The 288358-nt window shown below is 40.1% G+C and overlaps 9 protein-coding genes across 25 annotated transcripts in view; 7 read left to right on the top strand and 2 right to left on the bottom strand.

The window, feature by feature from the left end:
- LOC141790205 (transducin-like enhancer protein 1) overlaps positions 1-5334 on the bottom strand; it is a 21171-nt gene extending 15837 nt beyond the window's left edge. For all 4 annotated transcript variants that reach the window (XM_074669904.1, XM_074669905.1, XM_074669907.1 and 1 more), the window contains exons 1-4: positions 4585-5334; positions 4145-4245; positions 3138-3201; positions 2537-2581 (exon numbers count right to left, since the gene is read on the bottom strand). In XM_074669904.1, coding sequence (XP_074526005.1) covers positions 2537-2581; positions 3138-3201; positions 4145-4245; positions 4585-4608 — 234 coding nt within the window. In that variant the 5' untranslated portion in view covers positions 4609-5334. The remainder of the gene's footprint in view (positions 1-2536; positions 2582-3137; positions 3202-4144; positions 4246-4584) is intronic.
- A 33112-nt stretch (positions 5335-38446) lies between these two features.
- On the top strand, positions 38447-46968 carry LOC141790237 (mothers against decapentaplegic homolog 4-like). 3 transcript variants are annotated; one of them, XM_074669964.1, is made up of 10 exons: positions 38447-38682; positions 40085-40438; positions 40618-40792; positions 40976-41230; positions 41472-41579; positions 41675-41725; positions 42054-42237; positions 42743-42911; positions 43288-43426; positions 43596-46968. In XM_074669964.1, exons 2-10 carry the CDS (start codon positions 40199-40201, stop codon positions 43805-43807), a joined length of 1533 nt encoding a protein of 510 aa, XP_074526065.1. In that variant the 5' UTR covers positions 38447-38682; positions 40085-40198; the 3' UTR covers positions 43808-46968. The 3 variants fall into 3 exon arrangements, with proteins under 3 accessions (XP_074526065.1, XP_074526066.1, XP_074526068.1); XM_074669965.1 differs by having other exon boundaries at positions 38447-38738; XM_074669967.1 differs by lacking the exon at positions 38447-38682 and adding an exon at positions 39142-39343.
- A 2071-nt stretch (positions 46969-49039) lies between these two features.
- LOC141790551 (RNA-binding protein MEX3B-like) lies at positions 49040-57245 on the bottom strand. The gene is made up of 5 exons (XM_074670509.1): positions 56444-57245; positions 55043-55281; positions 54796-54841; positions 53013-53758; positions 49040-52714 (listed from the first exon to the last, which is right to left on the bottom strand). Exons 1-5 carry the CDS (start codon positions 57072-57074, stop codon positions 52304-52306), a joined length of 2073 nt encoding a protein of 690 aa, XP_074526610.1. The 5' UTR covers positions 57075-57245; the 3' UTR covers positions 49040-52303.
- Positions 57246-58202: 957 nt separating this feature from the next.
- Positions 58203-62336, top strand: tmed7 (transmembrane p24 trafficking protein 7). Of its 2 annotated transcripts, none has more exons than XM_074671350.1 (4): positions 58203-58345; positions 58659-58864; positions 59733-59978; positions 60445-62336. In XM_074671350.1, exons 2-4 carry the CDS (start codon positions 58706-58708, stop codon positions 60679-60681), a joined length of 642 nt encoding a protein of 213 aa, XP_074527451.1. In that variant the 5' UTR covers positions 58203-58345; positions 58659-58705; the 3' UTR covers positions 60682-62336. The 2 variants fall into 2 exon arrangements, with proteins under 2 accessions (XP_074527451.1, XP_074527452.1); XM_074671351.1 differs by lacking the exon at positions 58203-58345 and adding an exon at positions 58359-58570.
- A 388-nt stretch (positions 62337-62724) lies between these two features.
- Positions 62725-71430, top strand: fem1c (fem-1 homolog c). The gene is made up of 6 exons (XM_074670669.1): positions 62725-64071; positions 66967-67136; positions 67247-67435; positions 68814-69325; positions 69707-69883; positions 69975-71430. The coding sequence occupies exons 1-6, from the start codon at positions 63528-63530 to the stop codon at positions 70237-70239; spliced, it is 1857 nt and encodes a 618-aa protein (XP_074526770.1). The 5' UTR covers positions 62725-63527; the 3' UTR covers positions 70240-71430.
- A 14978-nt stretch (positions 71431-86408) lies between these two features.
- Positions 86409-91529, top strand: ccdc112 (coiled-coil domain containing 112). 2 transcript variants are annotated; one of them, XM_074670208.1, is made up of 14 exons: positions 86409-86508; positions 87392-87516; positions 87819-87940; positions 88130-88219; positions 88503-88578; positions 88902-89025; positions 89213-89329; positions 89512-89649; positions 89960-90081; positions 90308-90434; positions 90522-90689; positions 90918-91016; positions 91096-91214; positions 91312-91529. In XM_074670208.1, exons 1-14 carry the CDS (start codon positions 86464-86466, stop codon positions 91340-91342), a joined length of 1503 nt encoding a protein of 500 aa, XP_074526309.1. In that variant the 5' UTR covers positions 86409-86463; the 3' UTR covers positions 91343-91529. The 2 variants fall into 2 exon arrangements, with proteins under 2 accessions (XP_074526309.1, XP_074526308.1); XM_074670207.1 differs by having other exon boundaries at positions 88902-89031; positions 91312-91528.
- A 225-nt stretch (positions 91530-91754) lies between these two features.
- pggt1b (protein geranylgeranyltransferase type I, beta subunit) lies at positions 91755-105033 on the top strand. The gene is made up of 9 exons (XM_074670209.1): positions 91755-92014; positions 92539-92657; positions 94010-94074; positions 94266-94417; positions 94752-94884; positions 97335-97380; positions 99118-99302; positions 99887-99995; positions 101713-105033. Exons 1-9 carry the CDS (start codon positions 91887-91889, stop codon positions 101877-101879), a joined length of 1104 nt encoding a protein of 367 aa, XP_074526310.1. The 5' UTR covers positions 91755-91886; the 3' UTR covers positions 101880-105033.
- A 4035-nt stretch (positions 105034-109068) lies between these two features.
- Positions 109069-139245, top strand: trim36 (tripartite motif containing 36). 5 transcript variants are annotated; one of them, XM_074669565.1, is made up of 14 exons: positions 109069-109420; positions 115098-115332; positions 121068-121148; positions 122157-122503; positions 122894-123040; positions 124702-124797; positions 125635-125772; positions 125994-126109; positions 127436-127557; positions 132578-132695; positions 132791-132996; positions 135130-135313; positions 135647-135760; positions 136596-139245. In XM_074669565.1, exons 1-14 carry the CDS (start codon positions 109358-109360, stop codon positions 136963-136965), a joined length of 2337 nt encoding a protein of 778 aa, XP_074525666.1. In that variant the 5' UTR covers positions 109069-109357; the 3' UTR covers positions 136966-139245. The 5 variants fall into 5 exon arrangements, with proteins under 5 accessions (XP_074525666.1, XP_074525662.1, XP_074525663.1 ...); XM_074669561.1 differs by lacking the exon at positions 121068-121148 and having other exon boundaries at positions 109071-109420; positions 115098-115344; XM_074669562.1 differs by lacking the exon at positions 121068-121148 and having other exon boundaries at positions 109078-109420.
- Positions 139246-141608: 2363 nt separating this feature from the next.
- On the top strand, positions 141609-265317 carry ccser1 (coiled-coil serine-rich protein 1). Of its 6 annotated transcripts, none has more exons than XM_074670301.1 (12): positions 141615-141834; positions 148678-149693; positions 150446-150863; positions 152572-152756; positions 160494-160584; positions 163716-163818; positions 183289-183463; positions 189248-189325; positions 200117-200194; positions 204783-204863; positions 215933-215981; positions 260511-260753. In XM_074670301.1, the coding sequence occupies exons 2-12, from the start codon at positions 148701-148703 to the stop codon at positions 260618-260620; spliced, it is 2361 nt and encodes a 786-aa protein (XP_074526402.1). In that variant the 5' UTR covers positions 141615-141834; positions 148678-148700; the 3' UTR covers positions 260621-260753. The 6 variants fall into 6 exon arrangements, with proteins under 6 accessions (XP_074526400.1, XP_074526402.1, XP_074526403.1 ...); XM_074670302.1 differs by lacking the exon at positions 215933-215981 and adding an exon at positions 224707-224739 and having other exon boundaries at positions 260511-260607; XM_074670299.1 differs by lacking the exon at positions 215933-215981 and having other exon boundaries at positions 141609-141685; positions 260511-265317.
- Positions 265318-288358: the final 23041 nt, after the last annotated feature.

Below are 288358 nucleotides of genomic sequence, written 5' to 3'. Positions count from 1 at the left end.
AACTGTTATTCCTGAAAAGCCGACAAGGTGGAGATGCCCTCTTATGCTGTAGCATTAATACCTTCATTGGATCAGCCAGCCACACACACCTATCAGCACCGACTGACCCTGCCACGGTTTAGCCAATTATATACTTGGATGAGCTAAATAGAGTAGTTGCCCTTTCAGAATGAGTCTTAAACTAATTAAAAAAGTAGCTGCTTTGCCCATAATACAATTTAGGAGTATATCTGTTACTAAAAGGAGAACATTCCGGGCGCGACCCAAGTTTCAAATGACACTACCCAGAAGAATGTAAATAAGGTTGTTAAGTATGGCCAGAGGAGGTAAGTAACCAAATTGGAGCTAAATTAAGAAGGAACAGCTTTAGCAAACACCAGAAACTATAAATAAGTGATGCATTCAATAATATAACCTCTATCAGGATTTAAAGAGTAAAGAACACAGGAGCCTTTGGTCCCTGGCATATGCATGTTGGAGTGGACTTGACATCGAAATAAAACATCCCGTATGTAATGCTTACGACTTATTTACCTATGTAGATTCTCATTTGCATAAAAAAACCCATGATTTCAATATTCATATTTCTTTGAGTAAATCTCAGATGTATGTTCTCTAGTTTGAATGTTAGGCCTTTGGTTTAGCAGCCTGAGAAGCACTGTAAATAAATCTGGTATGTACGTCCACCTTCAGTACATGGTGTAACAGCATCCAGATGAAGGATTTCTCCTGCAGTCCGCTGATGATTTAATGACTTTAGCATACTTCATCAATACTTTATCTTGAATGTCCAAATTATCCAAAGCTTTAAAAGCAGAGCTATGTCAGGCTATCTATATGTGTATTCTCAGAAATTTGAACTGTAAGTCCATAATTACCTTTGCATCAAGGCTGACTGATCTGACAATCTATGAATACCAACTGCTATCATGTCAGCTCAGCTAATCTTACTAAGCTAACTGACAAAACTAACAAGGATCAGATGGATGAGGCTACAAACACCTGACAGTGCAATCCCCATGTGAAACATTATAACAAAGCGTGACTCGGGACGATTGGGAGGGAATAAAGTACTGAAAACTCTCAACTGTCATCTTCTGAATAACTTGAGAAGAGAAGTGCCACAGTGCACCTCCCACATAATGATATTCAAATTATAGAAAGAGTGAGTAAACAAAAGTTGGGGATACAGAGAGAAGAGCACACACACAATGTGCTAACAGAGAACAGGCTTCCCATTACACATATAATTGGAGCATTACTGACACACCACATACACACACATACTCGTACCTCCCCAGCAGGAGGTTGGCTGCTCTGAATCCCCCATAATCCCCCTCCCAACAGAAGCTTGTTGCTCTGACAACTGCAGCCCAAAGCTAATGACCTCCCCTGGAGCTTTAGTGTGTGTGTGTGTGTGTGTGTGTGTGTGTGTGTGTGTGTGTGTGTGTGTGTGTGTGTGTACAATGTGAAGAGATGCATCTCCCACATAATGAAAGAACAGTAGCTTCACAAAGGACATAAAACAAACTATAAACCAAGAAAAAAAAAGGCAGTGGTGTGGGGGTGAAACAAACGGAAAAGAAATTCCAAAGAAAGGAAAAGTATCTGGGTGTAAAAAGAGCACAGAATAACACAGGACCAGGAGCTACTGGAAAAAAAAACTAAAGAAGGGGGGTGGGGAGGAATCAGTGAAGTAGCATCTCCACTCCTCAGTGAAGCAGCCAAGCCAATCCACCTCCAATTTCCTCTGGTCTGACTGGTCGATAGCTGTGGTAATTACTGGTAAACGCTCTGAGCCATGCACCACTCCTGTGGGGAAATGTGTGTTTGTGTGCATGAGAAGGAAAGGCAGAGTTTTCCCTCTTCATCTGTGTGTCTACACAATGTGTTTGCCTTTTTATGTGTCTGTGTATGTGTACTCATGCATAAAGATGTTTGGCTTTCTGTGTTTGTGTGTGCATTACTGTGCATGTGTTTAATTGTCCCTGTCCTCATGTGTTTGCTTATACTATTCATGTATGGACATAAATGCCCTTGCCTTACATCACAGCAGGTGAGTGTCCTTCTTGTATTTGCATGCTTTCACACTTGTGCATCTGCCCTACTAACGTGTGGGTCGGTTTGCCCCTGAAATGAGGAGCTCTACTGTCTCTTCTCTGCCGGCTTCGACGTGATCGATTCCTCCGCCCTCCCCAGCCCTGCCCCTCTAATGTAATAAAGCAGGCCGCTCCCCTAGACAGCACCAATCAATCTACAGAGCCATTCATCCTGCCTCTGGGCTCAGGCGGCTGGCCCTAACTGGGGAAATGGAGACAGAGCCCCATCGATCACAAATAAACGCACATCCACACACACGGTAAAATATCCACATGCACACACACACCCATATGACTGAATACACAAATGGATGTGCACACACAAGGACATGTCAACAGACACACATGGACATTAAAAATATCAAATACTGCTATGTGAGTGGAAGGAATGAGCAGGACAGATAACACACTGAACACACAAACACAAGCTTCCGTACCTGTTTGTGCATTTCGATGTTAAGGCCATAAGACATCTCATAGTACTGAGGAGGACACAGAGTCACATGGTTAGAATATTGTAACACCAGGTAATCCACTGAGAGCCACTTTGATATCCCCATCAAAAACCTTTTTTTGTCCAAGATTGTTTACTATATGAGTAAAAAATGTAGAACTGCATTCCATGTTTGTGTGTATGACAGACAAATGGTGTCAGTCACACCCAATCTTCCTTTGACCTGACTTGTTTCAGGTTAAGTGGCTATTAAAGAAAGAAGAGATGAAGACAGAACCATGCATCCAGTGAAACTTATATTTTCTGCAAAGTCTGAGCAGTTTTTCAACAATATGATTAACATGCATTAGCACCAAACTTCTATAAGCATGGGAAAGAAAAATATGATTTGATGCTTTACAGGATTTTGAAAGTGTCTGGTTTGTTGGATAAAGTATATGAAGTTGATTATAGATCTGCTGCAAAAATGATTTATCAGCAACTGCAGACATGGAACAGAGAGAAATGGGGCCTTTTCTCCTTAGACTGTTTTGTGTGATGTGTGGTGTTGCACGACAAATACACTGATGTCACACTAATCTTACCATGACATAGTGTCTCTGCATCTCAGTCTTTTCACTGGCCAGCTTCTCACACTCCAGCTTCAGGCTGTAAAGACAATAAAAGAACATTCATTTACTTAGTATGGCACATCTTTTAAGAAAATTAGGCCCCTTCCACCCACAAACTACAGCATCTTGGTTTTCTTTAACCTCAGTTGACTGTAAATATTGATTGCTGATGAAAATCAGTAAGTGCTCTGGACATACAGGCTTGTGACTTGTTCTATTTACTCAAACTTAGCATAAACAATGAGCATGCTAAACAAGCATTTTTTTGATCCTCCAGCTGTTTCCCACAAGAGCTACAAACTAACAAAACACACACACACCGCTTTGCAGTGTTAAGGTCTTCTGTGAGCTCTCTGCTTGAGCACCAGCAGATGCAAAGGCAAACTGAAGCTGTTCGGAACACAATGCCTGAAATGAAGAAGATGATTCCTTCTGACAAATTACAGCAGCACACAACTGTTGGCTGTAAGATGTTGGCTTAACCCTGCCCTTTGTTTGCACGAATCAGGATGTGAATTAGAAACAGATAAGCTTTATAGGACAGCAGCTTTCACCTGTTGTGGCCGACCCTCCCAGACAAAACAAATACGTTAAAGTACATACACACCAAGCACAGAAACACACAACCACACAGGCGGCTATGCCCGACACACGAATACACACACACAGGAGAAAATAAGGAGTGATTTATGAAACCCTGAACCCACACAGCATCCTCTGGCTCTCACCCATCACTAAGACTTAGACCTACCACAGTGTGAGCACTGGGTCTGCTGCATATGTGTGTGTATGTGAACCTAATCCAGGTTTACAGGTTAGTATGAGGCAACAGCTGGGGTTTTGTTCATTATGGTAAGAGGGATGGCTGCGGTTACAGTGAGGTTTAGTGTTAGACGGCTGATGACAATGAGAAAACTGGCAAATTGTGCTGCCAATACATACACAAACAAGACATGTGAATGTGTGTTTGTATTATCCACCTGTGGTACTGTGCCTGAAGAAACTGGAACTCCTCCTTGATGCGGTCCAATGACTCTGGGATGGTGAACTTGAAGGGCTGGCCTGGAGCCTGGTGGGGCGTCTGAGGCGCGCGCGCACATACACAAACACACACACGTGCACGGATTATTAAAATCATAGTGGCTCATTATTTGGTCTGCAATTTGCATGTGATCCATTTCAGGCTCGGGTTTTCAGGTTAGTGTGAGGCTCACGTGTAATGTCAACAACTTTTAATTATGAGCCTTTCTCAAACAATGTCAATGCCACTCTGTCACAGACATGAAGGACTTCTTTTTACAATGTGTTCAAGCATAAAATCTCTCAAACCAACATAACAAAAGACCACGTTTTAACACTTTCTGTGGACACTAAGATGGTCAGGTGTACAAGTGCGAGAACACGAAAAGCGAAATCTTACCGGATGTCGCCCCTGGGGAAACATGGTTTTCTCCGTGAGGATGTGACCGTTTCCTTCCTAAACCCCGTTAGTAGGGGATCAAAATGAGGGTACAGTGAAGACGTGAGCTGCTCCGTATCACGGACACGAATCCATCGGACGTTGTTAATCGGACCAACCACCGTTCATTTTTAACAAAAACCGACCGTTCAAAGTGAATCCCTGCTCATATCCGGGGCTCTTCTCCGCTCCGCCAGCAGGTCGACCGTTAATCAACCGGAAAAACACGGGAAACGGCTCATTAGCTGGAGGCTACTAGCAGGAGGGGGTGAAGGGTAAGAACCAGGTGAGAAACGAAAAGGTTGCAGACACTTCTTTCACTCCGCTCGTAGTTCTTGTGTAGAATCCGGTGTACTCTGAGTAGGTCGAAGAAGACAAACAAGGGAAAACTGAAGCCGTTTAACCGTCCACACAGCCGCAAACTGTGGGCTCTCTGTCAGAGCATCAGAAACACATCCAGCAGAAGTTAATTGCAGTGAAGAGTTCCCACTTGATTCGCCGCGGTCGCTTGGTGGCGGTTGAACAGTCAACAAAAACAAAATTTACTTCCCTGCTGTTGGAAAAGCAAACCTGCACTCAAAAAGATTTCGCGAAAAAAACACCAACAAAAAAAACAGGGAATATGTTGTTAGTTTTGATAGCAACAACTCCCACAGCGGCGGCGACAGTCGACCGTCCAGCTCTGCTTTACCTCAATGGCAACTTTCTCACGCGGTTTCACGCTTCCAGCTAACCGAAACTGGAGGCCGGCCCACAAAGTGGAAGTGAACCAATCAGAGCCGCTGTTCCACGTGGGGCTAGTAGTGTTGATTATATTGCTGACCAATAGCCACTCTGCAAACTGCCCCGAGTCGGTTGACCTGGTTGAGCTACGCAGTATCTGGCCAATCAAAGCACAACAGGGAGCTGCTATTCCGGAGGCGCGCTGGGCGGGCAGTGCGGTGTGTGAAGGCAAGTTTCACCTGTCAATCAAAGTAACGTGGGCTCAGCAGGAGCAGGGTTGAAGATGTGTGTATGCATACACACACCAAAATGACAATTCCTCTCTAATACACATGCACAATCACAAGCATACGTACACGTAAAGCACACAAATGTAGTTTCTTTAATACAGCTGCTTTGAACCCTCTAAAAAGTGTAAAATCATCTCAAATATACACCTTTTCTCCCGTGAATCACGATGCAATCCTACAGTCCCCACATTCACTGATTGTGATCATCTTCTTTTGCTTTACATGTTCATGTTGTTTGCTGTTGTTAATCTGCATTCAGTCTACAAAGCGAGCCATAGAGTCACCTTGTGGGAAAAGATGTCTTGCAGTGACAGGCACTCGTAATTCTTTACTTATTCACTCAAGAGGGAAGTTAAAGCACACAAAAAATCCATAGATAGACATACATTTTTATATCAATATTGAAACTGTACTGGCAGAAAGCTTATTCAACACACAAACAATCAAATGCATTATTTTATACCATCTGCATAATAATAATTTTATAATTATCAAAAAGACCAGAGGCATCACAAATGAGCAGGACCTCACCAACCAAGGCCAAGTGTATATTGTGCACATTGCATACTTTAAACTCATCCTAGCACATATGTAACATACAATAAAAAAAAAAAAAACCTTTATGTACTTGAGCATTGGTAAATCTATTATTGTGCATGCACTGTGGCTGATGCCTTTCTTTTTTGTTAATACACATTTTTAAAGAGCAAGAGCTCAAATGGGTTAACAAGAGAATTGATTAAAATCCCTTTCTATTAAAGTTTTATTGAGTTGTTTTACAAGTGTTGATAAAGATACGGTAGCATAATTTACATGAAAATGGTCAAATCTGGTGAATAATCACTCTTATTTGTTTATTTGTTTGTTTATGTGTGCAGTGATAGGCTAGGTTGGAAATTGGTTGACATACACAACATTGAGGGACCCTTTACTTTCTCTATTATCATAACCATATTTGCCTCATTTAACAATCAATATTGTGTTTTTTTAGATAGGAGGATAAACTCATTTTCAACTCAACACCATATCATTACTAGAAGCATGTGCTAGTCACAGTTATGGCTGTAGTAATGTCTTATTGTCCTGGGTATGCGGTCATGTATTTTGGGGTATTTAATGCCATTAAAAACTAACAAACTAGACCAGCTAATTAATAGATGAACCACTGAAGGTGAGTTACTAACAACAGCTGTGACAAAGTCACCATGTCATGAGAGGTGAGGTTGTTCAAACTGGGTAGTAAAGTAGGCTCAAGGTTTTCTGTTTGCTCCACTTATCCCCTTCTAAGCAGTGCTCAAAGCCCCGCAGCTCCACACTGACCAGTGATTGGCTTAGAAAGCTCAACCCCTGACCCTGTAACCTCTAACCTTTGCAGCGGCTGATCTGGTCCATATGAGAGACTCCTGACTGCGACCAGCCATGGCCTTCCCAGCTTGAGTAAACACACACACACACACACACACACACACACACACACACACACACACACACACACACACACACACACACACACACACACACACACACACAGGTGCTGTTCACTGGGTGGTACTGTTAATCAGCATGCACATGAAACCACACCCATGTGTGTGTTTGTGTGTGTATTTGATCCCATTTTGTCTCTCTGTTTGTACACTCCTGAGATGACCTTCTCCTTATGTCACCCTCACTTCTGAGATCAACCAATCAGCTTGTCCTTTAGCATAAAGCAATCACAGTGTCTGGTCTTCACTATTTGGGTTTACATAGAACATGTAATCCATGTGCACATTTCACTGAACTGTAAATATGAAGAATAACACTGTGCCGTTTTAACTTGCTTTTCAATGTATGTGAAATACTTCTTTCTATGTTTTCACAATTCAAGTGTTAACTATAAAAAATGAAATCATATACACCTTTGAGATTTTCAACATTACATCATGGAAATGTGATGTAGCTGAAGTCTGACCCCAGTTCTCATGAGAAGAAAAGAAAACAACAACTTTTTTTTCTTCTGAGGAACATCCCTAAGTCAGACTTGCTCCTAAAAACTTCTATTTAGCCATTTTTTATATATAACTATTATAACAATGTCCATACTTATTGTTAGTACAGTTGTATTGTAACAGTGACTGGGCTGAGACCTAGTACACCTGCACAAAGTGAATGAATCTGGAATTCAGAGCCTTTTTAAGTCTGTGCAAAAAGCAATCAGATAACTTCTCACCAGCATGTGGAAACACTACAAAAAGCAGAAGCTAAAACAATGGCTTCAGTATTACACAGCCCCAAGTTCCCATAAAAAGAGGTAATCTTTGAATTTTTGGTTCACTGATTCCACAGTTCTCTAAACAACACTTGATACAAAAACAATAACAAAAGACTGCCTCCTTCCACATTTACACGAGGAAGCATCTGCAGGGCCATATCACAATTCAGTTTGTACTTAGTAATGTTGCTTACATGTCCCACATTATCTATTAAATGGCTCGTGTCTTTATGCTACGTAAATGCATATTGTCAAATTTGATGACAAGCTATCACAGGAGTCTATCTCAAAGACAAATTGATGATGTCTTCTCTGGGGAGAGGAACTGATTCATTAGCACATCTTGGATAATCATAACAAAGATACAAATTTTTACCTGCTGATTTTTTTTATCCACTCACCCTGATTACCTGTCAAAATGTTAAGGTGATTGGTGAGAAAGAGTAAAAGTAAAGTCACTGTAAAAAATCTGCCATTTGTGTTCACGCACGCAGCCTACCCTGATAATTTGGGTAAATTTTCAGTTCTTTGGTGGTTCATATGTATCATGTGTATTGATGGACCATGACATCAAAAATAGAAATGACATGTTGTCATATGTCTATGCTTAAGCATGTAGGGCACATGTTCAGAAATGTGTGTCCATGATATTCCAGTCACATTGATTATTTCTGTAAAGGGTGGTTTGATTTCCCTTTACAGGAGCAAATCTTTTACAGCACTATGTGATGCAGGAAAAAAATAATACTTTGAATCTTTAGCATACTGTTACAAAACACTGATGTTATAATTCAGTGTGATGATGTAATGTGTTTAGACAAGGTATTTCTTATATCAACAGCATACTGTACAAAGCAGCTTCAATTTAATGAATAGCGATGTTACGTGGCTGAGAGTGTTGTGAAAGTCCTTTGAGGTCATGTTGGCAGCACATTTTGTTAACTCAGACTATGGCCAGGGCAGTGTGTACGATACGATTAAGATTATAGGATTAAGACTTCAAGGTAGCCATTAATGGCTTACATTGCAAGAGAATATAGGGCTACTTAAGGAAAGGGTCCCACATGGTGTCAGGATGTGAGACAGGAGTTTCCACTTTATGTGTTCCTGAACCAGTCTAAACTTTCTCACTGCTGATCAGACAGCAACAGTGGCTGGGCAAACAGATAATTGCACATGAGCTCACTGGCCTCCTGATTTCCTTAACAAATAGCCCGTCCCCTCATTCACTTCAAAACTCTCTCTCCCTCTCTCCCTTGCAGTCATTTGTTTACAGCACAGAAGCACACAATTAGCCTCTGCTTTGGATGGGGTACAAGAACCTGCCATAGAAGCCTCATTTGGTTTGCAAATGCCCCCATTTCTCCCCGATTTTAGTGCCTAAAACAAATGGTTGAGCTTTGTTTGTGAAGGGGGGAGTGAGAGAGTGGAGGGGGTGAGAGGAGTGACATGTGGGAGAAGTGGCTATTTTAGCAGTGACCCGGTCATCTCTGCTGTAGAGGAGAGAAGAGGCTCTCCCAGATAATGACTGAACAAGCAGCTTTGTGTGGGACGACAAATGGAGTGATCCCACTCTTGTTCCACTTACCACAAGGGGAGCGTTGGCGTGGTGTGTGTGTGTCTTTGTGTGTCTGGGCTTATATGCAAACGTGTGTGTTGCTTATTTTGGCTACCAGCTATTTGAATGTGTGTACATGCACCTTTGGTTAGTGTGGTGTGTGTGAGGACAGGGTGTTAAAGAGTGTATTCATGGTCATGAGGAGGTGTGTGTGTGTCAACAACAGATGATTTGCATGAGGGTTTTGGCTGAGCTGTCCCAGGGAGTTCTTTTGTTTTGTTTTGACTCTTCTGATTTTAATGGACAACCAAGGACACTATTTGAATACCGTCATCCCGCCTGCCTGATACTTTCTCTGGATTCTGGTGGAAGGAGTTTGGGGTTTGGTGGATTGCAGGGAGCTCCATGGATGGAGTCTATGTGCCGGAAGAGGAGTATATAAAAGAGCGGACCTCACCTCTCTCTGCTTGTTATGATTAGCTTTAACACAAAGAGAAGAACCACAGAAGGAACAAAAACACTAATCTGTAGTTTCAACACAAACTGTAGCAACTGAGGTGAGGTGATGCAATGAGAGCAAGTGTGTTTACTTTGCTCTCTTTACTTAGCTTTTATGGAAAGCTCATGTTGCCATGAAGCCGATGAGTTCTCTGGTCACTCATCACGTGTCAAAACTTTGTTTTTATGTTTTCATGTCTGTGCAAAGTGTGACAGAAGAAACCAATTTTTTGCTTCTCCCAAAATCTCAGCTTTGTGACATTTCAACTGGTTTGGAAGCAGTACGCAGCTCATTGTGCAATTTAGAGTACAAATTCATTCAACTACAGAAAGCTGTGAATAAAAAGTAAAATAAAAGAAACGACACTCAGCAGAACAACAACTTCTACTTGGAAAATAGCCAATAACAGAGAAAAAACTGACATGGTGAGTGGCTTAAAGCTCCTGTGTTCAACCTTCCATTTGTGTCAATCTGATACTTCCTAGGGACAAAGTGATACCTCTTCTGTCTTTGCTGGCTTTGTCCTGTACATGTTAGAAGAGATTGTAGATGAAAAGTCACATTCTTCTTTTAAAAATCAAATAGGATGTTTCTTCTGTTTGCTGTTAATCATCTTGCTGGACACCTACCCCCACATTGCATCAAGAATGACAATAACGTATGTCTTATTTGCTGTTAAAGGTCCCGGGAAGGCTCCCCTGTTAGAAACTGTTTCGAAACCAGCTAAGAGGGAGCTTTAAAGGTAGGATTTTCCTAAAACAGTAAAATGTCAACTTTACAGGTATATTCCTGCTCAATCGTCACCTCTGGGCCTCTGCCTGCCTCGAACCGTGGTTACATCAGCCAATCACAGTACGCCCAGTGCGCAAGTGATTTTGTGTGTTGATTAGTGAGTGGAAGAAGCTATCAAGAGCAGCTACGATAGTGGACATAGCAAGGGGCAAGAAAAGCACAGCCAAAGTGAAACAAAAAGCCAAACAGATAAAGTTTAACCAACCAAGGGCGAAGCTTTAACTCGCTGCATGGGACAGAAAGCGACACAAGTAGGCTTTCTACTGATCAGGAATGTGTCAAACACCCGTGATTGGCTTGTGCTTACATGCTAAGTCAGGTGCACGGCTCCCAAGTCTCTTCCAAGTAAAAACGGCAATGCTACAGGTGGTTGCTCAGCTAATGAGTGTTTTCACGGAGTCACAGTTGGAGGCTGTGGGTGTGCACTGTCGCCAAGGAGCCAGGGAGGAGGAGCCAAGGTTAAATCTGTGTTTACTAACAAGTAACGAAAATTCCTGCTGACCCTTGAAATAAGTTAAAACACATTGAAAGTTTACTTAGCTGGTCTTTATAAGAGAGCTAGTACTTTTTCCTGCACATTATAATCTGTTTGTATTGCAGTTGTTTTTCATTGTTGTTTACCGGACTGGGGTTTTCTGTTTACTTACTGACTTCCTCGAGGCTGTCACATGCAGTATGTTAGAGAGATGTATATCAGCGTTGTTTGTCCCTTGTGTATTGTGTCCCATGTAATTTTCTGCTTACAGGCATCATATGAGGGTTGTTTATAGGCTTTCTCAACCCTGATCCTAAACACTATACATTTATATGACTACATAAAAGATGTGGTAGCTTAAAACCATCCAGCCGACATACGTTGATGTCTCATTTTTAACAAAGAAGATGACAGTATGTGTTGCCAGGTTTTGAAAAAGCAATCATCTGGAAGCCATAGACTTTGGATTTCACTGAGGGAAAAGAAATGCAGTTTCAAAAACAATCAAATGATCTTTAGACTTTATGTGAATATGATCACAAAATTTGGCTTGTTTTTTGCCAGTCATGACTTATTAGTTCCTGCTTTTCCCACGCAGGTTTGGCCCTATTAGCCTAGAAGCTGATGTGCATAGACATGGTAGTAGCCATCAACCCTTGTAAAATCTTAAACAGAAAAGTGCATAAGTGCAACTTCAATGTCTGTGAACTTGCTGTAACCTTGTTGGATTTTATTACACTGCCTACAGGTATGAAACTTTTCCGCTAAACCTCCTCCCATACTTGAGTAAATCACTGCGGTCTTAGCATGTGCCCAGACTCTCCTGAGCCATGCTCTGCGTTGGTCTTCTCTTGACATCATCACCACAGTGTCTGGTTTCAGGGCCTTCAGAGAGTGGTTGCTGTTCAAACTAAAGCATCATGATGGAGATAACGCATGTGAACATGAGTTGAAGCTGGACTTACATTATCAAGATCGTCAGTACTATCAGGGCAGCAGGAAACACCTATGTAAATAAAGGATGTAAATTGTATTGAAAGCAGATAGAAACCAGTTCTGATGTCTGTGAGGGGGGTATTTCATGACTCCTTTCAGGTCCTGTTTCAATTTTACTTTTGAAAATATACAGGAATCACCTGACACTTCTTTATTGATTACTTTCATTCTTTTATTGGACTTTACCTTTTTTAAAGTCAGGGTTCTCCTGCCTTATTTGCTTGCTTTATCTCAGATCTAATCTGACCTAGGCTTGATAAGCCCCAATTTCCCTCCTTGATCCCTGAAGGGATATCTCTGCTTAAAGGTCATGATGAAGTCTGGGGGATGTGGTTGTGTTTCATGTCCATGATTCATCAATTTCCTTTTTAAAAGGACTCCAGTGCTCCAAGGGACTTGTAAGTTGCATGTGCCGGGATGATAACCCAACAGAAAATGATTCATTGATTTTCATATGATCTGCAAAGCTGATATTTTCTTTACATCAACAAGAGCTCCGCCAAGTGCACACAAACAAGGTTTTTCCAGGAAGTGAGAGACTCTGCTTTACATTTAATAAAATTATGGCTAAGGAAATCAATTTTCATGTCTTCTATGTCTAATGTGTTACTAAATCTGTACATTACATGTAGGGGATTTTCCTCTTTAAAACTGTGACCGTTCAAATGCGAGGTAAAATCCATTTTCTCTACAGTTCGAGGGTGTCCCAGATCTGAGCTATGTGAAACAGGTTTTTGGCATTTGTTAAAGCCGCAGTATGGTGTTCATTCCCAGTTTGCAGAGTTCTTGTATAATTTATGACTGTGCGTTAAACAGCCTAGCACCAGGCAGCCCATCATGTAAACAGATCAGGGCTTTTACAGGCAGCTTGCCGGCTGTTTAAACAGACGAAAGGAAAAGGGGAGAAGGAGGGAAATTAAAACCTAAATGGAAACCATGTGCAGCCCTGCGTGTGTGTGTGTGTAAGTGTGTGTGCGTGTGTGTGTGTGTGTCAGAGATGTTAGATGTGTGGTGGTGATAGAGGGGGGCAACTAGACGATGTGGAAGTGACACAGTGTGAGGCAAAAAAGCACACATAAAAACTTGAAAACACTTAGAAACCCACACACACAGACACACACAAACATAACCCCGCGCACCACAAAACCTCCACTTTTATCAAGTCCAGCTGTGAGCTGCGTTGTATCAAAGGCAGCGTGTGGAGCAGAGCCGTGGAGCTGCAGAGACGATCAGGTCCAGATGGGTTTGAGTCTGTAACACAGACCTGCTTACCTCGTCTGTTTCACTCTGCTTTGTTACTTTATATATTGCTCTTCCATCCACACCTATCCTTTCACTCCTACTCTGTGCCTTTTGATTTGTTTTATGGCTTTCCTGTTTCAGTTGAGTCAAATACAAACCACAGAGGTGACTTGCAACAAAGGAAACAAGCCAGTTGCAAATCCACAAGCCACAAGGCCGTCCCTCTGTGTTTTTGATCACAACAACCTGAACCGGAACAAAATATAAAAATGAGAGGGTAAAGCGTGTGGATGTTAGGGGGTTATTCTTTGTCTAAACATGTAGAGGCAGCTAGTCATGATCTACAGCAGATGGTTGAGCAAAAGGCCAGCTAATCAAGCCTCACACACAAGTCCAAATAGTTGAGTATGTGTGTGTGTGGGTGTGGAGAATGTGGCTTATGGTATTCATCACGGGGATAAAACACAGCGGATCACTTCAAATGCTGAGAAATGAATTCTAATGAAGACATCATGTAGCCCTGTGGCCACAATTGGACAATTAGCACAAACTGGCTACATCTGATCCCAAAGACAGGAAGTGACTGAGGTTACTGCTGGACTGAAACACTGTGAGAATGCATGTCAGTGAAATGAACAAATATGCTTTCAATTTGTAATGCTAACATAGTTATGCTGCTGCAATAAAGTAGTTAATGAGAGATTTTCTCAGACGAAAGAGCAATTGAACGGGGATGATGTTTATATTTTCCTCTTTATGGTGTTTATCCAGCGAAATAGTGGAAGCAGTTTATTATTTGGCCAACAATGGGAGCTTGCTTTGGATACTGACCATAACCAGTGTCCTCTTATTCCCTCAAATGTGGCTTGGCTAACATTCAAACCAAAATATCTCTCAAATAAAGACTCTGTGAAAGCTGGCATCACTGCTTCAAGAAGCTTTCATAATGTTGTGTCACTATTTAAATTTCTGTAACTTGTCTTGTTAGGCCAACCTGAGATTACAGATTCCTAATCTTAGTGTTTTGTTTTTTTGTGCATGTGTCTGACACTTGATAAGGGATCCACAGGTATCAGTTTATCATCTCTAACTAAAATAATTTTGCATGATTGAAAACAGTGATGCAACTGCAAGGTATCATTAAGATAAACATGTATGTCAGAGGGAGTGTTGCTTCACCTCACATGATCTCATAATGTGTGATCTCATGGAGACGAAACAGAGACTGATTTTAACCTGCTGAAGTAACGCTGTGTGGCGGGGGGAAAAAAGCAGATCACTATTGACAACTCTGGAAGAGAAACTGATTCAAGAACCAGAGAAGTTCATTACACCACAGAAAATAAACTGGCTGCCATCTTTAAGACCAGAACAGAAGGTGACATTTCAACTTCTGGTCACCATAAATGAAACTTAGGACAGGGTCCAGGCTGTTTTTAACTAAGGGGACCTAACTGGAGCTTTGACCTTTGCAGAACTGGCATGTTACATGCACATATACCCATGCATAAAAGAAAGCATAAAATTAACTTTTCTACATCTACTTAAACATGCCTAATAAATATATTTGTGTTTTATGTTTACTTTACAGCTACCCTCTGGAGTGAAAAAAATTCTACTCTGCTTAGTCTTGGGCCTATTCTTTCAAGAGCTTAGAAAAAAAAGATGTTTGTTTAAAGCAACAATTTAAAGGACTAACATGAAGACATCTGAAAATCTGAAATGCAAAGAAAGCTACTGACAGCTTTTTGAAACACTGTCCAAATAGTCAATTTTTAACACACAAGTCTCACTTCCGATGAGGCAAATGTTGAGGGTTTAAGGTCTGAGGATTCAGGGAAGGCACCTGGGCTGGCCAGTCAGATTTCAAGGGAAGAGGGCAAGTCCTCAATATGATCCTCGATGCAGAATTGTTGTTGAGGAGATCTTTTACTTTATCTGTATGACTGTACAAAAATACTGGAGTAAATTATATTGTTTTTTTGTTGCTATTGCTTCAACTTGCATTTTAACCAAAATGTAGCAAAATGAAAATAAGTACTGGTGGAATAATAAACTTAAGTGATCCGGGACAACAGGAGTTTAGAGTTCAAAGCAGATGTCAGACTTCTAACAGTTTGGAAAGACTACAATGGTCACAGAAAAACAGTAAAATATGTTCCAGTGTTGCACTAAATGCCTTGATGGATGACGCTGTGTTGTATTGCAGCCTGTTGTCGACTCTAGGACAGCATCAGAGTTATCAACCATGGTTTATCTGATCCATGTGACGACTAACCGTGTTTCACCAAACCAAAGCTGAGCTTGAAAAAATTTGTCCCAGTAACTGATTAGCAAATAGTTCTGCTTTTTACCCTTTTTACAGACCATCTTTAAAACATGTTTATAGTTTTGAATCATGAAATAAAATATATGTCTGCAGCAAGAACTGCAATAAGAACAACTGCTGCTGTATTAACTGACAAAGATCATATGTAATATTTTTTCATGTAGTATGTTGAGCGCTGAAGATAAAATGCTCCACAAAGTGCCCCTGTCGTGTTAAACAAGAGAACATCAGAGATCAAATACTGAGTTTCTCTTTCTGTCTTGAAATTTTCTCTGACTGCTTTGTAGCTCCCTGCACTTCCGTGTTCTTCCATATCAAATCTCATGGTTTTACAGCAGCGAGAAATGTTCAAAGTCCAAAGCAGAGAGTCAAACTTTATACCACTGGGGTATTTGATCCGTCTTTTTGATGCGCCTGTTTGATCCGTCTATTCTATTTGAAGCACTCTCCTCTAGTTTTCCTCCTCACTTTAACAAGGATAAAACAGAAAGCAGACCTGTAGCTGCCAGGTCGCTCAGCTGTGAAAAACATGAAGTCTTTTTATGTCAAGTGTAGAATAAAAGACAGAGCTGATCTCCTTCTGCAACTTCTGAAGCCCTGACAACACTGCTTCAAATGCATTCCCTGTGTTGTTGTTGTTGTATGTTAGCATGGACTTGCATCAACATTTCAAAACTGACTTTTTCTTCTACATTTGTTTTGACAAGGCCTGCTTGTAGGTGTGTGTCAGGAAGAAGGTGCCATCACAGGTGTATTCAAGATTATTAGGCATGTGTTTTCACACCAAGTGCTATCAGACAATTATGTATGGATGCAAGCTATTCATGGCTTGCTCTTTGTATGAAAAAAGGAAGAAAGATAGCTCTCTAGATACACCAGCAGCCAGTTTGTTTAACAGCCATGCAAACAGGCTTGGGGGAAATACCCACCACGAGTGATAATCAAAGGCTTGTTATGGTCATGGGAATGCAAATACAAGTGTGTGTATGTGTGGGTGCAGATACAAATAAAAGAGAGGTGTGTGTGTGTGTGTGTGTGTGTGTGTGTGTGTGTGTGTGTGTGTGTGTGTGTGTGTGTGTGTGTGTGTGTGTGTGTGTGTGTGTGTGTGTGTGCTCTCCTCAGCTGTCGTGCTAATCCAAGAGACAGGCTTAGACACTGAGACTCTTGCGACCCTTTAAGTAAGCACTAATACTGTTAAACCACAACTGAGCTCTTACACACATTGAGACGGGAGATAAAGATAGAAGAAGCTGCAGAGTGCACACTGTCTCACCCCCCCACACACACACACGCACATAAAAACACACATTCATAAATAGCTACGCGTGCATGAATGCTGTTTGAACAACTCATGTATTCAGCTAACCAGGCCTCTCAGTTGTGGCAGGGTTGGTTTGGCGCATGTGTGCTTTAAGGTCAGTCAGGTGGTGCAGTTAGAACAAAGAGGGTTAAACACCTCATCATGCAAGCATCCACGCTGCAGACGTGTCCTTAAGCAAGACACAGGTCTTGTTACAAGATACAGGTTGAGGTAGGCAAGTTACTGCAGCTTGGTTTGGATTTGCAGATGTCATTCAGAACAAAGTTAAGGAGGTGAGCCAATTTCATCCTGTCAAAATTACGCTAAAGATAACATAGCAAGTAACAAAGAGACAATGAAGAATAATTTTTTACCAAGTCAGGCTGAGCCACTCTCTTTTTATGCTCTTGTAAAATTTCTGCAGTGTGTTAAAGTGAGCTGATGTGGGAATCCTCATTCAACACAATGTCTCCCTTGATCCTCGTAAATGTTTGACTCATCTGTTAGTATATGTGTTTTAATGTACATTACTGAAAGATCCTTATACCTGTTGTAACGATGTACACTCACGCCACCAAGAACTTGTCCGTCTGCTTCGCCTTCACCTAAACCAAACAGAGGATAAGTTGCTGAGGCAGGTCCATTTCAGATAATCTCGTATTTGTTAGATGAAAGAGTTAATGCCAAAGTCTTGAAAAAACCAGAGTCTAGAAGTTCTGAATTTTTCAAGGGGAATTCAGGAGGTTGTAAGTAACAGGTTCTTTGGGCTGTAAAAAAAAAAAGGTGAATTTAGTCATTTTGACATCAACCCCTCCCCTATTGGTGGAGTTTGAAGTCTTAAGTTTGGCACTTTGGCAGTCAATGTATTGATTTCTGGGTCCATAAGTGGCCCTATATAGTCAACTGTGTGATGACATTTGTATCCAAATTTTAGTTTTTATACCCTATATGAGAGCACACTGACAAAACTTGTGGAGTTGCCTCCTGCTGGGTATAAGACAGATGACAGGTTTCATTTGCATTAACTTCACAGAGTCTATGTTCCTCTTGTTTCAATAATTTAAAAAATAAGAATGAGAAGGGAGGCAAGAATGATTACAAAAAAATTACCAGTAGTAGGATGAGGAAGAGGATGGTGGGAGACAAATGAAGAGAGGTGGAGGCTGTGGGTGAGAGCAGACTAAGAAGATTTACTGTAACTAAGTTATTCAACACTGATTTTAAAGAGGCTTATGATTCCAGCATCGCTCCCACCTACCCAAACACATGTGTGTGTTTGTGTGTGTGTGTTTCAGTCTGCCTTTGCATAACAGCCAACCAATAGGATCAATGTGAATCAGACCAAACTAAGCTCTAACCACTGGACTTTATTACATGAGTCTGGGAAGAAGAGATGTGTCAAAAATATCCCCAGTTAAGTGGTTAAGTTGGCTATCATCTTTCCTGAAAATTTGATCAAACAGCTGTGAACTTACGGCTTCTCTGCAGGATTATTTCCACGATAAGCAAAGAAAGAAAAAGGTCACAGACAGTTTGTGTAAATACCTCTTCCTCTTTGGTAAACAAAAAGCATTACGATAATCTGTTGGTGCGCTAAAATCTAATGTTGTTCTGCTTGTTTGAAGTTTTTCTTTTTCATCTAAGGTGGTAAACCTTGTCACAGTTTTCAGACTGGGGCTCCTTTGCTCTCTTTTTCACAGGATAGGAAACGATAGACAACCCAGTCTGTCCTTACGAAAGCACTCTATGCTGCTCCACTGAGCAAATGTTTAGGATGAGATCATGTTTGGCCTCAGCTCACCACTTAGTCATAGTAGCAGCTCTTTTCTTTGACCTTTTATGAACCTTGCTAACCGCTTTACGGCCTTACAGATCAATGCTAAATCTATTAGGACAGATTAGCATTAAGGCGGTGTGTAATGGCGAGCACAGTATCTGTTGGGATCTCAGGTGTAAATACAGACTAGTGCTAATGCCACCATTGGCATCAGACACACTATGGCTGGTGCTAAAAGCCATTATAGAACCGAGGTAGCTTTAACAAGGTCAGGACATGTGGGCCAATTATGGGGCCAGGAGAAGGTCACATGACTGAGGCACAGAGAGGAGTGAAACTGGCTGGATGATAAACATGCAGTGTAGGTCAAAGGTGACACACACAAGAACACATATACTATGAAAGCAGTCAAAAATAAGATTAGAGACATGGTGGAAAACTATTTTCAATTACTTACCAGACGCTTGAGCTGTGGTCGGTTTCAGCAGAAAGACAACATGGAGCCGCAGCTATGTAAGTGTCTACAAACTCTTACTGGGCAGGGCTGAACATCTTGACCACCTCTAAAGCATCATGTGAATAGTGTTATTCACGACTTTCACACATGAACTGATGAATTACAGACATTAAGGGACATTTAGGTCTGTATATATTTTGGGACTACCTTTACAAACATGACACACATCACAAGTTCATCATTGTCTCCTTACCTTTTACATCTCTGGATTGCTGAATGAAGGTTAGGTTGGACCATTTTCATGACACCGGTGTGTTAACATCAATCAGTGTCTAACTCATCTTAACCCACCATGAGGAGAGCACTTTACATCTGTCTGTTACGCTGGGTAGGGAAACTTCCTTTAAATAGATAGAATCCTTGAGCAGAACCAATTCATGTCGGGGTCATTTACCTCCAACCGTGTAGTCTCAGTGAAAGGCTCCCACTAGTTTATGAAAAGGCATTTTAAAGCTTGATGATGGTATCGCCATTGCTGACTCATCTCTTGATTGAGTCAACATTGTAACTGAGTATTTGTGGAGCTTGGGTGAGCCTCTTGCAGAGATGTTCAGTCTGTTTTTGCAAATCCAAGTTCAGTTCCAAGTCTTTGGTCATGTGTCCAAGTCAAGTCCCAAGTCTCTTAGGGAATAAGTCTTTTAAACTTTTGCAATCTGCTGCTATCCAGTCTATGGAGAATACTGAACAGCTTTATCTACAAAAACCATCTAAAGCATTTCCTGTGTTATTATCACGCCAATCTATTAGCATACAGTATCAGTAATGATTAGCTGTTTGTTATATGATCCTATCTGGAAGAGTTTTCAGGTGCATGATAAAATTTGATGTGGTGGATCCATCATCTTTTATTATAGATACTGCAGACTTTTCAGTCAGCACTCATTTTGTTGGTGCTGTCCTATTTGAAGTTCTTATAACCAAATGTAATGACAAATGGTACAGCAGCAGCTGCAGGTGTGCCGCCGGTCGCCATTGCCACAATCTGATGTACAAGTGATACACGATTTTTTAAGTGTTTACCATGGTTACCATGGTTACCATGAAAGGAAGGAAGGAATCACATTAAGCTTGTCAGCTTCCTCAATCTTAATACGCCAAAAAAAGGAAACATAATGATTGTTCACGAGTCCCAAAACAGGAGTCAGAGTCAAGTCCCAAGTCTTTTGAGCACGAGTCCAAGTAAAGTCTAAAGTGTCTGTGTGCGTGACTTAAGTCGCAAACTGGAGTCTCCATCTCTCGCCTCTTGGCAAACACTTGCAATGTCTATTAGTCACCTCATGTTAATTTAGCATCACTATAAGCAGTAATAGATTTAAAACAAATGTGCTCAAAAAATTAACTCCCCTTATCAAACAAGAAGCAGTGATACTAAAACTATTTTTAACCATGGTGTAAAGATGACGAAACCAAATCCAGACCAAATCTATACCTGGTGTTATAGCGCAAATATGGTGACTGAAGTATCTCCATCAAACACATAACTTGGCGCCATTTACTCAAGCTGTACACTTTCTGTGCACTTTCCTTGCTTTATTCCTGAACTATGTTAAACTGCATCTTCTCTGTATATGTAAAAAATAAACTCTTAAAATTCACTTTACGCTGAGAAAAAGATTCAAACAGAAGATGGAAAATATTTTGCAGTCAATATTTTTAAAGTAGCAGAGGCAGATTAGTTAGTGTAGTTTTGTAATCTACAATGCATCTTTCTATTTTTTTTTGTTTTTAACCCCAAATGCCTCATCAAACTCCTGGAAGCGTTAGGTCATATGGATCTTTGTTGATTGCCGACCACTCATTCACAACATAATGTCAGGCTGAACTGGTCAAATCAGACACACAATCTCTTTTATGATCATTAAGTGTGAACGAGGGACACGAACAAGAAAGTGTTGGGAAAAGTCTCTCAGAAAGAGAAGGAAGATTATTTTGAATGCCTCACAGTGATTATTCACGGTCTGTTATCAGCATGACATTAGAAGGACTCGGTCTGTGCACTGTGGCTGATCACTTACTGATGACTTGTTATTTTTTGCTCCTAGTATCCTTGTAAATACCCATTTCCAGGGTTGTGGAGGTAAAAAAGCATCAGATGCTCACAACAAACAAACACCATCATTGTTTCCAACAGCTGGAGGCAAAGTAGGGCTGTTAATTGGTGTGTCAAAGCAGTTTGACATGACTCTTGCATTCAGTACACAGAACCAAAAACAAAACAGGTCTTATTTCCAAGGATGGAGGGTGGAAAAAAGATGACTTAAGGTTTTCTTCTGTGAAAGAGCTGGAACTGAACTTTGAGGTGAATTTCACCCTATCAAGTCTTCTGCATGCCAACTGATCGAGTGGCAATGTGGTGAGGTGAGACATCCAAACTGTCCCGTGCTCATCGAACACGCCAGACTCAAACATCTTCTGGTGGAGAGGACTCTTTATTTCAGAACAGTAGCTTCATCAATGTTTAACATCTGACGGCAGAGAGGGCAAAAATGCTCGTGCAGCATGTGGGTTTGTGTGGCTATGTCAATCTGCAACAATTTTTGTATAATTCTGCTCAGAAATAAAATCCATCATCAAAACATCAAATGTGCCATGAGTTCATGTTTTCTGCACCCTTAAATACAAGTCAGACATCATATAGCTTACATTGCTTAATCAAGATAAGAAGAAGATAATGATGGTGATCATGGTGGACCCCCTTTGTCCTCTAAGCTTCCCTAACACATGGTTTATCAAGGTTTAGCAATGCATCATGGTTTGGGTTTCAGTTTCTTGTGGGATTCCTGTTTGAAACTTGTTGTTTGTTACATTCATCATCAGCCCAGGAGGGAACATCTCGCTCGTTTATAAGTCACCCATCCTTATAAGAACCAGACAGAGGGAACAGCTTGTCCTTAGTTTAAACCGTAGACAGAAAGATGAAGTCTGGACAGTTTAATGTGAACATTAAGGGGTAGCTTTAGTTTCTGTTTAAGAGACAAAAGCAGCATGACAATAAGTATTTGGAACAAGTTTGAATGAAACAGGCCAAAGACACTTTGTTTTGTCCAACTTTCACTGTTTAAAAAAAATCATTTTTGACAGAAATAGGCACTGATTTGCAGAAAAAATACCCAATGATGGAAACCTACAGTTACATGATGAAAATAGTTTAAAACTTCTGCAGAGACCTATGGAGTTATCAAATATCATAAGGCCGTTTAATAAACCACACAGCTCAGTAAAGACTTTCTTTACTTTGTCTTTATTAATAGTTCTATGATCAACATAAGACTTAAGACTGAAAATGTATTGAAGATCCAAATTAGCACACTTACTGTATCTAGCAGTTTGTTGTGTTTATGGAAAGAACCGGTTGGTTATCATCTATAACAGTTGCAGGGTATTGCATTAAAGCCTCTTGTTATTTTTTCGTCTCTTTTTCGTAATCTTTGTATTTGGAGTGGATCATTACTTTGTATGGCTCATTTGTTGGTCATGGACACCAAACTTGTTTGTTTGTTTGTCTAGAGATCCTTGTAACATGTAACCATATAAATTCAGCTGTTAGCAGCCTGTAGCATGTCAATGCTAACTGGTGTAAGGCCTGGTGTCTTCCCACAAGGTGAGGAGAAGGCGGTTTGGATGACATGCTGGTTCTCAGGTGTGAGCTAAGAAGTGACGGCATCGACCTGTCCTTCCATCCATCGTTATTGGGAACGTAAGATCTATCTCCAAGAAGATGGACGAGCTAGCTGTGCTAACCCAGCAACAGAGCGAATACCAGAGGGCAGAGTAGCATCATGCCATTTACAGACATGGCTAACAGAGCTAACATCAGACACCAACGCCATGTTGGAAGAGCTTCACCTGCTGTGAGCAGATAGGATACAGGAGACAGAGATGGAGCATGACTGAAGAAGCTCGGTCGTGGACCCTGTGGAGGTGGAGGCTGGCTGAGCTGGAGAATGATGGACAAGCTGTCATCATATATTTTATGGACCTTTTTGCACTTTTTATACACATTCTTACTTTTGTTTTCTTGATTGCTGCTGTGACTTCAATTTCGTTGTGCTTTTTACAATGACAATAAAGTTCTATTCTACTCTTTTCTATTCTATTCTTTTGATTTCCACATGTACTGTTCCCTGTATGAAACCAAAGCTTGCTAAAAAAGCATTTGATAAAACAATACTTCTCAGCCACAGCGTGCTTCTCTCATCTTTCTCCTACAAAACCTATAATTGCATGCAGAGTAATATGGAGAATCTCTCACGTTTCACACACCAATGTTCTGAGTTGTTTTTTTTCTTCTACAGGTAAACCTTCTCCCAAGTTATGCAGATTTTGTGAGGAGTTTTGAAGTTTGAAAAGCTGGTAGCACTCATAGCTGGAGATGTGGAAATGTCTTTGATGGTCAAAGTTTCTGGCTCAGTAATAAATGTTCACTCAGTGCTACAAAAAAGACTAACAAAACACTCATGTGCTGACACATATGCAGGCCGCATGTGTGTGCATAAAATATCATATTTGTGCTCTGGTGCTTCGTACGCATCCTCTGAAACCACAGATGGTGCAGTAGCAGTACAGTGGTTTTTAAGTGTGTGTGTCTGTGTGTCTGTGTATGACTGAGAGAGAGAGGGTTGCACTTGGGGTAGTTAAAAAGCAATTTTCTGTGTTAAGAACAAAGCAGCACAGTGGCAGTGTGTGTGTGTGTGTGTCGACGGGGAATTATGACTCTAATGAAAGGCAGACAGACTAAAGTCCCGGGCACACTGTGAGATAGCGTGACAATGTGCTAATGACTTTGGTTGCCCCTTAATGCTGAAAAAAAGAAGAAGAATTTTTTCCTTTAACGCCATTAAACTCACATGAACACTTTCAGTGCCAAGAAGAAAAAGAAGAAGCAACTCTTGTTTTGTAACCCACAATTCTCAGCCCACTATCTGATAGCCGAAAGCACTTTAGAGGGGTGGGATGGTCGAGTGGTTTGCAATGATGCATGTGACACCAGTGTTGCTGAGTTTAAACCCCACATCAGTGAAATTGCTTTTCCACATCCAAAAGCGCTCAAAGAAGAAAGTTGTTTGCAGACAAGTGAAGGTTCAAGCATGAAAGAAGTCACCATCCCCACACTGACAAATTGGGAGCTTCAAATTATAAGGTTTGGGATGTCGCTGAGGAGTTTTAAGGATCAACATTTTGACAGTGCAGCTGGCAAAACTTTTGAGATGTGAAGTCTGTGTAAACCAACAAGGCCTGCTACCATGACTCTTTTTCTCCCAGCAAGATGCCCTCAAAACTCAAAGGAGGAAATAGTGTGAATCAGGATTTTCTACTCTCTTATTGCCTTCTTATTGAAAACTGTAAAACTAAGTAAAGAAAGAAAGAAAAAATAAATGAACAAATATGACCAATTCTAACAAATTCTTATTCATGGACCTAAAACTCAAGTTGTAGTAAAGATTAAAGACAGGAATAAGCTTTTGGAGAAACTTAAATATGGCACCAAAGAGAGAGGTAGTGTTTGTGCCAAACTGTGTGTAAAATGAACCTTTGATCTGAAATGCCATCATCACCCTCTTTAATTTTATTCACAAATACAAAGAAAAAAAATGTCCACCGGTTTTATTTTGTGAAAATTTCTTTCATGATCTACAATATGGTAAATGATAGTTTGTCAAAATAAACAGCCCAAGAGACTATGTGTAGGCGTCAGCAGGACAAAATATACCTCTAAGGTACACTTTTTAATCCTTCAAGTATGCACAAAGCACACAAGTAAATATTTGAACAATGTAAGTCTTTTCACACTGACATGGTTATGTATATATGAGTTGAAAAAAATAAATAAATACAAAGTCTTAAAATAAACAAGGTTGGAAATGATGACATCAGTGATGTTGTAATGTTAATCTGTAAAGATTGAAAACAGCTTAATTCAAGGAAATTAAAAAAATGGATGTATATTTGGATAATCACATTTTATTTAACATCTGGAATACTAACCATTTTTTAGGGTTATTTTTGTCCACTTTTTAATGACAAATCTCATCCTTTTGTTCCCAAAATGTCACCTTTAAAGTGAAACTGATCGAGGTGAAGATTCACTGAAAATGTATCACTTGTAATAAAGTACTTTTTATGTGCAAAGAAGTTTGTCATTGAGTTAACTCGTGTGTGTGTGTGTGTGTGTGTGTGTGTGTGTGTGTGTGTGTGTGCGTGTGCGTGTGTGTTGCCTGATTGTGGGTGGGCACATTAGCCCACAACTTCTCATGGCTCATGGGTCAGTGGTTTAGGAAAAAATGTTGTGAACCACAGCCGCTCACACACATTCATGCACACACACTGACTAACCACAACACAGATAACCACACCATGATGCCAAACTACATATACAGACACACACTCACTGAAAAAACACCCTGATCGAGTGACACACATCATAACAAACACTGCTCTCATTAACCAAACACCCTGTGTGTGTATGTGTCTGTGTAAGGGTGAGTGTGGTGTGTGTGAGTGCATGGGCATGTGTGTGAGTGTGTGTTGTATGAGTCCTGGTGTATTGAAGTTTTATGATGAAACATGAAGACTGACCCTAATTCAAACCACATGACTGCAGCAGCGTTTGATCTCTGCAGGCTCTTTGAGTCACAGAGGGGCTCACGGTGTGTGTGGTCACACATTCACTTAACACATGTGATGGGTTAATGGTCACATTCAGGCGCACACACTTTTACACACAGAAGGATGGGGAACAGCAGGTTTTTTTTGAGTTAAGTAAAATAAAGCTGTTAGTCTGACACATTGTTAAATTAAATAGAATTCTTACATAAACAACTTTTTTATATCTGAAAATTTATATTTGGTATTTAATCATATTTTTTCATATTGACGAGAAGAAAGGCAATATTGTTGTAAGTTCCCAGAATTCTCAAGTCCATCAAACAGAGCCTGATAACATCAGTGCTGACAATTAACTAAAATAACAAAAAGGGTGACTTTTGATAACAGAATAACTTTTTATGCTAGATTTGGTTCCCATCCTTCTTGTAGTTATTCAATCTTTGTTCACCTATACTAATACGAGCTGCACGGTCATTTGCTGTGTGTGTTGTATCAGACACCATAAACAGCCTACAGCCTATTTGAGGATGGCTTTTTGTGTATCCAGTTCAGTCGTGGGAATGTTTGTCTTGTAAACTCTTGAACTGACTCTGCACATGTGTCAAACCTTTTCCTCCCACTGTTTGTTCTGAATTACGAAAACAAAGAAACTCATCTTTATTTCAGAGATACCTTCAAACTCAGTTCAACTTTAGAGAAATATTGATAAAGAGCTAATTTTACAGAGTGATTATAAAACTTTGATCATATCAAGTCTCAATAAAACGTAGACTGGGGTGCACCAGGAAACAGGCTGGTTATGTTATGTTACGTAGCACCTGTAAAGACAGCGATCACATTTGTTTCATTTGTCTCTGGAAAAGTGTAAAATTAAAACCTGAAATCAAAGGAAGAGTTGCAACAAACACCTTTATAGAAACATATGGGTTTAGCGGGTGAGCTGTCAAGTCTTATCTGCAGTGAGGGCATCATGCTATTGAAGCAGCTCTCAATGAACATTCAACAGACTATTAAAATGAATTTTATGTTGATTTGAACTTATTATCAGTGGTAAAATGGAGCAAAATCACTTGTTATTCACTTAAATCTCTTGACGCTTTCTTATTGTTTAGGGTGACCATACATCCTCCATAGCCAAGACAGAAGTTGCAGTTTGTCTGTCTTTCCTCTTATTCTTTGAAACTCATCAGAGATTTTTTCTTCCAGCTTATTTATAACAAACCTCAGTTGACTGACAAAAAAAAACCAGCTACATCGTGTTTGAATCTTATTTTAACTTTAAAAGTTTAAATTTCTTTCCAAAGGAACTTATCTAACTTTTTAAGGTAAAATGTTACAAAAGCTATATCTAATGAAGACAGGTTAAACTTTGATTTTACAATTTATATATATATATATATATATATATATATATATATATATATACACACACACACACACACACACACACACAATAACCAAATGAATCAGGATATTTCAGATATAGCGTATTACCTTCTCATTAAATAAAATTTGCATCAAAAAGCATCCATCTTGCTTATAGTTTGAAAAGTAAAACTTTATGATCCAAAAATTGCAGTGCTAAATGAGTTAATGTATGATTTTTGTCCTTGGGATGTCTGAATTTACACATTTTATTTTGTTTCATAATGTTAGTTGTGAGCCAAACGTGAGCATACCTAATGTTATGATAAAGAATGAGCAGAAAAACCAATGAAATTATGCTGACGAGATGACGGATTTGATAATCCCTCAGTCTTGGTTTCTTTCTTTTCGTCCAGGTCATGTCTAACGACGCTGGTGTCCTTGGCACCAAGTTGTCCCTTTCCCCCTAGAGCCAGACCTGGTCCTCATGTTCACTCCTGAGTTCAGGCTTGACTCTTTCTAGATTATTTGAGAACTGTTATAGCATTGCTGCATCTGTTTCTGCCATATCCCCAATGCTGTTGTCAGGTATCACTTGGACTGTCAGTGGGAGATCCTCCCGTTCATTCTGCTGGAAACCATTCTGTTCTCTAAGATTGTCCACTTCAAAAGTCAGTGTCCTGATCTCCTCTGCCAGGTCCACTTGCTGACAATAATCGTTCACAATCTCATCCCACTCGTTCTCTAGACACACCACCTGGTCCTCAGGAACCCTGACCTTCTCTTCAAGATGGCACTTCTCTCCTAACACCTTAGCGCACTTTTCTTCTTCTGTGCGCTTCAGCCCAGCTTTCTCCACAGGGTTTCCGGGCACAGCCTTAGTTAACAGGTGATGATGCAAACTGGAAAACCTTTGTTTATATAATCGCCCATTCACTGCACTTTATTAAATCATCCTAATCCATGTTTCCCATTGATATCAAGGCTCATACTCTCCTCAGGCTGCTCTCAGGTCTGAGCCTCAAAACTGCTCATTTCCAGCTTTCAAGACCGGTATGAGAATGAAATGTGTGTTTTGCCGTTTAATCATTATCTGCATTTTTATTTTCATTTTTATATACTCTACTTACTTAACTCTTGGAAGTGACTGTAACATGACGTCACTGTGGGGAATCAGTGGGTTTCATATCATCAAATTTTCTTCATACTATACTGTATCATACTGTTTTGTGTGTTTACTACTTGCCTCTTGATTTTATGCTAAGTATCAGCTATCCAGATCTTTACTGTGACATAAAGACAGTAAAGTGACTTCATATGTGGGATTCCACTCTCACTTGGGGTTTCTTTTTTGCCTCTAAACCTTTTCATTATTAAACTTTCTTTAGTTCTCCATTAACTTTTATCTTGTTCAGTGCTAAATACGCCCTCATTCAACCTCCCTCTTCTCCCCTGTTGCTCTCCTCCTTTTGAATCCGCCTGGCAAGCTCCTTCTAGCTTTTCTCTCCCTGTTCCTCTCCCTCCTGAGATTTCCCACTCTCAGCCTGTTTCTTTCCCTCTCTGCTCCTTCTCATGTTTTCTCCCTGCTTCTCACCACTGCTTCTCCTGTGCTGATAGCCGTTACTCTGGGGAAATCTCACAGAGGAGCAGTACAAAGCTGTAAACCCCCTGTGACTCTGTCTCTGTTTCCTATCACGTCCTTACAGGATCCACCAAACAGAGAGTGCACACACTCACACACATAGCCAGAGTCATGCAAACATCCAGTAACACAAAGACACAGACACTCATTGTATCAGTGGCTTACATCACTGCAGTGTGTGTGTGTGTGTGTGTGTGTGTGTGTGTGTGTGTGTGTGTGTGTGTGTGTGTGTGTGTGTGTGTGTGTGTGTGTGTGTGTGTGTGTGTGTGTGTGTGTGTGTAATAGAGAGAAACAGCGAGAACACATCTATCTGTTTGTATTTATTCCATGTTGACTCGGAGCAGAACTGTAATGATGCTTGTCATGTTCCAAAGGAGAAATGAGCTTACTCAGATGGGCACACACACACACACACACACACACACACACACACACACACACACACACACACACACACACACACACACACACACACACACACACACACACTACACAAGCTTACATAGAGTCAAAACCACACAGAGAGATTTTGAAACATACACCTACTGGCACTAAATAGATACAGAATATTGGAAATCCAAACCAACACAGATGTTTAAGCCAACAAACAAACAAACACACATTTAATCAGGCAGAAAGCTCTCATACACTGTTACAGTTCAAAGTTAGGTCCAGTGGGCTTGAAAACTGCCCTAAACAAGGATGCTGCAGCAAAGGTAGAAGCTGACACTAAAAATCTTAAAGATGACTTCAACAATTGGCCTTTTTGGATCACAAAATGCATCAGAGGGTATTGTTGTTTATTGATGCAAGGAAATAATTTGTTATACTTTATCGACACTAGTCAACATCTTGTCCGGGCAAAATATAATGTGATGATTTGAAAAAACACCCATGTATGGTGAGCAGGTGGTCAAGAGAGTCTTGTTTACTACACGTAAACTCACTAAGACTGAGGTCTTAAAGTTAGTGCATTAGTTTTGTAAATAGCATGCCATTTTTTCACTTCCAGCACCCACTCAAGCATCTTCCTGTGCTTGCTGCAGCCGTGATGAGAAATAACAACACTTCTGTGCTTTTAAGCTGCATAATTCTCTTTACAAACTCCCAAGTAGCTTGGTTTACAAGTCAAGAGTAACATCGACTTCTAAAAAAATTCAAATGTTATCAAAATACTCAAAGTTTGAGCTGCCACTTCAAGCTAACAGGTGCAGCTATGAGGGCAACCACATCACAAAAGCCAGCAGAGCACTATTTTTGAGTTGCAACTTGCCACAGACCTGTGACTGAAACTGAAAATGGAAGAATTTCACTACCGTGGTTATCAAATGGGTGGAAAGTGACTGCAGGCCACGTGCTAGTGCGGGCTGTGACTGGTCATACCTCATAAGCTGGGAGCCATTAAACATGCAAATGTTTACTAGGGTTTATTGGATGTAAAAGTAATCAATCTATGATGCTTGGAGAACTTTGTATCTGGTGGGTTGCCAATTCAAATACCAGCATGGACCAAGGTTGGGAATTGGGCTGGAAGCTGGAGAGGTGTTAGCATTATTTCCTGAGCACTGTGGAGGTGCCCTTGAGCAAGGAACTATACCCCTCAACTGCTCAGTGTTGTATGTCGCTTTAGATAAAAGCTAAATAAAATTGAAAAATTGTAAATGTAGGACTGAAGGTTTCCGCTTGTTTCCAACAAAGGAGTTGCATCTAGAAAGAGCATGGGCCTCAAAGCCCTGTGTTAGGAGGCTTTTCTCTCCATGTAGTGCACTACATATGTTAAGTGCAGTGGAGGGCACAATCTATTCAAGCCATTACTCCTCACTATTGCAACACTTGATAACTGTTAAAGGTACTAGAAAAGCTGGTTGGTACACACTTTGCATGGGTGTAGCAGAGGCTTATTTTCAAAGTATTTATTTTCATTTTGTTCGTAAAGATACTGTGAGGAGGATCTGCCTCGCCAACTTCTGGCCCACAGTCTCACTTACACTGTTGTAATGACTTTGAGCGAGGTGTGTGTTTGTTTTGGAAGGATATCAGATCAAAACAAATCTCCTTTGTTCAAGGCAACTTTTTTTCTGGATACAACTCGCTGGGGTACGGTATTTATCAGTACAGTTGTGTGGTGCTACAGTTTGAAACTCGTCAACAAGCGTATGTTGTAGTAGCCAGCTGTATGTAGCACTATCATCAGCCCGGTGCTCCAACTATCTATAGGCTAACATGACAACAAGCAAACACTGTCAGTTTGTAAGCAGTGGCGTTTTCTTCCGGAGGCCAAGGGAAGCCATGCTTCCTCTCTTTTTTTAGACTGTAGCTGTGATTTAATGAAAATACTCCTTTTTAACAGTTTCGATAATTCTTCTGTGTTTTGTCACTGTCATCTCTTCCTTATTCCTCTCCTCTAGTTATTGAGCATTTTACAATGTGTAAAACAGCACCCTCATAAATGTTCTGGGGCGAATCCGTGGTGAAAATACGATACTGCACGCTGTTGTCCACAAGGAAGCCAAGCTGAGTTGGCGTCCCTTGGTGAAAAAAAAAAGAATGATTAACCAATCAGATGAGGCCGTGGTCATGACACTGCTCACCTGTGATTGGCCAAGACTGTGTCAAGGGAAGCCACCCTGTCTTTGGCCTCAAACCAATCAAATCACAGTATCGTCATCATCAAGCCACTGAATGAAATCAGGGAGGTTAGCACATTAGCAGTGTGTATGAAGCAGCCGGTTGTGTTTAAGTGGGCGGTTGAATGAATTAATAAGATGTTTAAGCAAGTCACATTACATGAAATAGCGATATACAAACTGCAACATAGTCTTTTATGTACCCCACTCCCTAAAAATCATACAGATAAGAGGCTTTGTCTCACCTGGCTTCCTCAAAAAAAATCTGCACGCCACGCCACTGTTTGTAAGTAGTTTAGCTCCTGTGTTAGCCTTTAGCTTGGGCTGTATCACTCTCCCATGAAGCTTTCTCCTATTCTTTTGTCCTTTTTCTGTCTGACTATTGGGCTCCTGTGTCTACCATCACTACAAAATAAGTCTTAGAAATCATTTTCAGCAGAGAAAAACATGGATCTCTCTCTTCATTTCTGCGTCAGCTAGCATGGTGTTGTCATATCAAGCAGTTCAGTTCGGTTTGTCTCAGCATGGCACGCATTCTACGGTGTTTCCACTGACTAATCCCGGGACAGACCCCCAAATTACGGAGACGAGCCATCCCACTCTTTGGCACCCTTTTGTAGGGGTGCCAGACTAAACCGATCTGATCTGAAGGTGGAGCTACAACACTGCAGACCATTGATTGGTTGAAAGAATCGTCACTTTCCACGCAACAGTGGCTGCTTTCTTTCTGGCGGCACACAGTCTTCTCTGAAACAAAGCTTGATTGCACTTTGTTTTAAAGAGCTACATGCCAATCACAAATGCTGGATGTCTTCCATCGCTGCTCTTTGTCTACTGAGTCACGTTTTTCTTCTTCGCTGGATTTATTAGCAGGACACACTGTGTCAGGCTGCTATGGCATCACACTGAAGGTACTGATGCGGCTTTCGGCATCCAGATTACACGCCTCCTACCACAAGGGGGCACGATTGGCTGTGGAACAAAAACAGGACCAAGCTTAACCAACCCAACCCGCACCAAACCGTACTGATCTAAACCTGACTGCTTGGTAGAAATGAGGCTATAGAGACTCAGACGTGCCGTAAATCAATCGAGCCCTGCACGACCCATTGAGGAAGCTAAGAAGTAGTATTCAGGAATAACCTGTAACATGTAATAATGGCGCTGATAATCTCATTTCGAAGTATGAATTACAATAAGGCATATAGAAGGGAGACTTTTGCAAGATCCTTGCAGCCCCTTTAACCATTCAACTGGTAACTGCAAACATTCTGTAGCTCATCTTATTGACTTTTTTAATGTTTCAGACATAAAATCTTGTTCACTCAAGCCTTAGGAAACTACGGCAAGCACAGACTGGAGCATTTCCTTTTAAATGTCCCTACTGAAACTGGTTCAAGTACATTTATGTGTATGTGTGTGAGCATGTGTGTGTGTGTGTTTTATGTGTGCGTGAGTGCCTAGCCCTGGGCTGATGAGGGGAGGCATGTGGCGGCCATTTAGAAGGATTAGAACTGTCAGAGACATCAAGCACGACTAATTATTCTGTTAGCACACTACACTGCAGGGACAGAGGGATACTGTGTGTGTGTGTGTGTGTGTGTGTGTGTGTGTGTGTGTGTGTGTGTGTGTGTGTGTGTGTTAGCAGAGGGCTGCAGGCAGGGAAAAGATGGAGGGAAAGTAAAGCCAGAAAAAGATAAAGAGAGCGATGGGAAAGATGGAAGACAGATGGAAATGAATCGAACCAGATAGATACAAGAGGAGGGGTGAGAGCTCCTGTTAATGCCCGTAGAGGATACTCTCTCTGTATGAAAGATGGGTTGATAAAGACAAAGAGGAGGGCAGATTTAGGGGAGTATTAGTCAAAGGCCCTGTGGGGAAATCTGTTGACGGTAGAGGCAGGACTGAAAAGGTATGACAACAGTGATGGAATAAAAATAAGAGAAGGAAAAGATGTGTGTTTTTTTTTTTTTTTTTTTTCAAAAAAGGAGGGATGAGATAGACAGCAAGATGAGGGGTGACCTACCTCATGCCTTCATGGATGACTGCATTTGTATCCAAACATCCCAACATGCACTGCTCTGCCACTCGGGGCCAAATCAGCCTGCAGCACCCAATCAGCCGTGGCCTTTTACCACCTCGCCGTGGGGCAGAGTGTGCACAAGCTGAGTAAGTGAGTGTATTTGTGTTTGTGTGTGTTTGCATGTGTGTGAGTTCGAGTGTGAGGGCACACACACACACGCAGACACACACACACACATACATCTGTTTGCGTGTGTGTGTCTGAGTGTGTTTATGGATATAGACCTCCTCACTACACTGCCTCTCTGATTTATCTTCAAACAGACAGCCCAGCCATCTCCTCTCCCACACCTCCGTCTCTCTCCTCCTTCTTCCCTCCCTCCCTGTCTCTCTCCTGCTCACCACCCATCCATCCATCTTCCAAATACCTTCCCCTCTCTCAGTCGAACCCTCCCTTCCCCAAATCCATCTCTCCCTCCACCCATTTTACTCCCCACATCCATCTCTCCCTGTTTCCATCCATCCATCCCTCCATCTGCATCTACTTCCCGCGGGCTAGACAATTTCCTGAATCCCACTGAAGTGGAAAGATTTCAGATTTAATACATCCCCCACTCATGTGATGTGCTCCGGCTTCAGAGGAAGGGGTGAGGGGTTCAAAGAAGGAGAGGGAAGGAGAAGGAAAAGGTGTGAAGAAAGTTTCTGGAACAAATTGAAGGATGGAAAACATCATCTGAGTAGTTTTAATGTTACCTAAACATTTCAGTTAGTCTTTGCCCTTGAGGGCCTTTTTCTAGTAAGTTTACTGAGCCTTTGAAGTCTGCCGCTGTGTTATCGACTCCATGAGGCTAATACCAAAGACACAACAGTACTTTAAGCTGAGTATTTATATGTTTCAGCTGAATGAGTAAGGACTGATATTTGGTATGAGGAACTAAAGTGGATGACCAAGTTAAATCTGGGCAAGTGCTAAAGACAGACTCTATGAATGACTGAGTGAAAGAGGTGTCGTTTCTGTGGTAGCATCACTGGACCTAAGTTTTTAGCTGCACTAGCTGTCATAACAAACTCCAGCTTTCAGAAGACTAAAATCAGTAGATAGCAGAAAAGCCTTTAATTCATGAAGAAATGTCCTGTAAGAGGAAAAATGCAATGATAACCCCCCATGCTGAGGACTGTTTTATTTTTTAAAGCTAAAAACAATGTCATGATCATCTAGAAGAGGGCTGAGTTATTCAAGAATTTCTATAGACTTCTAAAAGTTGCAAAGGAAAAGGGTCCCAAAGTCTAGAAAACGACTTGATGCAAACACAGCATGTACTAAAAGATCCACCCATCTAACGTACAGAGGTTTAAAGGTAGCTGACTGTCTATTCTGGTGCAACATTTTAATGCTGTCAAGCTAATATACCACTATTTTAGAAAAGAGGTTTATTTACTGGGTAGAAGAAATCCCCTGTTGGACAAACTGATTAGACTTTACAGTAAAACGTGAAAGCTAATGTCAACAGTGTGCACTGCAAAAACTGAGATATGGGTGTTTATGTCTTATTCAAAGTAAAAGCAAAATTTAAATAGACTTAATAGGGCCACATTCAACCAACAAGTCCAAGGTAAAAGGTCACATTGTATAAAAATATGACGGGTTATCATTTGACATTTTTAAGATGGTCTCCATAAGGTATCCTATAAGACCTTTGTGTTTTTTAATGGTATTTCATTGTACACTTAAAAGGTTTATCGTGGAGGAAGAGGGATAGCGAAAAAGTAAGACTGTCAGCAGTTAGCAAGTGGGTACCCAGTTGATAAAAAATGGGTAAAGGAGAGGGAGCAGTGAGAAGGATTGACTGAGGGACTTAGTGTGTGTGTTCGGTCAGAGAGCTGCTGTCGCTCTATCCATGATTTCTTTCTCCTCACCGGAGTCTGATGGAGAGATAGTCACATTACATCATTTATGCTTCTGTCCCTGCTTGTCTGCTTGTGTATACATTTCTGACTGTTGATGGATGTATACAGCGTATGACCCACACACAAACACACACAGAACAACCATGCCTTGCCTGTCAGCGACAGTTGTCAAGGTGATGAATAACGTCTCATCAAACTCATCAACGTCGCTTCCAGAGCCCTGGAAGTATATTGGCTTCATCCAATCACAGCATGTCTTTGTGTTGTGGAAATCTTTGTCCTGTGTGGGTCTGACAATGTGCTGTCAACCAATTAGCCACCAGCTACAACACAGCTTCACTGCTTGTTTGAGCGTCACCTGCATACAGGACATTGACAAAGTAATATCTGTCAGTTATGTGAGGAAAAAGACAACTACTTTTGTGTGTGTGTGTGTGTGTGTGTGTGTGTGTGTGTGTGTGTGTGTGTGTGTGTGTGTGTGTGTGTGTGTGTGTGTGTGTGTGTGTGTGTGTGTGTGTGTGTGTGTGAGTCAATCTCAGGTTTTCAAGTGAGATTCAGATGGCTTAATACAGGCTATGATAACTGCCAGACAAATATCTGAAAAAGCAACACTCTTGATTTCATGCAGTCATGAGGACAGCAGATGCTTTTAATTTGTTATAATTTCACACTAAATATTGATGCTTCTTTGATGGTTAGATTATGTCAAAATTTACAACAGTTGCTCCTGTGACTCTCATCCTTAGATCATGCTAAGACCAAATTAATGAGTTAAATTCAATTTTCAGGGCTGTTAAAAGACAATAAAGCCATTCAGTCAATTATACACAGATTTAAAAACACCCCAAGGTTCAAACATCTAGTGAATATCATACAGAAGCATAACAGTGGAGTATTGTCTGGTAAGAAGACTACAGATATACCAGTCATCCTCCACTTTTGACTGTAAGACTGGATGGTTGTGGAACCCTCACACTGGGGAAGCTGTAACCATATGAGCTCTGATACGATCATAAGATCTTGAAACTTGAATTTAACAGAATGTATAACTTGTACATGAGCAGCATACTGCAAAGCTAACTGCTGAATTTTTAAAATGTATTTTAATTCTCTCACTAAATTATTCAGTGTTTAAGAAAGACTGACATTTGTATTCTAATTAGTAAGAGAGTAGAGAAATATTTGATGTGTTTTTTTTTTATACACATTGATCTTTATATAAGCTTTAGTTTAAAAGTATTTATCAAACATCCCAGCATTTCAGAATTAGCACATCTTTACCTAAAAGGCCTTTGACTTCTCTGTTATGCTTAAACACACAAACACACACCAAATAAATCAAGTACTGCAGTCATGACAAATACTGTTTTTGTGTTTTTGCTCCGTCATTTCTGTCCTTCCTTTACTTTAATCAGTGCATGTTACACTTGTTTAGGGTTCTTGATTCTTTGTGTGAAACATATATGAAACATAACTTTAATGAGAATATATAACACTATTTCAATTTTGCAATAAATCAAATTATTACAAACCCTGTCAGTATTAGTACAGCTAGTAATATGCACTCTTGGCTAGCTGTGCAGAAAGCACCACAGTGCAGAGCAGCATGCACATGCTGGTGTTTACTGCACTCTGCTGGCCAAATGAATCAGTACTGTTTTTTCAGTTACCTCACAATGTAATTTAGTGAAATCTTTCTACAAATAAGTGTATAACCATTTATTTTACTTCTTTTTATTCTGACTTTACTCTCATGATTAGTCAGGATTTTTATTCTCATGCTGTTTTTATCAGTTTCTTTCATTTGCTAAATGGAAATAAAAACAGAACAATATTCAGAAGAAGCAAGAGAGATGAAAATAAAAGAAAAATAACAGTTTGAAATGACTGACTACTCCACAGTTAAAGGAAGAAAAGCATAGAAAGCACAGAGAGCGCAAGAGAAGAAAGACAAAACAAAGGGGATCTGAGCTGACGGACAATTAAAGTCAAATTATGTGAGCATGCCAAGTACATTAGCTACCAGAGCTGATAATTAATCATCATTATGCTGCTTGTCAGCGGGTCACACTCACATCTGTAACTAGGACAAATTGTCAACCAGTGGAGTGTATAAACGTATGTCTGTCCATTTGTGACAGAGGTAGTGTGTGTGTGTGTTTTGTTATTACTGAGCACACATTTAACCCAATCTACTGATGACAGATTGAGTATACTGAAAAGGAAAAATCAAACATAAACATTGTCTTCCAAATATCACACAAGCCTATATAATTTAAACTCATTAGCACCTTGTTACCACAGAGGAGAAAATCTGTGCAATGAGCAGCAGTGAGCAAAACAGATGAAATTAAACTGTTGTCCTTATTTGCTCTGTTTACTCCAGCACCACTGAACACGAGGACATTTCAGTTTGTCCTTTGAAATCTGCATATTCAGTGGGGCCATGCGACTGAACTTTTTTACTGAAAAACAGAAAAGAAGCAGAAGGCCAGATTTAAAAAAAATAAATAAAAGAATAACAGGACAATTTGAGTCAGAGTTGCAGGAAAAAAACAGATGAAATCATCTGCTTTGCTCCACTGAAGAACATATGGCCAAAAATGATAAGCTGAGTTTGAGAAATTTCCTTCCTGTGTAGAAATTAGATTTTACATGTCAGTATTTGGGTGGCAATGACATCAGGTCTTACCTTAAAAAACAAGTAGGTATTTCCCCAGCAGTCCAAAGGGGATCGAGGAAGGTGTAATATCTGATGCTATTACTACAGGGCAGTAGAAGAAGTAAAAGTTTACAGTCATTGGTCAGATTAATACCTCCACGTAAAGTAAAAGTAATGCTAAAAGGCTGTGAAAGAGGTTCAAAGTGTCTATGAACCACACTTCATAAACCATTTAACGCATGCGCATCCCGCCACAGGAGGAAATAGTGTTTGGAGCGGGTAGAGCGGGTCGGGACTTGACACGAAATCTGAGATTTAATTCTGACTTCAGCCGCGCTCTGGTCCTGATGATGTAACGCCACAGTGCACGTACAACTTTTTTCAACCATGTATTTGTAAGCAGCTGTTGAAAATTTGTGCTGACAACCCGGGAGGCAAACATAATCTGCAGAGTCTAACCGCTGGCCCCGTCGGCAAGGTAACTTGGTCCAGGAGCAGAGCTGTACTGTTAGCTTCCTCATGAGCTAACATTAGGTAGCACGTTTCTCGCTTTATTTACTGTGCACTTTAAACTACACAGCAGTCACTTACTGACCAGCACTTTTCAGAATTTTTGTACGATTTTGTTGCTGACATTTCGACAAAACAGTTGGTTTATTTAACCACAGTAAACCCCAAGGATAATGCTTCGATAGTGCGTTATTTAGCGGATAGCAATAACTAGCAAAACCCATATCAAGTCGTAGCGACTAGCTACGTCTGTTTCCGGTTATTATTTTCTAAATAAAACCACTTTTCTTCGAGGGGCACATATTTGACAGTAAATATTAGTAGAAAATAGTACACCAAGCCGGAAAACATCACTCGAACTAATTTAAGATGTATATTGCTGTGAAATTGTCTCAAAACAAATCAATTGTAAATAAATTTTAAACCTACTTCCGACTCTTTCCGTCTGTCTGCAGCAACTTTATGCATTTTGGTCACCCAGTCAGAGCGGCGCCGTTAGCATGCTAGGACAAGAAAAGCGACAACAACTATTTGTAATTCAGTTTAACCAAGATAGAAACTTTGTTCCACCCTTCTTCTAGAGGACACGCGTGCACCCGCTGCCGATTCGCTGTGCTAGTGGTTGTTTGGTGAGCTTCTGTTTGAATTATACAGCCGACAATTTCTCTCACGAATGAGTTACGTTACAGTCACTCGATCATGCCATCTGCCAGAGGTAGAACAGAAACATTGTGTGTTATTCGCTTTTACCCTAGAAAACTCGGATCTGCTCAGTGTACCTGCTTAGTTGTAATATTGATAACTACTTTTAGCAGTTACTAGTGATTGTGCTTAGTGTTTTATGGTCAGTTATTTGGCTACGAGATCTGTCATGTAACACAACAACCCATGCATTAAACACCTTAATCCCTGCAGTCAGTCATGCCTTTTATAATGTTTAGTTTCGGTGCAATAAGATTAAAGGGGTGGAGACAAATCTATATTAGTTGTGTACAATGTGTGGTTTGTTTTGATGTTGGATTGTGGTGAGTTTTATCTCATTATGACACAGACAGGGGTTGATTGTGTTTCTTGATTGTATTAAGAAGTAAAACAAGACTGTTATCAAGTAGATGGACTCTCGTGGTAATTTTTAGAGAGGGAGATGAGATTTTACCACTTAATCCACATCACCACAAACCAAAATTGACTCATAGTGGCTTTAAATATGACTAATAAATGCATATTTTGTTGACTCAGAAAGCCCATTTATTATAACACTACAACAGCACTACTAATTACATACTTTACAGTGACCACAAAGTTGAATAAAAAAAAACTCCCTTATATCCATTTTATATCAAGCAAAGTATCCCATCCTCTCTTTTCAGGTCTTGTCAGCCTTACTCCTTGAAGACTGTCACCACTCCAGTTCCCTGATTATGTGAAGTTGCACAAAACAACAAACACATTCTCACAACTACCAGTCCAACACAGGAGTCAAGATGTCCATCACCAACACACCGACCAGCAATGATGCCTGCCTGAGCATTGTGCACAGCCTCATGTGCCACAGACAGGGTGGTGAAAGTGAGACTTTTGCCAAGCGGGCCATCGAGAGCCTGGTTAAGAAGTTAAAGGAGAAGAAGGACGAGCTTGACTCCCTTATTACTGCTATTACAACTAATGGAGCCCATCCAAGCAAGTGTGTGACCATCCAAAGAACACTAGATGGGCGGCTACAAGTAAGACAAAAAAATCTTTAAAAAGTTACAGGTTATTATTTCACTCACCACACTTTGACTAATCGACAAGGAGGGGACATCAACTCTAACTTTATATACTTTATTCTGTCTGAATCAGAGAACTTGAGCAATTCATCAATTTATCCTGTATTGCTTAACCTTATTTTTGTTGTCCACAGGTTGCTGGCCGTAAAGGGTTTCCTCATGTAATCTACGCTCGGTTGTGGCGGTGGCCAGACCTGCATAAAAATGAGCTAAAGCACGTCAAGTACTGCCAGTTTGCCTTTGACCTCAAGTGTGACAACGTGTGTGTCAACCCCTATCACTATGAGAGAGTGGTGTCTCCTGGAATAGGTAAGTAACAAGTAAACAGTTTTTAGTCAGCATTTGTATCTGTGAAGACCTGAGGGGAATTAGTGGAGCTCACTGTAACTAAACAGGACTAAAAGAGGTGAAATTTAAAGCCTCTGTCCTCTGAGTCAGTGTTATTGGACTTGCATCTGAAACCATCTTTTTTTCACTTGTCATGGCCCACAGACTTATCAGGACTGACACTGACCCCATCTTCAACTGGCTCATCACGGATGGTAAAGGATGAGTATGATTTTGATGGACCTCAGAGTCTACCCTCCATCGAGGGAGGACACTCCATCCAGACCATCCAGCACCCTCCATCAGGCAGCCGCCCAGCCCCCCCTGAATCATTTGCCACCCCAAACCTGCTTCCACCTGCTGAGGCCTCCACTTCTGCCTCAACGTCGACCTTTCCTGCCATTGCTGCTGGATCAGGCAGTAAGATGCATTTTCAAAATGTCTTTTTGTTTCAGCCTTGATTCGATTGTGGGTTTATTTATGCGCGTTACAACATCCACTTTAGCGAGAACTGTTGTTCTGATTGAAATTGTAAATATCTAAAGAAGTGTGTGATTCATCTTCTTTAAATTGTTTCTGGTAATACTTGTGCGGTTGCAGATCTCCTGTCTGAGTTGTTGCATTAGTAAAGGTCTAACATCTATTCTCATCCACTCACCAGGTGCCAGCTCAACCTGGTCTAGAAACAACAGCTTTACACCCAACATACCCCACCACACCAATGGCCATCTACAGCACCATCCACCTATGCCACATCCAACGCACTACTGTAAGAAGTAACCCCAGCTGAATGTCAATCCACAGACAGGACCAGACAAGACTTTTGTTTTTGTAATGAGTGATTCCCCTTTCTGTTTTTCTCAGGGCCGGTGCATAATGAGCTTGCCTTTCAGCCTCCTATATCCAATCACCCAGGTGAGAGCACACAAACTCTAGCCAGAAGTTTGTGTTTGGTGTAAGAATAAATTTGATTGATGGCATCTTCATTTTCCTTGTGTAGTGCTCTTGTTTGTTATTATTTAGTCTTGTTAAAAGTTCTGTTGCTTGTTTTTAAGCCTGTAAAAGTTGGTGTTGAGATGAGCCATTTGGTCAGGTTAAATTGTTTTACATCAGGGCACATCTACCTACAAGTAATAATTTAGTATTTTACTCATATATAACATATTTTTTAATTTTGATGATGAAAAAATGACAAATGACTTAAAAAACTCAGTTTTAAATATTTTTGTTCTCCACTTGGCAGCTCCTGACTACTGGTGCTCCATTGCTTATTTTGAGATGGATGTTCAAGTTGGGGAAACGTTCAAAGTGCCCTCCTCTTGTCCCATCGTGACAGTGGATGGCTATGTCGACCCCTCAGGAGGAGACCGGTTCTGTTTAGGCCAGCTCAGCAACGTACATCGCACAGAGGCTATCGAGAGAGCAAGGTGGATGAATAAATTACTCTCAATTCTTAGATCTGTCGCAATTTTCTGCTTCATATCATAAATGAGGATTCTGTCATGCCAACAAAGAGCACACAGCCTCTTCGCTTTTTTTTGCTGTCTTTGATAGTACTAATGCAGATATCGATCTCCTAAATTAATGATCAAGGTAGCATTATCATATTGTAATGTCATCAAACATTTGCTCAAAGTTCAGCAGTCCCAGAGTGCAGCTGAAAAGATCATACAACCACACATGAACACTTCCTTCCTTTCATTCTCTCTTGTTAAACTAAAGCCAACCTAAAGGTGGATTTAATCAAGACTGAAAACCTGTAAAGGGTAGCTGTGAAGTCAGACACTGCATTTCAGCATGTGTTACAGGAAACGGACCATATATTTAAGTGTTAATAATGAAACAGTAATAGTATTTTTGGTTCAACAATGAAAACTCTACACGCCACTACTGATTCTTTATACTCTGCTCTTCTCTCTGTCTCTCTCTTAGGCTTCACATTGGCAAAGGGGTTCAGCTGGAGTGTAAAGGCGAGGGAGATGTGTGGGTGCGATGCCTCAGTGATCACGCAGTGTTTGTTCAGAGTTACTACCTGGACAGAGAGGCGGGCCGAGCCCCTGGAGACGCTGTGCACAAAATCTACCCCAGTGCTTACATCAAGGTGAGAACAAAGCTCTGTGGACTTTAGGAAAGTGGACACTACTATGAGGTTGATATTTTCTCAAGTGTTCTTTTTCCTCTTGGGTAAACAGCTGAGTGAACATCTGTGTGATTCAATCTCTTCAGGCTGCAAGCTCTCATTGAAATTTGTGCTGCACAATTGTGCATTTTAGAGGACAGTGTCTCAGGTGGCGCAGCAGTCTCTCGATCTCTTTTCATGTCTCTCATTAGTGGAAATAAATAATCCTCACACAGCCTGACTGCTGCGGCTGCTGCGTTTGCCTCTGATTGGCAGCCTGTGGTGGTTACATTTCCTCGGTGTGGGGGGTTAATTGCGGCTGAATTTTCAGTGTTTACATTTTCTTCTCTCCCACCAGGTGTTTGACCTTCGACAGTGTCACAGGCAGATGCAACAGCAGGCTGCCACAGCTCAGGCAGCAGCTGCAGCCCAGGCAGCTGCTGTGGCTGGAAATATACCTGGACCAGGCTCAGTCGGAGGGATAGCTCCAGCAATAAGTATGATTTGGATACTGCAAACATAGACGCACACTCAGGCACAGTTGTAGTGTGGCATAAATTTTACTGCTAGTATTCACCATGCAATCTTTGTGTTAAGAAGACATCAAAATACTGAAACACATTTCTGTTGGCTGAGACTAAGACCCCTCTCTTCTCTTCCTCTCAGGTCTGTCAGCAGCAGCCGGTATTGGTGTAGACGATCTCCGTAGGCTGTGTATTCTCAGGATGAGCTTTGTTAAAGGCTGGGGGCCTGACTATCCCCGCCAGAGCATCAAGGAGACCCCATGCTGGATCGAAATCCACCTGCACAGAGCCCTACAGTTACTGGACGAGGTTCTGCACACAATGCCTATAGCAGACCCACAACCTCTGGACTGAGCTCTGTGTAACTGCAGCACCACACTGCGGCTTAAAGTGGTGACAGAAAGTCTTCCTCAGTGAACTGGTTTGCTTAGAAAATCTGATAAAACAGCTGTGACTCTGAAGCTGTCTCAGAGTGATAAAAACTTTCAGGTGTGTCTAAGGCACCTTTGTGCACTGTGGCTCCTACCTATGCTGTGCAAGCAGAGTTGATACTGAAATGACCCAAAGCCATGTTTTAAAATTATAAGTCTGTTTTAATACATGGCTTTGATTTTTGATGACTGGATTTATGAACCTCAATAAGAAACAGATATCACATTAAGTACTGTCATAAAACAGCATGACATGCATTAAGATGGCCTGCAGATCTAGGAAAGTAGAATGTACACTGATCACAGTGTCCCTGAAGTCCACAAAGACCAATTACTGTCAGCTTTAGTTTGTGACACCAGAGCTGCTTCTGGTTTTTAGCTCTTCCTTAAGCTGTAACAGCCTGGATGTTGAGCAGAATCAGTCGTCTGTGCATCACTTTCAGCCCTCTGTTTGAATATTATAGAATGAAGTGTCATACCACCAAGCCAGTAAACAATTCTCCTCTGAACTAAAACAAGCTGAAGTACATGGACTCCTCTAGGTTAGGTATTGTTCGCCTGCATGTTTTGAACTGCAAGATCTGGCCGGTCAGCAGGTGGTGTCTGTTAATGCAACATCTGCTTAAGTAAGAACTTGGAGTCCATAGTGGAGGGTTAGGTCTTCACTCACTCTCTTGATATTTGATTCGTAAATCTAAGGGGATCAGCTCACAAGTTGTCTGCCCATAATGTGAGCGTTAGCAACCTCCAGGAGGTATTCCAATCATTTTCTCACACCACTTGTCAGTGTAACGAGTTGAGCATTTGAACATGTGTCTTTGGTGGGTAATCGCGAAGGCATTTCCTTAAGGGTTATTATATTAAAAAAAGCCTCCACAAATCAACCAGTGCAGGATCCTGTGAACTGTCCTTCGCCTATTATGCAAGTCAGATAACCTTTTTCTACCAGTCACAACAGATTGGTGTCCTGCACATGAATAATAATTCTTGACACTTCTTTTGTTTGTCTTTCTAGTTGGGTGTCAAAAGCCTGGATGTTCTCTGGCTTTATACTGATATTCTAGTTTTACATGAGGCCCTTTAACTTACTGGTAGAGATAATGCATTATGATGATGTGATCTGTTGGAATGATGTGTAAACAGGGTTAAAGTGAAGACACAGATCCTCTTTTATTTCTTCATGGGTCACTTTCCAATGGTTTTCTTCAGGTGTTGTTGCGCTGTTGGGGGATGCCCTCTTTTATGCTGCCTGGAAAGATGAATATCATGAAGCCTTCTGTGAACCGCCTTTCTTTTCTTACTTTCGCTGAGAGCATAAAAGAAAACAGTTAAGATTCAGATTTGGGTAAGAAAACGAAAGAGGCAGATGGTTGATGATAGGAGTCTGAGATGAATGGGGGAACAGGTTGGATCAATGTTTTGGTAAACCAAAGTGCTCATTGCTCACAAACATGCTGTAAAGTAAGTGTATGATCATGATACTTTTTCCCCGCTGTGTTCATTTGGAGATATTTTTATTAGAAATTCTAAAGGTAATAATATTTACTATTTCTCCTTTCAGTTATAATACTTTATCTTCAAGTAGACCTTACATTGATATCATCTTTAGTTATCCTCTGGTTTGCAGCCCTCTTGTATACTACCTGATCCAGGTGTCTTGTGTATAGTTTACTGACAGAGAGAAGAGAGTTAAAGAGAGTATCCCAGCATTGATATATTTTCATGGTTTTATTTTGTTACTTTTATTAACTGAGTTGTATTATATCTGTAGCACTTTACTTTTTCTTGTTTTAAGTGAGAAAATCGTATCTTAAGGTGGTCTTCCTGCAATATGAATAAGGGATTGAAAAAGTGAGGTTATATTTAATGTAGGATTTTGAGCAGAGGACACATTGTGATGCATTTGTATTGAAACATTTGTAACACTAAAACACCTTTTGAAATCCTTTTTTTCTCCCTCTTTCACTCTAAAAACATTTAAACACATCTCTAGGGTTTCTTTAAGGTCTTTTTTCTTGATTGTTGTTTTTTTTTCCTTTTAATCCATGTAAATAACTTTGTTTGAATCGCATGTGAGTGTTTGCATGAATTTTAAAGGCAAATAGACCCCTTTGTCCCGATGCTCTTCCCCACATGGTAAAGTGCATTTACCCTGTTTTGCACAGGTAAATGAACTTATAGAAATCAGCGCCACCAGTGGTTTGATGTTGTGTTGTGTTTCTGGTATATCAAACAGAAGAAGACTGTATAGAAATTAGAGATGTAAAAGATCAAATTGAACTATATACTCAACATTTTACTATAAATTTAACATAAATTGGCTTGAGTGCGCAGCCTTAAGTGAGTTTTAGAAGCATGTTTGGCACAGATAATTGGAGCACAACCTCCCCTCTTCTCCTCTAACCCAGCTGCATGCGATACATTCTGTTTCTGTGTTTTAAAAAACCTTTTCTTTAGTTACAACATGCGTTGAATAGTATTTTAACATCTTTTTCTATCCTTTTCTTCACATCAAACTGCCACATAGCATATTCCTTCTTATTTTCATGTTTTAACATTTCAGTACAATATCAACTTCTGTCTCTGTCCCTGAAACGGTGTTGTGTTTTGAACAACCCTATCATACTGATTTGTTCAAGGTTTAGGGAAAACTTGGGGTCTTCTTGTCACACTACTGACCCATTTTGCTATCCCTCTGCTTTGTCCCTCCTGTTTTTGTTTTGCTACTTATCATTTGAGAAGCATTGTTTGAAAAAGTTTGTCTTACATCAGGGATTAAGAGAGTCCAGCTTTAGGATTTATTGACACAAATATGCATCTGGTGATCAAATAGCAGGAAACAGGATATTTTTAGGTGATATGTTACTGAAAGAACGGATGCTGAACTCTCTCTGGAGAAGTTAAATGTTATATTCTTTTGTGTTTGAAAGTGGAGAGATGTTTTTTATATTACTTGCAGTTATTGTAGGAGCCTAAAGACACAGCTCAGATGAGTTGTTGACTACTATGACAGATTGCAGATATAAATTTTACCTGTATTTCTTATGTGAGAGTCTGTTATTAAACATGGAGCTGTATTCTCTATGTGTAACCTGTTTGTTTTTTCATAAATTATAACCCATTGTTCAACCTGTAGATTATATTACAGCAGACACTTTGGTGCAGCAGGAAAGGTACAAGTGTGGTAAAACATTAATGATTATCGCATCACACTTTATGAGTAGTTTGTATCCTATGTGTAGTTTCTGGCTGTGGCTTATCTGAAAGTCAGCATTATATTTTGTGGGTTACAAGCTTTAGCTTGACAATAAAGTAAAAAATGTTACACTCTACTTAAACTATGGAAGTGACTTGTTGCCACACCAGGAGAACCAAAGAAATTGTTTTATAACAGGAAAATGCTTTTTTTAGCCATAACAGGATATTTTGACATTATTAAAACATACAAAATTCTTTTGTTATAAAGCAAAACTCTTCTAATTACAACAGTACAGCTTATCATTTATCTTTTTACTAAGCAATGTGTGATAACCTATTTAGTTTAACTCATGCTTGAATGAGAAAACTGGAAACAGATAACTAAAACAAGGACTACAGCTCACTTAAAAGGAGTTAATGAAATTCTTCATGCTTGGGTTTGGACATGCTAAGGTCAGGCTGTTTTTAACACTGTGGGTGATTTTATGATAAGAATGTGTACGCTAAGAGGGTTTTGAAATGCATTGGGTTTTTATCATTGGGAGTCCATGGCCACCCAAAACTATTCACATGACAATATAAACATAGTTTGACACTGTAACAGCATTAATACAATATACACATATAAAAGAATAGTTATCAAAAGTATTAAATATGTTGAAAAACAACATGAATATTTTATATTCTTACAGCAGGAAACATTTTACTTTACATCCTGATACGGAGCCAACTGCAGAATAAGCTGTTTGGCATTGGCAGAGAAGATTTGACAAATTTTTCACGGTGCAACCCACATACTCAGCTCTGCCGCTCAAGCCCACCAAAGCATGTTCCCAAAAACTCATAGCACTCAATGAGTTCTTCTTATTAAATCAAATTACCAAGTCAGAACTCACTGATGTGTCATCTTTCACCTCATGTTGGAATAAGTACAGGTGTAGGTGATGTTTTTGATGGGTGAAATGCATTAAGCGCCTTCACTAAGTTGCTCTTAGTACTGAGGATCTTGGCACACTGTCACAGCTTCCAGCTAATGCTGTGTCTTTCATACAGTGAAATGTCAAAATGTCTGCTGTTAAAAAGCTCTCTTACAGCATAGCTCCACCACCTACAAACTTGGTATAAATTATGTCAACCATGACATAAAAAGCAAGTTTGAGTTGACTTACCGTGACATTCACAGATGTGCAGGCTGCTTAGCTGTCCTTCATTCAGCTTCTATCCCAGGATCATTTCATTGTTTAAACCGCACATCCTACATGTTTGATGTTATAACATCAATTCAACCCACTGAGGCTTAATCAGAAGTTAAATGATTCAAATGCTACAATCAGACACTGCAAATTAACATGTGGACTACCCACATTCATAGATTTATTTTCCAAGGAGAATAGGCACAGCATTGTGTTGATGTCTTTATGCCAAAGTGGGCCTGAAGTGTGGATTTCGGCAGCGAGGTTTAGAAATAGAAACGCTGATATATGATGTAAGCACTCATCATCACAAGCTCTTCTTTGTGCCAGCCTCAGAGATGTGAAAGATTAGGAATTTTGAAAGTCAGAGGTGGAATTCAATGAGTGCAGGGCCTTATCTGACTTTACGCCAACGAAACCAAGCCTAACTGTTTAAGAGGTGTTGGCCAAAGGGGAATCATGTGGCAACAAATGCATCCAGAGAACCGCAATTAAAAGTAGAGCTCTGTCTCTACGACATACAGGATGGAGGCAGCATCAAATTCATACCACATGCATAAGAAATGCGTCTTTCATTTTGGCACATTCACAATTCGAAGACAAGTTATTTTGTTTGCAGCTTCTTTTAACTGCCCCCTGCTGCTGCTACTGTGTAGAGTACAGTGTGTAGGATTCCAAAAGACAAATGAGTAGGCACAGTTAAATGACTTGTTAGCATCAATGAATCACAGCAGTCAGAACATGGCTTTAAATGAAACCGTCTTTATTAAGTAACTTTAATATCAGAAAAATAAAACTCTTAAATTCTCTTTACAGCAAATATATATCATCAGTGCTTTGGCCGCAATAACTTAAAAGGCCGTTATAAAATATAGTCTGCTTTTAAACTCCTGACTCAATTTGAAGAATTTATATGCCATAAGACTCCCCCTACATATACATAACAAAACTGTAGTAAAATTAGCAAATACTTTTAACTGTTGGTACAGCTTAACAATATATGAATTTATATAGATAATCTAAGATACATTTTACAGTATACCGTTCTTAATTTGGTGGCGTACAGACATGACAGGCAGCTTGAATCCTTGGCCTTTGTACAGTTGCAGTGTGACATTTTACATTGGCGTTACATTATGAAGACATGCTCGTGATGCACATTCCATTTTCCACTAAGTTAAATGGCAGCTATCAATACTATTATCATCAATACTGTAAACTAATAACTAGACTACAAGCAGATAGCACTGACTTCCTCCTGCAACATTTCTGGGTGTCCAACTCTTCATTCACTCAGAGTAAAGTAAAAAAAAAAAATAGAAATCTTATTGTAAACATTTTAATATAGATATATATTTATGTATATATATGAAATGTAACAAAATAAAAATAAGTTCTGTATATTCAGTCATTAACAGTAATAATACATACACAAAAATGTCTATAGATCCATGTCGATAAAGTGAGGGCCGACAGCGTATTGCATTTCCTTAGAGAAGAGCTAAGAGATTGACCGTCTTTGAGCAGAGGAGTCAAATAAAAAGGACGGAGAGAAGACCAGAAAGGGCAAAAGCAGGTGTGTGGGTTTTTTTTGCACTTCTGAGACTTGTTTGGTTCCATTTCCTCAAGAAAACTCAAAATGTAGGAAACGGAGCGAAGCGATGGAAAACCTCCCAAATACTGTTTACAGCTGGAATGCTGGAGGGACCGGGATTCGACGTCCATGCAGTAAAGAAACAGTATGACCTTGTGTAGTGTCGGCACAATCCAAGCTGAAATCATATCAGCTGCTTTCCCCTTTGAAATGTCCTGTCAACTCATTTAATCCTGCCAAACAAAGTCCAGAGACACTGGTGTTTAAAGCTTACGTTTTGAGATGATTTCCACCAAATTGTACCCTTTTCTTACATTTCCAGGTAGAGAAACAGACAAGGGAAGAAAAATCAAATCTTTAGGTTTCGCAGTCTTGTGTAGTCGTGTATGTGATAAGATGAAGAAAGTTGAGGATGAAGCAAGTTCAGATGGTGAAAAGCAAAGTGTGTACCATGGAAACTTCTTATTAATGTATCAAGCAGGCAATAAAAATAGGGGAAAAAGCAGAAGGAATATATCTGTCACAAGTTTAAGACTGATACTGTTTGAACTCTGAAATTAATACCAGAGGAGCTTCGTCTATCTAGTGCTTCATGGAGTAGTAAACAGAGTGAGAGCATTTTTGCATAGGCCTCGTAGACAAGACATGGGATTAAATAATGGAGTTATTCTGTTCCCTGCTTCCCAACAGAGACAAAAAATGGCTTCGCTATGATGGCCACAGGGTGGAGCAGTACAAAGAACATTCAAGTGAAATGAAGGATACTGTTGAGATGTTTGTATGTCAGCAGGCCGTTTGTACAGTACGGCTTTTTGTTCCAGGTTACAGCTGTCTTTCATAGTATGGATTTCAGCTCATCTGGCTCCCAGGTTGAGGTGAAACTTTTAATTAGCCCTACCTTCTACTAAAGTGTCTGCAACACAAGGGGGGAGGAATGTTACCAAATGTAGCTGTGCATATCTCTCTATCTGGAAACCAGCAAATGGTTTCCCCAACAGTTATATATTACTAAGATATAAAATAAGTGGAAAGGCAAAAAAAAAAGAGAGCGAAAAAATTTGGAATAAACTTAGTGGAGGTGTTTGATGCTAATAAGAAAAAAGGTGGTTAATACTTGCAAAAGGCTTAAACAAAAATGGAAGCAAAAGAGGAAATCCCTGTGAAATCACCTTTGATCCACCTAGATGTATTTAAAAGATCGATCCTCAACAAATACATTAAGACGTCAGTCTGTCACTTTGTGTTCTTTAGGGCTTAATTCTGGATTTGTAGATAGAGCTGTCACTTAATTATAGGCTTTCATGAAGGCCACAAGTTTGTTTTAAGACAAAGCTAAGTCAAGCCAGCAGAACTAGTTTTTTGTTTACTCCGAACAGAATTAGGCACAAGTTTACCGTAAACACTTAATTTAAGTAGAAATGAAAAGCAACATGGCAATACTGAACTAGTGAAACATCCTGGTACTCTGCAAAAGAGCGGTTATACTATGTTATGCGGAGAAAAGACTGCAGGCAAAGAGGCACCGCCACTTGAGTGTCACAACTTAACGGTTTGGCTCTCTGAGGATTTGTTTGCAGCTGTATCAAAATGCTGCTTGTATCAGTGATACAGTTTTCTGATTTATGATCTGAGACAGGTAACCATCAGATCCTGTTGAAATTAAGCCAAAATGCACTTAACTAGCCTCTTAGTGTTTAAGCAAATTGTCTTGGATAAATCAACCAGATAATTTGTCATATTATGAAGTTTTATCCAATTTAGTGAGGGAGGCATTGAAATCCATAACACGGAGAATACTTTTCATTGAAACTGAGAAGGGGCTCACTGTCTGTAAACATGTTCTTCTCTTCTTCAAAGTTTCTGTAAGCAAGATTTCTAAAAGGCAAAGGGAGGGCCATATCTTAACATTAAAACCAAATCTAGCAGCAAAAGAAAAAAAATAAAAAATGGATAGAAACTTTGAGATGCAAACATAAAATAACTGACATAAAAGCCAACATTATGTATCCAATAAAATTCAAAGTACATCTACATTTTTCTTAAAATATAGGTAGGCAAAAACTAGATGTTTGGGGAGAAGTAAAATGTAGATCATTAATAAAGATGAGCAAAAATATATTTATATCCAACCCACCTTCCCCCTCCCCCCAAATGCTACACAGAAGGTTTCTAACCCTCGCATTGATCAACCAATCAAGGAAGAAGACTTCACAATAACAGGCACGTAAACCGGCTGGGGAACCCAACCCATGCCCTTTAACGCATATCATTCCTTATTCACTTATTCTTCCTCATCTGCTCAGACAAACCTCAGGCAAGGAAACACTGAGACAATGATATGGGTTCAGTTTTGTAAATACCCTATACAATTCATGAGTTGGAAGTGTTTGGGTGGCTGATCCCACATCAGCCGTTGAAGTTAAATGGATTAAACTCACATGTTGCGGAGCTGAATGGCCTGTGTGACTGGGGACAGACACACAGGGCAAACAGCATCTGGACCCTGGCATATGTGAGTGGCACAATCAAAACAGAAAAGGTTGTGGCCACAGGGAACCAGGGCGGCGACCACCTGGTTATCCATACAGTGGATACACACTTCCTGTGCTCGTCCTACTGATCCAAGCCCCGGTCGATAAGAGAGGGAGGATTCAGGAGGGGAGGAAGAGGAGGCGGTGCTTTCACTGGAAGAGGAGAAAGCTGAGCTGTAGGAAGGGAACCTGTGGGCGTCGAGGGTCCCTGCCAAGCCAAAAGCCCCCCGGTGAACACGCTGCGCCTGAGGGTGCTCCAAAGCTTCTGTTCCAGAAAAGGTTGGAGAGAGCCGGGGCGTCCCAGGCTGACTGGTCTAGAGACAGTGAGGAAAAGAGTCTTTAGATTTCTCTCATTATTAAACACAAAGAGGTTCTTTGTGTCCTTATAGAAGCGATGGGCTATTTATTTATGCTGAGTGATGTGTTGTGACTGTTGTCAATACAGGGGCACTTACAAGTAGACTTACATGTTTAATATGCACACACATTATACTGTAAATGATATTAATTTGTCTTCATCATTTTTTATTTTGTAGTTTCTGTGACCCAAGGCACCATCTAGATTTGAAGAGGCAAAAGTTAACACTTAGACACATTGACCATGTCTCCTACCTGTGACTGGCGTGCATCAAAGGCCTGGAGGGGCTGTTGGTCCACAAAAGGGCTCCAGATCTGTGGCTGTGTAGCTGGTTGTGACACCTGGGCAGTGGAGATGGTTAATGGGTCAAATCCTGAGGAGGAGCTTCCAGCCCCCAGGCTGATGAGCTCCTCAGACCCCACAGGAAGGAGGCTCTCGCCAAACCAGAAACTGGCACTGCCATTACTGTTGTTGTTGTTGTTGTTGTTAGCATTGGCATTAAACGGACAAGTTGGGCTAAAATCAGCCATTCGGTTAGCATTCCCACTGCCATAGAAGGAATCAGCTGAGCTGGAGCCACTGCCCAGAGAACTGGAGCTGTCGTTGCGGTAGGTGGAAGACATTCTGACACTACTGTTGATATTGCTATTGATTCGTGGAGTACCATTGATGCTCAATGATTGTGGTAGCAGACCACCACCAGCCCCACCTGGTGATGATGCACCGGCATGGAGCCATCCTGCCTCACCCAACCCAGCTAGGGTAGCAGAGGTCTCAAAGCTGACGTCAGTCCCATTGAATTGAAAGTCATTGTTGTCCACACCAGGAGCCTCGATGCCCCCACAGGTTCCTGTGCGGAGGGCGATGTGTGCCTCTATCTCATCCCTTGCTCGGTCCACATTCTCAGGCATCCCAGTGACCTCAAACACCGGCTCTTTGTCCCGACTCGGTGTCACAATGTAGGTGTGGGTCTGCTGCTGAATACGCTTGATCGTTGCACCTGAAAGACATGACCAGAGAAAGACCTCTTGTTTTAATATCTCATCTAGCTTAATAGAAAAAAATGCTCGCAAGGGGCCACACTTAACATAGCTACTAGCTTAACATTTAGAGCCACACAAGAAATGTGTGTGTTAGAAATAAGCATCTGAGTTTAATCATGAGATGAGCAAAAGAAGGAAAACAAATACTCAGTCACGATGAAATTAATGGCTACAGGGGGCGTAAATGGCACTTTATGTTACCACATTATAGAACAAAAGGGTGGAAGGACATGTAGAGAATACTGACCTCACTGTGAAAATGTGAAAAATTAGCCAAAGCAACAATCTTTGAAAAAGCTGTTCTGTCATATTAACGATGATGTTTTCAGTAATTGCACTCAGGTTTTTTCCCCCCAACATTGAAAATAGATTGAACACAGCTGTGCAGTAATTATAGAAATGATTTGCAGGTTGTCTTGGTGACTCATCTGGCTAAAGCATACACCACTCAACCAGCAGGCTGTGTGCGTTTCAGTCTAGTGTGGGAACCATTTTGAATGTCAATACCACATAAGCATTAGAAAAGTGAGATTTTGTCCACTTTTGGAATTTGGTTATCAGTTTCATTGAGAAAAAAATAAAGCATAGAAACAGATTTGCACTTTGCTTAAATTTTCCACACCCCAGTTTTCCTTCAGTTATCTGTCTTCATGAATTTTACTCTTCTTACTCGAGCCTAGTGGCACATAGCTGAGAAGCACTGCATTTCAATTTACAAATCAACCCCAGGGCTCTCTGACACTAAGGTGGTAATGTCAATAGGGCAAGGGGTTAAAGACACAGTGTGCGAAGTAAAACCTGCTGGAGTGGAGCAGAAAACATGAACACGCTTTCTCAAACCCAAAAGAAGTCTGAATTTTAAGTGCATGCAAAAACCAAAACAAAACAGATTTAAAGTAAAAACAATAACAATTATGTGGTCAAGACAAACTATCACTTTGATCAAAAGAGTAAAAAATGTCTTCATCTTTATATTGGAAAAACTTAGGCCTACCTTTGGGACCAACAACCAGCCCGACAACACGATATGGTACCCGCACCTGCAGGATTCAATGTACACATAATTAGGCAACTACATTTAAAAAGACCAACACCTATAATTTATTTATTCTACAACAGATGTCCTTGCATAGAAAACGATTACAATATTTAAAGAAAAACATTTCTGCGTGTGATTCACAGCACCAGAATGTGTGTGTTATATCTTAAACACACTGACTCATAATCACGTGCTTACTGACCTGAATGGTTGTCTGTCCAGGAAGCGCAGGGGTCCCAGGACCTGTCACAGCAGACAGAGGGCCAGTCTTGTTCCGAGAGGCTCTGATTAGGGAGAAATGCTCAGCTGCAGAGAGGATCTCCCTCTTTGCCATGGCCACATCTTCTTTTCTCCCAGTCACAACAAAGACAGGCTGCTCCCCTCTCACTGGTGTCTTGATGTAAGTATTGGTCTTGGCTCTCAGTGCCTTGATCTTACAGCCTGTCAGATGGATGAGTTAAGAGAAGCAAGACAAAGCAATTAGACATTTATTGTATCAATTGAAATAATAGAATAAAAAATCCAACTATGCATTACAAAGTCAGACACTTAAATATCCATTTTGACCTAATAAAAGATCCCGGTACATACAGCTTCAGTCTCTAGTACCTAATGTCATTTAAAGTTGCATAGCTTATAAATTAAATATTCCCTTTAGCTGTGGTTTGAGTCCAGCATCATTACCAGAGCCATTTCCTGTTGTTGTCAACACTGCAGTCTGTGCACCCTCCCCCAACTGCTCTCATATACGACATAACAACACTCCCAAAGCCAACCATTGACCTGCGTAAAGTTTGTATTAAACTACCAGATGAATGCGTTTGACAACTTAGAAAAGCCAGTCATTTTCCACGGGACCCAAATGTCTTCGTTATGTCACAGAGCTAACTATAACCCACAGCTGATGTGGCAAAGCAATGGAGACTAGCACACCGCTCTCCATGGTCTCCTCAGAGACAAAGACCAGCCAGCTTCAGCTCGACACAAGCTCACTGTCAGCAAGCTCAGACAAATTTACAGCGTTTACACGAACATGTTGCCATAACGATAATATATTGGGGATCTACTGATTGAGAAAACTGATGATATGAACTTTTTTGAGAATGTTGGGCGAGGGTGATGATGACCCACTTACAAGTGCTAAGCTAATTGGTTCAAAGCTAACATTGACGGTTGTAGCAGGAGATTCTTTAACTGGTAAGATTTAGTTCTTCGTTTTATAAGCACCTAGAGAAACACAAAAATGATTTAAATAAAAAAATGAAACAGGAGGAAGCGCTCGTGTAGAAAGCGCGTGCTTGAATCCAATGCTTTTAGTACGGTCGGGTCATTGACGTTACAACTGAGTTGAGGAAAATTTAGAAATTAATTCAATATATTCTGCTACTCTGTGTTTCTTGTGCTATTTCCTAGAATTACGAGTTTTAATGACTTTCTTGCATTCAAAACCACGACTTTCAATTCAGAATATAATGTTTTTAATAACTTAAACGCATCCTAAAATATCTTCCCACCAAGTTTCGTTACAACTCTCATTAGCAGCTTAGCATCAGCTAGCTTTATTGTTCTACCCAAAACAGCCCTCAAGACAACACCGACTCACCCTGCCTGCCCACGATCTCTGCGACATGTTCGGAGCTCGGCACCGCCACACACTCTGTCGTGTTGACACTCTTTCGCCGTGCCAACAGCGAAGGTTCGGCCTCAAAGCCCGGTTCCCCGTACACGCCAGGCGGCAGCATGCTAGCCGGTGGCAGGGCGCTGCCGCCGACTCCGGTATCATCCCGCTCGTCTCCGTTGTACAATAAGACCGTTTCAACGTGCTGTGGTTCCATCCCGTGTGTTAACATAGAGCTACCCGGCCCCGATGGTAGATGTTGGGGGCGGTGGGCCTGCGCTAGAAATGAACCAGCTTTGCAACCGGAATCGGCAGTGGCTACAGCGTCTAGCTCTCCATCCTCGGGCGCTGCCGCTATGTTCACTTCATCTCCCGAGGGCGGCCGATGCAGGGGCAGGGGCTTCAGGTCCAGGACGGTCCCCAGAAGGTTGAAATGAGAGACAATGGGGAGCTGTTGGTGGTGATGAAATGAGAGGTTTTCGTCTGGTTGTTCGGGGGTCTGGCTCTGGGTACCGTGGGGCTCCTCAAGGCCCATACCGGCGAAAGCGTGCACTAGCGGCGGTGGGACCTCGGACTCTCCCTCTTCGGCCTCCAGCAAAGACGTGCTACTGGGCATAATAAAAACTTTCAAAATATTGCTGTTGAATGGTAACAGGTACGAATTAAGAATCAAGTTGGCTTTGGTTTGTCAAAAAGTAAAAAGCGACCAGCGCCTGTTGGTTAAAATGTGTGGCTTTTGTTTTGTCTCTCCAGCTCTCCATGCAGCCCTCCCCACCCTGTAATCTCGTACAACAGACTCACGCGATAGCTTGATTTTGGGTCAGACGTGTATTCACAGCTATCAAGTGGACGCACTCAGAGCGCAGCACGTAGGAGAACTGAGTCCACCACTGCAGTAATACAATTGAAATGGCCCTGCGAGGTTTTTCTTCCTGCAAACCCTGAATCATTCGTGGTCTTATCATACATGGTCTGTCTGACTCTGTGTCCAGAAAACTTTATATGTTACATGTTGGTAATGTGTATTTTTACTTAACCTGGTTCATGGGAGCTGGCTGGCAAGGCTTAATAACAGAGCAATAAACACGAGCCCTATCTGATTCCTAGTGAGGAACAATTAGAATTTATACATTTACTTGTGTCTGGCAAGTAAATATGCACAATCCCACAAAAGTTTGTCAAACTCAAATGCTAAAAAAAAAAAGATCCCATGAAATGTCTTAAGGATGTCATGGACAAAGGACATCTGATCAGATGTCCTTTATCCCTTAGACGAATTCAACAATCCTGCACAATTATTTCTGGTCTTTTTCCTTTTTTGTGTGTGTTTGTATGCCAGTTTTCATCAACCAAAGAATACTTCACTATAAGTCAACCATAATAAAGTAGTTCAATCAATAATACACAGATAGTCGGTACTTTATGGTAAAGACACGATGAGTTTTACTTAAAATGCCTAGCATTTGAAATAAATTGAATAAAAAAGGTTTTGCAGTATTTGTGTTGAGTTTGTTTTATTTTAGAGTTTGTGTTAGAGTCTACCTAAATTACAACTGAAACCATTTACAACTTTGTATTTATGCCACCCTCATTGTATCACAAGCGTTTTAAATAAGCCTGCCTCATAAACACATCAATGGTACCATAACCACTGCTTCAAAAAATGTATTTAAGGCGCAATGTTAATTTCAACCAAGATGCGATGAACTGAAGCCACGTTGGAGAGTACTGCAGACGGAAGATGCAGTGTTCACATAACCGCGCCCATTTTTCCTTTGGACCAACTGATGAGAATTGGGGGCGGGCTTTATACAGATGACAGCCAATTCTGCGAGACGCTTGTAACAGGTTACGTAGCATAAGTTGCATCCGGGTGAGCGTATCGAGGTAAGAAATGCTAGCTAATGCTGACTGAGATAAAATAATAGTTTGCTATATATTATTGTTTGAATTCACCAAAACTCGGATAATCAAAGTTCATTAATTTTTCATGGATTTAGGGCTCAAAGACATATCTAAAATAACCCTAAGCGGTTATGTTTTTAAAATGGAAAGGCCGGCCAGCTAGAGTGTTAGCATAAGCTAATAACTGACGTTAATACTAATGTCCGGGTATGCTTTGTCCGATTTCCAGGTGTTTCTTTTTTTTGCTCACCTAAGCAGAGTACTGCGTTTGATGTTATGATGTGTGTTTCGACAGGTCCACGTACAGGTTTGTTGTTTGAAGCTTGGTCACTGGAAATCAGGATGTACGGATCTGTTCGGGTGTTGTTGAAGGTGCTGTGGGCCCAGTTGCTCTGTGGGTGGGTACTGGGCTCAGAGCTAACGTTTGAGCTGCCAGACAACGCAAAACAATGTTTCTACGAAGACATCATAATGGGCACCAAGTGTACACTTGAGTTTCAGGTAAGAGCGTCTTCGTGACACAAAGCTTCGCGGTGTGATTCTAATGGTTCAGTTCTCAGTAGATTAACAGAGCCTAGATTAGCACAACATAAACAGTCACAAGCTACAATTTAAATGAACCAAGAACAGAATGGGATTCATGTCACTTTTGTATGACTGGGAATACTGGCAAACCTTATCTAATAAAATTCTAGATTTCCCCACTGTCACCATCAGCATATCTTCAAACTATATGTTTTTTTTAAGTGATAGAGTCTGAAGTGTTGCTTGCTAGACCAAACAGATTTTGTTTGCACAAGCTAAATTCTAATGCTTGACATAAACTAAGTCCCAATGATGCTCAAGTAAATTGGATTTGTTTTTCAATATGCATAATTTTATAATTTTATAACCTTGTAAAACAATATGAGTTCAAGTTATTGGGATCCGTCATTGTTTTTAAGATATCCATTGTTCTTCAGTGATACGCCAGCACATATTAAGTGTTGTGTTTTTTCAAGAATCTATTCCATTTGTCAAACATCCCCCACAAGGCTGACAAACTCACATCTTTAAACTGACTTGTGAGCCTTGTATGTTTGCCTGTATCTGTGATTAAATCATTCTTGATTTAAGTTTGAATACAAGCATCACTATCACTTTGTTGCTGGGCTGAGCTTAAGTTCATAGTCATACTTTTCATTCCTATATAACATATTTTTATATCACAAAAGGAGAGGGGTGCTCTGTCTGCTAGTGTGTTCTAGTCAGCACTACTGGATACATCAAGTGTTATAACTGGGAATAGAAATGTTAAGTCAGAAATTCTTAGTTACACTGATACTGAATAGAAGTCGATTTTTGATTATTTATTTATTATGTTTTCCAGGTGGTGACTGGTGGCCATTATGATGTGGACTGTCGTTTGGAAGACCCTGAAGGCACCACGCTGTACAAGGAGATGAAGAAGCAATATGACAGCTTCACTTTTACAGCAGCCAAAAATGGCACATACAAGTTCTGCTTCAGCAACGAGTTCTCGACCTTCACACACAAGACCGTTTACTTTGATTTCCAGGTTGGCGATGACCCTCCACTCTTCCCCAATGAGAACAGAGTCACTGCTCTCACCCAGGTGAGCAAAAACTCCTGCTATTTAGCTCTTATACCAAGGTAGTTGTTGCACCTATAGTTTATACAAGTTATTTCATCAAAACATTCAATAAGGTTGTTGTCTGTTTTGTGTTGTTTTGGTATTTCTCCTGGAATAAGTACCAGAAAAATTTGAGTCCTCAATGCAATTTCAAGATAACCATGTTAAAAAGTTTTTTTTTGTCTTTATTTGAACTTGATCGACTTATCTTCACAAACAGCAGCATATAATGCCATACCCACTGTCTAGTTTTTGATTGGTTCAAATCTTAAAAGCTGGGAACCAAAAAGCCCAAAAGACAACGGACAATATCTTTTTTTCTTGAGTTTGGTCCATAGAGCATGACTATTTGATTTAAATTTGGCCTCTTTACGATTTCCAATCATTCACTTCTGTTCACAGTTTAATGTTTTATATTGACCCTAATAAATTATTTTACCATTTCTAGATGGAATCAGCATGTGTGTCTATCCACGAGGCCCTCAAATCTGTTATTGACTATCAGACACACTTCCGCCTTCGTGAGGCCCAGGGGCGCAGCCGTGCGGAGGACCTCAACACTCGAGTTGCTTTCTGGTCCATTGGAGAAGCGATAATCCTTCTGGTGGTCAGCATCAGTCAGGTGGTCCTGCTGAGAAGCTTCTTCTCTGACAAGAAGACCACCACAACACGTGTTGGATCGTAACAGTTTCTGAACCCTGGGATCTGATCCATCACTTCCTCCATCTGTACTAAGTATCATGTGCATAAAGGGAGTCAAAATATCAGTGCTGATCTGAAATTATCAAACTGCCAGGTCTTACAGTCCTCCTGTCACCAGAAGCACTAATATTCTTACTGACTTTATGCAAATGAGTCTGGAGAGAGATTATATGTGTTAGAACTGTATTTGAAGGTTACAGGAAACCTGAAAAAAGGTTTGCCTATGTTGCTTGTTACCATTGGAGGCACTTCAAGCAACTGGTTGTAAAGTAAAAGCCACCTGTAAACACTCAATGAAATGATTTCTAAATGTGTTCTAATTTTATTTTGAGTCCTTTTGAACCCATGATCTGTTCATTCATTGGCCTATTCTTGCTCTGGTATATCCAAGGGAGTTGAATATGAGGCACAATGTGCTCAAAATGTAGAGATAAGAGTGTATTTCTTCATCTGTACAGCACTAAGTGTTCAAAACCACTCAGGCAGGGAATGTTTGTTTTCCATTTTAGATTACATTCGGCTAGAAAAACATTTTCTTAATTTCTGTGTCATTAAAATTACTGTTATGTGAGAGACTAGATAACGTGTTTTCTTTTACCAGCTCTCTCACTTTAGATGTTATTGAAAAGTATGCTGAATAGTTTGAGCCATCTTTGATTTAAAAGTTGCAGAAAAAGTTGGTTTGAGCCGAATAATTAAAAGTTAACACGCAGATGGCCTTCCCTTGAGATGAAAAACTGATTTTAAATAGATTTTTTGAATTTGGACTCAAGTATCGCCTCAGATTTTTAGATCCAAAGTCAGTTCTTTAATTTATTATCTCTGACTCTGTGGGGTAAACTAGCAAAGTAAGGAACTGTAATGTTTTGGTATTTTAAAAGTGATACATTTTATGTGATCAGTGGCAATACCAGCAATGATTTGTGCACCAACCTGTTATGAAAGTATGTCTTTTATTGCTTCATTAGCAATATCAGACCTTGTTCTGCCTTTGCTGTTTGAAGTGTAACATTGTATTTTCTGGTGGGCTGATGTTGTCCTTTTGGTTTTAAATAACACTGTTGTAAAATTTATGTTTCGCAAAGTAATGCTTCAATATAAGATAATTCTGGAAACCTTGAGTTGTAGTCGTAATATGAAAGTTTCCTGCTCAGTCAAGCAAAGTCCAAAATAGACAGTCAAAGAATATGACAGATTTGATGATTAGTATGGTCTTATTTGATTAATTGCCATATCATCTGTTATTTAATCATAATCTTATCCAATAAGAAGTTTCAACAAAGAAACTTAATTGTGCAAGTTTCAACACGAAAGCTTTGTAAGAACAGTCAGAAACTGAAATGTAATCTTTGTCATCAGACAGGCACCTACACCTAACCACACCAACCTAGAAACAAGCAAGGTAAAACACATAATATAAAAACAAGCCTCCTGAAAACAGTTTTTGACTTAGCCTTGTGTAATTGTGCTTGACTCAATGTCTTGTTTTTTTCACTGTTTTGCTAGCTGGCAGTTTTTGTAAATAGTGCACTTACATTTAGTGCACTGATAGGTCATGTTTTGACAAAGCCGGTGCTGGGGCATTCTGGGAACATGTTAAGTTATTGGGATGGCTTAATAAACTGTCTGTTAAAATTACGCATACCTTTATTTTTTATAATTAGTAACACATTTTTTAAATAGTTCTTCGCCTTTGGAAACATCCCTGGTAATGCTGCTTTCATCCTGTGGGGAGTGATATAGTCAAGGCAACCACAGATAGCTCTGCATCCATACACACACACATACAAACACAGTCATATATATGAGTAACACTGATTTCCTGCATCATGCACATAAATATAAATTATATACAACTCATTTTACTTCCTGGGCTTCTAGTTTCTTGGCCATGCTCCTAATAGATCCGAACATCTTAAAAAGCAGCCATCTCTTTGTCGTTTATAATTGGCTACGTCACAGCTTCCCAGCTCCGTGATTGGACAATCCACACGTCAATCACTTGGTTCAGTAAAGAAAAAAGACTGCGTTGACTATGCGATTTGACAGTAACTGAGTCGTGATCATCCGGTTGAGCCGTGGGTGGATAAACGTCCCTGTTTACCTTCCCCTCTTCTGAGATTATTGTCGTGCCAGCTTGCTGAGTGGCTCTATGAACGATCACTTCTCGTTGCTTTGGATGTAACGGCAGTCGTGTGGAGGAAAAGGGACTCGGATCGTGGGGATACCCCCGTTTGTTTGGCGGAACGGAACAAACGTCGTCTACCCAGGCTAAGCTAGCAGCAGTACAACGTTACGGGTGGGGGTGGATTATTTTAACTCGGCCCCTTCGAGAGCAAATATAAAGAACTTGTCCGATGTGTGGTGTAAAACGATGACAATCACAGGAAGCAGTACTTACAAAGGAGGTTTTCGCGAGGGCGAGGAAATGTCGGTGGATGTGTATCGGTTGTTCTCTCACTAAAGAGGCGGAAAGTGTGTCAGCCACACGGAGCTAGTTGGTTAGCCAATTTATCTAGGAAGTTGATTAGCCACCTTGCTAACTCGGTCACAAATGTATTACTGGACCAAGGGTCGCCTCAAACGTCTCACTTGTTAATAGAGTTCGTGATACATATCATATGGTGGTGATTCGTTTTTTAATTAACTTACGTCTAAAGGGCGAGGAGCTGCTGGGGGTATCTGACTAAAACGTCAGCGAACGTTGGTTCACCGCTAGCTAGAAACTCGGAGCTAGTAGTAAACAAAGGGTCCCGAGTTTCACATCGAGACATCTTCAAAGGCTGTTTCACGTACATAAACGACTTTTAATCCAACCAACTCTCAACCATGGATTTAAAGACAGCTGTTTTTAACGCAGCCAGGGATGGGAAGCTCCGTCTGCTTCAAAAACTGTTGGAGAACAAAGATGGGCATGAGGTGACCAAGTTGATGGGTGAAAAGACAAACGGTGCTACCCCGCTCCTTATGGCCTCCCGGTACGGACACCTAGAGCTGGTGGAGTATCTGCTGGAATGCTGCAGTGCTCCTGTTGAGGTCGGGGGGTCGGTGAACTTTGACGGGGAGACCATCGAGGGAGCCCCCCCTCTATGGGCGGCCTCGGCTGCGGGTCACCTGAAGGTGGTCCAGTCACTGCTGGGCCACGGAGCCTCTGTCAACAGCACAACCCTGACAAACTCAACGCCTCTGAGGGCAGCCTGCTTTGACGGACACCTAGACATTGTGAAATACCTGGTGGAGCACAAAGCTGACCTGGAAGTGGCCAACAGACACGGTCACACGTGTCTCATGATCTCCTGCTACAAGGGACACAAGGACATAGCGCAGTACCTGCTGGAGAAGGGAGCAGATGTAAACAGGAAAAGTGTCAAAGGTGAGTTGGTGGCACAGTTTTAGTTCACTTACATGAATGACCTTATCATTTATGACCCTAAGATAAGACAACCCAGTAAGATTCCGTTTTACCAGTGGGTGAAAGAAACATTTTCTACTAAACCAAGTGAAGCGAATTAGGTAGAAACATATGAAATCATCATTCATCCCATTGAGATCACCATATTTGCCTGAACAGGAGTAGACACCATACAGCTTTGGCATGTATCAACCTTACATGACTCAACAGAATAACATGAACATCTGGTTCCACGGTGGAAAGCAATGATGTCTACGTCAAGCAGACTGAGCCTGTGGGTGTGTCAGATCTCGTTCTCCTTAAATGGTATTTTAAAAATACACAAAACAGTTCCCATCTGTTGATGTTTTTTTGGTTACCGTCTTATATGAAATGGCATACTACAGGACTGCTTTAAAGGAAAGATCTAGAGTAATATCCTGTATTCAGATGCTCCAAGAGGCCAAGGAATGTTTCTTTGTAGGGAGGGAAGACATTTTTATGAACACAGGTATCAATGCCTATACTGTGATGTATAGAAATGATGCTATAATCCAACTGTCATATCTTTCTCCTCATAAAACTCTGTTTTTGTTCAGAGTGTTGTGATCATTGTCCATAAACCTTAATATGGTGTCCCCGGGAATCCTCATGAATGATCACATCAGACTTGTTTGGGCCTCACTGGTCTTTTCCTTAATCAGTAAACCGTCTATATTCTTTATTAGTCTTCGACACTTTGTAGGAAAAGAAACCCCTGCTTCACAATACATACTACGGAAGTTATGACATTCAGCTCTCCTGGCAGCGAACAAGCAGAAAGCAGGTGTTCTGTTGTCCACAAAGCCTGAATGTGCCTGAAATTCAGCCCGTCCACATCAAACGTGTTGAATGAAGTGGAAAGTATTCTTGCTAGCCCATTCTTCAAAGTGACGCCTTTCCCATAACAGCTGAACCAACAGGAAGGAGTAGATGTTTAATATTAGATATGAAGCGGCAAATATCCAAAAACAATGGATGTTGTGTTGATGGAGCAGAGCAGTAAGATTTAGTGGAAAATAAAGCTTTGCTCTGCTCTTTTTTTTTTTTTAGAAACAACCACTTGTTGCTTTATTTTCTGTCTTCAGCAGAACACCTCTCAGTAAGGTGCCCTCCTGGTCTGGGTTTAAGGTAGTCTAAGCTGTGTTTTGAGGCACATAATGAGTATTAGGACTAATCCCTGGCATTTGAAACGATTCCTGAAGTTTCTAGATCAGCTTATTGTGTCTGTAGAAGCTGGTTTTTAGGTGTGATGGTGTGACTTTGAATCAGACAGAAGTTAATATTAGAACTTTGAATTAGTTGCCTTCCCTCTTTCGATGTTGACCTACCCTGCTTTACCCATCTCTCATAAAGTAGGGCAAAAGCTGCGGCACTACTGCCCTCAATTCCTCTTTTCAAAGGGTTGGAAGAAAAAGAAACCCAAAAAGAGTTTGGGCAGAAACTGTAAAATCTAATACGGGACTAGTTCTGTTTGTGTGTCTACTTGAATATGGATTTGCTTTAGCGTCCTGTCTGGAGGCTATGTGTGGAAGTTGAATTGATTTATTTGTCTGCATCTACTTGGATCTCTGTAGGCTTCTTTTTAATCTAGCAGACCAGGAAGTGCTCCCACAGGACCATGACTACAAGTTTATCCCCAGGAAGTACCAGCTTTGGCAGCTTTTTTTGTAATGTTTTTGTTCAGGATTGACCTGGATTCCCAGGTTTGAGTGACCTATTTTGGGAGACAGGGATAAGGAAGATATGCATAGACCTGTGTGGTATTTTACTTTCAAACATTTTCCTTCATTTCTTACAATGAATCTTGAAATTCTTTAGCTACTTGTCATCACACCTTGTTCTTAAAATGATTTCTGCGGCGCTCTCTCGATGCAGAAGATTTCCCAGCTCGACACGAAAAACACAAAATAATATGAGTGGGCTAAAAATGTGTCCACTACAAAAGGATCCTGCTTTAGGAACATAGCATCTGATATTCTGTATGCAGTTTGTTTAGTTTATACAGAGGAAACTGGGTACACAGTCCAGATCCTCACGACAACTTGTACAGAAGCTGAAATTTGCCATTTTTTCAGTCAGCAAAATAAGAACAAAAATCTGTTTCTGGCACATTTTCTGTCCTAATACTCTCACCTATGATCCAACACAGTCACCACGTGTGAGCAAAAGAACAAAGGACTATTACCGTACATTACATAGTGCCTAGAGATGGGATATTACTGGGCAGAGTTGTAACAACACACATGCACAGTGTGACCACAGCACATGCTTCTATTTTCTACTAAACAAGCTGCGTTTAGAATAACATACACCTACTGTTGGCATGACAAGGCCCAACCTGAAGTGGTAATCACTGCGTGGAAGGGAGAGTCGATCTCGATGACTTGATGACAGCTTCTTCTTGCAATAATCTTGGTATCAGCTGATGCGAAGCATTTTCAGGTCTTTATCTACAAAGAAAACTGAATATGTGGCCAATGTTTCTGATTAAAAGTTCACTTAGACACAGCATAAGAAGTAATTAGCAAATTTGAAGCATGAAAAGCTTTTCTGCTTTGTCAAGAATCTGTGGTTCAGCTGGGAATTCCCAGTGTGTGTGTAGCAGAGGTAAAGGCTGCAATTAGCTCTTTCTTTGGAAACACAGATGCAAGCTCTCATTTTTTAGGTGCTTCTTATCTGTAAAAGTGCACATGGATTCATTTTTTGTTTTAATCAAAGTTTTTTATTGTGTTCAATGAACACACTTGCCTCTAAATTCCATGTCAATTATTCTGTGGTGACCTGTCTTTTTCGTATTAGAAACCTTTATCAGTATCTCATCGCCTCTGTTCCCAGGAAACACAGCCCTTCATGACTGTGCAGAGTCGGGCAGCCTGGAGATCATGCGGATGTTACTACAGTTTGGAGCATCAATGGAGCAGGATGGCTACGGCATGACTCCCTTGCTTTCTGCCAGCGTCACAGGACACACTAATATTGTGGATGAACTGACATCACATCATCAGGTAATGTAGCGCGTGCCTGCAAAGACTCTTTTAAGTCAACAGCTAAAATCTTTATGAACTTGCTGAATGTTTGAGTTTAATAAATGTTAAACAATGACATTCCTCTACAGACAAGTCACACGGAACGGATTGACGCTCTGGAGCTTTTGGGAGCAACTTTTGTCGACAAGAAGAGAGATCTGCTTGGTGCTTTGAAGTACTGGAAGAGAGCCATGGACCTTAGGTACTTGGAGAGTAACAACATCGTCCACAAACCAGAACCCAAACAGCTGATCATGGCATATGACTACGCCAGAGAGGTGAGGACATGTCTTGTGTTTTTTACCTAGCATCATCAAAGTGTGCAGTATTAATTGCCCTTACAATAATGTTGCTGCAGACTTTTAATAATAAAAAAAAAGGTAGAGGGGAAACCTTTTGTGTTGTGCTGTGCAGAAAAACAATGAAAATAACCTTTCAGTCTCGAGTAAACGGAGACAAATGGGACATTTTTCTACTTGTTTTGAATAGGGATGGGCAAGTACCGATACCAGGTATAGGTATTGGGCTGATACCAGCCTTTTCTTAAGGTATCGGTATTCATGAACACTGCCGATACTAGCAGCTGATTCTCAAGGCAAGAAAACCTTACGTCGAGCAAGTCCTCCTCGTCAGTGGTTGCAGCTACTTGCTGTGCTTTAGCACCACTGTAAATGTGCGTCAGGTCCTGTTCAGACAACATGAATGAACCAGGGACAGTTAATAGTTAAACTGTTGACGTTTATTTAAAAAAAAGGTAAAACTCAGAGAAGCTGTTTGTGTTTTGTTTTGGACTTAATTTCAGAGTGACTGTGCTGTCTTTGATCAAAATGATCTGTCACTGTTGATTTAAATTTTGTGTATCAAAAGTACTAGTATTTGTACTTAGTAGGGATGTCCCGATATTACATTTTCACTTCCGATACGATACCAATACTGCAGCATAGAGTATTGGCCGATACCGATATTAATCCAATACGATATCAGCATTAAATATGCATACTTTTATTACTTATTTTGTAGTATGTCTGTCATGTTAGAAAAGGCTTGATTCAGTGATTTTATTCAAACAAAGAACAGTAGTCAGCAACAGTAGGTATGAGGAAAAACTGACCCATCTATTATTAACCAACGGGTAACAGAAATTGTAACATTAAACTAGTAATTGAATGAAATAAAGAATAAATTAGAAAACCCCCAAAATAACCTAAATAAATCAAATAAAAACAGCAGAAGCGGAGTCTGGAATGGACTGCTTATATCGGAGTGCTTATATCAGAGATTTTAGATGCATTCCGATACGATACCGATATTTGTTTTTTTGCTGATATCGGACCGATATCCGATATTAATATCGGACTGGGACACCTCTGGTACTTAGTATCTGTGAGTACTCAAGAGGGAGTACTCGTACTGGTGTCTGTCTGCAAAAAAGTGGTATTGAACATCCCTAGTTTTAAAGAAGGGGAACACAGGACAATGCGAGTAGGAAAAGGCAACAAAAATATCTTTGATACACAAGGAACAAGCAGTGCTGCAAAATAGTTTAATGCCATGATGCTGCAGCATTCAAGCGTAATACGATGAAACAAGTTGTTTCTAAAAGGCTGACCCCATGTTTCACATGGCCGTGTTTCGACCTTGTAATCCCCTCTGCAGGTAACAAACAGTGAGGAGCTGGACGGGTTGATATCTGACCCCGATGAGATGCGCATGCAGGCACTGCTCATTCGTGAGAGAATCCTCGGCCCCCAACACCCAGACACGTCTTACTACATCCGATACCGAGGTGCTGTCTACGCTGACTCTGGGAACTTTGAGCGCTGTATCAACCTGTGGAAGTATGCGTTAGACATGCAGCAGAGTAACCTGGACCCTCTCAGCCCCATGACGGCCTCCAGCCTGCTGTCATTCGCCGAGCTTTTCTCCTTCATGCTTCAGGACAGGGCCAAGGGGCTCCTTGGGACATCGGTGTCATTTGAGGACTTGATGGGAATCCTGACCAAGAGTGTTTTGGAGATTGAGCGGGCAGTCAAACAAAACGGACCCATGCCTCCTGACCCTGCCCAGCTCAGCAAGGCCCTGTCAATCATCCTGCACCTTATCTGTCTTTTAGAGAAAGTGCAGTGTACTGCAGAGCAGGACCACTTCAAGAAGGAAACCATCTATAGGTGGGTGTCTTTAAATTACGAGAATTGGCAGCAGTGTTGTCTTAATGTGAGAATGCCTCAGTCATCTAATAATGTAAAGAGGCATCTCTAATCTGGTAGTTTAAAGGGAAATGGATGTCTTTTGTGGCAGTTCTTTTCTCTGACCTCATTTCTGAAAATGTCTTTTTCACGCTCTGCCAGTCAGGTTGTAAGCAATTTTACTCCCCCTTCTTTTGGCAAAAAGCAGAGCGTCAGTCTGACTGAAAAGCATTTCATCTCTGCCACATATTTTCCATTAGACCTGAGTATCTCATGGTCAGGCTGACTTCGTCCTGTACTTGATGTATGTTGTTTGTCACCTTGTGGCTATTTCTTGACTGAAGCCTTGACGTCTCTCTTTAGATTCCTGAAGCTACAGCCATGTGGTAAAAATGGCTACAGCCCACTTCACCTGGCAGTTGACCGCAACACCACCTGTGTGGGCCGCTACCCTGTCTGCAAGTTCCCCTCCCTCACAGTGACCTCCATTCTTCTGGAGTGTGGGGCGAATGTGAACAGTCGTGATGAGGATGACAACAGGTCTGTTTGATTTCAGCTCTCATGAGATTGATATTCAACACTGTGATTACATCATTTGTAACACTTTTTTTCATCTTTTCCATCCCCTCAGTCCCCTTCATATAGCTGCGACAAACGGTCACCCTGACATCATGAACTTGCTGATTTCATGCGGGGCTCACTTTGACAGCACCAATGCCTTCCAACAAACGGCCTGCGACCTCCTGGATGAGAAGGAGCTGTCCAAGAATGTCATTCAGCCCATAAACCACACCACGCTGCAGTGCCTCGCCGCCAGGGCCATCATCAAGCACAGCCTTGACTACAGAGGGAACATCCCTGAGAAGCTGGAAGCCTTCGTTTCACTCCACAGATAATGATCGTGAAGGAGTCGAGAGAAGAGGAGGGAGGTGTGATGAAATTGAGTGGACCTGACAAACTGTGGAGTGCTGCAGTTCAACACCTGACCCACCAGGTGTTTGAGGAGCTGAAAGACAGATTTTGTGGGTTAGTTTTGCATATTCAAACTACTTGGAGATTCAGACTGGTTTGAACAAAAATGTCCTCATTCGATGAGAATAAACTGAAACATGACTGGAGTGGTGAGAGGAATGAGTTTACATGTTTTTGCCCTTTCATGGGGCCACAGCTCTGACTGGTTACAGCACAGTCTGCAGGAGATGTATTAAGAGCAAACTGCAACATGGACAAACAGTTGTATCTCTGGATAAACTAAGCGGGGGTTTACATAATTTTGCTTTATAAAAAATAGATTTTTTGCATACTCCACTATGCTATTTATTGAATGAAACTTGAGAGATTTTACTCCATGCTGGCTCCAACCTGGCCTCAGCTTTGCCTGCTTCTCTTCTCAAAGCATCATTTGAGGCGTTCCTTCATACGCTGGGACTTCAGTTTTTTGGGGTTTTTTTTTTTGGTTCGTCCCATCACTGTTGCCAATAGTCATGGACCCTCACTTATTTATCATTGGGTTACTCCATTTTTTTGTACTTAAACAATACATTCAGTTATTTTCATGCAAATCTGGATCTGCCAAGTGGAGCCAAGACTCATTTTGTCTTTCCCACTTAAAGTGTATAACAAAGCTTTACGAGAGGGGTTAAATGTCTGCGAACACCATAAGTGCTTTATTCTTCCTATGCACAGGTTAGGCTGTTGGAAAGAGAGACTGTTGTATTCTGTGCCGGCACTCGTCTGTGCAATATCTCTCATAGGTTTTTTGTGTTTACCTCATTGCTGCCGTTTCCTCAGTATCCCTGTACGCGACTCAAAGACGTGAGCAGGGATGCAGAACCATTGTACTGAAAGATGAGTGAGTGAGTGAGTGATTGTTTGTTTGTATTTGTTAAAGAGTGAGTGTTTCTTGCGGAGTGTTTTTATTTTTTAGCTTAAACAACTGAGGATCAGAGTTTGGTGACGTGGCACTCATGGAGATTCCATAACGCACATGACTGCCACACAAGAAACTACAGCAGCCAAACTAACTGTCTACCACAGCCTGGAAGTGTGCAGGCTTGTACACATAAGTGACCTCTTATTGTTCAAACATGGCCGACCCGTAACGCTCAAACAGAAAACTCTGGGTTAGTTACCAACATCGGCCCACTGTGCATGTGCAGCAGCCGCATATCAACCAACTAATCACTGCAGAAAACCTTTCATTTGATCATTTATACAGCTGTCAGCCATTTGTATGAGAGGTGAAGAGACATGAGTGGGAGGACGCCTCAACATACACAATAGTTCAGCTTTGTGAGTTACGTTGTTTGCACATTAGCTTTAGATGTGTGGGTTCAAGAAAAAAAGGGCTTTTCATAATTTGTAGGATTTCATATTGCAGTCTGTTCAACCTGACAGTTTAAAACCATCGAAAATGTATGAGGACTCCCAGGGCAACTTGATTTGAATCTGCACTTTACTACAAGCGGAGTTTAAGATTTGATATGGCATTAATCAAGTTCATGTCTTAATAACCAGTTTGACAATAAACCATGTTGCACTCGTCTTCTTGTCCAGATGTCTTCTCTTTTCAGTTTCAAACCACGGGACGCCATGTGTTGTGTGGAAAACAGGTTTTGACAGTTTGGAAATCATTTTAACCTTTATTTAACTTAAAGTAGTGCAAAGAAAATATGACATGTTGAAACTAAAAAACAACAAAAAAGGAAAAATTTACACCTGTTTTGAATTTGATTCTAGTGACGACATGTTTTAAAATTTATGTAAAGGGCTGAAAAATGTCTGTAATGTAGATAATCATCTGTGGAAACATAGCCCTGATAACAACATTTATTTGCAACACATCAGTAATGTAACTTGGTAAAAAAAAAAAAAAAAAAAAGAGTATCAGCTGAGTTGAGTCAGTCTACAGTAGGATATTATATGTTACATTAAAACGTTCAAAAAATGCAGAGAAATTTCTACAAACACTACAAGGTTGAATTCCAGAACAGACTAGCTGGGCTCTTTGAGCTCTCAGGTGGCTCAATATTAACAGACATGACTCTGTAATGGAGGTCACTGTATGAGCAAAGTCCCTGCCAAAAACTAGCTTAATGGAAATCATGGATGCTGTGTCCTCTGCTCACATTTAGTTTTATACAGCTTCTTAACAGTCTTAAAATTGGGGTTGTATTTGATTATTTTGTTGGTACACTTCTAAAAATTAAAAGTTATTTCAAGGTGATATGAAATGTCCTTAAGTCTTTTAAAGTGTTTTTAATTTTTGCTGATTTCCTTAATCATAACTCAAATGAAAAGGTTCACATTTCAGTCACAGTTGGAAATTGGTATTTTATAGGGAAACACCTGTTTTCAACCATAAATGAAATTGCAGTAAGGAATGGAAAACCTTTGTATAACTGTCCCATCAGTCTGTGAAACCATGTTATTTCTTGAGAGGAAGAGGATCTTTATTTGTGCTTTCTAAAGCCCAAGATGACTCATCCTAATGTTACGTTTTGCTCATAAATCAGATATTAATTTGACTTTATCTAAGGTCTATAGACACCTTAAAATGTCTAAATAAAACACCTCGACTATGGAGGTTTCTTTAAAACAGAACAAAATGGCTGAACGCACATGGATTCATTTTTTAATTACAATTTACCAACAAGCCACTGGATATATTGGCAGTATGTAAAATTCTTTGTATACATATTTTCCCAGTGAAATGATGTAGTCCATGCTTGTATTGCTGCTTTTACCTCAGAGTCCCTGTGTGGTGTACTCATTCCAGTTATCTGATCTGGGAGCAGGGGACTCAGAGGACCCCTCAGACTGGAATGTGTCCAGAGAAACCTTTGACACTGCAGATGAGGATGCTCATGCCGTGCATCCAGTTGCTTCCAAGAAGTGTCCCAAGTAAAAACATGTTGATATATAGCTTGTTTGTTCAGCACTCATGGCTTCCAGCAACAAAAAACAACACTGGCTAACTGGTTGCCCTTCTGAGAACTATGGCTGTTTCTCCTTATAAAGAGTTGAAGTTTTTACCCACTCGGTGATAGGAATCACCAAATATGTTTGCCTTTGGTCATAGTTCAAGGAATGAAATCTGCTGCCAGCTTTTCTGTCCAGCACAAACATTATATATAACTGTTCCAGTCTGAAGTGACTGATAAACAGACAATGTGTTTTTGGTAGATCTGACCGCAGACAGCACAAAAAGAATTATTCAACCACTTTCTCATAGAGCTCCGATTGTCCCAAAACACGTATCAGTCTGTTTCACTGAAGCACATGGTGGCCTCCTCCACTATGACATGTTTTAAACATGCTTTCTGCAGGTTTGTTGGTAAACCACTAAGATCCAGGCTGATCATAATATGTTATTTCATGTATTTAGATGCATATGCACATTGATCTTCCCCACAGCATAAACTTTATTATCTTAAGTATTACTAGGGGATTTTTTCCCAAAGGTGGGCTTTTTTTTTTTGTTCTTTTGTTCTTTTGTTCCACTGCTGCTAAATTGGGCAGACTGATGTGAACTTAGCATATGAACCTTAATCTTGTTGAAGCTAATAAAACCTCCAATTATGTCCACAGGTCGAATACATTTTTGTTGTATATTTGAGGCAACATGGGCCAACTCATAAACTATATACAGTACATACTTTAGAGACATGGGGGAAAAAATGTGAGATGAACAGTGAAGAAAGAAATTATATACCAGGTAAAAACCAACAACTTTTTTTCCTCCACCAGGGGCAACTGGAGGCCTATTGAGCAGCAAGTACACAATGTAAACACTTTAGACAAAGGAGGAGAAACAGAACAGTCAGCACAAATCTCAGTCAAAAAATTTCAGACTAATGTGTAAAATGCTGAAATACCAAATTCAGGAAAATCAACAATAAAAAAGCAAAAATATACAAAAAAATACAGTAATAATACTTATTACTGAAATACTGCAATTCTGCAATACTTAAAATCATGAGTACTTGGAACCAGCATGGCGGCTGCAAGTTGGTATGTGTATATTATATTTTAAGGCAAAATATTCTTTGTAGTATATTCATACTCATGGTTAAACAGTGAACACATTTTTTTCCTTTGCAGTGATATTAAAACAAAATGATGCTGCATTTTTTATAAATAAAAAAACATGTGTTAATACTGTTATCTGTAACCACATACCCAAAAGGAAGACCAACATTTTTATTGTCCTTTGCTATTATTCACGTGCAGTTCAAGCATGTGTATGTTAGCTTGCTAACCACGATGTGAAAATCAGTGTTAAGACTCAAACTGTCACCAGCCAGGCTGAAGACTCAAATATCCCTGATCACTGCTGTTTGAGACATTTCATTTGGTTTCTCCTTCCGTTTTTACAGTTTCTCTGTTTGATGTAACAGGCAAATAAAGCAGTAGAAATATTATCTAACAACTTCCACTTATGCAAGAAAAGGTTGATTGCAGTCTTCATTATGCATAAATTATTACATAAAACTCACAATGTGTTGTCTTGATCATCAACAAATTTCACTGCAAAGATGATTAGGTGTTTTACCCGCCCCCTCTTCTCTCACAGTGATATCCTCACCACCTGTTTCCTCCGCATGTACAGCAACAGCAAAAACTCAGTCCCAGAAAGTCACACCTCTTTTGAATCTTCTCTCATGACTCACTGCCAGGATCCCTTGCAAAGCAGAAAGTGGGAATCTCTTAATGAGTCACGATTGCTGCAGGTTAGAGTCTCTGAACTGCCTAGCTGTTGTTAGACAGATCAGGAATGAGGGGTGACTTTCTCCATCTGGGTGTCTCATCAGTGGGTTTTGAGCTTTGAGTTTGCATTTTGAGCTCACTGAGAGCTTTCGCTCAGCTGTGAAAAACAGTCTGGAAAAATAAAATGAGTTAGACAAAGATAGATGGTCAGGGGTGTGGTTTAATCGCAGGGCAACTCTAGAACAATCACTGAGCCGGCCTGCTTTGCTTTAATTTAACCACACCCAGAATTATCTGTCATAAATAGCACAGTTAAGAGGTGAGGGAGGACACAGTTATTAGTTTTTACTGGGTGTTATGAGTAGCATCTTACTGTGAGTTTTATCTATTGGAAGATCAATCAGACTTCACCTACATACATATAACTCCCCGTTCTTCCAACCTCTCAGTTAACCTAGATTTCCTCCAACAGGAATCGTATCATCACTTCATGACTGTGATTGTAAAGCACAAAGTGTAGGTGTTCCTGGATCCTAGTTCCAGGTACAAGTCGAGGCCTGTCATAAGAAAGTGTAAAACTTATGAATGTTCAAGTGGAGCAGCCCCACTTAACGCTTGAGACGGAGGTTAACAGTGCTGTCATCTCTGCGCCGAAGCACATGTTGACATAATGAGGGGGAGATTAAAAGAGGTGCTGAGAGAAAAAAAGGGAGAGATGAGAGTGCAGCTGAAATGAGCTCTGTGCCACATGAAGATGAGCACGTAGGAAGACTGTGAGCTCAGCAGCCAGATCCTCTACAAAAAGAAAGGCTCATCAGCTCTACAGGGAGGGGGTGGAGTGAGTCAAAGGGTTGCCCGTGAAGCCTCAGCTGAAAGGTGGCTTAAAAAGCTGCCTTTCAGAGCGGTCTTTGAGACAGATAAAACCTACTTACCTGCATCTGATAGTTAGTTATATCTCTTGTATCACAAGACGGGCAGGATACAGTGGATATTCTACCAAGGAGTAAAGTGAAAAAAACCTTTTTCTTCTGCATATACTCGGGGGAGGCTTTTAAAAAGCCATCAGTAGAGGTGTAACCATAGGTCTATAACAGCTGGCAGACAGTAGAAACTCTTTTTAAAAGTAAAACTAGATATTTGTAAAGAATTTGAACCCTTTATTCAACTGACAATAGAGCAGAGACAAAAATCATTCAAACATTTGTAAAACACTGAGGCTGTTCTTATCAACATTTTAAGCAACTCTCATGAAGGTGGGGTTGTTAAACTTAAGTATATTACTGGGTTTTACGTATTTCTTGAGCACAAAAAATGTTCTCTCAAAATAATAAATCAGACATCGTCTGTCTGTGATTTTGTTTGACTGCTTTAATGTCTGGTTTTAAGTTTATCACATTGACCCTGATGGTAGAGTAGCTTTCCAAACGAAATCCCCTCATGACATGATCCAGTCTTGAGGGAATTTTACAAACAAACATGAGGATTGCAACACCAATCAAATACATCTTTTTTGTTTTTTAAAACTCAAGTTGATTATTAATGTCATCTGAGCATATTTTTTTTTTAACTTCATTTCATTTGATTGCTGATTTTTTTTCTTAATTTTTCCAGTTCTTAATTTGAAATTGATCAATCATGCGTAATATCTGGATATGCACAAGAGCATGCATTTTACTTTTTCAAGTACCAAACATGTGTGCCTGATTTTAAACATCAATTCAAATTGATAACATCTTTACATTTTAACTTTTAACTTTTACAAGAACTTCTAGAAAAAAAGATAGCCCCGGTTTCTCTAAGGCTTGGCTATAACTCAAAAAATCAACAGGTTTTTAATTTAACACATCACTTTTTAGATAGCATCTAATGTAGCACACCGCATCCTGGATCCAACGTGTCTGTGATGGGTTTTACTGTGAGGCTAGTGTTTCAAAGCATGTCATGTCTTTTCACTTGATTTGACAAAAACCTGTTTCTAATACTGCCCTCAAGTTTTTTTTTTTTTTGAAGGTTTTCTTTTTATATCAGTGAGAGCACTCACTCCATATGTCTCGTGTAAAATAACATCCTCAATAACCTGACTTTTTGTTGGTCTTCTATTATCTTCATCACAATGTGAAAACTTGCTCTGTGGCAAAGGAATGAATTAAATAGTTTCATCCCTTTATTTGTTTCTTTATTTTGAGTATTTCAGGAATAAACAATGAGGGTCAAATGAAAAAAAATGCCTTAAACAAAGCTTAGAAAATACAAGCACGACTCTGTCCCACTCAATGTCCACAAAGTTTTGTATTACAGCATTTTTTCACGGCCTTTTGGCAGAGCTGTCAGCTCAACCTACTTCTGCCTTGTCTATATTTAGGGATGAATATACCCTGTTGGAAAGCTGTCCTACATTAGGCCTGCTCCTCCATGTTTGAATATCTGCAGGTGAACTCCCTCACCAGACCCCCGCTGTCCCCGTGCCTCCGTCTGTCTCCACGTGCCACTCGTTGCCTTTCGCTCTCACTGACATTGCAGCACTTCTACTAAAGCAGTAACAGAGCAGACACCTGGGAGAAGAATTGAAGCCATTTTCTCACTGTTTTGTGTCTTTGTCCATTTCTCATTTGCCAGTCACTGCCTGCTGTTAGGATTCAAACTCTGCTGTGAGGCTGTGATGCAAGCTGCTGCACTGACATGCCTTCTTAGAATTGAGTACATTATGGTTAAATGCAGATACCTTTAAGATGTTTACCTGTGGTGTTTCTTTCACCTCAGCAATGAAGGAATCAGACTGAACAACATCCGCCTGTAGGTTGTAAACCTCACTCTCCCAGATTTTGAGTTGCAGTGGATCATGTATCCCCCAAAAGAACGTTGCCAGTTGCTGTTTCTTTGAAAAGGACTGACTGTGTGTTGATATATGTTGTTCACAGTGCCAGTGCATTCCTCTTCCCACACAGTGAGCTATGTCCAAACACATTTCCACGAGTTCTCTGGTGTGACTACATGCCGATCTCGTGGCCTGTGTTGTGTTTCAGACATTGTGCGATCCCTTTTAGCCTTTGATCCCTGTGACAGTAAATCTATCAACATGAAGTTTAAAAGGAGAATGAATGATTTACTCTGCACCGATTAACTGCAACTTTGTTTTCTTGTTTACTGTTAATACTCTGATAGTGAAACACCTGCTAAATGTAAAATAAGAAGACGGTGACTGAGAAAGTGGTGGTGGGGGAACGTGACCTCTTACATAAGAGCCCCTGAGGCCAAAATAGATTGGTGGGGTATTAACATAAGGATCAGTGGGGTCTGAATTTGATACTGGTCTGGACTGTACACCACAGACTCTGCCTCCCTCTTTCTCTTTCTATCTCAGAAACACACACATACTTATCTCTGATTGGACCACAGCCTCTGCTAATTGTGTGTGTTTATGTGTGTGTGTACTTGTGAGAGAGAAAGAGTGATTGCTGCTGCCCAAGCACATTGGCGCAGAGGCTTTCCACTTCACATCAGCTGTCAAAACAGCACTCATATAAATAGAGGGAGAATTAGCTGGCATGGCATTGATTATAACAACAAATACACAAATTCAACACTCATATGCAAACAATAATCACACACAAACATAGAGAGTGGCAAATTGATTTTGCACCCTCTTGAACTGATTACAGTTCAGTTTTTAATCACAGAGAAAGAATAAGAAAACTCAACTTTTAGACATTCATGTTAAAGTCGTACTTTATTAATAGTTACCTATAGTTATTGATAGTTATTAATGTTTATAAGTAGTTATATTCCTTTATGTGAAGTTACGGGGAATGTAAGGGTCGAGCTAGCGGTACTAACCCAGGACCATAGGGAATACCGGCAGAGTAGCATCATGCTATTCACAGACATGGCTAACTGAGCTTAAATCAGATACGCATGCCACATTGAAGGACTTCACCTGCTGTGAGCAGATAGGATACAGGAGAGCTAGACTGAACAGACTGGGGAAAGAGGCCAGCTCAACCCTGGACCCTGTGGAGCTGGTGGCTGACATGAGAGTTACGGCCAGGTTGTCGTCTCTTTATTGACATTTTTGCACTAAACACTTTGTTTGCTGCTGTGACTCCTGAATTTCCCTTCAGGGATTAATAAAGCACATTCTATTCTATTCTTTTCTATTCTGTTTTATTCTATTATATTCTATTCTAAAGCCATACCTGGAGGAGGCGAGACTACCGTTCAGCTAGCAGAAATTCTGGCCTCACTTTTCTCAGAGCTGTAGTGTCATTCATCATTTTTTGAAGCCCCACCATTAGTTTTTGATGTCTTGTTCAATGATCCCCCTCATCAAGCCAGTTGATCTATTGATCTTAAATAAAATGTAGACACATGCACATTTTTCAACATAGTTCTGCTGAAATGAAATAGCTCCATAGGTTAACGTTGCAGAGACAGTAGAAAAGTTTAAAAAAGAGCAAACTTTTTATAGGGACTCTTTATAACTGCTGTAAGTGTCAGGATAAGAGGCAGGAAACATGACTCAGCTAACACAAGACGATAATTATCAAAGCCTGGCATGGTTGACTTGTCACAGTGACTTATCTGCTCCAAGCTTTGTTCAGGTGTTTAACTCTGAACAATAGAAAACATTTCTGGTTTCCCGTCATGTTCTATATTTGTACCTTTGAACAAGAACTTTTCCTCCTCTTTTTCTGTTTTGAAGAAATAATCTGGTAAGTGAAGATGAAAATCTTTTCATTTTTCTTATTCAGGATGCACCTTGTTCAACAACAATCCCTCTGATGAGTCCAAATGTTTGGCTGTGCCCACAGTTGTTGCCAATGCCAAACTACCTTCCACAAAGCAAAAACTGACTCATCGGGCCCACCTACACTCTCTCAAAACTCCACAAGGTAACTCCTTTTTCTCTCTAATTGCCGTGTACTGCTTCTGCTCCAGTACTTTACCATGGCTCTGCAGTCAAATGCAGACCAAAATAAGCATGTGGCTGCAAATAACAGAGCTGTCAAGGTCAGAACAGCAGCTTTACAACAAATGTGTCAATGCATTATACAGGCTTTGACAAGACCCGTCCAAATGTCTTTATGTATGGAAAAAAGTCAAGTTTCTATTCTTTTCTAATTCTGTTCTTGTCCTCTATCGTCTAGTTCTTCTGCTTGGTAATTATGTCATGGCCCCTCTATTCTTACATAATGTGCATGTATGAAACACACACACGCACGCACGCACGCACGCACGCACGCACGCACACACACACACACACACTTTCAGTCTCTGCCTCTCTGTCCAGCGTCTATCAGCAGTCGATAATTTACACAAAGAGTGCCGACAGTGTTTGCTGTGGTGTTGAGCTGACGGGGACGGGTGGGGACAGATCCAGTGTCCTGAGGATAGACTAGAAGCTCCAACCTGCTGGTGTCACTTACTCCTGGTCACACTGATACAGCTGATACCTAAATCCCAGCTGCAACATCTCTCTATTTCTCTCTGTGTGTCTGTTCTTCAGCTCTCTGTGATATCCCTCCTGTCCTCAAGTTCACTCAACACTAACATCGACGGACACAGCTGGCCTTAAAGCAGGAATATTTATAATTTCACACATCACAAATCTGTTCACAGGGCACAGGATGTATTCTAGGTTTAGTCTGAACTTTCTCTGGAATTAGGAAGCTGAAAATAGTGAGCTTTAAGGAAAATGGTAGCCCAAATCTTGTTAGGAGATAGGGCTGAAATTGAAGGGAAATGTAGAAACACGAGATCTTATTTTGAAAACGTCAACTAAAATGTGAGGGCACTGGGCTGTGGGAAAAGTCTTAGAAATCTGGGAACACAGGGTTGACCCCCTGTAGGCTAACAAACAGCGGCTATATTAGCTGCTACTAGCATGACACAATCAATTTTTGGACCAAGCTGTTCGCCGATGAACTAGCACTGAATTATTTTGAGAAAGAACTTTGAGTAAAATTAAAATCAATGCTTTGGCTGAATTCACTGTCAACCTTCAGTTTTTTTCTCAATCTGTGTCAAGTGCAATGCTAATAACAAAAATACTTGAAGGAGGAATGTGGGTGAGTCTCTCCTTAACCGTTCTCAATAACTTAAGAAGACCATTAATAACATTAGGCCTGGACATTATCTTGTATGTGTTTGTTAGAAAATGTGGTTAAATGTTGTTCCTGTAGAGACACAGGCTCGGCAAAGAGGGAGGTTTTAACAAACATGAACAGTAGATTTCCCAGTTTGCCCATCAGACCTCTGTGAGAGTCCTCCAGGCTTTGTTTTAAAAAACTGGAAAGGCTTCTATGAAACACTGCGGAAACATCACCAAACTTCTGGCAGAGTTCAGCACTGTATTAAGAAAATAAATCAATATATCGCCTTCTTCTCCTCTGCTGTGTAGAGCTGACTAAAAGAGGTGAACTCTCTCTCTCTGGAAGAGGCTCCTGCTCTGCCTGCAGCAGTATACCTCCAAATAAAACACCAGGGATAGAGTGACACCTGGAGCTTTGGACTTTAGAGTGGCCAGCCTTCTCATTAAACGGCCCACACATAAACACACACATAGAGAAAAGCACGCAAAGAGAACACCCTGTGACCCCTGAGTCCCTGAGTGGCATCTCAGCTCCCCTCAAAGCCCCCACAAGTCATCTGTGTAACCTTAGCACTTCCCTCTCTCTCTCTCTAGCTATGTTACATACAGACACACACACACACATGCACATGAAGTCAGCTAAGTTACAGTGCTCCACTTGAACTGTCTAGTTAAGGCTTAATCATATTGTAGAAAAGCCTCAGACAGAGTCCAGGGAACAGCTGCTCCTCATTATTCAACACAAGCCTTTATGTTGCAGTAATGCAATTGACTGTTCTAACCAGAAGTCAGTGAGGGGGGATATACAGCTGCCACGAGACATATCTTCTCAGCTAAACTTGCTCAGGTTGTTTAAGTCCAGTCACCCTCCTCTTGTGCTTCTCAGGGGTTCTTTTTTCACTCTGGACTTGTTCAGTAAGATTAGACCACTGGACTTCTTCTTGGAATAGCACCATCTCTCTTTTGAGTCTCAAAGGGTCCTAACAGACCACTTTTAGGACAATCTGATGTTTGGAAAAAGACATGACACTTTGTCATCTGCACAACTACAGCTTTTTGACATTAGCCAGCAGTGAGTTTAATAACTACTCTGAATGAAATGATAGAGTAAATGGTCAACAGTACTTGTCTTATTAACTTTATATTTCTATGTATACTTTTCAATTGAATTTTTGTGGTTATCGAGCTAGGAGGGTGGCAGGCAGATTTTGTAACCCTTAAAAAGATCAGGGCTAGCTGTTTCCCTTATCTGAAGTTTGTATGCTAAACTGAGCTTATAATCTCCTATCTTTAGCCACAAATCAGAAAACAGACATGAGTCTTGTTAATCATTTACACACTTGCAATGTGTTTTTACAGACTCCTACTTAACAGAGACAGTGCGACCTTAAATTTTTCCATGCTTCAAAGAATATCCCCGTGTCTAAATTTTGATTGTGTGTCTCCCCTGACAGAGCACAACACTCTGAGGGAAGCATCTGTTTAGTCAGCGTACACCCACATCTCTACGAGGGTGGGTGACCCACTTCCTATTACTATTCCTGTTTTTGTTTTGTTCAATTAGAATCAAACAAAGAGTAAAATCCCAGTTAAACCCAAATCATGGAAATCTTCATGTACTGGACAAATGAACATTGATTTTAACAACAATATTAAAAATAAGATAGAATCCCCCAACATTCACTATAATTTTGTGAAATATATACATCAAAATTTACAACAAATCTTTCAAAAAATTCTTCACTTCATAGACAGACCTATGCTGGAAAGTAGTGGAATTCCCCTTTAAGAGCAGCTGGTTTACATATCTTTTGGTGCATAATTTTCTTCAATGCAGAGATCTGATTTTAGCTATAAACCTAAAAATGTTCCAGTTTCACTTGTGTATATTACATAAGAGTTTGCGTTTCAGCAGCTAGTTTAAAGTGGGAACATTTAATTCTCTGCAGGTCACATGAGGACGGATCTGTACATCACCATGTGGAGTGTGTGGGTGAAGAGAGGACTTATACCACAGTGGATACATGAGAGGCACTCTGAATAAGATCACCACTTTGATTGCTCATGATATACCTGAAACAGCATTAAAAGAGAAATACTGAGACACCAAGTGGTGGAATTGTATAAGGTTTCCTCAGGTGATGATGCAGAATATTTAACCTCCCTGAGCAAATAAAAGCCAGGTGGTCCTGTCCCTTTTTATTGATCCTTAAAGCTTGTGCTTTTGTTACTTTTCTTGAAAACTACAATCATCCAAACCTCAAATGGAAATCCAGAGCTGACGTTTTTTTTTTTAACCTGCAAAGCCACATAACCAACAGATGTTGTCTGTCTGGCAAGCGTTGACCCTATATATGTATGTACATTCTATGCTGGTGTTAGTCTGTTCAAATTAGCACTCAAATAGCATCAATATATGTCTGCATTAATGCTATTTAAATCTGCTGGAGGTGTCAAATGAAAGGTCAGAGGGTCAGAGGGGTAATAGTGAGTCGAAGTCTGGGGATAATCAAGGTCTCTATGACAAAAATATTCTTGGAAATGTAATTTTTCTTGACCGATCTTTTGCCAAACGTTTTAGCCCTGCATCCCTTTACATAGCAGTAAAGTCTTGATATTCAGATGTTAGTTTTTAGCAATTTCAATGGTCTCAAGGGGTAACGCTGTCTTGTATGTCAACCAGAAGTAAATATAAACAGATGTTTCATAACATGCACTTACATAAGAACACGCATAAAAATGATAAATTAGATATTAAATGTCAGTGTGCTGATGTCAAAGAGAGAAATAGACATGGTTCAAGTATGAAGCACAGCAGGAGAAGTTATTAAAGTGATCACTTACCCCCTGACCTCCCAAGCTCCTTACCAAACACTGCTCAAATAATTTACTCATTCACACACACACACACACACACACACACACACACACACACACACACACACACACACACACACACACACACACACACACACACACACACACACACACACACACACACACACACACACACATATTCATGAGCAGTTGTCTGTCTCAGTCTAACATTCCCAACATGAGCAGGATGTAACCAGATCATGTTGCTTTTTAACACCATCTACCATTACATCACTGGTCAGGTGTTCAAACAAATTGTGCAAGTATGTGTGTGATAGGTAAATCCTTTTGTTGGAGTAGGTCTACTTTGTAACATGCATGGAGCTTAAGCATAAAGGCGCACATAGTTAGCTCTCGGAGAGCAAGTATAATGACTGAAACTGTCCTGTTTTGCACCTGACTGAAACCCAGCCGCACTGGAGGTTTACACTTTTAACTCGGACACCTGTGGTGTAAGAGTAGACTCTTCTACTCAAACCAGTCAGACCCACACACACACACACACACACACACGCACACACTCACCAACAGAGGGGCACAAGTCATAAATAAGACTGGCTAATTCAAAGAGAACTGGCAGGAGGGAAGCCCAGAGTTCCTCCGTCCATGAATGCTAAACTGACCTCTCAGTTTACAAGGATCAGGTCTCATAACATTTGCAAACAGACTGTTAGCTCCTCGGGAGAGGTCAAAGATCAAGCCTTTCATTCTTTCTCACTTTCCACCTTGCCTGTAATTCTTCATTAACTGCCTCAAGACAAGCAATATTTGTCAACTCCAGTTTTTATTAGATTGTAAAAGCAACTTTATGTCAGGTTTTAGCAAGAGGAGAACACTTGACTGTCTTGTTCTATGAGGAAATATGTTGGGAAAGAAAGTGCTGGAAGGCTAAAGCTGATAATTAGTCATACCCCCAAAGAGGGGGGGGGGGGGGGGGGGTAAAACTCAAGGTCCACTCTCCCTGCTGTTTGGGCTCTATCTTTAGATCTTCCTCTGGCGATAAAGTTTACTCAGGTGTCGCCACAAGACAAACATTTGAGTCATGTGCTGCGCTGGAAAGTGACTAATAGTAAAGTATTTAACCTCATAGACATAGTAACAAAAGCATTGCTACTCTTTACTATCGTAACTTTGTTCTCAGTATTAAACCTGCAGTATTTTAAACTTGCATCTTGAGGTGTTGGTTTGGAGTCAGCTATCAAGCAGCAAAGGCAAAAAGGTGTTTTATCATACTGATATCAAGTGATACTTGACATGTTATTTAAAATAAACCATTCTGCATAATGAAAACTCCTGGTTATGGTACTTTTATTGTTTTTTTTTTTTTTTTTTTTTTTTTTTACATGTAACTATACATGCTCTTATTTCAGTAAAATCCTGAATGAAAGATCTTTGCATCCAGCATTACACTGTGGTCTTCCTGTAGATAATGAAAAAACAGGCTGAGTCCTGCACACAACCACCTGCTAACTAAGGTCACATGATCACAACAAAGAAAACACTGTGTTATCTAAGAGATGTGAACTCTGATCTAAATTTGTCAGTTCTATGACATTTATATTTTGGGGTCTTAATATTATCTGGAAAACCCCTTCTTCGCTGTAGCTTGTTGTTTTATTTGTTATGCCAACAACCAGTACTTCATCTGATTGTCTCATTCATCAAATTAATTAAGTCCCTCGACACACTACGCAGACAGGAAATAATAACACTCTTCATTAAGCAGGGTGACTGCTATTAAAGTTGCGATGACAACTCAGCCTCTGCACTCATGGGAGAGACCATCCCCAATATCTGCACTCAATAATGGATTCAGGTTTCTATTTATATGCCCTCTCACTCTCACTATCTCTTTCGCTCTCCTCCTTTCACTCTGTCACTTGGCCAGCTCTCATAATAATTATAGCTGTTGGCTGTCACACAAAGGCTGTGACAGAAATAACCAAGGCCTGGGATGTGTACGTTACTCTCACCATCTAGTTGTAGCAGGGTAGAGTCAAATGATTCTGAACTTAAGAAACAATTTGTGTCAGAGGTAGAGTCTAAATGCTTTAAGATCAAAGACAAAGGTATGGTTTTATGAAGTTGGCAGCCAGGGGTGAAAGTGGTATCTTCAAGTTAAAGTACCATTTTCTCCACCGATCAAGCAATCTCTACTTGAGGTGAAACACAATGAAAATTGCATCACAGTCAAGGCTCAGGAGATTAGAGTGCAAACTGAGTGTTCGGTCAATTCAAAGCACCTGGGTTAAGGAAGGCCTGTCTGTTAATATAGTTTCCCACCATGCTTTAGGGCAAAAAGCTTGTACAGTGTGCAGTGAAGTCCCGTCTTTCACAATCTACACAGAATCTCTGTGATCAGCAGCGACCTCTGCTGGTTTGGACCATGAACGTCTCTGAACAGGTGTTTAAATAAAGTTTCTTTTGTTTACAGATTCACTCGAAAATGGCTACCATAGCAACCACGGAGAGCGCTGTGAAACCTCGCTCGGTAACTATCCAAAAGCTTATTTCGTGATTTCATTTCAATAACTTAAATGAGTCAACTGAGAGTTTTAAAGAAATTGAAATGCCTTGTTTTTAACTGGGAGTGTTTTTGTCAAATCAGCTAGTTCTAGCGTTCTTTATTTGTGCCAGCTAACGTTAGCTATCTTGCTCCAAGTTAAAGTAAAGCAACGCATTGCCAAAGTTTGCCAATGACTCAAAATAGCCCCTTGTTAGACCATAATTGATCGTTTCATACGACTGCAGTGTTTCCTGCATAGCTCAAGTGAACTTTCATGATATCAAGTAATTGTCCGAAAACGGATACCATGTGGCCTGATGGACAAAACTTGTTCCTGACTCAAAAGGGACTCGAGGTTCCATTATCGGACATGGAGGCATTTCAAACGTTATATATTGGATTCCCATTAACTACAATCAAAGTAACAACTACTCTTCCTGGGGTCCTCTGTAATGAAACCTCACACAGATTACACACTTTGACCATACTATGAAATATAATAAAAGTAAAAGTAACAATAAAAATAATAATAATAACTGAAAATGACTGACAATTCACGAAAATATGAAACAATCATTGACATTATTATTACTGCAATCATCACAATCACTGATTTTCACATGTATCATTGTTACAAATATATATATATATATATATATATATATATATATATATATATATATATATATATATATATATATATATATATATATAAAGGGCATCACTGTGACAGAAAATATTATATAGCTATAAAATCTTTTTGAAAGCAGTTTCACTGGTTGAAGTGGGGATAAGTTGTTACCAACTTTTGTTTTCCAATCGTCTTTGTGATGTGCTCTTTATCTGTGCTTTCCCCCTATGAATTGAGCATGAGAACGGAGGCCTCGGAGACCATCAGCCACACAATCCAGCCACAGTAAGCTGTGATGGTGACAGAGTGGCCAGCCGGGAGGCTGCAAAGTTCCTTAGGGAAGCTGAGAAGAACCAGAGACAGTATGTAAAGCAACTCAGGGTCATTTTCTTTTTTTAATTTTACACAACTCATTTTCACTATAGATATAAGGTATGCTTATCTATGATAATTGATACACATCTTAATGACAGTCGCAAAATACATTGTTTTGATCACCAAATGGAAACAGGACAAGAAAAATATCTTTAATTACTTTTTTCATTTAAGTAGAATTGAATATATTGAAGGAATACTCTGGTAAGGAATACCTGTGTTTTTGTACAGATATAACAAGTGATGAAACTGTGTCAAAATTAACCAAACTTTTCCTTGTGCTTCACAGGATAGAGAAGTTGGAGAAAGAGAGAACACTGATTTTTCAGTGCAGGAAGAATGGCTGGACTGATGTGTGTGGAGAGCTGGAGGAGTATGAGAAAGTGCTAGAGGGGAAAAGAAAAGATGATAGTCAGTCTTTCTTTACAATGCATACCCTTATTTCTTTGAATGTGTTGGTAGAGTACTCGACTTTATTGAGCTATTTTCTGATCTTCCTGCCTGCGAAGGCTTGTGAAGCCACAAGAGTAAACTTTAAAGTGCATGTACCCCCCCTCCCCATTATAATTGTCTCATTCTTATGTTCATTTTTGTCTACAGAGTCGCATCTTCAAAAGCAGCTGGTGAAAATCCACAATGGCGTGAGGAAATTTCAGAGACAGCTGATAGATGTAAAACCAACTCCTGTGTGTAAGTTGTGGATTTACAATGTTTCTTTTGTCATAACTTGAATCAAGGTGTTTACTTTTACTAAGCCAGCAGTACCTTCTTTCCTTCTTTCTTTTCTTCTCGTAATAAAGATCAATATTCATGTCTCTTTGAAACACAAACAGAAGAAATTTGTCCTGAGTTCCAGGCTTGACTGATAAAATAGCAGCAACTGTATTTTTATACACAAGATGACAATTGATTGTTATGGGGTAAACTACTAATCATCCATTTCCATTTCTTCTTTTTTCTGTTTTTGTTCCAGTGATTGAGAGACTAAAGGAAATCATGTCCGAGGTGGAAATCTGTATTAATACATTAAAAGAGGAACAGCGAGTGAGGTACCAGGATACATTCAACAACCTTGGACCACGTTAGCCTTGGGAATTACAAAAATAATAATAAAAAAACTACTTTTTCAGAGGCTTCAGCAAACTTATGGAGTCGATTTTGATGCAGACATGAGGAAAAAGTAGTATTAATAATAACAAATAACACCTACTGTAACCACATCTATTTAGAAATTCATAAAGATAAAAGCACGTGTGAGACTTGGAAAAACAGAACCACTGCCTTTTATGAGTGTTTGACTATTCAAAAAATGAAACATGTACTGTACTTTAAAATTAGTAACTGGTCTTTGTGTTCAATCCCCTTCTATCAGCTTTGAGAAACTTTTAAAGGAGGAATGGTCACACAGGCAGGAAGTCACTGCTTACGAGAAGAAGATTGAAAACTGGAGCCTTGCTGTCCCGTCAGAGAAACCCAAACAACACACAGCTACCTCTGTAAAGGTTTTTACTGTTGGATTTTCTCTGTTCTCTGTCATTTGCGCAACACTAAAGAGTATTGAGTCTTATAGATCAGTGGAAGTGGATATTTTTTGTCACCATTAAAACATCTTTTTTTGTATGCCTGACTCTTCTAAAAGTGCAGGTAGATTTTTGATCCCTATAGCATTATCTTTTTCATTAGACCAAACCTCTGCACAGAGATGTCCCCACTGAGGTCAGAGCACTGGAGGTTTTCCTACAGAAGACAGGAGGTCCCGATGGGGGCTGGGACCAGTATGACCACCAGACTTTCCTTAAAGTAAGACTTTTCTGGATAACTAGGGTTATAATTCATATTCTTACCTCCTTCTACTTGAAATCATGTAATGTCACTCAGCACCACTCTGTGATGATGATGTTTTACTTTGAGCATCGTCAGGACTTGCCAAGTCAAAAGGTGATGGCATTCTGTTTGACTTCTTCTGATCATTTCATTCACAGGTCTGGACAAAGCATGGTGGGCAGCCTGCATACAAGAAAGAGGCAAAACTGTATCTGCCCGGTAAAACAGTGGAGGAGATTGAGGAACACGATGATTGGTACCAGGAGCTGATTTACCTGCAAGACAGGAAGAGAGAGGTAGAGAGCCAGAACAGAATAAACTTCAGCTAAATGGGAAAATGAACCTAACCATTATAAAGATTGACGTCAAATGGGATATAATGTGTTTTTATTAGTCTCAAGTTGATGTTAATATTATTAACCTATTGATGTGTATGAGCACAAACTGTGAGGCTTAGAGCGCTTCTGTGCATGTATCAAGTCAATCTCTGTACTCAGATAAAACATGATGTAGCCTGGAGCTCATGAAGCACTTTTCGAAAGCAGTTGTACCGCCTCCACAATATTTGGTTTCTATTTTAACAACTCAATTTCAAACATTATCTAGGCTATTCGAAGATGGAAAGCTATCAAGCAACAGGAACGCCAAACCAGAATCCAGAGTCAGGAAGAAGCGGAGGAGGCAGAAAAGAGGGAGAAGGAGGCCAAGAGCAGGGCCCACCTACACAAGTGAGTCAGAGGAAAAACAGAATAAATTAAAGCGAGAAGAAGTGGGGCAGACATTGATTTCATGACTAAAGCAGTCAAATGCATAATATATAGGTCATAATATCCAACCAGGACTGATTATCATGCTCTGTGTTTTGTTGATCATATGAATTAAGAGAATTGAGTGACTTTATTTGCCCGTATTGTTGTTTTTGCTCTTAAAAGTTATTTTCTTTATATGTTTCAGGACTGAGGAGGAGAAGAGGGAGATAGCAAGGCAGCTAGTGGAGTGGAGGGAAGAGAGGAGAAAAAAGGAGGAGCAGGAAGAGGAGAAAAAACTGGCTGAAGAGATTCAATTCAGTCGACGAGCTAAGGTGATGCTGTCATAGAGTGTGTTTTGTTAATCAAATGAACCGATACATTTTATTACCCAGAAATATATTTCCATCTTTCCTTCTTAGGAAGAGCGCCGTCGCCAGCTAGAGGTGAAGCTGATAATTGAGGAGCAGCTACGGCTGAAGAAGGAGGAGGAGAAAGAACAGGAGAGGAGGAGGAGAGAGGAGGAACAGAGGGAGATGGATGAGAGGAGGAGGGAAGCGACAAAGTGCATCAAACACTTAAATGAAAGGGTACAAAGTCAATGTATCATTGAGAAACACATGACTAATTATTTGTCTGTTTTGGCCCAGAGTGCCCCCCTGGTGTCACTGGTTTCAAGGGCTAGATTGTAGTTGTGAGGATATTTGAAGTTTTACCACTTTTTAAATGTGGGGAAAAAACAGCATCTCAGGCTTATAATACTAATTAAAGTTTTCTATTCATAGTAGAGTATGATCTTTGTCTCTATCTTTCTGCAGGACCTTCACAAGGTGGAGGCAAAGCTTCAGGAGAAACAACAGAAAGAAAAAGAGGAGGAGGAAAGACAGAAAAGAATTGCTGCAAAGTTAAAGCAGAAGGTAAGGGAGAAGTATCATCAAAATACATCAACCTTTGTAACCTTAAATACCCAGGTTACTTTTTTTGCCTTTCATTCAGGTGGATGGCCACGTCAGCAGAGACACCTCCAGGCTCACTAGACCCACGAAAGGCTGGGAGGAGCGGATGAAACACATTGGACCTTCAGGAGGGGGGCCTGTTCTTCAAATGTCTCATAGGTTTGTATTGCCATGTACTGCTTTTTGTGATCACTGAGGTACACTGCCATAAGACAATTGTTTTCTAAATCAATGTTAACTTTTTTTCATTTCACAGGGCCATTCCTACTTGGAGACAAGGCCTATGAAGGGAACCACAGAAGGTGGTTTAAACAGTTCTAAAGAAGATTCAAGACATTTTCTGTTTTCAAAGGAATTACATGGAATTACATTACATGAAAGAAGGGCATAAGATAGGAACAGCACATTGTGCATTACACAGCATTTTGTACATTTCAGATTTCAAATTATTCATTGGGCCAAATCCATATATGTATGAAACATTTTTTTTCAATGAAACATTTTCAGTTCAATTTTTGTGCATATTTCACAACTTCTTTTTTTTTCTCTATTTTACTGCTTGACTGTCAACAGTCCTTGACTGCTTTGTGTGTGGGTTGATATAGATACACTTCCTTGAAATACAAACCAAAGCAGGCTTTTAATGTAAGAAGACATTAAAATTGTGGAAAGGGAGATATTTTTTGCTAATTATCTCCTTATGGTTCTGAGTGGTAGTGTGTAGTTGGGTCCTCAAAATATTACAACACTGCATTTTGGCCTTCTTGTACGTGCTTTTACTTTGAAAATTGAACGCACCGGAAAAGATTCCTCATAGGTGCGGATGCAAAGATGGCGGAAGAGGACAGCCAGTTTGAAGAATTTGAGCAAATAGACTTTTTAAGGGATCGACATGTACGGTTCTTCCAGAGAACACTTCAGGTGTTACCTGAGAGATACGCATCGCTTGAAACAACCAGGTGAGTTATCCAGAATGAAGAACTTTTCAGTGGTTGATGTGTTTTGTTGAAGAAGTTGACTAGCTTCCGAGCTAGCTGTGGAATATCAGCCGTTAGAATGGAGGCTCCGCGTAGCGTGCTAGCACTGACAGTACACGTCAAGTTCTGACTGTGTGGCTCTAATATAAAGAGGAAATAACGGTTCATTTCAGTTTGAATCCCTGACTAAACCAGATGACATTGGAAACGAGGCAATGCTGTAACGGTTGAAGCCGCAAGGGCTCACGTACCATTGACTATCTGATTTCCTGTCAGTTCTGTATAATTTAAAGAGTCATATTCCTGGTTGATACAGCTTGCTTTATAGATTGAAGTAAAACAGCGGTCAAGTATCAACCAGTTATGCAGTTTTTCAAGCACTGTCTATAACCCAAAGATACTGTTAACCTCCCAAGGTTTTATCCTCTGAATTTGTGCATCGCCCTAACTGAATTTCTTATGCAAATGATTACAACTGTATACCCATCTTGTGCATTTTCTTTCAGATTGACTATCCTATTCTTCGCCCTGTCTGGTCTGGATGTGCTGGACGCTTTGGATGTAATTGATAGAAATGTTATGATTGAGTGGATCTACTCCCTTCAGGTTCTGCCCACAGAAGACCGTAAGTCCCATAACTTCCTCCTTTCACTGCAAATTAAAACAAATAATATAAAGAGACACACAAAATGAGTCCAATCTCGTCTGACATGGACATATAGGTGTTTAAGTCATCAACTATGTAACAATAGAACATCATGAAATAGGATATGCTCTGGGCATGGGATGTTGATATCATACCAATCAGTTTGGTTTTTATTTTGTTGAGTAAATCCTATTACTGTTATGGCTTATCCTAAAGAACACAGAGAGAACATGTTGGAGAGAGGATGTGTGAATCTCCACCCAAAGAAACAGTACTTGAGTTCAATGTGAGAACAAAGGGAACCTACCTCTGTTTGTTGTGATGAGGGTCTGTGGTGTAGGGTGGCTGCTTTATTGGGGAGCAGAGACAGTTACTATTTTACTAACATGGTAATTTCTTTAAGCATACACAATGTAAATATTTAGTAACTGTAAAATCTGGCCTCAAGGTGTCCCCCTAACCAAACCTATTCCATCCTATTTCCATCTCTGTTTCTCTCTTCATTAAAAAAGTTTGACAGTAAATACTTAATGACTTGTTTTTTTTCTATCCTTAACAAGCCACTCTGTGCCATCTGTTTAGCTGCCCACTGAGTTAATTATTCAAAACATCAACAGAAATCAAATTGGGATAGCCGTGCTTGATTGGCCTCATTTATGCAGCTGCCATATGTTGGCTGTCTGGCTGGTTTCCTGTCATTAAATGCAAAAATACAACTTAGGAGGCACTTCTTAATGTTTCATCAGTATGGAAATACATGTGTAGAAGGGTTGTTAAGACGTTTAACGGCTGTTGATGGGTGTTGTTTCTGTCTAAGTGAGCACAGGTGGGTTGAATGTATGCACCTGTTTTTATCAAGGTAATTTATGTAGAAAGTTGTGTCGGCATCTGTGCGAATATCTGTCTCTGGTGTTGTTGTAAGTATCATTTAAAATCAAGCAGAGAGTTATGTAAACATGAGTATGTTGAAAATGTTGTCCAGTTATTCTTCCCAGAAAACTAAACTGAAGATCAAGTGAGTGCACTGCAAAACAGTTAAGATATTACAAGCCTGGTAGTCCAAAATGGTAATGGCATAAGTAGATTTTAGATTTTGTTGAAATATTGGTACCCTTTTTGTGCCACTACCCAATTTCACATGTTTCTACCAAAGCCAGTAGATGGCAGTAGCATACTTTTTTAACAAGCAAAGTATCTATGCAGCATTTTGCTGAAGGTCAGTGGAGCAAGAACCAGTTTCTAGGATAGAAGAGTGATCATTTGTCCTTTTCATGTTTCTCTTGGTGTTCACTAACATCTTACCCTTCTGTCCTCCCGTGAATCTTTTCCAGAGTCCAACCTGAGTCGTTGTGGGTTTCGAGGATCCTCACATATTGGGATTCCTTACAGCACTAAGGTACTGGGTAAAGTCATATTGTCAAAAAAGTAGATTTAAAAAGTTTAGACCCCCAAGTACTTAAGGCTTATGATGTTATTAACAAGTAAAAAACAAATTTTCCTTTAGAAATGTTTTATATAAAAAAACACATTGAGATTTTCTTTCCTTGCATTGCAGTGGTATGAATAACTCAATAACATATCCTTCAGGGTCCAGGCGTGCCCCATCCATATGACAGTGGCCATGTAGCCATGACCTACACCGGGCTGTGCTCCCTGCTAATACTGGGAGACGACCTGAGCAGAGTTAACAAACAGGCCTGTTTGGCCGGTCTAAGAGCACTGCAGCTGGAGGATGGCAGGTCAGTGAACACACACATGAGCGCACTCACACCCTGTTTCAATCTGACACATTCACCTTGACTAAGTACACCTGAGGATGTGTGTGCACTGGATGTTGTAATTCAGCATGACATCAGCTGACGTATGGTGCTACAGTTGTACACACATACACACACAAACAGTCATTCTTTAACAGAAAAACTTCTCATGTCTGACCTACAGGACAGTCTTTAGAAATAAATGTATTATGAGCTTAATCTTGTCTCTTTGTGCGTTGGACATATTGGATTGTAAATGTCAACAAATGAGGTAACATTGGGCTCCTTCTCTCTCCCTTCCTGATCCTGTTTTTAGTTTCTACGCAGTGCCAGAAGGAAGTGAGAATGATATACGGTTTATCTACTGCGCGGCCAGTATCTGTTACATGCTGGATGACTGGTCAGGCATGGACATCCAGAAAGCCATCGAGTACATCAGAGGAAGTTTGGTAAGAAGACTGAGTTTATGTGAACAGACAAGAAGGCTGCCCTCTAATGGTGCAACAGTGTCTTGTCAGTTGAATGGAACGGCTTGGCCACCCACTTTCAGTTGGTGCCACTATGCTTAGAAATCCTTCATTTATAATGAATGGAGAGTTTGAGCAGAGCATCATGGTCTTTTCCTGTCCTGGCACAGAACAGCCTGTTTGAAGTCCATGATGTGGTACATGAGGGATATTTTTGTCAGATTGTTGACTGATGTTTAGCTCAACCTGCACATTGCCTCAGTGTTTGTGTTTCCTTCAGACACGGGGCTCATCAAAGTAACTGGGTGAGGTTTTGGCTTCTGAAAGTTGTTGCCTTCATCTTGTTTATAATTAAAGTCTGTAGAGAGAGTCTCCTGTTCATCTTTGAACTTCTGTGTGTTATAAACACAATAATCTGTCTCCATGTAACTTCCTTACAAAGCACACTTATTGTGATATCCAAAAATATCTTTGGCAAGATGGGTCTAGTTGTTTGTGGATGTTTGTATAGAGAAACCACCAGATGAAAGATGGCTTAGTGTGGAAAAGGCCCAGAACTGTAGACAAGTTCAACAGCAACACTATAGTTTCACTGACAATGAATGATGCCAGTATCATTTTACCAACTTTGTTGTTATGGTCTGATCAGAATAGACAAAACAAGCAGACAGCTGTTTGTTTTTCTCAAGAGTCTTCCATCCGTTGTTGAATTTGTAGATTTATTTCTGTGAGAGCTTCTTTTCAGACATAAAATTGCTTTTATAGTTTTACACACTTCGTAATTGTATAGATTGTCCAGGGAGAAAAGGCTGTTACTTATTATAAACTGACTTCTAAGTTAGATGAAACTTTATAAAACTGTTTCAGAAAATGTCCAATTAAAGCCTCGACTGAACCATAGTCACTGTACTACGCAGGCTAAAATGTGCTTGGGTAAAAACAAGCAGCAACCTCTGATTTACAAATAAAAAACAATAATGCTGAGGTACCGAAACCTACCACTATGAAAGTGTTTCTTTTTCAGAGGCTTCTTAATTTTGGGGATCTCTGACAGGAACTTTGTTAAAATTCCCATCATGAATGAAGAAACATGTTCACAGCCTTGTACAGAAAGTATTTGGTCCCACAGTGCAATTTGCATTTGATGAATCTGTTTTGTATTATATTAAGCTTTAAGTTCTGCTTAGATTTTCAAAAACGGGAGGTGTAGCACAGGAATCGTTCACTTGATTTGATTGTAAAGTGAGTGAGCTCATCGACCACCCTGATGTCTGCCTTTATGCTCAGGGTTTTCTACAGTCTACTGAAAACATGATGTACTGTTGGGCACTTTGTGACGCATCCTTTACCATCATTTCATGTATGGATGAATGTAACTTGTACTGTTGAAGCTTATTTTTCAATCAGCAGGAGAATTTAAACTACAAATACTTCTTAGCAAAAAAAACAAAAACAATATAAGAGCAAGAAGAACAGATAAAAATAATGGTGGTTATCTTGGTAGATGATTCACACAGTTGTAGAGGTGTTAAAAAATATTGACATAGCAATTTATGGCGATACTTTGACCTGTGATAAAATATCGATATTTCAACTTTTGATATGAACATTTTTGTTTAACTAAAAATTCATGTTTTTGGTGAGTTTGAAGTACAATACGTCTCCCATACCTCCACTGTGATGGATGGCGCTGAATAGCTACTCCACTGTATGTTGCCCGTAGACTGTGTGATGAATATGATCTCAAAGTACATTCAAAACATTTTATTCCTAAACTTGATGCTGTGGGTTTTAATGCTGTAAACATCAATGTTTTCTCTGTATCCTTGGTTCAGTAAGTTTAAAATCATTTTAAATTCAATTTTCACACTGTAGTAAAATGATAAGATAATAATCATAGTCATGTTTTGTGCAATATTAGATGATTTATGAGTAACATTGGTTACACCAAGTGACATTTATCAGTCAACAACTGATCACGTCTTTCACCCAATAATTGTTTTGCAACATTAGTTTAATGTCACCGTAGTTTAAGTGACATACTTGATGCACTTTAAGTTTTCATGTTAAGTGTATGTGTGAAACACTGCATCTGACTTTCATTATTTCAAACACAATAAATAGCTAACTGTACAATATTGCAGTGTATCACAATATTGTGATACCATCGTATCATGACCCAAGTATCATAATGTGTATTGTATCATGAGGCTCTTGCCAATACTCACCCTTACACAGTTGTGTCTTGGTTAATTAGATGAAATAAAAAGTATGAAATGTTTCAGATGAATGCATCACATCTGAGCGGAGTCTTATTGAAACATCCTGGAGGACATTTTGGTTTCGTGAGGGGATGTTTCATACTTGGGTTTTATCCTGTCTTCTTATAAAAAAGGGAACTTTTAATGTTTTTTTCCTTGTCCTTTCTGCAGTCATACGACAGTGGGTTTGGCGAAGGCGCTGGGCGAGAGTCACATGGTGAGTCTAATAATGTTGTCATGCGTTACACTTTGTTCAAGATATGAAATGTGAGTTTGACTGCTCATCAGGGGAGAAACGTCTCAGTCAGAGATAACAAATAGAAATCAGCACACGAGGCAGCCCTGACCAGTTTCCTGTTTTAAAGCCCCAAAGTTCATGTTAAATCAAAGCATGTACTGGAGAGAGCAAGAGAGAGACTGATGGGACTAACTGGTTTAAAGGATTAGCCAATAAAATCCATAGCTGTACATACATAACCCAACCCCCACTCAAATTAAAACCTTATTATTGTGACACAAAAGCCTTCCTCCTACTCACAGGCACATTTCTCAGGAATGTGAGCGCAGAACATGGAGCACATCTGTAGCCACCTTTTGATAAAGCAAAGCTAGCATTTAGTGTTTACTTAGCTACGGACTGTAATTTGTTTCCATTTCCGTCATGGCGATGAATTCAGATTGATTAAAGGCTTCTTTGAGATTCTGCTCTGAGTGCAAGCCAATCATACATCAGCACAGAGATAAGCGTGTGTTTGTACAGCACCAAGACCTCCCACGCTGTGTGCTTTCCATGAGCAGTTATTTTACACCTTTTTATTTATGAATCCTGTTTATCCCACTTTGTAATTCAGCATCCAAAAAAACACTCTTTAATTTCCTGTTTGTGCGGTATGTGCTCTAGTTTCTGAAGAGGAAGAATGACTTTTTTTCTGAAAACGTTCTCAAGAAATTTCCAAGTTTCTGTGAACCCTGTATTAGATTCAAAGTGTATATACTTGTGTAATTATGACACCTGTTGTTATAGTAAGCAGTTTTTGATTCCCCACCTCTGTGTTTGAGCCACATTTATATTCATCCCTTTTGATATCATTTTGCCCCCGGCAGATCGAGCATGAATGAGCAGAGACAAGTGCAAAGTGTTGGCAGATTTACACGCCTGACCCACACACTTCCTTACACCTTGTTTTTGTGTGCCTCCCTCTCACATAAACACAGATAAGTAGCCAGAGATGGAGATAGTGTTTAAGAATGAGTTAAAGGCACAGTGACACTTAGCAGTTGACAGGTTGTAGAAAGTGATGGATGGCGGCTGGTTGTGCCTGTTGCACTGATAACAGCCTGTCATCAATCTATAAGCAGACTTGGGATTGTGTGAGTATCGCTTTGGCGATGCTCATTCAGCCCCCAAGCAGAAGGTACTGTTGGAAACACAAAGCCACTGCACTTACTTTTCATTGAAATACTTTCAGTGCTGATTTTTTCCCCCCAAGTCTTGGTGTCACTTGCAAACATTTCTCTGAGTTCAAACTCTGCTCTGTTTTTATTACTTCAGAAAAAAAGGTGGAAAGTGAGTGTGTGACATACCATCAGATACTTTGTTTAAGGGGCCACATAGACATGCTCTGTTTTTACTGCAGTGCTGCATAACCTTTAAGCTGTCTCTCATCAGTACATTACATTATTATGAATTTCCATTTTAATTATATCCACCAAGGAGGTTATGTTTTTGGGAGAGTTTGTCTAAAAAATAAAATATGTACTGGGCCATCATAATTTTCAACACTGTCAGGTAACAAATTATCGTACCAACTTGCAACTAACACCAAATTGTAGCAGACAGTCTGCTAAAAGGGAGTATAAAGGGAGCATGACAATCACAATATGCTTGGTGGAGGTCTGCACTTTCTGAGTGCTTTTCTGGTTCCTTATGTATCTCCATCTCTCTCACCTCTAGGTGGCTGGACATACTGCTCTATAGCCTCTCTGTGTCTGATGGGTCGCCTGGAGGAGGCGCTGAGTCAGCGGGAGCTGGACAGGATCCGGCGCTGGTGCATCATGAGGCAGCAGACTGGTTTCCATGGCCGCCCCAACAAACCTGTAGATACATGCTACTCCTTTTGGGTCGGGGCTACGCTGGAGGTACAGAAGACAAATTCATGCATTTACCCTCTCCTGCATGCAATAACATGTTCACCACACTGAAATATTGCATACTAGAGTAGTAGATGGAGTTTGTGATTGAGAGGATCCTAGAAGTGCAATAACATGCACAAAATATCGTGAGCATACAGACTTGCACTGTCAAATCAAATGAGTTAATCACCCACATGCAAAAAGACACGACATGAAAAAGTGTGAGCAGCATGTGGGTCATTACTCTGCCAGAGGTACGCGCATAGACACATGATCTAAAAGGCTGTGAGCTCAACTGTGAACTGCTATGAGTAAGCCAACAAGACACACATGCACGCTCCCTCACACTCATAAACAAATCGGATGCACAAAAACTGTGAATTTCTGGGTCAGAACTGTGCCACAGGGGCAAATTTTCACACTCACACAAGATATTTGTATATGGTTGAGGTGAAGCCGACACTAAGGAATGATGTTTTCTTTTCTATAAGTGGGAGAATATAAAAGGTCAGGTCTGTAATATAACTGGTTTGCTTTCATGTGTAACTTAAGACCTTTATTAACTTATTTTCTCTACTCTCTTGTCTCAGCTGTTAGACGTCTTCCAGTACACAAACTTTGACAAGAACAGGAGCTTCATCCTCTCCACTCAGGATCGATTGGTGGGGGGATTCGCCAAGTGGCCAGACAGTCATCCAGGTGAGTGACTTGACGTGAAAAGACAGTTGTGTATATTGTGTGGGTTTTGTTTCAGTGTTTCTATTTCACAGAAGGTTTCAGGATTTGGCATCCTTTGGTGGGAACAAATATACAAATTATTACTGTTCATTCTTTGGTAACTTTTAAATTACCTACCAAGTACAAAAGATGGCAGATCTAAGCAGTTTCGATGGCTTTCTCTGTGGGCTGAAGAGTTTCTACCCTGCCCTCCACAGGTGCAACCAGGTCAGGGTGGAGCTGCAGGTGGCAGTTGTACATTGAGATCAATGGAAAAGCTCTTGTAACCTTAAACCTCTGAAGTGTACTTCTTTGTGTGTGTACGTGTTCCCGCTCACCCATGTAATGTGTAATTGATAAGGCGATTGTTTGCAGGTAGCCCGAGGGCAGAGGAGATCGAGCTCCTCACATTTCAGGAGCAAGGCAGAGTCGAAACAATGAAGCAAAGAGATGCTGTTCTCACAAAGCCTCAGAGATACCACTGAACAATACAGAGTTTAAGGAAATAAAAGGGACACTGTTGCAGTATAGGTTCAGATAGAATTGGACTTGAACTGCGTGGTTGTGCACAGTTACTGATGCTCAGGAACTGGTTTGAGAAGATAGGAGGGAAAAAAAAAAGGGAGGACAAAAGAACGTGCTGCCTCTACCTGGACCAGATCTTTGAATGTTTAACAAAAACAGGTCAATGGCTTTGGTTGTCCTGGTAGAAAAAGCTTAAAACAACGTGAGATTAAATTTTAACCCAAATTAATTTTAGTCCATATAGAGTAACTGGTTGTCTTGATTCGAAGAAACAGAATGTTTCTTTTTTGTTGTTCAGTTCATTTGACTGGTTGGTTTAAAATGGCCACAAAAATCAACAGTGATACTTCACACAATGACAAAAGCTTTAAAAAAAAGGAGTTTTTACCTGGTTATTGTTTATTATTGAGGTTGTTTTTAAGCGTAGAAACCAATGGTCAGATAAGGCAGTAAACAGCTGATGCCACATACAAGTCCTGCTCCTCACTTTTACTGTTTTTTAAAGCCACATGTACCTACTGAACACCTCAGCTGAGCTCTTCTCTTGATTCAACCTGACAGAACTTGAAAAACAACTTGTCAAAAGCCTTCCTATAACCAGACATGTACTTCTCTTTTTGAAATTAGTGATCAGTGGATCTTTGTTTAAGCACGAGTTTTGGTATTTAGCTGTTTTAGCTCACTCTGTAAAATCTCATGGTGTTGTTTTGATGTGTTATGCTCCTAATGTTTATCTGTCAATTGAAAAATAACTCTATCAGATCTGGCCTTAAACCTTGGATTCATGAAGACATCATGTGTCGTCTTCTTCCAGTCTCTGGTCTGGCCTTGAGCCCTCGCTCCTGATTGATGCAGCTAATGTTGCTGGGATTGATTCTGTTCCCAATCAGCTGTCATTTCATTATAATTCAATTACTGCTCCATTTACTGGCCCGTGCAGCTTTTACCCAGGTCTCATGGGAGAGGAGGGGTCATGGGGCCATAATATGTGAATTATTTATATCTTCTCGGAGGAGGTAGATAATAAAAATAATGCCTCTGTAGAATGGTTTTCTTTGAGGGAATGGTGGCTATTGTTTTATTGATTTATTAATGGAACATGCGGTGACAAAGACATTTTCCTTTTCTCTGTGCTGAAGTCTACTGACCTGTCACATGCTCTCTAATCCACCAGACCCCCTCCACGCCTACTTAGGACTGTGCGGTCTGTCTCTGATCGGAGAGCCCAACCTAAGGAAGGTCCACCCTGCTCTTAACATCACCCAGAGAGCCTTTCAGCACCTCCAGCAGCTGCAGCAGACATGGAGGGACAGCGCGGGCAGCTGCAGCAGACAGCACTGACAGCAGGATGGTCCACAGTGTGTCTGTCTCTGAGCAGGTTCAGTAATCAGGAGCATCTAACAGTAACAGTCTTTGAAAGGCAACTGGACATGTGCTGTGTGTCCTAGAGACCGCCAGACATTGATCTGAGAAGCCTCCGCGTTTCAGGGAGCTTCAGAGACTCCTGTTTTTGACATGGAGCTGTCCATGTAAAGCAACATTTTTGTTTAGCAATATAAGCCACACTTTTTTGCTGCTTTTTTATTCGTAGATGGTAAGAAGTTATTGTATGGATTATGGATTTTTGGAGGAAAATGATGTGCCAGAAAGTCAAATTTGAGTCGCTGGAGACTTTGGGGTTGGGGGGTGTAATCCTGATGGCTCAATTTTGCAATTTTTCATTGCTTTTCTTTGGCTACACAAAAGCTACACATGAAAACACAAAATTCACTTACTGTACAACTAAATAAGAGCAGACACTTCAGGCTACAGGCTTTTTTCTCTAAATTACATTGTTATTTATCTGGAAACACAACAACTAAAAAAACATATCATCCTTTAAATAGATCTTTCTTAACCCTCACAAAGTATCTCCTCTTAGGCATTTCTCTCCCCATACAGTTCTTCTTGCCTCTCCACCCTTCTTGTACCCTCTTCCTGATGTTCCCTTCTTCAAAGCCTCAAGCTCCCCTGTCCCAAAGGTGATAGCAGGCTGGCAGTTTAGCTCCCTGCTGTTTCACTACTGCAGGCTTTGTTCATCCATTAAGAGAGATTTCAATGGTGATTCAACTGCTGGGCTGAAATTAATGAAAAAAAAAACAGCCAACAACCACCTGAAGGGCCAGGGCTTTGATTTAGGAAATAAAGCAAAAATCTTACTAGAAAGAAGATTACCCAATGAGTGTAGCTAAAGGCCTTATCATTTCAGATCCAGATTTTAGTGCTCAGTCACCCCGAGGCCTACAGAATGGAAATAGATTAGGCCTCTTAAGGGACGGAGGGGGAAAATCCCTTCTTTTCTGCAAGGTTTTGCACGTCAATTTTAGCCGCAGATCCCCTCCTGACATCCCCTGAACCTTGAACCCTGAGCTGCTTTCCTTTGCCAGCTTTCATCCTTCCTTTAAGGCACCATCCAGCCTGAAATCAATGAGACCAAAAGATAAAAGAGTGATTTTGTAACTTGAGGATATGTATTCTTTTGAGCACCACTGAGAATTGACTTGTTATTTTAAGAACACAAAGGACTCAAGGCAAAGAAACATAGAACAATACACACAAGCAAAATGTGCCACAGAAACAATCAGATGTGTTGGTCACTTCCCTTCAAGTCCTGAAATGTTGACTTCCACCAAGATGAGGGTTTGTACACCTGGATGCTCTTGTTGACTACTCATTGTCTGCACAGACGTTCAGAGCTCTCAAAACAAGACATTTAAATGTAATACTATCTTACCATGAGGATAAGATTAATTCTGTGTAAACATCATCCTACTCCACTAGCCTGAAGTGCTCCCAGCAAGCAACATTTCCAGCTTCACAGGTTCCTGTAGCTCTCGACTGAGGCCACACCCTTTGATAATAAGGCCACACTCACAACACACACCTGCTCCCTGAGTGTGGAGGAGACAATATCTCAGCAGAAATACTGCCTGTAATGCGTCACCTACGGGAGTCTACTGTGTGACTGGATACAAAAATAGTACCCACTCCTGTGTTTTTCCCTCCAACGAATGAAATGAAGCTGGCCTTGTCTGCCTTCCCGCCAAGTTGGCCTCGTTTTTCAAGCGTGAAAAACCTAGCAGGGAGACGGGGGAAAGGAGAGAAGAGAGGGGGAGAGGTGAATGAATAAATAATTTCAGCCATCTATTATTGAAGTAAACTGTCAGAGGCTTAAATCTCCTCTCTGAAGCCTGACCAAACATGCAGTGTTTTTCAGCTTTGTTTTGGTGCATACACAATAGCTGTCCATCCAACTTTTTACTCATTAGTGTTACATTTTTGTAACTTTTACTTTACCTAAAACAGTCTTGTTACAGCTACGCTTGCAGACCACTTTCCTTTCATTTCTGTTAAATACATCAGAATATTTAAGAAGTCAACCTTTTGGAAATGTCTGTTTTCCCTGCAGCTGTCAAACTTATAGTCTGGTGTCAAGTGTTTGTTTCGTAGCAACAGAATGCTCTAAATCTGAGGGGTCCTGAGTCAAACAATGCACTGTAAGGAATCGATCAAATCTCCAGTTGTTCTCTGTAAGTGACTACTTATTCTGCTGCCTTCTGCTGGGATCTGCTGTGTACATAATGAGCGAAGATAACTCCCGAAAACTTGACTCTGAAACTCTGAAATGTGCCTCATGTAACATTATTCTGTGGACGCTCTCTGTGTGCCCTCTCTGTGATCAGCATGCCTAAATTAGGCGCAGCTTGGCTGTAAAGCAAGGCACTGAAAACAAGTGACCTCGGATTCTTCAGGAAGTCAAACACCTCAGCAAACTTTTCCTCCCTTTATCTTGGTAAAGCTCACCAAACCAATCAGACAAAGGCTTCCTGATAGAGGTCGTTCCGCTGGATGTCTGATGTGTTTTCAGAAGAGAGAGAAGCATTAATTCTAACAGAACAGAAGCCATAAATGCTTGCTCCACTAAAAAAAAGGATGATATATTGGATGAATGGATTTGCCTCAAGTGGGAGTTATATTTGCATCTTTGCTTCATCATGCTGTGGTCAACGCCCACAGTCCCAGGAAGAGAAGGGACGAGGCTTTGCGCTTTCAAGCCAACTGCAGTAAAATCTGCCTGGACCCTTAAGAGAATCACAATCTACTTTTGTGATGCAGCCAAAACGCCACATAAGGATGACTTGAACCCTTGCTTTGTTATCAACTAATATACAAAATGTTATAAATAATGTAACAACAAATGCAATGGAGTTTATTTTTTCTATGCTTTGTAGAGATAATGAGTGTAGATAAATATGTAAATGTCTATAAATATGTGACAAGTGCTCAAGATGAATTGATGTTTACAGCTCCAGCTATCATCCCTGAGGTGGTTAGAGGAATTGGAGATGCATAAAGTGATACCCAATGTATTATAGCACTTCAGCTTTCAATCTGAGGACAGGGCTGTTGGTTTTAGCTTGGCAGTGCACACTGTATTTATGGTGAATAAAATGGCGTACTAACTTTTTCAACTCTGTGTGAATTGTGTCTGTTCAACCATTGTGCTTCCGAGGGTTGCTTCTGGTTCAAAACTGTGTGACTGCGTGGTTCATTGAACTCTGAGGAAATCTGTCCCATAAATGGACAGATAAACATGCTTCGAGTGGGCTCAGACAGAAAAAGATCAGTTAGTCTTGATCAGTCTTTTGAATTTTAATTGCCTACCTACAAAGAGAGGTTTGCACACTGCAAAAACTGAAATCTTATCAAGTGTTTTTGTCTTATTTCAGTAGAAAATTTCTTTATAGACTCGATATGAGTCAAATTCACATGATCAATCCAGAAAAATGTCTTGTTTTAAGTTATTTAAGGACAAAAATGAGGTCTGAATTGCTCGTAACCAGTAAAAAAGTCTGCCAATGGAACAAGAGAAAAGTTACTTGTATTAAGACGTTGTTCTAGTCTCAAGGAAATTTTCAAGCAATTTTTTCTGGTTCCATTGGCAGATTTTGTTACTGGTTACAAGTGATTCAAACCTCATTTTTGTACTCTGATAACTTGAAACAAGACATTTTAATGGATTGATAAGTTGAAAGTGGCTCATATTGAGAATAATAAGACAATTTTTACTTAAAAAAAGACAAAAACACTTGATAAGATTTCAGTTTTTTGCAGTGCAGTGGACAGTAAAATTTCACAGCAGTTAAATGAGAAAATTGATCATCCAACAGAAGCGCAGGGAGTCACAAGAACAATCTAAACTACCCCTGGAACCACAAAATACAGAAATATTCAGCAAGGTATTAGAAAATCCTTTGTGTTTGTCATTTCCTTACATTGAACAATAAGTGAGTTACCTGCATTCTTGGGGTTGAAATGCACCTGTTATATGTGCCATTAGTCCCAAATACAATGAAATAGAATAGAGTAGAATATATTCTAGTGACTGCATCATGTGCACTCTATAGGGACATGTGAGAGACAGATTTTTCTGTATGAAAACAATCATCTTAGCATTGTTGCAATGTATGTGACTTCTCTTCTCATCAGTGGCAATGCTACAGTTAGCAATCCCCATGAGTCTAGCGTGTTGTTTTTAAACATCAGGGATCTCCAACTCCTACCCTGGAGGGCTGAGAGGCTGCAGGTTTTCTTTTCAACCAAAAACTCCACCGACTGATGTCACTGATTAGTCTCTGCTCTCTGCTTGAAGGTGGGGTAATCAGTGAAATCAGCAGGTGGAGTTTTTGGTTGGAGAGAAAACCTTGCAGCCTCTCGGCCCTCCAGGGTAGGAGTTGGAGATCCCTGTTATACATCATCAAGTGTGCCCCTGTAAAGTCCCATGCTCATACATGTTTGGAAATGCTGAAGACCAGGTATTGGTTACTGATGCTGATAATTCCCGATATTATATTTTTAAACAATTGTCGGCTGACAATATTGGAGGACCGATATTATTATACTTCCCTAGTGCTGTACATCTGTTTCTGAAGGGTTGAGGTTTTTTCTTTTCATGCAACATGTCGGCAGCCTAAGGCTATTTAATGATATAGCTTTTAGCCAAGTTTCTGTTTAAAAGACCTTTATTTTCTGTCACAGTAGACTGTGAGCCTGGATGACTCAAAACCGATCCATTTTTAACTTCAAACATGACAACTGCTCAGCATTTTTCTTAATTGGCCCCAGTTGCCTTTAATTTATGTCTTCAGCACATACACATGAGTTGAGCTTCAGAATAACAGTCTGATGAGGAATTTGTTTCTGTTCATTCCTAGGTCAGTGACTAAAGCACAATAGAGAAGCATGGGGGGAAGGGAGTCAAACTGGGTACAGGGCACACATGCAAACACACATATAGAGTCCCACAGGAGAGCTGCATAGCACAGCCACAGACATCACTACTGGCACTGATGAGGTAATTTAATACAAGAAAATGTGGCCCTGTGGTGTGTAGATTCAGATCTGAGTGTAGGAGTAGAACAAGAGTTAGAAAGCTCTTGATCACTTTGCGTACAAGGAAGCATTGCTGAATTGTGTACTGACCCATTGTCATGAGGTGCTTCCTTGGCAGCCAGCTGTTCCAGCTTTGGATACAATCACCTGTTCAGCTGACAACTCACATCTGTGTGGCATAAATGAAGGACAAGGAGGAGAAACTGTGAGGTAGATAACTCTGTCTGGTTTTGTTAACTGTGATGACTTCATTTTATTCATTGAATCCAGAAAACAAGCTTATCACTGTGAAACTTTTCAAGCACATGCAACCCTGAGGAAACATGACTTGGATGTTTTGCTTCCCTTCATACAAAGCTGTGACTGCATTCATCTGTGTACGCACTGTGTTCACTGCATTGCACCATGTGCTATCAATGATCCCACTGTACATATGCTTACACAACAGCTGCCCCTCTGTAGTTATTTAAGTTGAATCAATTCTACTTTGTAAAACACACTAATCAATGCATCCTATTGATTAATCAAGAGGAGAGCACTGCGGCTCAGTTGTGTGCCATTTTATGGGTCAATCAAGTGTCATCTTCACATAATGTTACACTGGAGCTCTGGGATCTTCTTGGGTCCAAGAGTCCACTGAAAGGGTTATTCAAGGCTGGAGAAAGTCACTCTCACATGATGTACTTGACCTGTGAGGCATCAGGGCACCATTATTAACAGGTCCATATGCCATAACTGTCGCCTTTATGAATAGTTAATGGGTAGTTCACTTATGCTCCTGGCGTTGAGAAACACGTGACCTTACACCAACGATTTACTTACATTGAAAATGACAGGCTGGTAATGATTTTTTGTTATTTGTTCAAGAAGGAAATGGCTGTATCCTGAAGGTGAATCTTACACAAACAGCTCTTTAGAAACTGGAAAACATTTTTACAGCCTAGTTGAAAATTGTTGGTTCAAAGAGCTCCATGATTTGATTCAATCATCTGAGTTTCAATTATAAGACCAAAAGTGGCTGCTGTGACTGACAGTTGGTGCCTTGCTGTCTTCCAGGTGCCACCTCAGCAAATTTACAGCCCTGGACTTCAGCATCTTCTTGAACAAATATGGTCATCATGGCTCCAAACTGGCATGGTGGTGACAGACAAAATGTAGTCCCTAAACCAATGGGTGACATCATTGTGGCTTCATCCTAAATAAACTACAGTTTGCGATAGTCCTACTACCTTCTGAAACATGAAAAAAAGTTTTTCTTGTCATTCAATTTATATTTCTTTAAAAAATACATCCAACAATTTGCAAATTATGACAGGTGACTTATAAAAAAGTATGGGGATGAGGTCTTTCCAAGTTTGCATATCCCCTCTAACCATGAAGATGACTCCACTGCAGTAAACACTCATTGTTTCAGTGCTTTTGTAAACAGTGGTCATAATGAGTTATTAGTTTTATCATGCTCCGTTTGCTGGCTCTTTGAGGGCTGTCGGCCCGGTTGTCCCCCTCCACGTGCTCAATGGGGTGGAATATGTCTGCATGAAGCCATGAGGCCATCTGGTGACGCGGAACAAGTGGCATTGCCAGCAAAATTAAAAGCACGAATTTAATCCGGCCTCACGCAGTCGCCTCACAGTCCTGCTCATGCATGAAGAAACTGTTCCCTGTCTGAACCTGTGACATACATCAGAGGCAGCTCCTCCCCAGAAACACATGAACACAAACCTTTGAGATACCAGAGAGCGACGGCAGTCGCAAATTTGGGTCGCAACATAAGCAGAAATCAGCCCACGTGAAACGGCGTATGCACACATGAGCGCGCGGCCAGCCATGCGTAAATGTCTAACTTGACTGGCCGCTGCGCTTAACAGATTTACGACCCCCTCCCCAGTCCCCGTTAATCTCCAGTCGGAGATTATTATGATTATTTGTGGTGATTGATGGATGAAAACGGAAGTCATTCAGAACGGGATTGATGGATGACAAAGCAGGAGGATACAAAGAGCTCTGTGCGTAGAGACATCGCCGCCAAGGGATGATGTAGATGGAGATACTGAGGAGAGGAGAGGAGAAGAGAGGAGGGCGGGGTTTTCCCTCCAAGATGAGGCAAACTAAAAGCAAACTGGCTTCTCAGAACCGGCGCATGTACTGTAGAGACTCAAGACAAACACATACGGCAGCACACAGAGGGAGGGAGGAGAGAAGGAGGATGGTGATGTGGTCAGAGGAGCAGCTCTTCATCTTATCTCACCTCACCTCTCATGTAAAGCTGTGGAGCGGTTGATCCCTTTTCTTTAAGCCGCAGCTGCTGTTTGTGTGTTTTTTTTTTCTACATTTCTTCATCCCTGTTTGCCAGCCTGCTGTATCCATCATCACCTGCATCTGTAGCCATGTCGGACTCGGAGGATATGACGGAGTTCGCCAGCATCGTGGAGCGGATTGAGCGGGGCGAGGTGAGTCTCATCCGGATGATTTACGGCTCTCCTCTGACAGAAGCGGTCTGTCTGTCATCATGAGCCCGAGAGCAGCAGCGCCGGGCCGGCCTGCAGGGCTGTCAGGGGACGGGGAAGTGGGCTGGCAAACCCAGACTACTATTCAGTCTATATAAGTCTATTTTAATTACAGTAGAATAAATATTTCCATTGATTTAAACCACAGTGTGTATCATTTGACACTGCTGCTTGCACTACTCTTGCATTCCGGCTTGATATGAGATATTGACATGGATTATTCTGCTAATTGGTTTAGCCATAGTTGGATCCACACCTATTCTTCTCATCCCATCTATTGTACTCTATTTCTGTGTCCACTTCCAGGTGAATGTCACAGCTATTCTAATTAAATTAAAAACAAATCAATAATATTCAATTAAACTATGCTTAATGGTGATGAAAATACACGATAGTGGCATTTTTCTGCTTTCCACACCCCCATAATTTCACTGTACTCTGCACTCTGTGGGACTTTGTAATTAGCATCTATCTAGATCTAGATTTAGACTCTCCTCTCTTCCCTCTCTTTTCAGATCTATTATTGGAAAATATGTCAGGCATCCGTTTCCTTTCTGATTTATCCCATCACCCCAGAAGTTCTGGAGTACTTATAGATCTGACTTGTAACCAGCTCTGGTTTTAATGTGACATTATTGTGTCATATTTTATTGTGGCAGACTATGATTGCATTCTGAGCATATATGAAGATCTGCAGTATTTAGCTGCACCTTAAATAACCCATACACTAACTCGTACTCTGACCCCCACACTCTGTATTCATCTCTATTTTATTCTTCCCCATTATGTGTCAGGGCTTCCTCGCCTTAAGGCTCAGGCCTCTCTGCTATTCTTAGAGCAAAAACATGAACATAAAGAGTTTAATTAGAGGCTTCAATTGCTGAGGGTGCTATGAGTTAGATAGTGCTGCAGGCAGCTCACAGACTCTTGTCAGTATGTGGGACACTTGGCAGCAGCTGTGTGCTGAGACGGGGCACCGGGTTACTGAGGTGTGTGTGCACAGAGAGGGGGGTTGTTACCCATTTCACCCATTTCAGACTGACAGAATGTGTTGAAACACATCTCTGCTGCTCACTCAATCCCTGACATTTCATCCATGCATGCATGAGCTGTGTGCGTTTGTGTGTGCGTGTTTGTCTGTTTCACGTGTCTTACTGAAATACAGAGAACACTGCACACGCAACTTACTCAGTGGCCAGCTTGTGTTGCTGAATTCAGTGATATTAAGATTTTTAATCAGGCCTGTCTTGCACAATGAGGCTTCCTTTTATCTCTGTAAAGCCAAAGTGATCAGAGAAGAAAACCACATCAGCAGCTATGAGCAAAAAATACACTAAAGTGTCACTATTTTTAGTGTAGGCATTTGGTGCCTCTAAATGTACTTTTTAATCCAGTATTTCATACACAGTCCATCCTTCTTAAAGTGATTTCTGTGTTTCTAAATGGCTAAGGAGGAACAAGATATGTGCAAATGCACCGTACAGTTTAGTGATATACTCATCTTTGTTGTTTTGTTGCATGCCAGCCAGTTAACTTGTCAAGAAACTCATGCTAAAAACACTGACTCTGAAAACTATACAGAATACTTTGTTTGGATCCATTCAGATAGGTCTGAGCTTTCGGCTGCAACCACTGTAAATTCAAGAGGTGTAATTTACTTTGGTAAAAGTTGTCCTGATATCAGTAAGAAATCTAGCCATGGACGGAAACATTGTCATCCACCTTGTGAAAAACACTGTGGCGCTGCCAGGGCTTGCCAGGTTGTCTGTACAGTGGGTTAGCTGCCAACAAATGCTGCTGGAAAAGTGAATGACTCGACAAAGTCCTTGAGATGGCTGCAGTGCTTTTGGTGACTGTGCACTCTGTAATTAAAGCAAAGATTTTAGCTTCATTCAGTGCGGCTGTACAAAGCTTTCTGTGCTTCTTGCATTGCATTTTACAGCTCCTTCCCATAGTTACGCTGTGTCATGGCACATTTGGTTGTTTAACTGCACACACTGCTGTACTGACCTGCTAGGGGGCCCTGATGTACAATCAAGTGAACCACACAGCCACTGCAGCAAACCATTAGCAGATCATAAATCCTCTGAATCAAAGGGAGGGGGGCCTGACATTGACAGAGACGATGAAGTTCACAGGAGTTATAGCTTTTATAGATCCTTTTATAAACTAGGAGCCCTATGTAAGGGCTTAATACATTTATCTACAATGAACCTGGACACCCTGGAAAGCCCTGTTACATATTTAATGGAACTGCAAAGCTCAAGTGCATGGAGGATTTTTTTTCTCACTTAAGATTGAAAGCAATACTTGTAGGAACATACAGACTCAACACTTTTCAGCAGACCTAAACAAATCATGGACTATAAGTCAGCCACACTTTCATCCCATGCACTACTGTCTCTGCATCATAAAACACAAACTGCACTCACTGTTTTTTTTTCTGCTTAAAGTGCAATAACTGTATTTCATGCTGTTAGCATTGTGATCCTCACTGCACTTGAGCCTCATTTTGTGCTCTGAGGAAACTTTGGTTTGGCTATGCTAAGGTCCATAATCATAAAACCTTAAAACTCCAATGGATGAAATACTGTACAATTATAAAATAAAGTCTGCACAGGAGAACTCCTGCTATAATTTGCCTATCCCAGCAGAGTTAGCATTTTGTCTTCCTTAGAATATTAAGAAAACTTGTGATTCATAATAGACAGATTTTCATGACTCTGATAACCTTCTGACTTTTTTCCAGTGCCAAACACTACAGGTTTAACTATTGACTTGGTATTATCTTGTTTTCTGAATGGGCAAGTAACCGGACCACACATGTCTCTTAATAAAAACTGTAAATTCATGGCTTTTGCTGTCTTGCAATCAGCAGAGAAATTTAAATAGTCATGTATCCCAGAGGAGGATGCTTTATAACTTTGATTTTAAAGCAGCAGGTTAAACAGTCACACATCTTTAAATGTACTGACTGGACTGGCACAAAATTCAGGGTGAATATTAATTCTTCTTTAAGTATGAAATCTAAGAGCTTGACCCAACACTGCAGAAAACTGATGACTCATCTGGTTTCAAGACACAAATAAAGGACAGGTGATGATTTATTTCACACGTCTGTATTGATGGCACAAGTATTATAATTGTTACCTCCACAATGATCAAAAATGCCAGTATGAGACAACCGCCTTTGGACATTTCTTGTCAAATGTGGCCACATGCATTAAGGGTTAGTATGCTCGTACCGAAATTTGATATTTATAGATATGCACAATGAAAAATAAGAAAGATATACAAAAAAGCAGGAAAACAGTTGTGCAGGAGAGAAAAGGAGCCCCTCAAAAACAAATTACAATTAGTGCATCCAACAAGTAGAGATAGAGAAAAAAACTACAAACATTAAAACAAACAGAGAGAAAAGTTGAGTAATAATAATAAAGAGTCGGACAACAATGAAATGACAGTGATTGATAAAGTTCGGTCTAATTGTGCTGTGGAGTGATGCTTTTGTCTGTATAGAAGATCTTTATCAAACCAGATCAAAACATTTTATAAGAGAGTAAAAGTGTAAGAGGTAGGGAGCTCCCAAGTTGGGGACCATGGAATTTGATAATATTTGTATATTTGTATATTTGTATGTTTGAAGGTGCGACACAAGGGTAAATGAATTCTGGCTTCTTGGTAAACAATGTTATAATAGCACATTCGCTGGTTATCCATTGAAAATGAACCAAAACAGCATAGTTATTTCTTTTCACTAATTAACAATACTCATACAGACACGTTTGACATTGCATGGGATTGCATGCTCCTTCGATAGGCATGATTTTCCCTTTACTATTTAATTCTTTCTTGTATAGAGATGCACACCAGAATGTTTCTTCTTTAAAACTGCTTGGTGTGTAAGTAGCTTGAAAACTAATTCATTTTTTTTGCATATATGTGACATACTTTATAAGTACACCTGTTTCTTTTGTTGGCATGTTGCTCAAATCATGTTGGCACATGTAGCACTCTGGTGGAGGTGATGCATGTGAATTAGCAGCAGTGTTATGAATGTAAGGATGACTAGGCTATAGTTAAATTTACGGGGAGTACACGAAGGCAGCAGTGGTTCCTATGGAGATTAACCCCCTCCTCCCCGTGCCTCTCTGTGTCCCCGCCCCCTGCCTGTGCTCACTGCAGCAGCAGCAGTGAATTGTCAGTTGATTCATCACAGCACTGCCCTCTCTGTCTCAGCAGCGTCACTCTATTTAAATTCACTCAGTCGTGGCTGTCGGCATCCCCTGCTCGCACTCCAAGAAGTTATTTGGTTATTTTACCGCCTCGTCAGAAAACGCAGGACTAGGTGTTTTATTTTGATTTTAACACGCACATACAGGCTGGCGGATCCTCTTTCACTATGAATCCCGAGAAGCGGCGTCTCAGCATTGCTGGGGTAAGTTTGGGGAAGGTTGAAGAAGCCGGGGAGGATGATAACAACGCTTTTCGACTCGTCATTGTTTAACAGCCTGTTGCTGCTCTGCTCTGCATGTTAGGAGACCAGGCACTGGGAGAAGTTAGCGTCTGAACTAACAGCAGCGTGTGTCCATTCATTGTTAACTTCGAGCTATATTTCTTAATGGAAGCATTCGCCTTTGACATCTTTTGTTTGCTTTTTCTGTTTAAACTTCCTCTACCCTTCTGGGTTATTGTCTTTGTGCACGCGTGGAGGCGTTTGAATGTTTGCTAAAGCAGACTTTATGAGGGCTTCTTCTTCCCACCGGCTGAAACAAATCAACTAATCAGTCATTTAACCATCAGATACACTTTGTGCGCTGTAGCTTGATTTATAAACGTTTCACTCATGTTTTGAGATTAAAACGTGAGCTGCTGGAATGGTTTGTTTTACTACTGTTTGTCTATATTTAGTCGGACTTAATCCTGTCTTATGTAATGCATCAGAAACAGGGTAAAGACCCCACTGCTGGCTGTCAGTGTGACTATGTCAGTGATTTTCAAATTAAAGCTACTCTTCATACTTTTATTCAGGTTGGTAGGAGTTACTAACCACTCAAGGCAGATCTATCCAGAAATCTGGTTTGTCTTGAGATGTCTGCCTTTAACAGTAAAGTTATTTTCCCCTTCTAAACATTGCTTGGTCATAGTAGATGAATATATATTTTTTAAAGTCCTTAAATAATATATGTAAAAGCACTGTTGATACATTTCCTGTTCCTTAGCTGCTGGCAGTAACCCAGTGTTTTGATTTGTGTGATGAAAATAAAGATATTGGATCAAAACTGGCTGTGTTTGGCCATCAAAGCAGTATGTGTAACCCGAAGGAAACAACAGACTGTTGTTTTCACAGCTTTAAGTGCAGACAATAGACCTACCTCAGCTGCATATTAAATGTCCTAATAATAGGTTATTCTTCCAGAAATCAAAGAGAGCTGTATCCGCCAAACACTCAAGTTGCTGTGCTTATTTCAGACTCATGTGTGATGCTATTTCTGTCTCTGTGTTCACCCTCTTTTGTCTGTTCTGTGCTGAGTGTTTAAACCAGACGAGATGTTGCAAAAACCCTAAATGTAGAAGTACAGTTAAACAGAAGTGTCCATTATTCTGTCTCCAACTCCAGGTCCCGATCAAGAACATTGAGAGGGAGCTGATCTGCCCAATCTGTAAGGAGCTCTTCACTCACCCGTTGATCCTGCCCTGCCAGCACAGCGTCTGCCATAAGTGTGTCAGGGAGCTGCTCATGCTAAACCATGAGGACTCTTTCGATGCTGGCTCTGAGTGCTCCCTGCCTGGAAGCCCCAAGTCCAGGGTGCCCTCTCCCTCTATGGAGAGGCTAGACAGGCTTGTGAGATCAGGTGGGTCTCAGGGTAAGAAATGCAGATTTTACTTGAAAGCGTTCACAGGAATCATGCACTGATATGTGAAAAGAGATGAATCCCACCTTTTCCGAGGTTTGGAGCGCTTCACAGCCGTGTTCTTGAGACATTAGTGGAGCAGTGCTTGTTCTTTGTTGGTCAGCGTGATGCAGTGATTTCTTATGTGAGCTGATGGAGGCTAATGCTCAAACAATCAATGCACAGGAAACTATCAAATGCATCTGAGGCCATTTGTGCTTCCAAGGAAGATAAAATGAGATCTGTATCTAAAATGCTTCCTCCCTGCTATCGCCTTTCTTTTAATTCCCTACCTTCACTTTTTAGCTCTGCTGTCATCATTCTGTCAGCATTCAACAGGTTTCAATGGCTTTAGTCTGGGACTCACAACAAAGAAAGGATAAAAAGCTTTTTTAAGTGGTTACAGAAAGAAACTATTCAATTTCCTAAAAGGTTGCTCCATTGTAAAGATGATTTCCTGAAATCCTAACCAGACCTTTAGCCGATGCAAATGAAAGGTTAAAAGCAGATAAAGCCAATGGAAACTATGGAAAAAATGGGCCAAGCATTGTCCTGCCGTCTGATTTTAAATGTGGTGCAGACACCGCCCTCCTCCTTTTCTTGTCCTAGATAAACACAGAACAAATATTAAAACGATTTTATAATTTTACTGCTCAGCCATTACATTGTCAGTCAGCACGTCTTCTTCTAATCCTGTCTGCCTTTACAGACCTCTTAAAACAGGAAAGAAGCCTGACAAGTGGTATTTTTTTGTCTGCTGAGAGAAAAGAAATGTTGACAAGCTCTCTCAAGCCCTAATTGTCTTCACCGTCTGCCTCCTAGTGCCCAGGGCCATCAAACATTCCCTTCAATCATCAAAAGGCTTGTGTTTTCATTGGAGAATATTCAGGAACTGAGAAGAGTAGCTGTAATTTTCACTATCTTTAATCAGGTAAATGGTATAGGTGTATGCTATGCTCATGAGTGAAGAAAAGCACATCTGTAAGCGTCTGTAAACTCTAAAGCCAAGCTGAGCCAGAGGAAGGAAAAAATGTGGTGGAGGAGGGGTAGAAGTTTCAGGGAGCTAAGTTAACTTGTCACAACATTTGTTCTTTTCTAACCACATGGCACGGCTGCAGCCAAGCTTGAGCAGGTCAATGTCTAAGCCATGAAACAGCACGGTGGGACATAAGGCTGCCTTTCTGCCCTCTGAGAGCTCTGGGCTGCAGGCCATTTCTAGAAGAAAGCACTCTCATTTGTACTCCTGTCAGATCCTGTTCACGATTTAAGAGTTGTCTGATTTTTGTAATGATTCGAAGTTTCTCACGTTTCCAGGGCGAGCTCAAAATGAAAAAGGCCGTATGAAGAAAATACTCAAGTTTATTGATGATGTTCACTTTAGTTAATACAGAAAGAATGGAGTGGCTACACTCCAGCCCATGGTGACACAACGACAAATTTAATCTGTAAACTACAGTGAAATCATTTTGAATATGTAAACACTTAAAACTAAAGTGCAAAATAATAAAACATTTTGTACAGAGTGCAAAAGCTCAACATTTATGCTGAGTAGAATCAAGATATTGGAAAAGGGAGAAAATAAAGTGCAACAAAAACAGTCAGAATGCAAATCCCAAACACTTGACATTTAAGTATGTGTTAATGGGGATTAATGCACAAAGGACGCTGGAGGAGCCGAAGAATAAACGAATTGTATTAAGCTGTAAAACAGCTCTTTAGAATAGATACAGCTTGATGTTGTGTAATTGGCAGTAGCTCTCAAGCCAAAATTTTCATCCATTAGTAGGGGTTATGTAAGTCATTAGTTTGTCATTTAGTGATTTCTTGTATGCTGTGTAAATATACTGCAAAACCTGTCCGTGGTCCATCCTTAGTAAGGCTTTAGGACGCACAAGTGGATTTATCAGACTGATTTAATCACCTTTTTGTACACAATGACCAGGTAGCATGATACTGAGAAACATTTGTGTCACCTAGTTTACATTTAACCAAGGCACCAGTGGGGCCCTGACTGACACTGAGAATCTAAAACAGGAGGAGCTAAACAGATCCCAAGAGTACAGTGAGGTGAACAGCTTTTTTTGGGAGCTATTCAGCCATTCATGGTTCAAAACCACTGAGACTGGGCTCCCGAACACTGCGTCCCTCATTCAGAGTCCCCCCCTCCTTCAACCTGAATGAGTTCATTCTTCACTGGCAGGCCTGCATCTGTTTACGCAGGCAATAATCAAATCCTGCTCTTAAACAGGCAAATCTGATGTATGCCCAAAGATTCTGTACAAAGACAGCTCTTTCACCTCTTTATGCAGTCTGATTGCGATGGCCCGTGTTTAAATATTTCAAAACTGAACTAATTTGAGCTGATTCTGGCCTCTCTCTCTCTCATGTTGGTCTTGCAAAAAGTTAGCTTTCACTTTTGGCCCTCCTAAATTCACTCAGTGTCTTTAATCTATGTGGTGATAAACACAAGTTGTTGTTATCTGATGATTATTTAAGAAAGTATGACGTAAGTTGAGGAAATATCAGCCCTTACAGATCAACAAAGACTCATTGCTGACCGGGTCCAGCTCTGCGAGATCAGATCATTTGTGGCCATGGTGACGCAACCTGCCTGTAAGGAATGAATGAGGGATTAGTGGAAGGGAGAGAAAGAAAAGACTTAAGGCTATATTTATCAGTGTGCAGCTTGTCCAAGCCTTTCTGTGCTTGGACAGAGGGAGGCGGATACTTAAACTTCATCAGCATTGTTTCTCAACCTCATCTTTCTTTCACTTACTTGGGCTCGAACAGAGCATGGTGCATTTATGTTTGACAGCTAACTCTTGAACAGTGCACTTTAAAAATGGTGCAATTTCCTCTGAAGAAGCATACTCTTATTATAAAAAAAATACTCTTATGTATAAAAACAAACAAAAATAATTCTGCTTTTATGTCTGTACGCTACATATGAAGCTACTGCCAGAGGTGAGATAGCTAGGCTTAGCATAAAGTGTTTACATCTCATCTCCCTTTGAAGAAATTTTTGCGTTGAATGCCACATAAGTACTTGTTCTCTTAGTAAAAGATGAAGGTAGAAAAGAAGGTGTCCCTTTCTTTATGTAGACTTTTGCTGATTGAAATAATCACTGATAGATATCACCTGCAGCTAGCTTGTAAGTAATGCTAATGCTAGCTTTCTGAGTGTGCTGGGAAGTATGACTCCAGCAGCTTTTTTAGTGTTTGACTGGGAAACAACCCGGTGTTAAAAAACTTGTAGTAAATTAGCTGTACATGTCTTACTCTGTTACTTTGCTAAGTGAGCTAAGCTAACTGTCTCTGTGGCCTTGCTTCATATGATGTACAGGTTTCTTCTTCTCATTATTTCATTTATGTTGCAAAAATGCAATTTTCTAAAACAGCCAAAGCCTGAAAGATCGCATGACATTATGCTTCAATAGCCCGTGCATGTGTCAAGAGTTAATTGTACTTCAATAACTGTTGATGTTTATATGTATATTTTGAACAGTGTGTTTTGTATTTCACTATGAACTGCATAACCAGATTTTCTTTATATGACAATTTTTCCCTCACATTTTCTTAAGTTGGCTTCTTTTCTCCAGTTATCAAATGTCATGATGTTTTTAAAACAATAACATCACTTCACGTTATGTATTGTTTCATTCCTGTTGGTCTCACTTCACTTCTCTGTTCATTGCTTGCAGCCACAGTGCGAAGGTCGTTTGGAAGTCGAGGTAGACGTGGGCTCCGTGTTTTGAGTAGCTGTAGTAGTGAGTACAGTGTTACTAGAACCCCATAAAACCCTAGTTTGGTTCTACCTTCTCTCTACTTAATCTACTGTAGCCCTGTCAACACAACCATACAGACTCACAACACTGGACAGGCACAAAGAAAATATTCCAGCTGGAGTCACTCTAATATCTACTTTCAGAGTTGTAAAGCTCATTATTTTTATGAGACACTTAATGGTTTGTTACAGTAGATTAAATTAAAAGCTATTTGCCTCTTAAAAATGCCCCTTGAGCCTTTAAGTAATCTGATGGTAACAACCAGATCAACCAGGTATTTAAAGATGATGTAAAATGCTTCAGGTGACAACTGCGGTATTTAATTTTGTCAGTAAGGAAGGGGAATAAGAGAAGGCAAGGAAAACCTTCCAGCAATGATGAGTCAGCATGCAAGTAGGACGATTAAATAAGGAGCGGCATGAAGAAAATGTGATGAGGAGGTAGTAATGTGCCATCTTAAAAGTAAAAGTAGTTCAAAATGGGGTGAACGTGTTTTCCAAAGCAGAAAAGGTATGTCTGTGTTTACGTTTGCTAGCAAAGCTTAACATTCATTCCATTAAACATGGTGGCAGGTAAACCCTATTTAGTGAGAAAGAACTGTACACCTCTGTTTTTTAGCAGGAAAACACACACACACACACACACACACACACACACACACACACACACACACACACACACACACACACACACACAGCAGGAAAACATACAATCTGTTTGGGCTTGCTAAGATTCTTAACAGGCTTGAAATGACTGATATCTGCATACCTTCAGGCTGTGCTGATTAGGCCTCACTCAACAATCATTGGTGTTTGAAAAACAGTTTATAAGAGCACAGACCTGTTTCAGCCTCACTCTAATCATTTTGGGCACTTTAAACTGAGAAGTGTCAGAAAGCTGGCCAAGGAAAACAAAAGTGAATTCTGGTTTGTTGGCAATCGGTGCAATAACCCAACACGCACAGTTGAAGCTTTTCAGAAACAAATCTCCTCTGTTCTGAAAGAAGATGTCTTTCTTTGGAAAGAAAAATCTTTAAATAACAAATGCTAAACTTTGATGTGATGACTTTAGAAATGGTTGATTCAAACCTTTTTTGAAGAGCTTGTTTTCAGCTTTAAGAAATTTTTATGAAGTCAATGAATGTTTTTCCTTTCTAAAAGTAAGGATATTTTAATTATTTTGATAAAATGCTTTTTTAAATGTTGGACAAAAGTATACTCAACCACATTTACAGTATAGACTAAAAGAAATACAAAAATCCCACCTCAAGTCCTCTATTAAACCTCATCCGTACATGGTGGACAAGTAAAACCAGCCTGTTCTTTCATCTTGAATGATTTGCTAGTTTTGACACTCAAATCTGCTGCCTCCCTCTGCAGATCCACAAACCAACACACAAACTCTAGTACAGGCTTGTCCTGTTTGTTTTTCGCTGACCCTCACCTGCTGTCTGGAGCAGAAGACCTCAGTCACTTTACATCTTCCTAAGAAATGCACATACATGAACTTTTCATGTAATGACTTACTTTGTATTAACAAGCCCATGTCGCTTCCATCGCCATCCTCAGACCATGTTTCTCATCATATCATGATAACAGTGTAATTCAGTTCAGTTTGTCCTGAATTCAGGTAAGAAGAGTGGGGAAACCGATTCTAGAGCTGTGTGTTGTCTCACTTAGACAACACAGCCCTGTGTTTAACTGTCCACGCACTGTCACAGCCTTCAGTTCTGCTCACATCTTCCCATCACATGGCATGGACACAGCTAGCGACACATAACACACAGTTTCTATGTTTGCTTTCCCGCTTCTGCTGTCCCCTCAGCTGATCCTTTTCTTTTGCAAAAGTGTGGTATTCAAACAGTGTTCTTGTGTTCTCGCTTACCTGAGGAGTGTTTGATTTAATTTCCAGGTCCTCGGAAACGAAGTGGAAATTCTGGCTTTCATACTGAGATAAATCCAGCACTCCTCGCTTCCCCTGTCCCCCAAAAACGTGAAGCAACTTCTCTGTCATTTACTTTGCCTTGTGTTGACCTTAGTTTGCTGGCTTTATTTGAATGTTTTATATCTGTTGTGCTCGTGTTTGTGATGTGACCTTGTGTGAGCACCCAGTGTTACTGTGTTTCTGCATTGTTACCACGCTGCTACAGCAGTAACAAGCACAATGTTGTTGTGAGAGACTCTTAAAGGGGATGGAGCTTTAAGAGGAGTTTGTTGTTGTGAAAAAAGTGTTGATGCACTGACCTGGACATGTTATGAGATTTTTAAGTGCAGGGCATTCTTTAAGTGCATGTTTTGTAAATGCTCTGGTTTGTCATTTTTTATTGTCTGATTACTCATTTTATAAGATAGAATGATTTACTTTTGTCCAGATCATTGTGAGCACTTAAATAGTCTCCCCCCTTTGGTAAATGTTGACTGACTTGCAGTGCAGTTTCTCATGCAGACTGTATTTTCTACAAGCTTCAAAGGATGCCATCCTCCCCATGACTACCCTGCATTTCATCACTCTTGAATCTTTCCCAGTTGTCTTGTAAAGTCTCTCTTCTTGGACTTATTTCCCGTATGACAAGCGCTCAATAACTGCCTGTTCAGATTCCTAACTCCATACTTCCATGTTTTCATGGAGTTTTGGTCATAATGGAAATAAAGCACAAAGGGAGGCATACTGAGGCCCTATTTGTTACAGCTTGATATTTTCATGTGTGTTATCAAAGGCATTTTTGCCTCAACATCACACTTGGCAAGTCCTATAGATGATGTAATACGGCTTTTGTGAATCTCCGCCCAGAGTCTGTTAAACACAAATGGGGGTCACATTTTCAAAGCCCCTTTTGGGCTCTTGGAAACTATCCCTTCACTGTCATCTTGTGGATAAAGGACTTGTTGTTCACATGTCAAAATAGGGCCTCAGACAAGACTGGAAACTGGGTGACCCAAAGGTTCTGAGCTTCTGTTACCCCCAATCTTTTCTCACTTGTCCTTTTCCGCTCTGTTCCAGGCTCCATCTCGTCCCCAGGGTGGCGCAGAGGCTCCGTGACCCCCCGGATCACCGCCATCCCATGCCCCGGCTGTCAGCACGACATTGACCTCGGTGAGCGCGGCATCAGCATGCTGTTTCGTAACTTCACCCTGGAGAGCATCGTCGAGCGCTACCGCCAGGCAGCCAGAGCGGCCGTCGCTATCATGTGTAATATCTGTAAGCCTCCCCAGCAGCAGGAGGCCACCAAGAGCTGCATGGACTGTAAGGCCAGCTACTGCAACGAGTGTTTCAAGCTGCACCACCCATGGGGGACACCAAAAGCTCAGCATGAGTATGTCGGTCCCACCACCAATTTTAGGCCCAAGGCAAGTATGATTACATGAAGGGAAAGGCTTTATCTATTGTTTTCTGTTTGTTTTTATCTGTTGGTTCCTGTACTCTGACCCTCAGAGTCATCACATGAGTTAAACGTTATCATTACTATGTATGGATTTGTTCTTGACTTAAAATCATTTGCAGTTTTGCCTCTCTGGACTTGTCATTAGGTAAAAGAAAAGTGCTGTTTGAACAGATTTAATGAGGAGCCTGGTGCTATAGAAAATGCTGATCTTAAATTCTATTTTCAGACACTTCAGGAAGTCTCACGCAGAGCAGTCTAGATCCTTTTTTTTTCAAAGTTTGGGTCATCTTCCTGTTTCAGTTTCTGTCAGCTGAAGTTAAGTTTCAATTATGTGATATTCTGTAAAATATTTCAGGTGCTGATGTGCCCAGAGCACGAAATGGAGAAGGTGAACATGTACTGCGAGGTGTGCAGGCGACCCGTGTGTCACTTGTGTAAGCTGGGAGGATCCCACGCCAACCACAAAGTCACATCTATGAGCAGTGCCTATAAGATCCTGAAGGTAACACATTCAGACTCTGTAACCATCACTTTGTGACGTAAAGTCCACAGCAGTATACACTTACGATGACAAGGATCGAACACAAACTGTTGTGAAGACTTGAAAAAGAGCAATTGGCATCGAGTTAACTGTTCCACAAGAAATCACAAGAGCAGGTTTGAGTTGAGCTGTCCCTCCGGTTAATGGTTCCTCCCCTCCTGCTGTAATATTAATGCCCACCTTTTACTTGTGCTGGCCGCCTTAGACTTCAGACATCAATCTCCTCTGTTTGGAAATTTTAAACCCAGGCTTGCTGATAAGACTCAAACTAATCAGGTTTGCTTGTAGTCATAGGATTTATTATTGAGTTTGTTTGGTTTCTCTTCGGAAAAAAAGATATTCAAAAATGTTTGGTTGCCGTAAATGCAACACAAAGATCTCCAATCAAATCTTCTCACAGAATGAATTTCATTCAAACATGTCGAACAGTAATTGGATCGCGTTGGCATGAGTCCCATGGCTGAGGAGGCAAGGTGGTTTTAGCAAGTCATGGCAGAATCTGAGAAGTTCAATCTGCTTCTCTGTTGACAGAAACTCTGGTCTGCTTTTTAATATTTAATCAGACCATTTGCTCCATGTGATTTTCTGTTTATTGTGTCTCTCAAATTGTTGAAGGATGTATCAGATTTCCTGAACAGTCCCACAACCCTCCATCAGTCAGGAAGTAGATTAGGTTTCAGCTGCTTTGTACGTAATGCTGTGTCATATCATTGTGATACTCTAATAATGTTGTTTTGTTATGCTGCACCTACTGAATGTCTCACTGAGGCATCTGGTCCTTAAATGTTTGATATCCTGTATCAGTCAGAAAACATGTTGGAGTTTCAGCTGAAGTTGGGAATATTAAAATAAAAAACAAAACAAAACAAAAAAAATACTGTGATCCATGTTGCAGCTTGAGGCTTGGGATTGTGACCACCCAGTCCTAGTTATATTCCTTGAAATAGCAGATTTTTAAATGATGTTTATTATGTATTTAGAGTTAAGCTGGGTTCACATGATAAAACATGTGGTCTTCACCCAGAGCACAGAGTAAAGGGCTGCTTACAGAGGCCAAGTGAGTGATGTTTAAGCCATGAAAATATAATGAACGCTAGTGTTTCATGTTTCTGCACTCAGCTTCAAAAAGTGTGACTTTGTTGTCTATTACTCACCTGGTGGTTTGCAAAACTCCTAACCACTGCTTGGAACAACTTTTAACTCTGTGGTAGGACTTTAAAAGGTCAGTGACAACTAAGTTCTAGTTTAACTAATTAAATGTTTAACTGTTATTTCATCAGCTGATGCATGTCAAAGCCCTGCAATACTCTGAGTGACCACTTGGCTCTCGTGAAAGCAAATCTGATTGTAAACACTGCATTCAGTTTTGAAAAAAAAGGCAAAAGTGATGGTTTACATGAATGAACACCGTGGTTAGGACAGCTTTAAAACTTCCCAACAGGAAAACCGTTGATTAATAAATGAGTGTTTTTCAGCTGGTAATGTTTCAGACAAGCTATTTATGCTTTAAGCTTCTTTTAACAGCTGTGATATCTCAGGGCTGAGTCTGTATGGATCTGATTCTTTGTTTAAAAAGATGTATGAAACTTGCTCTGACTACTGCTGGTCTTTTCTCTCATCAGGAGAAGCTGGCCAAGAGTATCCATTACCTCATCAGCAAAGAGGACCAGGTCAGGACTCAGATTACTGAGCTTGATCTACTCATCAATCAGACTGAGGTGAGGGGGAAAGAGAGCTGACTCACCCTGCAGTGACTTCACATTTCTTCTTCACTCTGCTCCAAAAGGGGTACTGCTTCTTCTGCAGACTTTCATTTGCTTTTCAAAAACAAAAACTTTTTTATGTACTCTCTTTTTGTTCTGTTTTGGTCTCCTAAAAGACATAGTAGTGCATCAACTAAGCATCATAGTAAACAGTTGATGGCCAATAAAGCTAAGTTCGCTAATCGTTTACTATTATGTTTTGTTTTTTATTTTTTTGTAAATACTCAAACTGAAAAGATGCATTAACTTTTCTGAGGATAACATCCATTGTACCTGATATTAACTCTGTGCCCAAATTTTAGATTACATCTCTATGTACAGAAAGAATTTGATTGATCAGTGATGGCAGAATTCCTGTAAAGTATTTAATACAAAATGCAAACGTCTGAACCAGTCTGAGAAGTTCAGGAACAATCACACATTGTCTGTGTGCGAATAAGGAAGGTCCCTAAACAAACAGCATGCAAACCACACAAACAGGGAAACACAGGATTTGCCTCATGCATACGTCTGTGTTTCAGCCCCTGACTTTGTTCCTCTTTTTTGCTCTGATGTGCATCTGCCTACACTTTTGTTGTCATGTCAAAGGAGAGTATACGACAAATGTTTTGAGGTTGCTTTCTTGTTTAAAGACTTTATTTTTCATTTATTGTTCTCTCTGTACTTAAAGTATGATGCAAGTTTCTAACCACCTCTTTGTCAGACCAAACCTTTCCCACAGCTGATGATATACTGAGGTTTCTTTTGTGTAATTTGGATAAAGCCGTGACAAGCTGATCTATTCTTGCACAGGAAAATGGGCAGCTAGCAGAGCGTCGAGCCAATGAACACTTTGAGCGTCTCTTTGAGACGCTGCAGGAGAGGAAGTCAGAGATGTTGCGATCCATTGAACAGTCCAAAAACCGACGCCTTGGACAGCTTAGGACCCAGGTATGAAAGACCAGAAGTGTCTTCTTTGAGTCGAGTGCCCCTCACAGACATTAAAGCTTTGTTTAACCATCTCACTCTTCAAAGAAAGTATAACCTGCACTTAAATAGTTTCCTTGACATGCCAGGAAACAATCCTTTCTTTGTCTAGATACAGTGCTACAGTCTGGATTAAAATCTACTTTGAAATGTCTAAAAAATAACTTTCTAAATCTATGTCGTAGGTGGAGGAGTACCAGGGCATGCTGGAGAACAGTGGTCTGGTGGGCTACGCTCAAGAGGTGCTGAAAGAGACGGATCAGTCCTGCTTTGTACAGACAGCAAAGCAGCTACACACCAGGTAGAGCTCAGGAGGAGATACTCAGCATGTGTACACTTCATGTGATGACAAAAGTGCTGTAGTGAACAATGTGAACAAGAAAATATCAGACATCGCAGCAGAGTGGGTATGAGGCCAAGTATTGATAATCATGCCAAAGTTAGAGCTATAAGAGATCAGTTCAGGGGAAGATGAGTTAACTCTTCTGATAATTGAATAATGTAGTCTTTTGGGCTCTGAAATAATAAGCAGAGTTTTTGTCACTGACTTTTTGGACTAAATTCTTGCACTTCTAAATAATCTGTAGTAGCTCCCCTAGCTGAACCTCATGTGATGGGGTTTAAAGATTTTCCAGTCAAAGCAAAACCAAAGCTAATGGCATTAATTTAGTCAGTAAGCCACTACTTCTCAGGGGGGATTGGAATAATATATAGGAATGGGTTTGATGGCTTGAGCTTTTTTCTACTGTTGTAGAAAAAACATGAAGTAAGCTGGGCCTAAAAGAATTCATCATCTGCAAATTTCACTTCTGAAGTCTTGACTACAAACTGTAGTAAACTTTGAAATAACTGATCAGGCAGCTTATATATGCTCACCATCACAATACAGAAGCTGATTGTTTAACAAGATCAACAGATTGAAGTCAGCTCTCAGACATATTTCACTCCGCAATGCCTCTTGTTTTCCTGTGAATGTATCATGAATAGTTTATATTTTCCACACATTATTTAAGGAAATAAAAGTGTAATACATAATCAGGAGTCATTACGTAAAATCAGTTTCCAGTGTTTTTCAATTATTTTAGTAATAATAGCTCATGGCTCAAGTGTAAAAAACTTTTATTGCAACTCAACAGTTGTTCAGAAGAAAATAGAAAGTCTGGAGGAATATAAGAGATGCTGCACACGCATGTTTTTGTGACTGGAGTGTGTCAGGAACCCACAAAGCCACGTGCAGAGTCCACTAATCTCAAGAGCGATTAGGAAAGTGTTCAGTGGAAGCTCTGAAGCGTCTTGGAGTGTCGTCTGCTCGGAGCTTTTAATTGATCTTCATTAAAAGCTTTGGATAATCACTAAACCTTTTCACTCTTAGGAGCATGATACTGTGGTCTTTACATTCTACTCCTGTTGAACAGCACCTGATTTTTCGTTTATTCTCCTTTAAACAATGAAAAACAATGCCCTGGGGTACAAAACTGAAGTAAAAAGTGTAACATAGCTGATATGATTAAGAGAAAAAGGCTTTCTGCAGTCTTATCATTGGTGAACAAAGTAATTTGATTCCAGCAGATGAAAGTGTTCTTTAGTGAAGATTTAATCATGTTGTATCTTTCTGGTATGTTTTCAGGATCCAGAAGGCCACAGAGTCTCTGCGGACTTTCCACCCTTCAGCTGACCCCTGCTTTGACGAGTTTGTGCTTGACACCTCCAGAGAAGAAACTCTGCTCAAAGAAATGTGCTTTGGTGGAGGTAAAACTCATTTTCTGATATGTTCTCAGATACACTGGCTATTGTAGCGGGGCAAGGGGGAGAAATTTAGCCAAAGACAATTTTCTTCCATTTAATTTTTAACCTAAATGACATTAATTTGATTCATGGTTCACAAAAATGTTGCAATCTCTGTCATCTTTTTTTGGGATCCCTGTTCATATGCTTTGTTTGCATTTGACGCCAGCACACATTATAACCCCTACACACATGCACTGCACTTCTAAAAATTTCCCACCACACCCCTGGTTGGCTGCATGTGCTGACTCAAAGTCCAAATTTGTTCACCCTGATTTAACACATTATTTTCCTGGCAGCCCTGAAACACAAAGTTCGCATGAAGTCAGGGTGAGTTGATGTGTGAATACAGCAGCTAATAGCCTGGAACACTTATTGTTAACATTGTTCACAGTGAGTGGAGTTACTGTTTCACTGAAAAAATTCCTGCAACAGTTGTTTTATATTTTTTACTGTTTGCTTCTATTTTAAAATCACTACAACATACAAGAGCTTCCAAACAAATATGTCCCCATCTTGTTTAATGGAGGTCACCCCCAACTCTGAACGATCCAAACCATTACTTCACGTCACCTTTTTTGAACTGATCATACTGTTAGAAAGTATTGACCACATCTCATACCTCTAGAAAAAAAACACAAAAAGATGTTGCATCGGAAAACTTAATCCTGTTTTAATGAGAAAATAAGACACAGTCCTCTCCTCTTAGATTGGCTCAGTAAAAAACGCTAATTGTTGTTAGAATAAACAGTTTGTCATAACTTGTCCGTCACATGAACAACCCTGAACACTGTGTTGTGCTAGGAGGTCAGAGGTCACTTCTGAGAACCTAAATTAGGTAAACAATCATGGAAACACCCTCAGTGGATTTTACTGTGAAGCTTTGTTTCTGGTCTACTGAGTAACAAAGGCTTATTCTGTGAATAACAGCCTCAAGAATGAGAATATGCTCGATAATTATGTAATCTATAATTCAGTTTTGAATTAAATTGATTACAATCCCACTCTGTTTCAGACATACATGTCCTATTTTCAAAGTTCCACTCAATTAAGCATCCAAGAATGCAAAAACACTCCATTTTTTAAAAATTAATAATGAATTTCAACTGTTAAAATAATTCAGGCAGTATTGAGTTAAAGCAAACGTAAAGTGCATATAAAGAGATTTGTGATGCTTTAAAGGAAAATTTCAACTGTTAAAGTTTGCTTCAAAGGCAGCTTCAAAAAAAAAGGTAGCCTGACATGGAGGCAGTGAATCAATAAATGTGAGAGCGAAGGTAATAACTTTATGGATACATAAGCACATTCCCAAAAATAGATTTAACACGTATGTGATAAGAATCACCCTCAGGATCAGAAGTTCAGTCAGTGTGAAAATCTTAAACTTGTAACATGAAGCAGCTGAACTGCTGCATGCTGCAAGACTTAATGCAAACTGTTAGTCTTCATCAGATTGGGGTGTTGTGTAAAAAGGCTAGAAATGATGGCAGTAAACTGTAACTGGATAGTTCTGCCTGGTGTGCCACCAGGAGTGTAAGTTACCTGATTATTATTGCATTAACCAAAGAAGAGTGTGGCAGTGGTGCTACCGTGCTCATATTCATGTTGTCACTGCATGATGATAGGACTTGATGCGACAGACTCAGTATGCCTGGGCGATGGCTCATGACGTTGGCTGCGGCTTCTTTCAAATGCCGTTAGTGTGGCTGGGCTCTAACTTGTCAACATTTTGTTCGTCAGCGAGTCATTGTCATTGACGGTGACATTTAGTTGTGACTGCTCTTTTAGCTTTGGCAACCAGACAGTGTACTGATACCTGAGGTTTGGGGCTGCCCTGGCAAAGGAGTGAACTGTGAATGATCATCTGGTCAGTGGCAGATTTAAGTGGCAGCTGTGTTCTCAGACAGAAGAAATGAAAAACGTTATTTTGCACTAGAATTAAGCGTTGGACAAGTTGGTAGTACTTTGTGTTTTTGGGTGACATGAAGCTGCAGGTTGAAAGTCATGACTTTTAGCTGATGAGGTTTGAGGGTCTGTCTCAGGCTTTGGCTCTTTCTGATTTATGATCTACCTACTGTGTGAATCATAAGCTGATGAAATAGAGTGATCAAGTTAAGATGTTTTGATAAAGAACATGCGTTACAGACTTGTTTGTTCAGAGCTCGGGATATTTACCAAGCGATAATAGGTTTAAGCTACGAGCCCAAACCTGCTGTGAAATGTCTCTGAAAAGTCAGGCTTTGCAAAGGATAATCTCTAGGTGTGAACATATTGAAAAGTTGCTGGAGCAGCAATACAAGGACACAATTTTGGATATGACAAAGAGAGAAAACAAGTGACATTATTAGAGTCCAGAATGTGAAATGTAAACAGTGCAGAGACAGTTATGTTCCCCAAATGATGCTGGAAGATTGTTGATGTGATGCAAAAGAATTAAACACACTGAGCTGTTTGTTTTAAGGCTAAAAAGTTGAGAAATCACTTCTACACATGAAGAAATAAATCAAGAAGGTTAAATTCAAACCAAGAATCGTACCTTTTAAATGTGCATTAAAGGGAAAAAATCACTATTTCCAACCCTAAATTAATTTTTAACTTTTTTTGGGGATGAAAACACTAACTGAAGCATTACTCTGAATAGATATATTTAAGTTCTTTTTTTTTTAATCATGTTGTCAGACTGATTTATTATTTTTCTTGCACCAGAGGAAATGTGTTTTTGCCCTAAAATATAACCCTAAAGAATCATTGCTGCATACTTGTGCAGTGCTGCATGTTTCCTGGGTGACGATCATATCCATGTGTGTCCTTAATGTAAGTGTCCAGTAGGAGTTGGTGGAGCTTTTGGTCTTAGCTCTAAGAGAGCAAAGAAGCTGTGGAGGCATTTTTACGCTGCAGTAATTTAATTTAAGTCCTGGCAGACCGTGCAGTGGGGAGGAACCACTCTTGTCCTAGGGTGGTGCTTTTGTAGTGTGGATCCATCATACAGGAAACTGAGAACACGTTATTTACAGAACTGGAGGCTGATTCTGTCTGACTTTGGTCAAGTTTTGATTTTTTGTTTCAGTTATTTTGCAAAGCATTAAAAGGCTCATAGCTTGTCAGTGAGTGCACCGTTAGTCACTTTTTTTAGCAGCAATTTCCTGCTACAAAATAACCCTTTCCCTTTTTCTCAACAGCCCAAAAAGGACTGTCTTGTAGTTTATACATTGATGCTCATGTCATGTTCTTCAGCCTTACATTTTGTGGAAATTTTAAAGTGAAAAAACTAAAGAGGAATGGCTTTTTCCAATCGAAGTTTCATTTGAGTTGTCCACTCCTCAGAGTTTTGTGAAAGAACAAAAAGAGGGAGCGGTGAATCTAAAACAGACACGAGACAAAGAAGTTCCCTGCAGTGCAGCTTGGCATTGCTGCTGTCTGTCTGGCTGCAGCCTTTACTGTACTTGATCAATAGTGCTTTCTTTCTGAGTCGCTGAACTGGTGACTGCTGCCTGCTGGGATGGATGGCTGACTGCCCAGTTTGGTTTTGCCTGTTGGTCCATCTGTTGGAAACAGGTGAAAACAAAATCCCATTGGTTGGTTTGTCCTCAAGAATGTTGAATGTGATTTTCCTCTTAGCAACGCATGAAACATATGTACGTGTTTTTAAGTGATGGGCATATATATTTTCTGGTTTTATAGTTTTAACTGAAAGCATTACCTTTAGGACTTTTTTCATCAACTCTTGTATCAAAACATTAAGTTCAAGCTTGTAAACTCTTCCTGTTGTGTGTGTCTTTGTTTAGCACATGTCATGTAGCTCTACATAAGTGTGCACAGGTCAATAAGAGGACACAGGCCTGAAAAACCTCATGTGCCTGGCAAAAAAAAGGACTTTGGCACCTGAGGATTAGCCAAGTGACTTTGGAGGCTTAGAAAGCTCTGCAGCAGTGGTGACACCAGTCAGCCAAAGGGGAATCTGTCTTTAGGGTAGCAGGGCTTCAGGAAAAAGACAATCTTAATTAGAAGAACTGGGAATGTCAAAAAGCAAAGACAGAAACAAAGAAGTTTAAGCGAGATGAAGGAAGGTTGAGGACAAGTATCAATAGGAGAACAAGAGGGAGAGAAAGAGATGATGGTGACCTACATGGTTCTGGTAAAGGGATTCTGTTTCTGGAGAAAAATGAGCTTCATGCAGGGACAAAAAGAAGGGAAGTGTGAACAGAATTTTCAGAGCAGCTGCTGTATAATATGAAACAGTGCTGCTGATTCATGAAAAGTTAAAGTGAGACAGCTTTGAAAGCATTTCAGGAAATGATAGCAACCACCAGGAGGAGACAAAAAGAAAATCAAATTTGATAAAGTTAAAGTGATGTGGGACAAGTAATAAGTGATGTGAAGGGGTCAGGAAAGGCCATGGTAAAGAGATGGAGGAAGGGAAAATGGACCAGAGGAAAAGAGGTGGTGGTGGTGGTGGTGTTGGTTGTGGTGGGGGAGTTTAGAGAGTGCTTTTCCTGGCAGTGAGTCCATGTGAAAACCTCTTAACAGGCTCTATTATGCAAGACAGTCTTGTCCATTGTCCTGAGGGGATAGTCCTGATCCTGACAAATCTAATCTTTGCCACACTCACCCTGCTGCTTTTGCGGAGACCAGAGTTATTGAGCAGCAGGACGTTACTAACATGAGCATAGAGCAATAGATTTCCTCGTCTCAGTTTTTCCTGTTTATGTGAGAGGTCTGTCACATCTTGCAAATTACCATCAATGTGATATGATAAATACATGTTTTCAAACCTGATGCAAAATATTTATAGACCCTTTCATGAATAAAAAGGTTTCCTTTGGTACTGGTCATTGTTGACTCTACTCATAGGCAACAAAATTAGCCTTATATAAATATGTTTATAATATTGTTTGTTATGAAACAGACTTCAAGTGCAAACTACAAACTCCCGTCAAATGCTTTAACTGACTTCTTTTCTTGCTATTTTTTCTTCTCCTTCTAGTTCCAGACCCTCCTCTGATAGACTTGTCTAACAGCAAAGTCTACAACGAGGCTTCAATCTGCTGGAGGCTGTCTGATGACCACATACCGACAGATCATCACACACTGGAATACCGAAGGTGGAGGAGAACTTCTACTGAAGCAAATAAAAAAGTATTGATTTCCTGAAAGGCTAAGAAACCCTGATTTCTTAACATCACTCTTTCTTCTACAGACTTGTGGGTCCAAACCAGTCTCCATCGCAGGAGGACGGTGAGGACGGCGGCGCCTGGAGGTCCACAGACAGGGTGTATGGTTGCAGCACTGTGGTGTGTGACCTGGAGCCCGACAGCCGGTATGCTTTCAGAGTACGAAGCTGCAGGAACTCGATGTTCAGCCCCTATAGCCCTGAAGTCTCCTTCCACACTCCACCTGCACCTGGTAAGCATCAGAGATGTCAGGAGCTTTAAGGTGGAACAAATGCTACTCTTAAACTCCTTATTTCTACTTTTTGTTCCTCTATGTTTTAGCAGATTGTGAGTAGTGCAAAAAGACACATTAATTAATGGAAATGTTAGGATGAGATCCTGCAAGGAAATTGAGAGTGATGTGAAGAGACATGGCACGAAGTTTGACCACATTTTTTTCCTCAGGCTCAGTTAAACAGAGCAACAAAAATAGCATAGCTCTAATTCAATTGTTTTTATGTACAGGATTAAACTACCCTGCAAGATTCAACGCCCGAGGTTGGGCCTCTTTTTGGCCAAGGCACCAGCTAAGCTTCTCTATCTCTTTTACCTCTCAGAGCACGTCCAAGTGTCCTGCACTGAGCTCTGTGTGTATTTAAGAAAGATTATCAGATAACAGATGCTTTTGTTTTTAAAGTTTGAATTCTCCCTTACATGCTCAATTAAGGTATCGAAGTACAATGGTGTTTTTGTTCATCACCATGGTAATGGCTTATGTGTGTCAGATGGCTGAAACCAATATAGCCTTTGTCTGAGTGTGTGGGAGTGGAGAGTGTTGAACAGTGCGACAGCTTGGAAAAGGAACCTGCAGGTGCATCTGTTGCTAGCATTTGAAGCTCGCCTGACAGAGCCAAGGTGGAATTCATTAAAAACCATCATCTTTCCCAACCATCTGCTGAACTCCAATCCAAATTCTGTGCTCTCGGTGAGGGACTGTATCTCTTTGATTTGTGTTCTACTTGGCACTTACGATTGTCTCTCTTTGACTCATAGAAAAGATTGTACAGACTGTAGTATTTGAAAGTGTGAGGTAGTTCTCTATCACTTGAATTTGACACGTTCCTTTCTTTCCCAGAGCTGGGTATTTGCCTTTGTGCGTAAATGAAACATCACTTCTTAATCTGGTATCTTTGTCATGCACAAGCCTCATCGTTTGTGTTGTGATTGGAGCTTCCACATTCCTGTGCTCTCTGATTCGTGTAAGACTGAGCGGACGGATTCACTGTGTGTTGGTAATGAGGGGAAATTTCCGGCCAGGGTGAAAGGCAGAGAACAAAACATATAATCATACACGTCCACATACCCTGTGCTACACATGAGGATCAATATGAAATTATAACGTGAGCCGTAGGATATTTGCTTGATCACATTTATGCGTTTATATCAGTCAACACAGAGAAAACACTGGTTTGTGACGGTTTTCTGTCCCTTGTGCTGTTTTTCCATATTAACATGCCCCTGAAACACTATAAATATCTTGTTCTACTTCTTAATTGGATGTGAAATTAATATGAAGATGCTTAGGGACCAACTTCATGCTGCTTCAATTATGTCTGACCCAATTTTCATTTTATAATTAATTAAATGACAGTAACAATTCACACTTTCTAACATGTTGTGTTGCAGTGTGGATGTAGTTTGGTCCAAACTTCATTATTGGAAGATACAACATTTCTGTGCCAAGAATGAGAAAAAAAAAAGTCGCCACTTAACTTTTTGAACATGCACTTAATTTTACTGAAAATCATCCAGTGTAGTCTGCCTTTAAAGCTGCATTCAAACTACATAACATCAGATAAAACTGCAGCATTGTTGTCTGCTCAGCCTTTAGGCAGGCTTATACTATTATCATTATCATGGCCTAGTTGTTGCAAAGGCTTCCCCAGACACATGCAAATGAACTGGTCTTCCCCACTCAGCATCTCAGATTTCATGAGATGGTTGAGTGAACAGACATAATTATCAGCCTATATGTCTCCTGGATTATGGTAATCATGGCCTTTGGCCCATAAACTATTCATAGAATGTGTTTAAATGTATCCGGATGAAGGAGAGGCAGCTGCATGTGAGTAATGCGGACTTGCTTAGGGATGTTATTCATCTCAGTGTTACGATCACAGCAAGTTGGGATTTGAGAAGCTCTTTAAGATTGTGCTATGGCACCCCCATGTGTCTGCTGTTGTCTATTACCAAGCTCCAAACCAGCCATAGGAAATCAGCCACAGATATGTTTCACACTCTCAAAAGAACAAACCCAAGTGGTTTTTGTGCCCACATTCTGACAATTTTTCACTGTCACATTCTCTCTCCGTCTCTTTAAATACAGCTTTTGGGTTCCTGTTCAGTGACAAGTGTGGTTTCAGTACAGAGCGCCTCATCCTAAACAAGAGACGGGACACTGTAGAGAACGTAGCAGGCATGGCTTTCCTCCTCGCTGCAGATCGAGTGCAGACGGGCAGCTACATTGGACTGGACTACATCATTGGGGACACAGGCATCACTCAGGGAAGGTAAGATAATTCCTTGAAACTCCCAGAAGCTTAACTTTTGCTGAATCAATATCAAGTATGAAGTGAAGCTTGTTGAAAGACATACCCCATATATACGAGCTGCATAAGCATCGGCCACTAAAAGCTGAACCTGATTAAAATTGATTAAACTCAGATAGTTGTGATGGTGATAGTATCTTATCCAGATGGCGTTTGAAGTATTTCAAACTTTATATTTAATTAATAAAATCTAATAATTTAAAAAGGGAACAACATTTCATGTCACAAATAAAAGACATTGATAAGTCATCATGACTTTAAGTCCTGATAATGGCTGTTTTGGTTGTTTTACAGACACTACTGGGCCTTCAAGGTGGAGCCGTACTCCTACATGGTTAAAGTTGGAGTGGCCTCTGACTCAAAGCTGATTGAATGGTTTCACAATCCCAGAGATACCAGCAGCCCGAGGTGAGTCCTGCCACACGTTAATGCAGCACACCACTCTTATCTCCAATCCAGTCGCAGTCAGTAGACACATGGCCAACTGGAAAGCATGATGCAGAAATTCCATTCATCTTCATTTTCTACATACCTAACTTCTGCACTTGGAAACAACAACTGTGAAACAGCGCTAAGCGTGTTTGAGTTGTATTTAATCCTGTGATGTAAGAGAGCCAGTCTAAACTCCTAAAGAGCTTACTCTCAGACAAAGCCCGCCTTTCTCACTGGATCAGCTCATGTGGAAACATGTAAAGCAACACAACATATACACAAAAAAATCTTAATTCTGTGATATTAATTATATAATGTATTCAGGGTTATTAACTCAGGCAGCATTTAGCTGCTGTACTTAATGGAGCACTGAGAATTTATTTATTGATTTATTTTTTTGAAGAAGTCTGCATGCAAGAGGAAAACTTACATTAAAGAAATATCTTAGATTACCTAAAAAAGTGGCTAGAACATCACTGGTCCAATGAAAATAACAATCTAAATGTCATTCCTTGTGTTAATCCTACAAAGACACAGAAGTCAAATGCAATGAGACATTGAAAAGTTTACTTTTTGATCAGCCTTTTCCCAAATTGTATTATGAACATTTTTATGGACCTTTCTTTGCAATGATGTTGTAAAATTCAAGTCATCATTTATCTTGGCCCTTATACCTAAGGCCTAAAGAAATTTCTCTGACACGGGGTATGAATATTAATCACACTGCCTCAGTTTTCAGCCTTGTTTCAGGTTTTCTTTTGTAGCACAATTTATCATACCTCACTTTGTTTCTCTTTTTTTATTTTCCCAGATATGACCATGACAGTGGGCATGACAGTGGCAGCGAGGACGCTTGCTACGAGCTTTCCCAGCCCTTCACCCTCCTCACCCTTGGCATGGGCAAACTCTTCATCCCCAAGGCCTCTTCATCCTCTTCTGTTTCCTCAGCAAACGCAGCGTCAAGCGACCCTGGCAATCGTGTGCTCCCCATGCCACAGCGCTTGGGTGTATGCCTCGATTACGACGCATGCCGTGTGTATTTTTATGACGCTGACACCATGAGGTGCCTTTATGAGAGGCAGGTAGAGTGTTCGGGAACAATGTTTCCAGCTTTTGGCCTCATGGGCAGCGGCAAGGTGCAGCTGGAGGACTTCATCATGGCTAAGAGGCTGACGTTCTGAGGAGGGACTAAGGATGAGAAAGCTTTTAGTCTTTGGCATGTTCAGTGGTTGAGCATGAGCTAATTTTACTGACAGGGTGTTGGTGGAGAGTCTGACCTGTTCCTCTTGAGGTCAGAAGAGACAGCTGCGATCAGGGTCTTTGGTTCTTATTGTGAAAATGGGATCTTGAGTTGGCATGTTTAAGGTACAATCTACACACAAGAGCAAGACACTAAATATTGGTGTCTGTACACAAAGCAGACAGTCTGTGGTATGTGAAAAGTCTTCTCTACCTACCAAAGTCTCTGTATCTGTGAATTGTATCGACCTGCTTTTAAGTACCAGCTGTCTATGTAGTGGAATTGGCTGCAAAGTTAGCTTGCAGTGACTCATAATCTTAATTCTTTTAACATGAAATGCCTTGGAGCTTACATTGACACTTCCTCTTTTGCCAGGTATATGTTTAAAAATAATTTGGTGTGCATAAATAAGGTGATATATTTGTTTTTTCTCAACTCTTTTCTGTAACTGTCTGAACGTAGCAACATAGGTTAACGTGTAATCTTGGTGGACCTGAGAGCCTTGTAGCTACTGCGGAGCTAGCGCCTCTGTGCCTTTTTTTTAGGAGATGGCTCACTTAGTTTGCTCTAGCAGGCAGATGTTAGTGTCATTGCACAAGCATTATGAAATATTTATCAGCATAAATACTGTATGTGAGTTTTTAGTGTAGTTCAAGTATAATCACAAACACTGGCGCTCAAGTTGCAACTATATGATCTTCATCATGACGTGTTACTTATTTAATCTTGACTTTATCACAATAAGCACTACTTTTCCTCCTTCTCACAGTTGTTTTAGCTGTTTTTGCACAATGTGATAAAAAAAGGCCTCGCACATGATATAATTAATCACATTTTGGTCACAGCCCAGTACACTTTTTTCACTTTTAAATGTTGAGACAGAATCAGCACATAGATGTCTTTCACATCCTCATTCTTTCACCCTTTACTCTCATAATCATAAATCCATGAGATGTTACTGATTTCTAAAGCCTCTCACTGTTTGCACAGCACTGAATGTGACTTTTTAACATCATCTAACCAGCTGCGTACCACAACACCGTGTACTTACCGTCAACAATTTGATGGTTGTGGAGTCACTTACTACAGCCAAGCATGTTGGTTCTGGTGCTTACTCAAGTGCAAAACTCATCTCTTTGGCCAAGCTGCCTGTACAAACACAGTTGGACAACAAGTAACACACACTTATTCAGGTTCCTTTCAAAAGTGCTATCACAAAACACATGGCTCTGCTTTTTTACTATCCAAAACACTGTTTACTCACAGTGCAGACACATGAAGTGTAGCATAACAGCATGTCAGAGGTGATCAGGCTGTCAGATAGACATGTCAGTGATTGGCTGGATTTGATCAAAGCAGATCAAATACTCAAGGCTGAGAGAGCACATTATTTAGGCTGATGGTAGGCAACCACATTTATTTTCTAACAGACATATACTGTAAATGTGCCTGCACCTGGGTTTGTTTGTACATCCATGTATTGTTTGATTTCTGGAGGGTTAGGGTTGTAGGTGTGTGTGTTTTCTCAGGTTTCTGGCCCTGTGATTGGGCTGATGCTACCTACCTACCTCTATCCGTCAGGCCTGGAAAACCTTAACCACTGTACCTTCCCTTGCAGAAACAACTTTTGTTTGAGTTGCAGTTTTTTATCTGTAAAAACTAAGTTTAACATCTCTGCCTTCTCTTTGCTGTCAGATAAGCTGATCTCTCCAAATGGTTGGTTCAAGTCCCATGTACAGTACACATGAATCTAGAGGATAAGATTTTTCAGTGAAATTCAGTACAAACGTTTCTGTTAACAGTTGGTGTTTGCTTGTAAACTTATAAAGCGTGTGTCACTATTGGTAAAAAAATTACTGTAAACTTGTAACCCTGTTCAGCTGCCTTTTGTCAGGGTTTTTCCAAACGGTACTAACAACCTTTTGTTCCTCTTTTTTTGTGGTGTTGGTTTTGCTAATCACTTCAATGTTTTGCTAAAGGAGTTAAGGACACGTGGGTTTTTCTACGGTCAAAAAAAAAACATTTTAAAAATCATGCTTGTACATCTAGTTGTGCAGTAACTTCCTTTAAAATGAGCTATTGGATTTTGTGACAGTCTGCATGTTTGTCTCACATTTGTTGGTAATTTACACTTCTATCCTCAAAGCTCACTCACGTGTATCTTAAACTGACTGTTTCAACATCTTTAAAGCACCTCTATGCATTTAGAATGTATTCCTGTTTTTTACAGAACAAACTGCTGAATGTTTCATTTTCTGTTTGGTTTCCTTCTATTCTTTCGTTACACTTGGGGTCACAGCGCAGTTGTATGTACTAAAAGTAATCCGACAAAAGGCATGTAATATCATAACCACAACTGATCTCAAATTAAAAATCATCCCAGCCTGCTTTTAGCCATGAATTTAGAACCAAAAATTCAGCAGACTGACTCTAAATCTAACTCCAAGCTAGCACTTTAAAAATCTGTAGCATGTCAGCAACTGTTTGGCTCTGCAGGTGTGTATATTAAATGTGTGGGTGCAATATTATTGAACAGGCTGTAGAATAAATGTTTAGACAAGCCTGGAAAGACAACTTGCACTGCAGTTTGTTTATACTTTACTTTGTGGATTTAAATGAGCTTTTCCTGATAATGAGTGAGATTTAAACACTACTTAATTTGTATTTTTTTTCTCTGTAACTCATTGATTCTGAACTTTTAATAATTGACAGTATATTTGTCCCTGTGTGTTTTCTCCAGAGGATTTGGATGTGGTTTGTATGTGGTGGGTGTCTGTATGTGCAGTAAAGATGTGGAGTTTTGTTTTTTGCTCCGATTCCTGGAAATGCTACACTTTCTTTGCTGTGTGGGGATTTCAATAAATAAAACTAGTGTTTTTAAATCCATTTTGTCTCCCTTATTATTATTGAGTAAATTAATTTAATCATCATAGTGTGAATAGTCATTTTACACAATCAACAAGTTCTTTTGTCTTGAGTGTACCTCAACCTCATACATCTTAAAACATTGTGTACTTCTGAAAAGAAAGGTAATTATGTAATTCATAGTGTCACGACTCTGGCTCAGGGGAGGCAACATAGGAGACATTAAGTGAAGTTTCAACAGTGATTTATTACAAAAAATGAAGGAAAAGACCAGAAAGGATTCAGAGGAGCTGCGGCCTTGCTGCTGATCCTGGCTGCAGTGTGAGAGAGTGTGGGAGGAGCCAAGCAGTGGCTTTTGAAGCCAGCTCACAGGTGCCAGGGATCAGGAGCGAAGCAGGTATGGAGGTCCAAGGTGGCCTCAAGATAAAAACAGAAACAAAACATTAGTGGCACATAACAATAGTGCCAGTTATAAGTGAAAATAATTGGTTTAAAATAAGATGTATACCCACTTGAAGTTATAAATCATCTTAATATGATCTACATTGGTCTTGAACAAAAATGTATAGCTGTAAGAGTTTTACCACAGACAATGCACCAAAGGGGAAGAGAGCAGAAAAAAAAAGCTTATCTGGTTCTTTCCCTTCTTTACAATATCCAGTTTTTATTTAAACATAACATTTTGTGCAAAACTACAATTGTAACATAAATAATAGAAACAACAAAAATGTATCTTTTGAATTTCCTTCTGCCTACTAAATGAACATTTTGGTTCATCTAACACAAAAATAAAGTGTAGTTTTATAAACTCATCAGATAAGAGCAAGAGGTTAATTTGGAAATGCAATAAACATTTCAAACAACCAAAGTTGCATTTTTAAGATTTTTCATTTATTTATTCTTTAATTGAATATATACTGATGATTTTAGTTTAGAAGATGTGTTCGCTGATTTTTCCAGGGGAAAACACTATGGAAGCTTATAGTATGGGGGGCCAAGATAAACAAGTAACAAACCGACAGCTTGGCTCACCAACACTCAGGCTTCCGAGACTGCTCAGTTAAAAAATAAATAAATAAATAAATAAAAATAAATAAAAATAAAAAAACATGGGAGGTATCATGTCAGCCCATGATTATATATAGTGCAATCTTAGTGCTGTAGGGCCTCTTGCCACTGTACATAGATTACTGCTTTGATTAGCTGGGGTGTATTCACTTTCTTATACAGAATAGTTGCAGCCAATCAAGTCCCCTAATTCGAGTTTTTTTTAATTCACACACACACACACACATACACACACACACACACACACACACACACACACACACACACACACACACACACACACACACATATGTATATATATATACATATATATATATATATATATATATATATATATATATATATATATATATATATATATATATATATATATATATATATATATATATATATATACATATAAAGCCGTTTGATTTTCAAATGAGCAAACAGTAGTAGGACCAAATTGTTACCATATCCTCCCCTAAAATGAACCAAACCTTTGTATTTCTCTTTCAGTTGCTATGATTATTGACAACGTCACCCAGAGTGAGTTTATTGATCGTATTCGCCAGATGAAGCTGTCCATCCACCTGCTCGGGGATGCTCAGCTGTGGGAGGAGGCGGCGGCGGCGGAGGAGGACGTCATGCTGTGCACGTTCGGCCTGCCGTCGCAACGCGGAAGAGACGAAGGAGGAAAAGAGACTCCACGTCACGGAGGTGTAACGTCGGCGTCAGTGCTACACAAGGTGCTACCTCAGTAAGCTTTCAACACCACTGAACAATCACAGACACCCTCATGTAGGTTGTAATAATTCGTATGCTCACAAAGCGAAGATATTGCTCGGCTGCTCCCGCATTAAGCAGTCTCGGTTGGAGACGTTGGAATCTGCTGAAGGTAACGCTCGTTAACTGACGTTTGTCCGCTGCTCTGCCTGCTAGCATGCCCTAACTGAACCACTGCTCTATGCCTGTCTCACATCCTCTGAACACCGGTGACCTTTCATGCTAAATGAGAGCGGTACACTGCATTTTATTTACACAATGTGGTGAGTGTTAGCGCCAGTGTTTACTTGCAGTGCTTGTGTGTGAGTGGATTGACTCAGCTAGCTGGTGTGGATTTAAGGTCGTTAGGCTGCTGCTGAACGTTGTTGACGTTTCTGTTTGACAGTTGTTGGTACCCCGCTGTGCTCCTGCTAGTCACACAGGCATTCACGTGTCAGGCTTACTGTACCCCCTTCTATCTCCTGATAATGATTACGGTTAATTCATGGTCTGAGGGAAACAAGACCGGGCCCGTTTTGTTGTTGTGTTAAGTGATGGTACAGTAATAACACAGTGGGCACATAGTAAAGACGTGCTAAGGCCTATGTAATGGTGTGCATTTGATTCTGTATGCTGTGCAATACGTGGAGTAACCCCCAATCATTCATTATTAAAAGCTTCTACTATGTCAGCAGCATTTTTTTTAGAACTCTAAAAAATGTATGGATTGTTTTTTAATCTATGGGATAATGGGAACCACTGTTTTGACTTGTAAAAAATACTTTTTTGTCCATTGAATTTTCTGTTTTCTCTCATTCTCACAGCAAACAAATAGTTTAGGTTGTGCAGCATATGAAATCAACACATGTCATTAGACAAATAGCTGTAGCAAACATGCTGGCTGTTACATGAGACCATCACATAAATATTAATTCCAATACAGAATATCAAATTTTTATATTGCAACATGAAAAAGCCCAGTTTCAGAACAACAATGGTTGTCTGGATAATAAAACAAGATGTGACATTTGAGGTCCTAAAAAAAATAACAGTTTCCCTCAGTTTCTAACAAAATATCCATCAAAAAAAAAAAAAACACCTTAGCCTGTGAGTATAACAAACAATGGATGAGAGAAAATGATGATAGGCTACAGCCCAGTGACAATGATTATTTTAAAACTCTTGTGATATTTCTGATTTGTGTTTTATGCCTCAAATAACATAGCAACATCATATAATATTATGATAGTCTACATTCGTTTTTATGTTGTAGCCCGGATCACAGTTTTACTTGTGTTTCCTGTTTGGAGTACTTTTCTCTCTTTAGTACATGTTTTTGTCAAATATGTGCCTGTGTCTTCTCAGTTCGGATTTCTTGCACTTCTTTTTATTTGCAGCATGTTCCTTTAACACAGCATTTGTTCCTTGTGTTGTGTCGATTTGCATGTGTTTTCTCAGGTTGCTGAAGTGCAGTCCAAGCTTTCTACTCATCAGCATCAACATATGGCACCCAAGTATCCAAATTTAAACTCAGTGTTTATTCAATGGGGTGTGTGTAGTCTGAGGTTTGTAGTCTGGAGTTCCTCTGGAGGCCGAGGAACAGGTTGGCTGTCATATGTTCACAGTAGTAATGTGTCTCACAGATAAAGGGTGAGAAAATGAAAGCCGAAGTGTCCTTCTGCTCACGATAGCTTGTTGTCATTTTGACCACATGTCCTTGCTTTGGAATGACAGATCAGCTTTTTGAAATGTGGATGTCTGCCATGTTCAGACAAGAAAGTGAATGATTGTTTTGTTTCTTAGATCTAACTTGGCATTCTCATACTTAACCAGTATCTGGCCTTTGACTGTTGCATAAGTCCTGCCTGGCTTGCATGCACATAGCGAGCAGTTAAGTCATGCCTACTACAAGTGAACGAATCAATTTTGTGAATGTACTCACAAGAATTTGGTGTTTTGGTGTTAGCTCTGTGTTACTGCAGATGTTTAAGTCACATTTTTGTGTGTCTTGTGCGACTAACTGTGTTACCCATCTTTCTTCTGTAGCCTGCTAACTTCTATATACATTATTTACCTACCTAAATAGAAAGTCTGAAGACTTACACACGTATCCTTCAGATTTACTGTGGTCTTCAACATTCGGGTCCCATTGGTATCCCAGTAGCTTCTTACAGCATGTGTGAAGCGTGTTCTTAGCTGTGTTCAGATATGACGTAGTACAGCAGCACAGTGTTGTTGCTGATTACATAACAACCCTGTCACATGCAGTGAGAGATTATGATTTACATGAAACGTGGGGTCATTGTTGTGAAAATGTTTCCATGAAGAACCTGTTCCTCTTCGGTTCTGCACCCGTTATACACACCCAGTACCACACCTTTGCTTTTTCATACACAGATAATTAGGCCATACAGACAGGAATTTGGACCCATGCATTGCTTTTCTGGTTTATTACTTGACTAGTGCAGTTAGTGTCACTGTACTTTAACTGAGCGTATTTATTTGGCCTGAAAAGATCCTTATGTGTACAGCAAGAGGCCAACCTTACCTCCTACTGCTGTTGATGCCAAAGAAATATATTATAACAGGGCTCCAGAGTGCGACTGATTTGGTCGCATATGCAACCAAAAATTTTAAGAGTGCGAAATTTTTTTCTTGGTCGCACTGGTGCACCTGACTCTACCACGTGAATTTTTTTTTTTTTTTTTTTTTTCCTTTTTCCTGTGTCCTGTGGTTTAAACCAATAAGAGGCAATTTAGGTAGTTCTTTTCCTCTGATTGGTCCTGGTCCAGTTCACTCACTGCTGTAAGTTATATGCGTGTTTCAAGTTCAGTGAAGCTCTTTAGGAACAGGCGCTTTGTTCTGGAAATGTTTTGTTTTTCTTCATGTTTGGGTTGAAAATGTTCCATTTTAGCTCAGTGAAGCACTGTCAACACTTCATAAATTTTCTCTTTTTATATAATTGTGCTTCAAATAAAGATAAATGATTTTCTTTACCTTACCCTTGTTTAAAAATTATTATAGTTATACTGAGGTCATGGAAAGAGATGAAAAGGTGACCTGATAGCATTTTAGGTGGCTTAATTAAAAATTTGGGTGCACCTAAATTTTGTGCTGGTGCACCTAAAAAAAAGTTAGGCGCACCTGTGTACCTAATGCAAAATGTTAGTCTGGAGCCCTTTTATAGGTATGGAACGCTGAAATCACAAACACAGCTGATGTTATTGTTTCCAGAGAAGGGAAGAGGAACTGTGATGATGTCTACTTCTCTAACACAGATACTCTCACACCGTGTGATCTGAGGAAGTGAACACCTGCCTCAGTGCCTCTGCTTCTCTTTATCGTTTCACCGCCTGGGCAGACTGATTCCCTGCACTCTTCCATCTAATTAAACTGTGGAGAAGTGTTTTAGTGTCATTGCCACATTAGGTCAGTTTAAGTGTAAATACTGTTGTCATTGTGCCTCCCACAAGGCCTGGCACCTAGAACTATTTCTTTACAGACATGTTCTCAATCCGGTTTAATCTCTGCGTAATTAATTATCGGTTTTTCTGCTGTCTTAATTGGCCAGGTCAGACTGGGTCATAGGACTGGGTGGGTTCAATAACTGCTGCAGAAGATGATCCAAGAGGCACTGTGTTTACATAACATCACATCACTTATATTTGTGTGTAATATTGACTGTAAACGTTCTTTGCTTGCCTTTTCTTTACCAATATTTATCGACCTACTTTACGCCACGCTGAGGTTTAGGAGCAGGGCTGGCATCGCTGTGTGTTTTGAACCTGTTCAAATTTACCTTGAAGGAGGCGACACACTCATACTGTAAGCCACTGAAGTAAAGGGTGTTAATGTAAGCTTATTACAGCGAGATCAAAATAAAACACTCTGGTGGCTTTCATAGAGGCTGCGTCTTCAACAATACGAGGACCACATTCTCACTGATTGGCTAATTAATCGCAGAAAAAACATGAAAACGTGAGTATTCACCTAAAAGAATAACTCTGTTTAATCTTTGATTTGTAGAGCTCAGGTCTTTTCGTCACCCTTTTTGTGGTTGTCTTTTACATAATGCTGCCATGTTAAAGATTCCTGCGAGTCTTCTGACCCTCAAACTGGTATTTATGTGGGAAATGTTGATCTTTAACCAAGTCTAACACTTTGCTTTTCATCATCTTTACATTCTGGGCTGGTAAACAAACTGGTAACTCCTGCTTTGAAGCACATTGGCTGCCATTTTTTCTCTCATTATGAGTAAATAACACTGCCCAGAATCCTGAAATTCATGTAGAAACTCCTGCCCACGATTCTTCACTTGTTTTTTTTTTTTAAACCTCTGTGTGCTTCTCGCTCGCTCTGCTTCATCCCTGACTCTTCATGATATAGCTGTCACACAAATGTCAGTTCTAATTTGCAGCATGTTAGAGCTGAGCCCTCCTGTCTTCATATCTGAATATAATGAATCTTCTGACTATTTTTTAACATCCCATTAAATCTGAACAGACTGATATCTAAGACATTTGACTTTCAGAACACAAATCAAATATCTGATGCGTCATTTAGGTTAAATTCTGTCAGCTGTGAAAAAGATTAAGGATAATGATAGTCGTTGAAGGATGGATGTTTAGTTTTATTGTCTCCCTTTGGTTTTAGGGATGTCCTCATACAGATTTTTTGACTTCTGATCTCATACGATTTTTTTATGTAATGATATGCTGATACTGATCAGATGCCGATACCTTTCTCTGATAAGTCCTGTGCTCCGATGGGTGATTCCGTTGTGAATGATGAATCATATTTGTTGTAGTGTGAGTCCTGTTGGTGCCTCCTCAAGGAACACTCACTTTACAAATGTTTGCAAGATGCTGTTTTACTATTATTACTTTCCAAAGAGAAGTAATCCCACACAGCGGACATGTTTGCAACGTGGCTTGATTTATAGCAGCTGCAAAGCGTGACGGTGCTGAAAACTGGATTGGTCCCCATCATGTAATGAAATCTGAATCCATCCGATCCTCCAAAACTAGTCGTGGGTCTAAGGATGGTTACTGGATTTGGTACTTTTATGGGTACTGACCGAATTCTGTCTGTGGTACTGAGTACTTATTCACGCAAAACCAAAAGGTACAATGTTTAAGTACCTGAACTAGACATGCACCGATCGAACAGTCGCCCGATCGATTGGTGTCGATTTCCTTAATTTTGGGGGTTTGGTGATCGGCCCATCCTTACGTATGAAAATGAACTTGTATACCTCTGGGAAGGTCTGACAGCCAGCCATTAGCCACGTATACATGGACCCAGATATTCCGCATGCATTCGGTTTACTTTCTCAAACGGAAAGAATTTAACCTTTGTATAAACTTCATTCTGAAAAAAAAGTGCCAATCCGAATGGACATTTAATCGGTTTCACAGGGGTGGAATATTCCTTTCCCCAAACAGATTGAGGTATCATGTATCCACTCAGACGGAAAGTTGTCAGGGTGCGTTCTTTCAGCACATGCTCAGATATGACGTAAGACGCAACTAGAGACGTTCCTCAATTCTAAAAATGGTGGCGAGCAGTCAGCACTGGAGGAAAGTTTGTTTTTGGTTCAAACTTTGAAGAACTGAACATAATTGTTCGGACGGACGGACACGCAATACGGAGTATTGCAAGACTGTGATAAAACAAACTGTTGTCCTCCAGCTTTGATAAATCACGTGATGTTTACGTTTTTCTGCGCATGCCCCATTGACTATTCTGTTTGATTACAGCGGCGCATGTAGACCAGAGATTGGAATAATCCTTTCCATGTATACTATTGTTTTCGGAAAAGTCATACAGAAAGATTCCATTCGGGAAGACGAAAAACTTGTAAACGTGGCCAGTGTTGCTTTTTGCTCTGAGACCTAAAACTCAGGACACTTTATTGGTTGTTTAAGGTAAAACATAAAGATTTTGTTGTTTCATGGGTATTGTTCAATGATTTTCAATAAAATAAGATTGGAACATTGAAGGTATATACTGTCAGTTATAAAAAATAAAAATTTTGGTGCAAAAAAAAATTGGTACCGCCAGTGATCAGCCAAAAAATTGTAATCGGTTCACCCCTAACCTGAACACATTTTTGTGACTGTGAGGGAGTGGAAGAGTTGCCAGTTTTTCATGCTGGACATGAACACAGCATTGCAAGGTTGTATGTTGAAGAATGAATATGTTAAATTGAAAAATTTTGAGATTTTATTATTAAACAAATTAATATGTATTTATTTTCACACAATAGTACCGAAAATGGGCATCGGTACCGTATCATTTCATATGTGAAAGGTACCCATCCCTTTATTGGGCGCCGATTCCGATCAGTGAATCAGATTGGAGAAATCCCTGTTTGGTATCACCAACTCTATTCTAATCATGTATGGAGGAAGAAAGCACCTCCGCCAGGCATCTTTAGTGCGCTGGCTAGCAACAACCAGTATACCTGAAGAAGAAACAGGAAAAAGAGCTTGTTCTGTATTTTAAATTTGCCTGTCATATTTTGATATGTTTTGATATGTCTTCACAAGGACATAATCTAGCAGCGACACTCTTTTGTTTACCTTGTATAACTAATGATTGAGTGGCAGAAGTCTGTGGCATGCTTGGTAATTTATTTCTGAGGCATGAGCAGGCAAAAGATGCTGTATATTTTTTTTGCACTCTATCAGCATGGGAAATGTGATCCTTGGTGTGAGATTTCTCACTTTAAATGGTCTGTACACTGAAGCTCTGTGCACCGATTCTTTCAAAATGATGAAATAATGTCTGCTTTTCTGTTTGGACTTTTTCAAGCTTGTTTTTGTGAGCTTTTGGAAAAGAAGATGTGGGATTTCTCCTCTGACGCCTGACCTGAATGATCAAAAGTGACTGTAACAAGGTTTAAGTGTGTCCTTTTTCCCAAACATCAGGTTTCAACCGTCTGATCTTACACATGTTTCTTCTGTCTCCGCAGTGCTCCTCTTCCTCAGCTTCTAAATGGGTGAATCAGGCTCCCGCCGTTCCACACTTGTTTCGCGCCTGCCGATTTTTCGCCGCAGCAACAGCAAGAGGCAGGAGTCTCTTCCCTCCTCTCCATCTTCGGGTGGAGTAGGAAACGGTGTCCACAGCTCTTCCCCTTCCAGCACCAACTCCAGTTCTGGCAGTACAGGGAAACGCAGAAGCCTTTTCCGCACGCCATCCCTCAGCTTCACATCCAAGCGGAACAGTGAGCCTCGCATCCAGCCAATCAACCTAAACCTCACACCCCCTCTGTCACAGGGCACGGATGCAAACGGGAACAACCAGCAGACGATAACCACGTCAGTGTCAGCGGGGTTCAGCGATGGTGGCGGACGGCCCAAGCCGCGCCACTCATTTGGGTTTGGCAGCAGCAAGCAGAAGAAAATCACACGGTCTCAGACTGAGGATTTCGATAAAGCATCATCTTCCTCTTCCACATCCAATAGGAATGTGTTTATAAACTGCATCAGTGGCTCAGGAGCCAACGAAGGGGATGACTCGGGGTTTCTTGATGACTACAGCGGGGGCAGTACTTCCAACAAGCGACCATCCCGCCAAAAGAAACAGCTGCTCCCCAAATCTTTCTCAGCTCACCACCGTTTCTCCCGAACCTCTGATCACCACAGACCTCCTGAAGTGAACCTGGAGCCTCCAAGCTCCACGACCATAACTCCAGGGGCTGGAGGGCTAACACCGGGGTCGTGGCCTGGCGAGCTGCTGGGTGCAGGTGGTGAAAGCTCTCTTCAGTCCCCTATGATATCAGAGGACCGTACCACAGCCATCACCCCTTCAGAGTTCATCCCCATCACGGAGGATTCTGTGTCAGAGGTGGATGCCCTGCCAGCTCCAAGCCCCGGGTCTGGTACAACACCAGGAACAGCTTCTGTGCCTGGACTGGCTATTGACGAGGCTGCACCTGACCCTCTGACTGCTCCAGAAAACTTCAGCGTGGTTGTCTCTACCTCCCAGGTAGTTTCATATGAACATAAACTTTTATCTTTTTGAATCATTCACTATACTTTCTGATCAAACAGGCACATTGCATGTTAAAAAGAATTTGTCTTAGTATTAATAGCATCAATGTCTTTTTATAAATGCAGCTTTTTTTAAGCTTACCTTAAGCCTTCACATCAGTTCCCTTTGCTCTTAAAAACAAGAAGTTATGAGTCAAAGAATAATAGAAGTGCAGGGACAGGATATACAACCACTGGTGTCCTTGGATGTCAAGAAAAACCATAAAGGAGGAATATTTATGACAGCTGTGTGGAATCTGTGAAATTTGGCATAAAAATTGAAGCACTAGGCATGAAAAAGTCCTTTTATTGAAAGAGCCAAGGCAAGAAAAAGAAACCCATAGATGTCTGCGAACTGCCCTCAAAATTTTACACTTTTATGCACACCACTTTTTCTCCTTCAGAGAATTAGTTCTCTTTTATTTTCTGGTAGAGGAAGAACTCCAGAAAGGATTCTGTTTACCTAGTAATACATTTGCAAAGAGAAAGCTCAGTGCACAGGCCATTGAAAAGTAAATGCTTTATGACTGTGTTATCAAAACAAGCACACTACCGCCCGAGGACACAAATAACCACCTTTTGAATACTGAATTAGGTTCTTCTCTCTTTTAACTGCTTTTTGTCCTCAGTGGTTTTACAGTTCTCCTTTTGACTGCAGCATTTTAAAAAGCCGTTTAACACATTCTCAAATAAATATCTTCTCCTCAGGTTTTCTTCACTCCTGCACAGTCTAGCACTGAAAAACCCCTCCTCCCTGACACCAGCACGGCCAACAACACAGACTATGAGACTGCCATTTCCCTCTCAGAGCCTGAGACAGCTGTACCCTGCCTACCTCTGAAGGAACAATCAGCTGAAGAGAGGAGGGAGAGGGAGGAGGAGAGGAAGGAAGCCAGGGATGATGTGTTTGCAGAGCAGAGGAAGGGGTTAGCAGAGAAAAGGAAGTCAGGTTACCACACGGAGACCACAAGTGAGAGCGAGGCGTGTGTGGTTCGCAGCGAGGGCTGTCACTCCAACCCAGAGCAGTCGGAACGAAGGGCGAGACACACACTCTCTGTTCAAGAAAGAGGAAGCTTCTGTGGCTGCCACGAACCCAGGTCCTCACACTTGAGGAAACCACACACAGGTATGGAAGTGCCAGCACAAACACTGATTTACAAACAAATCAAGCTTCGATACTTGTTGACATTCCCTTGTGAGGAAGTTCTTGACTGTGAACAATGTCCCCGAAAAGACAGTCTGCTACTGCTACTGGCATCTGAAAAACTCCTGCCTTAATTAATGGCAAACATTTATTTATGTTTGCGTCATCGTAAATCTAAGAACTTGGAGCTCATGGCCAAGCCCACTTAAGAGATTCCCTCAGATTAACTGTATATTTTTAATCACACCCGGCTCTGTCTCTTTTTGGTGATCACTCTTTAGATAACTAGTATAAACAACATCAGGATTCACATTTTCCAAATTTATTGTAGCTAAAAGCATTACAAATACTACATATTTTAACAGCTTGAAACATGAACTCTTGAACTTCCATTCCCTTTAGCTGCTGTTACTCATAGAGTTAATTAGAGAATGCCTTTTGTGTAATGAATCAGTACATTTTGTTTAAAAGCGTTGTCAGACTGAAAAGCTGGTCCCTGGCTGTAAATGATTTCTTTTGTCTCTCTTGTCCTTCCTTTCTTCTTTAGCTGCTGCAGAGAAAGTTTTATCGCCGATATATTTAGTGACAAAAAGGAATAACCTCTAAATGGGATGGCAGTGTTTTTCAGAAACTGTGTACCACATGTCATACCTAAATCGGAAGTAGAATTCAGTCTTCATAGAAGAAAAAGATCCTTCAGCTCAATTAAGGGAGTTTGTTTTAACAGGACTAATTTTCCATGCATGTAAAGAATAGAAGTTTAAATGAGGAGAAGTCAATTTGGTTACTGCTTTACAGACAAAACATTATTTAGAAACACAGAAACAAATAACTATGGCCAAGATTTTGATCAAAATATCCTGATCCAACTATAAATACATTTCAGCATCAGCCCTGCCAGAGGTAAACTTGCAAAGAAAGGAAGACTGCCTTACAAAATCTGCTCTGGATGGAGTAAAGCAATGATTTTATACATGCAGCACTGATAAAAGATTGGACTTGTCAGTTGGACCCAGTATCAGCAGAAACGTACCATTTCCATCTTCACAAATAATGTCACAGGCCTCTAGTATGTGGGTCCCTTTATGCTGGCTTGAGGCTTTTACTGCTCAGTGTAAGGCTGAAACTATCTGTGCTCAGAGCCATAAACATACACACATATATGAGACTCTCTATTTGTGTGTCTGTGTAAGAAAGACTTAGATGATGGTTGGAAGGAGGGCTTTTTAAATCACGCATTTCCTTGATTAAGAAGAGGGCTTTATATCATTTGCTCAAAAAGAAGAGTTACTGAAGTGCTTTGTTTGTCTCTCTGAAGAGTATTGCCCCTGAAATCTCATATTTATTATGCAGATTTATTGTTATACAGCAGGCTTGATTTAGGTACTCAGACTAAACTTTTATTACGAAACAGCCATAAATACTATTTGACTGGATGCGAAATTGCTGAAGAGTCACATAACCAGATATATAACTTCATTTGAAAGGCTGAATATAACAGAACTGCTTTGATATTAAGCTTAATGAAAAAATCTTCCAGGAAATACAGCTGACTGCCAACAAATGGAGATATAATAAAACTATCTGGAAGTCTTTGCTGTGGATTCACTGTTACAGCGTTTTTCACCTTTATTCATTCCTTCCCTCCTGTCTGCATCTCATCTAACCTAAACTTCTCCTCTTCTTCCAGCCTCTCTGTGTAGCAGCGTCAGCCCCTACCATGAGGTGATGAGGATGGAAAGGCGTTTGCGCTCCTCATCTGAGGGGGCTGGGGGGCCTCGAATCCATGGCAGCCACAGGGATGCCCCTGGCATGGAGGGATGTGGTCTGCTTAAACACAGAAACAACTCCTCATCATCCAAAATGGGAAGTCTGGTAGGTCATGAGCTGTGTTCAAGTGATTCTGTGTGTCTGTGTGTTTATCAGGTGCTTTGAAAGCTGAAGATTATATAAACGCACTAAATGCATTATGCATTATTATCATATTACTGTGATTATGTGTTTTGCAGACCTTAAGCCACGCACAATTATTATCGTATCACACTAAGCAGACACTGCCAATGTGTGGGTGAAATGTATGGCGCAGTATGTGCGCACCATGTTAATTAAGTAAAGCATTAATAGACCCAGACACAGAAAATACAATTAACATGACTAAAACAGCTTAGTGTGAGCTTCACGTTCCTTCATTCATCCTGAAGATTATTAGTATGGTGGTAACCAAAGTGTATATGTTTTCTGTTTCAGCCACATTGGAGTAGAGAAGAGAAGAGAATGTAGGACCACAGAGGCCATTCTCTCAAACTTAACTGTCCTTTTTTTGCGCTCTGCTTTCTGCCTTAGCGAAAATGGCCCACACCTTTTAGCAAAAAATAAGAGTTGAAGTCTGACATGGACACCTTTCATTTCTTTGGTGTCAAAAAAATGAGAAAAGGGAAAATGGTGACAGCAAAACAATAAAACAGATACTGCTAGACTGTTGTGATATTCACATTGGGGGTTAAGAATAGCATGAGAAGCTACTTGGCACGTCGACACGGAAAAAAGATTTGAGGAGATGTAGGGAAAAAGATACTGCAAGGTCAGAAGACTCAGACGGTGGATTCAGAAGGTAAGGAGGTTAGTTAACGTACTGGAGCTAAAGCATAAATTCACGTTATGACTGTACTTCTCACCTCTCAATAAAAAGAGAAAAAGTCTTAAGTTACACAGAGCCTCAAGCAGAGTACGTCTCACTTACCACAGACTTTGGAAAACATTATAGTGAATTTCCCCTTTTTTAAATGACTTATACGGTATGGACTTGTTATCATAATATGTCATTCTGTGAAAATTTGAGACTGGTACATCTTAATAGAAAGTCATTCACATCACAAAATGATCACACAACACTTAATCAAAAATGAGCTTCCAGGATAAACATTGCTGTGAAAAAGAGAAGTAATAAGTTGTCTCAAACTGAATACAAGAATAAAACTACAAAGGAAGAAATTAGGCAACAGAAAAAGCAAAGAGAAGATGATTAAAAAGCTCACTGAAAGCATACAAAATATCTTAGTCAACTAATTTCCTAAATGAAATAATGTTCATCTCTCACTGTCAGATTCACCGCCTCAATAACAAAACGGCTAAATTGAAGTCTGTGAAAGCTTACATGCACAACATGAATCAGTGAGTTCTGTGAGGTGACAGCAGAGCAGCGCAGTTTTAAATAAATGCACTTGATTTATCCGGAATACCAAATCACAGTTGCATCATCACAGGAAGCTTTCACAGAGAGCTAAAAAGGGTTGCTGTAATTGGCCACAATGGTAACAAGCTGCCAGCTCACCAGCTCATAATTATCAGTATGATAAGGGATCCTTTCTAATCGAACCCGCTACCTGTGCCTCTGGCCATGAAATATCCATAAGTGTTCCAGCATGCTCTGGGCAAAATCAGCCACAGTGCACTTGACAGTGCTTTTCAGCTTTGATTCACACAACTAATGGTTTTTAATTTTCATTTACTTGTAATTAAAAAGTTAATCCACACTCTGGATGTTGGCTGGAGGGATTTATTTGGAATTTGTTCATTTTGAGAAGTTGGGCCAAAGCAGAATCAAAGGCAGTTTGTTTTTAGTGTTTCAGGAGTCTGGTTCTCTCTTAAACTAATTTTTTAATGTTCTTGCCATAAAGCAGAGTCTACAGAAAGATTAGGGAAACACATCACAAAATGCAGCCACATTTAGGTTTTGCCTTTTAAACCTGCATCATTCAAAGCAAAGCCCTGAGATGAGTTTTAGTGTGAGTGTGATTGGATAAAGTAACCTAAACAATGCTCAAATCCTCCAAATGACTGTTCTTCAGACATCCAGTTTGTTAGCTTTTTGCTGTCTTTCTGTACAACTCTCTTTGTTGGTTCACGCTGTAGCTGAATCTACATTTGTTTTCTTGCAAGGGGCAGATGCTTCTGTTTGTTTTCCTACAAACACACTGAGGAATCTCTTTTAAGCAAGAGCTAGGTGAAGTCAATCCCATTTATTTTACCAGGACTAAAAGCTTTAACCTAGAGATTAAAAAGGACAGGGATACACGCAGCACGTTGCTTTGTGCTTAAAAGACTGCATCTACATCTCGACAAACACTCATGGAGCAATTTCCTTTCCCTTTTCTTAGCCCTTGAAGGGTTCTCCTGATACCTAAGTGTTCAGAGAAAAAAAAGCAAAATCCTTGTAGTGCATATTAAATTATGTACGTAGCTTTATAAAAGTTTGGAGGTGGGAAGAGGACCCTTGTATCAAATAAAAAGGTCCCTGTTGAGGCACCTCTGCAGTGTACTGGAGTGTTGGCAATATATTTAATGCCTTTGGGTGCAAACAAAAACATCCTCCAGGTAGTGAGGGCACAGTTTGGCTGACTGTGGTGTTTATGTATTATGACAATACACTTATGCAGAGACAGTATGCTGAAGAGATGTTCCTGCTGTGTCATTACAGCCCAGACAGAATATAATTAACTCACAGCAAAGATTTGGTACGTCGTGATAAATGACTAATCAGTTGTATTCACAGAGTTGAAATGTAAGGTACCACTGTGAAGCAAGGCAAAGCAAAGAAGTGTTTGCTTAAGCTGTTGGGTGATCTCATTATAGTTGTTGTTATTCTGAAATCCCTGAGGGATTCCATAAGATGTTCATTGAAGAAGGGTGTACACTTGTGGTTGCTCATACATTTCTCAGTGACAGCAGTGATGATATTGTGGTAAACTGTGTGTTTAGATTGAATTCCTGCTGGCTAAAAGTGCCTTGATTTCAGAAAATCTGCCATATCTCAGAGACAAGCTGGACTGCTCTGAATGTTTACTTTTGTTTATTTGTTGATTGACATTTATGGCAGGATGGTTCTCCTGCAACCCACTCTGTGCATATCAGCTGCTTGAGATGCAGTGTTGAAATGCTGTGTACATCTTGTTTTCATATCCTTGAGTCTGATTGCTGCCATGTAAGGGCTAGATATCACAAGTGAGGTGACACCCGTATTAATCAAACAACAGATAAGGATTCCTTTCCTCTCCATCACAGAATATGTAACGATCACTGTTTGTGTTTATTTTTTATTAATACAATCAATGAGGATGTTCCCAGACACTGGTCTTGAATGTTCACACTCAGCAAAGCAAAGATCATATCAAAGCAGCAACAGCTACAATACAATCATATAATCCAAACATATTTTACATTTAATCATTTTCTCTCAGGCATGGCTTATAAATGTCAGCTGGTCACACAGGAGAGCATAAAAAATAAACTCTGAATTTATCTTATGGCTTAAACACTACAGTTCATTTGCAGTAGCAGCAATGCTAGATTGGTCAAGTATGCCACAAATAAAAAGCACTGATTCAATAACAGGGCGCATCAAGGCATTTATGTAACGAAAGTCGGCATGTTTGCTGTTTATTCTTGGAACTTTTTTGCAAATAAAGTAAAATTGCTGTTTTTTCTCCCTAATGTAAGACATGGACTTAATATTAAAACAACTTCTGTGATGGGAATACCCACAGCATGTCTAAAATGTGGCTTTATATAACAAGGCAATTATTTCCTGGTAACTCCTTGTTTGTATTTTGATGGTTTCATTTGCAAAACACTGAATAGTGCAGATGCTAATAAAATAGTAAAAGTAACGGGAAAGAACAAAGTTGAAAGTTGGTTTGGGGCTCATAACCTTGCACAGAGGAAAAGCTGTGTGCAGCACTCAACCACTGAGGACAATAGAGACAAAATTAAAGAATGTTTTTTTAATTCACTAAAAACTTCTTTTCATCCATAGAAAGTGGCTAAAGAGCCCCATGATAATCCCTTTAGCTGCATTTTGTGTTTCTTAGTGCTGAAGTATTCTTTAGTCTTAATTTGAGAGAACTGTCAAGAGTGCACTCTTGGCTAGCAACATGCAAAAACGTTTTCTAAATGTGCTTCTGAGCTAGTGTGTGGTCAGAGTTCATCCAGTATTCCATACAAAGGAATATGAAGTTCATGTTTCATGTTCAACATAAACTAATTAGCAATGTTTTGTTACGTTAGATGGATGTACCCTCCTTAGTTCAGACAGACATCACTCTTTCTACTAGTTATTGAAGACGAAGCACAAAAGTAACAGATGACAAATGATGGTGTGACCCAGTTACGGTGCTTCTGGCTGCATTTCTGTAATTGGCTTAACATTTGGAAACCAACCATTCAACATGTCAATGTTGAATCAGATTTAAAGTAGGAGGAAGGGACACAGACAGATACAGGTCAGTTCAGATAGGTTCCACTTTGTTCAGCATGGTACCAAACAGGTAGCTGGCTCAGGTAAGTGGCTGTACATTCAGCCATTCATCTTGTCCAGCCTGCACTATGCCATTGCCAAGAAAACTGGAACAGATAAATAGGATGAAGTTGTTTCTTATGCTATATATCTTGAAGGCACTTTTTGTAGTATGACACTGTAATAGCAGCTCACTTTAAATGCATATGCCTTCTAACATGCCCTCGCTAAGTACTTTATTCAGGAGTCTTTTTTTCTTAAGACTACAAAGCTGTAAAGGCTGGAGTCATATTTTATGACTCATCAGCATCAGTCACAACATTTTCTCATCAAGATGGCGACTCGACAATATGAGTCACAGTAGGGTTTTTTAATGGGGATTGAGATATGTGCCATAAATTCATGGCCATGTATTCTTCCAAACAGTCACAACAGCGTACAGCACTATGATTTAGCATTTTGAATGATGTTGCTTGTTAAATGTGAAACAGATATTTGCTTTTTTCTGAGACAAACGATTATTCTTCATGGGAAGGAGTAAATGTTTGTTGGAAATAACAGCTGTAAGGTGACAAAAGTTGCACAGTGTGAGTAAAAATCAGTTTCTTTTCATTCAACAAATAGATTTCCGATTTGACTGGACATTCAATCCTCTGTTCCCTCCAGCACATTGTAAACACAACTGCCTGTGAAGTGTCTGCTCAGACAGAATGAAAGTAATTTGTTTGTCCATATATTTCTCATTGCTAGGAGCCATAATACCTGACTGCAAAGACCAATCTCTCCTTGATATGGACACATTTGCCACCCTAAAGCATTGTATAAATGTAATTTTCATCGACTTTGTGTATGACTTCCACCGGGCGTGAACAGATTGGAACCAGTGGCTTTTAATGGACACAAAGAACCTTTTCCTTCTCTTTGTCCCTGTTTTTGACGTCATTCTGCCAAACAGTTAAGAGATGGAGCCATCGTTAATGAGACCCTGAATCTGATATTATCTCTATTAACTCAACGATTATACTCACTCAAATCACATAAGCGAGGTAAAAAGGTGACAGCTCTGGGTTGTAAAATCATATTAACACATTTCTGTGGTTAGAGGGTTACGTTGAAATGGGTAATTTAGCTTCAAATGAAGTCTGTGTGCAGCTGTATCACACAGCCTTCATTTCTTTTCCAATACCTTTTAGCTATTAGCTTTAAAGCCTGTAGAGCTCAAATGAGGTCTTCTTATGCGATTGCAATACACTGAAATTCATTCTGCTCTATTTTTTTTTTTTGCCTGATGTTTACTGCCCTGAGCATCCGGTGAAGAGACAGTAATACACACATTCATCCACAGACAGCAATGGCTCCACACAGGTGCGGTATTAGAGGGAGCATTGATTTAGTCAGAATTCTTTACTCTCTGTCTCTCAAAGGCACAAACAAACACAGTAATGGACAAAGGTGTGGTTGAATAGTTAGGCATGTCACTAAGCAGCATTGAGGCTCTTGTACTCATCTAGGAGGAGATCGATACAAAGAGCGGCGATGGGATTGTTTACGTCCAAGCAACATTGATGAGAGCTGAACAGGAGATTCTCCTTTGTTTTTTTCTTTCTGCTTCTTAACTCATTTCACAAAGGCCTGCTTCATTGTAGTTTCTTGCCGTCCTTTAAGCTTTGTTTGTTTTAAAGTTTAATAAAGTTCAGGCTAGGCCTTTCTATCAATAAAAAGTGCTCTGAAGGCCTGTAAGAAAAACCTGCCTCTTACTTTCACCTCACAGCCCTTGTCTAAAACGTTTTTGCTGAGAGTTAGATTTTTTAAAAGCCACAATTCATAATGAGTAATTGTTTGTTTTGGCCTTGTTGGTAGACAGACTGCTGATGTTTCCTCTGCTGTGTGAGATACTAGTATATTCCTTCCTCCTCGTAATTATCAGTATATCTCTGAGGTTGTATAGTTCTTGTTTATTGTATTCAGCCTTGATCAATTATGCAGGAATATCCGTGCATGTTATACAACCTTGGCATTACAATGTCCTTTTTCGGTACTGGGTAATTGAAAGAAACCTGCTGATTTGTGAAAGTGCTCTACCTAGAAAGAAGAGTGCTTCACCCCATTTATCTTTGTCTTTGTTTGTAGCTGTATGCGTGTGGGTGTATGACGTAAACAGGTTGTACAAAAAAAAGGATGTTAATCACATACATTTATGCTGGTTTCTGATGTTATTTTGGTAACACTTGACTATATTTTTCCCTTCTGCTTTTATTCCTTCTGTTTCAGTTCCTTAATACAATTATTATGTGTTTGCTATGAAACATCATGGAGTGTTCTAGTACATTTCTTTAGAACCCAGTCTCTTAGCCACAGTTTTTATCCTGCAGTGAGTTTTATTGATGTCCATGAGGTGGCAGCATTGACTTTAGAAATGCAACTAAAGGAAAAGGAGCTTCATGGGATCATTATTACTTCATAACGGCACCAAGAACATGGAGGCATTGACATGACTCAGTATTCTTTTTTTGGTTTTAAAGATGGATTAAGCAGAATGTATTTGCACTGCCCTTTTGAGTGAAAAGTAAAGCCTTGTGTGCTGCTTATTTGCACACCATGATTTAGGTTAACCTCTATTAGTTTTTTTTTGTTTTTGTATCGCTTGAAGTACGTTATTTAGAAAAAGTTGGATTTTAAGTTTTGCTGCATTTGTTAACCTTTCAAGGAAACTAATTTCATATGCAGACAGATGGTACACAGTCTACATCCTCATTCATTATACTCATTGCTTTGTCAAACTGAACCTTAGTCCTTAAATAACAGATGTTTGTATAAGCTTGGATGCATTAATGATTGACTAAATATCTAATTAGGAACTGGGAAAGTGAAGAACAAAAATTTAATTTCCTCATTACAATCTAAGTGTAGACTATAACCACAATAAAATGTTAATAAATGCAAAACTAAACAAAATGTTTCAGAATGTTTTGAGCCACCTGGATTACCTAGAGTCAAATAATTTATTACTTTGCTTTAATTTTTTAACACTGCTTTTAATTAAGTAGTTTTGTTTTTCTTCTCAGAGTTTGTAAAGCCGGGTGGATACCAGTGCATTAATGAGTATTTAGCAGAAATTAAGTTATAACTTTTCATCAAAATAACAGCTTCAGAGCAAGATTTCTTTTCCAAATGATTTTGTGTATCAGGATTACAGATCTACCTCATTTTTTAAAAATTATGGTTTTATATTAATTATTACTCACTGTTGTTTTGTTAGTTTCATATTAATTTAAACAGCATATATTAAAGTTTGCGGGCTCTGTTTCTTTTTATTTCAGGATGTTTTAAACAATCTGGGTTCCTCAGAGCTGGATGAAGATGATCTTATGCTGGACCTGGACCTCTCTGATGATCAGCGACACCGTCATGGTAACTAAACCCCCAGATTACTTTTGTGTCTGGTATATTTCAGATGCAATTAAATAATTTGGATACATACAGATGTTTATCGAGGAAGAGGAACATAAGTTGTTAAAAAGTCAAACTGAGTGCAGCTGATTCAGTTCAACACATGGTTTAGTACTTATTTTTGTATTTGTTGGTCACTTTCTCTGAAATCATAGGATTGCCTTTCCCATAAGAGAGTTTTTGTAAGCATCATGCTCAAATGAATAGAGAATATGTAAATCTCATTCCTATTCTCCACCCTGTCTTTATTCAAGTCAATTTCTCTTCATATTTTGTTGCTCCTTCAACGATTCTCATTGCTTCTTCCTTTTTTCCTCCTCATCTCTTCACTTCGTGTCTCTCATTTTGCTCATTAAGCCTCCACCACGCCATCACCTTTAAAACATGAAACAACCACTCTCCCTGGTTCTCGTAACGTGTGCCATCACTTTGATGTTGTTCCCTCATTTAGAGCAATTTATCTCTTTTGTGGTTTTGGCAATTCAGCCACACTCCTCCTGACATGCCTCTTAGTTGAAAAGTGACTGTCACGGGAGAGATAATGCTGAAGCTCTGCCACAACAACATCCCATCATATGAATCCTAAAGAAAAAAACCTATCGAATAGAGGCAACCCCAGTACATGGGCATAGGTAATTCTTTAGAATGAACTTACTAAAAAGCTTTGATTGAAACTGCATGTGCTATTCTAATGTGACATTTTCCTGTAGGAACATTATGATAATTGCGAAAAATTGTAAGCTCTTGCAAACACTGTCAGAACTGATTAAATTTCTAGTGATCTCAGATTGCAAGTGTTTGCTCATATTAATAAACATCAAAATGCATAGACAGATCATTTACTTATTGATGTAGACAACTCAATCATGAGCTTAAAATGTGATTTCTTTCCATCTATGTGCATCTAATCAATCAGATACATGGACTACATGGCTGACTGTAAATATAGCTCCACGTAATACATTTTATCTGGAGCCTGCTTGTGTGAGAGAGCGAGTTTTAGCTTTTACTATACTCTAACAGTCAATTTAGATCTTAATACGAGGTTAGATTCCTCTATCTCAAGGCAACGTTGAAGTCCCAGATGGACTCAGAATATTACAGTTGCAGTCAAATAAAGTGAAATACTCAGAAGCACCTTAGAGTGGAGAGTACAACTGGAGCTCCAGCACTAATAAACTGGATTTCCTGTGCTTATGAAGGTTGGAGAGTTCCAGAAGGGAGGGGTTGTTTGAATCAAGCACTCACACACCCACACAAACACCAACCCACACATACACACACCCACACACAGATTTAAAACCTCTCTGAGGCATGGCTGGGATGATGCAGAGCTGGAGGAGGCACCATCATTAATACACACACTAACACACTAGCGTGCATGCTTAGTCATTAGACCTAATGGTTTGCAGACTATAGCATGAAATTAAAGGTTTGATGAATAGTTCTCATAAAGTCAGGGGACTAAGACTTGGTGCAGGCGCTGAAAGAAAATGGTTCTATCGCACTTTCCCTCACAGGGAGTCATTTAGATACACACGCACAACTACACACAGAGCAGACAGTGACCACAGAGCAGACAGACCAGAAATATGCACACACACATATGCAGACACACACATGCACAACTGGACACACACCCACACACTCTCATTGGCACTCGGCTCTCAGGTGGCTTGTTGAAGCCTTTATTAAAAAGCAAGCAGTTTCACAGCAATTTATAGCCAACAGTGTGCGGCTGTAGAGGTTTTTGTGTTCGTACTCACACTGTGACCTGTGCCCTGTGGACAGACGGGGGGACCAAAAGAGAAGGACGCCAAGAGACCTTTACAAAAACATGCAGAAATGTCAACTCATGGCTCTACTGCTACTTTTTATTACAGGCTTCATGCCTTATGACTCTGTTAAATGTGCCATTTAAAGTAGCCGTGGAGTTTATTTCAAAAACGGATAACATCCTCATTATCCAAATGTCTGAACAGAGAATTTTCAAGAACTACTTTTGGATGTTATTTTTGAAGCTTCAATACATTCCTAAATCATGAGACTTGTAGACGTTTTTGGATGAGTACGAAGCATGAATTTGGGTCAGGTTAGGGTCCTTTTTAGTGTACAGAGAGCAGATAGCTTAAAAAATGTAAAAGGTCTTTTTAGCTTTAACTTTAATGTCTGCTGGAATTTCTGTCTTACTCAACTAGTCTTAACAGAGCTAAAGCCCATGCTGTGTTGTGGTTTCTGGTTGCCTCATGTCTATTTTTTTCAGTTTGATCAACATCACCACTCAGCTCCTTGTTTGCTTTAACTCCACGCAGTAGTTCTGCACTTCATTCCTCCTCTCTTTTTTCTCTTCTGTGTTGATGACCAGCCAGCTATGAACCCAGATCAAGACTTTCATTGGTAGAACAATTTAAGTTTGTTTTAAAGCTAGCACAAAATTCTAAAAAACAAAGCTTTAAACAAATTTTCAATCAGAACTAGAAAAACACTGAGATAGTGCAGACCTTCACCAAGCATATTGTGATTGTCACACAACTCTTTAGTCCTATTTTAATGTTATACTCCCTTTCAGCAGACTGTCTGCTACAATTTGGTGTTAGTTGCAGGTTTGTACGATAATTTGTTACCTGACAGTGTTGAAAATTACAATCACTCAGTACATATTTCATATTCCAGATCTCAGTATCCAGAATATTGCCAGGATCTAGATAGTGCTTTTACATCTGTCAGAAATGATCATGACCTTGTCTTATATTCTTTTGCAAAGCAGCCCGACCATTTATGATGGAGTTATGTACACATATAATGAAAATGGCCCTATCTCACAATGATAAAGAAGTCTTTAAAAAAATCCAGAATCCAGATGGTGATCTGGGTCACCTCCAAAATTTAATTACTTCCTTCTTATCCCATTTTGAACATTTCCTGAAAATTTCATGAAGATCCGTTCATAACTTTTTGAGTTATGTTGTTCACAGAAAAACAAATAAACTGTCCCAAAGACATGACCTCCTTGGCAGAGGTAATAAAGCATTAAGCTGGACTGGGTGAAACTTGACATATTGACTGACGATTGTTTTTGTGTGTGTCTGCAGTGTCCAGAGAAGACTCCAGCCAGTCGCTTGCCTCATGTCTCAATCTGCTCCCGTCCCCCATGGACCAATCAGGAGATCGAATTCCAGGAAAAGAACACCAGAGGTAAAAATGCACTTAAAAAATTACAAATCTGTTGTGCTTTTGAGTTTTTAACACTACAAAATACAAAGATAACTGAATTAGCAAAAAGGGATAAAATGCTTGCAGCCTAATTTATGGAAATTTAGAGCAGTTGTTTTTGCACTTTATCACAGTTACATGTTGGTTTGGAAAGACAACCACATAACCCTGGTCACGAAATACATGGGTTAGATGGAGCGTTGTGTTGTTTTGTCTGGCTAAAAACAAGATTCAATCAAATCCAATTGAAGTATGGCTCAAAGATACGTTTTGATGCACTTACCCACTTGGCCACAGGGGCATTGATCCTCTGTGCAGTGCATCTTAATGGCCTTAAAGTGACTTTACAACTTATTTTCCTATACACAACACACCCCGTTGCAGCTCGAGAGACAGAGATGGAAAGAGAGAGAGGGAGAGGGAGGGAAATTGTCTATTCTAGGAATTGCTGATGTTAAACGTTCCCTGTAAATGCATTACATGTTTTATGTCTTTCCCTCCCGCCGAGATGAGACGAGACTCTAGCACACAAAGACGGAGGGTAAATAAATAAATAAATAAATCAACTCCCTGAGAATGAATATGCAAGCTGCCTTTGTGTTCTCTTTTGTCTCCCAGTTGCCGACGGCTGATAGAGAGGAGTTTCTGTTTGTACGTTTGAGAAGCTCTGCCAAGGACTGTTCCATATCTGATTTGATTTGGCCACTTGTTTCTTGTCTGCACTCAGGAATTAGGATTGGTCTTCTCTGTGATACAGAGAAATACAAGCACACGGACACACACATATGGGAAGTGGCTCTGTGGATGAAGCTTATTTGGCTTTATGGAGTCAGTGGGCAATAAAAGGGTTGTATCATCAGAGGTATTGTCTGGTGATGTGTCTGACACCCCAGCAGATGATTATTACTTTACCTTTCAGTGCCCCTCTCTCTACTCTGGGCTTGGATTTGCTCTTTTTCTGCTTGCTGCCATGATGACGGTGTATGTATCTCCATTTGTGTCCCTGGATAAACTTGCTGTGACGTGTTTTACTTGCAAAGACAGCGCAGGTCAATTCGTGTGAGCCCTTTTGAAGTCGAGGTTGAAGAGTTTATGCCCCGTCACTCAGATGTTAGGCTTAGCCTTGCCGTCTTTTTATGAGAGGATTTTTTAATCACTCTTCTAACTGTCTTTGAATGTTTTTGCTGAATAGAGAGATGAATTTTTTGTGTCTAGACAGTTTCTGTTAATCATGCAAGTCGGAAGTCAACCTTTTCAACTCACCAAAAGATTGCATCAGATAACTCATTGCTTGTTTTGCTTTGACTGATTTTTTTTTTTTCAGCACTTGTCTTTAAAAAGCACAGGGGCACTATTGATAGCCACACATTCACTCACAAAATGTTGACATTATGTCACTCTGTATACAAGATTATGGCTAAAATGTCATTAGTGATACTTCTCATACGCCTCGCTGTGAAGTTACAAAGGCATAATGGTGGGATGAAGCTGAGCCAGCATCCCTAATAAAGCTATAGGTGGAGGAAGAAACAGGCTGTGTTCTTTGTGCTACTGAGGTGTATGGGGATACGCTCATCTTATTAGATGAGATGTTATGGGGTTCCCCAAAATCAAGATAGGACTGTAATTTAACTCTACTATTAAGAAAACTTAAATGAAATGAGAAAAATGTATCTTTCACTTACACAGAAGTCATAAAAAGCCAAACAATTGCCAAGTCTACATTAACTTGGGAGAAAATAAAGCACAGTAATGATGACATGATTCACGTTAGCCTGAAGATGCTAAGGAAAGATGAGTGTTTGCTAAAGCAGTGCTCCAGTCTTACAGAAGTGTGACTGATCAGTTCTGTTGCATTTGATTTGCAGCTAGAAGCACAATTCAATGCGGGGTTATGCCTATAAGTCACTGTAACTGTTTACATGACCTGAACGTAGCTTGTTATAATGAACTCTCACCGATGCGTCTCACTGCTTCAGTGACTTTTTTTCCAAGTCACTTTTTGGGATTTTATGCCTTTAATCAGAGAAGATAGGACAATGGTTAGAGCAAAAAATGGGGCAAGATTGGGGAGTGACATGTAGGAAAGAGGCCACAGGTCACCTGGGCTGCCTGTGTGAGGGCAAACCTCATAAAGCATAAATATATGGCATTACACACAAATGACACAGTGTGGATGTGAACATGAAAATAAGAGTAGATGTGAAACAAATCATGATCATGGAGTTGGTTGTTGCTCTGTGTAACTATGAGTCTTGTCTGTATATGAAATCAACTGCAGCCTCACTCTGTTAACAGAAGCAATAGATAACAGCTGTCTCATATGAACAACCCCTCTGCAGGTAGGACGTGCACTCTGAGATTGTGGTAACACATTTAAATTTTTGTCCTGAACTATGCCTGTAGCATAAACAAGACGCTCTCTGTAGAAATCCCGTAACTTTTCTTCATCCGGCAGTTTGGCCGTGCCTTTTCCACTGGAGCAGTTTTGATGCAGCGTTGCCATCACGTTGGTGAAGTGCAGTTAAAAAATGACAAATTCACCAAGTGCTGTCCTTGGAAAACAGAGTTTGTAATGAAAAAAAAAAGTTAAAGTGTAGCGACAGATGATATCACCTGATCAAGAAAAATTGTCACGCATTAGCACAGAGAGATCTTGTGACATGGCAAAGCTTCACACCTGTCGAGCTTCACCAGCATTGTATAACTGTGTAACACACTTGCAAACACGAATATGCATTTGGGGGATTCAGTGTCAAAACACAAAGGTGGAGTGATGTTATGGTAGAGCTTTATTTCGATCTTGCTGCAGTGCCCTAATGCTACATGAGTCTGTGTGTGTAAGGTTAACATTACTTTTCATTTGTATTGTACTGTCTACACTAAAAGGGTATTTCTAACATCTCTTTGAAGCTGTTTTTGGCACATCATAACTCTTTGCTAAATGCTAATGTAAGCACGCAAACGTGCTCCAAATGACTATAGATGCATCATGTGTTTTAAGAGTCTTTTTACTCCTACAGTGAGGCAGATATATGAAAAAATGGAGAGTGTGTTTCATTCACTAGGGCAGGTTATATAACAGAGTCAGATTCAAACACCTCACTTGATCATCATGTAACACCAGTAAAAAGGTTAATACCCCCACCATGGTTGCTCGACAATTTCTCTGATTCCGTCTTTCTGATCATTTTCTGAGAGATTTACTGTAAGATGTGTTAAGTCTGAGGGAGAATAAGCGGAGATTGGGAGGTGAAAGAGAGCAAAAAGTGTTTGCCCAAGGCTTGCTCTTTCTCTCTCTCCGTCTTTCTTTCACCCTCAGCTTCTCTCGCTCTTTGTCTCTGGATCCACAATCCCTTGAGGGGACATTGATTTGCTAGAGGCAAAGCAAGCTCCCTTCTGTTCCCACACAAAAAACAACACAAACACACACACAGACGCAGACACAAACACACACCTGTCAGTCATTCAGCCTGTCCAAAGAGAGTATCAGCTGCAAGATACTGCTGGCTGTCTGACAGGCTGCACAGAACATCTGCTAAACACACACAGACACACACTAAGTCTTGCATGCATACCTTTTCCTTGATGTATGATAGTTGGATGATTTTGATCACAGTTGTTTGGAGTCTGTTTATTCCTTTGTAGCATTAACACTGTAATTATAAAGCTATAACAGTTAATGTGCTCAAAAATTCTGAGCCCTTTTGTGATTATTTACATGAAGTCTGAGAAACTCTATAAATAGAGCCCAAGCCCACCAATCGCAGAGATGGCGAAGGTCCTCTTGGCACCTTAAGGATTATTATTTTTTATGCCAATTTAACCCTAAATTGACTATGGTATTCTGAAAAGTAAGTTGGGAAATTGGTGTTAAATGTAGGATTTTCATGATTCATAGGGTACATATTCCAACAAACTAGTCCTAGTTTTTTTTTTTAATCAAATCAACTTCAATCTTGGCATGTGCATACTACACACATTGTTGTTTAAAAGTTATCAAATGATAATTTTGTAACTCAACGGGCATGGCCACAAACGACCGCCGAAGCTTGCATGTGCAATCTTGGATCAGGACCAAAACACACGCCCATGTTCATTGTCTCAGCCCAAGTGCTTTTGCCTCTCTTTTAGTTTAAAGTACAGTGCCCCCTACTGTCAAAAAGAAGTTGTATGTTTTACTTTGTGATTAAAAACTCAAATTTACGTATTCTTTTAAATTGTGCTCAGAAATGTCTTTCAGGTCTCAATAAAGGATCACTGATCAGATCATCTCCCATAGTAAGTGTCTATGGTGCTGCATCAAACTCTGTTACCACGTCATAAACTAGGAAGTCATTCCCGCTCCTTCGTATAAAGTCCAATCTGCTTTGAATTTTACATACAAGATCTAGGCCCACCTCCCAACTCGTTTACAGATGCTTAAGGGTGATGGGAATAGTGGCACCTTTTGGACACAAGCAGTATTTCATTCCATAGACACCTTCGAACATACTTCAAATCATCCACATTCTTTAATGATCTCTCGCCAATTACCACTGAAGATGATAAATATACAAAATTCCTAGACATATCTGGTGGTTAAGAGGACTACTGCAACCTACTTTATGATTAAAATAACCCATGTGTGCTGCTTTAGGGCAACACCTTATCTACAGATCTTGCTCCACATGGGGCAGGTGCAGCATGCCATGACAGGCACACAGGGGCGAGGGCCCGCTTATTACTGCTTGTGTCTTTAATACCCTATTAATTAATTATTGTAAGATGAAGTGCCCAAAACTAAGAGATATTTTCACAGAAGATCAACAAAATCCTTCACTAAATTCCCCCAAATTTGCTGTTGCTTTCTAGTGAGAGAAATGTTTAGATTTTTAGAGGATAAATCAGATATGAGTCAAATTCATTTTGCATGGAGCAGTGTGCGTTTGCCCTCAAATAAACTTTCAACACTGGGACTTCATCCAGTCTTCTTTCATGCTCACATTTTATATTTAAATGCAAAAACTCCAATTTATTTGGTCTTACGAGGCTTCATGGCAGAATGTTGATGTGCAAATTTTGTTTTTGGTGGAATAATGAGTGTAACATTTTATGAGCTTTGTTGCATTAAACCTCTTTTGTGTTTTGCTCTCTCGCCAGTTGCAGTTCCTACTCTACATAATAATGCCCATCTTCACTGCATGAAAGTAATGAGTGTGCCTCTGTGGTGTTTGCTTGGTGGAAAAGAGGCTGCAGAGCACGTATTATACTGGTTTACACTGAATATTTATCTTAGTGATGGATCTCAATGCCTGTTCTGTGCTAAGACACGGACTCCTCTCTCATCTCTCCTATAGAAAAAGACAGAGGAAATTAATTTTTTTTTTTTACAGTTGGGATATAGCTAGCTTGTTGCTATAGTAACAGCAGTCTGCCTGTTGAGTGTTCCCTTTCCCCTCCTCCTTTCTTTTTCCCTTTTCTCTTTTCAGTGCCTTCGATTGCAATGCAGAAGACAGGTAGTCCAAAGAGAGGACGTGCAAACACTCAGAGGTGTCCTCGTCTGTCAGCTTGCTGTGGACACTCATGAAGTCTTAATTCCCATATCTCTCTTCTCTTCTAACTGAGAACAAATGTGTGGCTGCAGCATTCACGCAATCTATTAATAACAAGGCTGATTAGGTAAATGTCAACATTTAGTGACAGGTCCCAAGTTACTGTTATAATAGCTTAATTAAACATGCCTTCTAAGTAAATATTTTGTTGCTTTATATATTCCCAAAATGCTAGAGATTTGTGTCTTGGCTCCATCATGCTGCTGAGACTCTAATCTAACAGCCTGCCAAGTCAAAGTGATAAACAACTTAAAAACACTGCATGCCTAAAACTGCACAGGGGCACTTACACCATCATTTTGTACTAAAAGGCAGGGGTCTTAAAATTCCTCTACCTGTGTTTGATTATTTGATTTTCTTCACAATTAAAAAGAAATACAATAAGCCAGTTCTTCTAATTCAAATGCAGTTTAACAGCAGAGTGCAGGAATGATAGTGCATACACTTTAACTGGAGCCTGTTAAACTCAGAAAGACACACTCGGCCTGCACTCAGGTAGACAGTGATAAACTCACAGTGGGCCCTAAAGTCTCCCACAGAGACATGTAATCTGAGATTATATAGAATCTGCTCACACACACACAAACATGGAGGAACAAATTTATTTAATGTCAGTATGAGTCATAAAGTACATCTGCCAAGTTTTAGTCCAATCCCACCAGACTCAGTTTAGTCAGCAAAAACAACACACACGTCAAATACTTACACATTCAATTACATGCACACACGCACATTTGTAAAAATAGACAAGCATAAAGAATCCAGCTGAGCCTTGGAGTGGGGCTGGGGACAGATAAAATGCACTGCAGCATGATTTTCAGAGACACACACAGCATACAGTGAGAGTTGGAGGGAACACAGAGTAGCCTCCCCTCCCTCTCTGCTCAGTTTGCTGCTGTATGATGCTGCCAAATGTCTCTTTCATCGAGGATAAGACTACCATATTCAGATGTTTTACACTTTAAATATCAACAAAGTTCCTCAGTTATTATTTTCAGAAATCTAGCTGAAACATACTTTATGTTATTCCTCTCAGGCTGTGCCAGCAAACTGCTTTCATCACATCAGCCTTATGTTATCCAGAAGCCTTGTAGGAAAACTAAGTCTATATTCTCAGACATTTTTCAGTTTTCTGATTGGCCTAATAGGCTGAACATGTCGAAAATCTTGTTGTGTGGGTCTTTTGTTATGCTGGTTGGTGTTGTTTAGCTTCTAATTTTTATCACTCTGTGAGGCTTTTTAAATGTCCAACACAGGGAGACTAATTAGTGTTGTCTTTTGTGTTTTCCCCTCTCCCTTTGAGTGGGAACTTGTGGTTCTGATTTGTCATGCTGAGAAACACATCAAATTGGCAATGAATAAGTCATTCCTTTGCTCTCCGTTGCTTTTTTTCCCAGTCAAGTGGTCTGTTCCAGAAATGAAAGGCATTATTAAGTGGTATTCACTGTTTTTATTTTGTTAACAGATTGTTAAGACATGACATGAGTCTGTTGTTAGCCTGAACTTTTAATATTTTTTTTCAGCATATGGAGGAGATTTGAATAACAAAGCGAGGGATGCTCTTTTGTATTTGGCTCTTCACGCAATATCTGCCTTTGTCTCTGTTTATTTTAAGATTTTAAGCTTTTTTGCTTTATTAGACAATAACAGGACAGGCAGAAACAGAAGAGGAGTAATATGCAAAGAGCCCAGAGGCGAGACTCAAACAAGGTTAGCTGCTTGAAAACCTTTTTAGCATATCCCTTTTTTCTGTTGTAGATTACAGCAAACTGCATACTGATCCTAAACATTGATTTAATGCAACATACTAAGATTGGGCATTTTTTATCACCTATGACCTGTAAACTGAGGCATGTTGGGGTCTTTTGAAGTGAAATTAACCATTCAAAAGCCTGGGGTTTTGTTGTTTTACATTATCGTAGTAGCAGAAAGTGGGTGCTTTCTACTTTCTGCTACTTAAGAATGTAGGGTGCAGTATGTACTGTTTTCCGCTTTTGAAGTTTGTATGTTGCATGACTGTTCTGTTGGATCTGTTTTGTAGTATGCTTCACTATTTTTATTTTCTAATTTTTTGGAAAGCAAAAGTAAACAATGGCCAAGCTGATAAAACCAAACCACTTCTGTTGCATCCACTTGCGATTTTAGAAAAACGTGTGATGTGATATGTTTGGAACTGAATAATTCTCACAGTAATGAACAGTTACCTGTGAGTGATCACTGACATTGTTTTTGCAATACTTCAGTGTAAATGTAAGAAACTTTAAAGTTAAGTGGTATTGTAGCAGTTGTGGTAACTTACCACTAGGGATAGACCGATTATCCCCTGGGCCGATTATCGGGGCCAATATTTGGCATTTTGGGGCATATCGGCATCAGCCTTTTTTTTAATCTGAAGGCCAATAATGCTAATGTCAATGGAAAATCCCATTGATGGACTAAAGCAATTCGCATTGTGACTATCTTACTGTCCATGAGGTTATTTTAACTTCCACAGACACAAAAGTCAGTCCTCTTGTCAATACCCACAGGCATACGTTTTTCTGCCCCTTAAAAAATAATAAGAAATGTGTTAAACTGCAAACATTCAGGAGCTGCTTGTTGTGCTTCTATGTACAGAGTTTCTCCCTGTCTGAAATGAATTCAACTGCATAACATGCCTGTAAAAGTTAGCACAAACTCAATTCTGTCCAGTTTTATTGCAGTTACATAAAAATTTTGGAAAACTTCATTTACTGTAGAAACTCTCGCTATTTTTTTTGGTTTAACTTTATAAATCATGCTGCTAAGCCTGGGAGCTGTTTAATGAACATATGTTTGAAGACATTTGAATTCAGTTAAGTTTTGGAGTTTTTATTGTTCAAAATTTTTACGCCGATATTTTCACTTTGCCTACAAATCAATTTGGGCTTCAAAAATTGGTTATCGGCCTCCTTGCCTACTAATAATCATACTAATAATCAGTATCGGTATCGGCCACATCGGTCCATCTCTACTTACCACACTGTAATATATCTAAAACGGAGTGCCAACTGCCAAAAATGGGAAAAAAAATAACAACACTAGTGCCATGCATTGTGGGAAACAGAGTGTAAGATATAGTAGTCTGCTTTGTATTGAGATTTTTTTTGAGTCTGTATGACATTCAGGTACTACTTGCACACTGCAGGCTTTGCTTTTGTTTTCAAACCCAGTACAACACTTTGCTGCAGTGCTCCGGTGTTTGGTAAAGTTATGCCCATGACACCTCAGAGAGGCTTAAAAGTTAGCTCTGGCATCCCAGAACCACCCTCCTTCATGCCAGCTTTCACCGTCCGTCATAAGAAGTATATGAAATTTAAACAACTTGTTGTGTTTGTTTTGGATCTCACTTGCTGTGTGATGAACACATCAACGTTGACAGCCCTGGTAAAAGGTTTTTGAATGAATACATTGCAAGTGTAATCGTTTGTTATTAACAGGCTTTAGTTTGGCTCAAGAGTGCTTTTATTCTATCTTTACACTGAAATTAATCTCATGAAGCCGTAAATGAAGTGGTGTTTATCGCAGTCATGCATTTAAATTCTGTGCCCACTGAGCACATCAGACAGCTGAGAAATAATTAAAGAAAGAAGCTGAAAGCTGATGGATGGACTTGTTATGAAACAGATACAGGGTAACTTGGTTGTTGATGACACAAATGTGTTCATTACTTAACTTTTAGACAAGTACGTAGGCATGTTTCAGTGGTTGGCAGCAATTGTTATCTTTTCAATCTTTACAATCATAGACATATATCATCCTTCCATCAGTATGCACAAGATGTAAGTAGGCAACTCCACCAGTGTTGTGTCTTTGAATACACAACTCAATTAATTCTTTATATCCTGTCCACTAGTGTCCCTCTAATCATGAATATGCATTATTTTTTACCAGTTTCATGGAAAAAGCCTGGTGGGGGCACAAGTTCCTTAAATATCCTGGATTAAAGCAGCTTATTCCTGGAACTGTGGAAAATTTCCTGTAATGTCCATAATCACCTGAATATGGCCAGAAAATAACAAGCACAAGCATCAAAACATTAAGGTAGCTACAAGATCAGAAAAAAAAAGTTGTTGTTGCGCTACAGCTGTGAATAGCTCCTGTGGGTGAGAATCTCAAATGTGAATATTTGACATCAGTTTGACTTTAGTGCAGAATCACTGTAAAGAAAATCAATTTTACCTTTATGATTCACTATGGCAACTCTTTTTTTTATTAGTGCTGTTATTATGTTCCAGCAGTGATAACAGTGCTGGTACACAACAACAACAAATCACAATAATGACGCATCTTGAACAATATATACCCAGCTTCCTGGAAGGAGGTGCCTGTTAGTGACAGGGGTAACTAGAGCAAAAAGAGAGCCAGCCTTTCAGTTTGTCATGATGCTATTAAAGCCTATCCATTTCAGCCTTAGCTTCACACTGTGTTTGCTGCTTACTGAGAACACATCCCAGACAGGGAAATTTCAGCTTATGTCCGCCCCTGCATTCCCCCCCTCACTGTCTAGAAACATATATTCATAATGCACTGTGACAATGTGAGCTTTGTGCCTCACTGTTGGATAGACAGCATAATCTTATCTACCCACGTCTGTAATAAATGCGATCAACTTAAGCTAAGAATACATTATCATACAATCACTATTGTATAAATAGATTTCCATTATTTGTTACTATTTTCATCTAAGCCTTTGCACGTTTTGCTTCTTTTAGCTGCAGGGTCAGGTAGAGTATAATGAGACTGAGGTTTCTTGAATAAGATCATTGAAATTCTGGTCTGTTATTGTCATGGGGTGAGAATTACTAGAGTAAAATTGTCATGTCCTTAAGTAATGCATAGAATTAATTAACAGTGTGCATGGCAAACAATAACTCCCCAGGGCTGGGAAATTTGCATTTTTAAACTTAGTTTTGTTGATTTGAGTTTATTTAAGCAAATCAGCCTCAGTCCCCGGGTGGGGATCTGTTGACACCTTTGGCATTTGCATTTTTCAGTGAACTATGCCTTTTTTTTTCAAGTCACAAAGTCAGAGTTAGAGAGAAAAATGAAATGCTGAATTGCATGCAAAAACATGTTGACATTAAAGTAACATGTCTCAGCCAGGGCCTTGTAGACTTTATAAACCTATTACTTGGATTTCGGGCTCAAGAGTACAAATGTTCCACCTTGGTTTAAAGATGCAAGAAGGAGGATTTGTTTTAATTGCACTCCCTCGCCACCTTGTGGCCCGGAGTCTCCCCACACTGTTGTAAATTACTTTTTGTGAGGTGTCTTTTTTTTTGGAATTAAATGGAGATCGGATCCAAACAAATTTTCTCTGTCCAAGACAACTTTTTACTGGATACAACGTGCCTAGGTAAGAGACTTATCAGAACAGTTATGTAGCGCTACAGTTTGATGCGTGACATTCAGCAGACATTGTAGCAACCGACTATATGTTATCAGCATTGGCAGCCCTGTGCTCCGACGTAACTGTAGGCTAACGTGACAACAAATAAACACTGTCAGTTTTTAAGTAGTTTGGTAGCCATTCATATTTAGCGCAGCTGGCAGTCCTGTGCTTTAAGGCAAAACCTCACTTTTCATTTTATTGATTGACTCTCAAGTTTGAGCAAACAACATTTTCACAAAACAGCGTAGCCCCTGTGTTATAGAGTGAGACAGCCAGAGCCAAAGGCTAATTAGCCTTTAGCTGGAGCTGTATCACTCTCCCATTTAGCTTTTTTCTGCTCCTCTGTCCTTTTTTTTTGGTCCGACAGTTAGGCTCTTGTGTCCACCATCACTACAAAATCAGTCACAGAAATTGTTTTTAGCAGAGAAAAACACAGATCTCTGTATTTTATCTTGTCCCACTACTAAACTTTATCAGCCAGTGTGGTGCTGTCATAGAGATCTAGACATGCTGTAAATCAATCCAGTCCTGGAAGCTAAGAAGTAGCAATTTAAAGTAACCTGTAACCAGCAATATTGGCGCTGATAATCTCATTTTAAAGTGTGGATTATGATCGGGCATATATTTAGAAGAGAGAATTTTTAAAGAGCACTTTCAAACTCCTCACAACCCCAAGAACACTTAAAGGTTTTATCATGGGATAAAATGTTGTACATTGATGCTCAGCAGTGTTAGGAAATAGGAAATTGTGATGTAGCACAAGAGACCACCAGTAAATGGATCTTTCTGTCGAAGCAGAAGTTTTGATAGCAATGAGCAGGTTCTGATTACTCTCTAAATATCCATTTTACATTATGAAGCACACAGATCTCACAGCAGTGAACAACTGGACAGCCTCCAAAGGTATTACTAACTAAGAGAGATATAAACATGCTAGTGCGTAGAAGCAGATAAGAAAAAAGGCAGACAGCACAGATTTTTTATTTTAGTTTTTTTTTTTTTTCAGATTCAGAGTGCAGAGTGTGAAGGAAAGCAGAAAGGAGGAAAGAGTCTTAGGTTAATCAGAAAGTCACCCCTGCCATATTATATTTGTTTTATATTCTGTGTCTGAAGACTTGAATTCAACATTAGATTCACTGCCTGGAGCTCGGCTCACACTCACTCTTTAGTCACAGATGCACTTTATGTCAGAGATGAGTTTAATGGCAGCATTAAACATCGGCAGCCTCAGGTGCTGAATGTAGATGAGTGCAGTGTGTCTGTCAGATGGAAAGGAGTGACAAATGAGGATGATCATTCTCCAATATAGCTGTAGTGTACTTCACTTGGGCATGAATACTAGTGCAGTCATGGCACACAGTTATCTGGGGTACAGAGAAACACCCTCTCACACACATTAAGAAACACATTGATGGTTCTCATAAATGTACACCTTGTTTCCAGTAAACATTTAATGAGGGAAAGTTGGCATATAGGGCCTGTGCCTTTCTTTGTTCCTGCGTTGAAGTGTCTTTAACAACTGTTGTGCTTTAGACAAAGCTTGCTTTACATTCCTGACTGACAAGGTTTCAGCCCACCCATCTTTACTGCTGCTCAAGACAATGCACTTCAATCAAACATAATTTATTTGACTGGCAGTCATTACTTGTCACTCCACACACAGACTTAATATTATGTAAACCAAGACATCATAGTGTGCGCACACACTGTAGTAATGTCTTTGTATTATAACTCAGGTAGAGGTGCGTTAGTGTGCAAGTTTTTTTTGGTGTCAATACGTGTTATTGGGTGTGTGTTTGTGTGTGTGCAGGTATGTGTTGTTGCTGGCAGCCAGCGGCCCTGTAATAAAACACTGTGTGAGTGGTAAAATAATGAAAGTCATAAAAAGGCAGATAATTGGCTTTTTCAGGTTGGTGAAATGGATCACTCAGAACTCTGCATTGGAGAAATGGCTTCTGGGAGGAGAGAGGGGACCTGGACCCATGAGGGGGAGAGCATAAGGGAGGGAGAGGGACAATAGACAGGTGGGGGACAAAATGGATATTAAGATAAGTAAGGGTAAAAGAAACAATTCTGACTTCCTTTGTTTACTTTTTCTGTCCTTTTTAATTGCTCTAAAAGGGCCATGGAAGAGAAAATCTATGAAAACATTTAATTGTGCTCTCACCCATAATTAGCTTCATAGACATGCAGTACCAGGTTTAACCACTAGCTGGTAGCATCTTGTAGAATTCATATGAGAACTTTGTATCTTTGAAGAAATAACTAATAATTCCTATCAGAGAGACCTGTTATCTGCACTGAGACCCCTGATCAGTGGAGCAGTGTGGTTTGTCCATGTCTGTGTGTGTGCCGCATGAGTGTGTGCGCCTGTGTTTTTGTGTGTCAGGCCATTGGCTCATGACAGGGAAAAGACAGATGACCCTGAGCAGTGCTGGGCCTCCCCGCCTGTATTACATCTATCATCACTAATAGATAAAATACAAGCATATCACTGTGGTGTGCACATCCTTATGTGTGTGTGTGCGTGTAAGTGGTAATTACATGCACATCATGTAAAAGGTCTTAAAAGGATATAGAAAAGGACTTAAAAGGACTAGATTAAAGTCGTTATACAATAAACTTAACTTCTTGAGAAAGAAGTGCTATCTACAGGCTGTGGTTCTATAGAAAACAGCTTATAGTGCGACGTCAGATTTTGCCTGAACTGAGAAATGTTTTGTGAAGATGTTCAACAGCTAAGGGCAAGGTGGAGTTGCATCTTCAGTGTCTTGCACTATCCGTTCAGAGCCCTGTATTTTTAAACTAATAAGATGTGGATGAAAGATTGAGGTATTTATGTGGCATTTATAGTAACGCAGAACTTGACAAGATGCTTCAATGTTCTCATTTTTGTGCAGGGGGATGGCTGCTCTCATTGTCTTCTCCTTGAAGATAACCACTGCCTAAAATCATATTTTTTTCCTCATAAATGTTTAACTTTGTTTTTTAGATTTGTGACTTAAAATCCATGGATTTATGCCTTGATCCTTGCAAATTTAAGGTGTTACTCTCATTAGTGTAAAACTTAAATCTCTTTTTTTCTTCTAGAGCAGGCCCTAGTACTACATTGTAGTTAGCTATAAGGGCTCACTGTTATATTGTTTTATGAGGCCCGACATTCCAAGTGGTGCCTTTAAAATAGGTTTTTCTTACCACAAAGCACCCTCTCAGCCCTCAGCAGCTCAGTTTAACCAGAAATATTTTACTTCTCCAAACTGAAATGGTAAACACATTGCATAAAGACCCCTCAATGATTACTGTTTCAGGGGAGTTGAGTGTTGTTTGAACCCTCTCTCCCACTCATTTTCCTGTCGCTCTGTGGATTTGATGTGCACCACAAAGGTGAAAGAAGAATCCAAACCTGAAACCCTGCTGAAAGCGAGGGAAGGGCAAAGGTGTCAGGCTCAGAGAAACACACAGCCGTAGAAAAACGAAAAACAAAACAAAAACAACTTTGAGGGAAAACTTTTCTTGTTGCACGGCTCTGTGCCACTTGACACAAGCTGTCAGAGAGAACGCTGTATGATTGATCACATGTCATTTATTTCCACTCAATTCATCCTGCCTAGATAGCAGGGTGTAGAAACAGAGAAGTAATTTGAGAAAGTTTACCCTAACCTGAGATGTCAAGCAGGAACAAAAGCTGGAATACAGTTCAGGAAGAGTAAAGCACCCGTGGCTGCTCGACAGATCAAGCTCACCTGTCCTCAAAGGACAGCAGGCTTCATTGACATTTGTCTGAGGTGCTAAGCAGAATCCCCGGGGAATACCTTAGGCCTTGATCCTGCATCAGATTCATGTACTGCTTGTCAAAGTGATAGAAGGGGAAAAGTGACGATGGGACAGGGGCAGAGATGAAAAGATAGCAGACAGGAGCTCAAGTGAAGGGTCTGAGAGGGTGAAAGAGAGGGGACGTTGAAAAGAATAAAAAAAGTATAAGAGATGGAAGGTTGGACAGAGTGGTGAAGAGTTTCAGACTCAGAGAGAGTTGGAGAAGTAGACAGGGAGACAGGCTTGGAAAGACAGGGAAAAGAGAAATCAGGGGTGTGACTGAACCAGTGAAGAAGAAAGTCCAGACTTCTCTGCAGGAAGTCTTTGGAGTGGCTTATGTTGATCGATATTTCAGTGATGTGCTCTTGTTTTGCCCTGAGAACATTTTTCCTGGGAGCCTGCTGTCGGTCTTAATGCTCCTCTCCACTGTTTACTTGGTGATTTTTCTGTTAGGATGGGACAAAAGGCCCCTAATTTCCTCTCACTTTCACTCTAACTGGCCATCAGTCAAAGTGAACTCTTGATGATAAAGAGCTCCTTGTTTTCAGCCTCTTGCGTCTATCTGTCTGTCTGTCTGTCTGTCTGTCTTTGCTACTTTCCCTCTCCTCTGCTCTGCTTTGCTGTCCTCTGCTCTTCTCCTTTTCTTGATATGCAGAATGTGAAGTTGTTTGTTGTCTGTGTTGTTTCGGGTGAGAGGCTGGTATTTCTCTGCTCACCTTTGGAAAATGTCACCACAGAAGTGATATACAGCCTGTCTTTTTAAGCAGATCTGTCACAATATCAAACCTGTTAGTGAAGAAATTTTTAGATAGGAACTCAAGTGATTCACAATATACATTTATTACTCTGTTTATTTTATTATTTAACGTTTTCTTCATGTGCTTATGGTAGGCTTCAAACTCAATTCAAAGTAAATTGAATAAACTGACAAAAACATTTTCATTTGTGAGGAAGAAAAAAGATCAGTCCATGTTAACAGTTTTCAGAGCCCACAACACAGTTTTTTTCTTTTTTCTTTTTCTTCTTTTTTATGGGATTTTACATTTGGAAAATCATTTTGGGCCAAGTTAGGGTCATCTTATCCTGACATTATATTGACTGAAGTACATGAGTATGATTGCCTTTTTTTGAATTGACAATTGAAAAGGACACACTGTGCTTTTTAAAGTACCCATGTTTTTTTTAGATAAGATAAGATAAGATTGTGGAGAATGACAAGCAGGAAAGGTGCCCCAGTTTGGATTTGAACCAGAGCGCTTACCTCAGATAGACAGCCAGGCTATAACAGAACCCTGAAATTACCCATTTAAACATTTACAGATATCTGTTTTTATGCTTTTCAAACAAAAAAATCACCAGTACCTGGCCTACACTGTGGCATAAACATAAGCTTCTGGTATGTTCAAGGAAGAGTAAAGCACCTGTTGCTGCTTGACAGCCACGGGTGCAATCATAAGCTTCTGGTAGCATTCTAAAGTGGTGGGCAAAACAAGGTGAAGGATACTGTTGTGGATATTAGATCCTGTCCTGCTGAATTGGTGAGTGCATCTCAAAAATTAGAGTTGGGAAAATAAATATTCCTGCAGTAATTCTACATCACAAAACCACCTGCTTATTACATTATCCTTTACTTGTGACTTATTGAATTTTGTTTCCATTTGAATCCTTAGCAAAAAAAAAAAAAAACAAAAACCAACACATATATATATATATATATATATATATATATATATATATATATATATATATATATATATATATATATATATATATATATATATGTATATATGTATATATATATATATATATATATATATATATATATATATATATATATATATATATATATATATATATATATATATATATATATATGTTAGTGTCCTGTAGCCCTTAGATAAAGGGCAAGTAACCCTTGGCACTTGCCCATAGCAGTGCTCTTTTATGTTAAAAGAGCAATGAATGCACTCACTGACCACCTTAGATCATTAGTTAATCCTAAAATGACAGTGTTACTCTAATAAACATAATTTTTTACCACCCTGTAATGATACACGGGTAATGATATAATGATAAGCTTTAACTGCAGCCAACGAATCATACTGTTTCATTTTGAAATAACTTAAAGGATCATAGAGTTAACCTGTTGCATTTACTTTCCTAATGTATTCAACATTCTGTTGGCAAGTGGCCCTGCAAGAAGTAGCAGATAGAATTTTAAAACAAGTCACTTTGTAAGCAGTAGAAACCACCAAACAGAGGGAGAGCTTGATCTTTGTTTTCAGACTGTTTACACGTCTAGAGGAATGCAAAGTAGTTTAACATCATAAGCACTTTATAAAATATGCTTATGCTTAAACTTAAACCTCTAAACTGTTTGAAAAAAAGCTAGAAGAACGAGGCTCTGGGCAATGAATGACGATGAAGATATTGCTTTTTTATGGGTAAGGTCAGATTTTGGACTGAGCTTTAATGCTGGCCTGAAGGCAAAAAAAAATTCAAGAAACATTGTGACATTGATCAGCTCTGACTCCTGTGGAAAGTTTCTCCAAGTGTCTGTCCTTTTCTGTGCAAAATAGGTTTGAAGGTGAGAGAAAGAACAGAGGAAATGTGCAAGAGACATACAGCTTTAGAGACCTTTTTATTGTCTAACAGACTGAGATGTGACAGTAATTTATAAACAAGTCTTTGATTGGCTCCTTCTGATGGTTTTGATCCTCTGTGTCCAAATCAAATCCCACAGGAGTATCCTATCTGTGTGAAGGAGGAGAGTGAAGAGGTTTGTTGAGAATCGGGGCCCAAAGTGTGACTCATTAACTTGTTTTTTCTGGAGCTTTCCTCCCTGTCGTCTCCTGGACTACCCTTTCTTCTAGATTTGGTGTTGAAAGCTTTGTTAATCAGAAAGCATTCCTACAGGAGCACACTCACTGATGGTGAAACAGTCAGCTGCATGCACCCACAGGGTTAGGTTTGCTGAACAATAGTGATAGACAAGTTATAACACAAGTTATAATACAAAACACTACATTTAGAATCATAATGAAAATATAAGAGGGTCCCGCTGACAGGATCACACAGCTGTGATGGACTGTAATGAGTCAAAGCTCTTGAGAATGAAGAATCCTTTGAGTTGGTAATGATGGTCAGAATCAGAATTAGAGGATGGACTTTGATCTTTGAATGCATTAGTCTCTACACATGCAGGCGTTTGTATGCTGGGTGTTATATTTATGTGTCTGTTCATCAGGGGGGGATGTTATCACCTCACGTTGTGGATTTGAAAGTCACGTAAGAGACTCATCAAAGAAATGAGACCATTATATTTGAGTCAAACAGGGGTCATGCAGAGCAGACGCTTTATGAACTATAAATGTTGCTGGTTTTGGTCTTCTCTGACCTTTGTGCTTCATCTATTTTCTATCTCTGTAAAATTCCCCTCCTGCCTTTCCATCTCTTAGTCTCATTTCTATGTGCATGTTTTAGTGGCATACTTGGCATCAATTTTCTGAGGTTTCATTTTTATTTAATCTATGATTACAAGATGCAAAGATGTCATGGTGGCACCTGATAAACAGAAGAGCAGTGAAAACACAGATGTGTTAACCCTTCAGTATGATGCACATTAGGGCTGCGTATAACAACTGTTTGATAGCAAAACAGTTCCTGATTATTAAGATAGGTAAACTAAATGTGCTGTTACTTAATAGCACCTATTAGGCTGCCAGCTTTTATATTTAACATAAATAACAAACGCATTTGCACCATTAGATTGTGCCATACTTTGTCATAACCATAACAGGTGTTTCTAATAAAAGAACGATTTTCTTAAGTAGTGTTCCTTAGTTGCCATAGTAAAAAGGTAGGAGTTAGTATGCTCTTTTGTGACAGAGGAGGAGTAAAAGAAAAAAAAAGGTCAGCAAAAGGAAAAGATAAAGAATGCTGCAGGAAAGGATTTAAAATGTAGATAGAGAAAAATCACACGGCGTGGCTGAGACTTTGGACTCTGATTTAAATTGAAGAGTTTGAGAAATGTTTTCAACATACTTTCTCGAAATGTTGAAACGTTACCATCAGGCTTCTCATGGGCGGAGTGTGCTGTTCAAATTTTGCACGAACTTTTGTCTTTGTAGCATAAAGGGTAAAATGCTCCAGGACAAAGTGTCTCCTTTTTACCTGTTACTTCTCCGTCACTGTTTTTTCCCACTCTCAGCAGAGATAATAAAGATGCCAGACAAGTCACTCCTTAGCAACTAAGGAAAAAAAGCTCTTCTCTGAAAACCCCCCCCAAAAAAGTTATGCCCGCTCACAGCATGAAAAACGTCACACATTAGCCATGTTAGCTGTGGTCTTTGTGTTCACTAAATAGATTGCATCATTTAATGTGTTGTATGTAACAACTACATCACATGGTTTCATGAAAGAATGATAGTAACAGAACTATTGAGACATTTGAGAGCAGATGATAGCTTGACATGTCTCCACCATAAGATACGATCAAAGGCCATGAGAGTTCCCTGCTGGCCTGTGAAGCACAGTAGGAAGCACTGAAGGCAGGTCAGTCATCAAGTTTTCCCTCATACTTAAATCATATCTTTCATTTTGTCTCCCTTCTCCCCTCTTCTTCCCCCTTAGGGAGCCCAGCCGTCCAACCAGCCTGCTGCCCAATGACTGGAGCACCGGGCTGGGATTGGGGAGGGAAGATGAGCCTTTAACTCCAGGGCTCGAGACCCTTCCGCTTCGACTGATGCAGCAGGACTGTACAGCTGTCAAAACCCTGCTCTTAAGACTCAGACGGACCCTGCAAGAGGTGGGTATACACAGCCGCACAAGCATACAGACTCAGCTTAAGACATTAACTCAACTGGATGAAAACCACAACCCAGAATATGGCTTTATGAAGTAGCCCACAAAGTAGACTGTCTTAAAACACAAGAGTAACAACAAGAGGCAGAGATTCATTGCTATTCCTTCAGCACCGCACTGTTAGACCCTTCTGTGATATAGTAAATGCATAATGTTATCTAAAGGGTGAAAGGGTTTGGAAAATTATTACGCAATTGGTATGTAGAACCTCTAGAGTACAGAGCTTGACTGACATAATCTGTCACTTCCTGTTTAAATCAGCTTTTTTAGCTCTGTGAAATCAGCCCAGAGTGGATGCCTCTCTACCCTTAAAAGGTCTCTGTAATCACTTTGTTTTGTTAATTTAATCAGGCTCTACATTACAAGAAGGGAGCTTGGAGGCTTTTTTAGCAGCTGCAATCATACTCTTCAAATGCGCACACACACTTTACACATTAATCCTGCTGTTTTGAGGTATCAGCCTGCTCTTTAAAATGCTTAGACCTGCTTTAGAGATAAGGTTTTATCTCAGGCTATGGGGCTGTCTCAGTGTGAAGAAACCAGTGAAATTATATCCACACCATTATAGAAGTGATTAGCTGTAATGGGCACTTAGTAGGGCAGTAGCACGTTGGCAATAGCTGCACAAGGATTAACTGTAAAAACCAAGGAACCGTATTGATGGCTACACCGTGCAGTCACGCAGACTTTTTCACTGTGGGAGTGGATGCAAGGTAATATTCAGCTTTGAAACTTGTAACTTATACATTTGATCATTTATTGACTTTCTCTGGAGCACAAAATTGTTAGAAATATGATTTATAAGCTTTATTTGGAGTAATTTGGAATTTACAGAGAGCTTTACTTGGGGCAGCTTCTGAGTCAGAATGATAAATTATGCAATCAACTGCTGAATATAAAGTTCCAGCTATAGACAGAGTACAGTCTACACCAAGACAGAATAATACGACTATTTTAGAAATGTCTGAGGCTCTATATTCACTTATATCTATCAACAGTGAGTAAGCATAGCCCCGTTAGAGCTCGCTAACATTTCTGACACTTTCACTGATACACTTTGATTCGGTATTTCAAAGTTTGTGATACATTTACATTCCAAAAGAGGGATATAAATAGACATCATGATCTCTGACAGTTGAGCTGAAAGAATATCCATTGGTAATGTCTCCCTGCAGTTTTTTGTAATCTACATGGGTAACTGACCAATGCAGCATTATTCTACAGACCCACTCTCACACATTCCCACACAAAAAGACATCTAAAAGGCTGAGCAGACCTTAACCAATACCCCACCATTAGTACATCTAAACTAAGATCAAAGCCAGCTGTGGATTACAGCCCACAGAGGCATATGCATGACTCTCTCCCTTTCTCCCTGAGTGTCCATATCTCTATTCTTTCCTCTCAGGAAAGCTGTGAGTGAGACATAAACCCAAGTCGTGACGGAAAGACTAAAGGGAGTGTAAGAGAGAAACAGTACACAGCAGCACAACATGAATATGAAAGAGAAGATACTTTGCCCTCTTTGCTTGCTCTGTTGTGTCATTAACTTGCAAATTTTGTTAACCTACATCAATGGATGTAATACATTCTGCAGCAAAGGGAGGATGACTCGTCTTGTCTGCACACTTTGCATATTATTTACTTGACCTTCTGATACTTAGCTCCAATCTTGTACTTTTTTCTTTTGTTTACTGTAACCTAGCACCTCAAATTCTCCTCTTTCCTCGTCGCTCTTTACTCACAGGTAAATGGTCAGCCCCATATGGCACACATGAAACAAGTGTGCTTTCCCTCTCATTATCACTGTAAACCGAGCTGAGCTGAAAAGACTGTAAGATGCTTTCAAAAAGGCAGAAATTATCATAAATGACTCATACAGTGTAATCTAACAATTACAAATCCAGGCACTCAGGTCCAAGATCCAATATTTATCTAATTTTCTCCTTCATATCCTGCATGTGTTCTGCTTTGTGCCAACAGTTTAGACCTCAGCAAATGTAAGATGTGTTCAAAGGATGTCTCAAAAGCATAATTAAGGGAAAAATATGTATATGTTGGTTGCAGTGGTGAACTTGACATCATAAGAAATGACTAACATTGTTCCTCTTAATATGATAACAAATGTAAAGCTTTTGTGCATCTTAATTTACCCCGATTAAAAAGATGAATTAGGGAACGAGATCTGAGCTGTGTACTCTCACATTACTCTCTAAAAATGTGTTGCTGCCAGCTAAGAAGAGGAACAACAGCATTTGAATGCTAAAATACAGCCTCAGCCTCGTTATACTGAACAACATAATCTGTTTCTCATGTCAAAGGGTTATGACCAGAGATAGCCTCTGTAGCATAGAGCTTAGTTACAGACCACGATCCTGGTGACCTCAGTTTAAATATTTCATCTTTTTATCACTCAGTCTGTTTAAATCTGTACAAAGAAAGCAGAATTATTTTAGAAAACTGAATTTTTTTTTGCAGAACAAAAAAGCGCACATCATCGCTCACGACTTACATGATCAACAGACTGGATAATAGATCACACTTTAGACTCCATTCACGTATTTATCCTCAACAGTTTATCTTTTCAGTTGCTTGGAAGAATGTCTAAAAGCCACTGTCCACGAGTTTATTAATATTCAAAACATAATGATCCCCAACAAAGCAGGTGATGGATTCTTGTAAACTGTATTGCCTCAACTTGTATTGTCATCGAGGCCTACATAACATTGGTTAGCTTGTTACACTGGCACTTATTGGTGGGTAGGATATGTTTGACATGAAATAGACATGTTGTCTTCAGTTTGTGTGTTTGAAGCAGAATAAATTGAGCACATTTGGTCAGGGCCAAGTTATGGTGTCTGGACAACTGGGTCATAGCATCTCAAAAGCTGCAGCTCATGTGGGGTGTCGCTAATCTGCATTGGTCAGTGCCTACCAAAAGGGTCCAAAGAAGGAATTGATGACAGGTTCATGGGAATTTGAGTTGCAGTGATGGATGTGTTGGGTGGAAAGGCTGGCCAGTGTGGTCTGATCTAGCCAGAGGACTCCAGGAGCTTTGATAGAAAGCTGTCAGAACTCAGAGTGCATTGCAATTTGTTGCCTTTGGGGCTACAGATTTTTTTTAGTTTTCTAGACTATCCAAACAGTAGTTTCTTTATACATTTGTGCCAAAGTGTCATCAATTTTGCTACCTTCCTGAATGCCAAATTTGCAGTATTTTAAAATAGAACCGAACTTTCAGACGTCATCACTCATTTTGCCCCACCCCGTACGTCAGTCAACCAACACACAGCCAGCTGTTGTTTATGTTGGTGTGTGTATCTATCTGAATGGACGTCTGCAAAGTTTGGGTGCACTCCTACAACCTACTTCTATGTTTATGCTGGGAGGAGAGCTGCTCCTAGACAGCTTTAGTTTAACACACAAATTTTAAAAGACAAAGTGTCCAGTCGAGCAAAGTTGGTATTTCAGATTTTATGCTCTCATCCTGTGTTTTCCAGTGAGCTCTCTAAATTGCATGACAGTTTGTGCTTAATGGCGCTGCCTTTCGATAAAAAGCCAAATGTCAATGAGTGAGAGAGGGAGAGCGGGAAGAGATGCTCCTTGAGTTATTTGATGGTTTTCACTCCTTGATTTAACTGAAGTGTGAATGTGATTAAAGGGGTGTATCAAACTACAAAACCTGCTTTCCTTTCCTTGGTCATTTATCATCTTTAGACATTTAGCTTCTGGGTTGTGCAAGTCATTAAATCCGGAGCTCCCAGGCAGTTTTTTTCCTCCTTTCTTAAATCTAAAAGGCTCTTTACCGAACCACATCTAATTGTGGGGACAGTTGTGTGTTAAGGCCTGCGGGACAGAGGTGACCTTAAAGAGAATGTGAATGTGTGAGAGCAACAGAGAGTGTTGGTGTCACTGGGTGTGCGCCTGTCTCTCTACATAGGAAAAAGCATTGATCATAGATGACACATTTAGGGCCTGATGCCATAGCACACCTATAATTCTGATAGGGAGGTAAGCTTCTTTAAAAGGTCAGCCAAACCAATAAACCATCAAGTTTGTGCTGTGCAAAGATTTGGGCTTATATGTTTCTCAGGGCTGCCTTTAAATCCTTGACAGCAGGCCAAACATAAGAAAAATAATCAATAGTTTAGCATAAAGCCTCTTTTTAGGGGGGTCTTGATTATAAGTATCTCATTGTAATAAAACATAGAGGGGTTGCCTTGAATTTAAATCTGCAAGAGGGCAGCAGATGGCAAGAAATGGACCTAATCAGCAAACCAAGAACCTGTACTCCTTTTATTCCTATTTTACTGTTCCTGTTCCTTGTCACGTATTTTCATGCATCCTACATTTCCTATAATTGCATTGAGTGTGCTGCAGTATTGCATAGATATCACCAGCCCTGGCTTAAAGCAGGATTTCACCTTGACTCTAACTCCAGACTCAGAGGTGCTCTTTCATAAGGATGACCAATTATCAGCCTTGGCAGAACCAACGCTTGGTATTCTGTTGATCAGCTGGATTGGTATTTAATTTACAGATCACCAATCGAATTAACTAAAAGAGACAAATCATACTCTGCTGCTTAAGTATTTTCAAACACACATTTGGATGTAGAGAGTTTTCCCTTATCAACAAAATGTGAAATAAGACAAAGTAGTACTTTGTTTGTTGTCTGCCTACGTCTGATAACGTACTGTCTGGCTCTACTCAGAATATGCTCGCCTTGTTACAACACAAGATGAGTAATTTTAACTTGACCTGTCCCCTTCCCCTTGTATCTCTACCTTCACCTTCCAACACACCATTGGAGCTACCCTTTTAAAAAGCTTGTTTTTGTTTTAATGAGTAGGAACTACTTGAATGCGGGAATCTTTTGTTCACCCATTAGCAGGATGTTATTTCCAATGTTTTGCTTACATATGACCTGCAGTAATTTCATGCAATACCGGTCACTGTCTCATAACATATATGGCAGGTAAACACAGATAATAGGCTTTTACACACGTTCAAATCTACATAAGTTCGATCTCCAACTCTGTAACCATGACAAGCCGGCTAATAATCAGTATCGACACTGACCCTGAAAAACCAATATGGATCAGCCCCTTATCCTCACTCTAGTGTCTGCTTGGCTTTAGAGTGTGTGTGTGTGTGTGTGTGTGTGTGTGTGTGTGTGTGTGTGTGTGTGTGTGTGTGTCTGTCTGTCTGTCTGTCTGTCTGTCTGTCTGTCTGTCTGTCAGTCTGTCTGTCTGTCTGTCTGTCTGTCTGTGTTTCTTTGTGTGTGTCTGTGTGTGTGTGTGTGTCTGTGTCTGTGTTTGTATTGACTTTACACCCTCGGTTACATGACTTCATGCACTGTACGCAGCTGTGTACTTGAGTGTGTTTGCTTTGGATCTTAAACAAGTCTCTGCTCTACTGGACACCTGTGACCAGACCCAGGATGTGTCTGTTCACAGCTGGCCTGAGTGAACGCAGAGATTATGTAAGAAACCATTTAACCACAAACAATCTACAACATGGAGCTGTTTCATTCAGCCAAATCTTCTGAAATTGACTTTTTTCTTTCACAGATGCTTTTATATTATCACAAACTCATAATTATTGAGACTGAGACACATCCTGTAGAAAATAATTTGAATTTTATCTCTAGTAGCAATAAAAAAAAACTTTTGCACTAGCCATGCAAACTGTAGAATAACATCCTAACCTATTTCTTTCTTTGCAGAGCACTGAGACAAGTCCTGCCAGCAGCCTACAATCTCTACCCATCAGTCCTTGCAGTGAGAAGTCCCTTCCATTTAAGGTAACCTAAAGCAGTTCATTTTATATTGTGTTGTGCTTTTTCACAGAGAAAATTGTACATTTGGGTTTGAGAGACAAAGAGAGATGAATACAAAGGACCTGATTCACAAAGAAGCGCAGCTGAACAGCCATGCATGTTAGAGTGAAATTTTTACCGTCTGCTGTGAGTTGTTAGAACAGACTAATAACTACCCCTGGATTGCCTACAAATGATATATCTGTAAATTGTGTTTCTTGAATCACTTTGACTTGATTATATGATAACAAACAGGTGTCGAATCAATCTGGGGCAGACGGAAGCTGAATTAGACCTTGAGACAGAGCGGACAGCAGGCTGAATGATGTCCAGTCCTTTGTACTTGTAGCTTGTACAATTGATTCTTTGTCAACTCCCCCATAATTGTGGGTGAGCCACTTTGAATACACCTAGACCCATTATCATTGCCATCTGTCAAGTAATTAGAATGGAGCCAACAGCTTTCCTTCATATAAGGTCTTTCATTGAAGAACATTAGAAACTATCCAGGTAATGATGTATTCTGTCCCTACATTTGGAAGTAGATTGGCACTTCCTCTGGATCACCAGTCACTTAACAAGTACTTCAAGCAGGGTCAAGTAGCCTGAGTCATAGCTTGAACGATCTGACTCGGTCCACAGGGGGATTTCTGGTGGGTCAGACATTTTGGTCAGCTGCAATTTGAGCAGTTTCACAGATTTTTATCACATAGCTGCTGTCAAAAGATCTGTTGGGAAACTTGGAGAATGTCTCTTGCCTTTGGAGTTGTTTTTGTTTTAACATGCTCAGACTGAAAGTGTAGTTCTCCTACTGCTATGATGTAAAACTGAGTGTGTAGAACAGACACTACATTGTCTCAATCTTCCTGCCATCTGAAGCTCCATATTGGTTCTTTTCCTTTTGTACATTCTGTCCATTGCAGAATTTATATAAAAGCAGCCCCTCTCTTTTTCTCTCTTCATCTCTCCCTCTCAATACTATTTAAATAAAGTTCATTGGAATTTCTATGTTAACATTCAAGAAGAACAGTCGAAGGCTCTGGTTCTGCAGAAGGGCTAATTTTCATGGGAACACAATGTAAAGGTTAACAAATAGTACCTACCAAGCTAAAACTGTTTAAATAAAGAGTATGGCTCTTAGTATTACATTTGAGGAACTCTGTCTTTGTTCTTTTAAGAAGCTACAAATCAGACCACTTACTAGGCCACTTATACCCTTACACTCTCTCCTAACTACACTGAGCCAAGTTGTTCAATTAAAAGAACACAGCATTCTGTCTGTGATCAAAAAATATAAAATTTAATTTCCCTTTGATCAGTATGTCTCCCCAGTTTTACGCTTATCAGAACAATTAACAGCCTTTTCTTTCACAGCAGCTTATAACAAATTGCAAAGAGATCAAATAGAAAGAAAAGGAGCATAGCAGTAAGGCAAAGAAGGACAAGAGGAGGAGATAAAAAAAGAGAGAAAGAAGCAAAAAATAGTGATAAAAGAATGGGAGGTGAGTGCTTTGCTTTCCTCGACAGTCCCTGTTGACCTAGTCCATCAGAACTGTGCTCCCTGGATGAGGCTTGATCATCTTTGTCCACAGTGTGCACAGGGTTGTGTTGTGTGTTTTTGAGCTTTTGTGTGAGGTTTTGATTTTTTTTTTTGCAGGGTTTCAGTTTGCAGAGCCTTTGTCAAGCTTTTCTCTAGGATTGAGACGAGTGGCTGTTGAGTTTTCTTTTACTGTTTGGAGAGAGGGTAGGAGTGGCACAGACTGAACTCCTCCACTCTCTGGTCATTTTTCACCACAGGCTTACCCCAGCATCTAACACAGTGCCAACAAAAATCAAGCATGGTTGTTAATGAGTTACTGCTGCAGCAAGTCATGTTTGATTATGTACACTTTGGCGTTCATGTGTGATTTCGTACTTGTGTTTTTTGCTTTCTTTATTGACCTACATGGAGAATCGGTAGTAGGTGGATGAGAAGGAAAAATTACAAAATGTGGGGTGGGACGCAGCATGCAGACACTAGCTCTGGCTCCAACCCTCTTGGGGAAGACTGCGGTGATGGACAGATGGGGATGGTGGAGGTCAGGAGAGTTGGATCAGGAGAGTTTCGAGGAAGAAATTAGGGCAGGAGTTTGATTTAACAGTCCAAACCCAAAACTTCACCCGTAATCACCAGTAACTTGAGAAAATGTGCAATAATCCAGTCAAACATTGATCTAAAGGTTGTAGGATTTCAAGTAAAAATCCCATAAACAGTTTGACAATTCAGATTACAAATATTTGTCAGTATATTCTGTTAGATAGTCTCTAAATAAGCATGATGGTTTGTTTTCGTCTTAGAAACACACACACACACACACACACACACACCCTGTTAAAAAGATATTTCACTTCCTCAGCTATTTCAACAAAAGGGTGCAAAGTTTTAAAGTATCACTTGTTATTCTGTGAAACTTGGATGGAGTGACAGAAAATGTGAGTTTTCTTTTTTTTGTTTGTTTTTTTTAAACATTAAAAAAGCAACAGATTTGTAAAATATTATTGCATGCCAAACTTTATTGAAGACCAGACACCAGCTGGCATCCAAGTGTTAAGGAAATCTGGACAAAATTCTTTTGTAAAGTAGATTTGGACAGGAAAGAAAGACAAAGACAACAGTAAGCATTATTTCCCAACTGTGCATTGTAAGAGTAAAACTTTTTTTTCTCTCTCAAAGTCTCACTATTTCACAATCTGAAAGGAAGCAGCCAGCCTAAATATCCTGAACCTTTCCTTACCCATTCATGAGGGAGAGGTAGCAGAACTGAGATGATTATGAGGAGAGAGGTGAAGGGATTGAGGTTAGAAGACGGAAACAGGTAGAGAAATAAAAGAATTTTGTGTGCATATATATATAGTGAGAGAGAGGGAATGAGTAAGAAGGTGGGAGGCAAAGGCTAACCTTTTGACAGAGCCTCAGGCGCAGAAGAGAAACAACATAAAGATGGAGAAGGCATATTGCATGAGGGGGGAGCTGGATATGAGAACATAGTCGCACTGCTGAGAATAGGATATTGTTCTACTTGACTATAAAATGGATTGAGGAACGAGGAGGTGAGGATGAGAGGGGCTTTGGGGAAACAGCTGTAGTTGAGATGCATACCAAAGACTGGATTCTGTTCCGTGATAACATATTGGATAACTCGATTCATGAGTAGAAAATAAATACTGGAGTGTGAGGGATGGAAGGGAGACAGGGAGTTTGAGAAGGAGAGACAGGGAGAAAAGAGTTGGAAGGAGGGACCAGGAGCGGAGAATTTGTCCTGGAACTCCAGAAAACGACTCTGCGGGTGTAAAAATAATCTACGGTAGCCACCTGAGATGCTGCAGTGTCACAGTGCGCCCTAGTTTAATTTAGAACCGATACATGTGACATGATTTTTCCCATTTTCTGTCCCACTTAGTGTGTTCTGCTGCGTTTTAGGAGACTGAAGTGATATCTCACTCAGAGTTGTAGCTGGAGGTGTATTTAGAACACCAGAGTATTTAAAAAAATGCCCAGGACAGCAACTTTTGTCCTCATTAAATGACGTTTGTGTACATTCACCTTTGTTTCAGCACACATGAGGAACATCTTTTTATAGTGAAACATTTGTCATGATGTCAGAGTCTGCATAATTAGAAATTAATTATGTATAATGATAATGGCTGCAAATTTATAATTATAGACGTCCTCGGCAGCAAGGCCACAGTGGCAGAGGGTTCAAAAGATGCATGAGTGCAGAAAATGTGTGGATTTTGAAGCTGGGTTTTGGTTGCATTTATTTGCGATCCACAGGTGTAGCTTAAGCAACAAGTTGTACAAGTTGTGGTGTCAGCTTTAATTACTGCAGATATTGACTTTTTTGCATTTGCATTTTACGATTCCTTAATGTAACCAAACATTATGTTATGTGCTGACTTAATGTCACTACCTAGCACTGTTTCTATTTGTTGACGAAAAAAAAGTTGGCCTAGAAATCTCTTTTCAACGCATGTGGTGCATATCACACTGTGGTAGCATTATCTCCACAGGAGTGGGACTTCATTACTCCAGAAATAATTGGTTTCAGGATTGCCTGAATCAGTATACAACTGAGAAAAAAATGCACCTAAATATATTAATGACAAGATAAACATCCTGAGCATACAGACTTTTTTTCCTCTCTCTTTTTCCTTGTCTTTTTTTGACTCCATAAGTCTTGATAACCTTTTCCCCTCTGCTGTCTAAGCATCACACCAAAGCCTGGTGTCCTCTTTCACACACTAACTGTCACCTCCTGTAGTGCGTTAATGTGTGAAATACAATAAGAGTTCATAGAATTTAAAACGTAGCTGAATTCACTGTCCAGATTCTATGTTTTTTGTTAAATCTTTGCTCCTCTGATCTGTGCTTCTGTAAAGTAAGATTAAATCAAAACCCTTGATACGGAGACTTAAACAGGCCTCTTTTGCATCACAAATTATTCATTAGGCCAACTTCTCAGAAACTTGGTTCAGGCAGAGGACATGCTGGCCTGATCTGCTGCAGAGCGGTAGGTCAGTATTTTCCACTTACTTGTCAAATATGTTTCTGTAGTTTGCTTTATAATAAAGACCAAAAAGTTTTATATAACAAAACTCCCCGAGGTTATCTTGACACCAAACATCAGTGTGTCTGACATCACTCACAGGGACAGCAGCGACACCTCAGAAAAATCCATTCCCGCGACACTCAGCATTGAATATTCACTGTAAAATATCCCTGTATTTGTTGAATTATATTCAAAAAGAGATTTGTTTTGTATTAATGGAGCTGAGTTTTATGAAAAGGCTTATCAGATGTGCCTTTTGAGTTTCAAGGGTCTTGCATTACAAAGAGCACACAGACCATTAATCCTATTTAAAAGACTCAAGATTACCATTTGAAGTTGATATATTTTATTCAGGCAAGAGTTAAAGCCTGTCACTATGAAACCAGCCTTTGTATACTTCATTTCTGTCATTGATGTGTCTGTGCGTTACAGTCTCTGCAAAGTCGAAGTATTCACAGCAGTAAATTGGTATAATTTGTATAACTACTTAGGCTGTATTAATTATGCCACTGTGATCACATAAAGCATCTCAGTGGTTACAGCTTCATTGTATAAATCCAGGCAGGTGACAGCTTTCTTCTCTTTCAAACAGCGTAAATATTCCTGGAGTGGTTTGACAGGTTGCCCAACTGTTTCTGTGTGAGCTGTCAGTTTTATTGCCTTTTGGAGGGCTCTGGACGGATAAAGTATCCAAAACATCACAATACAGAACATCTCCAGCAGTTTATGTACCCTGTGTGTCCAGATGTAAAGAGGGTTAACTTTCCAAGCTGCTGCATTGAACCGCGCTGATGGTGACAAAGTCTTTAATGTGCTGGCAGCTGAGTTAATTCATATAGACAGGTGTCAAAGGTCACAGTTTTTTATTGTACATTCTTGAAGGCATGATACCTTATCTGTCTGAGTGAGTGACATATTTTTCATCACCTCCTCTTTATTTTTACACTTTAGCTGCTTCTCACGCTTTTTTGTCAGCATGCAGAAATAGTACGTTACCAGAGTCATAATTTGATGAGAGACAGCAACGTGGCTACCAATGAGTACCATGGTTTGGCAAATTGATGCAGGGTCAATGTGGAGGTTTGTGTGCATATCACTGATATTTGAATGGCCATTAAAATCACATTGAAGTCTTGTGTTTCATCACTCCTATCTGTATTTTACAGTGCACTGTTTTTTTACACAAAAAATGTGTGATTGAACGTCAGTGTTCAAGGGTTCAAAAATTATCTTTTGCAGACCTCAGATTTAAAACGCCCTAAAACCTCACAGGATTAAAACTTTTCTTCCCTAAATTACATGGAGTTACTTTATGATCTTTATTTTCCAGTTATTGAGGGAAAGCTTATCTTTTCTGATCAGCTTTTCTTGTATCCCAACAGTGCATGTCATTAAATTCAGTGCTTCAAACGAAGCTTTCTAGGACACCCGGGAAATGTTGTGACAATTCAGTAATGTAAGGTTAAGCTGGTTACACGATTTGCAGCCCATTAAAACACATACCCTTGGTTTAAGAAGTGCAAAGTTATGGGTAACTGCTAGATAAGTTGCTAAATAAAATTGCCAGATAGAATGCACTCATTTTCTGCTTTAAGGGAATAGGCAGTTTTCAAAACACGTTTGAGAGGGGTATTGAAAAAATAAACAAACAAGCCTCACATTTCCAAAAGTTTTTCTCTAAAGAGTTAACTAATTGAATAATTTTCCCTAACAAGGGGAATGAAATCTCTCCTCATCCCCTCTTCAACTTGCTGCTGATTGCAAGCATAGAGTGCCCATAACATCTATACAAAATCATATAAAGTGGATGCACTCCAATGATTTTGATCAGATTTATCCCCACTGAGGCCATACCAATCACATTAGAAAAAAATTTGCATGCCCCACTTTTCTCCTACAGCCTTTTCCATTCAATTCAGCCTTGAAAAATTGGTTTGAATGCCACCTGATGGGTTACTTCATGCACACTGGGGTTCCTCTTTTAGGAAGCAGGATAAAGTTTTCCCTTTTAGCCTTAGTTCAACTGTTCCCTCTTTTCACAGGTTTTCTGCCATGTTATTTCAGGCTAAGTGACCACAAAAACAAGAGCACTTTTCCTGATTCCACAGCAAATGTAGAGGATTTCTTGTCCTTCTCATTAATATCTATATGGCCCATTTGAAGCTCATTATCTCTTAGGGTTGTCAATTCTTTTATTTGCTTCTCTCAGCTCATTTACTCCACCTTTCTGTTTGTGCTCTAGAAGCACAAACTTGTTGATAACATCCACACAAATTTAGTCAAAACCCCTCTTGAGCACAGCCACTGATATAACAACAGTCTTATTCACACGCACATACACACACACACACACACGCACAGGTCACAGAGGCAGACAAACTGTGCGGTTATAGCCAGACAGCTCATTTAGCGCTGCTTTCAGTCCTATTTAGGTGAGATTAATTCTAACAACTGACTCAGGTTGTAATTGTCACAGCATGTCTGAATCTAATGTCGTGCAAGCTCTCTGTGCACATATGTTATGGCAGTACAAAGAAGGAACCCTGTTTTCTGGAAATACAGATACCTCCCTTGTAAATCCAGGTAAACAGAATCCAGTCTGTGCAACACTGCTAGGCTTTGTTTTTGGTGTTTATCCCAGAAGAGAAGGTGTTCTTTTACAAGTTTTTCACACTGGAAGCACTTAACAGAGCTCTTTGTCGTCCTTGACCATTATCTGTGCACCTGTGGAGACCCAGACAGACCTTGACATTAATTAGACCCGTGGAATGAGGAGACCGAAAACAAAACCAATTAAAACTTTGGTCACTTACACTGAAAGACCTTGGTAGTATTGTCTTTTAAAAGTCCTTGAAATTGTCTAATAGCCATTAATTTAGCTGCCCTGTTAAGTTGAAAAGTGTTTATTGATTGATTGATTGATTTATGTTTTATGTATTTATTTATTTGAGAAAAGGGGCCACACTTTTCCAGAAACACTCAAACTGCTCAGGGCGTTTTTTTTGCTCTGTTTACATTTTCAAACTGTTTCTGTAATGATTGTTACATATCAGATAATAGAATGTACTTTATTAATTCTTAAAGGGAAATTCAGTGACAGCAGGGACACAACATTTAGGGATATATAAATAGAATAATATAAATGTCAACTAGAAAATAGAATGTCCATCAGAGACGACAGCTAGGCCATAATTTCCCCTTTTCCCCTTTATGTTCAGTCTTGCTTGCCAGTATCCTGTCTGCTCACAGCAGGGGAAATTCTTACAATGTGGTCTTTGTGTCTGGTGTTAGCTCTGGTAGCCATGTCTGTGAATACCATGATGCTACTCTGCCCTCTGGCATTCCCTCTGGTGCTGGGTTAGCACAGCTACCTCTTTCATCTTTGTGGTAATACATCTTACATTCCCTGTAATGATGGATGAGGAGGGGTTGATGTCATCTCTTCCTAACTCACACCGCAGCACCAGCACATCTCCCTCCCCTCAGCTCGCAGAGAACACCAGCCCCAGCACCGGTTAGCATTGGCATGCTACAGGCTACTAACAAGTGAAATCTTGTGCGTTAACAATGGAAGCATGGTTACATGTGGGATCTCTGGACACCAGTGGCGATTGCTCTAACATTGCAAGGGAAGCTCAGCTTCCCCTAAAATGTCCCCCAAAAAAGTGGTGATATGTTCTGCTGTGTGTACATTTCATGGACAAAATATGCGCTAGAATTCCTTCATCTTTTGTTCAGAATCAGCTACCTATCACAGGTAACTGGCTCAACCTCATTCTCATTCATCCCCGCAGTGTCTCAGCGATTTAACACAGTCGGGCGCTAAGCGTCTTCTGACTTCAGTGGGGAAGCGTAGTAGAACTGGGCGGTCATTGGATAAACTCTGGGCTTTGTCCCACCTATCGGCAGTGGGCTGGCCTGGACGCTGGGCTTGTGCATGATGATTGGATGATCTGTCTGAGGCCGAATCCCTTTTTGATTGACAGTGAAATGAGCCAGTCATCGATCCTGAAGTATAACCCTCCACCAGAGCATCTTCTGAGTTGTTCTGGACTGATCCAGTGGCTCTATCGATCCCCAGCGAGTTTACCTTTCTTAAAAACGACGAGCGTAGTGTTAAACGATTCTCTCTTTTTTTTCCACCAATAAGCAGCTACAGCTACAGCTGCGGAGCTTCTCCCCGTCACTCACACTTACAGCCTGCAGGTGTAGAGAGGAGCTTCTTGCGTTTAAAGCGGCTCAAGTTTTACACTCGCAACACAATGGCCAAGGCCATTTAAGCAGTTTTAGCTCTGCTGGCCATTGAGAGAACGCTGGTAAAATCCCTGGAAAAAACACCTGGTTGGTATGACAGGGCCACAGATAATTTTCTTGAAAAAAAAAAAAAAACGGGGGGTAGAATTTACGTTTAAATAAATAAACAAATTTATGATGTAGGCTGGAAAAAAATAAGTTACCCCTCCTTGACTGACAAGCAGCCGCCACTGCAGGACACACATGGGCAAAAGCAAGGAAAAACATCACTGCAATCCCGGCCAGTTTGGTGTCAACAAATGAGACATAAAAGTGCTGACCAGCCCCTAATACAAAGATAGCAAAAAAGATTAGAGAAAAAAAAATCAGACAGCCAATCGGGGAGTGCCTAGCAACGTCATAGATTGGATGCCATTCATTGTGGGGTATTAAAAATAACAGTGTGAAATTCCTATTGGAGCCCTTTTTTTAGATCTCCCAACTAAAAATGAATAAAATCGAACATAAAATTAAACTCCATATTGAAATTCTACTCTTTTTTTTCCCCCCTCAGAACATGAAGTATTTTTAATAGATAAAAATTTTTTTAAAAAGTATTGAATGTTTACTTTGTTTTAACAGTGATCTGAACAAACCTCTGACACTCAACAAGTGTCCTTCAAGTTTGGTTTGCCTTTTCCTTTTTATTTCTTATTTTCTGTCATCATATCTGTCTCATTATACCACAGGTTGCAACATGTGTGAATCCTAATGTGATTCGAGGAAAAGCGTTCAGTTTGCAGTCTGCATGTGGGCAGCAGAGAGGTCATTCATAGGACGGTGTAGTAGCTCGATGGTTCCCCGTGGTCTCCCTCTGACTCTCTGTCTGTCCTTTAGCTAGATGGCTCCCTGCGGTCTGAGACCATCATGCTCAGCCTCGGGCCCTCTCTGTCCTCTCCTTCCCTCTATCATTGTCCCCCTTTCCTCACATTTTCCTCATCATTTCCCTCCTCTTATCTTGGCCCTCTTTTTCACTCCTGCTTTAATGTCCTTGAAGAGGTAATGACTGTCCGTCTATCTGTCAGTGTGTCATTCCTTTTTTCCCTGCTTATCTCTCCTCCTCTCTCACTCTTATTATTCTCTTTTTTTCTCTGCACTTTGGGATTTCATTCACAATTTAGCTACCTGTCAGTTTTGGATTCATGTTGAATGTTTTAATTAAAGCTGATGGGTGTGGAGTTCAGCTAGTTTCTGATTTTTAACCTCTCAATGACAGTGTGAGAAGCCGAGATTATTCATGTTTCAGAGTTTTTCTGTGTACAGGTGGTTAGAGGCTAACATTTCTATCAAAATAGTTGAAATATCCCTGGTTTTAATTTCAGTATCTCTGGAAACAGGAATTTAAATTTCCCATTAAATTATTCTGATAAAAAAGAAATATGATTACCACCAAAAACATTTAACTGTGAAAATCTCTGTAAGTCTTATTTGAAGGCCTGTAAGATGTTTTGAGCTCCATTACTATTCTCCTTCCTCCTTCGTCTGTGTCTCCTCTCCATCTCCTCCACAGTAATGTTCCCTGACAGCACAAGGTCATGTTAAAGTGCGTTGTGCTCCCGGGTGCAGCCATAGGACACACCAAGTTTATCACAGAGACGTGGAGAGAAGAGGAGATTACACAGTCATGCAGCGTTCACCCCATGACAACTTTATTATGTGCACACACACTAGGAAAGACCAGCAACAAACACGCTCATAAAGGCACATAAAACACTTGCAAACACACGTAAATGTTTATGGGAACATCCAAAGAATCCCACAAACACTTTTGTATGTTGGCATCCTCTTTGGCTTTGTGAATTGCTTTTGCGGGAATATGGTCCTCTGGATAAATCACCGCTGTCTGCAGTGACCTGAGTAATGTGTAACATGGTGTCTTGTTGCTTGTGTTTAGGATCCCGGCAGAGAGGAGGCCTTGCTGCAACAACTGAGGGAGAAAGATGAACTGATTCTCAGACTCCAGAGTGAACTGGTAAGATCCACCAACCAGAAAATATCACAAACAGAATCTGAGTTGGAATCAGCTTTATAAACCAAGTGTGGTGAGCATGAGTCCTGAAAACATTTAACAGTTAAACACTACATTTTTGACTATTAAATGGTGACATTTCTTAATAGACTAGTATACACACATATGGAAAAGAATAGAGCAATAGTGAGCAAAAGATGTTGGAATAAACATATATAATCTGTAACAGATGACTACAGGAAGTTGATGGGTATTCTTTCATTCACATTGTCCCCTACTCTTTCCCCGCATTTCCAGACTATTAAGCTGTCCTGCTGAGTAAAGATGAAAGCCCCAAAAAATAATCCAGCAGAAGGTTGTCTATTATATGAATATTCAAAAACTTTGTTTCCTGGATATTCAGTAGTCTGAAAATTATTAATGAACCAAGTAAAAGAAAGTGTTTTTCCAAATAAGATAGACGATTTTTTTTCACTCATAAGAAAAGGAACTCATGCTCTCAGACATAAGCAATGGAAAGTTTGCTCATCTAATTTAATCTCCGTCACACTTTCTTTTTCTCACGCTCTGTTTTTCTAAACTTTTGAAATGAATAATTAAAACAGCTCGAGTGTTTTTAAATTATTTGTTGTAAGGGTATAAATTAAAGACTAATTGCCTTTGAAGATCAGTATTTTATTCTCTTTTAAGCACAAGAAAACTTTTTTTTTTGTTAAAAGGTTAACGACATTTCACAGAGCTGGGAAGTTTCACTCTCCTTAATGAACTTGCCAAACATTTTTTGTGAGCTTTTCTTGTACTTCTGGTCCCACATGAGGCTGAGGACAGAAAACACTGAGCAGATAATGAAAGTGGAAAGGAGTGTGTGGATGGTTTTACAGTTGGCTCAGAGTCACCACATCGATATCACATGCACGGCGTGACAGCAGAAAGCCCATCTTTTCTGTCTTTGTTAATGTAAACTGCTTGTTCCTGCCAGCTTAATGTCAGAGCGGAGTTATTTTGACTGCGCTCCAGCAAAGTGACAAGTATAATGCTTTCACAAATTTGAGCTGTTGATGAGGATCATCTCCATCTTTGCATATTTGGAATCAACAAATTGCACTTGTGAAATATAGAGATTAAAATGCAGAATACATTGCATTGTCTGTTGTTTTTCCAATCATTGGAGGATAGATTATTGGAACATCTACAGAAGGCTCCATAAGGCAATGTTTTTCATAGCTTGTCATGAACATGTCTATAATTTGTCACCTGCTCTATCAAAGCGATGTAATGCAGACATTATGCCAGGCCTGAGCTGGATAATATGCCAGTGTTATAGCGCTGCTGTGAGGGATGCCAGTCCAACCCACTGACTTGCGTCTCATTTGGCATCTGTTTGTATGAACATTTTCTGGCACTAGTATCTCATTTTTTTCTCACTCTTCCCTGTTCTTGTCTTGCCCTATCTTGACTGTGATAACACTCCCTCACAGCTCCTGTCAGCAGCACCTATCATCTTCTCTCTCATTCCATTTTCAGCACTATGTACATGTAATGCGAGGTAATTTCAAAATTGAGCACATCTGACTTTGCTCAGATGAGTGCATGAACAGGTTATTTCCCCTAAAAAACAGATGTGCGCTGTCTGTGACTTTACTCAGACCTCATGAGCAAGACCAGCCCCAGAGGGGAGCGGTATTATCTATTTGTAGACTCTGCTAGTTTTTAGAATAATAATAATTTCTCTCTCATGTTCATGTCTGCAGGCAATGTGAACACTGTATGGTCATAAGAGTAAACTAGCTCTCATAGTTAGACGTATTTGTACCAAACACAAGCAGCAGCTTGAATTCATTATATGGAGTACTCCGGTGCGAGCCAGAATTTAAACAAGTGTCTGTAAAATGTTTGCAGTTTTGGATGAGGGCACTTTAGCGTTGCACTCTTTAGTGGGTCAGGATGATTGATATCTCTGTGGGTAACATTTTTTTTGTTATTGTGCTGTCATAAAGGCATCATCCCATCAAAGATTATAGATGTTTGATCAAAGGTTACATTGAAACAGATTTTACTTAAATGTGTCATATTATTGAAGTGTTTATTAATGTTTTTTCATCTGCCTGACACAAGGACTTGAAAATATCCCCAGGTGGGAACCCCTACCTGCATTTGCTGGCTTCCTCTTAAATGACTGTTTTTTTTTCAAATCTCTCACAGACAGTACAAGATTACTTGGCCCCTCCAATAATAAGTTGCACACGAGATGAGGGATTAATTAAAAAGCAAAAAATCAGTATATGTAATTTGTGAAGTTAATAATTTTTTAAACTATAAAATATATATATTTTTTACCAACAGTTTTGTAAAAACAATGCTTCAGAATCTACAGAAATTGCCATTCAATTGTAAACTGTTATACCTAAACACTGGTAATGCAGCGAAAAACAAAGAAAGTGCATCAGAGGTAACATTCTAAATCAAAAAGCCAAGAGCACTGGTAAAAAGAGCATGGATGGATCGGCACCGTTTGAGGGCCTGGTTTGGACAATACTGATACATGGATCAGGATTGTTGCATCCCTACACAAGATGTCAATAATTTAAATTGTGTCACATTTGATTTGACACTGGTGGACTAATATGTCAACCACACGCTAATGCAAATGATCTTGGTAATTTAAACATACTTTGCGCAGTAAGAATTTAACCTCAGGAGGCCAGGTTGTTTTGATTACAATAAGTGTGGTCCAAAGATCAATACAAACCATGCATTTGTCTGTATCTCATCATTTATAAATGCAGGACTCTTTACAAAAAGTTTACATACTTTGTTTAATAGTAATTTGTTGAAAAGTTTTTCCAGAATGTTATGGAAATAATCTGACTTCTTTGTCCTTTTAATTCTTTATCAATATCAGGGAATTTATTGTAAAAAGCAAGTTATAGAATGAAGGACTGGAGAATAAAACATACTGTTTCTTTAAATTTACAATCCTGTAAATTTCTGATATAGATCACCTTCATCCTTCTACTGTGAGACAAGGACAATGGTTTTCCACACAATACATGAATATACTGTGTGTGTGTGTGTGTGTGTGTGTGTGTGTGTGTGTGTGTGTGTGTGTGTGTGTGTGTGTGTGTGTGTGTGTGTGTGTGTGTGTGGGTGTGTGGGTGTGTGGGTGTGTGGGTGTGTATGTGTGTTCATCAGAATGGTACCTCTCATTAATAAGAATATTCTGTCTGCTGCCACCAGCTGGTTTGGATTTCCAGACCGTCATCTTTTGTCTGGGTCAAAAGCAAAAGTCTGCGTGTGACTTATTGATAAGTTGTCTGACACAAGCTTGCATCCTTGCTGCAGACACGGGGCCACACTTGTTTATATCTGTGCCATATGCCTGTGAGACAAAGTTCTATCTGATGTCAGCTTCATAAAGCCTTGACTTTATGTGGCCGTGTTGATACTTTGAACATTTGTGAGGGTGTATGTGTGTAGGTTTTAGATGGACACCTTTTCTGCTGCAGCTGAGTTAAAGTGTAGCATTTTTTGAAGGAAAGGCCAATACTCTCCGTGCTCTGCCTCTGTCTGTAAATCTGCCAGTGAAACCTATTAATTATCTCCTAGAAGGACCTGCTAGCTGGCCAGCCATCACTAGCTGTCACTTTTTATGACTTTTCTCCTCTCTGCTCGTGCATTTTGTTGAGATCCAACTGCAACTTTTAGCTGCAGAAAGCCTCTCTTGCTTTTCATGTATCAGCACATTGAATGAAAACTGAGTTTCAAATCAATCTTGTCTGTAATTTCTGCTGTGGACTATAGATTGGGCTTTAAAGCTATCATAAATTAACCATATATCAACCTTTTTCAGCATCTCTACAATACGTCCTTATTTGGTTGATTAATTTCAATCTAAGTAATAAAATTCTGTTTTTTTCCATTCCACAGCAACTTTTCTTCCCTTATGAGCAGTGCAGGGCAAGCACGTCAGGATGATTAGTGACATCGTCATAAAACACCTCTACTGGAAAGAGTGCTTGGGTTCTTGCCATTAGAAGGACTTGCAACCTGCCTCTTCAAAATCACCTCAAAGAGGTAACACGGGGGTCGGCAGTTTCCTGGTCAGGATGGAAGTGCTGTTTTTGAAGGACAGAGCCAACACTTTTCTTCCCCACACCTCCTTCTGTAAATCTGCCAGGGGAAACCTATTAATTATCTCCTAGAAGGACCTTTCTAGCAGGCTGGCCAGCACTAGCTGTCACTTTTTATGAATTCTTCTCTACTGCTGCACTTTGGAGGAGGGTCTGTGGTCCAATATTTAGCTGCAGAAAAAGTTCTCCTGCAATCCAGCTCATTTTATGACCTCTTGGATTTCCCGGAGAGGCAGCTGAAAGGAAGGGAAAGATTGGGGTTGGCTGAGGTTGTTGGGAGTTGCATTTTTTTTCTTTTAATAGCAAAGCATGAATGCTATCCTAAGTGTTGAGAGTGGAGGCAAAGCGTAAATCTGCAGGGAGAGCATTTTGTTGATCTGATTCACTTGTATTTGATGTTGTTTCTTTGCAGGATTGTGAACATGGCTGATGGCTGTGCGTTTTTTTTATTTTGTATGCAGGAGAGTGCCAAAGCTGCCCTGAAGATGAAAGACTGCCAAATGACTGACCGCACGACACAGACAGAACACATGGGGCCAGAGGTGAGATACACACAGGCTACACACACATGCTTTTTCACTCTCAGACACAAACAATGCTCTGGGCTTGACAGATCCAGCATTGGAAATGTGATTTATGTAAGATGCTTCAAGATGTGGGATCACTGGAAATGGAATGGAGCTTGATTATGGCACAAATGCAACAAACCACCCTCTGTATTCTTTTACTTTGTTTTCTTATTTGTAGCAATGCATTTTTTGCTGAGTCATAACCACTGTCTGTCTACCCCCCCAAAGCATTTTTTCACTTCAAGCTATAACCCTAATCCATCTTACTCTTTCTAAAGATGCTGTGCTGCAGTGACATTCATATTATAGTCCACTACCTGCTCCCCCCCTCCATCCTCTCAATTCCCACGGTGCAGCAAAAGAATATTGTGCTGCTTTCTACGTGCCTGCCTCCCTAACACCCTCAGTCGGCATGGCCTCTTTGGCTTCACTCGAGGCTGACAGTATGGGAACGCTGCAGACTTAATGGATGACTGTCTAAAAATGGCTGCCTCTTACAGAAAAAGAGGCACAGTTTGGGGTCTTTTGCTTTCTTCCCTTCGTTCATTTCCACTCCTTCACAGAAAGTTCTGTTATACCTCCTATCCCGCTTGGGTAAGACATATTTCAAGGAGAAAAGCTGTGTCATTGTGAGAGTGTGTGGGTGAGCAACTTAAGAAGAGGAACCTGACAAGTATATTTTACCCTAACTGTGAAATACACATGGGCGGTTTTAATAAGTTGACTTTCTTTTGAGTTGCAACACCCTGGTTGTGACAGAACATGGTGCGATGGTGTTCACAGAGGCTCAGGTGTGTAAATCTATGCTTTAACAGTATACATCACTTTATTTAGAGTCTACAGATGGAGCACTTACCTGCCGTCCTCAGATGGCAGTAAAGAGAGTCAGTCAGCTAAATGTAAAGGATTGTGCTAAGTGCAGGCAAGCTGTTGTGGATGAAAGTTGCTGGTAAACCTGGATGTGAATTTTTCTCTTGCTTGATGCATATGTCAAACAGAACAGAACAGAAATGAAAAGTATATTTGAACAAAAACTTGAACCTCTACATTTGGACAGAGTATACACAATAGGTACACTTTACACAGTGCTCTTTTGACCAGATGCACACTGGGGTGCTGTGCATGTCAAAAAAATGCAGTGAATCTTGACACCAAAATTGTGTTGAAACACTTGAGTGGTAGAGAAACTCCCCCTTTTCTTAATGCATAGCTTGCGCAAGTCACCAAACAGGTGAAGGCAAAGAAAACACCTGACTGTTCCACAAAAAACTGACACTTTGCTGCCTACGTCTGCATGAAGGCACGGCCCTGGATCCTTTAATCTCACCATGACTGTCACTGCTCTCTGTGCGATTCTTTCTCTCAGTCTCAAGTGGTTTTCTCTGTTGCTTTGTCACTTTCTCACACATTCACAATAACCCATTCGTGCAACATGCAGCTTTTGAAATGTCTGCTCTGTGCTTCATTTGCCGTCACTGACTAATGCATTTCTCATAATGAAGCCTGAAATGGCCTCACATAATTGTATGTTTCTCAGTACTGCGGGCTAAAGGAAACAAATGCATGAGCTTGTGTGCTCGGCATGCGTTGGTGTGTGCTTGCTCATGTGTTTGTCATTGCAAGTGTGTCTGCGTGTGTCGTTTGTTTTGTAAGGCAGCCATTAGTCTTAGCCTTGGACAGCAGAGTCAATAAAACTGCTGTTGAAAGTGTCAAAGTAACTTCAGTCAAATAGGCTGCCTCAGACATACTTCACTCAGTGTTGTGCCTGTGTGTTTTCCATCTCATGTGGCATAGTTTGCACATTAGCATAATATATATCTGCCAGAGCATGTGTTCAGCTCGAGTGCTTTGTTTGCCTATTTAAAAACAACAACACTGTTCTAGGAATCTTTGAATTTATATATATCAATAAATTTAGATCCACTTGCTATTCCTGATATGCTGATTTCTGATAATTAATTTAATTAGAGCTTATTTCAACTTGATTTGCTCCACAGGGAGTTTATAGAGATGGGTTCTGTCTTTATTGCAGTAAAGAATATCAGACGAGCTATATCCCGGATATATCTCCTCTCTCAGCTCAAGTTCTTTGATTAATTTGTGAGTTATCATTTGAATTCAAATGGTGCCTCTGAGTGTTTCATCTACTCTGCAGGTGGAGAACAGCACCATATTTGCATACCAGATCTACAGTAGACGTCCATTAAGAAACACCAGGGTAATACTCGAATACTGAACACTACCTCAGAGTTTTAAAAATGTATCAAAGTATCCCCAGACTTCTTTTACCGCATAATTTCTGGTCAAGATAAGGGTGACCTTTCTTCCCCAAACTTTGTCCAGCTCAAGAAATTTGGCAAGCACTCAAGCGTTTGGCATTGCTATCTATTATAAAACCAGTACCTGGCTATAGAGTCCTCCATATGCTCAGGCCCCTTGAGTAGATGGGCTCTTAATTAGAGGAGCAGCTGGCTGCCCGCTAGCAAGCTAGGCTAGCAACACAGGTGACTTAACTCAGCAGTAGCTACAGCATGTTCGGCCTGATTTAAGCCCCCCTCCTTCCCTGTGTGTGCGTGACTGTGTGTATAAAGAGAGAGTGTGTGTGGGGTATGCTGCAGCATGGAGCATGTCTATATAGGTTAGCTACCCCCGTGCATCGAGGACAGCCAGCTAGCAACAGAAAGTGTGTCTACAAGTGGGGCAGCTATTTCTACTGCTTCTGCCACTTCACGAGGTCGACCAGCTCCCTCATCCGCTCTCTCCCTCTCACCCTCCTTCTTTTGCAGAATGTCCTCCTACTTTTCCTGAATCTGTCGTCCTCCACCTTCTCTTCTGCCTGGTTTTGCAAGCTTATCCATGAAAGTGCAGAAGTTAGCTGTCAGAAGTTCCTCTTTTCTTCTTTTCCTCCTCTGTTCCCAGCCCAGGTTTCGAGGGCTCCACAAGTCCATCAGGGATTCTCCTGCCCTGGTTTTACCCACTGTTTGACTCTTTGTCCTCGGGACAGCTCCTGGCAAACTCTGTCCCACAGAAAAAGAACTTCTGGCAAACTTTTACTTTTACTACTAACGTCAAAGAAAGTGAAAAAAAAATATTAGAGATGCAGGAGTGCAAGTCTAGCTTCTCACTTACAAGTAATGTTCTCATAAATTTATTTATCTATTTTTTATTTGAATCACCTCTGAACTTTGATTTGATGAAATTATATCATACATAGTCAACACTTTAAATAAGTTGTTGGAGCTTCCAGAGGAATATCACAAGATATTCTGCCATAAGAAATCACATTTTTTTTCAGTCAGTTTCTTTACAAAGTAACATTTTCAGGGTCTAGAAAAAGCTTCAGAGACATTTTAATTGTATGCACCTCATTCCCTTTGGCCTGTTTGATAGCAGTTGAAAATGTTAAAAATGGCTTCCTTAGACTGTGTAGGATTAATTTTTACAAGTTCTGGTTTGAGAGAAATTCATCTTTATATACCATGTAAAAATGACTAGAGGCAATGTACTGTGAGAAAGTGGTCATGCAAATTAGAATCCTGATAGGGTGAGCTGACCCTCTTCGTATCAAGGTTTTGATATGCATAACCAACTGGTTACTATACTTTTACCCCCATATTACACAGCTACAACTAAATGACAAGAATAAGTCATTATTGTTTTCAAAGCTGTTCAGTTACACAGCAAAAAAAAAACTTCCTGTTGAATTGCAATTGAAACTGACATGAAGCTGAACATTTCAATGCATAGTCAAGGTTCAAAACTCAGCCTGCTTATTCAATGATCAGGTTATTTTTGGTGTTGAAAATCACACTTATGATCAGAAGAAGCATTTAAAATAGAGGGATACTAAATGCATTAAAGCTATTTAAACCATTATACAGCTATCATGCAGCTTCACCCTCCATACCTCTTACTGTTACCCTTTCATTGAGCCCTGCATAATGATTCACAGAAAAATACAGTTAAAACAGAAGGTCTGATAAATTCTCCAGAGCAGTCCATCTTGTGACGACCTTCAGCTGTAACTGTAGCCAAACTGATATTTATTTTGGTATGAAGGCAGATTGCATCAGTGAAGAGTGATTGCACTGATAAAAGTGGGCCCTTTCTGCTTTTTGAAATTGATCCACAGCTCTTTCAAAAGTTTAGTCCTTAAATTTGAATAAAGCATCCATCAGCATATGAAGTATCTTGCAACCTTTGTTCCCTCTACACATACTACAACCCGAGTTACTTCGAAGAGGTTTTGACCCAGTGAAGGGCGCATACTAAAACATTGTTCAGAGTTGTACAGAACAGGACCTTTACGTATGCTGGGACCTTGTGAAAAGCGCTGCTAACCCTGATACCCGCCTGAAGCTGACAGGTGGCAGTGTAGTGAGGGAAGGAAAACACAAATTGAAAAGTGTCACAGAGCCTCTTTTTTTCATCCTTCACCTAAAGATTTCTCTTCTTTTGTCAGTGTGCTAATGCAGAGATGGGGTGTAATGTGAGAGAGACACTGAAGAAAAGTAAGAAAGAAAAAGGAAAAAAGAGGAGGGGGGAGGTTTCAGAGGGAAAATACGAGAAGCTATTTAATGTCCCGCTGAGACTCTTAAGAGCTTGAGGTATGGTGGCTGTTTGAAAGTTTTTTTTTTTAGAAGAGGATTGAATCGATTGAGATTGCCTCCTTTCAGCAACTAATTTCATGGGCATTCTTAAAAGGAACATTTAATGGTGGGAATCAAAAGCTCTGATGGTTAGCTCACTTATGTTTCCTTTCTCGCTCAGTCTTCCTCTGTCTGTATTCTCCCTAGATTTGTGCAACTCTACTTCTTTTTTTACCTTCTTCTTTCCCTTCTTTGACCCTACTTCATACCTATCTGTTTATATGTATCCCCTCTCTCTTTGGTAGTTTCAAAGAAGAGTGGCAGGATATTCAGAAGATCTGTTGGTGGGCTTGTTCTCGTAAATAGATGCAAGTGGATCATGCAGATTTATCCCTTTGTGTCCTTCTGTCTGATTTACTTGTCTTTATGTTTCAAAAGAAACATGCTAAGGTACAAGGTGACATGTGATGTGCTGCAAGATCCCCTCTGTGCTAGATCAGTTAAGGATTAAAAGAGAAGATGTGGCATTAGTTTTTAGAAAAATGAAACGGTTACAGAAATGTTTGTCTGAAATTAGACACAATCGTGTCTACTACCTGAACGTATCATTAATTCAGTAATCACCTGTTGTGGATTAAGAATATCTGCAATGGTGAGAGCAAAATTAACCCAATATTCCTGCAAATCAATCTGGTCCTGTGACTGCACAGACTTCTCACTGTTGACAGATAACTGTTGCACTTTTTTTCAAAACTAAAAGCAACGAATAGCCGTAGTGCTGAATCAGACCGTCTGACCATCTAAAGTATAAAGGCTGCTCCCGTGTGACCGTACAAATTTATGAGGTTGAGATTGAAATCTCAGAGCAGAGGACATTATTACTCTGCTGACACCACCGCCCTGTGGAAGACAGTCCTTTATACTTGTCAAGAAAAAAGCAAATTTATCAAGGGAGCGAGCACGCAGAGGCGTCCTCACACCTTAAAATGGACTGCTGTGTGCTCAACATCTGTTAAAGCACAGCTGTTCATTTTTCATTTGGTAGAACTAGCTTTGTATGCTGGCTGTTTGGAAACTTTTTTCTGGCACTTGGATCTTTCTAGCATGTGTTTCTGATTATATCATCATCTGATATGTCCTCAGCTTGCCCGTGGACTCTATCTGCTCTCTAGTCTTATGCACTTTCATCTCAGAATTTAAGTGCCACATTTTGGGATACAAGTGCATGATGTATTACAGCATCAACCTGCAAATGTGCAAATGCTGTGATGTATGAAGTGATGTCAGCCGGAGTTTCTCAGGCTTAAAGGGTAGATAAACTCTATTCCTTGTAATATAATGCAACTAGAAGAGCAGATAATCTGAGTTAAAGCCAGGTATATCTCTTTGAAAGCTGCTGTAGCTGCATATAAAAGCTTTTTCATACAGCATTTGTAACGTCATATGCTAACGTTTAACACCTCTCAACCTTGTGAAATGAAAGTTGCAACACTTTATTCAGAGGATATTTTTGTCCAGAATTATTGATCCAGATGCTCAGAGGAAAAAGTCTGTCTCACACTCATTCAAATCCACCTATGAATGCAATGATACAGACTCGCTCAGTGAGGCTGCAGATGTAATGAACACCTGTTGGCTGCTCTTTATGTTCCTGGTGCAAGGGAACCCTGAATAATGGTCTTTTCTGACATGGATCATATGAACCTGCGTCATCACTTCTCTTCAAATCCACGCCAATTTAAGCAAAAAAGGATGAAAGGTTTGACGCTGATTAAGACTATGTAGGTCTTCTGCTCTTATTCTTGTAAACTAGATCATTTTGTCCAGCTGTACTGAGTAATGGTGCTGCTAAGGATAGAAATAAGAGACAGATAGAGAAAGAGGAGGAGATGGAGGCTGAGCACAAGAGAGGCAGTTTTTTGCCCTACTTACTTCTTTTATGTCCATCAGTCTCCCTGTCCTTTAATATTTCCTTCCTTCTCCACTAAATTTTAGGATTTTATAACTCTTCTTTTTTCAATTTTTTTCTGCTTAATAATAAAATGCCCTGTTACCCCCTTTCTTTCTCTCTTTGCATGTTTATCTATTTACTTTGCTTTGATCATTCTCCATGGTTAAATTGTCTCCCACTTTTACCCTCTATCCTCTGTCCACATTACCCTTTTTTTCCCTTATCCTTTCTTTCTTTTGTCCCATGCATAGCATGTTTCTCATCTTTTCACTCTTCTCATCTTCCAGGTAAGCCTTTCACCTGAATCCTCTCTTCTCTTCTCTTCTCTTCTCTTCTCTTCTCTTCTCTTCTCTTCTCTTCTCTTCTCTTCTCTTCTCTTCTCTTCTCTTCTCTTCTCTTCTCTTCTCTTCTCTTCTCTTCTCTTCTCTTCTCCCCATCTCCTTTATTTCAATTCTGTTCAACTTAAAAAGTTTTATTGGCGTGACAAACATACATTGCCAAAGCAAGTGTGACATAAAACAAGTGTACACACAGTTAAACACACTTTACAGATGTGCAACAAGCATGCTGTGTAAAAACAGTGAAAACAAGAATAAGAATAAAACTATCAGTTTTTCTTTGTAAATTTTGAAAAAAAATTACAGCAATTAACTCCTAAGTATTAGCAACAACACTAAAAAGTGTACAGAATGTTTTATAGTTATAAATACATATAAGGGACCAGTCAAAAAAACCTGGGCACACACCCTCAATCACTGTAAATGAGGGTCCTGGGCCTGGTCTGTCCTCCTGCTCAGGGTTCATGGTGGTTTCAGTCCGTTACAAGTCCTTCCCTTGTCACAGCACACCATCTCCTTTATTACACTTCCTCTTTCACCTTGCCCTGCCCGTCCCTGTCACTGCTCATCCTTCCTTACAGCTTCTCTTCAACTCTTCTGAAACCTACCCTTTCTCTTCTATTTTCCTCTATCTTTTCAACCCTTTGCTTTTTTTTGTCTCTTCTCTCTTCACCCTGTTCAAGGCCAAGACCAGAGTTGACAGATACAGTTGGGACCTGTCCATGTGCAGTTTTTATGATTATGTACTGACCGTTATTAACCCCCTGTTTTGATGTTAAATGAATTATGCTGGACTTTGAAGTTCACTTCTTCACACTGCAGAAACAAGTAAAAACGATCAGTTTGACTTGAAAGGAGAAACTATCAGTGCTCATCAGACAAAAAACACTTATCTAATTACTCAACCAGCAAAATCCTTGTGTATGATAGTGACAATGAATACCCTGTGATGCTTGCTTAACATGAGATCTCAATCAAACTTATTATACTTGAGAGCTTTAGAGGGCATGGCTGGGTGATTAAGATTTTAGTTCAACAAAAATAAACAATGTAAGTGCAAATGCAATGCTTATGTTACGCTTATTGCTAAATATTATAAAAACAACAACTACAAGAGGAAAAAAAGGAAAGGTTACACTTGGCATTTAAAGCTGTATGAATACTGATTGCATGACTGGCAGAGGTAGTTTTAATTTTCAAATCCCATAAAGGCCATGAAAGACATAAAAAGCAACAAGTCAAATCAAAGGCACAGCAGTTTATCTGTGAGTTACAATTTCTATAATATCTAGTGCTCCAAAGAAAGTCCTTTCCTGATATGTTGAGGTCTTTGAACGAGTCAAAATCCAGATAAATATGTGACAGGTTACAAACTGGGATACAGGAAAAGAAAACCAGTAAATTAATGAATGCGTGGGTTCTGTCTTTAAAATAAATTCTTTGTACATCCCAACAGACAGCCAATTACTCTGTGAAGTCAAGACTCAAGTGACTTTGTCTGCTTGTCCACAGATATTTATTGTACTATGATACATCATACACTCTCATGTCAACTCACATGAATACAATTTAACCTCATTGTGCGTATGCCATGTGACATCACTACCCATGGCATACTTCTTGTAACTCTTAAAGGGGAAACAGCTAAACTTCAACACAACATCCAAGCATACTGGAAAACAGGGGAAACAATACAATGCCAGATTTTTTTACTGGTTCAAGAAAAGAGCTAGTGATGTGTTTGAGTATTCTCATTTAGCAGACTTTAGTGAGTCTTTGTCTTGTCAAAAGAAATAGGGCATTGTTCTTACTTGTGTTAAAGTGTAAAAGCAGACATATACTTGCACACAAACACAGGTAAACATAAAATGATTGACAACAATCCCTGCCATAACTACAGGACTATTGCAAATCACTAGACTTTCTCATCTCACCAGATAGATAGATAGATAGATAGATAGATAGATAGATAGATAGATAGATAGATAGATAGATAGATAGATAGATAGATAGATAGATAGATAGATAGATATTTGATAAATGAAAGAAGGGCATTTATTAAAACTCTATGTAAAGAAGAATATGCTATTTTATTACAGTTTTATGTGGCCATCAACTTTAAATATTCAAGACCTCTTTCCATCTGCCAGATGGAAAAATTGTGTGTGTTTGTGTGTGTGTGTGTGTGTGTGTGTGTGTGTGTGTGTGTGTGTGTGTGTGTGTGTGTGTGTGTGTGTGTGCGTGTGCGTGTGCGTGTGCATGTGCATGTGCGTCCGTGCATATGTTGATACCTGATAAACTTATCTTCATGTTGTAATTAAATAATCAGCGTTGTGATGTGATGCTGGACAGAATACTATTGTTTCTCTGGGACAGCAGTTATCTGTGCTCATTAAGTACTTTTAATTACAGTTCTTTAATATTTTAATTAATGGTAAGATTGTATATGCCTTTGCAAGCTTCAGAAACACATACTTCATATCTCTTGTACTTCATCCATACAAGTAGTACTGTAGATTTGATTTGTCAACATTGAAATTATGTATGCAGTGCTGTTTTTGAATTTGTCGGTGCCAAGTGTTGAGACTGCAAGTTGTTGTGCAGGACAGAAATACCAACAGACCAATTTTTGGCTGAATGTAAGTACTTCCTGGAGACTCAGCTGGTCACCTGGCAACCTCATAGTGACAACAATAGTACAAATCTCCAGGAAGTTAGCGCATTGCGCCAATAATTATCTGTACATAACCTCCTCTAAAACCAAGCACGGTGCCTTAACCCTGCACCAATTTACAGTCAAGACTTGAGATACAAACACTCACAAGGTTGTTTTCTAAAAATGTAAAATGTTGCTATGACTCCAGTTTTTCAAATGGTACTCTTCAACAACGGCTGTTGCAGCAGGTATATATAACTATATATTACGCTTTTGAAAAGACTATGGTAAACGTGGTGCCAGTTTTACTTAAAATCAGCTTTAATAAGATTTATAATAACAGGCTCGAGCTGGCCTGTTAAGCATTTTAAAGTGTTGTTAACAGAAGATTACGTAACATTAACATTACCATAACAAAGCTCTCAAACTAATACACTGCGTTTACCACTTAAGCTAAGCTCCTGGATAGACCTTCATATTGAAGCTAGAGGGCAAATTATATTGCAGGCCCATTAATATGCAGGCAGGAAAATGCAGACCCCATATTCAACTCTTCAAATAAATTACTATTACAATGGCAGGATAGCAGCATTATCATTTAAATAAAAGCTAATGCACTAACTGTGTTTTTGTTTTTTCTCAAAAGAGGACACTGTTAACTTATCAATTTTATTTTTGCAGTTTATATTACAGAAATTAAGAATAGCTAGAAACAGGAATAGATCACTCTCAGCTGGCACATTAATATGGATAGGGTAGCTAACCATGTTCAGCGAAATACTGTTGAAATTCTTTTATTTGAACATCAGCACACATGTTTGCACAGTTGTTAAAAAACCATGTACCTGTCTCACCACTTCTGAGCACATTGTTGTAAAATGGGTATGACATTTGTATTCTTTGGCAAGCAGATCCCTGTGTGGGTACACGAAAAACAGCCCTGTGTGGGAACATACAGAACAAACCTCCAGTATTTATAAGCCCTGTACTCAGCTGAGGTGTCACCCACTAGCTCTATTTATTCCCCTGTTCATCAGATCTAGTGTCAGTGACGCAAAACATCATACAGCACTCATCAAGATTACAGAAAGGTAGCAGGTGAGTCCTTTTCCAGTGTGCAGTCAGTGCGTGTTGCCAGGTCTTTGAATAGACATAGGAGAATATGTATGTAATGTAGCTGTATGGATATGCTTACACACGACCAAGGCATGTGGATGTGTCAGTCTGATGAAAGTTGTTTTGTAAACGTTGTCTTGAACCAGCATTCAACTTTTTATACAAATGAAGCCCTCTTTTTTTGCAGCCATTTTTGTGTTATGAAAAAGAGCAGTCAGACACTGGTCAATGCATTTCAGGAGTAAGACAGTGTTGGAGGATGGTTTATGATTGTTGTGAAAAACACAAATTGAAGTTTTGCCTTCTCCAATGTAACAACAATCCCTCTTTGTCTCCGCCCCCTCTTTGTTTTTATTGGTCACTTTTTATGTCAACATGTCTTTTGTTTCCAGGGCATCAAGGCGCATGGGAGCGCCACTTTGTCATCAAGGAGACAACTGAGTGAGTGGCTCTGTTCTGATATCACCTGACTGGACGTGACTGTGTCTTGTAGTGGTCAACCTTGATGTACTGTACTAGATGGAAAAGCAGGGGGTCTTTATACAGAGGCTTGATTAATCTGCAAGGCTGATGTAACACTGATCTACTGTTGTTTTACCTTATGTATCAGCAGAATTATTCTATTCCACTGTCATGCCTGGCGTGTAGTTTTTGATTCTACAAATCTAATCTAGTGTTAAATAGTCTTTGGACTACGTGGAGGATACTTAATACATTTGGTCAAGTGAGTTCAAAAACTTTGGCAAACATTGTACTACCTGAATCTACTGCTGGTTATGTGAAGTAAAACAACAATATATTGTGTAAGAAAAGCTAGCTTATGTATCAGTCAAGCCTAGTATGGAGACCCTCTAAGTGAGGAATGCCACCTGCACTACCTTGTCCTGTTATGTAGACAAGAATGCCGCCTTTTGTAGCCCACCTATCTGAAACACCCCACCCGATGTGATCGTGACCCTAAAGGATCTTGGCACCAAGATCATCTTATTTTAGTCAGAGCAAAAGAACAGCTCTCAAGTCACTGAGATGTAATATTTTATGTGGTTTATGTAAAATGGGGAGAAAAATCTGTTCAAGCATAAACCAGTTGTACAGATGATTTCTCCTTTATCACTGTTCAGTGGTGCAGAAAGCTGTTCTGACATAGGTTCAGATAGTGCACAATGTTGTCCCTTTGTGTCATCTAGGCTCAGAGGGCTTTCTAATGCTCCGCTCAAACATACCTCAAAGGTTAAGGCTTATTGGAAAAGACAGTAATGTGCATTATACCACCACTGTTTATACTTCCATAATTCAAGAATACATTTTGTGCTCTCTACTTTGATTAGTGACATGAACACATAGCAACTGAGTAACCTATGAGAGATTTACAAGTTCTGAGTAACTAGGATTTAAAAGTGTTTTTTTATTTCCCCTTACATGTACCAAAAAATTCTCCACTATGGAGATTAATCAGCTGCTGGTCAGTGCAAAAATAGTTAAATTAATGAGCAAGACCTCATAAAATCAAACTACTGTTTCTACAAACTGTAGTGTGGATCACTGAAGAGAGTATGTTGCATGAGAGTTTGAGAATTTTCCTAAGTGTCAACTCCTCCTGAGAGGAATTCTAAACAGAGAGTTTTTTCTTCTAATGTCTATTCCCTGCTTTGGCTTACCTACCTGCACTTTTGTGCTTTGCAAGTTGAGCTTGCATGCTTTCAAAACAAAGGCACCGATGTGTGAATGCAGAGTCCCAGCCCTCTTCTTCATCCTCCTGTTTATGTGTGACCTTTAACCCTTTCTGCCATTGCACTCTGAACAATAACCCTTACCTGTCACAGCACTTTAGACCCTTTAACCCATTTGACCCTCTAGACCTCAACTATACAGACTCTGACCTCCCTCTGCTCCACCAGGCACACTTTAAAAAACACACAATCACACATTCACAGATGAAGATATTCACACGTGCTCATGGACCAGATTCAACACAGAAATACTCAATCGAGACACATTTGATGTCAACCATTAACTAAAATGGATTTGTGTGTGTGTGTGTGTGTGTGTGTGTGTGTGTGTGTGTGTGTGTGTGTGTGTGTGTGTGTGTGTGTGTGTGTGTGTGTGTGTGTGTGTGTGTGTGTGTGTGTGTGTGTAGATATGCTTCCCATGAAAACAACCCCCTGTGAAGGTTGAAGCAAAAAAAGACAGTAACAGCCATTAGAGCCTTTTTGTCCTGTCCATTTGCTCAAGGACACCCACTTCCATGTCTGTGTGAGAGTATTTGTCTGTGTCCATGTGTCTGTATGTTTTTGTATTGGTTTATTTTTACACAAACAGGAAATTTGCTGCAAGAAACCCCACATGACGTGTGTGTGTGTGTGTGTGTGTGTGTGTGTGTGTGTGTGTGTGTGTGTGTGTGTGTGTGTGTGTGTGTGTGTGTGTGTGTGTGTGTGTGTGTGTGTGTGTGTGTGTGTGTGTGTGTTTGGTCACTTGTAGACCTGCTGTAAGTGCCAACAAAATGAATGGCTGTTCCACATGAATACAGAAAGACAAAATAAAGTGTTTGTCGCATAGACTGTAAAAAAAATGGACGTCCGCTTGCTCAGCTCAAAGTGAGGTCTCCACAAAAACTGCTGTACAGGTTAAAAAACCCGGCTTTCCAGTCATTCCAGATGGGCTGTGGTCAAACTTTAAAAAATTAATACTTCTCATAGAAATGTTTCTCAGGTCTGATTGTTGTGGTGATTTGAAGATATTATTTGGCTGTCTTGTATTCAAGTCCTCTTTTTTTCTGAAAAGTTTCGTTTCATTAGTTATACAATGTTAAAAACGAGGCTTTTCGCAACGTGTAACAATGATTGAAAGATGCTGTTCTCATGTATTTTTTTCAGGGATTGAAAAATATGTTGAGAGTCAAGAAGTGATCAGACTCTCGAAAAAAAAAAAAAAAAATTTGTCATCCAGCCTCACTCAGATTCTCCCAGAATCCATCATCGTCTCTACTGCGCAGACACTGGCTGCTACCAATGGCTGCACCTGTGACGGGGGAATTTTAGCTTCAAAACCGTACAATGATAAATGGCGGGGCCACGCTGTCCACGTCTTATACAGTCTATGGTCTGTCGTCATGGCTGTGTGCTGAAATCAGAAAGCTTCATGCCGTTTCTTCTAGGTCCACTAGATGCTTGAGCCAAAGGTGGTGCATTTACCTACTCCAGAAGACCTTTTTTTATCACCTCTCATCATCTCTTAGAGGCCATTTATGTAAATCACAGCCCCACTTTGATCATTTGAGTTAAGAGGTGCTTTTTGGGGCCTGGCCTCCCTCAGGCTCAACTGTATTTGGATTTGCATTCTACAAACCAATAGCATAGTAGCACCGAGTGGTAGATCTAGAGTTCAAGCTTTGTAAAACATCTCAACTCATCTGTTCTACTCTGGGGCTGGTCCTCTTCAGATGGAAAACTGAGTAGCAGTGGCAGGTGGAGTGTGAGAAAGAAAGTGTGTGTGTGTCTGTGTGCGTGGGTATGCAAGCCTGCCCAGCAGCAGTCACATCGAGATGAAAGATTCCTTTACCCAGGTGGAGGTTGCATGCCGGAGGAAGTGTTGAGTGTGTGTGTGTTTTGCACATGTGTGGTCGTTGTCCCTTCTGGGGTTGAATGAGGGCAAGAACCATTCCCTGTTTTGAGTGTTTCTGTGTGTGTGCATCAATGTGTGGCTCTTCCACGCTTTGATCCTCTATTTTGGGTATCCATTGTGGTTCCCCTGTTGCCTACTGCAGACTGGCAGATGAGAAAGTACAGGTGTGGGGGAGTGTGTGTGCATCTGTGGATGTGGTTTCCAGCTCAAGACAGAGATTGTCAAGGTAAAACTGGATTCATCCGACCTGCCCCTGCCATCTGCAGGTGGTGTGTTTTTAGAAGAGGCAGAAGCCAAACCATTACCAACAACTGCACTGCACTGGCATACGAGAACCTCAGAGGTGGGTGCTGTCTGTGTGGGTGTGTGTACATTTGTGTGTAAGCACATGAGGCTAGCTCCAATGCTGGCTAGCTGCCAGAGCACTTATCTAACTGTGATCCACAGCGCTACTCGCTGTGACTCCTAATTATAGACAGAGGCACTCAAACAGACGCATATACACACAGTCTCTACAGGCTCTCCTGTGTATCATTCACACTAATGAGGCACTCTCCCCCAGGAAGTAGCCACACTCCTCTCAGCTTTTTGATAGAGGCCACAAGGATCATCTTCTTCTGCCAGCCTTCTTCCTAGTCTTCTTCACACGGAGGATACTCGAACCATGCATGACAACAGACAGAAACAAAAAGAGTGAGGATTAGTAGAAAGAAGTAGAAGTGTGAAGAAGAAAGAAACCTGATGCTGAGAGTATAGTGTCAGAGCTGAAGAAATGGAGCAAAAAGAAAAAAAATGACTGGGGATGAAAAGAAAGCTGCTGGGGGGAGCTGAAGAGATGAGAGAGACAGACTGCCAAAGAGTGAAGAAGCCAACAGATAGAGATCATGATGAGGGAATGGACGGCAGGGGACTTGGAATGGCTTGTGAGAGGGGTGCAGAGAAGGAGGAGAAGAGATGGGAGAATATTTGTTCTGTTTACTTATTGAGATCCAGGATGTATGATCACAATCCCCCCTGCAGTCCCACCGGTCTTTTCTGCTTCCCTCTATCTTTCTCCCTCCTTGTTTACTCCTTCATCACTTTCTGTGTTTCCTTTCCCCTTTCTTTGTCCTTCCCCTCCTCCTCATCCTCCTCCTTCTGTTGTGTCACAACATGGTGAAGATGGCACTCATTCAGAGGCTTAGGTCGCATTAGCAAGTCATACGTCGCATTGGGATATGTTGCATTTGATAAAAATGTCCTTTGTGCAGAAAACCAGAATGACTTACAGCTTTTGGCCCAAACCTGGATTTGTTTGGATAACGGAAAGGTTTCTGTTCATGTTTATAGATATTCAGAGCTATAACAGGCCATTTACAGCTCCCTGCCAAAAGTCTTTTAGATAATAACAGCTTCTATCCAGGCATTCAAAGACATATCAGCTGGGTGTGCAGCAGTATCAGTATGGCATGATATTATCATCCTGGCTCATGAGATACAATTATCATGTTGCTGATGCCAAATGCGGATATTATCCTTTTAAAATGAAATGTCTCTAAAAACAGTTTGCCCTTCCAGTTTTACACAAATTGCCTCTACTTCATGATATTTGACAGTGGAGCCAGTAACATTAACACCACACTATCCTTTCAGAGGGTTTTCAGACATCATGTCATCTTAGAATGATCATCTTGACACATTATCAACTATTGAAGAATAGCTGGATCATATTCATAGGCCATGTATTCAGCATTGAGTCATGTCTTATACTATCCTATCCTGTTATATCATTTATAGTATCATATTGTATCGTACTATATTATTCCAATGGTTGATGCATGTCCTGTTGACTGATATCAACCTATAACTTTGCATAAAAACACCAAGAGCTGGCAAAACAAGCCTCATGTATACGTTTGGGGCTGTTTGAATGGGGTCCAGGTGGGATATTTATAAATATTGATAAAATAACCCATATGTTTATTAGAAATGGCTCAATTTTTATTACAATGCTGGCTCATATATTGACCTTAAATTTGCAAGAGCTACATCCCTAATTTTATGATAAGGTACCTTCAGTACCTGTGGCATTTTGGGAAAAAGTAGTCTATTTTCTTGGACACAAAAGTTTCATCACAGTGTGTTTAACTCAACAGCCCTAGGACCTAATTGAAACGTTCCCAGGTAAATCATAATTAGTTATTCCTGGAATGTGCCCACCGTCTGTGTCCTCCAAATAACTTTATCAAGGTAACACCAGCACTGCCATCGTTCCCTCGTAGGTAGTGCTGACAGAAGAGAACAAAGCAAACAGAACAGAACAGGACAGGACAGAAGGGACTGTGGTGGCCACCGCTGCGTGCCTCTCATCCAAGCTAACCCCACCTAGCCCCAGGGGCAGCGCGAGGAAGAAAAGAGGGGGGCTGTCAGCAGAAGGTGTTTGAGTGTGGGTTTGTGTGTCAAAGAACCAAAAGCAGAGAAAAAATGACTGTGTGTGTGTGTGTGTGTGTGTGTGTGTGTGTGTGTGTGTGTGTGTGTGTGTGTGTGTGTGTGTGTGTGTGTGTGTCTGTGTCTGTGTCTGTGTCTGTGTGGGAGTCTGTGTGGGAGTCTGTGATCTGTGCCCCCATGTATGGCTCATCCCCCCGCGGGCAGGGCAGAACGGCACAGGGAGGCGGGCACCTAACCGGGCACAGATGGTAGCAACAGACAGGGACGATGGCGACATAAACACGTTAATAAATAATTATCTGAACAATGACACTAGAGGAGAAGGAAGGAGGGGGACAGAAGGACAGGAGGGGAGAAGGAGGACATAAAGAAGACGGAAAGATGAGAAGACGATGTGAGGAGGCCGGGAGGAAGAGTGACAGGAGGGGTGAGAGAACGGGACAGGACTGGAGGATGGGGGAGGTAATGAAGAGAGGAAGCAAGAAAAGAAAACTTGGAGAAGCAGAAGAGTCAAGGACAGATGAAACAAAGAACAAACACAAAACTACAAAGGCAGGCAAGAAGATAAAGTTTTTGAGCTGTAGGAAACATTAGCAGCTGTAAATCTCACACTCACCATATTAGAATGGTAAATCTCAACAAAGACTAAGCAGCTATTCTGATAGGTTCTTAGATCTTAAATCCAGCATTAGAGCAATAACAAAGTTCAGAAGCTTCTGAACTGCTTTAAAGACACAATCTTCAAAGACGTTAGCAGACTTACGGTGGGTAACAAAATTGAGATATCAAAAGGATTTATAAAAAAGGAAAAACAACGCAGGAAGCGCATAGTACAGGTAGGTGAGGAGGTGAAGGATACAACTCCCTGAAAACATGTCAGAGAAGAGGGAGAAGTCAGATGCTATCTGGATAGGAGATGTGAAGAAACGCATGAAAGCAATGCTCTCTTCAATGACAAAGTGGTGAGAGCATTATGAGGATGAAGCATCAAGCGTGTGTTGGTGTTTTTCCCACTTCTAAGTGCACACACAGTCTGGGCTACACTCTTCTACATGCTTTCCTGCAGGAGTGTGTCATGTTGCTGACCTATAGCTGCTCTTATCAGTAATGAATGAAGAGAGGTCCTCTCTGCCACTTGAGCCACTCTCTGCGGCTTCTCAACCTCTCTATCATCTCCCTTGTTCCTCTTGCTTTTTTCCCCCATCTGCCACCTGTTTCTCTTGCCCCTCTGCCCTTTTCTCTCTGCCTCCTGCTTCCTATCCTTCATACCAAACACCAGCAGAGGTCCAGAGTTTGACTGCAGCAGGCAGAAGGTTTGTCCAAAAGGCTGAGCAGTGATTCAAGTTCTAAGGCATCAGGAGGCATCCTGTTTTTTCTGTGTATGCCTTCTTTCTCCTCTTTTTTTTTTTTTGTTTTATCAAATAAAGTGTGCTTTGCTCTGATACAAGTCCCCTTGATGTGATAGCGCAGTCAACGTGCAGTAACTTAACTGTGTGCCATACTTTCTCTTTACTGTGTTGCCCTCTGTGTAACCTCCCTTCACTGATTAATTCAGCTTTCCCTTCCTCATTGGATATTTTACTGCTCTAAACATTTCTAAAGAGTGAGTGCAACAATGGTCTGGTAACACTTGTGAAGAGAAGTCTTTGAAATCCATGTCCTCTGCATTATTTCCTTTGTGTGCCTTACACTGAAACTTCTTGGACAGATGCAGGGCATCAGAGTATTGAATCGACAAACAGTGTTCCTGGTTTAAAAGAGACATAGTTCAACTTCTTCAACAAAATACAAAGCAAACTGTTTTTGTTCGAACGTTTGAAGAGGATGACAAATAAAGGAGGGAGGGCACCTGGTTAAGAATTACCCCCTCTGTAATAGGATGTAATTTCCTCGACAGAAAACCTGTGATTTAGTTCTTAAAATGGGCTTTTAAAGGTAAACATCACCCTGAAAGGATTGTAACCCTCTCCTTTCTGGTGGAGCTGCAGTTTGATTTGCTGGTTCCCCTCCTTCAAAACCTCTCTTTAATACACCAATGCTTGCCTTGACACATGCTTTAATTTACAATATTTGCCACCAAGCTTTTTATATGGTTATTCAGACACAGACATATTTTCACGCTCTTCACTTTGTCTTAGATTCTCACCGTCTTTACAGCTGTAAATTTACTCAAATATAAACACAGTTATTTTTACTTCAAATTATATAACATAAACATATTTACCACTGCACAGTCTGAGGCTGAGTGCGTCTCACCACCTATATATAGGCTATGAGTTCAATTTCGGAAATCCTAAATTGAACTGGCATCTCTACTCCTTATCCTGTCGTCCTGCTCTTTGATCCTCCTCTCATCTGCCACCATCCTCCTCTGTCCCTTTTCCAGACCACCTACTGCCTTGGCTCCCTCTGCGAGTGCTGTTTCTTTTCATGGCTCCTCTCCCTCTCTCTCTTTCCTCCTTTCCTCCTTTTCTTTCTTTCTTTCCATGTAAGATCACTACAGCTTTCAGTGACAAACCAGTCATCGTATCTTCATAAATGAAGTCTTCTGCTTCTGTGTGTGTGTGTGTTTACTGTGACTACATGTATGAATGTTCTAATGAGTGGATGTGTGTTTGTGTTTTGAGACAAAGATAAATAAACTAATTTTCTTTTACTTCAAGTTGAATTTACAGCCGCATAAGAACCCCCTCCTCACACATACTTAATAGAAGCCATTACTTAAATCACATACAGAACATGTAGGCCATGATTGGCTCTCTTTTATATTCACATAAAATATCTTCATGCTTTGGGCTCTCCACCTCATTTTAAAGTTTAGAAACCCTTGAAGATGCTTTGAGCAGCATGTTCTTTTGTGACTGTGACTGGCTTTCTATTTTTTTTTTAATGATTAAGAGTCCATATGCTGGATTGTTTTGTTCAGTCTTGTGCTCACGCTTGTGACCCATGTTCTTTCCAATCCATCTCCGCCCCCTCTGTGTGTGCCCCCCTCTATTATGTTCATCCATGGATTCATTGCTGTGTGTGCTCCATGTTCATGTTCCATCTCACTCTGCTGTCTCTCTTGTGTCTCCTCTTATGTTTTGCCATCCATACATGTCTACCTCCGGAGCAGTAGGCAGCATGGTATGACGGAGGAATGAAACAGGTATGGGTGTCTTGGTTGGGTCAAACTACAAACCTGGGTCTGAAAATTGCTTTTCCCTGCTCCCATTTTACTACATACTAATGGATATATATTCATTATTTTATATCAAGTCTTTGTGCAGCCCCATCATAAGGACAAGATACGAGCTCTATATGAAAATTTTGCCCTTATTTTTAAGCTTTCTGTAAGTGATTGATCTATCCTGGCAGGCTAGAATATGTAATGGTCTTTTCGTCCTCCAGGCGGGGATAAGCTCACAACCAGCCCAGGTTTGTATGTGCCATCTGCCATCTATCCATCATTTATCTAACCATTCATTGTTTAGCCTGTTTCTCTCTCCAATCAAGACAGCTGAACATTTGATTTACCTTCGTTATGGTAAATGTGACCTCATGGGTGTATTCCAAAGCAATCTAATTCTATGTAGGTCTCAGTGCTCTCAAGTGGCTTTCTCATCCCTGCCAAGTCTCTCTTCTCCTCTCCTCTGCCCCCTCATCCCCTGCGCTCTCCTCAAAGACGGGAATCAAATTCCATCTGTATCGCCTAAAAGCGTGTGTGAGAATACAGAAAAAAGAGGAGAAACAGGACTAAGACAGTGATGGATTACCGCACGACAGCCACTTCAGAGAATTGAGACTCTTTGTCTTACTGTTCATTGGCTTGAGGAATGATTTAATTGGGTGATTTCTATCTGTAACATAACAAGATGAGTACATTTTTAATATGGGGATGCTGATTTCTTGGGTGCTTTGCCTTTCAGATTCACAGATTAAGCTTTAACTGGGACTCCAGCCTTGCATTAACAGATTGTGACAGTTTTATTTGAAAAATAATGTCGTTGTCACTTAGTGATGTTCTCAAAGTAATAACCATAATGAGGCTTATATTTTATTTATTCCAAATCGTTGTTTGAAATTTGTGCTCAGACATACATGAGTCTCTTACGGTTTGTATAATATGTTTGTTAGACTCAGCAGTGATTTGAAAGCTGGAACTACCTGTCTGCTGTTGATTCATACTGAATGAAGCCACAAGTGAGCTATTTTGAGTGAGGTGATTTGCAAAACTCTGATTGCATTTCCTTGGTGGAGCTGGGTGTCATTTCTCTTCCAAAGTCAAATTTGTTACTTGTTGAATCCTGTTCTTTTGTGAACTGGAATTCAAAATGCTATGCAGCATTTACGTGTATGTGGATCCGACGTAAATCGTTGATCAAACTGGTTGTTTTCTCCCAAGAGGAGCCAATACTGTTATATTTTTGTTTGTTGTTCCTTTTGCTGCAACACAGCTTTTGTTACATACATTTTAGGCTGTTAGGGGAGCAAGCGCTGTGTTTGTGTGTTTGTAATGAAGATAACACTGTTGTTTACAGAGGTACAATTTAAAAGGTTAACTTATGGTTGCTTCTGAAAACCGACATCATGCAGCAGATTTGGATAAATTTCAAGACACTGTTTGCTAATAACCTCAGGCAAATCGTGTCCTCTGTGCATTACCCTACATTCCAGGACCCTGCAAGAGACTGATTTTGTTATTTGATTGTCCAGAAGCAAAACAACACAGGCAACTGATCAAATGCACAAAGGCCTGTTGTCTGAACCAGAGCGGAGCAGCATGAATCTGCTTTTGAAATATTTTAGCCCGAGATGAAGGCCATGTCATTCAGATTGTCTCCTGAGTGTTTGCCATTATGGTACTTAACCTTTTACCTGCCCTTTGCTAATGATGTGGCTGTTTTGGGTTGTTGTTTTTTTGATTGAATAGAGGGCTTCATTTTTTTTTTTTGTCTGAGGAATTATACTAGCTATGAATGAGATAACAATAGAGGGCTCACAATTTTTATCTGAGAGTGCAATGGTATCACTTTCAAATTAATTCTAATATAATGCAACATCAGACAGTTGGATATTGATTGGCTTAGGTGACAATTCAAATCAATGAGATGAAATATGATTAGTGATAACCTCTTTTAAACAACAGAGGGTGCTTGATAGCGGTGTAAATGCATGGCAGCAGATGGATCTCTCTCAGTTTTGTATGCATTGCTATGATTAGAGGGTGTACCTAACCCAAGTATATTTGCCAACTAACTTAGCTTTTTTTAACCATGTAGAATTGCCTTTTGTTATTCAAAAAAAAAAATAGAGCCGAAGCTAATCTGCTTCTCAAGGGCATGCCATAAGGAGTATTTGTAGAATTGAATGCAGGTTCACATTAGTTTTGTACAAAGAGGCATAAAGGACAAACTTTGTCCTTTCAATTTAAACTTATATATTTTTTCCATGATAGGAAATATAGTAACAGTGATTAAGGAAAGTACACAAGCAAAATAAGAGGACTGCAAATAATTGTATTGGATTCCAGGAAACCATCATTAACTACAGTATATCATAAGTTTAGTGAACTGTTACATCAAATCTTTTTAAATTGCTCAATAAAGTAATCAGTGAATGAATGGGAACATTCTATTTGGTATTTGGTAAATCACTGCGTATACATGTGTGCTCATATGCTATCGAGTTTCAGCTGATATCAAGATGTGCATATTTTGAGCAGTATGAGTTGGTGTTGAGAGTGGGAGAACAGCTGGAGCATCTCAGCATGCGAGTTTCTCAAAGGGGGTATTGAGATTATCCTTAGAGCACAACAGGAAGCTACTTAAACTCTCCTTGAAACTAACCAAGCATGTCCTCTTGCTACAGTACACTATCCCAAGCATGAAGGATTCATGCTGTGCCCTTGCCTCTATGGTGAGTGCTCTATTTGGTTGTTTATCCCTGTGCTGGACATTCTTGTTCTACTGGGTGGTTAGGATCATATCAGACTCTGATGCTTTTAGCTGAGGATTTGTAATTCCTCTGTTTATGCGTCTGTTTTTAGCTCACAGTGGCTTGGACATGCTTTGGTGGTATTCAGTAGCAGCCAGCCACTCCATTTTAAATTAGAATAGAGCTAAAACATTCAGCTAATGAAGTGATTTGTTTCTTGCTAGCCAGCCAATGTGTCAACATGATGGTGCATTTGCCTAGGGAGGAAAGAGGGAGAGTGTTAGTGATGTGGCTTGTAGCAGACACACACACACACACACACACACACACACACACACACACACACACACACACACACACACACACACAATAACATGTTAAATATTATCTCCCTCTCGCCCTCTTGTCTGTGCGAGCCTGCCTGTTCCTTCATTACTGTGGTGGAGCAGGTCTTTATTAATGAAGGGACATCTGTTTCATGAAAGCAGAAAGATGCCTGCAAGTAAGAGAGGGATGGAGGGGGTCTAAAGAAGAGCACACGCACAGAGTGAGGCAGAGCTGGTGGGTGGCTGTAGGGGCTTTGAGGCAGAGTAAAAGAACATAAAAAGGCAAAATGAAGAAGAACAGATAAGCAAGACGGAGAGGGGAAAAAACAATCAAAAGATGTCGCTCTTTCAGACAGGAATCTTCTCATAAAGATTGATGCAGTGTTGAAATGAGGCCTTGCTCTCCCACCCAAACAGTTACATATGGGTACAAATCACATGCACACATCACATATATCATCATAAAAAAGCTGCCACTGGCATAAATTCCTTCACAGACATAATTTGCCTGGAGCTAGTGTGAAGAGGTAAAGGATTTCATTAATCATAATTACAGCACAGGGCATAAAGGGTTAGGTAGAAACTGCGAGCTAATACAGCCACTTTACCTCAGTTACACCAATAAGGCAATTAGAATGGCATTCTGATCAGCATAACAAGAAACAAGACCAGCTATGTTTGATGACTCATTGACATACAGAGGAGATTTCACCATAAACCTTCATTTTGGTTTTTACTGCCAAAATTTGTTTGACTTGTGTATTTAAAGAGTTTTAAGATCATATAAAGAGGGACAAGAAGAGCTTTCATACAGTCTGACATATTTAAATAACAAATTAATGACCTATCTTTTTAATGGTGGCATTAAACTTTGTTTACTGTAATATTGTGGACTGAATGTTTAATCAAAGTATAATTCACAGGCAGTGTTGTTATATAATCACTTCAAATGTCTGTCACTTAGCAGGCAAGGTGTTTTTAGGACAAAGTCAAAGATGCTATTTCACACATTCCCAGCTTCACACTGTTTTTCTCACTTTAGAATTTACCCCAAAATAAAAATAAAAATATAAAAAATCACACCATAATGAATAAATGTATTTTTTAAAGTGAAAATGGACACCTTCATGTAAGGGTTTGACACACTGTCCTATCTTGCTTTTAATCAAAAGAAAAAAGAGAAAACTGCAGTACCAGCAGTGCCCACTTGAGGATGGCTCCCAAAGCCACCAAAAGGAGTTAACCAGGTGTAAAGTCTATGACCCCAACCCAACCTCTTTAGTTTAGATCAACATTTAATATCATTGGAAATTGTTTTTGTTCTTACTTTTACCTAGCTAAAAGTCTTGAGTACAGCCAGCCATTTACATTTTTATGTTCAAAACAGATGTCACAGAAAAATGAGATCAGTTTACTGGTTAAAATTAGGCACTAAATTATGCAGAGAAAGCTCATCTAGTGGGCAATTTAAGTCCAAGGTGACAGGTACAAAAGGAATTAGTGAGTAAATGAAGTAGATGAGTGGTTTCTGAAAATAGTCGTTGTTCATATGGAAGAACATTGGACTTTAAAATAAAGGTAATATGGATATTGTACTGCAGGTTTAAGGTCAGGCACCAGCACTGAAGGATTACACATGTGAGTGGCCAAGGTCACAGAGAGTCACAGTAGGATCACAAGGTCCCCGCAGAGGACCAGGTTATAACTGACAGTCATAATTAGGCTAATTAGAGCAACAAAACCATCATCACAGTGGGTAATGACCTGGGCAGGCCAGCCACAGTGATGGATGGATGGATGGATAGATTGATGAGAAGGAATGACAGAGTGAGAGCAAAGCAGGTAGAAGAAGCACCCTAATTAGGGTAAGGCTAAGGGATATGATGGATGGACTGGTATTACTGAAAGGGAAAGATCGACAGGCTGACATTTATATGTGTGGTCATGGGGAGAGGAGGGATGGAGGCATTAGCTGTCAGATACCTCTGGTATGTCTGTCTGACAGAGCCTGTTGTGCTGCAAAATGTCTGGGTGTTTTCACCTGGCCAAAGTTCAATTTCAAGCTTTTATGGATATGCATGACTGCAGTCACTGGAAAAAAAGTTGTCTGAGGTTTTTTTTTTTTTTTGATGTCATACTTGCTTTGATCGCACCAGGCTAAAAACAGACAGGGGTTAATGTAGATTAATAAGTACATACAAACAAACATAGACATTGATCACGGAATTCTCTATTTCGAAGATTTAACACATTTAGACAAACATGTTTAGGCTATAGGTTTTTGAGGATGTCAAATTACACTTCTAAGATCTTTTCTCCTACTTCTCATTTGTTGTTACTTAAATGCATACATATATGTATTGGCAAACTTTTTTTATGTGCTGCATATTTTGCTGCATATTTTGCTAGTATTGTTCGAAAAATAAACAAATAATGCATTGAACTTTGACCAGAAATCCCTTATGACAAAAAGAATCAGCCTTATTTACCAGTTTATTAAACTGTAAAGTTACCTTGAGTGTTTAGAAATTATTATTATTATTATTAATAATAATAATAATAATAATAATAATAATAATAATAATAATAATAATAATAATAATAATTATTATTATTATTATTATTATTATTATTATTATTATTATTATTATTATTATTATTATTATTATTATTATTATACTGATAATAATAAAAGCAAAAGTGCCCAACTCAGCTGACCACTTGTGCGCCCAGAACCTTAACTACACAAACCCACCACACATTCATTAAAGGGTAATAGGACTTAATGAAAAAAAATGTCTGGAGAAAAAAAAAAAGTAGTGACATGAGAGCAAAAGACTGCAGTGCACACACAGGGGAGAGGAAATGAGGAAATGATTATGAAATAAAATGCAAGAATGCAGCAGCGTAAGATGTAATTTTTACACAAGGTTAAGTACATCAATTAAAGAGAGACAGGTGCAGCTGAGTGCACAGAAGGCAGTGTGTAAAGTATGTGATTTTTTTCTGAAGACACAAAGACAAAGTGTTATTGCATTTTGGTAAATTTAAAGATTTCGAGCTTAATTGAGAGAAGAAAACCTGATGCCAGTTTGTGTGTGTGTTTGTTTTTCTAGTTTATGGAACACACACTTTGAGACTCTGATGTATCCATGCTCGCTCAACATCATACAGTGTGTCAACAACAACTTATTCAGGAGTTTGCTTTCTTTTCCGTTCCTTTTATTTTCGCTTAGAGGGAATCAAAAGGTAGAATTGTAAACTGATCCTGACAAAGGTTGCTGCTGTTAAAACGCAGATGTGAAGCTGCTTTGCATCACTCTTTGAGAAAAACAACCTCAGGGGCTAATAGTATTTTGTCTTACCTCTCTTTGAACTCTCTCTTTGACAGTTTGAAGGTGAGGCTTCATGTGGGTGGAAGGATTAACTGTGTTGTACTAATGCAACACAGAGTCAGATAAGTCAGACAGCTATGCTGTATGAGTGCTAGTCAATCTATCCTACAGTCATTGTAATCTTTATAATTTGGATGCTGTTGTGAACGTATGGAGAAGGAAGAGTTTGCAAATTCAGGCTAAATAATGCTTGTAGGTTGATTTGCTAACAGTTTTATCTCCATGCACTGTTTTTCCATTGAAGGCCCCGCCCAAGCCCAAGCACAAGGACGCTACCTTTAGCTGGTACATACTGATAATAATAGTTTCTCCTTTTGCTGCTATGACTATCTCTAATAATCAGTGACTCTGAATCCTTTCTTCTGTCAGTCTGCTCAAGAAACCGTAATGCTCTGACTATCACTTTTTCTCAAAAGATACTTTTTCCAGAGGCAGATGTCGTTATTGTGATTCATAAGCTGCCATGATGTTGAGAGGATTTACAGTCAATGATTGAACCTGACACTGAATTCAGTTCAGAAAATTATGGTAAAACTACACCTTCTGACACATGGAATGAGACATTACTGAAGAAATCAAAGAAATAGGCCTCAAGATATGATTTGAATGCAAGCATTCATGAATTAGTGCTTATAACCAGCCAGTTCAGTGCATCTTTTCAGATTAGTTCTTAGTATCGGCATTTGGAGGTATGAATGATTTCACACATATTGCAGTGATATCTTCAAAAAGGCCTGTCCTTGGTTTGAAGAGTTTGACTCTTGAGTGATGCAATACAGACAGTGCCTTAATATTTGGTTTTGCATCGGCTGCTGCGAGTCATTTAGATGTTCATTAAACTCTTTTCTAAATGGGCCTTAACAGCTTAAATGAGTTTTTCATTGGTAGATAATAGAGGAAACATTACTTAAAGGTCAGATCTGCACTGATATAAGTAGGGAAATAATCCTGACTTCTGGATATCTGCCCTTTTTAAAGACATTTGCATAATGTTATCATTTGCTGCTTTTAATTAATAATAACCACTTTTAAAATAACACACAAATCCTGTCTTTGATTTCATGTTGGATTAATTAGTAATAGTTAAAGATTCAACAAGTAGACACTGTAGCTCATGCTGATGTTATTCTTAACAGTACTGGGATTTAAATGCATCTGTACATTCTCAATTATATTTTGTCTTGTCTTATAAAAACCTCACTCCAGGTTTAGCTGAGGAGCTGATTAAGAAAGGGAGTTGGAGAGGGTATGCAAGCATGAGTAAAAGGAGCGAACATTTGATGAAGTAGAAAATTAGCTGAATATAGCAATGAATTATGTACACACTTTACTGCGGGTTTCAGGCCGTTGTCATAAGAAAGACGAAGAATCTGTAGACAGTTCTATTCTCTTGTGTTGCCTTAAGATATTATGCAGACTTTCCTGACTCCTACTTTGATCTGACTTCCTTTAAATAGCTCCGTAATCAGAAAGGTTTTCTTCAGGAGACACATTTCTTCATATACATATAACTCATTTATAGACCCAGTTTTTAGTGAAACTTGCTCTTAAAATCTTTTGACTTTTTTACTCTCGCTGTATTAATTTGGTGTGCTCAAAGAGACACAGACTAGGAAAAAGTTACAGGATGAATAACACAAATTTAAGCATTTTTCTGAATTTAGGAAGTTTGGATATTTGTCATTCTCCTGCTACTTTGTGATCCATATCCACACTTGTTGGAAAAACTTCACCAGTAAGTTCAACTTCAAAGAGAATACACCCACCCAAAAATTAAGAGCATGAGGGTGCATTTGTTCAAAATCAAACAATAATGGTTTGGGTTATTTAGGGCACACACATTGTCAGGAAGGAAGAGAATTTAGGACATATATTTCGAAGGAGCTAGGGAATTGGGACAGAGACCGAGAGTCTAAGAGTTGCCATGGGCACCAATAGAAAGGAAACTGGAGTCCCTCTAGTGTATGAATACTCTGCTTAAAAAACCTCCGGGGCATTTGACCCAAAAGCCCTCAGATATAATTTCTCTACCAGGCATCTGAAGGGGCTATTTTCTGGAGTTTGGCAATGAAAATGCTTTTAAAGCTAGAATCCAGAGAATGTACTATTACATGACTGAATGATTTGATGTAAAATTGAATATCTTCACAACAGTTAATAGAATGGCTTTAGTTAACTTTTCTGTGCACTTTTTGCATGGTCTAAAAATCACAAGTCTTCCTCAAATATTAATGAGATATATAGACAGGACAGGATCAGTAACAAAAAGATCTTAGTTTTTTCTTCTTCACCAGAAGCAGGGGACTCTTAAATGTTTCGCTTATTTTCTAAATGTGAAATACTTACTATGGTAGGGACCCAAATACATAGAGAAACAGGAGATTGAGAGTGTGTAAAAATAATTTTTGTGAATGCACAATTAAAGGCAAACTTGAAAGCTCATTTTATTTTACTCCATTGTTATGATAAAAAGAGATTAAAAAATAAAGTCTGACTCACCCACTTGGAAACACCACTAAAGATGATGTACATAGCAGAAACATTAGGAAAGAAGTAAAATGAATGATCACAGAAGGTTATTTATCCAATAGAAGTCCCCCTGGTATGGCTGAAAGAGGATGTAGGATAACTCCATTAGTGCTTTCAGTGCACAGATCAGCACCTTGGAGAGCTCCACAGCACACAGCACTAACTAATCTGAAGTTGCTCCAGTCATCAGTTTGAGTGTTGAGATTTAGCTTTTAAGAACTGGAAGCAATGCATTAGCTTATAATTTTCCAGAAAGGCCTTAAGGTGAAGTTATATGACAAAATATCACTACTTTAAAAAACTTTATGAGAAGAAAAAACTTAGTAACATCTTTTGAAAATGGGACTGAAAAACATCATTCCACTAGTAAATATTGTATAACTACCTGTTGACTACACATTATCCTGCTTATTACTTAAATAACAATCACAGAACTGAGCTCACTGGCACAAAATTTTAAAATGGGTTCATTTAAAATATAAAAATAGTTAGGCATAAAGTTCAAATCATGCACCTTAACATTAAAAATGAACATTTAAATTCAAGGTCAAGGTCAAACATCACTTCAAACTTTACTCTTCCTGCTAAAAATAGAGGATCAGTAGCTTCTGTATGAGTACTTTTCCTGACGTGTCTGTCTTGCCTTTGTTATGAGGTTTCTGACCAAACAGAATCAAGTATTTAACACAGCTGTGGGATCAGGTCTTTTCACCGCTTTGACACTAAAATGTTCTGCAGTATGGACACTACACAAAACATTGTAGAAGACTCAAAGTTGTCAGGAACTATTAAAATTAAAGCTGCAAGCAGCATTAGACGGGTCCTCGGGCTCCTGCCGGTTTTCCCTCCAATGTGTCCATCAAAATAAGACGAACATTTCGGCGTTGGTTTCATCTCTCTACGACATTCCTAGCCCCAGTTAGGGCTGTTTTGGTGTGCATAGGGTGAAAGTGAGCCTAATGGCTCTGAGAGAATATTATTGGATGTCTGGGAGTCAGTTGATACCATGGCAACGTATCCTCTGCTGTGCTGAATGACATCACCTGCTGCATGCTTGGAATTCTAATTAGCGTGACAGAACCCCAAACAGAGTGGAGACTGAGAGTTTATCAGGCATGTAATGTAAAGAAGTCCTCACAGAGTCCACAATTTTATCCCACTCTGTGTCAAAAATATCATATTTGAGAGAAGAGCTTGTCAGGAATCCATTTTTGGCATTTTTAAAGCTGTACGAGTTATACTTTTTTGTCTAGAAGCCCAAATGCGTCACAAAAACGCTGTAAAAGCGCTGGAAAAGTGCTGGAAATGGATTTTTTACTTTAGAGAAATGGCCAAACTACTTGTCCTGTAGGCCACAATGTTGGCTTAATGTGTGTAAAAATATCATGTTGTTGTAGGGAATTTTGTCAGGAATCCAACCATGTCATTTTTAAAGCTCTTTGACTTTTAGTTTTTTGTCTAGAGGCCCAAATGCGGCACTAGTAGAATGTGTGTTTTGACCTGAAATCGGTTCTCCTCATCTGCTAACATGGAGAAATCCAAAAACGGCCAAAAGCGGTAGGCGACTTTGGGGGCTCGCCATTCGAAAACCGGGCCCGAAATAACAACTTCCTGAACAACTTTTGTAGAGCAGGGTCTAATCTGTCATGTGATGGTATTGTCAAGCATGTACCATTTTTGGTTTCAGATGGTATAATTTTTGCAGAAAGAGTTAAAAAAAATTTTTTTTAATTTTGTGAGGCAAATAGCCGGCTTCCTGTTGGAGATAGGTCCAGGGTAGCAGCGTACGATTTTTGCGTCTCGATGACACGAGCGTTTTGGTGTTGGTTTCATCTCTCTACGACATTCCTAGCCCGAGCTAGGGCTCTTAGCGTGTGCCTAGGTGGCGCTATTGAGCATATTATGGGATGTCAGGGGATAATTTTTTCATTTTATCAAATTTTCGGACTTACACTATGTGCGTGCCAATTTTGGTGAGTTTTTGAGCATGTTTAGGGGGTCAAATTTGAGGACACGCGTAGGAGGGAACAATAATAAGAAAGAAACGCAGCAGGAACAATAGTGTCCTCCGCCTTCGGCGGAGGACACCTTCTAGCCCTGCTAGAAGGTGCCCTCTGCTCAGGCCGAGGACCCTAAAAATGTGAGATGTTTGGTGTGTTTGAGAAAACTGTTAGGGGTTTTTTTGACAGTTATTTTAGGATGTTGCAAATCACCAATGCACATACTTGTGTGATTTTATTAGCTGTCCCGCATATGAAGCAATGCTGTATTTTACAGACATTTTTTCACTTTTCTGTTAGATTCTGTGTGCTGCTGTAATAAATAATGTCTTGATGTTCCAAGGATTGAGTAACACACACAGATGAGTCTGGCACTGTCTTTCACTCTAACAAGGATCTAATCAGCCACAACAAGACACCAGCCTTTAGTCATAATGAAAAGGTGTGTCGTACTTTTGCAGTGAATTATCTTACATTTGACTTTAATTTAAAATCATTTGTAGAGATTTGTTTTCACTACATGCAGCAATCTCTTCTTAAAATCTCTGCTAGAGGAAATAAAGGCTAATTACATCTTCTGTGATTCAATTCTGTAAACATTAACGCATGAAAAAGTCCAAGGGGGATGAACACTTTTTTTTGAGCACTGTGTGCGTGCCTGCGTGTGTGTGCGAGGAGAGCTCATGAGATTCTGCAGGCTGAGATGAAAGGCCAATTTCCTTTGAAGGGAAGCCCGTATCAGAGCTCTACTGCTCTACATACTTCTCGAAACCACAATCCCTGGCTTTTTTGACTTTCAAATATGAATTCTTAAACTTAGTTGTATTTTATTTATAATTTTTTCTTTAGTTTCTGGAGTGACATGACACATGGTGTCACTGTATTGCTGCACGTTACTTATTCTGTCCCCCATTTTTCTGTCAGGATTTTATTTTTCCATATTATTACTTCATGCCTCTGTCTGACAAGTCTGTACCAACTTTTGACTGTTTGAGTTTTCTGCTGTTACTTCTATTGTTCAAAAAAAGAAGGCAGTTCCTTCAGGACATGTAACAGATTATATAACCCCCCTAAAGACTTATAAAAACCTGAAAACTATCCATATCATTATCCTCTTCATTTCAGAATACAACACAAGAATCCCCAGGAGCTACATTCAATAATTTTGAAGAAATTAGAAGTAAGGGAAACAGAAATGATATTTTCCCACTTTGCTTTATGGCAAGCAGCTAAATAAATCTAACAAATATCACAATGAGGCTTTAGAGCAACATCAATTGGAAACTGATGGAAAATACCAAATGAAAAAACATTCATTTCCTCTCTGTGAGCTGCCTCTTAAACAAGCTACAGAAATCTTATAACTGTAGAGCCGCACACACGCACAAGCATACAATGAAAAACACATGGGGACACACACAAGCACACAATAAACCATGTTCCAAGCTATTAAAAAAGCAATTAGCTTGAGCTTGATCTGCGAGAATCAGAGGAAAGGCCATGGGGGTTTATATTACCACAGAAAGAGGAGGATGGAGGATTGAGGATGGAGGAGGATGTTAAGACAAGAAGAGAAAATATAGGTGCCGCAGATCTGCATTTCTTAGAATGTGCAGACATGTTTGTGTAAATAAACCGAGGCAGAGGGAGATGATCAAAACAGGTGTGCTTCAGTTGGTGGGTTGAACTGGTCGGTTGCCAGCGGAACAAACATGTGACATGCAAGGCGATCAAAAAAAAACACAGCACCCAGAACAGGAAAGGACAAAATGCCTGTTATTGATCATATCAGCTCAAGCCAGTTTCCTCTCTCTCTGTCTCTAGAAATATTAAAAAGAAATTGTTATAATCAGGGTTTTGTTGTTCTTTTATGTTAGCACTGAACATGGTGTGAAGGTGTAGTTACCTCCGTTCATTGCACTTTTGTTCCTAGCAGACAACAGAAAAAGTTTAAAAAATACAAGTTAAGTTTCAGCTCAAACCCCAAAATTTAATTTGAATTTGGTAAAAATACATTATAAATACAATTTTATGAATCCTTTATTAGCTTACAACTTATTTTTAACATTTGTGACCATAAGGTTTGCTTTTGTTATTTTATACACTGTATCTCTTCTTTAAAGGCTAAACAAACAAGTCCCTATTTGTAATTTTTTTTACACTGTGTCACAGAGAAAATACTTCATTGGGGTATTATCATTTTGATTTGTGCGCAATCAGACTTCATTAAAAAAAAAGGCATTATCTGCAAAACCTACACAGACCGAAGCCCTTCTATGAATACACAAAGGACCAGCTTGAACTAATCTATGGAAGAAAATCTATTCCCAGATAATGTGTATTTATTGTGTTGACTTCCCTCACTGGAAACCAGGCCAGCAGTGGTTGTTAGTTTGGCGTCTCTTCTCAAAGGCAAGACCCTGTGCCTAAGACACTACCATACATTCATACTCCCTATCCAGCACATGAAAGACGATTACATGTCCCTCATTAACTCATACTCATCCTCTTTGAACACGGCTAATCATGCATGGAGCACCAAGAGGATACTGATTAGGAAGCATGAACACACACACAGAGACATGTAAGGGCGCTTGCGATAGTTTATACGGAGGAGACCAAGCATGGCCGCATAAACGCTGATGTGAGATGTAAACCTAGAAGCCTCCAGCTGTGCTCATAATATTGCAATGATTCAACAGGACCCTGTGGTCCTAACCTGTTCAGTGTGTGTGTGTGTGTGTGTGTGTGTGTGTGTGTGTGTGTGTGTGTGTGTGTGTGTGTGTGTGTGTGTGTGTGTGTGTGTGTGTGTGTGTGTGTGTGTGTGTGTGTGTGTGTGTGTTTGTTTGTATTTATTCTTTCCCTGGACATTACATGATCCTGCTGTTCCTGCAGTGTGTGTTGAAGTCACCTCTGGCTTAAATTCACCCGTGTAGGTCGTATAACAATTTGATGTCAAATGATTCATCGTCTTCTGGTGGTGTGAGTATGTGTGTGTGTTTATGTGTGTATTTTACTCACTTACACATGTTTGTAGAAAGCCACATGACTAGAATAGACTGTCCTTCATTAAACACATTCAGGGCTTTGAGATCACACTCACGCACCTTTAATGTATACAGTAGAGAGCATATTAAATCAAGAACACAACTCATGTAACGCTCACTTAGACACACATCTGGACGCATACATACCAGGCACAAACACACACACATTCGGTTCAGGGTGGTCTAACTGGGCCTCCGGTGGTTCAGGACAGATTCAGGACACTTTGGCTTCATTAGTCAAACCAAAGTAGGACACATACCTTTAGAACTTATTCTTCTTCTTCTCTTTCATTCTCCTTTTCTTCTCTTGACCCCCTCCCTTCTCCCCATCTTCTTTCCTCCTCATCTGTATGATCTTTTTCCTTCTTCTTTCAAAGTCTTCTTTTCATCTGCTGGAAACATAAGGCCATCTGTAGCACTTCTAGCCCCCTCTTTGTTCTCTCCATTTTTATCCTCCTCTGATATCTCTCTCTCTAATACCCCCCTCCCCCTCCACCACACTTTATCTCTGTCTGTGAGATACACTCGTGTGGACACAGAACACAAGCTGTGAGTTTGATCTGAGACAATTTGCTGCAACATTAATGAAAGCCTAAACTTTCATGAATATTGATGAGCTATTCTTTTTGGAATCCTCACACTCCGGATGGCCCACAGGCAAAATAGTAAGACACGCATGCACATGCACACACACACACACACTGACAAGTATTACAAATGAATATTCAGTGTCAACATCAAGTTTGAAATTGTCAGGGTCTCTCATGTTTTGCTCCTCTGAGCAAAGCCTCTCTGCCCACTCAAACATACAGATGCACACAAACACTCTTTAGCATAGTTTTCAGTCTGTGATCTCTTACACCAAAGAGACTGAAGTTTGTAAGTCCTTGTAGTTTATGTCTCATGTTGCTTCTGCTTGTGTGGAAGTGATTGAAGTTGAGTTTGTTTTAAAGTCAAAGGAACCTATGATCATTTTGTTCCATTTTGGCTTTGTATGTATTTAGTTAAACACTTAGACATTTGGAAGTGCTCCTGGAGATTATCAGTATCACTTTCGTATGTCTCATCTCATCCCATCCTCCACCGCTTTCCCGGGTTGGGGTCCGGGGACAGCCATACCACCATGAAGACCAGTCGCCCTTGTTGTCAAAGTCTTTCCCTTTACAGTACAATGTAAGTCTTTTTTGACCCAGATCTGGATAACTGCATATCTGTTGAACCATAGACTTTTTCAAAATGCTATTATAAGCCAATCTGACATTATTAAATGGATGGTCAATCCTTATTTGATGCTTCAGAGGGCAGAGATAGTTTGTCTTTTAGGGTTTAGTAACTAGGTGTTTTTGGAGAAAAACACATTACTTATTTTCCCTAAAACATGATAACAAATGTGGCAATGATGTGAATTGATACAGGTGTATGCAAAGACATTATTTGCACATAGTGACTCAGACACTAATTTTCTGTCTGTGGAATAACTATCTGATATTTCTCAGAGAATTCTTTAAGGATTTTGGAGCTTTACTCCCTTACAGGGAGCTTACAGGGCTACGTCTACTAAGGCATTTCAATTTATTGTGCTAGCAGCATCCACAACCTCAATTTCAGAGCGCTTATTACCTTAAAAATAAATGTTTAATAGAAAATAGGCACTGCCAGTGCATGAAAGGACAGCATCTCACTGTGCTCTTTGTTGTGTGAAAGTAGCCTGACACTGTTAATGTATGTATAAGCAAACAGTTGCCATTATTCATTTTCTGTATTATCATTCACACAAATAATGAGGCAGAAGGGCACTCACTTATCCATCAGGGACCTGTGTTTGTGAGTCTAAGTGTTTCCATGCTTATGTGTCTCTCTATGAGGAGGGTTAAACAAGTGGAAATTATCTCCATGTGCTTAAAGCTATTTATGCCTTTGCATACTTTTTCTCATGTTTTCTTAACCCATGGTGCAGTCTCTGGCAAAATCAAATGAAGTTCTATTTTTTTGTCTTGAAAGATAATAGTACTCAGGCTGTGAAAATTGAAAGTGTTTGCACAGTGTGTATTTTATAACCTCACAAACAGAGAGGAAGGAGACTCTAGGTTAAATGTTTGCAGTAAGTTTTCTGTTGTTGTGGCCCTATCTTCTCAACTTCAGCAACATTTTTTAGAACTTTTAAAACCACTGCTGCTCAGACTTTCATAAACCTTGTGTTCCTGCATAGGTGTGTGTGTGTGTGTGTGTGTGTGTGTGTGTGTGTAAGAGAGAGAGAGAGAGAAAGAGAGTCAGTGTCATTGTGCATTCCTGTCGTTCCTAAAGTTCTCTTTCCTCAGCACTTTTCAGGGACACAATGAGGATAATTAATCATAAAGTGAATCTTTTCTTTTTGTCTTTGTCAATGCGTTCTTTTCTCATTCTTCCTGTTTAATCCATAGAGTTTCATGCACATAAATCTATTCTTTTCATGTTTGTGATGCATTTTCTTTTTGCTGTACCTATGTTACTTCCTGCATTTAGCTTTTCCTTTAATTGCTCTTTCCTTTTACTCTACATGAACATTGAGAGGACAGTCTGGTAGTTTCTGCCGGACCCTTGAGGCTCATGTCACTTTAGTATGTGCTGCTCTCGCTTATAAAACATATAAACCTAGAAGTACATGTACACACTAAACCTGTCTTATGCAGCATATTCCCTTTGCACATCAGGTGTGACGAGGTTCAGCATGGTGGCTAAGTTGTGTTGTTTGAGAACACCAGAAGTGTTGGCTTGCCAAAAAGCTTCCCATAAAGATAAAATCAGTTTAAGTGAAAACCCGAGGCTGATTCACAGAATGATTTCAGCATTTGCAGCTGCTAAACTTCTGCAAATGGTGTCAGCAGCCACATGCAGCTATTGTGACATTTTCACCAACAGCTCAGTTGTGGAAATTGAGCTGCTCTATCTTTAAGAGATGTCACCCTAAAACTTTCCTCTGATCATGACAGCAAATCCCCCTCTGGATGACCTGAAATAATACATCTAAACCATAAATCACTGCTATTGTTTATTTTTTAAGGCTGTTTAAGGCATATCGACACTTTGTCCACATGTGTGGTACTGATGTGGATAGGATAAGAGCTCACAGCACAGCTTGGTGCAGCAGAGAGTGGAGATTAAAGTGTATCTCCTCAGGTAGATGCAAAACAGGAACAAAGTTTGTTGAACTGCCAAACCCAGTTGGTGTGTTTTCTAACAAAGTTATATAATTTGTGAGTTAAACAATGAGACAAAGTTAGATAGAGAAAAATTGGGCTTAGTTTTAGGTGTGTCTAGTGACCACAGCCCACTCTTAGTAAGACCCAATATGTTTGGACTTTGGCCATTTTGGAAAACTTCTTCCTTATATCTGACTATTTTCCTCCTGTACAATGTTTTCAATCAGGGTATTTAATGTGTATTTGTTGTTAATATAAACTTAAATTAAGATGTTTTTTTTAACTTGTAGGTCTCTCAGTGGCTGAAATGTGTATGTCTTTTATATGAATACCATAAGAATTCAGTCTGATGTCAACAAACAGGAAAGTATTGACAGTTATCTATTATATGCATGGGTAGCCCATACAGCCTTACTTAAAAAAGTCAAAATCATTGCTTTGTCTCTCTCAGACAAAAATCTGTTGTTGTCTCAGACTTGTTCCCTTTCTTTTCCATGTGTCCCTCTGACAGAATTAATATTAAGTTTTAATGGCGGCACATCTGATATTAAAAAGAAATGTCATTCAACTTCATTTTTGACAGAAATTTAGTCAATAATGATATCAGAGTTGGGGATTTTTATCATTATAATAGCAGTCTGTTTTTGCTCTCTTTCTGAACTAAATGTGAAGCCTTTGCTTTCTTATGCAGCACTAAACCAGTGTCATTTAAATTAATAGAGCATGGTTTGTGTTTTCCAGGTATTGAAATATTATTTAGCTCTTGTTTTGCGCCTCTTTGTATTTGCAGCTGCTGCTCCGTGGCTCACTGCAGATAATCTTGAGAATGGTTGGTCTGTGGCCACCCTAAATGCTGCTGCATGTGCAGAGATTTAAACACCTTCTTTTAATGTTTCCGCCGATAACAAGGCTAAAAATGGGACACAGTGCGGAAACAATGACAATACCAATGTAGAATGTAGGCTAATGATCTCTGTGGCTTCTATATGAGAAAAGATTCAATTATTCAGAACAAAAATAGTTCATTAAACCGTAATTAGAACAAAATAACTTTTGCAAACTCATTTTCTGTGTCCAACCTCATTTGGAAATTGTGTCTCATTTGGAAAAATTCAGGCTTTATGGATTCTTTCCAGGAGCTGGGAAACAGCAATTCTGCTCAGCTTAGCTTTGTAGAGTTTGGGTTTATAGACTCAATATTCCACCATGAATCTTTACTTTAGATAATGAATTCTTTCTGTGTGAAAGGTTCTTTCATTCTTCTACAAATCAATTTTTGGTAGCGTGCCAATATTCTCCTGCTCTGGATGGTCTGACACAGTATGCCACTTTGTAGTACCGGTGTAAAATGATTGGAGAGTCATGCACAAGTCTTTCTGTGTACGTGGGTGTTATGTTCATAATAATAAAGCCCCTGTGGTTTTTGCTGCACTCATGAGGTCTTAATTGTCTCCTTTCCTCTCACTTAAGAAGAAGAGAGAAAGAAGAAACAGTGACTTATTTTGTAAACTGAGATCTTTACACAGTCATGGTACTAACAGCAAACAGCTTCTGATGGCAGTTGCACAGCTGGTTTTCATGTAAGTGCTTTGGTATTTCTTATCATTCACCATTACAGGTATGAAAAAATGTTGATACAGTTATATATATCCAGTGCTTTGATCTCCGATATGATGTTAATATTCCATCTCTTATCACCGATATTCCTGAAAAAATAAAACTTCATATTTTAGCCCAGTTGGAAATACACTATGACTTCTGCACCTCCACTGCAGTAGATGGCGACAAAAAGCTACTCTATTGTATGTTCCACAGAGACAATATGGTATCATCTCAAAGTATAATTAAAATGTTTCATTCCTAAACTTGGTGATGTGAGTTTTGATGGGGAGATATTGATGTTTTCCCTCTATTTTGGGACCAGCTGATGTAAGATCATTTTATATTTTATTTTAACTGTGTAGTAGGCTGCTAAAATCAAAATCACACTAAGTTTTAACATCAGTAATATTATGAGAAACTTTTGTTTTAGCGACTTACATTTATCAGTTTCACCAACTGACCAGGTCTTTCGCCCAATATTTTTTATTTTTTTTGGCAACATTAGTTTAATGCCACAGTAGTTTAAGTGGCAAACTTGATGCACTTAATGTTTTCAGATTAAGTGTGTAACACTGCATTTGACTTTCAGTACTGCATAAACGTAAAAATAGAAGTTGTTTTCAATCAGATAGTTTTGACCTAAGTTGTCAACTAAATTTTGAGTAATATTGTTCGATTTACATAAACATCAACTCTTTTTTTAGCTTACTGTTTAGAATATCCCCATTTATCACAATATTGTTATACATTGTGATGCTGTCGTGATGCGTGTCGTATTGTGAGATTCTTGCCAATACTCACCCCATTAACCATGAAAGTTTCCCAGCACTGCCTGACAACTCTCTATGATGGTCTTAAAGTCATCATGTAGACTGCGGTGTGATCATCAAAATTAGTTAATTGTATCTGTTTATTTTTTTCATATGCAAGACAGTTTCACTTTATTTAGCTGCCGTTGATCAAAAAAGCTTTCCAGTAGGCATGCCTGTCAAACTGCAAACCCAGTAAAACTGTGGGTATGTTTATCAGTGCTGGCTCAGTGTTGTGGGAATAATAAGTTTCAGGCTTTGATGTCAAAAATAAAATATTTGGAAGTAAAAATTGGCTTCACATCGAAATTGAATTATGTAAACTTTGACGTTGGGTAAGGATTATTTCAATTTGGAATGTTACAAAACTTTTTGTTTACCTACAGCTGATAAAGACTGGAAGCAAACAACTTAAGCTTTTTTTATTGACTAAATTTCAAAATGTTGTCTTTGCATTTGCATTAATTCACAATTAGTTTCTTCAGGGTTGGATATGAATAGCCAGTTCTATTTGGATCAGGTTCAAACTAAGTGAGCACAAAGATTCTGAAAGCTCTGCAGCCAATAAACACCATAAAGATTGTTGTCAATCTATGACCTACAGGTCATAGATTGACAGCAGTGGGGATGTTGCCTTTAGTTTAAATTTAGGTTCACCATTAAAGCAGCAGAACACATTATTAATTTTATGTATGTTTTTAGTGTAATGCAAAGTATAGTATGATTACTGCAACAAAACAAGTATTTTTGCATAGCAGCAAACTTGGCCCAGTTCACAGAAGGATTGTGCTGCTCTGCACCTGGCTAACCTGTGTTTATTCACCCAAAAAAATCACAGACCATACACATAAGATAAAAGCCAATATCCCTGTGCAGTGTTGTTTGCATACATTTAAATGAGCCTTTGTGCACTTGCTTCCCTTGCAAATGAGCGTCATTGTGAATAAAACCTAATTCACAAACACTCACAAACCACCATGGTTACAGCATTTATAGTGAAATGTTTACCGTCTGCTGAGAACTGGTGTTTTCTGCTGATTTCATAAGCATTGTTATGCTTATACTTTTCAGTCATCAGAACAGCATCTCCAACTCTGCATGACATAAAAATAGCAGTCATTAATTTATAGTTTGTTACCATCATATTGACATTAAGGTAATGTAATATTATTATAATCAGCTTGGGGCAGACGTTGACCCTGCAACACAGCTTGTTTTAAGTTTTAGATTTTTTTATTTCATTTATTTTTCAAACAAGCTGCTCACTCCATAAAGAAAACTGTGAAATTTGATGTGTGTCCTAAATTGACTTGACAACAAAATGGTCAGAACTTTCCTTCCTTGGCTCATCATGTATATCGATGGAATTTAGTACAATCAGGATGAGAACACTCAGCACAGCTCTGCTTTAGCAATGCTAAATGTCCAAACTTAACAATTTTGAATTTTCAAACTGCTACGTATTCATAAAAATTAGCACAAGATTGTCACAAGACTTGCTGATGTTGAGGTTACTTCTTAAGGGTCTCCTAACTGGTTCATGACTCATTGGAGGGCTGACTTTAAACATTAAGGTCAGCCTATAGCTTTTTTCCCAACTGGCTTCTTAGAGGGCTGGCCAGTCAGATGAAAGGGGGTTTGTGGAGGCTTAAAGAAGCAGCAGCTAAAACGAATGTGTGATAAAAACAGGGCTACCATGGGGTAGGTACAAAGCCTGAAAAAGAAACAAACCCTTCTTTAATGATTTTCACATTACGACAATAAAATAGGTGATAAAGTCAAATTCCTAAAGCATCCTAGAATCTTAATTGTTTAACACATAATGGTTCAAAACTATATTTTAAAGGTTAAAATGGAAAAAAATGTAAAAATACAACCTTTTTTTCAGCTATCCAAAATGTTGAAAGGAGCTTGAGTTATATCCTTGCAGACAGCTGGAGCAGGCTGCACTCTGGGTCATATTTAAGAGAGGTTTCATGAAACTTGTACATTAAATCAGCTGCATGTCTCACAGGTATGTCCATATTACTGTTGGCTTTACCTCATGCGTTCATTGTCTGCACAAATATAGTCACTTGTCCAGAGCTAACCGACCTAAAGGAGCTTGTTTGTTTTGTGAATCAAGGCTCAGACCCATGCTGTTACACTCGCTGGACATGCTGCTCACTTAGCTGTGACAAACAGGTACTTGGTAAATTCACGACCCGGGGCACTGATGCAGCAGAAAGCAGCGTGGGTGCAGATGTGAAACCGGTTGAATTAAGGAAAATTAATTGTAGATGTGCCTGAAGTTGGCAATCAGATCTTAGCTAATTGTATTATCTTTAAAAGCAGTGTGCTCCCCGTCATGGCACATTTATTGATGCGTGATGGGGAGGTGAATCCATGCCAGTTTCAGTCCAGAAGAAATCACAGTTAACTCAGGATATCAACCAGAAGAGAGGAAGGACAGACATTTGGCCTGTGCTAAAGTAATTTTTAAGTACTTGCACTCACACAAATGTGTTCAGCCATTAAAAGTGGTGTCATGGATTGTGCCTGTGCCACCAAACATGAGCTTGTAATGAAAATATGAATAGAAATACTGTTTAACTTTTCTACAAATTCGTACTTTTTTCTGTTCAGCTACAGCTTACAGCAGTTTGTAGCTTTGGAGCTCTGTCCCTCTCTCTTTTCCTCTATGTCTTCATCAGCACAGTGTGGGTGCAGCTGGGCACTCACTTGGTGTCAGTGTGAAGACACAGGTGGCAGCTCTAACAGTATTATCAGGCCTCCCGGACATCTCATGGAAAATCCACTTATTCCTTTTTATTTCCTTGCTCTTCTCCTCTACTTTCCCCCTCAGTCCTCATTTCTCAATCTCTCTTTTTTTCCCTCAGCCTCCCACTTTTCAGATTTCCTGTATTGTTTCAGCTCTCCTGGGCTGTCACACAGAACAAGATGAGAAACCAGTAAAGCAACTTAGCAGCTGCACCAAGTGACAGGAGTGGAGTTGTGTGAATGTGTGAGTGTGTGTGTGTGTGGTAGTAGTAGGACTGTGTGTTAGTAATACGGCTTGGTGCATACTTCTTTGCGCTCTGTGTACTTTCTACAGTATAAGCATATAACTGTACGAGTGAGTGTAATCAGGCAGTGAGCATATGTGTTGCTGCTGCCTCTGGTGTTAACTTTGATATCCAGACAGAGAGGAAGAGTTTTGGCTCCCTTCATTCTCCATCATTGTTTGCCATCATGTCACAAGCTTTACTGCATACTCTTAAGACACACTTCCTTTTTTTTATGTATACACATCTGTGTAGGTATATCTGCACTCACACTGTTCTCCCACATGATGTGTCACTCTAACAGTATTTACCATGCTGTAAGATGCTCCTCATCGTTTTCCTCACTGTCAATCTATCTAATCAAACTGTCAGGACTTAACATGCACTGCTCTCTGTCAGTCTCCTGATTTGTAAAGACTGGCACACATTACAGGATTCTCCAAACCTTTACACATTTAGAGACCACACACTTGATGACAACAAAACACAGATCGTACAAGATCTCTCTCTTCTGGTCTTAAAGTGAGTGTGCGCACGCTAACTAACTGATTCTTCAGCAGGGGATCGGCTTCAGTGTAATCAAACATGACGGACAAATGGGAAAAAACAATGGTGGTTGTTTTCAGCCTCTAAGATTAAAAAAAGAGTATGGAAAAAGTTGTGGAGACAGCAGGGATATGGACTGTATGAATAACAGTGCGCGTTGGAGCTGAGGAAAGTTCTCACAAGAATTAGGGATAGATTTCTTGCTTCCTCTTCGGTCAGTCAGCTGAGTCAGCTTGCGTCTTGATTGGCTTTGCTCCGTATTGCACAAATATTAAACATGTTATTATCTATGATCTCTGAATCAAAGGCCTTACAAGGGGCTCTGACCAGAAAAAAACACCCTAAACACAACCTACACCACAGGAAAATCACACACAATGTCATTTGCAAACATCTGACAGTCGAGCCTTTGCTGGCTTTGATCCTAATGGGGAGATTGGGACAAAAATAAGCCAGATTATTCAGTAGTGTGTACCCGCATTAGGGTTTAAAAAATTTTTTAGGAAGCACTGCACCTCTGTGATCCTTGCTCCACAGTTACTGGGTTGAGTCAGGCCATTTCTGATTTTATGTTTGAACGATCTTAACCAGCTCCTTCTGAGTAAGAAGTGAAACTTTGTTCAGAAACAAACCAAGGTCATAGTCATCCCTTGTACAGCTGTGCTGTTGAAAAAGAACCGGACATATTATGTCTCAAGGTAACTTTTGCACAGTGCAGACTGTAAATAACTGTGCACAAAAGAAAAATCTTCAGAGTTGGGGTGACTTCATACAGAGAGTCACTTTGCTATTGGACATGTCTGTCCTCCTTGGCCCCAAGGTTTAATTAATGTCCCAGCTTAAGACATCATCCTGCTCTTGTTGTCACCCTTCCAAGAATTTGTTATATGGCACTGTGAACACACTTGATACACGCTACTTTTTATGTCAGCACATAAAAATGAGCAGGTAAAGCCATGACCTCAATGAAAAGTTGCAAGAATTCACACACTGTGTAGGCAGTCACCCAATTGGCTTTCTACAACTGCTGATGGAAAGGGATGCAATCATTCTCAGCTTCATTTTATTTATGCAGCCTCTTTCGTGCATACATGTATGAGCCCAAAGTGCCTCACAAAAGAACAGACAGAAAGTAACAGCTACGGGAACGTTAGAGTCTAACACTAAAACATGAAAAAAGATGGTAATAGAGCAAAGATGAATCCAACAAAGGCACAAAGCAAGACAATTTGAAATCTGTACAAACAAATGACAACTTAAATCTGTGAGAGAAAAAAAGAAACAATTTTAGGGTACTTCAATCAATCAATCAATCAATCTTTATTTATATAGCGCCAAATCATAACAAATGTTATTTCAAGACACTTTACAAAAACATTTACAGGTCTAGACCCGTAAATGTTAATACAATTTTATTAGCAGAAACCCAACATCAAGACAAGATAAGGAGTCTTATCTTATCTTAATCCACCATGAGTACAGGACTTTGCAGCATTTAGCAAGTTACAATGGCAAGGAAAAACTTCCCTTTAACGGGCAGAAACCTCGGACAGAACCAGACACATGTTAGACAGACATGCTTACCATCACTTGTCTTGTGTATCGCCTGGTTTATCATTTTACATGGAATCTATGGCATAGCATACAATAAAGGTGGTTTATGTGGCTGTGTACCTACACAGAAGCCGACCTGGCGTGCACCTCCCCAAAATGTAACCACACACCGATGCCATGCAGACAGCAAGCCTTAAGATCGGTCTGTTTGGTAGAAGCATAATTTTGAGCTTTTCTGTTTTATATTTTCTTTCTTAAGTCATTGCCTTGACTGATTTCCTGGTTGTACATTCCATCTCCTCTGATGACTCATTTCCTTTCTTCTTTGCAATAATTGCCGTGTGACCAGCTGTTGCTCATCATTAATCAGCTTGAACTCCATTATAATATACTCAGTTTCAGTTGCAATGGTTTTAACTGCACAACAGTGTTGCCAGACCTGGCAATATGACAAGCATAGAAATTGCACAGCCATTTAGTGTTTAGGTGGACACATGTTGTGAGTAGCGTCTCAATGATCTGCTCTGCCACTAACAGAGAAAGTGTTAAAACAGCCATCGTGAAGACAACCAAGGGGCATGTGTGCTTTGTGTTTTGAAATAATCCTGTAACTTTACAGTGTCGCTTCAGTGCTTTTTGGGTCCTTTTGAAATATGAGTGTTTTTATTAAAATAGGAAATAAAGTTATCCTGGGCGAGGGCTGTAAGAAAGGCAAAATAAAAGTATCACAGTGACAGCTTAATGAGATAATCCCTCGTAAATTCTAAATGTGAATGGACTGCTACAACCTCAAAGAAGCGTGTAAGAATTATATCATGAACCCTGCTTTATGAATCACACTGTGTCAGGAGTGCAGTGTTTCCTGACTCTGAATCCATTACCTAATTGTTGCATGATTGCCTTTTTTGTCCTAATGATAGCCGTTACAGTATCTGGCTGGTTGGAAGTTGTGGATTTTGCCCTCATTTCATTAGATGAAGTAAGGGCAAAAATTGCACATTTGATGCTACAAACTAAGTCAGCCCTTGATAAAAGTAGATGTGTGCTTTCTTTGTGGAGTCACATATCGTGGTTTCACTAGAGATGTGTTAATATGGAGGCTGAACAAAAAGTGAAATTGAGTGATTCTGGTGGTAGGACTGGACTCAGGGCCCACTGAGTGGGAGCAGAAAGCTTTGAGTTAGTACGTCTTTGAAGACAGAAGTTTTTCACTTTATAAAAGTTGTATGCAAGAAGGGGAATTGTTTAGTTTGGTGTTTTAAACTTTTGTGGAGTAAAACTGGGAGAGTGAGGGCATGGGAAATGGCGTAAGTGAAAACACAGAAACCAGAGTGCTGGAAAAGTTGGACTTTTCTTTGCAAGTTTTGCCAGGAACCCGCAGAGGACGTACTTCCCGTATTCTAACCAAGAGATGCTGTGGGACCAAAAAACTTGAGCAGTCCTTGAGATATCTCTTATGTAGAACTGGGAGAATGGTGCTTTGTTGGACGTTGACAGCAGGTCTGAATAAAATAACATGTTTGGATTTTTCTGTCATGGCTTGTCAGGGAGCCAAAACATGATATGTTTATAACCACAAATGGAGAACAGATGGAGAGACAAGGAGCAGTGAGAGTGTAAAAGTTTTAAACAGTCACAGAGAGATGCAGAAATATAGAAGAAAAGATTTTGGTGTCAGTTATAAATGGAAATGCATGCAAGTAATCAAGAGGTTACCATGGAGGACCTAAGCGTGGAGCTGGGCAGTGCAGCTCTCCCTCCCCTGCAGGCTGGAGAGCCAGACTCTGGAAGAAAGAGAAGCCTGATTAAGGTGGATTATCTCAGGTCTACTGCCAGGTCTCAGCTAGACAAGAAATGTCAAGCCAAGAGGGTGGAAACTGACAAAGAATCCAACTCAAGCTGTAGCAAGGGTTCCTGATTTAGAGGATAACCCTTGCTAACAACCCTGCCAACACAAATAAAGGGACAGATAGGAGTAATTTTGTCAGTTTTTTGGTATTTAATGAACATATTAGTCCAGAGACATAACTCTCTGTAAAAAGTGAGCAGTCGTGACAGCTTACAGGGATGTATTAGACAGAGAGTAATGCTGGGCATAGATCACAGCTTCTGCAATAATTAGACAGCACCAGCAGGGACCATGCTGACACCTGGGGGAGCAGCCCTGTGAAGCAATCAATCCAAATACAGTCAGAGTGCAAAGGGAGGTGCAGTCAAAATTTCAGTTTGTGGAAGAAAGGGTGGAACATTCATCGATTTATTAACTAATCTGATAAACCTGCTGGTCATGATCACAGGAGGCATAGAGACAGTAACTCCTGGACCGGATGCTAGTCTATCACAGGTCAACTCAAGCTGACAGGCAAACAGGGTCATACCTAAAGGCCATGTGAAGATCCCAGTTCAGCTGACCTGAAAGTCTGGAGATAGGAGAGCAGATCATTAAGCAGACACTTTTGTCTAAAGCAACATACAACACAAGCAAGACTAAATTTGTGTGGCAGCATTCTCCAAGGAAGTCAAAACTCTGACACAGAAAAGGAGTAGAATTAGCATCAAATTGCAATTGGCAGCTTTTATGTCCAAGGTGACATGCCTACATGGATGTTTGAAGCTTAATGGGTAATTGTGTTGCGGGTAATTAAGGTTTTATGGCTTAAATTAGACATTAAATCAGGCAGCCAATCTAGCTGAGCCAAAATTAGAAGCAGTACATGACCAGCTTGTGTTTCCCTGCATCATTTGAAAACAGTAGATGTGCTTAAATAGTTTTAGACACAAATATACCTGTGAATGGTCCAACAGAGAGGTAAAGAAAAAAAATTCAAATGTGATTTCAATTTGGAATTAAACCCGTTCTTTCCTGTCAAAAAACAAACCTTCTTACTGATGTCTTTTATGTACATAGGGAGCTCCTGCTACTAAACCTCTCACTGAACTGCATAATTTACATTCAGTTGACTCAAACATCCTCCATATGTTGTTGCACGTTGATGCCACATCCCTCAGACGTATGATTTCTCTTCTGTTTTTCTTTATAGCCTGAACTCCAGCTTTCTTATTACCTTGTTCTTTGATCTTAACTCTGATTGTAACTTCAGACTCTTCTGTCACCTTTTAGTCTTTCCTGCCCCCTGTTGTTTGCCTCATCCCTCTAACTCCATACCCTCGCTTTTCTCCTCCTCTCCTCTCCATCTTTGTTGTTTTATCTTTCCATTACCTGAGTGTCATCCCCTCCTCATATTTTTGACCCATGAGTATTTTTTCCTTTGTCTTTTCTCTTTCATTTCAAGACCTCCTTTCACATTTTCCACTTTTTGCTGCTTTGTGATATTTCCTCTTCTTCTTCTCCTTCTTTCCTTTTTTTTTTCAATCTCTGCCCCCATCTCTCATTTCCTTCCCCTGTCTTTAGTTCACTCACTTTCATTTTCCATGTCACTTCTTTAGCTTTTGGTTTTGGGCAATGTTCACCAAGCATATTGGCACAGGCTGGTGGTCGATGAGTTTCCCCATGGTTTCACACACACACACACACACACATATACACACACACACACACACACACACACACACACACACACACACACACACACACACACACACACACACACACACACACACACACACACACACACATGCGTAGTGCGTGCACAGACCTGTTGTGGATGGTAGTTGATGAGCAATGCCAGACTCTCAGCATCCATACCCATCAGAGCTGCTCAAGGAACCTCATTAGGCCTCCTGGCCACAGCATGGCACTGGCTTCGATACTTTCCAGCTCGCTTTTTTTTCTTAGGGAAGAATTTGAAGCCCTGGGGCTATACACTCCTCAACATCGACAATCACAAGCACTGACTTCAAACCCCTGATCAAACCCAAGTTCACCAACTCCAGTCTTAGGTAACAATCACATTTGATAGCCCAGACCAAGACTGAGATACTCCTGCATTTTGTGGATGTCTTGCTACTGCCAGGTAACATGTAGTAGGCTGTCAGTTTGTTGGGCGTCTGTATGACAGACAAAAAGAATAAACTGCAACTGCTTTTCTAACACCAGACACAGTGCTACCAAAGAATGAATCGAATTTAATTTAACATAATTTAATTTTAAACACCTCCAGGACGAAGAGGTACCCCATTTTTCGCCCAGTCATTTATTTAATTGTTGTTTTTACAAGAATACTATTATTACGATACAAAAAAATATTTCATCAAAGGAGACATAGACCAAAACAGAGCAAGTTATAACCCAGATGTAACTGCATCTAACACTCATCCTAATTTCGTTGACCTCAAGAAGCATCTCTTTCAAGTTTAGTCAGCAGTAAGTGCAGGTACTAATTTACAGTGGTTACTCTGGGCTTGTAGGTCTTGATTGCTCTTCAAAACAAGGGCATGGGAGCACCACTGGACTGGCAGTTTGGGCATACACCCTTTACGCAGAGGATATCGTCCTTGTCATAGGAGTTGCCAGTTCAACTCTCAGTCATGGCCTGCACTCTCCCCCCTCACTACTTCCCACGTTTTGAATCTTGCTTCAGCTGTTCTGTCGTAAAAAGGCAAAGTTTCTCTAAAGTAACTTTAAAAATAACAGAGAAATAAAGAAATAAAAGAAAAAGTGAGACAAGGACATAGATGTGTAATCACGTCATCAGCAGAAAAACACAACATTGTGTATACATCATCTCTTTACAGGCTGTTAAACTTTGTATTGAAGGAATAGGGGAGGACCAGGTATAGTTCCTTGTGGAACGCCAAAAGAGTTTTTTGACCTCATTATGCACAGAGTCCATGTTTTATTGTCTGCTAAAATAAAAACAATACAATATCACTTGCTCAGTTATGTTGGTATCAATGTTTACTTGTCTGTAATGGAACAATGGTGACTGGCTTCTCAAAAGTGGCTTAAAGTCATCAGAGGACATTATGGACTCATTTGCATTTTGATTACAAAGAGTTGTCGCACTGGCTCTGCTCTCCAGGTGCTTAGCAGAGACTGGGGGGAGAGTAGGTGTATAGAGAGTTCTGGATCTTGCTGTTTTGCATTAGATGTCAAGACAAAATAGTTATTGTTTGTGTGCACAATCACAGCAGTGTCCTCTGAGAACAAGGGCTGTTGGAGATCTTGGTTATCACAGAGGTATCAAGCTGGCAGCAAAGGTTAATGCACCCCTGAAGTATTCACAGTACTCACAGGAGTGTTTGAAGTTGTGATGTATGAATGGCTACAAAACCTTCTTCTTTTCCCTCAGGCTGTTGCTTTGAATAAAACTGTGTTCTCCTTCTAAATGTATTTGCTACAAAAAAAAAAAGGCAAGAGATGACACGTAATAATATTTAGGCCTTAAGCCACATTGATATGTGGTGGAGGCTGTGTCTGAGATATTGTTAGGCTAAATATTTATTAAGTTACAGACTTGCTCTTCCTTGTTTGATACTCAGTAAAACACCACACTAATGTACACAATTTTGCACAAGTACAGTGACACTGTGGAGATTGGTAGCACTGTGAGTCGATTAACTGTGCAGTGCATCACATTAGTGTCCCGCCTTTCAGTGTACAGCACTGAGGTCTGCTGTGTGACATATAGCCAGCTGCTTGGCAGTTTACTGCAGTGTTCTCTAGATTGACAGCTGGGGCAACGTAAGCTTATTTCTGAACCTCTACATCCTTCTTCATCATAGGAACCCAAGCCCCACCAAAACTGTCAACATGAAAAAAAACTAAAAACAAAACAAAAACTTCCTGCATCCCTCCTTCCCCCTTCTCCCTCTACCTCTCTGTGGTCTCTAGACCGCAGTAGCGCACCATCAATCCTCCAGCTGTCAGGCTCTGCTCAGCCCTGCCTGTCGCTGGCATACTTAAGCATTGTGTTACATAACCAAGAAAGAGGGAAGAAGGGACAAAAGGGAGGACAGCGTGGTGGAGACATGAAAAGAAGGAGGTAAGTTAGGAGTGAGGAGATACATTAAGAGATAAGTGAAGGGAATAAGAGAGAGTAAGGGAAACAGAAAAGATGTGTCAGTGGCTATGTTTGTGCTCCATGTGGACCAATACTTATGTTTTGAGACTTTCAATGTAGGCAGCCTCAAAAACGTAAATACCCTTAAGGCAGAAACGTTTATCTTGACCATTTGAATTCACGGCAAGGGAAATGTCTGAATTTTACAGATGAAGAACTGGCAAACACTCATATTGGCTGAGCTTATTAAATGTACTCAAGTATATAGAATGTATAATACCAGTCAAACTCTACGGTTTTTTAAATCTCAGTCTTTGTTTGGGTCTTCAGTTGCACATTCTGCCTAGTCTATGAAAGTAATAATCCCAAACCCTTATTTCATTAACTTTTAATGCCCTCTCTGCTTGTTCTAGTGGAAATTACCATTTCTGTCCGTCGCAGATCCATGACCGTCCTGCACAGAACTTCCTGAATTAAAATGTGCCCCCTCTGTCATATTATGCAATTTCAGTTTCACATTAAAAACCAGACAGACAGATGAGATTGAGATTGGGATGGCAGTTAAAAAAAGTTGTCGGAACTCTGTTGGGAAATAGTTAGGAGAATCAGGGGGAAAGAGGGAAATAGAAAGCTGTGAAATAATCGAGTTGAAGAGAGGGATGGGAAAGCAAAGGAGCTGCCATGGGCTGCTCAAGAGACTGCCTACCTACAGTATGTGTATTGATGGAAGAACCAAGTTCAAAGCAAAGGTGTGCTTTGGCCTTGAGACACAAAGCTCGGGCTACAGTTTCACATCATGTCTGATTGTTTATCTCAGATTTATCTACAAAAGTCTTGTAGTTGTGCACAGACTTGGTCAGGGATTTTTATTTGATAGATCGAAGTTGACACCCTTTTTCTCAGAACTTTTATTTTTGTATGGCTCTTTAAATGATCTTGATGTTGTGCCCCAGAAAAAGGGCATTGTTTGTCTTTTCAGTCAAGGCACAACAACACTATTATTATGGTTAAAGAGGCACGATGAAATTTACTGCAATTTTTTTTGCACCTGGCCTACTTTACCTTTCTGTCAGACTGGGTCTAAATATGCAAACAGATATAAATGAGACTGTCTGCTGAGATAAAGGCAGACAGGATGAGGTGGGATGGTTTGGGCTCACATATCACTGTGGGAAAATGTATTTGATTATACTCTAAATAGGATTTAGAGTACCATCTGTGTGGGTGTACTGCACTGTTTTTATTGTATCTCCACTGAACACCCTGACGTTTCACACCTTTGGAAAAGCAGAGAATTACTTTGTTGGCAGAGCATGTAGGTGTAAAGGAATATAAAGAATCCACATTGAAAACTTTTAACTTTCTAATCTGGATGTGGAAAGTTTTGGGGTCAGATGGATTCAGCCCAGTGGCCATCATTAAAATTGGGTGTGTGGGTAGAGAAAAACACAGCTGGTGTGTGATCGATGGCAGTTACTGCACGAGTACTTTGATTACATAGCCGGTGTACCCGCTCTCTGATTTTTTCCCGTTTATATGCTTATATATAATTTGTTTGAGAGGAAATAAATCTCCCAACTCCTCTCTTCAAGTCAAGCGATTGCAGCATTGTATAGGATGTTTTAGTGCTTCGAGTAGCCCTTATATGCAACTTGGCCATCAACATATTGCTGTCTTCTTCACTGCCCAATAAAACGAAGGTTGCAGAAGGGCCACCCTTAAATCACTCTGATTTAACTTTGTCTTCTTGTGTGTGTGTCTGTGCCTGTGTTTACAGGACTGTGTGTGTGTGTGACTCTCTAAAGTGTTTGCTCACACAGAGAGGCCAGTCCAGCGTGCTTGCCGCAGAGCGTGTACTTGAGAAAGGACACCTGAGTTTGTAAATCTTGCTTCCCCTTCTGTTTGAGTTCCTCTGCTGCCTTTTTCCTCTACATATTCTTCTTCATCTCCATTTTTAATAACCTTCTGACCAGTTTCTCATCTTTTTCTTTTTTTTTTTCTTAATTTGTTTACATCATTCTTTCTTTGAGTTTGACCTTTTCCTTTTCCCCACCTGTCTGCCCTTCTGATGTACCCACACATTTTACATATCGCTCCACTTGTATTTGAGTTGTTGTGTCTGAGACAATATTTACATTTTTTTTGTCTTCCAAACTTGGATCAGAAGTGTCCTTTTGATACGGAGCATATGTCTCCATAACAAACTCTTTGTGTCGTGTTTGGTAATATTCATTTTTGAGTTATCTGCCAGTTTGGGTTTTACTGTTCTCTCCTCACCTTCTGTTGTTTTCTCAAATGTCTGAAGGTGGAGAAAAACCAATGCAGACTCTTCTTTTTTGGTAAGATAAGCGATTTAGCTCTAATTAAGCTGTCCCACGTAAGACTCCACAATCATATTGGATGCTCTTCACTTTGGCAATTCCCTAATGTATTTCCACTGCGCCTCTATGTAGAAAATTTGGCTAGATTGGAAATTCTCACTCCTCTTAATTAGATGAAGGAAGCTGCGAAAAGTCTTGTAGTGTTTATCCAGCCATTAGAGCCCATTAGAAAGCAGAGACATGCTCCCCGGGCTCTTTAAGTAAGCTCTATAGACAATGACACACTGTTTGATGTCTGGCAGAGTGCTCTCGTGTTGTACAGTTGGGGATAAAAGGACAGAGACAAAGCTTTCAAAGTGCAGATTGTTTGGATGTGGTCAGATTTTATAAAAGCAAGTATTAAATAAGCACATCAGGTATTGTCTTTTTCCTACTGCAGGTAAGGGACTACATGTATCCTCTCAGTATTAATGAATTCATTTTCTGTCAAACATGTGGATGAACTAAACAGTGTAAAGTTGAGATGAACACTTGATCTGTTGTATCATTTTGAATTCTATTTCATTTTCTGTTGCTGACCTTGTTTACTTATCATATTTACCTCCCTCTGTCCTCCATACTGCCTCAGACTAAATTAGAGCCTGGCGCAGTCACAGCTAAATCCTCATAGAATCCTTTTACACTTTGAAATGCAAAAAAAAGCCCAAAATAGCAACTCACTGTAAGATATTAAAAGTCTGCTGGTGTTCAGAGCTGGGTTGGAAACTTCCACGAGCCAATGCACAGATGGAATTTCCCTACCACACAGCATAATTAGTACTGCTCTCTTTTTTATGAAAAAAGGCTGCTTTATTAAATGTAATCTGTACATGTAGCTCCTCATTAAAGGGTTGTATCAAGTACAAAAAGGGTTTGAATATCACTGACCCAAAATGTAACATAATTAGAGCTGATTTGTACTTTCAAATCCAGCTGTATAGACAGCACTGAGTAAAACTGTGGCTGCTGGAAGCTTCATGCACACCTCAAAATGAGATAATACTACTCTGGTAGATGATGAAAAGTGCAATATACACACACCTGTGGCACCCAATCGATATATCATCCAGAAAGTAGAGATAGAGATGTTACATCTTATCTTAAGTGTCCAAACTCTGGGACACAATACACCTGTTTAACACGATCTGTTTAAACTCACCTCAACAAGTCGATAAAGTTCATGCTTCTCAGAGTTTTATTCAAGCAGCCTGAAGAAAAAATCAACACCTCATCTCAGTGTTTAGTTTTATCCTTAAATGCTTGTGAAACTTTGGCAGCATCTCCGTGTCTAATCAGCACAGCTTTTCATGCCAGTTTCTTTGTGATCTCCCCACCATCTCTCCCCCCTCCTCTTATATAATTTGATGTCAGGTTGACAGTATTAGCTCATGAATAGAAAGCATTTCAGTGAATTAGCGTTGCGACTGTATCCCTGTACTTATTCAGTTAGCTGTGTTCTGGCTAATTACATTTCTACCTCTCACACCAAATGGCTGTTGACAGCCTGGGCTCGGTAATGACATTACTCTAATGTTAATTTGTACGCACAAACAGGAGGAAGGATTAACACATTCACACATGCATGCACAAACATGTAAATGAACACAAATGTTGCAAACTCATACAGGATGTGTACATGTAGAATTACAGACACATGTTAAAACAGAAGAGCACTGCACACTGGAGAACACATGCTAACACACACACACACACACACACACACACACACACACACACACATACAGCCGTTGCGTCTGCAAATGTCAACTCAGCTAACTCTCCCATGGGGTTCAGTGTCGGATGAGATTCTGTTATTCTACTGAACATTGAACACTTGGTGCTGTTGTGCTTTTGGATTCGTGTGTGTGTGTGTGTGTGTGTGTGTGTGTGTGTGTGTGTGTGTGTGTGTGTGTGTGTGTGTGTGTGTGTGTGTGTGTGTGTGTGTGTGTGTGTGTGTGTGTGTGTGTGTGTATGAGAGAAAGAGACACAGAGAGAAATGGGTTGGAGTGGGGTGGGGGGCTGTGATAAGATATGTTGCATAAGGGGGTGCAGTGGAGTGTGATAGAGAACAGGTGGCTCCAGTTTCTGCCATCTAGCATTATGTGCCATCTTCCCTATTGTGTTGTGTTGTGTGTGTGTGTGAGTGTGTGTGTGAGTGTGTGAGTGCATGTATGATAGCAAGTGAAATCCTGCTGCTTTGGGATTGGGGATTTGTGCATACCCTGAGTGAATAGCGTCATACATGCACACTACCTTGCCCTGCTTCTGTCTTCATCTGTGTGTGTGTGTGTGTGTGTGTGTGTGTGTGTGTGTGTGTGCGTGCGTGTGTGCGTGTGTGCGTGTGTGTGTGTGTGTGTGTGTGTGTGTGTGTGTGTGTGTGTGTGTGTGTGTGTGTGAGCCTGTTCTTTAGTGAGCAGGGTTCCGGTTGGTTTAGAAACAATTAGAACAAGCTGCAGGAGCTCGGGGAGATCGTTTTCCAAATGTCACCCAATTAACAATCTTTACTGAACACACAGTTTTGCGCTACTGTTCTGTCTCCCTCCCTCTTTCATGTTCACTGGTTGCCTCCCTCTTTTTTCAGTCCAATGGTTAGTTCCGAGAAATAACAGGTGTCCTTAATGTTTGTCTTTTTTATGTTTCCTCTTTCAGACCAGTCATCCAGGCCGGTGGTCAGGACACGGCAGCAGCAGCAGTCTGGCCCAAAGGGACCGAAGAGCAGCTCGGGGAGTGGGGGGAGCACTAGGAGGGGACCCCTCTAACCAGCACTTTTCCCACCACCACCCTTCTCTGCACAGCCGGCCTTCCGCGTCTGAACGACACACTGCCAGGGAGGAGCGTCTGCGCTGCCAGGGGGCCTTGGCTCAGTCCACAGCTCCCGGTCTGGCTTCAGGCTCTTCCCTCCTGTCTTCTGCCACCACCACAGCGTCAGCCTCACCTGCTCCTCCCTCTCAGCTTCAAGTTTCACAACCAGGCACACATCCTAATCAATGCACAGGCGCCGGATCAGCAGCTGCTAATCACTCTTCAATTCCATCTCTGTCCTCCAGGCAGCCAGAGGTGGTGTCCTCCTCTTCTGAGTCCTTAACTCTAGCAGGAGGAGGGGGAGTGAGAAGAGGAGGAGGAGGTGAGCATCATCATACGAGCCATATTCCTCGTGCAGTTGGGGCCAGCTCCTCTTCCAGCCTCCTCAGCCTCGCAAGCAGAGGGAGCCCCTCTCCAAGTATCTCATCAACCGCCCAAGCCTCCCCTCCACCACGTACCCCGTCCTCCGCCTCCTCCTCTTCATCGTCCACGTTTACAGGTCGTTTAGGACAACCGCCCCGAGGCCCGTTATCTCTGCATAGCTACAGTCGTAAAAATGTCTTCCTTCAACATTCCCTACATACTTCTGAGCTGCAGGCACTGACGCAAAGAGACAGTTGAGGGAGCATAAACATTACACCATCTCAGCCATGTGCAGCCATATCGACTTCTGTGACAAAATGTTTGACTTTGAGGAAAAAACTGCTGCTTCTTAAGTGCAACTTTCTTGTGTTCCACTGTTCAAACTTCCTCCAATCATCACCCGCATGTGCTTACAATCAGAGTTGTTTCTCTTCACAATCCAGCCCGCCCCTTTTTCTGACATTTTGTTCACGGATTTTCTCGCTTAAACACTCATACGCAGGGTCACACTCACACACTCGTGCACAAACACTCACACACACACACACACACCTATCAGGCTGTGGGTATGAAAAGGCACTCACCCGTCTGTCAGAACTCCCACGTTGTGTCATGCTGACAGTTTAGATGTGCTTACGCCCACAGACGCACAAAGTGCACACAGACTCACAACCTCGCACACAAACTCACACACACAGGACTGGTAGTCACACACACCACGCTCTGATACACGCACTCACACAGAGACATCATCTGTGATATCTCTGCCTCACAATCTGCACAAATAAGAGAGCGATAAAAACTGAGTAAAGAGAATGAGTCATGTTGTAGTGTGCGCACTGAAAGGGATTTATTTTTTATTCATTTATTTAATCATTTGTACAAGTTTACACCATGTGCTGCTTCAGGAACTTTGGGACTGATCTTAAATTGTGCTCCATCCTCTCACATTGCCAAATCATGCATCAGATCAGCATTCCTCTATGTCTATCAACGAAAACTCTGACAAAAAACGTATTTAAGATTCATCTATGACATTTTGACAGCATGCTTTTTAAAATGTAAGGAAAATACAGGTGAGAGTTTTGTACTACAAAAAAATGGGACCGTGACAACTTTTTAAAGTCTTTTAATAATATTTCCATGTCAGCTTTCACCTTGTGAATTCAAGAAGGAAATCAATCACACCATCCCTGCATTAACATCCTTCTCCTCACATAAATAATGCATTGGTTTTACTTTTGGCTGAACACCGAAACATCCTTTTTGTAGAATAACATTGCTGCAATATTATCCTCTATATATAAAAGAAGCAATGTGTGTATGTGATGTTAGATTAGAGCAGTACAGGCTTCAAAATAAAGAGTTTTATTCCTAATGTAATACCTGCCATTGAAATAAATCACCTTCAATGACAAGATGACATGTAGATAACGACTGTAGCACTGCTGAAAACACACACCGTACAAAATCCACACACATCAGACAATAAGACTGAGCAGAACAAGCATTATGTATTTATCCAAACTGGAATGAAAAAAGTATGAGCTTTTGGAACGAAGCCTGTCATGTCTTGTTGAGAGCTGGGCATTGAAGAGGAAAACTTACTGGTGCTTTGCTTAGATGACAGCATCAATATCCATTTTAAGGACTCAAAAGGAAATGCTTCAGAAACTGGCATTACAGCTGGCTTGCACATTTCCTGTGACAATTTTTCAGAGGCAATCAAGTGAGTCGAGTCAGAGTTTGTTTTCTGGAAGAAAGTGACAGAACAAATATTGCACACAAAGTTGTCTTTTTGATTGAATATTGACAAAAACATGGTTTTACAAACTATCTCGTTTGTGAAACATCAGTGTTGAGTCTTTTTTTATGAACTGCTGTCAATTTCTTTTATGTTAGCGTTTTTTTAAATGTCTGATCTCATGTGGCTGGTTATCTGAAAAACAAACCCTGCAGAATCAAATGTGGTATGTTATGGCAAGCGTCGATGCTTTGGACAGTAGGATGCACATTTTCTGAATGAGATTTACACGTATTGTAACTGCCACGCTCCGCTGACACGTACATCACTCACACTCTGTTGAGGAAATATGTAAGATTTTAACAAGCGAGAAAACCTGATTATCCAGACTGCATTACAACCTGCGTCTTGCTCCTGATGAATACACACAGACCCCCACTTATTCCCAAAATGCTTTGCGGTAAACAAATCTTGTAATGTCACTCAGGAGAGATGGGGGCCTGCCCTGTTGCTGTGTACAGGCTCCAAGTTTAGCGCTTCAGGCGACTACACAAAATGTTAGATTCTGGAGAAGTTGTTGACCTTGTCTGCATCTAAACGGCACCTGGCTGAAGGGGAGTTGTGTAAATTGGTGTGTGTGTGTGTTGTAATGTACACCTCATGAAGCAAGGACCCTGGTAAAGGTGAAGAAAAGCCTGAAGAAACAGCTCTGCTCCCACCAGTGCCACTCTCCTTCTTTCATCCTCTCTTCCTGTCCTCGCTCCTGCTTCTATCGTATCTGTTTCCCAGCATCCCTCTCCCCTGCATGCACTCGAGAGCTCCTTTTTTGTTTCTCTTCTATTTTTCAATCTGTTATCTCCTTCCCCTTCTTTGTCCCAGGTCTCTGCACCTCTCTCCCCCTGCTTGTATTGTCAAACAGTGTGTCTGCTGCTGTGGCTCTCAGTCCTGGGCTCTGGAGCGCTGATGATTTTCATTCCAGCTGCCTAATCGGGGAATAATTTTACACCTGGTGAAGGCAATTAAATACCTGGTAGGGGAGACAGGCCAGCAGTGATGTGGCTCCTGAGGACCTGGACTGAGGACGCCAGCTGTAATGTGAACTAAACATTCCCTGCTTGATATGTTTACAGGTGCCGGTAACCAAGGGTTGCCTCTAAAGGACAGCTAACAACCTTTTTCAATAAATGCCACATAATGCACTTGACACCATGTTAAATGTCACAAAGGGAGCATTTGACCCCGTTTGCACTGCCCACATAAACGTTAACTTTTCGTTGCCTTGTCTGAAACAGCTGTGCTCAATTCAACTGTGTTCAAATCGGGAGAAAATAGAAAACAAAGTTGTCTTCTGTTCACGTCAGATAACTTCAAGGGAATGCTCTTCTTCTGGGATGACAGTTAAAATGTGACACGAGGTCTTTTAAGGGCATTTTTCTACCCAGATTTTGAATATTACTGCTGGAAAAAAAGGGTCTGCAATCATGCAAAGCACTCACACCACCCAAACCTCAACTCCTTACTCTACTAAGAAGCATTTAAGACGCTACATTTCAGTTTTTGGTGGTTTATTTATTGTTTTTTTTTTGCCTTACTTTTATTTATTGCAGTTTCTCAAAAGTTTTGTGGCACTAAAAATAAGAACAGAAATTGGGGTAATAACTGTGATGGAAAGACATTAATAATCATGATCCTAATGAATCACAGATTTACTCTCATTTCTTTTTAATTTGCTCACTGTAATTAAGTTTTTCTTTCTTAATGAATTACTGTTGTAATAAAATTGAAATGTATAATTGTACATAACTTGTCATTATTGTTGATGTTTGTCAAAGAACACAGGCTCTTTGCAATCCTGTAAATGACCATGTACGCTGTTTGTCAGCACACATCAGATTACCAGAAAAAGAAGAGGAGATTTTGGCAAATTGCAGAGAGATCTGAGCTGTTACCAAAGCGTTCCAAGCAATAGTTACAGTTCAGCAAACCTGATCAATTTCATATGTAAAGGCCAGTTGACTTGCTCAACCTTCACTCCTCTTTTAAATCCAGCCTTTGCACTCAGACTATTTATGCTTGAGATGACTTTGAAAGACGTTAATTTGCATTTTTTTCTCTTTTTTTCTGACTGTGTCTGAAAAGTGGACAAAGGATGATGATAATCTGTTAAAAGCTGCTTATTCACATTAGTACAAAGTTTGTGTCAAAGTCTATCAAACTTTTGGGTAAACTTACCCTGTGAGCTTCTGAGTGAGCCTGTAAATTCATTTTCTGTCAGTATGTGAAGAGAGAACAAAAACCCCATCTCACTCCATAGAGTTGTTTTTCTGCTTTCTTGTGTCCTGTTTGACAGTTTTCAAAATACATCTGTTGAGCAAGAGTTGTTTTATGGGCTTATCTTTTCTCAAAAACCTCACAGTGTGTGTTTACCCAAAGTGTTTCTCTTCAGTTTGTGTCCAAGATTCTTTTTTTTCTATCACCCTCACGGTTGTTTGTTCATATGAAAAGTGTTTTATCAAAAGATTTTTCTGTCCATTGTCTCCTTATTGTTGATACTTAATACAAATAAAATGGAGGAAACCTTTGAGGGGATATGTGGTCATGATTTGAGATTTGATTTTTCTCCACTAAAAGCCTTTTCATCATAAAATAAGGTGTGCCTGTAAAATAACTGGGACGCACTGAAGCAGCCAGAATGAAAGATGGATTCTGCCACCAGAAAAAAAGAGCTGTGTAATAAAGAAGTGAATCTACGGGGCCTCGGCTCCGTCTCTCAGGCAGTGTTGATCTCACTGTACAAATCTCCAAAGAAAAGCATGAATAAAATCAAAGACTGAAAGTGGAACGTACAACAAAGTCATGAATAAAATAATCTTAGGGCCATCACACTGAAAGATTGAGAAAAAACTTTTCCCAGCTGGAACATTCAAGTGGTCTTATAAACAGCCAGAGTGCAGACAGAGGTAATTTTACCTTATTTGACATTAGCCGCAAACCCATTTGAGTGAGTTTTAGTTTGGCAGACCATAAAGTAAGGAAGTATTTAGCAAATCAAAGAAGTTAGAATGAGCCTGCGCCCATGCATGTGTGAGTGGGCTGTAGATTTTGACTGTTTACCCTCAGGGGGGACCTGTGCTTGCCTCTCATTTCTGGATTCGCTTAAGTAAGTGTTGGAGATGTTATAATGGGCTGGCACACACAGTTCACAGAGGATCTGCATGTGCATTGGATGGGATGTCTGAGCTCAGAGTGAGGCGTTGAAACTTCAGAGTGGGAAGACTGGGAGGAATAACATGGGCACTCTGTGGAAATACTGCGGCTACAGCCACATTTTTCACTCCACAGACTGAAATGAGGCATCAAAACGGGGGTAATTTTGTTCTGCTTATGTTAAAGTGGTTTTTGGCGCAAAAGGATGGAGGCCTTAGTCACAAAAAGGACAACTGTCAAGCAAACTCGACCAACTCCCCCATTTACTCCCATTATAAATCTTGATAGTTTCCCTGAGATCAGTGAAGGATCACTCATTTTTATCCCTTGGCCTGGCGTCATTTCTGGCCCTAAAGATTTAAAACTGACATTGACAGCTTCCTCTGGGTCTTGGGATTCTCACGGTTGAACAGTTTTTCTGGTAACTCTTCCAGTTATGGAAATAATGCAGTTTCATACCACGATTTCAGTGGAAATGTCTTGAAAGTCAAGAGTCCTAACCAACTTTCTAATGGTAGTTGGTAAACTATAATCACCATGGCAACATCTGGCCTCAGATCTGCCTAGGCTGACAGGATTATATTATTAAATCAATGCTCAGGACACAAAGTATCACACTTTGACAGCATTTTCAAGGTCAGGTCCGGACATCCTGATTAGACCCAATCCGAACATCTGGACCTAAACTGGATTCGACCCAATCCAGATGTCCAGTTTAGGTCCTGACTGGACCAGATTTGGACATCCAGATTCGACCCAATCTCGACCCCAAATCAGTCCAAGCCCAGTCCAGACCAAACCCCACCTGGACAATAGGACTGGATTCAGTCCAGATTCGACCCAATCTGGATGTTCAGATTAGGTTCAGATTTCACCTGGTCCAGACATCCAGATCTAAATGGAATTCTACCCAATCCAGACATCTGGTTTAGGTCCAGACTTGACCAGATCTGGACGTCCGAACTAGGATTGCATTTGGTCCTTGATTCGATCCAATCTTTATGTCTAAACCCGGGATGTACAAAACCCATTCCAGATGACTAGGACAAGATTTGGTCCAAAGTCGGCCCAATCTGGTTGTCGAAATTAGGTTCCGATTTCACCCGACCTGGGTGTCTGGATGAGGTCTGGAGTAGGCCTCTGTGATTTATACGGGGCTACTAGCATACGTGTTTTTAAGATTTGATGCATTGGGCTTTTTTGTATGCACTATATTTTGATTTTAATTTTGTTGCATGTAAAGCAAGACACCCTAACTTATGGAAAATTTGGAATTTTGGAGGTATGCATTTTTCTGAATATTTTAGAATTCAAAATGCCTGATAGATGCCTTAGTGTATAATCACTTGTGCCTCCAAACACATAATTGGAAGACAAAAAAAAACTAACTCTGTTCAGTTCTGACTGAAACCGCAAGTTAAAGGGGTTAAAAGAGGAACAAGCTAGCACAATCTTCATGCTACTTGAACTATTCAGGTCTTGAACTTTTCCTGTAACATCTTACGAATCAATAAGAGTTTCTGATGCTTTGCCAGACCACTCAGTTAGATTGTCACTTTCAGGTGTTGGCTTAGTGACCTGTGACAGGCATGCCTATCTTATGTCTGTAGGCCTGGAGTTCAAGGTTGAGGTGTGTGTGTGTGTGTGTGTGTGTGTGTGTGTGTGTGTGTGTGTGTGTGTGTGTGTGTGTGTGTGTGTGTGTGTGTGTGTGTGTGTGTTTTAAACTGCTCTCATTTACTTGCATCTGCTGCTTTACATTTCTGGCTGAACTTGGGGTTGGATTGAAAGCATTTTGTCATTATGACACCTGATCATTGCTGCCTCTAGTCTCATAGTTAGAGAGGGAGAGAAGGAGAGGGTGTGTATGTGTTACAGTGTCTTTCTGTGTCACTCTGCCATTTGTCAAAATCAGCATGGATGTGTTGGATCCGTTTAGCTGTGTCCCCGATCTATCTCTCCCTCCGTCTCTCTCGTGCTCGCCTGCCCCACCTCCTCCCATGTCTATCTCTTTGTCATTGTCTCTCTCCTCTCCCTCTCTCTCTATTTATCTCTCTAAGCGAATCACTCATGTTGTCCCCTCTAACTGTCCAAAGCAAACCTTATTATTGTATTGCATGGCCAAAAGGCTATTACATTGCTCATTTTGTAGCAAAGGCAGACACAGACTCTCAGCTCAGCATGCAGCCAGTCACTTTGGTACACACCCGTTACTGTCTCTTGCCTGAAGTTACAGCAACTACACACACACACACACGCACGCAGTCCCTGCCGGCCCAGTGAAAGTCAGGCTTATTTCTTGTATGTATAGTATACTGCTCTAAAATAAGAGCTTAAATTCAACACAGCCTAAGCTAATGCAGGTGCTGAACAGCCACTTTAGCTGTGAAAAAGGGCCAAATGGAAATCATAACATGAGGTAGCTTTTTTCCTCTTTCCTTTCCGTAAAAAGAGCAGTGTGTGTGTGTTTGTGTGTGTGTGTGTGTGTGTGTGTGTGTGTGTGTGTGTGTGTGTGAAATATGCCAGTCAGTGACGGAATATGGAGCAGACTTATTGGCATGCGGAGAGGCTGATAAGCAGTGTTTGCGTGGTGATTGAGAATACAGGTGAGCTGCTGAGGAGGTGGCAAACTGTTAAGGAGGTGGATTACTAACACCTCTTTTTAGATCAAAGTGAGGACATCTAAAAAAAATCCACGTTTTCCCTCCCATGCAATTTGCTTAGGGTGCCGTTTCTTCCTGGACTAGCCTGGGTTTGATCAGTGTGATAAGGTTGAACACAGATTACTGCATCACAACTTTAACAAAGATAAGCTTGAATTATTAAAGGTCCCATATTATGCAAAATTCACTTTACTCAGTCTTTTAGTGAAATTTGTGGGTCTTTGGCTTTCCTCCCAGCCCACAAAATGTGATATTTAATGACAAAAGCTGTACTTAGTAGTGCTTGTGAATGTAAAATCCTGACCTATAACGAGCTGTTTAGATTTTGGGAATTTGCCGACATCAGCAATTCCCTTTTTTGACCAATCAGGAGCAAGTCTGACCTGATTGGTCCACCGGAGCAGATACCCCTGAGCCCCCTCCCCGCCCACTCCTCTCCCCGCTGCTGGAGAGAGGAGTGTGGCTGTTTTTGGTGGTAAACATCGACATAGTTCCATGCACAAGCTGCCCATCTCGGAAGAAGACAAGACTAAGTGGCTAGAGTTCATTTATAAGGGAAATATGCCAGCTACACTCAGTAAAACTGTGCATGTGTGTGCTAGTCACTTTGAGGCCGACTGCTTTTCCAACATTGGACAGTACAACAGAGGGCTAGCGAATAGACTGGTCCTGAATCCAGGCGCATTACCAACCATCCGCCAACAAACCTCGGACCCTGGAAATGTGAGTATTTTAAATGCTGTGTGCTGTAGAGCAGATAGAAGAGCTTTTCCTCAGTGTCCCCCCTGTCTCTGTGTTAGCTTCAGGATGCTAACTCTAGCTGCGGTTAGCCTGTTGTTTTAGCCTGTAATGTTACGGTAAACGAGCTTCGCTGTTTGCTAAACATTGTGCACTCGGAGCTCGTGGCGCCGCTCTCAGTGACGCGGAAGAGCAGGGCAGTATCAGCGGTGGCTCATTTACATATGAAGGACACGCCCACTAAATCAGAGCGTTCTGAACAGAGGGGCTATGAGAGCCTGGAAACAATGCTGCTGTGCTTGGTTTACAGACTTTTTGGACCAAGACATGCTACTACCATTTCATGAAGGCATTAATGATCCATATTAAACTACAGAAAAGGAGCATAATATGGGACCTTTTAACTGCTGTATCTCACTACTGATCACGCATTTATGTTGTTATATTTGATCTCAAGTGTAAGTGGTCATATTGGAAACTGTTCATCATGTCATATTTTTGGTACTGACCGAAAGAGCTCTTGCCCCCAAATTGCAGGTGGACATGAATAAATATTGAAGGGGATCATTTTGCTCTGAACAAACCCATCGTGGGCTTTGAAATTATAGCAGTACACATGAGTGCTCTTGGCTGTTTGTTTTTTTCTTTGGCCTTGTGGAATCCAAAGTACCACATGAGTTTTGCAAGACAACATTCACTCCACTCCACAATCTCACTGATGTGTGAGGTATGTGATTTTAGAAAATTATGACCATCTAAATACCACAGCCAAAAATGGAAATGATAAACCTCTGGAGAAGACATGATGTGGTGTTTAAGAGAGCTGTTTGTTATGCTTTAATAACATGCCTTTATGTCGGAAACAGGGTCTTTGCGTTTGTAGTTTTTGTCCCTTTCAGATGTGAAGAGACATAAAAGTCCTGATGTTACACAGTGCCTGGTATTTCTTGTAATCTAGAGGGTAAAGTGGTGCAGAATACTACTTTATCATCATATTATCATTGTGCAAACATCATACATTGAGGAAAAATAAAACTGATCCATGACATAGAAAAAAAAGCTCCTGAAATATTAATGAGAGGATTTATCATTACGTCGACTTGGGGCACTGCTGAGAGGATGACACAAACAAGCAGCAGTGGTTGAAAAATAAGCTTTAAGTTTCCTTTTCACATCAAGCCTGAGTTTTTTTTGTTTGTTTGTTTGTTTTTGTTTTTAACTTTTGTGAGACCTCATGTTTTCCTGTTTGGTCGAGCAGAGCATTTACATCACATCATGATGCTTTATACCCTTATAACTAAATTCCCTCCCTCACAACATGTTTGAGTCTTTCTGTTGCAAGTCAAACACATCTCAAGCTTTGCTCTACGTTAATTAAAATTTCATCATGCCTTAACTATTTATTACATGTTTTACCAAATTGCCCCAAAGTAGCCTAAGAGTGAATGACAGTTTGTTGGAAAAGTCTTATTTTTGTGGAGGCATTGGCAAGATAATTTATAAAATCTGTTTGCTGCTTTCAGTTCATCGCTGAATTTTTGAAACAAGGCCATATTTTTGCCAAATGAAGACATAAAACATTGATATAGTAATTATAAAGCGTGTGTGCTGAATATTATGATCTTGCTCAAGCAGTATGAATGTCTTACAGCATGTTTTTCCCCCTTTACCCAAAATAACACACCCCATTTCCTGTGTTGGCCTGCTGATGGATGCATATGGAGCTACCAGCCGCTTGTTTTCACCTGCCAGTGGGGAGCTTCACTGAGAGGGGGTGATGCATGCTGAGGTTCATGCTAACATCAGCGCATCACCCATTTGTGCAGGGGCCACAAACATCTTGGTAGAGTCAATAGTTCATTGATGAGGGCATGATCCCTCATTGGCTTCTGACTCCTATGCACTGCCAGCTTTTGTTTGTTGGAACACGATGGAAGTTACAGCTGCTGACTGAATGTTGGTCCTTGCATAGTGGGTGAGAGTTGTGCTCCTGAGCCACCAGAGCTTCCCCATAGGGAGAGTTTTTATTGATTTTGGCAGGAATTTTATAATCTCATACACATTCTTTCTGTTGTTAGTTTGTAGGCACACACACCCACGGACTGATCCCCCTGGAGGCGTTTTGCATTGTTAAAGTGCACTCACCAGCATTTTAGCTTCCTTACCAATCCTCCACCTCCCCTCCACACTGAGTGTAGGCTCTGCACTGGTTTGCATCATCCCTTTCATCGTGATTCACAGTTGTTGTGGCCCTGTCAGCCTGGGGTGTGTTCCTCCACTCCCTCCCTGGCCCTGCGTGTGAAAACAGAGATTTCCCTGATACGGGTCGACTTCTTCACACAGAGGCGTCGCTTGACTCTCCACCGCTCTGCTGTCTTCCCAGATACGCAGGAACACGTAGCTGATTTCAGCTGGCATATTTAGAATGGGTTTTTGTGTGTTTGAACCAGGCAGTTGCAGGAACACTTGGCATAGTTTTTATGTGAACGTATTCCATGGATCTCATGTTGCCCACTCAGTGTCTCTCTGCTCTTTGCTACCAGCCCATACAACACAGGACAAATTTAGCCTGGGCTTTTACAGGAAGCAGATGGTAGGGTATTATGTTGACGATACTGTTAGCCATTGATGACTCTTCCAGCCGGCCCACTCGGCATCCCTGCTCTTTTCTTCCTCCACTGAGACTCAAAATATTAAACATAATGGTCCATTTTTGGCTTCTAAGAGGGATTTGGCACAGTGAGGAGCTTAATTTCTCTACCATTCTCTTTCATTCCTTCCTCTTGCACTCTTCTGCATCAGCCCCCTACTTTTTTGCTCTTCTAGTTGGCATAATTGATACAAACCAATCAATGTAAAGTCCAGCAGCTCTCACTTTTTTATGAGATTTAGTGATTTCCATCTATCAAATACATTTTTACCAAAGGACAGAAGTTATAGAATCCAAGTCCTGGTTCAGAAAGTCGGAATCATAACTTCCTTAGCTTTAAAGGAGAGCCTCTTGAAAGCTTTAATGAAACGTCCACCTTTCAAAACAGAAAACTGCGTGACAGCCACTCATCCAAAGTAGAAATATAACAAGCACATTGTTTCAGGGCACATTAAATCTTAATAACAGAGAGCGTCAGTCAATCCCTCAGAAAAATGTGAATATTTCTTCAGCTACATGGAGCGAGTATTTGGACAGCTTAATCACACTCCTATGACAGGAACAATCTAACATCATTGTTTGAACATTGCAGTTAAATGCAGGACTGCTTTATGTCTTAGGTGCATTTCAAGGACGTTGCAGGGGCTAAACATTTCTATAAAAGCTAAAAATGATGTGTCTTCTGTGGACAAGGGAAATCATCAATTTCCGAAACGTGGTTAGATATGCAATAGCTGTTATCTACTGTTCTTTGCTTTCTTTGTAACCAATCCACCTTTTAAAGTCTTGATACTAATACTGGTACTCAGGCTTTGGTATTGGTCATACTGATCTAATCCAGCTGTAGGATTGATTCAACATTCTCTATTCCCTAGTATCTGATGATAAGACTGAGAATTATGTTTTGGCAATTTCAGGTATTTCTAACTTTTATAAACTAAAATGGAATAACAATATATTCAAACTGTAATACTATTTCATGGGATTATAAATGTGTAAATGTGTAAATGTGTGGTGAGTAAAACTCACAAAATAACAGGAATTATGTTTTAACTCTAAATCTTAGCAGTAGATAGGAGAGGAATAAAACTTGCAACAAGTAAAACGAAACAAGTGTAAAATACCTCTGAACAGCTGAACTGCTGTGGTTATCATCCTACATGCTAAATAAATAAATAAATGAAACCTAGCGAGTAAATGAATTAAAGGAAATTCTATTATTCTATTAATTATACATACAACATTCTGACTTATTCATGTGAAGTACTTATATCTTGATTTGAAACCAGAATATAAGCCACTTGGAATATATTTTGCTGTTTCCTCTAACTGGTGTTTAGTGTTTAATGTAACTCAACCCTCCTGACAATAATGAGATATTTATTTGATTTTTAAAGATGCTATAAGTAGGATCTATTTTAATTGCACTCCCTTGCCACCTTGTCGCCTGTAGTCTCCGCACGCTGTTGTAAATTACTTTTGGTGAAGCATGTTTGTTTTGGAACTAAATGGAGATTGGATCAACACAAACTTTCTTTTTTCAAAACAACTTTTTACTGGATACAATGCACCAAGGTAAGGGACTTATCAGTACAGTTACGTAGCACTACTGTTTGAAACGTGACTTCAAGCAAATGTTGTAGCAGCCAGCTATATGTTAGCAACATCATCAGCCTGGTGCTCCGGGTAGGCTAACATGTAGGCTGTAGGCTGACATGACAAGTAAACAGTGTCAGTTAGTAAGTAGTTTAGTAGCCATTTATATTTTGTGCAGCTGGCAGCCCGGTGCTCTAAGACATGTCCGTAATGTGTAACGTTAGTAAATCCTGGTTAGCTATGTCCTGCAAGTCTTCTTCCAAGCAGAGCTTAAGTCTATTGACAGACTCTTAAGTTTTAACAGACCACTGCAGAATAACTGCTGCATGTGGGTTGGAATGGACATTATCACAAACAGCTTAGCCCCTGTGTTATAGAGTGATATAGCCAGAGCTAAAGGCTAATTAGCCTTTAGCTCAGACTGTATCACTCTCCTGTTTAGCTTTTTTCTGCTCTTCTGTCCTTTTTCTGTCAGACAGTTAGTCTCCAGTGTCCACCATCACTACAAAATTAATCATAGAAATCGTTGTTAGTAGAGAAAAACACAGATCTCTGTGTTTTATCTCTTCTTGCTACTAAACTTTGTCAGCTGGTTTGAGTTGTCATAGAGATAATCAGTCCTGCTCGACCCAACCTGGAAGCTAAGAAGTAGCAATTTGAAATAATCTGTAACCAGCAATACTGGCGCTGATAATTTCATTTTAAAGTGTTGGATTACAGTCAGGTATATATCTAGAAGAGAGACTTTTTCAAGATCACTGTCAAACTCCTCACAGTCCCTTTTAATTAATCTTGTAAAAGCTAAGCCAAAAAAAACTGACAGATGTGAATATTAGGAAGAAAGATTTGGTGAAAGAATCAATAAACTCTACAAATGTCTGTCGATAACAAGGGGAATTAAGCTACATTAAGACAATGACTTTGCATCAGAAACAGGTTTACATGTTTGGATTTCTAACAGTGTAACAGTTCCAGAAATCCACAGAAGTGTTGTCAGCGTCTTTTTGGTGACCATGTTTTGCAGTTCAGTTTGTGTACATTAATCTGCGTGCTGTTTGTCTTTGTGCATGTCTTGTGGAGTGCGCGGCAGCTGCAGCAGCTCTGTCAGGGGACCACGACAGTGACAGCAGGCTCATTTGCTGCATGATTATCGACTGGGTTGTTGCTACTGAGAGGCAAGGCCGCCTACATACACACTTAGCACACTTTCAGACACAGGCTACACACACTGCTTCTTGTTTAAGCCAATTATGCAGGCCAGTAACTGCCATATGGCTCGGGCTTGATCAGAAACTGTGGTCGTGTTGGTTATGCATGTGTGTGCGTGTGAATGGTGTCATTATAACATAAAGTCAACCCACGCCTGAGGCCACAAATTAGATAACAAAGGAGGAGAAATCTTAACGAGCACTGACAGTCCAGCAATGTCAGCGCAACACTGAAATGCATGGATGATAATCTCTTTATCACTGGAAGATTTTTAAACTTTATTCACTGGATATCAAATATTAGAGAAGTAGGTATGGATGTCAGAAGACAGATAAGAGATCGACCAAGTCACACACATCAGAGGGGTCTGATTAGAAAAACTGGCTTTCAGTCCAGAGGAGTATTATCAGTGCCACCTCGTAATAAATTATGGATTAATGGATTGGAAAGTTCACATAGCTGTGCTGCAAAGTCACAAGGAGACGCTGTAGCACTGCTGAGTTAGGAGGTGATTCAGGAGGAGACAAATTTGATTTATTGTCGGAATTAAGATGAAAAATTGAGGGTATAACTTTATGTGAACAATAAGAAAATTAGAGTATTAAAAATAGTTTATGCAACAGGGGTCAGAACCATGTCTTGTTGAAGTATTGATTGATTTAAATAAAAGTTTATCTTTTTAATCTACATTTTATGAATTTCTGTAACTAAATGCATCACCTTTGCTCTCAAACGATGCTCTGTCTTGTTGTCATCAAACTGACAATATCTGAGTCAAATGTTTGGCATAGCAGTCTCTATTTTTAGTTGTAGTCTAAGCCTGACTCATAATGTGGGGATGATAGGTATAGGAGCATATCATTTGGTAGCAAAAAGGAGAGTTCAGTGAAATTCTTAAAGATGATGGACTACCAACTTTTTCTTTTGGAAGTGTTGAAAAGAGGAACAGCCTCAGGCCTGAGTGGACCACTGAGAGATCCCCCACACCTGCTTAAACCTACTGCACACACACACACACACACACACACACACACACACACACACACACACACACACACACACACACACACACACACACACACACACACACACACACACACACACTCGTGCACATCAATACACACCAAACTCAAAAGAGTGGCTCCTCAGGCTCTTGTGTTTCTGCTTTGATGTGTGTGTAAACAGAGTGGAGTCTGTGTGCAGCATGCGTGTGTTGATGTGGTTGTCTAGCCTTGTGTTCCTCTGATGTAGTTGTTTTAAGGTTTTCTTTGAAAGTTTAAGTTAATCATTAATTTCACATTTGATGACTGCTGCAGTCATACAAATGTATGATTGGAGGTGGATTCTGTCCATCTTATTTCACAGACAAGGTTCCTGAGCGTTCACCAAAGGGCGTTTTTCTAAATCACGTTTTCAGAAAAGACAGTATTTGGTCTTGACTTAATCTGTTTCCACAAATATTAGAAATTGGCTGGCTTGAATTTATTCACAATTCTTCAAAGCTAATGCAGACACTTTTTTTGGGTTGTTGTGTTTTCATACTTAGAAGAACAACAGGCCATGAGGGTTTGGCATGGAAGTGTGAAGAAATATTCCTCTCTGTTTGTTTTCTTTGCTTTCTCACTCCCACTCAGCCTGTCCCAGTCAATCCAAACTCTATTTAACTTTCTTCTTACGCAGAAGGGTTATCACTGTACCAAATTTTTTTGTTAAATATTGACACTAAGTTCAGTCTCATCATATCTGAATCTGCTGATACTTGATATCAACAGGCCTACAGGAACAATACCAATAAGTCTGAACAGTTCAAGCACCAATAGTATGACACTGGCATCTTATTAGGCTGGACTAATGGTGTTAGAACAGAACAGAACAGAATAGAATAGAATAGAATAGAATAGAATAGAATAGAATAGAATAGAATAGAATAGAATAGAAAATACTATATTTATCCCTAAAGGGAAATTCAGGAGTCTCAGCAGCAATCAAGTAAATATAAGTAAGAAAGTATATAGAAAGTGCAAAAAGGTCCATAAGAAAACAGATGATGACAGTTTGTCCATCATTCTCCAGTTCAGCCAGCCTCCACCTCCACAGGGTCCAGGACTTAGCTTCTTCAGCAGTCTGTTCAGTCTCTGTCTCCTGTATCCTGTCTGCTCACAGCAGGTGAAGTTCTTCCAATGTGGCGTTCATGTCCAGTGTTAGCTCCGTTAGCCATGTCTGTGGATAGCATGATGCTACTCTGCCCTCTGGTATTCCCTCTGTTGCTGGGTTAGCACAGCTAGCTCATCCATTTTATTGGAGACAGATTTTACGTTCCCAATAATGAATGATGAATGGAAGGACAGGTCGATGTCATCACTTCTTAGCTCACACCTGAGAACCAGCACGTCATTCTCACCTCCTTCTCCACACCTTGTGGGAAAACATCAGGCCTTGCACCAGTTAGCACTGGCATGCTACAGGCTGCTAACAGCTGATCTCAAATGTAAACAATGCAGCCATGGTTACATGTTGGATTTCCAGACAAACACAGGAGAAAAAGTAGTAAAAATATCACAGACAACAAAACCAGTTTGGTGTCTATGACTAACAAATAAACCATACAAAGTAATGATCCACTTTAAATACAAAAATGACGAAAATAGACGGAAAAATTACAAGAAACGGACAAAGAAGACAGAGCTGCTGCAACAGGCAGCCACAATAAGGCGGCACCAGCAACAAGATTTAAGGATCATATTAAATTTTGATGTGGATCATGGAAAGTCGGCTACATGCCGTAAATACCCCTCTGCTCACATCAAACTCATCACAACTGTAATGGCCCAGAACTGAAACAATATCACAATGATTGTGTTTTAGTCGGAGGAAGATGTGTCACTGCTGTTTGCTAACAGTATTTTTTGCAAAGTTCAGAGGTTTGCAATTCAGCTCGAGCTTGGAACACTAGTTTTAACTGTGTGTCTGGCTACTGTTTAATGGTACTATTTCTTTCTGTTAGTTTTTTTCCTATATTGGACCTTATCATAACAGCAAATGTGTAACTTTTGCAGCTCTACTTTACAGCATTATTGAAGACTAATGGTGCATGGACAAGATGTGTTATCTTCATATCAGCTGAAGTGTCACTAAAAATGATGTGGAAAGGTCCTATAAAATGATCTCCTGAAACAGTAGGAACTCTGGTGTTAAGTTCGATTACCTAAGAGTTTTTTCTTTTTTTTTTTATTTTGGTTAACAAGTTTTTGTTACGTTTTTGTTTCATTGTCAGGACACAAAGGTAAACTGTTACTTCAGCAGATTGTGATGTCTGATCAGTTTGACCCTGGTGTGGCTCCCACCAGTCAGAATTTATAACTTTAGTTAAGTGCGCTTGTGAAAAAGGCGCCCTCTGGTGGACGTTATTTGAGCCAGCATCTTCGTTCAGAAAAGTTTCACTTTCATTTACTCTCTGCACTCTGATAGACGTGTTGTGCAGATGTTGTGGATTATTGATCATTTTATTCCTGTTTGAGTCCCGTTTGATGCAAAGTGCGTCGAGTTCAAGTGAGTACTATAGTTAGAAGAAATATATTGCCATTATTTGTACAGTGTAGTCTGTTAAGCTACCAGAGTGTTGTTTCCAGCTAACTGTAAAAAGTGGCAGTTTCTGGTATTGTGTTTTTATCACAGAGAGCTTGCGTGTTATATGTGACTGTAGAAATATGTTCTGGTCCAGTTACTGAGTAGTCGATGATGTTAATGTGTGACACATGGCCACATGGTGGTTACATGGGCTAGTTGCTAGCATGAGCGTGGTATTAAGCCAGGTATTTTTCAGTTGTATCCAGTAGATGGCAGTGCATCCTTTCTGACTTCAAAGGATAAGCTATATTGTTATATTTCTGTGTTAAGAAGCCTGTGGTAATCCTTCTCAGTTGTATCTTTATCTTTTCATAATGTTAAGAAGTATTTTTGTATCTGTTTGAATGCTCTGTACAGAAACACTGCAACATCATACAGAATCTTGTGGCTGTGGAGACTAGAATAAAGGTCTTAAAGTGGATTCAAGTTTGTGGTTCTTACCGATCACCTGCAGCGAGTTTTGCCTCATATGATCCAGCACAATTTTAAGCAGGAAAGCCTCATCTTCCCCACAGCTCTTGATAAATCAGAGTTGGCTATTAATCACAGGCAAGTGATAGATAGAGCTTGAATATATGGTATTATGCCAACAAGACTTTTTTTCAAAAATCTTTCAGTTTTGCCTGTGAGATCAATAAATGTCATGCTTTTAACCTTTTTGGATATTGCACTGTGGAATTTTGGTCTGTGCTTATGTTGCAATGTCTGAGCTCTTAAAAACAGCTCCATTCATCATCTGTCAACAAAACGATATGGTGCTTCAAGTTTGTGACTCAAAGGCCCCCAAAAAGGATTGAGAAATGTAAAAGCACTTTTTACACCTTCCTGCAAGAGATTACACCAGGTGCTCAAAATATAGAGCTCCAGTGGTCAGTCTGTTCATCAGTTCATTATATTTTTGATATTCATATTTTACATCAGTGCAGCTCCTGCTGCACTATTCCACAACACAAACAGTGATTTGGATTAAAACACATCGGAGGAAATGCACTGAAGGTTTTTTAGGAAAGAGTCTGATTCTACCCTGCAGTGTGCAGTAGGAGCTGCTGGAAACTGGAGCAACATCACACCAGCTTCAGCCACAAAAAGCAGAGCTGCCTGCACCACCCCCTATGTTACCTCTTGCATTGTAGGTGCTCTAGGCGAGCTCATGCTTGCAGCCCCCTCCTCCTCCTCCTCCCCTACACACTGGCACACGCACATACCTCCACTATTCCTCTACAGCACAAAACAACATGTAGGCACAAACCACACACTGTGGCCTGCTTAGATTTATGAATGTGACTTGTGAAATGTTTGCAAATCAAGGTAAAGATAACACACTTAAATCACAGCTGAGTGTGTACAGCTGAAGTTGTTGCAGATAGATTTAAGGTGAATAGCTGGCCTTCTGAAGATGGACTATTTGCTGGATACAGTACAACAATCTCATGTGTGCCTCCCACTCATCTCTATTTTGGAAGCCAAAATGTTACATAACAGAGTAAAAATATTCTGGAGGACACACACTGCTGTCTTTATCAAACTTCCCTGCTTAATCTCCTCTCCTAATTGTGCAGCAGGCATATCTTTGTACTCCTAATGATGATAAAATGAGCACAGTACACATTCATAATATAACTGTAACAGTATTTTAGTTATAGCTGGTGATGTCCCCTGTGAATGTTTAGACTCCTGAATGTGTCTTTAAGAGTATTCTGTTCCCAAACTTGATGAAAATATTATTTCCAGTTAAGGATCTTGGGGTTGCCGATGCCACAAAATGTGGACTAATTTTTTTTATTTCAAAAACTTTATAGACTTTGTTGGAAGCTACAGGTTTTGTCGATCTTTGGTGAAACAATTAAGTTTGGAGATGCACTCAGTTGTTTTGTTAATGCAAGTTGTTTTGGTAATGTCATCTGTTGCCTGAAGTAGCAGTTGAGTCTTGTCTGATTCATGCAAAGCATGATGCAGTGCCACATCCTTGTGCTTTTTTTTCACATGCAGAGGAAAGTTAAATAATACCGTGGTGATAATTCATATATTATGGTTTCCCTAGTTTAAAAAACTCAAATTTTGGTCTTGGTTTATTTGAAGTAAAGCTCAACAGCTTGGTCCTGCCCTCTGACCAGCATGACAGACTTCATGAATTTGTTTTTCCTTAATCAGAATCGTATTAGCATGCAATGTTTGTTTCTCATCACTATTAAAAACAAAATTAATGTGGAACTGTACAAATAATAAAAAGAGTTGATTACAGTGCTGTGCTGGTACATCTCGCTCTAAGACAGGATGATCCTGCAAGAGTATGTGTTTTATATACATCTTCGTCAAGTGAAAGGTAAGCAAATTTAAATTTTGGGTGATGTCAATCATTAGAAAAAAATGTTTTCATATGCATCTTGAAGCCAAAAATGCTAGAAACTCTCTGGGATAAAATTTGGAGTACCACCTCCATGTGCACATGCACAAACACAGAACTCACCCCTTCCTCTGTCCTGCTTGACCTTTTTCTCTCTTTAGTCCATCAGAGCCTGTCCTAGTGTGAGTCTAAAGCGTGTGTCTGGAGAATATTTATTTTGACCCGTTTTATGGCTCCCTCGATGTACTGCAGCTGTGAGCAGTCATGTGTCTCATTGATAATGAAAGAAAGGTGAAACAAATGGAGGGAGGGATGGAGCAGGAGTCAGCCAGTTTGAGGGAGTGAGTCATGCATTTGTGTGATAATGATGACCCATCGGTTCAGAAGTGTGTGTCACCATCTCAGAGGCAAGGGAAAGCATTTGACACGCTCAGGACTCCTTTGGTTCCTGCCTGCTTCAATTAGAGCCCTGCTGTTTGTGGATTTACAGCCTGTGGCTCCAATAATCTTGTGTGTGTGAGTCTGTGTGGGTGAATGAATTAGTCTTTGTGGATCTTGCCTGGTGTGGGACTTTTTGTACCTATCATTGTCGACATGATTGTGTGTGCTTGCTAGGCTCCTTGGTAACACTTTTGGACCTTTCAGGTTTGTTAACATGTTCTTTCATAGTTGATTTTTAGTCACCTTTAAAGAGAAACTTCATTTTTATCATCTCTCCTGCTCTGACAATTAAATTCAGGAACAAGCTGTTTAATTGTGTTTCCACACTCATTGCAATAACTAAATAAATTAAATTAGTACAACAAATTTGGCTTGTTTCCCCAGAAAGTGTTTGCTGTCATTTGCAAAGAGATTTACCGCCAACATATACATTCAAAATTTGGAATTTACACAGTTTTGTGTACGTTTTTGTCCAACTTTTTTACTGTTAACAGTTTGAAAATACCACATTGATGCCTGTCTGTGTTTGAATATTCTAAAATGAGAACCAGAACCATCAGAATTACCTTCCTGTTCCAGCATATGAAGCTAAATAGTGTGAGAGAACTTATGTTGAAATGCTGATGTGGCACTTCAATATAATGTTCTTCTGCTTAATTCTTCTTCTGTACATTTTGGCACTTTCCATTGCCTTAATTTTATCCCGTTCAAATCTTAATTTTTCAGCCCGTTCAGGAGAAGTGGGCTTGTATTTTTCACATTTCAAATAATAACACTTTTTTTTAATATTCAACATTTTCCTAATTTTTCAGCCCTAGTGAAATTAATGGAAAATTTCAGCAGTTCTGCCTAAAACTACTTCAACTTTGAGATTCTACGAATTACTTTCACTTACGGACATCATTCTTGTTTTAAAATGTGCACATAACTTTCCACAGTTTTACTTGTTTTTATCTTTCAGTTAACTTTGATGGTTTTTGTGATTTCAATGTTTAAGTTTTAGGGTTTTGGAGGTTGTTACCAGAAAACCTCAGCTCTTGAAATGCATCACAGGACCAGTCAGAGTGTAGGGGCTGCTGATTAGAGAGAAGAAACCTCTCAAACAATCTGCCATAAAATCACAAACTTCCTTCCACGGACATGATTTATACATCAAATGTAGGAAGTCTCTCCTCTATCACCTGACAATCTTTCTGGACAAAACATAGGGACCATTTTGGCTCAATTTTTCACCATAGTGTCCACATTTTTTAACATTGAGAAAAAAAAGAAAATCAACAAAAACATCACTGTGTTCTACAGAGTCTTAGGATGCTCACGGTGCAATCTTTACTCTAATAGCTATTAGGGTTTTGGCACAGCAACAGCTGTTTCAGATCCTCACTCAAAAACAGAGTGCTGAAACAGAGCCAAAGAGTGAATACAGTGAAGTAATGTGGTAAGATGTGTAGTCACAAAAACAACCAAATGTACCATGTTTGTGAAGACACTGCCTCAGTCAGCCAACCTGTAGTACATAGTGTTGATCATTTCACACCACTGGCCACTGCACAGCTGTCTGAGTCTGACCATTGTTGATTCAGATAAATAGTTACAGTTTAAAAACTAAAACCAAGAGACAAAACAGATACAGTGGAGTCAGAGATATCAAAGATTTCCCACGCTGGGCCATTGTGGTGAGATACAGCAATGGAAGACGGATGAGGGAAGAACTCAGCTGTTTGGCGACAATGCACAGTCATACAAGGGGCTAGGATTTGTCAACAGCCTTCACCAGTCATTCTGAGGTCAGAGGTGTGGATATTTTTAAGATTTTTTGCCATCACTACGCATAGAGCACGAGCAATGGTGAGTAAGCCAAGGGGATTTGTTAACATTCTTGAAAAAGGGTTGGTCACCCCATCATGCTTCATTGCATCACTCACCAGAAGAAAATGTGCTCCTCAAAGAGTGACCTTAATGCTGTCATGGATACTGTAGTTAAGGTGGTAACTGTGGTTGTGGAACACTCGCCATAACGTCACCAGTATCTCTGGTTTGTTCTGGAGACGATGAGCAGTCCTTGCAAGGACTTTTTCTGCAAAATGTAAAAAAGTTTAGGTGTGGTTTGTGGAGTGTAATGATGTGATAAGAGCCTTTTGGAGAGAGAAGCGGCTAAACTGACCTGTCAGATGATTCTCACTGACATCACAGGACATCTCAACGCGTTAATCTTCAGCCGCAAGGTGCAGAGCAAACAATCCTGCCCCTGTTTAGTGCATGAAAGGTATTTGTAAAAAGTATGTTTTTTTAACGTGAAATCCAATCAGGAACCTTTTGTTACTTCAGCCACTTGAGGGAGCTCTCCTCACATCAACATGTTGACCCCAATGAAATGAGTGAGTATCTGCAAGAACGTGACAGAATTCTCTTCAAGATTTCAAGACTTCCAGCAGTATGGACCGCCGTTTCATTTCTGATCATTCTAGAAATGTTTGTAGAGGAAGAACTACGATTTTCCTTGCTTGACTAGATGAAAATTGAAGAGTTTGAAATGCAGTTGATTGAACTCAATGCAACATCATTATGGGCCTTTAAATACACAGAAGTATAGTGCTGGAAAAAAAGTTATTCAGATCAGGGAGCATCCATTGTGGCCTGTTGGGAGAGTTTGCCAGAAAAACTCTCATGCCTGAAGAAAGTGACCTTGGCTTTACTCTCTGCATTTGGCTCTGGGAACAAATCTTCTCCCACATGAAGACTGCTGAGTCCATATCGCAGCCGCCTGACCAGAACATTTAGAGGTATGCAGCTAAAACTATCCACCTATGGGCCAGACATCTGAGCTGTGATAGACAAGGACAGGAATCACACTAAACTGCTGCCACTTCTTTGTGCCTCTAAGTTTTGTCTGCACTGCACAGTACTGATTTAAAGATGTGCACTATGCTACATATAAAGGTCAAATAAGGCATTTATAAATACTACAAAAATACTGTAAAAACAGGTTATTTACAAGTTATTTTATTAAAGAAGTCAGGACTTGCACTTTAGGCATGAGTGTTGGCTACTTTAAAGTGGCACAAGTCAGATCATGGAAAAGGTTGCCTACCCCTGGACTAAACAGTGGTTTAATGAGGTTTCATTACTTATCCTTTGGTAGGGTGCAATTATTTATGATAAGAAACACATTCTTCTGTGATAAGATACTCCAATCAGTCTAATGTCCTTAAAGTGATACTTCGGGATGGAACAAGTTGGGTCCTATCACAAGGTTTAGGGCAGAAATTACCCCCACAGCAGTGTTTTTGTGCAGCAGAAGCCCAGGGCGCACGCACCAAACACCCCCTCCCTGCTCTTCTGCCGGTTTCCTCTGCACTCAGAGGCCATTTTTTACTTGACCAAAAACACAAATAAATGGACTCCATCGAAAAAATCTGATATGGGTCTGCATTCACGCTTTATTTAGAGAATTTTCAGCACGTTACTTTCACACAAAAACACCGCTAAATAAGGCTCTAGTTCTCATCGTGTTGTAAAATGGCGCTACCTCCGCCGCAGAGCCACAGCTGGCTACGAGGCGCTCGCCGCTTAGTGTATCAGTCCGCGCAAACGGCGTGCCAGATATAAACAAATGCAGGTAGTCTGCCAGGGCGAATTATGCAATAACAACGTAAAGATGAGTGATTATGAGAGCCAGTAACGCGCTGAAAATTCTCTAAATAAAGCGTGATTGCAGACCAATATCAGATTTTTTCAGTGGGAGTCCGTTAATTTGTGCTTTTGGTCAAGTAAAATATGGCCCTGTCTGAGTGCAGAGGAAACCAGCAGAGGAGCAGGGAGGAGGTGTTTGGTGCGTGCGCCCTGGGCTTCTGCTGCACAAAAACACTGCTGTAGGGGTTATTTCTGCCCTAAACCTTGTGATAGGACCCAACTTGTTCCATCCCGGAGTATCACTTTAAAGTCTCCAGAAGTTGAGTTAATATTTGGTATTTTTCAGTGAGTCCCCCAGTCTGTCTACATGAATTTTCTTAATTTCCTTCTCTTTTGGCCTTTGACCACTTCTACAGATCAGAATTAACCTCCTTTTTAAAAATTGTCCCTTTATTGGAAATGTCCAGATTCAATGATGTCACCCAACCTCAGCCAGGCCAGAGTTTCAGATCATAATCACTTAAACCTTGCCTTTTTCATATCACTACACTCAAAACAAGCAGAGAGTTTTGAGTTATTTTTCATGTTTTCATGTATCAGATTTCTAATCCAAAGTGATGCCAGGGGCAGCTTAAGAGATTTCTAATCTCACATTAGTCTTTTAAAGGCTAAGTAGAGGGCAAATGCAAAAGCTTTTCCTCACAGCCTGGCAACGTGAGCTCCTTTTGCAACTAAGATGCCATCTCTGAGCTGTGTGTTATCAAACACCATGTTTGGAAACACATACAGCTTTACTCACTCAGCTTTAGACTTGTAGTAGGTGCCATGTCTGTTGTAGGAATGTTGTGTCAGTTATATTTCAGATTGGATGTAGTTTGGTAAACTTGTTGTTAACTTTGAATTACATGTCAGAAAGATGTGTTCCAAATTCAGCATCAATACCTATTTATATCTTATTGAGTGACACTGTGAAGAACTTTAAATACAATAGATGTGTTTGAAGGTTTGTCTTTCTATCACACAGGGATGAGGTTCGAAATGACTTACACTTGAAATTTTGAATTTTTCCAGCAAATTGATACCTGTACATAAAAGCCACGAGAACACAAAAAATAGTCTGCTCTATTTGAATGCCTTTGTTTTCTTTTAGACCATACAGAAATAAAATTATTGATTTCAGTCTGTTTCGTAACTAGATAAAAAAAAATCAGACAGGCTCTTGAAGATCATTTGTCTCACCTAGAAATCCTCGCAGCATCCTGTGTCTTTGTCTTCAGCCACCTCAGCCCTAACAATCTCTTCCTACAGCAGGGATTGAGAGTCTAGCCAGTATGTCACTGAATCCTCACTGACTTCAGTGTATCCCAGTATTTTGACTTGACAGAGCCCTTATAGACCATACAGTTGACTTCATTTTGTCTGTCTCCACTCATCCACCCCTCCTCCTTCACTTTTCCATAGCTTTCAGGGTCAGCTTGCTAGACAGACAATTAGGCCACCCTCACCACCTGAGGACCACTGGCCCTGTGTTGATATGCCTGTGTGGGTGTTCTGTATGTGTCATTGTCAGTTGGACCACTCGAGGCTGTAAAAGGGCTCTGATGGATACTTTTTTCAGGCCTCCAAAGGCCTGTAAGCATGCTGCTTTTTATAACAACCAAACCAGAGGACAGAGAAGTGGATAGCCTGCCGGCTGAAACTTGATTGCAGCACACACCCATTTGTCATTGTTGTAATTAGTTGTTTATGTAGAAACACTGAAGCAGCACAGGAGATGCACTGTATTTGATTGGGCTTGATATTAAATATATCATTAATTTTTCATACAGATACCAATTTTACTATTGATTTGTTGCTCCATAGTATCAATATTTTTGCACTGAAGAAATCTACCTATCACTCTTTGTTGTCTGCTTGATGGCACTGTTCAGTAGTTTTTGGTGAGGCTGCAGAGGGTTTAGGCAGACAGCAGCAAATGTTGGCATTGTCTGCTTTAAAATAATACCTGTATTTCAGACTTTTTAGCATGAAAGGGAAGAAATGGATATGACACATGGTGTTCGTACTGAGTGCAGCATGTTAATAAAGTTGTCAGGGAACAGACAATCATGCAGGCTTGTGTTACTTGCCATGTTCTTGAGATAGCATTAGTAGATGAGGGCAGGCAACGGCAAAACCATGAGCTAATTCTTCTGGAAATTCAGCCAATATGAGATGCATTGAACTTGTAAAATCTGCCTCCTAATTCAGACCAAGCAGCCAAATCTGGGACAATCCATCCTCTACTTCAAAGACTAGCGGTCATACAATGCTAGAGGACTCACTCTTGATGTTATTGCGCGGACACTGTTCCAAAGATCTACAGATGAGTGTAGCTCTTGGGTCAAGGAAGGTTTGAGTAAGTACAACAGAAAGAGTTGCATCTATGTGGGAAATTTAGCATCAGTGTCATGGGCCAAGGTGCCATTTATGACTTTAACAGATCAATATGTGACAACTAGAAACAGCTACTTTGTGCTCCTTAGACCAATGCAGTATTGGTACAGTCCTCCATATGAATGCTAACTGGTGCCTGATGATTTCCCACAAGGTGAGGAGAAGGAGATGAGGACGACATGCTGGTACTGAGGTGGGAGCTAAGAAGTGACGACATGGACTTGTCCTTCCATCCATCGTTATTGGGGACGTAAGATCTATCTCCAATAAGATGGACAAGCTATGCTAACCCAGCAACAGAGGGAATACAAGAGAGCAGATTAGCATCATGCTATTCACAGACATGGTTAACGGAGATAACATCAGACTACAACACCACATTGGAAGAGCTTCACCAGCTGTGAGCAGACAGGATACAGGAGACAGAGATGGAGCATGACTGAAAAAGCCCAGTCCTGGACCCTGTGGAGGTGGAGGCTGGCTGAACTGGAGAATGATGGACAAGCTGTCATCATCTATTTTCTTATGGACCTTTTTGCACTTTCTATGCACTTTCTTTTGTTTTCTTTGCTTGCTGCTGTGACTTCAATTTCGTTGTACCTGTTACAATGACAATTAAGTTCTATTCTACTCTGTTCTATTCTATGTGTTGCTGCAGTCGGGTAATACCGATAATCAGGGCCGATATTCGGCATTTTGAGGCATATCGGCAGCAGCCTTTCTTTTAATCCAACGGCCGATAAGAAACAAATTCAAAACTGCGTTGATGCGGCTCTGATGCAGCCACTCCGCTGTCTGCAGTCACTACTCAGTCCCCAGCACTGTCCCACCCACAGTACCATCTGACTGGCTACAAACAGAGCTATGGCTTGGGAAAAAGCCAATCAGCAGTGCAGTTATTACAGTTATTGCAGTTACATTGAAATTTTGGAAAACTTTATTTACCGTAGAAAACTTAAGCTATTTATTTTTTTGAGTTTTCATTTTACTTTTTAAAACATGCTGCTGAGCCTCGGAGCAGTTTAATAAACATATGCTTAAAGGTAT

The sequence above is a fragment of the Halichoeres trimaculatus genome, unplaced genomic scaffold, assembly GCF_033239565.1.
Source record: "Halichoeres trimaculatus isolate MK-OKI-2021-1 unplaced genomic scaffold, fHalTri1.1 fHalTri1_scaffold_5, whole genome shotgun sequence".
Lineage (NCBI taxonomy): Eukaryota > Metazoa > Chordata > Actinopteri > Labriformes > Labridae > Halichoeres > Halichoeres trimaculatus.
The sequence above is the reverse complement of the archived record's forward strand: the minus strand, read 5'-3'. Positions and strand labels throughout refer to the sequence as shown.

Bases quoted from the DNA above. Each gene is read 5' to 3' on its own strand.
- trim36 (XM_074669565.1), top strand. From the start codon at position 109,358: ATGTCGGACTCGGAGGATATGACGGAGTTCGCCAGCATCGTGGAGCGG. The intron at 121,149-122,156 runs GTGAAGCAACTT...GCTCTGTTCCAG, and splicing joins TTCCCCTGTCCCCCAAAAAC to GCTCCATCTCGTCCCCAGGG. The intron at 123,041-124,701 runs GTAACACATTCA...TTCTCTCATCAG, and splicing joins GTGCCTATAAGATCCTGAAG to GAGAAGCTGGCCAAGAGTAT.
- LOC141790237 (XM_074669964.1), top strand. From the start codon at position 40,199: ATGTCCATCACCAACACACCGACCAGCAATGATGCCTGCCTGAGCATT. The intron at 41,726-42,053 runs GTGAGAGCACAC...TCCACTTGGCAG, and splicing joins TCCTATATCCAATCACCCAG to CTCCTGACTACTGGTGCTCC. The intron at 43,427-43,595 runs GTATGATTTGGA...TCTTCCTCTCAG, and splicing joins AGGGATAGCTCCAGCAATAA to GTCTGTCAGCAGCAGCCGGT.
- ccdc112 (XM_074670207.1), top strand. From the start codon at position 86,464: ATGGCTACCATAGCAACCACGGAGAGCGCTGTGAAACCTCGCTCG. The intron at 89,330-89,511 runs GTAAGACTTTTC...TTTCATTCACAG, and splicing joins ACCACCAGACTTTCCTTAAA to GTCTGGACAAAGCATGGTGG. The intron at 90,435-90,521 runs GTGATGCTGTCA...TTTCCTTCTTAG, and splicing joins AATTCAGTCGACGAGCTAAG to GAAGAGCGCCGTCGCCAGCT.
- pggt1b (XM_074670209.1), top strand. From the start codon at position 91,887: ATGGCGGAAGAGGACAGCCAGTTTGAAGAATTTGAGCAAATAGACTTT. The intron at 94,075-94,265 runs GTACTGGGTAAA...CATATCCTTCAG, and splicing joins GGATTCCTTACAGCACTAAG to GGTCCAGGCGTGCCCCATCC. The intron at 99,303-99,886 runs GTACAGAAGACA...CTCTTGTCTCAG, and splicing joins GGGTCGGGGCTACGCTGGAG to CTGTTAGACGTCTTCCAGTA.
- LOC141790551 (XM_074670509.1), bottom strand. From the start codon at position 57,074: ATGCCCAGTAGCACGTCTTTGCTGGAGGCCGAAGAGGGAGAGTCCGAG. The intron at 55,282-56,443 runs GTGAGTCGGTGT...TCCATCTGACAG, and splicing joins AGAGATCGTGGGCAGGCAGG to GCTGTAAGATCAAGGCACTG. The intron at 52,715-53,012 runs GTAGGAGACATG...CACTGTCTCTAG, and splicing joins TTGATGCACGCCAGTCACAG to ACCAGTCAGCCTGGGACGCC.
- tmed7 (XM_074671350.1), top strand. From the start codon at position 58,706: ATGTACGGATCTGTTCGGGTGTTGTTGAAGGTGCTGTGGGCCCAGTTG. The intron at 58,865-59,732 runs GTAAGAGCGTCT...TATGTTTTCCAG, and splicing joins AGTGTACACTTGAGTTTCAG to GTGGTGACTGGTGGCCATTA. The intron at 59,979-60,444 runs GTGAGCAAAAAC...TACCATTTCTAG, and splicing joins GAGTCACTGCTCTCACCCAG to ATGGAATCAGCATGTGTGTC.
- fem1c (XM_074670669.1), top strand. From the start codon at position 63,528: ATGGATTTAAAGACAGCTGTTTTTAACGCAGCCAGGGATGGGAAGCTC. The intron at 67,137-67,246 runs GTAATGTAGCGC...ATTCCTCTACAG, and splicing joins AACTGACATCACATCATCAG to ACAAGTCACACGGAACGGAT. The intron at 69,326-69,706 runs GTGGGTGTCTTT...GTCTCTCTTTAG, and splicing joins AAGAAGGAAACCATCTATAG to ATTCCTGAAGCTACAGCCAT.
- ccser1 (XM_074670299.1), top strand. From the start codon at position 148,701: ATGGGTGAATCAGGCTCCCGCCGTTCCACACTTGTTTCGCGCCTGCCG. The intron at 160,585-163,715 runs GTAACTAAACCC...GTGTGTCTGCAG, and splicing joins TGATCAGCGACACCGTCATG to TGTCCAGAGAAGACTCCAGC. The intron at 189,326-200,116 runs GTAACCTAAAGC...GCTTGTGTTTAG, and splicing joins AGAAGTCCCTTCCATTTAAG to GATCCCGGCAGAGAGGAGGC.